Source organism: Scleropages formosus, chromosome 16 (assembly GCF_900964775.1).
Source record: "Scleropages formosus chromosome 16, fSclFor1.1, whole genome shotgun sequence".
In the NCBI taxonomy this organism is placed as follows: domain Eukaryota; kingdom Metazoa; phylum Chordata; class Actinopteri; order Osteoglossiformes; family Osteoglossidae; genus Scleropages; species Scleropages formosus.
The window spans coordinates 5,596,888-5,885,245 of record NC_041821.1 but is presented as its reverse complement, the minus strand read 5'-3'; the positions used below and the strand labels follow the sequence as shown (position 1 = coordinate 5,885,245).

Genomic DNA, 288,358 nt, shown 5'->3' with positions numbered 1-288,358 from the left:
TAATGCTAAACACATTTATGTGTTTAAAAAACTAACACAAATAGCTCAAAAGCTGCATTATATGCATAAATATTAAACATTTGATAATATTGAGTAAGAATGCATTGAAAATGCGAGACTGAGCAGAAACCAGCAAACCTTGCGACCCCAGAGGACCGCGGTCATACGATACACGCAAGTTTACACACAAGATTTGTCAACAAATCGACAAAAACGCTGCAACCTGTTAGAGATTCTGCCAGCGCAGCTTCATTATAATTGGAGCCATGAACCCAAATCATGATAAAGTCACTTATAATCATGGTTGTTTATAAGAAATATAAAAGAAATCAACACCTACATCACAACACCCACATTATAAAATACTCAATACTATATTTCCACTTCATTTCAATCTCTATCCACGCAATTTAAACATCATTTAGACCTTTTTAATTTGCCAAAAACATTTAGGCTTATAAGCTTCATGTAAAGAAAGCATCAGATTTTGTTTTTTCTGCTGTCAAATTTCTGTTGGTACAAATTATTTCCCTTTCAATTAAATTAGTCCTGTGTTATTAAACAGTTACTGAAAACTATGTCTATATTTCTAGGACAACATTGTCAAAGGCACCACTCGAAAGCAGAATATTTAGGAAACATATAACCATATTTTTACTGAAACCTATGGCCACAATGTGCATCTTTCTTTCTTGGGGAATATTTTACTGTGCGCTGCAGTCCATCAGTGGCCAGGAGTGTTAGTCCCATTGTACCATTCCATCACTGGCTAGTAAACCTTCATTAAAACATAATGAATTAAAAACAAATTCACAAGACAAATATTTTTGACTCTTCTTTCAGTACAAACATCCAGATAACGAACCTTTCCGTCGTTACGCTGTTACACACGTATCCCAAATGTGAATGACAACCTTGGTCAAGCTTTGTTCCTTTATATGCCAATGATGTGAATTATTTCTGGAAAAAACTTTTTCCTCATACCACACATTAATTTGAAATATTTATGTTCTGATTTTCATGTATATTTTAATGAATTCCTACAAATCCACTGATCGTGGGTCCTGGACAGTCTCGTCCATTTCTACAATGTTCCAACAACCTGCAAACCTGAAATAAAATCATTCTCATTCTGCAACATCAGTTTTACGCATTCGCTCCAAGTTTCCGTTTACACTCGTCTTCTAATAAACCGGCACATGGCAGCAGAGAACTTTTCACATGTGTCCAAACACGAGAAAGGTGGTGATCGTGGCCAGGTAAGGGGAATAAAAATAAAGCAAAGATCTACACTGTGAAGATGAATGCAGATTAATAAATGACTGTACAAAGTACTCAAGGACGTTTTCAGACAGAAAGAAAGCAAACTCTTGCAGGCCGCAGATCGAACAAAGTACAATAAGTGAGTCGTTTGCAGCGCTGCAGCAGCCCTGACATTTTCAGCGAGACAAAGGTGTCAAGAAAATTAAGGAGAAAACAGTCATTTCAAATGTTTACTTGGTAGTATGAAGCATCGTTGCGAAGGTCAGCAAACGAGGTACAGAAATAATCTTGAGCTCATTCTGTTCCACTAAAGAAAATAAGTGTTTCTGACCATATAAATGTCGTCAATGTTTCTTCTGGAATGGAGAGACCTTCACTGTACTTTATGGTTCACCGAGAGTACAAAATATATGGTGCTGATAAACTGTATTCACTTAATTTTATAATTTACGAAGTATTTACAGTTTTTAACCAAAAAATATAATTATTAGCTGAGGTAAAAACCTCCAGGATCCAAACCCTTAAAGATGCATTTTTGCAGTGGCTTAAAGACAGATGACAATTGATTTTGTGGCTTTTAGTTATTAGCGCAATGTGTTAATCATTGTTATTGTAAGGGAAAGAGGTGTAATTTTTTTTTTAACAATTTTATAAAATACAAGTAAACAATTACAATAATTTACACAGTTTTGTTATAGAGAAATTTGTACATAAAGGTACATGAGAGGAACATTTATGGAAGGTGACTGAACTGCATGTACCTATTAATGGATTTTAAACGAAATTCCCAGACCTAGTTTCATCACAGAGGTGTGTTAGTTATCTAACCACATACCAGAAAAATGCTTACAAACTGATGCACTCGGAGGTGATGGAACAACTGAACTCAAATAGGTAAGAAAACCACATTTTTTCCCTGCCTTGTAGAGACAATCAATCATAATACCTGAGCATTTGTGATCACAGGCACAACCACAGGCATCTTGGACCAGTCTCTACAAATCAGTGGTTTGCCAGTCTAAAAATATTTTGCCACCTGATTGACAATTATAAATGACAAAAGTAAAGAGGGAAAACTATTCAAAGTGGCTATTAAACAGTAAAGAAAATTACAGAGTAAACCGCCCAGATAATATTCTGCCTATATACACACACACAGACACACACACACAAAATACGGCATGAAACACATGGGGTGTTAGAAGTGAAGGAACCCGTTTCTCAAAGTAACAACCCAAAATCCAGAACTGTCCTTCCTTGTCAAAATGAGTCACATTGCGGACACAAACCTCTCCACGTTACCAGAGTACGGCGGGTGCCTCAGGTAGCTACTAGCAGCAGGTATGGCGCTAGAACCATTATATTGGGCTATAGAGGGCAGCTGTCCAGGGGACATTTTACTGTAGGGGTCCATAGTTTCCCCGGCAACGGAAGGAGAGCTGGTGATCCCCAGTCGGCTGGGTGCCCCGTAGATTTGACTGTTGCCCTGGGGATAGGCGCTCTGCACCTGCAGGTGTCCATTGGGGACGGAATATGGGAAAGTCATGTGACCAGCGGAACGCGACAGCACGGCTCCGCCGCAGGACTGGGCCTGGAAGCTGGCGCCATTCAGACCGCACGAGGTGCCTGTTGACCCCAAGTCAGGGCTGAAGCTGCGGACCGGCTGCTGGATGAGCTCGGTGCCAGCGCCCAGCCCGTTGTGGTGACCGATGATGGTGTTGATGCTGAACATTCGAGACTGGCCCGAGCTGAAGCTGGGCGAGGACGAGGGGTAGTAGGCGGGTGCTATCTGCTGGCTATATGGCGGACTAACGGTCACGTTCGAGTACATTGGGTTGCCATAGGCCGATCGTGAGATCTGCATTTGGGCGAAAGCGGGCGACTCATGGACATATGCTGAGTAGGTGGTGAAGTCGCATCGCTTGAACCTCTTCCTGCGCCGGAGGAAACTGCCACTCTCAAACATGTCCTCAGCGTTGGGGTCCAGGGCCCAGTAGTTGCCCTTGCCGGGCCGGCCGGGCTCTCGCGGGATCTTGATGAAGCAGTCATTGAGCGTCAAATTGTGGCGGATGGAGTTCTGCCATTTCTTGGAGTTGTCTCTGTAGAAGGGGAAGCGCTCCATGATAAATTTGTAAATGCCCCCGAGAGTCAGCTTGCGGTCCGGGGCATTCGCGATGGCCATGGAGATGAGGGCGATATAGCTGTAGGGAGGTTTGCCGCGCTGCAGGGGTCTTTTCCTCCGACGACCCCTCGGAGGCTCCTCAATGGCAACCTGGGTGGCGGACAGCGAGACATCTGAGGGGGAGTCCTTCTCCACTTTGACCACAGGCATTGTGTCTAGACTCTTCTCAAGTCTACCAGCTAACTGAAGAACTCCTCCGAGGTCAAGTGGCTGTCGCGACTTAATGCCTCCGGTGTTCCCACAAGGAGCTCCAGCGGCACAGCAAGAGCAACAAACGTCACTTTCAGCTGATTTGTTGCGCTAAAGGGAACTCCATAATTACCGAGGTACGAGTCCCACATCCAAAGAAAGGCTCGCAAACCAAACCATACAATGTACTCCAAATGTTGAAAGTCTTCTGAAGTTCGACTGGGGTTTATGAAAATGAGGAGGAAAAAAAAAACCGCATAAACAGCACAGAAGATCCTCCCAGGTGAGAACCAGGGGAATACTGGAGGACCAGAACGTGTTACATGAGATCTACCTGTGTAGAAACCAGCCACACCCACAGAAACGTGCTACATGTTTAAAGGGATACACACAATGTCAAATTCATCTGGGTTAAGACTCAGTCTTTTCACTGAGCGTCTTAGCACCGCAGCCGTATTTTGTCTTGACATTTCAATTCCTCACCAGTGACAATTTAAGACGTGAAACCAAAATGACAAGCTCCTTTTCCCACATGTACTACAACTGACATTACCTTTAGAGAAGATCTCGCAAAAAATATAGAGAAAATAGTGTATAAAGCAAAAGAAAGTAATGGATGAAAAAAATTCTGGAAAGCAGAGACATTTCCCTGAGTTTTTTCTCTGATCAATGAATAGATGATTTTCATGATTGCCTAGGAATGGCACATTTCCAGACTTTGGGGTTCCCAGAAGTTAATTTGTGTAACATCAGGTATGAGGACAGTTACTGGCACCAAAATGAGACCTTTTAATAATAATAGCCCTCTTTAGTGGTGTAGCAAACCACCGCTGTCTTAGCATGTTTGTTTTGAGGCAATGTCTGCAGGGCCCAGCTGTGCACAGACATGTAAATGTGTCCCTAAACTGGCTCTGATGTGTTTTAGCGGCATGCAAACCGAGGTGCTCCCTGTTCACACTGCAGCCGCAGTGATCAACACTGGTCGGTCACCAGCCAAGTGCCTACAAGTACCAATGGGGGAGATGCAGCAGAATCAAATGGGGTTCAACAAAAAGGTTCAGTGAGACAACAGCTTGTTAAAAATCTTACTAACATTCGGTGTGCATCATGGCTCACAGAAGGGTCCAATTCAGATGGAAGAGGAATTACAATACACATCTGCTCGGTTGACCTCTTGTATTTTGGAGAATTTTTTTATAGCTCTTCCAAGCACAAACCTTGTTCTCCCTGACCATCTCCTTGCTCAGGTACTTGTAAAGCATGGCCAAGAGTATACTAAAAATCCTGGATGACATTGGATGGTTTGCTGAAAAAGTTACAATGGTAATTTCTAAAAAGAAAAATCTGGTTAATCTAAGGAACTGAGACACACGGAGTGACTCATCTTCTGTTTCATGGTAAAAGTAAGACGCAGAAGTAGTAGTCAAGACAGAGCTATTTCAGCCAAGATAAACATGCAGCATTAAACTATTTAGATCACAGTTCTGTGACTCCTTGATAAAGTACTGCAAGTGTCCATATGTCTTGATGTTCAAAACTGAGGATGGCAGACCCTACTGCAAACTCTAAATCAAAGTATAATAATTTACATTTATCCACTGAGCAGAAGCTTTTCTCGAAAGCAATATACAACTCAAAGTAAAATAAAGTGCACTTCAGCAAGAGGCCAAGAAATGCAGGTGCAGACATGTGATTCTCTAAATACAGTCACTTAGTTCAATTACAAACTGTTTTTACCATCATATATTACAACGAATACCTGTATTTAACACTGATAGAGTTTTCTGTCAGATAGTGTGAACATATGGAGCAGATATGGGATCAAGAAAGAAGTGGGTCCGAAAGAGATGTGTTTTGAGACTCTATGTGAACATCGAAAAGGATTCAGCAGTTCTGAGTGGGTTAGGGAGCTCTTTCCAACAAGTTAGGGCCAGAACTGAGAAACATCAGGCTTTGATTTTGAAAAGACTTCTGTCCCTACCAGATGCTATGGTGCTTACTGCAAAGTTTCCCCCACTTAGTAAGCAGTTTCCTCCCAAGATGCTGAGGTGAGCTTCAGTAAGACAAGACCTAAAGTGTATGGTTTTCTTGTGAACCCGAGGCTCTCCGGTGCCGCAGTATGTAAAGGAGGACTATTTGTTGATAGATGATGCAAACAACACAGGCACCCCGTGTGCGAGGACCCATCTTGGCGATGGGGGAAATCGCTAACCGTATGCAAAAGGCCCAGCCGTCCAACCACCCCACCCCACCCCACCCCACCCATCACTGCAACTTCAAGCAGAACCTTGCACAGGATCCTCTCTGGGAGGAATTCCAGTCTTCTCTCTCGTTGCTTTGCTAAGCAGGCCAATAAACATTTCTGAGGTGCTCCTTCTGAGCTCGAAGTGTCCCTTGCGTCGGCGGCGGAATGCACGGCTATTGTGTATCGCTCACACTCATGACAGGGCTCCTCTGCTGGTGAGAGACACGTTATGCTGGTGATGTACGGCCCACCTGGCGCTCAATGAAAACACAACACTGACTAATTGCTCAGACATTCTTCGACAAATATAGAGAATTAATTCTTTCTTGACATACATCTGAGTAAGAGTGTGTGGCTGGGTGTGTGTGTGTGTGTGTGTGCACATGCTCACCTCTTTTCTTTTCCTAGCTGTAGAAATTAGACTTTGAGGAAAAGGTCTAAAGAATGAGCGCAGCTGCACGTCGGTGCAGCTCCAAGAGGCAAATGAAGCCCTTAAGAATGAGTGCAGCTGTGCATCGGTGCAGCTCCGAGAGGCAAATGAAGCGTAATCCCCGGCTCCACGGCCAGAGAGACTGCTCTTCTCAAACAAAGGGAAGCAAATCAGGCCAGGCGCTCCTGGAACCGGACACCTTTAACCCTGTGTTCCCCCTTGGACGGGCCGAGACAAGGGCTTGTGCGGACGTGAATGGCGCCGTGTGTGGCAGGGGCCCTTTAGAAGAGCCCACCTTATGTGGACATGGGCGCCGGGGGCTCTCCAAGCAGCCTTAGAGCTGAAAGCAGCCCATCCTGCCGAGGTAACGCTTGGGTGCTTTGTGTGTGTGTGGGTTTTTAACTAATATTGTGTTGGCAATTTGCAGGAAAACGCTCTGGGATTTTTTCCATTGTAGGCACAAAGACCTTATGGGAACCTCTCTACAAATTAAAATGCATTTCCTCTCAAAATTTAATACTACCCCCAAAACTTGGATTACTATCAGGTGTTTACGTTTTTTGCGATTTTGATGGGAAAGGGTTAGGAATCATGTTTTTGCACTGAAGTGTGGGTCAGTTCCCTGGCTGACAGATGAGCAGGTCTTGTAAGTGTGAGTGTGTGTGTGTTCGTGTGTGGCTCCTTGTTTGCATTGCCACTCAGGGTCTTGTGCTACATGCAAACTCCCTGTGACGGCTGGCTTGTTCCCTGGTCTCTGCAGTTTACATAACTGAAGCACCACGCTACCGCGAGATCGCCGTTAATTGTCTCCCAACAAAAACGAGCACCGACCCCTGGAGCCCCTACATACACATGTAAAACCCTGCTGTTAAAAGAACACACAGTCCAAACACTTCCAAAGAATCCTTTCCCTACATTACCTGCTGCACAGAAGAAATATCAGTTATCCTCACTATTTCAGGCAATAACAGTATTGATACACGATTTCAAGTGGCCAACAAATGAATAAATTGAGGGCTGGGATGATCCAAGACTAATACACTCATTGCTCAGCAAGACAAATTCCATCTTTGAGTGACTAAATTTCATTAACAATGTGCTTAGTTTTTTATTCATGATTTTTTTGCAGTATTCACTTTTTATTCAATTGTAGTTTGACATAAAGATTAAGAAATAGAGTGCATTTTACAATCTATCACCTAAGAAGTCACGTTCCAGTGCAGGCATCCCTTGATTTACAAAATGAATTCGTTCCTGAAAGCAGTGTGGATATAAAAATTTGATACTGAAAGCCTATTTCCCATTATATTAAATGAGGAAAAAAAATCACGTGTTCCCATCCAAAAATACCAAGCAAATCTTTCCCAAATATCACTAAAACACTGTGAAACACCTATATAACCATCAACCTATGATTTCAGAGTATTATAAAACGCTTACATTTACACACTTACTGCTCCAAGGTATTTCCTACTTTTGGTTCTAACTGGTCAGTTCTCCACAGGATGAACAATTAACCAAACAAGGATCCATTGAGCATGTGATGTTTGTTGTGAACAACTTCCTAAAACTGTGTGCTGCTGCTAAAGTGCAGATACATACCTGAAAAACACTCAGTTAAAATTTTCCTGCTAATTCCTCTGCTGTCTCCGCAACCATTCAATTAAAAAACAGTCAATATGGCCAACAGACACTCCTGTGGAATTTCATACACTTCCCTTAATGCCTAAACCCTCTTAAAACAACACTCTCACACTAACAGACTACTAGAGTACATCACTCACGCAACATGTAAATTTCATTCCTTTTTTTGGACAGGCTTTGGATAAATTTTGTGGGACAGCTGGTAGTGTAGTGGTTAGAACTGCTGCTTTACACATAAAGGTTGCAGGTTCAATTCCCACCTCTGGCTGTAGTACCCTGGAGCAAGGTACTTACTTTAAAATTACCCAATTGTATAAATGGGTAAGTAACTTAACATTGTATGTTGCTTTGGACAAAAGCTTCAGCTAAATGAGTAATTGTTACACTTGATTTTTGCTCTGCAAATTGAAAAATTGGGTAACAAAAGACAGGGGTCACACACACTGTCTGAAACTGCTTGTCCTGAGCGGGGTCGCAGGAAACCGGAGCCTAACCTGGCAACACAGGGCATAAGGCTGGAGGGGGAAGGGACACACCCAGGACAGCACACCAAGTGGGACTTGAACCCCAGATCTGCCAGAGAGCGGGACCCAGCCAAGCCTGCTGCGCCACCGCACTCCGAAGCCAGGGGTCATTATATCAAAATTTCAGATAAATGAAGAGTTCATAAATCAAAGGATGCCTGCATCGGGACTTCATCTGTTCATCATATGACGTTTTTAATTCCTGGTGATTATTGCAATTAAGTACCTGATATAACATTTGAATTTTAAAAAAATGCTAAAAAAAACTATGCAATTTTAAGAGAGAACATTGGAAGACATTTGAGACTTTCAGCCGAAGATCCATTGTTCTGAGGAGCTCATCTGTTCCACAGAATCTGGCTCGAACTCAGAAGAAGTCCTTAAAATAGGCGCCAAGTGTTTCCATTTTGCTCACCGCTGATGCTTATCAGAAGAACCACACCAAACAGGGCGTTGTTGCTACAAGTTTTTTTTTTGTCATGGTCCCCCCCCACACCGGTATTTCTGTACAACACCTTACACCTTCACACCTCTCCTGCTACCTCCTTTTCCACCAATCACACATATTCCACTCCAATGTGCCAAAAGCCAATATTCAAAGCATTTCGGTGCAGTGTGTGGTTACTCACAATCACCGCGGTGCCTTATTGCAGGTGTCCACGTTTGCATAACTCCTGCTCTACGCACACGCGTGTCTCAACACCTGCTCACCACGTACCACGGGCTCCCGCTGCAATCCCCTACCTGTCTGGTCGTCACTCTGCCCTTCCTGGACCCGAATAGCTGATGTGTTGCACAATGGGACGTGTGCAGAAGAAGTGCCTGTACTACAGTGCTACGCCACTGAAATTCTTGTCCATTAGAACTGATTAATCGCGCTTGTCTGCCGTCTGATGGCAGAGACCACCGCAGCAGCTCCGACAAGCCCGGCGCCATTGCCTTAATTCGGCCGAAACGCACCCATCAGCGTGATTGATGCTCCTTTGCCCCCACCCCCATTCCTAGACCCACAACAGAGAGGCCCGGTTTAGCATCAGGGGTCTTTAATCCATTCCAGTACAAGTCTTTGCCACATTCCAAAAGAGATACTGTTACAACCACGGTAAAAGGTTACTTAAACAAGACACAGCCTGTTACAAGTGACAACATTTTCTTGCCTTTATTTCGCAAACTGGTAACTTCACATGAAGCGGAACCTGTGGACAGCTGTTGATACCAACTGTCCTGGCATCACATGGCATTCTGCTGGTGCCGTACCTGGGAACGGCCAAATGGGGAGGAAGTTGACTTTGCGCACGGCCGTCAAGTGAGCACACATCCCGCGCTCGGGCAGACGGCGATGACAGGTATTTAGCAGCCCTCGCTCACGATCCACACGGCATATCCATCACTATCCAAACAATCTCATAATAGGCCTTAATTAGTGCAAACAGAGTTCTTCACATGTCCCACCATCCGCGCACGGCCGCGTTAAAGGCGTGTAAGTGATCTTGATGATGGGATTCCAAATCATGACAAAATATCCCCCAAATAAAATTCATGCTGTTACTGCAGTGCACCAAGGAGAACAAGAGAAGCCTCTCGTCTGCATTAAAACGTGAGCAGTCACTCGCTGGCACTGAAACACGCAGGAAAACCTTACAGTGTATCCGTAAGAAAAAGATCAAACATGTCAGTTTGTCTCAATCCAGAGTGATGACAAACAGCTGACAGGTAGTTATCAATGGATTGTACGTGAGATTTATACACAAAACATCATGTACGTATTATTGTGCACTTGGTCATGTTTCAACATCAATCAAACCTTCACTCTAGCTACTATTACACATTATATGTGGAATAATTATTTTAAAAACTTTGCTCTAAAGCACATACACACAGGATGTAGCAGTACCCTCCGATATTCAGTACTCTGGTATTTTGACAATAGTGTGTCTGTTCAAAATGCAAAGTGCAGCCACTCAAGGCTCCATGTAGGCGATGTGGCGCGCCTGCCGTCGTGTACCTGCGCCGGGAAAACCGATGCTTGTGGTCACATTAGTCTCACATTTCCCTCCCAGGGGGCTCGCCTTTCTCTGGCTGCGTGTCAGACTCCAGGAGGGACAGGTAAATTGATGTCGCTGTCAGTCACGAGTCTCCGCGTGTCACTGGGGTGTCGGGAGGAATTCAATTTAGAGAACAGCGCAAGAAAAGAAGCTCAAACTGAAGGACCAGTCCTTGCACATATCGTATCTCACATGAGCACAATGTCTTAATTAAATACAGTAAGTTGTGGTGGACAGTGACCAACACGTGTGACTAGTGAAACACCCAAGTGTATAAAAACCAATTTCACACGAATAACAACAATAGAGTTGGGCAAAATAGCAGTATTAACGATTATGGTAATTCTGCATTTCTCTCCCATCACCCTCATGATCCGTAGCTTAATCCAGAAACACAGGGCATGAGGCAGGGTACTCCCTGGAAGGGATGCCTGTCTATTACAATATACTCACACATATCCATCCACTCACACACACCCAGGGTAGAGTCCTGAAACATGTGTTTGGACTGTGGGAGGAAACTAGAGCACCTGGACAAAAATCCACGTGAAAATTGGGAGAACTCGTAAACTCCACACGAGCTGAGCTGGATTCAAACGCGAAGCCGGGGGGCTGTCAGGCACCGGCGCTACCTGTTGTGCCATGGTGTGGCCACCTCCGACTGCCAGCAGGACGCAGAAGGGATCAGCGATACGTAGAACACGTAGGCAGTCTGTCACAAGAGGCTACATGGGAGACATAAAGGCCTATGGGTAACGCTTGGCAGCGAGTTGGGCTACACACCCAGAATGTGTGCATCGGGGGAGCGGAGCACTTCAGGGGAAAGACGGGGAGAACTGAGGTATGAAGGCCTTTATTACCACCTGCAAGCCTGCTGGTCTGGGATTTGTACCTCTTCAATCACTGACACTTATGGATTATGTGAGCTTAAGTCGAAAGCTGGTGCATGCCACATCTTGTGTGCAAATATGCAGGCGTTCAGCAGCGTGCTCCATTCCCTCCTCGACTCGCTCTCCGAGAGTCCCCTCATTGTCAGAGCCATCCGTTTCAGGTCCCATTCTGACGAGTCGGCTGCCCCACACGTGGGAATTGCCTTGAGGTGCCTCCCCACGGAGCAGGACGCTCGGGACAGAGATGGGGTGAGTGAGGCGCTGCGGGATCGCACCAAAACACCACGCCTGGAAAATCTGCACACGGTGTAAGAAAACAGAGTGAAAAGGTGAGCCTTTGTCTGCTCAAGACCACTGTCAGACGGAAGAGGAAGCTGCCCAACAATGAGCGAAAGCTGCAGATCGAGACGACGTCCGGCCTCCCTGCTTCTAGCCACACGCTCACCCTCCACCCCCCAAGTGTACACAGGTGCAGCAGGTAACGTCGCAGCAGTCCCTTTCAGACAGAGCAGGTCTGGAACCAAAAGGCCGCCATCCCAGAGTGTGCTCAGAAAGAAGGGAATCCCAGCGTTGGGGGGGGGCAGAGTGAGTTAACGTCTCTCTGTGCCAGTAATTATAGTTGGATTTTGCATTCAACTCCATTATAAAACAAAATTAGCACAGATCTCTGGGAGATAAAGGAGCTGATTGAAGTCTGAGGGTGAATTCTGAACATAATAGAATAACTGCACCACCGGCCATGTATTTGTCATATTTCAGGGCACCAGATGGAGGTAGTGGTTTATTTAAAAAAAAAAAAAACTACTGAAATTATATTGTTTTTATTGTCAAGTAAAACAGTTCCTGTTCACTTATCATTCAGGGTGTCTATATAATTATATACTATAAGAGGATTTATTTGTTATTTTTGTTACATATTTGCCGTTGTTCCAAACATTTCTCTGAGCAGCTGCCTTTGCTTTTCTGCTGTTGCTGCAAAATAAATAAATAAATAAATATGAAAAAACAAAAGACGTAACCAAGGCCTGTGATCGCCTATACCTTCAGTAAGAGAAGAAAAAACAGACACACGTGCAGCACCAAAAGGTGTATAATGTGCTCGGAATAATGGCAGATGACCAAAGAAGCGGTGCGTTGCGGTGAAGAGTAATGGCGGCCGCGAGGTCGGGAGCCACCGTGAAGCGGTCCCACCTCGCGTTTTACATGTGGCTGCACTGCTGGGACCACGAGGCCACTTCAGGAAGGCTGAAAAGTAACCTTTCCCCAGCTCCTGTGAGCGAGATGGACAGGAGGCCTGGAAGGAAGTCATGCTAGGAGGCCAACTGTCTGCAGACAATGGAGGCTCATGAGTGGGAGCTCCTGCAAGGATTACTGTGGAGAACGGCCCAGAAGACACCGGCGGTGGCAGCGGCAGCAGAGGAGGAAACTCAGGCTCGGTAAGGAGGCAAGGAGTGGAGGAAGACCTTCATGACAGCAGGCCTACAGGTGCAGAAGGAATGAGGCTCTGTAAGAGCTAAGGACAACCGCTGAAGCGTGGCCTTTTATTGTGCATAGGAGGGAGAAAAATGCAGGCCGAGTACGAGCGCTCCGTCGCAATGACAGATGGGTTAAGCAAGCTTGGCACGGTAGACATGTCGGTGACATTTTGAAATGGTCAGGTTTTCCTTTCAAGTGTTTCCCAGGGTATTTGAACAAATAGCAGTGTGTGAACTTACGCACAGCAACACGCACTTCACTCACCGAAATGAGCAGGAGTGATTGTCAATTCCCAATATATATGTTCTTGAGAGAACGTTTCAACTGAGCTGGACTGTTCAGAAGATGGTATCAGCTGGCAGACACACACACACACAAACAACCAAAAAAACAACCCTGCAACCCATTAATAGGCACCATTTGCACCTGCTCGTTTTGCGTCCAAATGACAAGTCCACCGCTCCCGATGGGCACGTTTGGCGGCGCACTGTTTACTTTCTGTGCGTTCGGTCGTTTGCATTCCTCGCCTCGCTGGGGACGCATGTGTGGCACTTTGTTTGAATGGCCAAACAGATTTGCTCAACAAATACCCATCAAGACTATTTACATGTCATGCGCCGGGCGCTTAGCATGTCGTCAGTGGGGAAGTCATGCCAGTGTCGACCGTCGCGGATCTCTATGTATCCCAGCACTCTCAGGTTTACAATAGGTACAAATAGTCCTGTCCTCTTGCTAATGATGGTAAAATAACCAATCAGTTATCAATAAGCAGAAGTTCAGTGCAGAGCTGCGGTGGTTCAGAGTCAGGGTGTGAGGCTAGGTAGACCTGGGACAGGATGGCAGTCCATCACGGGACATACACACACTAAGGATGACAGAGCCAGCAGTTCACCTGAAACGCATCTTCCAAGTGTGGGAGGAAACCAGAGCACAGGAAGGAAACCTACAGAAAAACAGGAAGAATATGGAAAATACTGGTTCGAGTCTGGCTCACACTCTGTATCTGAACCAACAGCCCTGGTCTACAAGGGTCACGTGCTGAGCCACCATGACGGGAAACCCCACAAATTAATTACTTTAGCCCTAATAGAACGTCAGTGCTGAGCAGTCTGCAAATTACCCGGCATCAGTGTTGCTGACACAGTCACTCTTGGTACTCGACCCACATTACTGACGCTCCCATTTACCACCCCGAATGTGGAATGCTGCGACCACCTTGAGGACCTTCCAGCTTCCCGCCCCACACGACGAGCCCCAGGCTTCGCTGACAAAGACCTCCACAGCAGAGACTGACACGTGTTCTGGTGCAAAAGGGACAGGGAGTCAAAGACAAGCCTTTGGCTTGCAGCCAGGTATATGGGGTAATGGTAACAAGTCCTTCCTGACACTCCGACAACTCGGCCCCCGACAAGAAGAATGCGGCAAGTCAAAAAGCAGCCCGTGAAGATGGGAGAGAAGCGCTTTCGCATTTGCTCTCCTCCGCCACCAGGATTTGCCCTGCGACTCAGCAGCGGTTTGACCTGTCTTTCTGCTTCATTTGTCATCTCTAATTATTGTCTGTTTTGGAGGCGCTGAAAGACGTGGCATTAGGGAACCGCGCTCGGTGTTGAGAGCAAGGCCTCGCCACTGAATGGTGAAAGTATGCGGAGGAACACGCAGCGACACGGCCTGGCGCACGGCCCGCGCAGCTGGGCCCTCAGCGGCAGCACCCTTGCACCCTGCTCACAACGACAAGTCGGATGGACCGTGGCTTGATGGCGGGCTCTGGAGGAAAAGGGAAAAGAAAAACCCATCCATCCATATATCGACCCACCCTCTCCGCGCACACACACACACACACACACACACACACACAGAAGCTGGGTGAGAATGGAGCCCATACTGCACTAGTTCTCTTGCAGTGTGTCAACTGACAGAAGCGAGACAAAGCGCTGCACCTTCTGGTGTATGAGTCAAGAGAGAGAGATTGAGCTCCGCTCTGCTCCGCTGCTGCTGCCAGTGGCTTCCTGCCAGCTCTGCCCCCCCGTGACCATGTCCCGCCCCTTGTGTTCACTCCACATCGAAGGAAGAAAAAACAAGAAGGGCAAGTCAGCCAAGTGTTAGCACACAACAGTCCTGTCGCCCGGGGTGTTTCGGATACCCTGCTGCAGTTCGACCGGCGCACTGGCCACGCGGCAGGTCTGCGGGGGCTTTTTGCCCTCCTTCCAGTCCAGCGTATATCCATCATTAGCCCTGCAGTCAGCAGCAGTGCAGCCTGGTCATGCAGGGCCAACATTTAACGGGCAACGTGCAGGGAAAGGACTCCACATGAAAGCACACGGAGCTGACCATCACCAGCTACCAAAGGACTGCAAAGACTATGAACACATGGCATTACAGGACAGTTTAGGGTCATGTGACCCAGGCCATCTCGGCAAGGCAACTTTGTCTGCTGCTGTGTCAGATATGTTATATTATAGTAATCAAAAATAATAGCACCTTGGTAGAGCTTCTGTTTTATTATTACAGCTGTTCCTAAAACAACACACTTGACCAGCTGTTAGAAACTGACAAGGAGCTGTATGATGCATTGAGTCAATAGCGTGGTGAAGCAAAATTGAGATTGGGTGCCAGCCAAATATAAAAATATATATATAAAATATAATAAACACAATAAAAAATTTAAAAGGCATACAAAGGAGTACATCAAGGCCATGGCTGGGAAACACCACAGGCGCATTCAAAAACAATATGTTCTATGAATTATAATAGTGCAAATCCCCACCCTCATCCAGTTCTTCATATTCCTTTATCTGCCAAAATGGAATATTTGTAGGAAGAAGCGAGTGTATGGGTTTCAAACAAGTGTCACTGAGCTGCGCTAGTTGAGACAGAAGCAGAGGGCAGCGGTCAGCGCCCTGAAGTGACAGATGCTCCATGGATACAGATCGCTGCGCCGCGGAGGAGGATGAGTCAGTGGAAGATGTGTCATAGCCCACCTCCATGACAACTCCAGGGGGAACATTCTGGAATTCGTGTCACGATGAGAGGGTGTGAGAACATGCCCATCACGTGGAGGGGTTTTTGTGGAAACAAGCATCCTGTGCGGTATAAATTAATCACCCATCTGCAATGAAATAAACGCAGCTGCAACACCTGGCAATATCATCTTTTTAAATAAAGAGTAGCTCCAATTAAAACAAATCTACTAAAATAAAATCAAAAATATTATGCTGTTCAAGCTGTTCCTGTGATCCTTATAAAAAGGTTAGAATTTATTTAAAAAATAATAAAAAAAGTGAACAACCCAGTTCATAAGTGCTGCTTTTTAATCAGTGGGTTTAATTTTAACATTTATGAAATCACACAATATACTGATACTTTAGGGCTGTTACTGACCTTCTTGCAGAAAAGTCTAAAAAACATGATTTTTCAAGCATTTCATCTCCTGCTTAAACCAAAGAAATCCTGGATTGGTGGAAGTGCCTTGTGGGAAAGCCGTGCTCGACGATCCGGTGGCCTCGTGTAATTTTGAAAGGTGCTGACTTCCACCGTAGAGCCATTATCGCTGTGCAGTAATGAAAAGACACCCAGCGAAGAGCCCAAATGCAGAAATGTATCCAGTTTAATCTCGCTATTGAACGGGATTCTACTGAGAAAACGGACTCAATGCCATAATCCCTCTCGCACCTGCGCAACCCGCAAATTGTGCAGCAGAAGCTCCTGAACATCTCAGCTGATAAACTGAAGGGTCACAAAAGGAGCACAAACGGTACCAGAAATGCCCCAAAACAGGTCTTACGGAGAGTCAACAGGGCCTCCCCTCACCCACGGTGCATTATAGTATAATGAACAAATTAGTTGAGGCAGAGTGCATTACACCATCATCCTTTATATGAATTTAAAAAATGGCATGCCATTATTTACATTAAAATATTTCTAACCCTCTTCCTAAACAAAGGGGGGCCTCACAAGGTGGAATGTCCCAGACCTCATCGGAGCTCTGGCAAGCGGCCCCGTCCTCGTGTCTTTAAATGGCACGAGGCCGCCCGACTGCCCCCTCGGCAATGCAGGCGCTCACGCCGTGCACTTTGTTTGACAGAACACTTTATTTCCCTTGAGCATCAGACGGGCCTTTCAACACACATGTTCGTGTCGAAACACGGTTCGAAATCAGGGAGGCTTTGTGGTATTAGTAACACTTAATCTGCCCTTCTCTCCGCACCCTGTCAGGTCAGCAGGTTTCAGAGAGCGCTGCTCCCGCCCCGCCGCACAAACCCTGAGCGCCTTCTACAGGAGGACGGGGCTTAAGTGATCAATCACGTCCTCCCGATGTGAGAAGTACAGGTCTTCCATCAGAGGCTCGCATCTCTCTGTGTTCCGGACTGACGGGGCCTTTGCCTCAGAGCGGTTGAGTAACAGGCTACTTACCACGGTGCGACTGCCACAGACTGCAACGCCCTGCGATTGTTTCAGGGTCTGTGAGAAATCTGCACCTGAAAAGAGCAACGCACAACTCAGATATGCCTGAACTTATTAAAACAACTAGAGCATGACAGGAAAATATATAGTGTGCTATGAACAGAAGAATTCATTGTATCATATACACAGTAGGAAAGCAATGAGCTCATTAACATTATGATGTTACATTAAAGTACAAGAAAATACCACACATGCTATTACACATTCATTTTATATATATATATATATATATATATATATATATATATATATATATATATATACACACAATATATTCATTAATTCATTCTCCAAATCATCACAACCACATTACAAATCCACCACAGTATGGATTTATATACATGATCTGTAATATCATATATTATACTGTATATATAATAGAAATGATTATAGTCACGTTAGGAATCCAGTACAATTACACCTAGGCTAAAGGGTTTCTGTATTAGCTGGCTGCATCTCATTTCAACGAAAAAAAAAAAATTCACAGAAAATGTAAAACAATATTTCTAACGAACATTATGATACCTGAAGAGAATGACAGTAGGAATTCTTCTTTTTATTCGGAACGCGACGTCAGTTGATTTAATCAATTTTTAATTCGAAACGCCATGGGCCATAGTTTTGTTTCCCGGCAAAGCTGTTTATTATTGTTAGTTAATAAAAGCAGCTGCTGATATGTAATTAAATATATTTCGTTGATGCTAAACGAAGTTGAAGAGGTTTTCTCAACGCGTTTATATTATAATAATTTCATGTTTTTCTGGTGAAAAATCCTCACGAGCAGTTCAGCTGTTCTCCCGTTCGTTGCGTTTTACTTGATAACATGAATAAATAAGATCCTTTAATAAAGTGAATAAATAAAATAGCCTTAAGTTATTCGAAATAACACACACAGTCTTTCAAAAAAAAAAGCGCACTAAAATTAAATAATCGGAGAATGCTTTTAATTCTCAAGAAGTTTTTACACAAAATTTTACAACATCGTTTGTTGAGGGGATCTTCAGAGATTAAACTGCTCCCCGATTCAGTGCCTTTATTTCATAAGCAAGACAATCAATAAGACTTTTTAATACAGTGAATCAACAAGCAGCTCGGCCGTTCGCGCTCTTTCTCTAATCGACACACACAAAGTCGCGCGCGCGCGCGCACACACACACAGAGCCCGTGCCAGCGCCAGTGTCAGTGTGCGCTGAGCGCGCCACCCAGCGGTTCCCCATGACACTGCAATTCGCCTCAGCGGTCGCTTCGCGGCACCTACCTCACCGTTTGGGCGCACAGGTGAAGTAGGGCGAAATACGGTGAAAGCGGGTCCATGGCCGACCTACCTGTGCAAGTGGAGGAGATGCCCGGCCGTGTGAGAAATGGCGACCCTCCGGACCGCTGCTTCCATGTTGGTCTTCACGGTGTGAGCGCCGTACGCTTCCCATCGTCGTTAGCGCGCGCGCGTGCGCCCGCCTGCCCCCACGCACGTGAGTTCAGACGCCTGCTCGCGCGCGTGGCGCTTGGGTTCTCGCCTCAGGGAAACGCGCGAGCGTTTCATTTGTGTGTATCTGTGCGAGAATGGTCATTTCATACACATAAAGATATTTTAACATCTCAGTACTGTCCTTGTCTCGCTTACTTCTCTGCTGCTACTCATGTAATTTTTGAAAATTAGATTTCCGTTTTTGTTTCATTTAGCGGATAACCGTCGGTGTGTTAAAGCTCGGATGGTTGTTGTTTGGGATTTTTTTTTATACATGCCATGGGCTTGTCTGCTGTCATCTTCTACTATCCGTCACTGTTTCAGCGCATGTACAATGTTTTGAAAAAAAGTGCTTTCCTAACGTTTATTTATCTGATGCTTTTCTCTAGTGACTTATAATGTTAAGTTACAATTATTTACCCATTTACACAGCATTTTACTAGAGTAAGTTATGGTGAGGACCTTGCTCAAGGGTACTACAGCTGGAGGTGGGATTCAAACCTACGACCATAGGCCTATAGTCCAAGGGCAGCAGTTGTAAGCGCTATGAAACCAGCTGCTCCTCATTTCCAGTGTGAATTAATCTGCAAACACATATATACAAATAAAAGAGTGCAGTCGGGCCACAGGATCATGCAGCTCAGTCACGGTGTCTCGGTGTTTATTTCAATAAATGACATATAGATATTTGTTACACTGAGCATCATTTTTACCTGCACTCTGTCTCAGGAAGAAGACAAGAAACAACCAAGGATTATCCAAAGAGAGCAATTACAGTCTCTTCCTTTACATGTTCTTTCCTTGTGTGTCTATACGGACGCTATCTACATATAAACTTTGTCACTGGTACAAAAATAAAATACAATAAATGCACTGCTACAGGGAGAGAACAGCTGTACAGTCCTCATTGAGGGCAAAAATACACAGAAATTGTTTCACAAATCAAAAAAAGAGAACGAAAGGGTGGAGATGTCACTTTTGAGCCGAATTCACGGTCCGCTGCTGCTAAACCCCATGGCGATCCAGCGGCACTCGCGCTAATTCCAAATGAAAACTCCCGCTGTTATCCGGAAACGCACAAAATGAAAATAACGCGACGTCTCGTCCCATTTCCGCTCCAGAATTGATTTCCCCACTTCTTACCCACGTCATTGCCTCGCTACACACACTGCTTTGCTATGGCTCTAAAGACACCGGAGTGTCCTGAGACACACGCTTTCTCGGTTCTCCTCGGTTTCAACTCCGGGGAAGAGCGGCGAAATTCGCTCGAGGACAGGACAGGCCTCCAACGGCAACGTGCCGCAGGGTCGTGGAACCGCGTGCCTCCCACGTGGGCAGCACCGCACTCATCGAGGGCACTCGGAGCGCCATCCCGATGGATATTTTAAAATGCAACCATGTGTCATACTGAGACCCATCAAAAGATTTCTGTCAAGTTTTCCAAGTCCCACCCCAATCGCGATATACTCTAAAAGCACAGGATTTCTTCTTTGAAATGCACGAGGCCTCAGCACTACTGGACGGTCAGTTTGGTAGACACACTCAAACGCATACGTCCTCTACAGTGGACAAAATGAATGACTGGGTCTCAGGATGACACACGTGAATAGAGCATCTAAATTTAGCAAAGTGAATCACGTGCTTATTGTCTCCGACAATTTAAAGCGATGACTAACTGGAAACGTCTCTTCCGCAAACCATCGCAGGAATGTTTTCTTCCTTTGTAGCTCCTTTTCAGTACATCCAGAACCGAATCGGTACTTTACTGTAATAAAACTCATGTGCACCTAGTCATGATCCAGAAAGTCGACTGCTATCCTACAGAGATCTAGTATTTGACTCTACGAACATACAGCTGATGCACCGTACAGTTTACATCGACAAGCAAAAAAAATACTCTATAACACAACACACTGACCAATTTCACGAGTAGTTCAACATCATCTTTGAATACAGACTTACTTGTATTTTCTCGTTTTGCTATGGTGTGTTACGACAGTGCTTCTTAAATATGTCTGCATCTCTCGCACAGTAAAACTGGTCTCTTGGCGGATAATATTCAAGAAGGATTCGTGAGCGATTTTCGGCGGCCCGGTGCACCGGCGCGTCGTTGGGAGATACGTGAAGAGCCAACCGAACTGCGAGCATGCAGGTGAGGAGGGAGGGTCTCTCCACCCAGTGCTGCCTCCCACCCTCGGTGCGAGTCGAGAACCTGCGCCACGCTGGTACACCTGGTCGTAACACAGGTGTGACGCTGTGGGCTCAACCACGCCGCGTGCACCTACCAAATAGCGCACTTTCTAACAAACGCACGGGCCACGGGGTGGAGATGCTCCCCCGAAAGCTCCTCCATTTCCTTTTTTTTCCACTCTTCTGGGTACGTGAGAACGCATGAATGATGCTAGAATTTCTCGGGAGTATTGCTTAAAGACTGGCTGCGTAGAGCTAATGACTGTTGGAAAAAACAATGCGTCACGGACGTGTTTCTCAGGTGCGGAACCTGTCGCGTCAGGGCGGGATACCTGCCCTCGGAGCGTGGGGTCTACAGGAGGCCTCCAGAGACCACTCCGGAAATTTTGTCGATGTGCGGCTGTCGATCTCCTGCTGCACACAATGAACCAATCAAAGAGAGTCAAAGCGAGAGCCTCGGGGCCGTGGGGTTGGGGGAGGGGGGGCAAGTCGACTTCTGAGACGAAAGAGAGAACGTCCACGGAACGAAATGAAACACCGGTTTACACACTTCATGTGCTCTGATTTGATCACAATGTTCATAATGGAATAAAAGGTGTTTTCTTTTGAAATTCTCTGTTGCTCTGGAAAGAGGCGAAACCCTGTCCGGTGGCGGTCGTCCTCTTCGGGAGCCGGAGCGGCGGCGCTACGAGGACGCGTTTCCCGGGCGGGCCTAGTGCGGCAGCGCCACCAGGATGTCCACGTAGTTGACGGGGAAGAAGCCGGACTGGCCGTGCAGCATGCCCTCGTACCAGTTCTCGTCGATCTTGTTGGTCAGGGTGATGATGTCGCCCTCCTTGAACCCAAGTTCGCCTTCGTTCTCGGGGTCAAAGTCGTACAGGGCGCGGCAGCACGGCTGGTCCATCGGCACTGAGAAGACAGCAGCGTGAGAGGGGGATAAACGGAGCCATAATGGAGGGATAGAGCATGAGCTCTATCCTGGGGGTGGTTATGTGTTCAGATCCAAGGTGAAAAATAATAAAAATGTCATATATAAATAATCTTCTTTTTAAATTCGGAAAAAGGATCCACTATGGATCCACATATGGGCCCTTCAGACACATTCATACATGTCCAGCAGTAAGCTTCCTCATGTCTCCGCTGGTCTAACCTGGGGATCTGCCTGGAGAACGGGCTGGAGCGCCGTGACTGATCCCTCCGTTATGGTTCTCGCTCGAGCTGAAGTCCATGGAGGTCCGGGGTTTGGGCATGAACTCTTTCCTGGGCTTCGTGGAGGCCTCCCTTATCCTGCAGACAGGAGACCGCGGTACCGTCAGCTGTCAGACAGAAGTACGTTTCCCCTTCTTTTCTCTTGTCCCCTGGGGACGCCCCCTTTCACAAGAGAACAACGTGTGTGTGTGTGGTGAGAACCAGGGATCTTACACTTAGTCCCCCACCACCATGCCCCATCCTCGCGCACTGACCTGTCCTCCATCTTGCCAGAGAGCTGCTGCAGGATCTCGGTGGCCTGCCGGTGGTACTCGACCTGTGCCTGCACCAGGGAGGCCAGCTGGCTCACCTGCTCGATCTGCTGGCACGGAAACACGAAGGGGAGGAGCCTTATGGTTGGGGTACGGCAGGTGGAGATGGTGGCGGTCGTGATGGAAGGGTATGTATGGTGATGGAAGAGGAACTCTAGGTTCAAGCAACATCAGCAGATACTTTGTGTCCATCTGGATATCTGAGCACCACAGCAACATGGTGAAGATGATGCTCAGCAAGGTCTCGGCTTAACTGCACCTCAGTGCTTATGGACAGGTGATCAGCGCGAAGGTGGAGGTCGCTTGGCACGTCCGACCAGTGACCTCAGCTTTCTTCACTTCGGTCCTGAGAAAAATCACTACAATGTGGTTGCCATGGTTTCAGGAGAGATGGGAGAAGGAAACATTGCCCAGTCTGGAATCAGGACACGTGAAAGGAAGGGGAACACAGAGACTGTTAGTGTGTTAGCACTGAGCTCAAGACGGAGATGTCGGGGAAAGGTCACGCACATGCCGGTATCGGCTGGAGGCGCACGTGACCCAAAGACAGAAATAAAGGCAATGTTAAAGGAAATGTCTACAAAAACACACTGTCCTTACATCACTTTCCAGCAAGTTGAACATGCTCTGCTCAGCGATCTCCTTGGAATCGTCAAACTTCTCCAGCGCCTGCTTGATCTCCTCATCCTGAACCTTGCCCTGCCTCTTCTTCTTGTAATCAAAGTCCAGCCGTCGACCTTCCAGCTTCTTGAGATGATGCTGGAAGAGCAGGGACAGGCGAGTGAGATCTCCCGTGCTCTTCATCTCGTCAAGGGATTAGTGCTTGTTTGTATTCAAGTTTTAATTGACCTCCTTTTCAGCATCGTAGGGTTAACCGTGCTTTTTTTGAAAATTAACGTAAATACCTTACAAGTGGTTCAGAAAAACCCAGAAAGGTCCCCCTGTTCTTCACCTGTATCTCCTTGAGGTCTTTGTCATGCAGGTTCTGCAGGGGGTCAATGAAGTTCTGCTTCACCTCCATATCCAGAGCGTCCTTAACTTCCCCGAGCTCTCGCATGGCCTCCCCAGCATCGATGAGTGCCAGGCCTGGTGAGAACAATGTCCCGTGATGCCGCTCTTCACCATCATCACACAATCCACTCATCGGGAGCACGAACACCTTTAGAATTTTTGATGTAGACTCACAAGCGGCCACCTTTAAAGCAAGATGCAACAATACTCTAACATGTTCCAGAAGAATCTACCATGTAACTGTACCAAAGCTGGACTCTTCCCCGAGCTCCCTGCCAAACTTCTGCATGGACTCCCCCAGCACGGTCTCGGCCTGCGTGTAGCCGGGGCCCTTCTCCTGCCCACGGATCTTGGACATGGAGTTCATCATGCTCATCCTGGCTCTGGTTGCTGTGAAGGGAGGAGACAGCGAGCGCTCAGTGTCCAGTTCACGTCCAACGTGTCACTCTGTCCCTCACTTCCATTAGCTGGCTGTCTCAGGGTGGACCTGGGTATTCAGGCTCTACATACTAGGCTACTCACCAGGGTTGGGCTGGAGGTACTCTACCGTCTTGGTCATTATGTCCAGCACCGCCCTGGTGGTGATGTCCACTTTCTGCAAACAAGTATGAGGAAGAGTGTAAGTCCCAGAAACCTTCAGAAATGACATTCACCACCAAACAGCTACACGCATATTCTGCCTTTACTTACTCATTTAACTCACATCTTACTCACATCTTACTATGTTAAGCTACTTACAGCGATTTAACCATTTATACATCTGGCTAATTTCTAGGGTTAGGACCTTGATCAAGGCTTCTTCGGCAATAGGTGGGATTCAAACCTGTGACCACTATGCTTCCTGCTACCCCTTAGATGAGCTCTAATGAAATGATCCATCCATTGTTGTTTAGGTGGAAGCGAGGGTTCGAACATGAGCTCCGTCTTGGGTCTTGCTAAGAGGTTTTTCGCCTCTGCACTTCACCGGGGATGTGAGCAGAGGATGTAACGGAGCTCCTACCTTCTCCATCTCCAAGAAGTCCTCATCCAGCTTGGTCCCCTCCACTCCCCCCACCTTCTCGCTCACTCTCTGGAAGGTAAAAAACAACTGGTAAAATTGTGCGGATGGAGACAAGTGACACTCCCTGAGCTGCACAAGGGCTGAGCAGCGTCAAAATTCTTTTTTCTTTTTTAAACAATAATTAGTATCATAATAGGAGGGGGTGCGGTGGCGCAGTGGGTTGGACCGCAGTCCTGCTCTCCGGTGGGTCTGGGGTTCAAGTCCCGCTTGGGGTGCCTTGCGGCAGACTGGCGTCCCGTCCTGGGTGTGTCCCCTTCCCCCTCCGGCCTTACGCCCTGTGTTGCCGGGTAGGCTCCGGTTCCCCGTGACCCCGTAAGGGACAAGCGGTTCTGAAAATGTGTGTGTGTGTGTGTGTGTGTGTGTGTGTGTGTGTGTGTGTGTGTGTGTGTAGTATCATAATAACAGATCCAACCAGCACCACTGTTATTTTTTGCCATTTAATGAACAGCAAAACGCAACATAATAGAACTGGTACACAAACAACAACGAAACAACACAGCGGGAAAACACCAACACACACTGATACGTAACACGGACTGTGGCCTTGGAGTTGCAAATAGGAGACCAAATGCTCCAAAATCCACTTTCATTATCATGCAGGATGAACCAGCATCATTATCACCGAATACCGATTGCATCGTCAATGCCAAATGTGTGTGATTGCAACATAACGGGACACTTCTATAATCTGAACACACGTTCACCTTTTTTTTTGCAAAAAACTGAAATATGTAAGGGCGGTGCAGTGTCCCGTGTGTCTTTTGGCTGGAAGTCATCCTGTTTGGACACTCGCTAAAGGTCCAACCCTGCGTCTTGATTTAAACCCGGTGAGAGAAGAGCCGTTCACATCCTCGACCGTCCCCGTCCAAAAGTGGTTAAGGGTAATTTCGTGCGACCGGGCAGTCTTGTCTGGCGGTCGCACCGGACCGGCGGCATTTGGAGACTCATCTCCTGATGTAATGTCGCCTGACAGGATGTCCAGTCGGTCCCGGGGCAGGCTGGTGAGAGTGGCGGTCAGAGAACCCGGTCGGTCCGCGTTGAAACTAACTCTGTCTGAAGGGAGGGCGACCCACGTGCGAACCTCGCGGGCATCTCATCCCAAAAGCATGATGGCGGTACAAGTTCCGCTCCGGTCCCGCTGATGCTCTCCGGTTGTGCCGCAGCTCAGCTCCAGTGCACCGGCTGCAGAAAGTGCCCTTTACTCATATTCAGGACTGACTCCGTGACTCCGAAGAGCAGGAAATATCTCCATGTGCGCGTTACTCCCACCGGCAGTGAGGGCAGGGAGCTCAGCCTCCCTGCTTAGTAAACAGCTGAGTTACTGTAGTAAACCAGGTAATTAAGCGAGACTAACTGCTTTCTTTGGAAGCGCTCTCCTCTGTGACAAGACGCTCGAGAGAAGGATCACGGATCACGATAAGATGAGTGATGTGGGATTGCCGACCCTCCGTTTCCGGCTCCCGTTACAGGCCTCGTGCCCCCTCTCCCCCCGCATTGCTGTCAGCTGCTCTTTAGCACCGTCGTCTTAGCATCACATGGATTTTTTTAATGTCTGGAAGAAGCCCGTCGTCATAGAAACGGGGACCCTCTCCCTCTCAGCAGAGGACGTGGGCCTCCGGCTCCAAATCACTGGCTAAGACTGATCCTCTCGGGGATTTGGGATAATCACCCTTGGGGGGTGATGATGGAAAAAAAAAACACTCTAAACCTTTCAGGTTTTTTTCATTTTTTACATTATTACTATTTTTTACTGCCATGTTTATCCCTCCTAGACCTTTCTGAGCACCACTGATCTCGTGGAGGCATCAGCTGGAAGGAGAACCGGATGGATTAGTGATTGGCAGCAGGGGTTAACAGAGGCCAAGAGAGGCCAGCACGACACTGCAGCACGTGTCGAACCGGGTTCTTACCACGTTTCACAGCGCGTTCAGAAGAGGCCACGGAGGGAGCCTATCATTATGAGTGACTGATTTTACTGAAGATTTTGGGGTAAGCAGTTAGCTGTGGGCTGTAGTCGCAGGTCCCTGCCTGGGACGACACGACACTCCAGATCCTCATTTACCTCACTGCTGTTACCACGTTTCTACTCCGTATGATTCACGATTTCCCTTGAGACGGCTGCAAGACGGCAGCATCCCTCCAACATTTCCACTCCGGTCCGAAACCTCGTTGTGATGAATTTCTTCAGGGGAGATAAAGCCGATGGTCATGTCTCGGTCATCATAGAGACAGGCGGTCATCACGGTGGAGGAGACGGCTCGGCAGCGGGAGCAGCGGCCACCTGGGGGGTAATCGCTGGAAATTGGGGACGCGATTAGCGCAGCGCACCAGCACGACGCAGATCATCAAGCGCTTCCCCCGACAGAGAGAGAGGCAGGAGGTATTAATTAGGCGCATCATGAACGCATCCGTCGGCGGTCTCTTCAGATATGAACGCCATCTGCGCTTTGGTAATAAACACATTTCGGAGCAAAACAAAGGAAAACATTTTAAAAAAGGAGCGAAAAATTTCACAGCCGCAAATTTGTCCTCGACCGTCAGAGGCCGACGTCAGTAAATACCGGACTTAGAGCACACGGTTATCACCGCGCTTAAACCGCTTCTAAATACAGGTTGATTATTCAAACGTGGAAGGAGTCGTACCCGAGGCAAAAATACATATACGGTCAGATCAGTGGATCTGGAATTAAGGAAGCGATCGTCAGTGAACTGATGACTGAAGATGAGAAGAGTCACGTCAAAAAAACTCCGACTGACAGTTAGGACAGCATGGTGTAACGCGGTCGGCACTGGAACCCTTGCCTGAAGGTGTGGTAAATATGGTACGCCTGGCTCGGTGGCACTCAGAGGGTGAGTCAAGGCAGGTGCAACCAAGTCGCGGATACAAACGAGCTGCGGTCACACTCCTCCTGTTCCTGGTCCACACACGGCGTTCAAGGACCCGTATGGTGAGGAACGTGGTGCGACCGCTGGCCCTCGGCCGAGTAAACCGCCCCGCGGTTGCACCGGTGTGGATCTGCAGCGAGGGAGGAGTGCGTGTGAGCGGAAGGAACAGGTCCCTTCTAGCCTGCGGTCCTCGCCGGTCCTCCTGCGCCCCCTGGGCCATCGATCGGCCGACGTAACGGTCCTGGCACGGAGTGCCACCCGCCACCTCGACCCCCCTGCTGATTGAGCATTTTCCGTTTCCGGGCCTGATTAGTGTCGCGTGCTGGGGACTCGAACCCTCGGACCCACAGCAATTAAACATTCGTAAAAGGAAAACTGTGAGCAGGGTCTGCTATCGTCCATTCTTATGCTTTGGGGTCACAGTTGTAGCGGAATATCCCACAAGCCCCGGGGGTCGTAGGATCTTGCTCTACGTCAGAGGTTCTTAACCCTTCTAGGCCACAGACCCCTTGGTATAACATATCATTAACATAATTTATATGATTGCACTATTACTATATGTGAAATAATTTATCACTTATAGGTCCGTAACTATTCGGACAGTGGCATAATCTTCATTATTTCTTCGGTTATATTTCATTATGCACTATATATTTACATTTCATTCATTATTCGTTTAGTTATATAGTGTTGTTTGCAAAGCAATCCAGTGCTTCGCAGGCCCCCTAATCCCGATGAGCACGACCCCAAGGATACGAACCCCCGCAGTGTGCGTTTCCCAGTTACGGAGCGCGGTGACGTACCGCTGCTTGGACACGTTGCTGTGTTTATGTACAGGTATGAAGCACTTCGATTCATTGGTCGCCGACTCCACGACCGCACGCTCCGCGTCCTGTTACGGCGCTGTGGCCCGGAGGGAGACGACACGCACCGCACGCGGGCCGCGTTACGCGCGGCGGCACCGAAGACGTCACGTTTAAAAAAAGGCTCACCGAGAAAGAGAGAAGACACTTTAGATGCATTAAAGGATATAAATAGAGCAGCTAAGACCTGCAGCGCTCGCTAAGACCAGGACGGTCCCAAAGCCGGTGACCGAACTAGTGCCAGAATCTTCCTTAAGCACATCCGACTGTACCGGAATCGCACCGCGGTCGAGCGCTGTAAGCGGATCAAGGTTCGAACAAGACATCGGCATGCGAATTGTTCAGCGCCGCACCCAGTGGATCCTGACCTCAGCGGATCGAGGTCCAATGTGTAATTAATAGACATCCGCCCACATATCATCAATAACCACTTTTCCAGTGCAGGGTCATGGAGGTCTAGAGTCTATCCTGGAAACACGGGGTGTGAGGTAACGTACACCCTTTCACAGCGTAATCTCTTACACGCTCGCGTGAACACACACGCACACGGGGGAAATTTAGTCACCGCTTCACCCGAAACACACGTCTTTGGACCGTGGGACGAAACCCACAGGAACACGGGGGGGGGGGGGAACACGCAAGCTGCACGCAGACAGAGCTGCCTCGGGAAGTGCGCTCAGAATCACATCCATGTTGTACTTGCAATGAAGCAGGTGCTACGCACAGAGCTAAAGCCTCTCTCTTCTCACCGTTATACACACTTCCATTTAGCGTGCGGTGAAACGCGCCGTGGGTTTGCGGCAACTGGCGCCACGTGAGCCGCTTCGCGCCCCGCTCTATACATCTGATGTGTTTCAGCCGTCGCTGCATAATCAAGTGTTCGGAGCGGCCGAGGCACCGCTTCGCGCAGCCACAGGCGCCTAGGGAAGGGATCTCATCTCATCTCATCTCATCTCTCACCCGCTTTCACCTCTTGCTGCCCGTTCTGGGAAAAACACCCATCTGTGCAGCGGGAGGAGCTGGGAAGGCGGGACTGTGCGGTAAACCCCTTTCCGGCACGATCACATGTACGCTTGCGTGACACACACGTGGGCCGGCCCCTGGGAAAGTCCCCGTGACCTAATCCCAGCCCCAGGTGTGCGTGCCGAGGCCGCGGGGCCCTGGGCGAGAGCCTATCCGTCCATCTGGGGGGGAGGGAGTCCTCCGGCCCACGACGCGCCGTGTTCGACGCGACCCGACCGCCTTCGTTCGGCTCCTTCATGGACCGCGCGGCGTGGCCTCCTGTAGCGCCACACGGGTACGAAACACAAGCGGCTTCGGGTTACACAGAAACAAGGGGACAGGACTAACCGGAGACGCCCGTAATCCTCCGGCACCCCATTACACATACATTTCATTAAGAAAGATGGAAAATTAATCTCTCTCTGGACATTTCGGACAGCTTTCACCTGCCTATTAATCTCCTCAACTGTTTACGTATTTGATAAAAATTAATGTGCGTGCTTAGATTAACAAAGGCTTTCCTGGAGAACGACGCGGTAAACATTCGGGTCCACGGAATAATCGATCGCGTTAATACGGCGAAATTGCCGGGCCGACGGGATTCGCTGTGAGCCGACGCGGCCGAGCTCTTTCGAACGGACCCATTTAATTATGGCACGGACCCGTCGTCGGTCAGAGCGGGCGTTCGACCGTACAAGGCGAACGCGTGCGGTCACTTCCTGCCATATGATGCATGTGCTGTTTGCATGACGACGATCCCGAGGGGCACAGGAAGCTACCGCTGCGCAGCGAACACGAAACAAAGGTGGAATCATTTACACTGGAGCCTGTTCTTTCCCACTATACAATTTTCTACAGGGAAAAACACCTGTAATGTAGATATTAAATGTTAACAGTCTCCGTGGCAACCGCATTTACAAGGAGAACAGGGACAACTCCAAAGGCTTTTTGCTCGTCTTCTTATCCTGCCGAAGCGATGAGCTTAGTAAGGGGTCAGTCACCCGGGGCCTCGTGTCAAGCCCCCGGCGAGCCGCTAACGGAAGCCGGCGCCGCCGCGTCACTCGCGCCCGTGACGCACCTAATCCCGTGTGTAAGCTTGTGCGCCTCTTATGTAAGGCAGGGGCGCCAGTGGAGCGTGCTCTTCCTTGTGCGCATTCCTCTGCGCCCACGTGCCGCCGGGATGCTGGGAGGTGGGGGGAGGGGCGAGCCAGCTGGCATGGCCTGCGCCCAGCAGGGAAGATTGGGGGGGGGGGGGGGGCAGGATGCTCCCACAATGACAGCGCCTCGGTCCCAGGCACACTAAAGACCCGAGGTCCTGGATCTCGTACACAGGAACAGCCGAGCTGCACGCGGAATGCCAGTCTCCTCTACCGGGACATTTTTACGTCACTCGTTGTAGAGAAGTGCACCGCGGGGGGAAGAGAAACTCTTTACTAATTTAATAACTAAAATGGTAAGTCGCATTCGAACCTTTAAACAGGGCAGTGCGACAGAGCAGCACATCACACCGGCGAGTTGAACCGAAAGTGTCTCTCTGTTCCTCCTCGGCACATGGCTGCGAACCCGGGGCGCTTGTCTCTCTGTGCCGTGTGCCGTGTGGCACCGAGGAATTTGCCTCAGGAGGGTGAATTATAAATTATACCAAACAAGTGAGCCTTTCACGTGTGCGAGGGACCTTTGCTCAGAAAGCTCCCCGAAGGCGCCGACCCAGCCGCGTGGACCACGGCGTCCAGAGTGCGACCTCTCGTGGTCAGGGTCAAAGGACCATACGGTAGAAATGACCATCTGGCTTTCATACAGGATGCTGTCAGGTGGCTGTGAGTGGAGTACAGGGTCATCAGCCCATTGTAACACCCACCCATCATCAATAACGCTTGGCCAGTGCAGCTAGTGGAGGCCCAGAGACTCTTGGAAACAGAGGGAGTGAGGCAGGGTGCACCCTGGGACAGGATGCCTGTCCATCACAGGACAATCACATACACACTCACATACACACACTACGGGCATTTTAGTGCTGCCAAATAGCCTGAAATACACCTTTGGCCTGTGGGAGGAAACCAGAGCACCTGGAGGAAACCCACATGAAGACAGTGAGAACATAGAAACTCCACACAGACTGAGTGGGGGATCAAACCCACATCCAAACCCGCTAGCCAGGAGCCGTGAGGCTCCAGCACTAGCTGCTGTGTCACCGTGATGCCCCAATGGTAATGACTAAGAAAAAATATAGGATACTTATCAAAGTAAAACACATGTTAAAGTATAACACAGAAGAGAGGGTCATTCTGACGAGGTGGCTGAATGGCGAGAGCAGCTGCTCCTTGGGGGCAGTTTCCCTCCCGGGTACGAGCGAGGCCTGCAGTACTGAGCTCCTTCTGAGGATGAGCTCATTCAGCTGTACTGAGGTGGCTGCACTATGTCCAGCTCCCAGTACCATGTGTTTAGGGCACTTGACACACACAGACGTTCCAAAGACCTTAAACGCTCACTGGGTTGAACCACGGAGCCCCAATATCTGTTTGATGCCCTGATGCAGGACATGAGACACTGGGCCCAGGACAGCGCTGAGTTACTGCACCTCTTTTTTCTCACCGCCTCCAGCAGACATTGTGTGATGATGCTCAGCGGACAGTTTGGTTAATACCTTAACTTAGTGTATCAGGGACAGTGGTTAGAGCTGCTGCCTTTGGACCCAAAGGTCATAGGTTTGAATCCCATCTCCGTGTGCAGTACCCTTGAGCAAGTAAAATTTCACAGAGTAAATAAATGGGAAAATGATTGTAAATAACTTTAAGATTATAGGTCACTTTGGAGAAAAGCTTCGCATAAATGAATCTTATTTCTAGTTGGGCTGATTGCTGGAATCATTATTGTGCAGCTTTTGATCTCTATCTATCGTGACAGGGTACGATCAGGTGGTTCCTTACAGTGAGTGGATGGTGCACATGACAAAAATAACACACTACATGGAAGTGACATCTGCGAAGACAACATCAAGAGCACTCATGTTAATTACAACAGAATAATATATAATTCAATAAATCTTGGTAAGACGCGTAAAAAAAATGCAGAACACAAGCGCCGATGATCTTCAAATGCCTGATCCAGCACCGTCTTTACTCCATCTGCCTTGTTTGTCTCCTGCAGGGTGTCTGTGCTGATGCCACACTGCCGGCCTTCCAGCCAAATGCCCAATATCCTCCCGACAGGTACACCGTGTGTTTTTTTGCGCCTGCACCCTCGGTCAAAAAGAGGCAGACTCACACGATGCGTCACTCTGCAGCGTTGAGGGACCGCGAGCCGATTAGTCATGCCGAGCACCAGCAGCCCCGCCTAACGAGAGCGGAGGCCTATAAATGCCAAGCGCCTCCTGCGTCCCGACTCCGGGTCCAATGAACGAGCTTCACACGTGCTGGTGTGTCCTTCACGGACACACTCGCCATTACGGGTCTTCGCTCCTCGCCCTATTTACACAGCGATGCCACAGACCATAAAATGGGGCTTAAAAAGTTTTCTGACAGTAGTGACTATCATTAGCAGCACGATTATTATTATGATCATTATAATTATTAGTAGTAGTATTAATAATAATCAATCTACAAGAGCAAATCTGGAAAACCACACGTCGGCTGACAGTTCACATCCCAGTTCCGAAGGAAGCGGGTCTGAGAGAACATGAAAAAACGATTGCACGGTATCAATAATTTCACACGGCGTCAAGGTCAAGGTCAAGGTCATTCAGTGCAGACTGCAGCCGCATCTAGAGGAGAACTGCCTTCCAGCTCTGATGCAGCAAGAAAAAGACGTGGAGCAGGGGACCCCAGTGCTGCTGTGAGATGGATGTCTGAAAGAAGGTATCAAAGGAGATCCAGATGTGCTTCACTGAACTGACTGCAGACCATGTTCAAAAATGGGGGCCCCAGAACATCTGACCATCCCGATGACGAACTAGAATGTGTGACAGGAAGCCAGTTAAAACACATGGGGAGAAAGGACGTAGGAGCGCGCACACTTCAGCCCATCTTCGGCGGAACACAATATAAGAAAAGCTGGACTAGAAGAAGACAAAAAAGGAATTAAAATTAGTAGAGTGAACATCAGCAGTGCTGAGGACAACGGACGAGTAGCAGAGGATGAACACAACAGTTAAAAAAAAAGTCAAGGTGGGGGGAGAAAAATATCTACAATTAAATCTGACGAAAAAAGAAGCCGTGACAACTGGAAGAGCGGCAAACACTAAAACTGATGTGAAGACGTGGAAAGTAGCGGGGAGCTAATCCAAGCCACTGCAGACCCTGCACCGTTTCCAGCCGGACCCTTGCGGTTCGCTAACCATTTGGCAACTGTCCATTAACCACCCGCTAACTGTTTGCTAACCATCCCTTAACTGTCTAATAGTGCGCTGACCATTTACAAACTGTCCGTTAACTGTCTACTAACCATTTGCCAGCTATCCGCTAACCACCTGCTAACTGTACTGTGTACTATCTACCGCTCGCAACCATTTGCTAACCGGCCACTAACTTTCTGCTACCTGTTCGCTAACTGTTTGCTAACTGTCCCACCGCCCGCTAACCAGTTACTAACCATCTGCTAACTGTTTGCTAACACTCCCACCGCCCGCTAATCATTTGCTAACCATCTTCTAACCGCTGGCTAACTGTCCGCTAACTGTCCCACCACCCGCTAACCAGTTACTAACCATCTGCTAACTGTCTGCTAACACTCCCACTGCCCGCTAATCATTTGCTAACCATCTGCTAACCGCTGGCTAACTGTCCGCTAACTATCCCACCGCCCGCTAACCAGTTACTAACCATCCGCTAACTGTTTGCTAACTCTCTGCTAACCGCTGGCTAACTGTCTGCTAATCATCCTCTATCTAACCGCCCGCTAATCGTTTGCTAACCATTTGCTAACTGTTTGCTAACTGTCTGCTAACTGTCCCACCGCCCGCTAATCATTTGCTAACCTTCTGCTAACCGTTTGCTAACTCTCTGCTAATCATCCTCTATCTAACCGTCCGCTAATCGTTTGCTAGCCTCTTGCTAACCGACCACAAAACTCGACAGAGAGAATTCCGCATCCGACTCGAGTAAGACGAGAAGCGTGTAAAAAAGCCGACGCTGTCCGTCGACACGCTTCATCACGCACCCGAGACCACGTGGTTCAGCTGATGGACGAGAAACGAGCAGCGCTGAGTGACGCCGCGGCTCGCGCTCGCCGTGTAAAAATGATCCATATTTAATTCCACGCACATCCAAGTTTACTCTGACAGAAGAGTTTCTTTGAACGCTCATCTGAACGCTATGCTTATGGAGACATATTTGCTTTATGAGCGTAAAGCTCAGCGGTGAAGCGGCCCAACACCTTCCCTCCCCGGGGGGTCCGATGGACACCGGGGGGCTCGTCTGACGGGGGCGCTTCGCCGGGGTTGTCGGCTACGCCCCTCATCTCGGCCCACGCCGCTCAGCAAAGCGCGGCCTCGGCACTGCGGTAAACGATAGCGGCCCGCGCTCACGGACACCGGTCTGAGCCCCGTTGCCCTTCGCGCGTGGGGCCTCCGGTGCGATGCAACCATTTCGCCGCACGTTTCGTCTTCGGATGCCTAGGGAGAGTTTCACACACCGAGGGTGCCGGTTCATTGCGTGTTTGTTGTGGAACTAGCTAATCGCTAACGCAGCGCTAAAAGCTAACGCTGAGTGCTAACGCTGCTTAAAACAGTATTTATTCATTTATCTGATACTTTTTCCAAAGTGGCTTACAATGTTAAGCGACAAATTGTTTACCCATTTATTCAGCTGGGTATTTTTACTGGAGCAATTTAGGGTAAGTACCTTGCTCAAGGGTACTACAGATAGAGGTGGGATTCAAACCTATGGCCTTAGGGTTCAAAAGCAAAAAGGTGTAGGGGTCAGAGCTGTTGCCTAGCAACCAGGAGTCTTGGGTTTGAATCTCTGCTGTTGCTGCAGTGCCCTTGACCAAGGTTTTGACCCTGAACTGATGCAGTAACAATTACCCTGCCCTAAAAATGGGTAAATTGGTGTAAGGAGCTTGTAAATTGCCATGAGGGAAAAAAAACTGAAAATGAACGAACAACGAAATGAGGACAATTAAGGTTCTGAAAACAGCAGTATTTGTAACACCTGGGATGTTTTTTCACATACCAGTACATGACAGGTTTACCACATTTGTATGATGGTGCCTCACTCTTGATCTTACCATGCTACCTGCATATGTTGGTCCAGGAGGGTATTTTTCCAAAAAGCTGCACAACAGACTACCCCCACAGGTGTGGTTTAAAACTCAGCCACCAATGTCACCCTCCTGGGGAACATGGGCCAGACTGCCTTGCTCCTCCATTATAGATGGCGGCCGTGGGGATTCGAACCCCTGCCGTTCGGTGCGCAACAATTTCGAGACGTGCCACTGCAAACATCTGGCAGTTGATATTAGGTGAGACAGTACAGTACAAGCGGGTGACGAAGTAAGTAACAAAAGTCTCCACTATGAGTGGGGTTCAAAGCCCAGCATATGGGGAAGTGTTTACAGGCTGGGGCCTAATTCTGACCAAGATTACAGGCTTGTGTGAATCCTCTTGCTGACAAGAGGACGGGTTCTCAGCCAGCAGCTTTTTGGCTCCGAGGGGTGTGTGGGAGTAGACGATTCAAACCCTGCGATCAAACTGACATGCTGTCGCCTGCCCAGAAAATACAGGCTGCGTGGGAGGCGGCCGAGGCGCCAGGTGGAACCAGCGGAGATCGCGGGCCGAAACGGTCAGAGGCGCGAACCCGAAATGTGAGTGCGAGGCTCACGGACGGAGGGAAAGCTGGCCCGCGACGGCCCGATCGAACCCAGTCGCGGTTACGCAATTACGGCGACGACAACCAGCCGGCATCTGGCAGCGGTAATTACAGCGTAAGTGGATTTCACCTCGACAGGTTTATTCTAAATTTACACGAAGAGGAGCAAACCCTCAATCAAAAACAGCGTGTTAGACCTTTGTGGCATCCCCACGCAGAAGAGCCTGATAATGGAACGGCTACCATCTTCACACTCTTCACTTCTCCTAGACAAACATGAGATTATTATTATTACTATTATTATTGTTATTATTATTATTATTATTATTATTATTATCCATCCACTTAACTAATGCTTTTCTCCAATGAGTATTGCATATTAAGCTTGTTAAACTGATTTACCCATTTATACAGCAGGGTAATTTTTACTGTATCAATTCAGGGTAAACCCCTTAGTCAATAGTACTACAGCAGGGCAGAGATTTCAACCTGTGTAATTATCTTGTGGCTGATAAGTCTAACCACCACTTTTTGGACCTTATCACACTGTGCTACTGAGAAAGAACCATGCTTTACCCTACAAAATGAGTTTGCTCAACTTCCTTCTCCAAGCTGCACTGCCACCCGTTTACTGCCATGATGCTGCGTCATATTCCTGAGCACAACCTACTCACGACCTTGAGATCATCTCAGGTTGCGGTTTATTTTTAGTAAGCGTCCCGGTCCTTCGTTCTCACTCCTAACGGAGATGTGCAGCAGACCGTGGATGGAAAACAAGATCTTCTCTCTTTTTCCACACGTGAGCAACATTTTCTCTCTGCTGAGTCGAGACTTTGAGGGCCGAGAGGGAATCGAGAGCAGAAGGAGCGAACGCCGCACCTTCTACAGCTGCAGGATCTGCACACGGCCGTGGTGCAGGGCTGCGCAGCTGTGGAGCCTGGTGTTTGTTCAACGGCTCTGGGTTTACTTGTTTGTTGCCTCTTGTCGTCTGCTGATCATTTCCTTATGCCTTCTGGACCACGTTACGTGACATCGGGACTCCGTTTTCCCCTGGCGGATATGACCGACAGCGGTCAACAGCTCGGCTGCAGGAGAACGAGAGCTCCTGAGATGGAGACTAACCGAAAAGGACGGCACGGTCGTTCGATAGTGGGGGCAACCAAGCGCTGGGAGACCATTGAGGGGAAAAGGTTTTCACCTCCAGTGATGACCGCTTTATGCAATCGACCATCCATGGACCGCACAGCGGTTATTCAGGCTTACCGGTCAAACCATACTCAAGCCAAACTGGGATGGATGAACAAGCTGGACAAGTGCCTACACAGACCAACATTTCCACCACTGAAAGGCAGTACACACACACACACACACACACACACACACACACACACACACACACACACACACACACATGCGCAGCCCTCCCTCCCACTGCTCTGTGCTCTTCCTGTTTCTTTGAGCTGATCTAGAGCAGCAGCAGGAAGCTCGACCACATGGTGGACAGTTCCACTCCCACAGGTGTCTTTAAATACACTTTGTGGACAGGTTTCTGTTCTTGGAAAGGAACCTTAAATGGTCTCGGGTTCCTCGTTACCAGCGCAGGATCCCACACACACCCACAACACAACCTCAAGGAACATGCGACATCGCTGTCCGATTAATGTGATGTACGGTGACAATAAGAGAGCACTGAACACCGTGAGCGGCAGTAAGAGTTCAGAGCTCATCTGCGGTAACAGAAAAGTAAACAGAGATGATCCTCATCCATCCACTGTCAGTATTTGCTTGTCCACTACAGGGTCATGGAGGTCCTGAGTCCATCCTGGAAGTATAGAGTGTGAAGGAGGATACACCTTGGATGGGATGCAAGTCCATCACAGGGGAATGCAACACACTCTCATTTACTCACACACACACACACCACGGGCAACTGAGAGTGACCAATCCACCTGAAACACATGCTTTTAGACTGTGGGAGGAAACCAGAGCACCTTGAAGAAACCCATGCAAACTGGGGGAGAACATGCAAACTACACACACACGGCTGGATTCGAAACCCATCTCCAAACCCACAGTTCAGGATGTGTGAAGCACCAGTGCTACCCGCTGTTACCCCGCGCAGCCCTCGAACTTGAGCTGGGAAATAAACACGTGACGCAAACCGCTGTGAACACGCTAGAGAGTCCCGAACCGATGACATAATTTTCAGTTGAGGTTGAGGACAACACATGTTCCAGAACAATCACGGCGCTCCACGGAGGATCCCGCCCTGTCTGACGGAAGAGCTGCTTCGCCCCAGGTTCGGACGTTTCCAGAATATTTCAAAATATGCGAGGCAATAAACGTGAGTCTGTCGCCGCCGGCAACAGATTAAAGAGCCAAATTTGAGAGCTGAGCTCCTGGGACTGAAGCTGCGATTCAGGGGGATTAGGAGCTCGAGGGCCACAGGAAACCCTTCTGCCAGGGCGAGGTGGGCGGAGCATGTCATCACAGGGTGGGTGATATTGGGCTGAGGAGAGCACGCATCACAGTGAGGGCCCCTGTTCCACTGCGGTCCAACACAAAGCTTCAGAGAGCCAGAGGGACACAGCGACTGAAGGCCTGTCGCTGTGAGGTGGTAAAAGACAGCGGTAAAGGACTCTGCTTGGGGGCGCTCACTCCTCTAGCCTTTGCCATCTCCATCTGGAGTCTGGTTTAAAAATAATCCTTCACGTTAAACGCTCTTAGTGATACTGCAGTCACCCTCGAGTGTCCCGGGAATCTGTTCTAGCCCCTTGTACCACGGTACACCTGGGGGATGGGGGGGATTCGCCGCAGAGCGTCTTCGAGCGCAATTCCAGCCAAGCGGAGCTCGCAGGAGGCCGTCGGCAGACCGCAGTACGACCGCCGCGGTACCGAGAGCACGTCTCTCTCCGCAATAATTCCCTGAAAATCTGCAGGAAGAGGCCACTTCATTTGCATACCACACAGCCACTATGATTTACTCAGTGGTACTGTGCTTTACCGTACTGTTACTGCTACCAGCCCATCGATCCCTTGCTGATTGAGGACTTGATTAATAATGATACAGGAAGGCTGCACACTGTATATTTCCCGTTATAAATTCACCACAGCACACGCACTGCTGGCCTTTTCAGCGCCCCTCCCCCCAGTAACATCATATCATAAATAATCCATCATGAAGACAGACAGACAATCCATTAATGTTCCGCGCAGACACGCGCTCTGCGTTATATTAAAGTCATCAATAATAGGCGCAAAGCTGGATTTATTGAGGGAGAAAACACAGCAGCGCGGGCGGTGAGACCGACACCACACACACACACACACACACACACACACACACACACGGGACACTTGTCTCCCTGTCCACCAGAGCGCACATCCACCGTCCACCTGAAGCAGTTCGAGGGCAGATGCGCAGCGAGTGGAGACACCGGCCCGCGAATGTCACGCGAAGGGTACGCGCTCACGCGGGCTCCGGTGGAGGGGTGGGGGGGGGCTCCGCCGTCACGACTTCGCAGCGCCAGAAAAGACTTAAAAAACCAACAACGTCCCACCGTTGAGAGCAGCGCAGCAACACAGTGAGTGACATTAAAAATGAGGTAACGAGAGTCGGAGGAGGGGCAGCGCTGTAACACGATCATTCAATTAACATATTGGTAATTTATGGAAATATTACCCCCCGGGGGGCTTTTTAATATCAGTGATCCACGTCGAATTAAGAGCAGTATAAAGCAGAGCTCATGCGGCCCGAGGAGGACAAGGCTTGGTCCACACTGACACACACTCACTGACACACACTGACACTGTCACCAGCAGCAGCAGCTTGTCCTGCAGGCGTCCTTGGCGAGCCGCAGGTGCGGACCGCGGTGAGACCCACCTGAGTGGCTTTGTGGAACTGCTTCTTGAGTCCCGCGACAGACATGATGCTTCCGATGGGCCGCGCGGACGGATGCGGTGCGTGCGCTGCGTGTGTCTGCTGGGGGTCCCTCTGAGCGTCCTGCGCTGTCCTCGCGCTGTCCTCGCGCTTTCCCACACCGACCAAGCGCGCTGTGAGCTCCCGCCCCCGCAACGGTGACACGCTCGTGACGTGACCGGCCCCTTAAAGGAGAAGCGGGAAGGCGCGGGGATCCCGACAATTCCTTATTAAACGGCCGCGATATTAAGAGTAGACCTTTAATTACATTTCTTCTCCTTTTCACGCTTACAATAAATATAATTTCGTACGCGATGCGAAACGGAGACGTTCGTGACCCCAGAATGCACCGAGGAGACAACAGAGGACAGAGTGTCACTTCCAGCAGCAACTCCGCGCGCCACCAGCGTTCAGCACCACGGACAGCCCCGCCCCCGAGGCCCCGCCCCCTCACGGCCGCGCGCACCGCAACACTTCGCAGGAGACGTTACGTTCGCTTCGTCACGACTCAGGAAGCACCGCGCGCGCCCCCTGTTTACGGCTCTTTTCCTCGTAGGACATTTTCAACCTTGTTCGCAGTAAACGCGACGTTTTGTTTCGGTGCGGAGGAGACGCGCGAAGCCCGCAGCGGCTCACAGGGAACCCGGGGTCCGGGGCGCCTTCCGTGTCGCACGTGACTCGCAGCAGTACCAGCACGTGGACGTGCACGTGGTTTGTTACATCGAGCGCTGATTACACCTGGAAAGGCTCAACCAGCGCAGGCGTGTATGACGAGATCAATTCGAGTTTATTTCCACGAAATGGTCAGTCTGTCGCGAGGGCGACTCGTGGGGGAATGTCGCCCCCTGGCGGTCACGCGTGCGAAACGCACATCCCGACAGGCGCCGCGAAATTCAAGTGCCCCGGGATTCTTCCGGATTTAGTTACACACGTGGCCAAAAATGTGCCCTGCACGTGTCATGATAGGGACAGGCGTGTTTCATTTTAAAATACGAAATAAATTAAATAACTAAGAGCGATACACGATTCCACGTCGGATATAGAGAGAGGTAGTGACAAAGACGACAAACAATTTGTTAGCAATTTAAATTATTTAAAAACATTCTTCAGATATGCAACAAATATTTTAAGAGAAATTCAAACGCTGAATTTCTAGCTGTTGTGACTGGAAAGCTTTGCGTTTGGCGCCATCGTGTGGTGAGAAAAAGGAAAAACACATTTTAAAAGGAAGGCACTTCCGCTTGGCTTCGCGCGTTAGTACAACACGTGGGAATATACTTTTTTAAAATTGGGGACCACTTTTTCTAGAATAGACCGTTGCCTGGGGGTAGAGCCTGTCTGTTCCCCGGCTTTGACCGTAGCTCCCACAATCAAACATTAGGACTTTGCGCACCAGGAACAATCCGTCTTTCTGAGACAACATGCCAGAGATGTACGGATGTGTTTGTCAACAGAACCCCATATACCACGATCCTGGGAAAAGTGTCAGTGTCTGTCACTGTTAATTACTCCACAAAGCCTTTCCGTTGCTCTGAAGAGGATCATTGGAAGGATCAGTCGTCGCCCCCATTGGCGTCTGACGTGTTGGGTCGACAAAGGCCCGCTGGGCTTTTGAGAGCAGGTGGAACGCTGGCTGGGAGTACTGGCTGGTTGTCTGACCGGACCACCGTGCGCAGTCAGCCTGGGGCAGCTCACCTCCTCACACGTTCAGGAACATCAAAGCTGGAGTGAGGACTCCCCACCCCCCACTCCCACAGCAATCGCAGAATATGAGGCTTTGCAGGGAGACCCCCCCCTCCAGGGAGACAAAGCAGGGCCAGTAACTGAGAAACATGAAGATGTGGAAGTCACTGATAGTAGGGAAGATCAGCCTGACTTTTACCTCAAGGAAGTGACTGCCCACGCTGTACTGTGGTTCTGGAGCAGGATTTACACATTTGACTCTGCAATCCTTGCATGCGGTGGGTTTGGGTTTGGGTTTGAGAAGGGAACCTGGGTCAGCAAGGGTTCTGTAACAAACCAGAACCACACTGTAGTACTGGGTCAGGTGTCTGCACATGTCACTGCAGGAGAAGAATCGTCATCTCGGAGGCACCGTCAAGCCACCTGGCCCTCCTCTCCTTCGATCGCCTTCAACCCGAACTCTTGACCTCTGCAGGAACCCCTGAGAAGTGTGGGAAACTGGGACAGATGGATTAAAAAAAAAAAAAAAAAGACCCAGCGATGATCTGCGTCTGAACCAAAAAAGGAAAAGGGAGAAACTTCTCACTGGGAGCTGTGGATCAAAGTGACTCCCAGAAGAGATGCCTTTAATGAGATTGTCGGGGGCGGGGGGTGGATTAGTCTCATTCTCCATTCCTATAGAGCATATGTGATTATATTTGGTATTACCATGGAGTTCAAGTGTTCCTGCGGTATCTTGTAGCATCTGCACGACACGGCGGTGTCAGGCCAGGTTAATGAAACCTGCGGGGACGGCGCTTCTCAAAGGGTCACATAAATAGTGCAGGTGGCAGCTGGACACCGAGGTCAGTAAACATGGTGAACGGGTGCTGTGCGCAAATGACTACCTTTCATTCAGTGCTAATGGAGAGGAGGTGCTGCTCTGACTCCACCCACAATGCCCTGCCCCCTTCCGCACCACACACAGAAGCTGTATTAACACTCGTCATTAGCCGCTCTGTGCTTGAGGACAGTGACTAGAAAGTGTTATTTTATATGGGACAAATATTGACAATAGGCCACTCCTGGGTATTCAGAGAAGAAAAGATGCAAACTATGTTAATTAATGATAATTAACCACCAGGGCTTCCTTCTCCTGGATCCTAGATAAATTGGTCCCTGAGTTGCGCGGGAGACAGTCTTGGGCTAATCCTTTATTATAAAAAGATAAAGGAAAACGACGTCATTAGCATAAATCTGATGAGATAAAAAGTTGAATTATTCTCGTTAATTCTTGAACGGATAATTTTACACAAGGTTGTTAATTGTACATGGAAAAAATGGGCAAAGGAGGAAAAACAAAAAGAGAAAAAGAAAGAAACCATAAATGGAAAGTAAGCTGTGATCAGAAATGTCTCCAACTGCTCACATGGCAAAGGACAACAAGCTTTCCGGAAAGAGTTCGTGTGTGTGTGTGTGAGATGACCAAACCTTAATCCACTGATTTAATACATATTCAGAGAATCAGTACATAATGATTGAGTTGTACGTATAAAATTCCAAACAGCATTATAACTGGTCATGAACCATTTGTGGACATGGATACCTACATGATCCAACCACCTTCTGCACAAGGAGACCTCAAAGATGTGACTCACTGCTGGACACAGAAACCTACAGAATTTTACCATCAGATGTCAATCATCGGTCACCACGGAGAATCAGCTGCAACTACCATGATCCATACACAGTGGTGACCTTACTCACCACTGTGCCAGTGCTCCACCCGGGACAGACAGCTCAGAGGCTCTGAGGAAGTGATGGTGTCCACTGTGCCTTCACACAACATCTGGCCACTGGGAGCCCTTTAGTGATGTTCTATAGAACAGATTTCTTACGACTGTAAAAATATCAAATATCCTGAATCAATTTTTTACCCGCTTAAATTACTTGTGCAGCAAAGTTACACATTTCATCTTCCTTTGGTTTTATAACACAAACCCAATCACATTGATAAATCAAAAAGAGAACCCAGGTTACTTGTATATAACCAGATTTAATTAAATATTTACATGACCACTTGGCTATGTCCAGATCTGTACAGACATCACGATTGTACACTATGATAAAAAAGCCAATTAAAAAAACAGACACTACGTTATTACAAAAACAATATTAAACACTGACATGCATGTGGCACATGATCTTAAACACTAACAGTGTTATCTCAGCAAAAGTAACATGTACAGGAGAATCTGCAAAGGAGCAAACTAAAAAACAAATATAATTCCATGCCGTTGTCTTGTTTGTAGCAGAGGAATAGGCTCATTTCGTGTGTGAAAAGTGAGCGCACGTGTGCTGAGGTACAAACAGGAGCAGCACATCTGAAAGGAGCCTCAAGGTGTCACACAAACTCCTTATACTTCCTTCTATCCTGTTCGCAGAGCAGAAGGTGAAACCATGAGGAGCCCGACCTTCATCGGTGAAGGGAGCGTTTGCCTCCTTAGCTGGGGCTCCGCAGGCAGCGGGAGCGTCGCTAAACCGGAGACAATGCTGCTGTTCCCCTGTGCTTCAGTGGCAAGGGGGGGCAGCGGGAGCCGGGAGGGGCGGGATGTGGTTGCTCTTGGGTGGGCCGGCAGGTCAGGGAGATTGAGCGACGTTGTCCCCGAACGAAGCCAGTTCCTCCGTCAACAGTCTCCTCTCCTTCATCTTTGCCCGAATCAGGTCTGCTAGCAGAGCTGCGGACGGGCTCTGCGGGAGCAACAAACAACATGTTTCTTTCGTGGTCCCCCCCGAGCAGGCGGATCCCAGACTGTCCGAGGAGGGCTAACGGCTGCACCGCGAAACAGTTAAAAAGTGAGCTGCAGAGCCGCGGGCTTCAGAAAGGCCTGACTGTGCGAATCCTCAAGGACACTACCACGTGAGAACACGCTGCATAGGAACCGTGGTAAAAAGCAAGTGAAGCAAATGCAGGGCAGCAAATAAAGCCCAGAGGAAGCGGAAAGAGGGCATCCCGCCATAGCGGACCCTCGGGGGCCAGTGGGGTGCTGTGTTGGTCACCCAAGATGAGTGCGTTAACCTCCGGCTAGTTCTGGCTCTCCGCAGTGCTGCACAAGAGGCACAAGGACATTATGGTAATTGGCACTGGGGATCAAAGGCATATGTTGCATATAAATATTCAGATAAACTTTGCATCCCTTCCTTGTGCTGAAAACTAATTTAGCATCAGTGTGGACTGAAGCAGAGGGCTTTCCTACCCACTTGTGCGCTGTTGCTACTTCCTGCCGAGGAAACAACTTTTCTCCAGTGCAGCCAGATGAACAGTCATCTGTCATTCCCAGCATGGAGCGATGATGCACCACGGATGTCCGGGCTCCACCTGGACCGGTACCATCGCATCCGACCGGTACACTGAGAGTACCTTACTGAAGCTTAAACAGTGTTCGGAGACCATGAACGGTACCCTAATTCACCGCAACGTGCCCTGAGAGAGAAGAGCAAAGAGCTTCTTAACAAAAGGAGCCGTAAAGGATTGCAGTCAGGAGATTTCAGAACAAAGTTCTGGTCCAGGTTGCGGCTCCATGCAGGACGAAGGGTGATGAAGACAGCAGGATGTTGACTCTGGAAAGTAACCCTGGGAGCAGAGTATCGGACCGACCAGGTCTAACTGGACCCCTCGAGGGACACGACTTGCTGTCACTGACACCTTGTGTCAGAACGAAAACCGGGAAAACCGTGCAGGGTTGGCACTGACCCCCCCCCCCCCAACACGTTTTGCCTTGTACCTCCTCCGTCTCCCTAAAGTTTACCGCGCTCCGCTGGCCCGTCAGCGACGCACACCCCTGGCTCAAGTGCACAGCAAGTCTGTTCCATCCGTCTTTCATCTTTTCACTGTTGTTAGAAATCAAGGCCACTAAAAAACAACAGCGAGCACAAAAGGACCCCACACCTTCTGGATTGGGAGCCTAATTAAAGAGTAATTAACATGTCGCATAAATAAATACATTCAGGTGAAAGACTCACCCAGATCTGTTCTTCCGCGCCGTAATTACGCAGCAGCCAAGGTGTTCCTGCAACTCCCACCTGTGAGCCGCAGCAGGGGGATATGAAACAGGAGCGGGACCGCTGGGGATCGCGAACGCCGCAATTAAACGCGTCTATTTTTATTTATTTAATTTCCTTTGGCTTGTGAAAGCGGCAGCGTGAGCTCTGACCTAAATACACGCCAGATCAAATGCAGGACCTTGCAGTGTTGTTTTGTTTCTCTTGCACTCATTGTCTTCTCATGCATGTAAAACGCAAATAAAGCGCACGCGCACACACGCGCAGAGCATGTTTCAAGGACCTGCAGGTTGCTGGTTCTAGCCACCATTCCCTGGCTTCACAGAAGTGATCCAGATCAAGGGTAGCGGGTGGTGGTGTGGTTAGATCTACTGCCTTTGGACCTGAAGGTTGCAGGTTCGATTACCATCTGCTGTAGTACCCTTGATCAAGGTACTGATCCTAAACAGATACAGTAAAATTACCTTGCTGTGCAAATGGATCAAATACTCTAAGTTGCTTTGGATAAAAGCATCAGGAAAGTGACTGAACAGTAATGGTGATTTTGTTCACACCATGCGAACAGCAAACCTGCAGAACCGAACCCTTAAGAACAGTCACGCTTTATACGCTTCACCATCCGTCAAACTTCCTTCAGGTGCTCTGCTTTTCTCCCATGGTAAAAAAGACGTGTCTGAGGTGGACTGGTGACCCTAAATTGCCCTCAATGTGTGTGTGTCTGTGTGTTAATGAGGGCATGTAATTGCCCTGTGATGGGCTGCTGTCCCATCTAGGGGTACCCTGCCTCACGTCCCTTGCTTCCAGGAAAGGCTCTGGACCACCGCGACCTGCACCGGACAAGATGCTATTGTCAATTAATGGATTGGTAGATTTTTGTACATGTGTGGAGGAACACCTGAAGTGTTTGCTTTAGTCACAGCAAGGATAAAGCGGCGCAACGCAGTCAAACACTTGTCATCGGCCTCCGAAGAGCTCAAAGTGGACTCAGTGCAAAAAGAGCCGGAGAAAAGAGTCCCTCTCATCAGAACCACAGAGAGCTCAGTGAAAGGAGCCTGGCTCTCCCACCCTGGTGCTCCGCTGGTAACGACCAAAGAACCAATGAATTCAGAAACGCTGCTGTGCTGTCAAGGTGGAATAAAATGAATCTGAGAGATGATCTAAAGGGATGGTGTGCAGTTCATTACGTCTAACAGGAGACACAACGGTCATTTAACAGGGTTCATAAAAGACGGACAGATTAAATTTACCTCCAGTCAATAATTAGGAATCCACAAATAAACCCAGGCAATTAAACCAGTACTGCCAGGCTATTAGCTTCCTGAGCCACGGGGGGGATGTGTGGGGTCGCTGCCTGATGCGACAACTCCGTGGACCCCTCTCCTACAGGTAATAATGAGACCTGGGGCTGCCTGAGGTGCCTCACTGAAAAGGCTTGTGTCCCTAAACTGAGTAACCATCTACTTATTTAATTAAAAGCCACTGAACAAAGCCTGGGGATGGGGGGTGCTATTAAAATTAATGCGATTTATCATCCAGGTTTTAGCACCCATGTGGGCCACAGGGATGCTGTTGCGGAGAAGATGGGGGAGTCGGACAGACCGCGAACAATCAGCCACAGCAATAGATAATGTTGATGGGACCCAAAGTGCCCCGCCATCCCCCATGAACACGTGCGCGCGCACACACGCACACACACACGCACACACACAGAGGGGTGTACAGCAGTGACAGGTAAGCTAGCCAAGGCGCCCTTGTTATCCTGATGTGTGGCAGACTGACATGGAGTGCGGCGAGGCCACGAGGCGCTCTGACTGATTGGTCCTTTATCGACAGCGCCACTTGGGTAATAAAGCGAGTTCCTTCAGGCAGGACCATTAAGTGGAGGCTGGGGACAGGACTCTCAGCTGCCAGCAACACGAGGATAGAGGTGAGCGCAACCGTGGGCGTTCTCATTCTCCTGCGACCCGTCTCACTCGTCGTTGCTCAAAGTGTCCAAACAAAGAGAAAGAGTCCCAGTCGGAGACGACTGTCCTCCGGGCCCTGGCTGCCACCGCGTACACAGTCTCAGACCGACGACAGGGATCCACTCGTCTTGCGCAGGCCTCCTTCGAAAATAATGCAAACATCAGCGCTGTGAATCATTCATGCCCACTGTGCTTTTGCCTCACTCCTCGCGGGTCTTATGAGAAACTCACTCCCACGAGTGTTGGGCCTAACAAGCTGACGCGTGTGAGGAAAGCGCTGCAGCTAGACGGCGTTTCGCGGCCCTCTCTACCTGCGCTCGTCTCACACAAGCGAGCATATAGACAAACGCTCTCTTCGCAAGCTGTGAAAACCAAATACACATTCAGAAGGGAAAAGCACTGGAAGAGAACATTGCACAACCTTCCCACTGGTAACGTTTGCATAAATTTCACCATAATTCTGGCACATGAGAGAAGAACAGCTAGATGGCAAAAAGAGTAGAGCCACTGTGGTCAGAGGCATCACCTGAGTTCCTGTCCCATCTCTTACTGTTGTACCCTTGAGCAAGGTACTGACCCTGAATTGAGAGAGTAGAAATTAGCCTGCTATATAAACAAGTAAAACACTTAAAACTAAGTTGTTTTGGATTAGAACGTCAGATAGATGAATAAATGTAATTAGAGCAGAGGTGCAAACACACTCCACACACCCCCCCAGCGTAAACACAGAGAGACAATCACCACAGGCAACAAAAGCTCAAGTCCCTGCCCCCCACTGTTTCCTGTTTCATACAAAAAAATCTCACCTGACAATAAGCCGCCCTTCATCACTTACATGTGCAGCTCTGCCCCTGCAGACGGCCTGTTTATTAAGGGGGGGGACTTGAAAGAGAAGAAAAAGTACCACCCGGGTCACCGCGGCGGTCTCAATGGCTTCCTCTGGGACGGCGGATCGTCTCAGCCTTGTCATGCACCGAGCAGCCCTGCACTCTGCTCGCGGAATGTCGATAGGAATATGTTTGAGGGGGTCTCTGGTGGGCGTTTTCTCATTCTCCTGCCATCGACAGGCTGCCGAATCAATACCGGGCTCCCACTAACAAGCTGCCTGTGGGCCTGTTCAGAGCGCGCAGCGCAGCGGCCCGGGAGCTGTCCGACCGGCAGGAAAACAGAGATTGACTGGAAGCAGGGCCGCGGGAGAAGGGTCGGAGGTCGCTGGCGGTCTGCGCAGCGCCTCTGGCGAGTCCTGGGCTGAAACGAGGCGCCAAAGTGTGGGGTGCGGCACCAGATTCTCTCCTCACTCTGCCTTCTCACAGACCTACGCTTTGGGTTCATATTTCAGCTTGATTTTGGTTGCAGGTCATACAACCAGACTATAACTCTTCTTCTTCTTCTTATTATTATTATAATAGAACTTTGTCCAAAGTGACTTACCTTTTCAGGTACCTGTGTAGGTGAACATTCTACGGAGGCTATGCAGGCAGAGCAAAGCAGGCTCATACAGGCTGACATGGGCTATGGACACCACAGCGGAACAGGTATGAAATCGGAGGACATCACGTGATCCCCTCACCACATGGGGACCTCAGTTCAAGTTGGTCTCTCGTTCACAAAATGAATCCATCAACAACAAATTAAGTATCATTAAGACCATCCAGACAAGAGTCTAACCTGCTGATGAAGGATCTTCATCACCTGGTCCAGCCAGTCCTGGTCCTTCTTCATGTCCATCTGAACATCTTCAGCGTCCTGCAAGACCCAAGGAGGAGGTGGGACGATATACCTGAGGCTCAAGAGGACATTTTGGAGGGAAACCCATGTCCAGCCTCTGCAGATGTTGCACTGTGCTCGATGCCTCATCCTGCCTCTGTCTCGGGTGTCTGCAGAGCTATACTGGCAGCTAGTACTCAGTGCTGAACAGAGGAGGACAGACCTGGACACTGGACTCTATGACCAGGCCTTTGCTGTATGAGCACCAACCACAGAAACGGGCTACCCAGGGCAAGCCATGTAACCCAGGAAGGCAGTGGTGCAAAACGGGACTCTGGAGACCTGCTCCTCACCTCATCGGTGTCCAGCATGTCCTCCAGGTCCGTCTGCGACATGTTGAGGATGGAGGCCGCAACGGACTGTGCACGTACTAGGGACTCCCTGGACAGCTTGCTTGATTTTAGCCTCTTCCTCCTGTTTCTCCTCTTCTTCACTCGGCGCAGCTGCATTTTCACATCCTGTGTGTCCCTGAGAATTTCACTGGCCATGACCTACAAGCGGACCATACGGTTAAGGTGAAGTTGCTGCCCTGTCAATACAGCAGACACATTGTACTGCACATATACATGTATCCAGTTTCATCAACAAGCTACAGTGCCTACAGTGCCTTGCATTTTGAATGCACTTTTTTAAAGAGTTGTCAGATTCCCTTTTTCGGCACTTTAGTTTCTGGATTTTCGGGGATTCGGGAGGGGGTTGCTCTGTGCCTTTCTCAATGTCAGACTAGAGCAATGAAACCCAAAGTTTACTCTCTAAAATTAAGCTTGCCAAGTTTCAAACCTCTGAGCTGACGAAAGAATTGTGCACAAGAGAGCGCTGCCAAAAACCCGGGTGGCGTTATTTATTTATTTGTGTTTGTGTAGTGCACATCACCTCCGTCCTCCATAACAGTATAAATAATTGAGCTATGAAGAGCATTTAAAACATTGCCCATGTGAATGGAAAGAGAAGCCAAGCCTCCTGTCTGGTTCCTGGTGCAAAGGAGGGCGCAGCACATCGAGAGCGCATCCTGCTCGCAGAAGGACAATTAAACGCTGAGGCCGCCACTGCACGTGAGAAAGTCAATAAAACAAACTCCCTTCTGCTCCATTTGAACTTTATTGATCGCGGTAATAATCCTCGGTATCATTTGCTGTAATTCTAATGAATACCTGACCTTGAGATGGACAAGTCAGTGGAGAAATACTTTTGCCTGCTGCTCTGCAACACAATGTGCTCACAGTGTGCGTGTGTCTATATAGCCAAGCTTAATCGCACGTGGTTCAGAACAAAACATGCCCCGAATGTTCATGCCTCTTATTTATTTCATGAAGCTGATTCAGAAACATTTAACTAGGCTGGCCTGTGATGCCCATGTGGGAACAGCCCTTGTGAAGGAGGACTTCAAGTTGGAATTGTTGCAGATGGAGTGTGAAGAAGGACTAGAACAATGTGCAGCACTGAGGGTGTGAGCTTAAAAAATACATACACAACAGGCAAGAAAGCAACTTATGTTTATGGAAATCAATGCATTTTTGCATTCATAAACTCTTTTTTTAACACAGCTCCTTGCAGAGAGGTGGAGAGCTTCGCCATACAGTATTTGTCCTTGGAAGAGACAGAAGAATCTGCTTGTTCCCAGACGATGGAGCGCTGGAAGTGAGCTTTGCTACACAGCCCACAGTGCCACGCTTTATACGATCTCAAAGAAGACAAGCCTTTATCCATTTTGTGGGCAAAAACACACAGACATACCCTGCAGAATTCACTGATACTGATACTACTCACATCTATGTACAAATAATAAATAAAGGGCCTTCTATTTTGGGCAATAAAGCTGCAATCTATAGCCTCTGGCATGATACGAACAGCCAGTCCAAACACCCAACATCCATAAAACCAGGAATTTAGAAATGAGGAATTTAAAACACAAGGGAGTAAATTAAGTCTTCTGATGAAGTGAACTGCGTGAGTCAGGTGGAAAAGCAATACATGGCAAGTTCCACCTTCGGGCTGCTGGCTGTGTGTAGCGTGGTCTCAGAATGTCATCTGTCAGGTGTGGGACAGGGGTAGCCCCCACAAGAACCCTCTCAAAAAGTGCACCTGAGAACGGCGCTTTCGTCAGCGCCTCAGCCCACCTTGACCATGGCGCCCAGCTGCTCCAGCTGTGCGTTCGCCTGGCCCAGCTTCCTCTGCAGGGCCTCCATGACACCCGTGCTCTGCTCTGCCAGGCCACGCATGTGCCGCTGCGCCTCCTCCTCTAGCTCTGCAAGGGCTCGTTCGCTCCCAGCCAGACGGGCTTGCAGGGCCTCTATCTGCCGCTCCTGCAGAGGGGTCACAGCATAATCAAAGCACCACTGAACAGGATATTTGCTAGATTTCAACACACTGGATAATAAATACAGGGAATGAACAGAATTAGTTAAGTTAGACAATGCAATTTCAATGAATCGCAAGTGTTTCCAATTTCCACATTAGCTGTACTCAACAAATACCGAACTTGCAGTCACCAAGCGGCAAGGCACGTTGACCACTTCGGCTGTGGATTCCCACAAAACTCCATACCTTGCGCTCCAGGTCCTCGCGCAGCTTCCTGCTGGACAGCTCATACTCATTCTTCTCCTTGGTGGCCACGCTCAGTCTACGCTTCAGAGACTCGATGAACGCCTTCCTGTTGCTGGCCTCCTCAGAGAGCGTCTTCACCTACAGTGAACACGTGTCACATTGTGAAAGAAAAAAGAATAAGAGACCAGTGGGTGCCAGCAGGACCTGGAAATAGAGACTACTGGTCATGACATCTGAATGAAAAATAGACCCAAAAGCACAAAGTGCATAGAACAAAGACAATACATAAAAACTGCTACAAATTTCTCACACTGACTTCACATTTCCCTCATTCTCCTATCAGAAGAAAGACGTTAATGTCGACAACAATGGGCTAAAGAAAGGGTTTTACTGTTAGAGCTGAGACTGCTGTGCAGGGAGAGGAACGTGACTTCATGCTCTGACCAAATTCCTGCGGAAGACGGACACCCCCGCTTTCAGCTGTCACACTTTATAGTGGATCTGAAGCTGCGAACCTGACATTTGAAGCCATCTGCTGCCGCTCAGGCCAGGACACACAGTGGCAGTGAAATCCTGCTTCATGCCAGCAGAACTCCTGATCTGGGATGAGTTCAACCCTTCAACAAATGCGGCGCGTTCTGATCCCCGGCACCGGGGCACTATTAGAGACCTCTGATTTCATGCTAGGCATTTAAGCTGACAGGTCATTTTGTCACGCTGGGGATGTAATGGTGCTTCTTAATTACGACGGCCAACAGGCCACAGCAGCCACTGCAATCACTGAGGTCGGCACGTAACGCAACAAGCTTCATTCACAGAGACCATGAAAATGATTTGATTTAAACACGAGAACTATGGGCAGGGTACTGCAGGTACTAGAGGCATAAGTCAGCAACAGACAAACAGAACACAAATTAAACAGAAGATGGGGAAGGGGAAGAATGAAGAAAGAGTGGGATAGCTGTTAGCATAGTGGTTAGAACTTCTGCTTTTGGACCCAACGATCGCAGGCTCGAATCCCGCCTCTAGCCTTTTAACAATGTACTTACACTATATTGCTCAAAAAAAAAATTACAGAGGTAAATAATTGTAAGTAGCTTGACATTATATGTTGGCTTGGAGAAAAGCACCAGATAAATGAATAAATGTAAAAGTAATAATAGTGGTTGACATCTGCAGTTCAGCAACAGGATTCACACGATAGTGGACACTCAACACTATAAAGGGTCAACTCTTGGGTAAAAGTCATGCCACAACATCCAACAGCTGGTTTCAAAGCCCCCTCTTGATAGCCATGGTTTGAGGTGTCTTTCTGCCTCTTGTACACTTCAAAATCACAACCCCCAGCAAGCAATCATGCTCACGTTTTTGAGAACATAAATACTTCTACATCTGGGGTGTCATGTGTCCCATTAGACGTACTCTTTTGTCCAGGTCCTCGATGAGTCCTTTCTGGGTCTTGTCATTGTCCTGGAGGATCTTCATCCTGGCTTTCAAGTCTTCAGCCAGCTGACGCTTCATGTTAACATCTCTTTCCATATGTGAAATCCTGGAGGTGACAGAACTGTTTTTACAGGCTGTCTTATTATTATTATTAAGATCATTCTTTTATACAAGGACAGCACTGAACATGTTATACACCTAGATGTTTTACTTCATTCTTGGAGCCTGCCTGAACATACAATAGCAGCCCCCCCGAGACTAGAACTGGCAACCTATAGTTTACATGTCTGTGTTTTTAATGACCAGCCTTCCCACTGCTCTGCTAGACTATTAACTTTACAGTTGCTTTTTAAATTTCACTGTTTTCTTACATTAGGGCTCAATAGAAATGTGTATTCTCTTACATATTTACTTTCTAAATGAACATTAAAACTATACCAATGGCTCATTAGACAATTTCTCTAATGTCCAATAGGAGGATTGCAAAATTAAAATAAAACAACACGATTAGACATGGAACATGTTAAGAGATGGGATTAGTGAGCCACAACGCCAGAGCCAGGAAGCTGAAGCACACACTCGAAAAGCCAGATGTCTGTTCCTGTGATTATTCTCCAGTGCTGAGGGGAAATTATCATAAGGAGAGGATTCAATCCCTGCACACATAGCAGGATGTGTTTAACATGTACCAAGTGTCACTTCACATTTGAGACGGCAACAGCCAACATCATTAATATTCCCGCATCCCAGCAAGTCATAATATTGTGGAATATTAAACGACAAGTCTGTTTACATGTTTTTTTAAAAGGCAAAATTGACTGATTTTGTGCATGGTTCTTTTTCCGTTTTTCTAAGAAAATTTGGTTCAAAGGACAAATGTGATGAAAAATGCACGTTTTCGTGCCAATATGGCACCGACGAACACACACGTGTTCCAGTCAATCCTCCTCAGTGTGAAGAGTAAACGATTGGAGGAAATGTAAGCATGTCTTACCATAGCCACATGATCCGAGGCTGTGCTCTAAAACAAACACAGGTACTAGAGTCAGGTGACAGACTAACCTGAAAACAGAGACTCAGGTGGCTCAGGGAACTTTACCGATGATGAAAAACAACACATGGAAAAAGCAGGGAGGGTCTGTCTCTAAAATTGAGTCATGGCACCATAACCCAGATCTGCCCCATCCTTTGGTCTTGAAATGAAAACGGGAAGATGGCAAAAATACCTAAAACACCTCAAATATAACGTGAAAGTAGCATTGCACCTTTCCTTTTTAAAACCCCTTTCTTTATAAAAGAGTTCAAGGAGCCGTCAGTTCAGCAAAATTGTTAAACAAGTTTTACTGACTTGTTTCTTTTTCCCCATTTTCACTTTAAATGCCTGCCTAAATTGGTATCCAACACGCTCACGCAACAAAAAAAAGAAAAAAAAAAAAAAAAAAAAAAAACACAAGGTACGTGATTCTGTGGAGATCCTAGTTACCCATCAAAAGGAAACAAAAGGGATTTAAACATGCATGACACTGACCAACAAGAGGCAGGAGATCAAAGCCCTTTGTTCATAAATAACGCAGGGCGCTGGCTCTGGATATTGACTGAGAACACCCCGCCGCCGCTGCCGCACTTTGAAATTCATTCGAAAGGAGCTCAGTCTTTCTCCTGAGCAACACGGTTTTTCTTCTCTTTGGGCAGATATGCACTATTCAAGTATAAAAATAAAAATTTTACTGCTGCATTTAAGCAGCGAAGATTGCTACATGTGAAAAATGAAGATAAGATCGTTGCTACGAAATAAACACGACGCTGGCGTATGATCGGTCACCCTCACCTGCGGCTCGGGATTCTCGGCACTCACTCAGTGTGACTGAGACATCGATGAGGTGACAGCGCCCTCCGCGCACACAAAGAAAACACGGCGCTCTGTTTGGGTTGGAGCTCCGTGAAGCTGATGAGGAGAGATTGATGCAGGAGCGCAGCGCACAAGACTTGGTCTTGGAAAACAGTGTATAAGGCCCAGAGTCAAACCCTGTGCTTCACTTGGCCTAGCACGAGATGCTGTCATGCTAAATTTCCAGAAGCAGACGACAGATCTGATCAATCATTTCTTCCTTGATCTTGATCCAAAATGAACAGTAGTTATGAAAATAATGTTGCTTTTAAATAGAGGGGAAAAGAAGAGTAAACGGTAAACTAACCTAACCGTAAATTAAGTCGTAAATTAGTTAAACTGTTAAAGCGGTGAGAGCCAATGACCTGTATGTGTTTATACGTTGTGGCAGCAGCAGCTAATAGTGTACTGGGCAGAGATGCTCTCTTTGGATCTTTAGTAGCAGGTCTGAATCCCACCGACTGCTGTACTACCCTTGAGCACGGTACTTACCTTAAAACTGCTCCAGTAAAAATAGCTTAATGTTCTAAGTCGCTTTGGAGAAAAGTATCAGCTAAGTGAATAAATATAAATAGAACGATGTGTGTTGGCCGTCAAGGTGCGAGCGCCCACATTGCAGTGGGGGAGCTGAGCCCAGCAGGGGGCAGCAGCCCTTACCTCTCCTGCAGCTCCTTTGCCTGTTTCTCCTTCTCCTCCAGCTCGGCTTTGAGGGCCCTGTTGGTTGAGCTGAGTTTTGCCACCTCGGAGCAGGAGCTCTGCGAAGGAAAGAAAAGACGGCGTTAGTTTTGGCGTCCAGTGCTGGAGCTGCATCACAAGCCCGGGTTTACTCTGCTTAATCGCGAGGCGCTAGTCCAAATGAAGCAGGTCTTCAGCCGGGTGAATGCCAACACAACACTAGACCACCACTGGAAGGGTCACTGGCCTTTACCTACCAGGTCCTATCATTACCCAACAAGTCTGATGTGCTGATTTTATTCCAGTTCGCTTTTTTATTTGCAGTTTGCTATTATCAAAACTAACGATAGATAATACTAAAGCAAATATGTGAAAGAGAAAGCAGCCTGAGTGTTAGTCTCAGATTTAGTTCCTTGACTGCACTAACACTTCACTGGTGATGACAGCAGTAAGACCCCCCCCCCCATGACAGCTGAGAGGGGTGGGTGGTGTGGGAAACAGGATTATTTCTTCTGACTGTGGAAACAGAGCAGTTCCTGACAGCAGACACACACATTTACATTTAGTTATTTAGCTCATTCTTTCTTGCAAAGCAGCTTACAATGCTAAGCTACTTATAATGATTTAGGCATTTATAGAGCTGGGTAATTTTTACTGTATCAGTCCAGGGATCTGCTCCAGGGTGCAACAGCAGGAGATGGGAATTGAACTCTCAGCACTGACAAAGCCCTGCCACCCACTGGCCGCTGGCAGCCATCATTACGCCAAAGGCGATACTCAAGATGACTGATCACAGGTGTCAGCAGGAACACAGCTGTGATCTCCTTTTTCATTCTACCACAGGACAATTACACCAATGTCCCAGTGACACGCTTTTCGAGTTACTTAAAGTGGTGTACAGGTGGTCCCCGATTTATCATGGGGTTACGTTCCCCAAAAGCCCATCACAAGTGCAAAATATAGTAAGTTGAAAATGCATTTAATACACCTAATACACACCTCTCGTGACAGAATGGGAAATGCGCGAGAGTGTCGCGGGGGGAATCAAAATTCAAAATACAGTTTCTACTGAATGTCTATTGGCAGCTCACCATTGTAAAGTCAAAAAAAAAAAAAAAAAAAAGCACAAGTCAAACCACTGTAAATTCGGGACCACCTGTATTTAAAAACACGCTGACGCCAAATGTCCGACATTGATTCTCCTAGCTTTTAACTGTGTCTTCTTATGACACTGCATTCGTCTCCTGACCTTGAGCTTGGCCTGGAGCAGTTTGAGTTCTGCCTCTGAGGTGCGGGCAGCCAGGCCAGGGGGCTCATGGCTTGGGGCATGTTCTGGGGCTCTGGGGGCTCTCCAACGCTCCAGCTCTGTCTCCAACGAAGCCTTCTGATTCTCCAGTGCTGACACCTCATTGGTCAGCCTCTGCAGAGCAGCACATGGGAGGACAGGAGAGGACATAGCAGTGGTCACCAGGGGTGGGGTCAGCTGCTGGGGCTGTCATTAAACAAACCATTGGTGGGATAGAATTAAATACACAGGCCAACACAAAACGAATCATCCTTACTCATGAAGCCGAGAATAATCCCTCTAAATTATTCCACTCAGGTCAATTGTACCAGCAGTTCCTGCACAGCGTTTTAAACATTAAAGAAGGTGAATTGGGATTCACATTAAGTTCTTTAAAAGACAACTAAAAGAAAACCAATACAAGCAGGAGAGCCATTCATCCATCATTAGACAAATGATGAACCATGGTACTGTAGACAAAGGGAGCCCATTTGCTTCAGCCTTCATCTGCTTGTTATGTAGTAAAAGCAGTCTTATAGTAATGAAAAGGCACACAACTCAATTTTATGACCAATTCCATGTGACACTGTTGAATAGCAGCATTTATGAAGCCATTTCCAGGACTTAAAATACAAACGTTGAGGAAATTGAATTCACTGGCTTTCATCTTAGACACATGAAAGTGCAGTGACTATAAGAGTATTGTGCACTGCCAGGAAACCTCATTTTACACTCCTTTAAAGAGTCATCCACACTCGTACCTTGGCTGAGAAAGTACTAATGGCACATCACAGTAACCCTAGCATTTTATCCTATTGCCACAACTCAAATTTGTTTCCGATGAAGATACGCAACACAAATTCTTTGTTTCTTCATACCTGACAAAAACGTATATCTCACTGCTATGGTCTGCAAGAAGCTCTTTCTATAAACATGTAGTTGACTCAAGTGTCTTACCTTTACTAGAAAAGTTTGAAAACATTCGACCAGCATCATAGTTCTAATTAATTATGGAAGGCTTGGTCACCTTGAAACTTCTTACATAGTGTTACATGATGCAAAATACTATGTTGAACCTTTTACCACTGTGCTGTGTTATGTATCTGTATGTATTTGCAATTTCTCAGCATTGTGTTACTACCTCTGTTTTGCTGTGACCAGTTCCAGTAAAATCTATTTGTTTACCAGAAAACCTTTCTGCTGCTCACCTTGGATGCCAAACAATCCAGCGCTTGGAGGAGTGAGGAGTAGGAGGAGGAAGAGGAGGAGGAGGGAGATATGAGTCCAAAACGATGTGAAGGTGAAAAAGGATTAAGGTTGTGTTCACTTTGGAGACTGGTGACGAGAATGTCGTTATTTTTAAACCCCCAAACCCCGCACAAGCAATTAAAACCTCCCAGTTGCTCGTGTGTTTAACTGACGTTGATGCTGGGTGCGGGCGGGGATTATGGAGGAAAGCAGCTGGCCTTGGACTGACTGGAGCCGGGATGCGGATCTTGTAATCTGGCCGCCTGCTTTGGTGAACGTGATCCCCACACTGTTAATATTCATGAGAAATCCTATGAGGTCAGGAGGAGTCTGGTTATTCCACCCACACACACACACACACACACACACACACACACACACACACACACACACACACACACACTCGCCACTTCGTCATGTCACAAAAAGCAGGCTGGTGCCTGCTAATCGTCGCTAATTCCCCAACAGCTCTTCCTTTTATTTGGTGTCTTTCAGCCGGCCTGTCAAATAATCAAATAAAGGGGAACAAAGCGGGATTTCTAGGGCCCGCTGGAGAGGGGGAAGAGAGCTGGGGGGAAGGGGTCTCTGCCCTACCCAGGGGTCACGTTCAAAGAATACCAGCAATTACTCGATTCAACGCACTTCCAGACACTTGTTCTTAATGAAGCACTTAAATTGCAGACACCTGTATGGGCACATTGTCCTGCCTGCTCAGCGAACAGACTTCCTTTTGTTCTCGCCGCCGATGACTGCGGCTGCTGGGATGATGACGGCTGCACTGGTCTTGTGTCTGCTCCCCTTAACGCACGCATATTAAACACTCCCCGTCCTTCCACCTACCCATCGTGAATCACGAGAGCTTTTAAAAAGTTCCACTTTGAAAAATGACACCACCAGGTGTCAGATTCAACATCATCTTTATAAATATTCCAAAAAAAAATATTTAAAAACTGAGGTGCAAAAAAATATCCTGCTGATAGTCGGAAGTGGGGTAAAAATTAAGGTACGTGAGGACAAACATTTACAGTTTAGTCGTTTGGGCTATGATGAAAAATCTTTCATAGGTGATATGTCCAGCTACTTAGGAATCCTTTGGCTATCTGGGCAGCTGGTAGCGTAGTGGTTAGAGCTGCTGCCTAAAGACCCAAAGGTTGCAAGTTCAAATCTCACATCCAGCTACAGTACCCTTGAACAAGGTACTTAACATAAAATTACTCTAGTAAGAATTACCTAGCTGTATAAATGGGTAAATAATTGTAAATAGCTTAAGACTATAAGTTCCTTTGGAGAAAGTCGTCATCTAAATGAAGCAAATATTTATCGTTGAGCACAGCCGTACAGATAAATTTCCACGCTACACCTGGCAACTTCCAGAAAAGGAAGCCTGCTGACTTGGAGCCTCTCACAACTTTGTCTTGCATAAATACTGCAAGAGAGAAGTGGAGAGAGAAACTTAAAGAAAGGAATATTTAAAAAAAAAAAAATCTTGACTCCTCGCTACCAGAAGCATACTGATGAGTACGTGCTGCACACTGCTGGATGACCGAGATGCAGGAGGCCTTGTAAGCAGACCTCAGCTACACGTGACCTTTCCTGGAATGGCCTCAGTTGGCCAGCCTGGCCTCCTGGGTGCCTCTCCCTGGTTTGTTCTGCAACGGAGGGGCAGGGAGCCATCATCTGGTTCTGTGTGCAGGAATACATATGTATGGGCGTATATGAATGTATGTATTGTACATATACATGTATGTGAGAGATCAGGGCTGCAGAACAGTGGTTCTGCGCAGACAAGCCCTACTTCCTCTGAGCGCTTGGTCTCCTGACCTCTTGCAGCAAGGCTATGGCTGTCAGACATGCACTTATTAAGCATGATAAGGGCAAAGGAGCTTTTGTGTTGTAGGAGCCCAGAGACAGAAAAGAAAAAGAAATGTATGCACATGCCCCACCTGCGCAGCCTGCTTGTTGGCATGCAGCTTCTGGGTGAGGCTCTGGATCTGCGAAGTCATCTGCTGGTTGGCGTGCTGCAGCTCGGCGGTGGCCCTCTGTGCCGTTGTCCTCCCGGCCTGCAGGGCAGTGACCTGCTGCTGAAGAGAGAGGATGCGCCGCCGGAGTGCCAGTCCTCGCACACCACCCCTCGTCATTCTCCTCATTCTTCCCATGGGCTGCGCCACTTCAGGCCCTGGCATAGGTAGAAAGACCATCGGCAATGGGTCTCGGTGCCGCCATGCTTTCGTCTGCATTTCATTTGCAATTTGTTTTGAGAGTTTGATCCCACCAGTTTTTGTGTTTCACACAGCAGTCGTTTTTATGGTTTCTGAACTTAATACCTCATCTCCAGCGTCAAGGAAATACCAGAGGACAACAAGTAGCTTTTTAACTAATCAACCTTCTCTGAAGAATCAGTCATGGAACCAAACAGAAGTTTTATTTTGTTTGTAAGTTAATGTAAACACAGTTTCCTCCATTTCTTAACAACCCGGTGTGGTGGTCACACATGAAACTGGGTTGCGAACATGAAAGCATGCTCTACCTCCCCAGGTGTGTGTCCGTGCGTCAGCCTGGCACTCGTCAGCACCCTCCCTGGGCATGCTGGAGGTGGGAGGTACCGCACGCTTGCCACGCTGCAAACACAGGGAGTGCCCGTCAACCCTGTGGCACGGAATGGAACACGGCAAGCTGACGGGTGCCTCTCGGCACCACCAAACCGTTTGTAGTGACATCAAAGGTGGGGTTTTGGGGAGGAGGAGGCAGCTCTCTATCGACCGCCATTTCAGTTTTGATCCTGGTGAGGATGACCTGAGGGTGGGGCTCTTTAGGGTGATGTGTAGGAGCGGCTGGAGGGCCTGGAGCACTCAACCAGCAGCTGGGGATCACACATGCCACACCCCCTCCACAGACCACTGATCCCTTCCTGTCACACAGCGGCCTATAGGACTTAACTTTGCAGGACACTTAGGGACACCGGGGGGGGCACAACTCACTGAAGTATGGCTAACAAGAACAACTGTACATTCAATCCAGAGTGCCTGCGGACAGACCTTCCTTTGGAGTTGGCCCCACTGTGGTCGGGGGGTCCGACTGCGGGTGCCGGCTTGCCTCTCCGGTCGTGGGCTGTCCAGACTGTCTGAATACTCCTCCTCAGTGTCGCTGCAGAGGTGACAGTGGCACGGGAGCATGAGAAAGCCAAAACACACACAGCACCTGATGTTATTGTAAGCATTCACCCAAAGGGGGTGTGAAGGTTAAGAAACTGGATGTCTGACCTGATACATATATGACTAAATCCAAATGGATGTAGCTCATATTCATGCGTATAAATAGGCAAAATAACAGATACAACAATCTTCACATAACTCCTTGGACCAGTGTGTCTAACAAAAAAAATAAGAAAAATATTCTGAATATGAGTATCAGGGAAACTAAAACACAATGTAACGAAAATGCTATTATGTCAAATTTTCTGCATTTTCCATTCAGTTTTGTTAGGTTAAACACACTTTTGGCGTTAGTTCTTACTATGTGCCCATTTTAAGAAAAATATTCCACGTTCTTGAAATTAGCAAATTTTGGCATCGGTTCCAAGTAGTTAAGTTCCAAGGTAATATTCTAATAGGTTTTAGGATCTGATGCTTTCTACAATGTTTTGGTACTTTCTAGAATTTTCCAATGGCTGTAAAGTACCAAACTAAAATGGACACTATAAAAATACCACTAGTTCTTCTAATCAGTAAACTTTAATAATCATAATCGATGCAAAAATCGACATAACTAATAACTTTGAAAAATATTGTTGTATTGTGTAATCTATATCCTAGAACCCCATATACAATTTACAGCCAAAAGTTGCTTTTAGAGAAGCAGAGATATTCATTCATTGCTCATCTCATGTTACAGTTATTTAGAGTATTTGACCTATTTACACAGCTGAGCATTTTTACTAGATTCATAGTAACTTGTAAAACAGCAGCCATGTGTTGTGGTCTTCAAACCGACAACCTTCAGTTTACAAACCCATGCAGTTAACCACCACATACACTGCTGCCCTTTGCTCATGTTCAGCACTTTAAAAGAGTCCTTCTAATGAAAATGTGTCTCCTTTGAGGCAAAATCTCTCCTGAGAAAGATGCAGCTAAGAAAGAAAAACACAGAACCAAAGCGCTAACGACCGCACGCCAAGTATCGGCATGAACCAAATCAAAATCCATTACTTTGACGGACGGATTCAGAGAAGCGTTATTGATGGTGACCTTTGATGCTGACGTTTAACCGTTGACATTTAAAGCTCTGGCATGATGAGGAGCGTTTATTAGGCAAGAATCTGTGGGCCCAGAAGACATGGAAGGGCGTGATGATCAAAGCAGCGGCAGAGCAGTGACTGGGGATGAGTACTGGAGCGAAGGATTGCGGTCCTCTAAACCACCCTGCCGGAGGTGTCCCACAGACACACACGCAACACAATCATTTAAACTCATAAAAACTTTTTTCTTTTTTTTTGCAGTGAAAAGGTTCCTGATCAAATCATCTGCCTGGCACCGTGAATGACTGCCATTGTTTTTTACCTGGGTGACAGACGGCACTGATACAAAAGCCGTGGCGCTGCGAATGTCGTGCTGCAAGAGCCTGACCGGAATGCTCTTTACACAACCAAGTTTATTCAAACGTTCTGGGAGTGTTTGCTCACCCTTTCCTCCCAACTCTCAAGACAAACCTTGGAATGAACACGAGTTTTCAGTATTATTCTTTTTACCACGATGGCCTACACACCGATTTCGACACGTTTCGAAAGGCCTGAATCGACGTCTCAATTAGATATATTTACGTGTTTGACCTCAGCCTGACTAACAAACCGTATCGATCACGACAATGATAAAACATTAACACTGAGGTACCGAGTGGCAAAATACAAACATTTAATTTGCAGAGTAAAATACATGTGTGTAAGCTAATGAAGAATTTATCCTGAATCGAATGTAGAAGGGGGACGATATGAACTCGCTGTGGAAAAGTATCAGAAACCAAATCATTTTAACTAGCATTCTATAAATGTTAGTTCAACGGCTTTGCATAAAACATACATGAAATAATTACTCTGGATAGTTCTTAATTTAAAGGATGTTAAACGGCGTGAAGACATCTGGTAAAGAGCCGAAAAGGGTCATTCAAAATTTATCTAACTGAATTAAGCGGGGAGAGAAAAAGAGGGTTGCTCATCCAGGATCGACATGTCACAGGATAACTAAACCGACTCGCTGGGCTTGCCTGGGAATCCTGCGCTGTCAGGGGCGAATATGCAAAGGACCCGTAAATTAAATCAAGCTGCCAGACTGTCAATTTCAAGCCTCATGACTGCAGGAAAATGGCATCACTGGAAGGAATCAGGCATCGTCTTGCTCCGACTTTCCTGGCATCAGTTCAGCGGATCGCGCAGAGGTGGCTAATTTGGCATGCAAATTTCAGTCAATAAGCTCCGAGCAAGACGTCCCAAGATATTTCAAAGGATCTGACAGTAGTCTTCTTTTTTCCTGCCCTGCTCCTGAATACCAAACAGACAGGAGGTGAAATTCAATCGCCCATTTGCCTACACTTTGCATATGTGTTCTGTCGCCCCATGCTGCAGAGCCCCTGAAAAAATAATGAGCGTAGTAACCTGTCTCCGCTCACGTCCTCCCAGCCGTCCTTACTGGGGTTCTTCCGGGAGCCGGCCTGGACAAGGGGGGTGTGGCGCTGCAGGGCTGCCCTCGGCCTGACCTTGCCGCTGCGCCCCCTCGCCGCCTGCAAGACGCCCAGCTCCTGCCGCAGTCTCAGCAGCTGCTGCCGCATGCGTCCTCGCTCCTGCCGCACGGCTGCCTCCCGCCTCCGGGCTGCGCTCAGCTCCTGCTTCAGCTCGTCCCACTGGGAGGAGGCCCGGGCCTCCTGACTCCGAAGCAAGGCCAGCGAAGCCTGCAGCGCCTCGTTGGTCTCCAACAGCTCCCGGTTGGCCTCTCTCAGCTTGACCGTTTCCTTATCCAGGGACCGCAGCTTCCTTTCCAGCTGCGCCATCTGTAGGGCACAAGAGCACACACACCGCTTCAAACTGCCCTCCACGCGCTCTCAGACACGATGCCAATCGCCCGTCTCAGTTTCACTGCTCAAAGCGACTAAAACATTCACTCTCGTAAGGTTTTCATGAGCGAACGCAGGGCTGGTGAAAACAGACCTTTTCACGGATGTGCAACTTTATATGGACTCGTAAATTAGCTTGGCGTCTTGAAGCTGCAGTACAGGAAGAGGAAAATAACACGGTATGCAACCCCGGGCCTCTGTGCTTTGGGAAGAACTCTAAAGAACATTTTTTGCACCTCTGTAAGAAGCGAGGCTCACTGAACCCTGCAAAGACCAGCGGGATGTGACACGATGCATCTGTTTTCCAAAAGCCCAAATCATCTGGGCCTGCTGATCCACATCAGGACGCCATGGGCGTTTGGCGCGCGCACAATCCCCAGCTCTCCCCCCGAACCCGGCGCCCTCCCCGTCGGCCATTACCATATACAAAAGAGGACGATTTGGCGTCTTTGTCGGGTCTTTGTGCATGCGGCGGGCGCAGTAGCTGCCTGCTGGGTGCATGGCCCCAGGCAATCTCTCCGTTCGCTAGGCACTCTCTCTGCCCTCTGGTGTGCATGTTCCCGTTCAAACAGAATTACACTCCTTGGGAACAGCCCGCGGTGAGCTGCATTACGACGCGTGACATCCGCGTGCCAGGCGAGGCCTGGAATTATTTCCATTACACATCTTCCAGGAATAAATTAGTGCTAACCTCTCCTGCTCTGGTTGACATGGCTGCCTGTCAATTGTCGATAAAGGTGATGACAGCCTGTGTTATGTGACCATATGGCATTCCCTGGCACATGTGGTGCATGGAATCATCTGCTAAAAATGACTCTGTAACAACTTCATTTACAGTTAATAATGCGATGATCCTCTCAATCCAGAGCATCAAATCAAGGGCTGGATCTTGATCAGTTACATCCTTCTTAAAACCCTCAATGAGGTCTCCCAAAAACTTGAATGTTTATGTGCTGCCTCGCTTTCACCATGTTAAACCTTTTCGGCAGGGAGCAGAGAGCCAGCAGGTGGCGTAGTGCTTAGAGCTGCTGTCTTTTTCTTAAAGGACCCAGGCTAAAGCCACCCCTTCTGCTACCCTTGATCAGGATACTTACCGATTCGATACAATAAAAATGTCGCTGTTGCACAAATGGGTAAACCAGTGTAAATAGCATAGTGCAAAACACAGCATTGCACATCACTTTGGAGGAAAGTGCCAGTTAAATTATAATACTTTTCAGTTCTATTAATCCAATTTTATTACATTTAGTGGCATTTCCACAAAAAATTTAGCTGCAAGCGCCTGCCAACAACGGGAAAATATAAAACGATTCCCCGACTCCTTGGGGCCATTTAGTAGACACTGGCAGAAATGGTCTCTGTGTGTAGTTCAGTAACTTACAATATAAGTTCCAAAAAAAGCAGAAGCTCTAATTTTGCACATGCCAAGTGGATCTGTGTGCTCCCACTTGAGCAACTCTCCCTCCTCGCCGTCTCCCCCGCTCTCCCTCCATACCTTCTTTAGAGCTCGTTCGAGTCTCTGGGCTGACGCCTCTGCCGGTGCGCCGCTCTTGACCTCGGCGTCCTCCGCCACTCTGTGCGCCAGTTCTGTCAGGGAACAAAGCGCCTATTGTGACACGAGGTGTCCGCTCGAGAAAGGCAACGCATCATCTTCAAAAAACCGCTAAATTCCACTCAAATTCAATTAGCGCTAATTAGGTCCGCTCTTTTCATGTCTTCCAGACCATTCTTAGGGAAGACGTACTTCGCAGAAAGCGCACGGGGAACAGGCACGCTCGCTAATGGTGTCTGTCGGCCGAGATTCCGACAGGGTATCAGAGCTGGACATTTTAATTGAGAAAGCAGCAGAAAACAGGTTTGGGCGGAAGGACACAGAACAGTGATTAAAGATAAAATCTTATATAAGTTTCCATCGAGCAGGTCATTTGGGAGTTTGCTACATGACTTCCTGAAAGTAAAAGCTTAGTAAAAGTTGATTTTTATGCATTTCATTATATGTTTTGGCATGTATACATATCAACGCAGTTTAAATCAAGCGGAAACAGCTGTAATAAGTAAATCCTGAGTTTAAAGGACCAGGTTGCAAAGAAATGTTATTCAACAGGTGTTCAGCGAGGCCTCAATTTAGAAAATAAGCCAAGAAAATTCTAAGAAAAATTTTTTTTCAACAGGCATCATCTGGACACTTAAAAATGACACTTTGAAACTGTATGAAAGCCAAACCTGTAGAAAATCTGCTGTACTTAAACCTGGATTAAAGAAATAAGGATAAAAGACAAGCCTCAGAATAGCAGTCTTCTGCCCTGGCTTTCTGCATCAGTTCAGTTTGCTCCAAAAAATCATCGCTGTGTTTATTTAAAAGGATGGTAAACCTGCCCCGCACATTAAAGGTTTTCCTGTTAACACGGCTCTTTTCGAGTACCGAGCCTTCGACTGACGAAGAGGTGAAGGGGGCTAAACAGAGGAGAGTGTTGCGGGGCTTTAAAGAGGCCGGAGCTGCCGTGTTTGCCGGGCTCTCTGGGGGCCTTAAATAAACACAGGAAGCTCCTCCGTCCCAGATGAAACGAAAACGAGCCCTGCGGCTAGTCTTCTCGTAGGCGCACCACGCAATCGCCCCTCAGACGCTCCAAGGGTTAAATAAAAAAAGGAGGAAAAAAAAAAAAAGAAGATTCTTTAAAGAAAAATTTGCCAAAATATTTTCGCCCATGTAAAACATTAAGGGGCGAAATATAAACTCTCACAGGCTCCGGTTCGGAGGGAGCGAGACAAACAGCGTGGGCCGGAGAAAAGTTTTTTGGCTCTTTCATATGAAACTTTCATACTGTATTTGCAGGAGCCAATTTGTCGAATGAGCTCCGAAAGTGAAATATTTATGGGGCGCCTTCCCGGGTCAGTTGACCTTTGGCGGGTAGAGCGCAGGGCTGGGGCAGTCGGGAGCGATACGCTCCGCGGGCACGTTCTCCTCCGCACGTTCCACAATGGCACGCTGACTTTGTTACATTAAATTAGCCCGGTCTTTCGTCTCCTCCAGGTGTCACATCCAATCAGGCGGAAGGGCTGCGCGGGCGGCTTTCGCTGCACTACGCTCTCTATTCTTAAGCACAGAGGGCCAAATGAGAACATCCCCCTGCACCTGAGGTGCCGGTTCCCCAAGACCACCTTCTAATCAATTCTGCTGGCCCCTCCCCCCGTGTGACAGGGTGCTCTGGGGATGCCGCCGATGGCACTTTAATTAGTGCTTGTCCTTTAACATGCCGACACACAGGGTTACTGTGCTCCTGGCTTTCATCTTCTGCTCCTACCCATCCTGCATTTTGCCAGTATGCTGTGACCTCTTGGCCCTCCATCAGGCCAACCAGGCTTCTGGGGGTGAGCACAGGGCCTACGCGAAGCACATCTTAAGGATTTTAACGGGATCATACCGAGAGTGAGCTGAGAGGTTAATTTTAATAACGGGACACACTATTAGAGAGGGGCATATAGGATATGATTGTGGCGACAAACTACTTGGAGCAGAGAAATACAATATTATACTTTTCCAACGGTACACCTTTCTCTGAATTTTCATAGCAGCCTCAATGTGTCATGTACCGAAAGCGGAATTTTTTGCCAAGCAGTGGGAGCAGTGTGCCAAACACCATGCGGAACAGGGGAATGGGCAGTGGGCGGAGCAAAAACAGGGGGTGGAGACAGAGCAGTGGGCGGAGCAGGAGGACAGCAGTGATGGGCCAGGCAGGGAAGGCTCACCTTGTTCCTTTTGCTGCAGGCAGAGACGCAGCTCTATCAGTGATGCACGGTCCACTGCAGACTGCACACGGAGCTTATCCACTTCCTCCTCCAGGTTACTCCTGTAGCACACATGCAAAAACATGTTTAAAAAACAAGGCTTCCAAGAGCACTGTACAGCTGGCTGATAGAACCTTGTTCTCTTGAAGTAACAAACACAAGGTCTGATTAGGTATCCTGCACAGGAACATGACCATTTAAACTAACAATCTCATTTAAACTCCAAGGGCAGCCTTTACCATTTATTACTTCCTGTTGATATAATTGTTTTTCTTTTCAAATCATCAAGATGTTTGACAAACTGCTTTCAGTCCATGAGGAAGGCTTGAAGATCCCTTTCCAATTTTTGAAGGCATTATGAAAGAGAGAAATTATGAATAATGATAAACTTAGTAGGAATTACAATAAAGAAGCTTTATCACGTTATGGTACATTCCTAGGATTGCAAGAGGTAAAGAACTGCAGTAAATCTTCAATCTGACTCAACCCAAATGACAAATGTTTACAGTGCTTGTGTCTTAGGTCCTCACATTGAGAGGGAAATCTCTGCTTGAGAGGTACCCTCTATTTCCATAATTTGACTGCCATCATCTCCTTTATGGATCATTATTTTCATTTGCTATCCAAGCTGCTGTGTACCACAAGCAGGGAAGGAGAGAGAAAAGAAAGTCAGTAACTTAGAGTGAAAAAAGGATCGAGAGCCACAATGAACTATGAAAAGAAGGATGAAAAAGAGTATGAGAGAGAACACGCATGAACACTTGTGAACCCCCCCCCCCCCGTTACATTACTGTACAGCAATTAGCTCGACTCACTGCTATAGCTAATTAAGGGGAAAAAAGGGCCATGTACTAGCATGCACTTTCAAGTTATTAATAGGACTCCAAATCTGTTGAGGATACAGTAACTCTGCTGAGACACCTTCACTGGAAACACACACCTTGCTACCTCCCCGAAGCCAACGCCAGCCGCCCTTCTAGATCCTCCTAAATCAAACGTGTGAAACTGGGAATAAAAACTCCTAGTTGTAGCGTTTGACTGTCAGCTTGCATGATGATGATAATAATAACAGAAGAAAATTTCCTCGGTGACACACACAATGAGATGAAGTTGTGTTAAGTGCCTTAGTAACTCAGTAACCCTCAGTCGGGAACAGCAGGAGGTCTAGCAGTTCAAGACATCACCTGGCAATTTAAAGACATGGGTTCAAATCCCTGAGCAGCTTAGTGTACAAACCTTATGTTTTAAGTCACTTTGGAGAAAATTCTGAAAAAAATGAAAAAATAACAAACAATAAATAATAACCTGCTGTAAAACAAGGACTTTTGAAGGCCGAGATCTCTAACCCGCCGCTGCAGAAGAGCAAGACGACCTCGAAGACGATGGGATCTGCAGACGGCGTGTTTCACATACGTGTCAGCAAGTGTGACGGATGGCACCTTGGGGAGCGAGGAGCCTGGAGACTGTGGCATCTAGCATCTGTGGTTAAAAGCATCTGGTGGAGGAGGGGAGGTCCGGGTTCTCCAATCCATTTCAAAGCAAGCCATTCCTCAACATCTTCTTGTCTCCCTGCCCCCTCCTCCCTTGTTTCCAAGTGACAGGCCTTCTGGGTAAACACTTCTATTCTATCCCAGTGGGAGCACACCTGGACGTCGACGAACAAGGAAGCGTCGTCCGGGAATTAGCGAAGCGACAGCATGTGTGCTGAATTAGACCAGGTCAGGCATGACGGGAATGGACTCATGAGGGAAGACAGCTGGAGCTGGCGGATGGAGTTCTCCTAACTCTTCCACTGATGTCATCTCAAAAGTTAACAGGTATTCGCATACCTTAGGGCACAAAACCTTTGCTGTTCTTAACAGAGTAAGGTAACACTTTTCTGGCCAAGTACTTTGGCACATACAAGAAATCTGACATGGTGGAAACAATGAATAATGAACTGTGAACATTAGATGTTGGTTAGCTTCTCTATTTGGTGAACAAGAGACTTTGCTCGATACACACAGTCCTGGACTTATGATTCTGTTCCTTTCCGACAGACCCTGCTACAAGTCACAGATTCCCTTATATTGTATTATATATAAACTACAAGGATATATGAACAATTAAGATACATGAAAGCTGTGTTGTTTAAAAGGGCTGATTTTTCCACCACTTGCACACATTAAAATACTTAATAGACACAGTATATTTACATGCTGCACTACTGTTTTCACTTTCATTACTAATTCTATTGTCTTTTGCTTGTTCTTTTCAGCACCACCAGAACACTCACTTTTTTGCCTGCCAGCCATTTTAAATAAAATGTAACCTGACATGAATCACAAATTAAGTTTTTCAAGCAAAATGCAGTCACTACAAGACACGCAAAAAAATAAGAAAAATGGCCTTGTTGTAGCAGCGCAGACAGCCAATGTCACTGCAGACCAGATGGAGCAGTTGGCGTTAGACCTAATGAGCAAACATCAGGACTTGAAAATACAATAATGTCGTTATTGTATTATAAGGAGAGCCTTTATAAGTCCGGGTCATCACAAATCTCGTATATCATAACTCAAGAGCTCCGTGTATGGATGAATTTTAGGATTCAGAATTAAGATAAAAATTATCTAAGTAAATATGGTCTCAAGTGCAGAGTCCAGGTAATAAAATAATCTCGCTACCACTTAAGAGACGCAACCTAAATTGTCTTCCCACAGTCACCAAAGGCCCCTGTATCCTTTCGTGGATCAAGCCTTGGCTCAGCACCAGGCTGAGTGAGAACACTACACAGACTTCAAGAAAGTCACGCACTGCCATATGCACGTCACTGCAAGTGTCTCTCCCTGCTACAGCTATTGCCGTCTTCTCTTGGGACGACTTGTCCTTGTCCCGCTGCCGGAGTCTGAAAGCTGGGAAATCCGGGGTGGTGTTGAGCAACATCTGGGAGAGGAGGTTTGTGTTCGCTGGAACGGCCGACTCGAAAGTGGACAAAGGGGGCTGGTGTAAAAGCAGCAGCTGTGACGGCAGGACTGATGAACAACAGGCTGAAAAGTCCCCAAAAGATCAGAGTGGCCGAGATTAGCACATCTCAGACTGAACCAGCTGGGATTTAGGGCTTGGGCTTATATCTCTGGGCTTCCACAGTGAAAACACAGAGAGCCATTCCCCCCCCCCGCTGTCAACTGTGTGTAATCGTTTCTGAGAGTGTGTTAATGCCGGTCGCCCCCAAACCAAACCCCCCCGCCAAGGTTCGCCGTTTCATAGCCTGCTGTTCCTTGTGCGCACACCTCCATTTGAATAACAGATGTCTATCTGCGGTCCCTGCGGCCCGTCAGGATGCTAAGCGTACCTCCCCCTGAGCTTTTCCCTGGTTGCAGATTTTTAAGAATACATAAATAAATGGATTACACACAACAGTGAGGGTCACAGTGGTTTCCATTCTGCTCACTGGAGGCTTTAAAGGAACACAAGCAAGTTTTATCTAATTACACACAGCATTATGCATTTATTACTGTACTAGCGAAGGAGGTAGGCAGCTATGATATATTCAAACTGCCTTGTAAAAAAAACCCACTAATGTTTTATTATTTTAGCCTTAAAACACAAAATAAACCCTTAATACAGATACATTACATTTCATTGATATCGTGTTTTTCTTCCTCCTTTTGTCCTTTTTTCCACTGCTTCAGTGGAAAGGTACATAAATACAGATTTATACACAAAACTTCAACCTAAACATAAGTCAGTCATGCCACATTAATCAGAATTCTGGACTGATGGTTAATACTGACCTCTCAGACCATTATGGATTTATGCTCCTGTTTCTCATTTCAGGTACCACTTCAAAAGAGTGTGTTGGTTCAGCATTCTCCAGGTAAGGAGAAACAGCACTGAAGACAGACGAAGGAGGTAAGAGCAATGGTCATGTCTGCTGTCTTTTACTCAAAGGACATAGATTCGAATCCCACTTTCTGCAGCAGTAGCCTTCATTAAGATACTTATCCTGAATCGACATGGTAAAAGTTAACCTCCTTGTAAGCAGCTTGTGCACAAACCTAAAATCTGAATTCGATTTGGAGAAAAGCATCAGATACACGAATATTAATAAAAAAATCTTCTCAGTCAGCATGAATCCCCGAGGGCTGCACTGTGGCAGATGAGGGAACGGCTCCATTGCGGAGAGACCGTTTACTCTGGAGGGGCCATCACGCGCCAAGACCCCATCGTGGCACACACAAGTGTACACAGTAGTTTTTCATCCTATACTAAAAAAAACCCCCACGTTGTATGATATCAAGCTTTGCAAGAAGTTCTTAACCTTTTCTAGGCTACAGACCCCTTTAAGAATGTGATGAAAGCAAAGGACCCCACAAAAAATGTCCATAAATAAATACTACACTCCATTTCACTGAAACTTGATTACCTTCACACAGAATTATATTGCAGTGGGAAGAGTAATAGTTTTAAACTTTTTTTCCATTGGTGTTTTCTCCCAAGCAAGTCTGTGCTTCACAGACCCCTGAAGTCCATGGACCCCAGATTAAGAGGTCCTAATTTACACACAGTTAATGCTCCTCAAAGAATGATGTATGAATACTCAAAAAAAAAAAAAAAAAAAAAAAAAAAAGAGAAATAAAACCATGCCTCTAGACAGAGCTGTGCTGCATTCAAGTGGATCAGTTAAGCAAACAACGAAGTGCAGCGTGATGGTGCAAGTAGAACTGTGGAGCTCCTGCAATCTCCCTTGTTGTCTGTTTATAAATTCACTGCAGGACCCCCCAAGAAAGCTCAAACCGCAAGAAAGGCAAACATGGGCAAAATCATTAAACACAGAGAGAAATGGCAACATCTGGGGAATAATTAATTTACCTAATAATTAATGAAAGGGCACAGTCGTGGCCTCCTCAAAGTAAACATGAAACACGGTCTCACGCCCCACTTTCAGCAATGTACTGAAGGGCAGAAGACACTCATTACTTCTAATTCTTTTTAGCAATCGAGATGAAACGAAAAATAACGACGAAAAACTGTAAACTTTATTAAACTTCATTAAAGTCAAAGTCCAGGATCATGTCTGCAGCGGTCACTCATGGCAGGCGACTGGCTCTGCAAATCATCTTGAGGGTTCTCGCAGGACGTGGCTGCTGAGTTCAGCCTTTGAAGCCGTCCGAGGGCACATCTCGTCCGGCGGCTCTGTTTATTCTGTTTATATGGTCTAAATAATTCCTGCCTCTTCTACCAACAGAGCTTTAACGACAATTAACAAGGCGAGGATGTGCAATGCGGGAGAAAACTGCATAATGAGAGCGATGAAATGGTCCCAAGGTGAATCGATACTCCTCACCGGCTGCACGACACGCCAGAAATTTCCCTCTAAATGGAGCCAATAGCAGGTTGAGTTTTCTTCGCATTTAAGTCCATTTAACTAATTTATTCCTGATTTCTATGTTCTTTTGGGAGACTTGTCGTCAGATCTGGTTGGTAATGACTTGCTCTGAAATAAATCCATCATAAACCTCGTTTTGCCGTTGGATAAATTTTGTTTTACGGCTCAAACCAGCTCCAGGATGGTGACGTCAATATGGCGCAAGATGGCAGCAACTTCTAATGACCCCATTAAACAAATTTGTTCTTGACTGGTTGGCTCCTTGTCACCGCTCACAAAACGAGGTGAAAATACTAAGAATGGAGATGTTACGCACAAAATAGGAAGCGCTCTTTCTGAAGCATTTATTCCCTTCTGTCAAGTTGTGCTGCCTATCAGAATAAGAAAGTGTATTTTGACAGTGTGCGATACACACTGTCCGTTGTCAGCCTACCAAGGACAAACTGGTACTATCTACGCACTCTCATTTCATAAATTTATGAAACAGAAAACACACAACTGACAAATTAGCTGCAAAAGGGATCAGGTGTGTAGACAAGTGAAAAGTAATTAATAAATTACCAAATAGAGTCAACACAATGAAAATGGACGCAAGCCAATTTTTGCCCACCTCCGTTTGGTGCCGGAATCCAATGGCAGCCTTCGCAAGCAATTACTGCACCCAAAAATCACATGAACGGCCAGGAGGTAATAAACTATTAGCAAATCATCGTTGCGCTTGTGAGCCCAACCTTCAGGACGGCAAACATCTTAATGTGGTCAGCGGGATGGCATGCCGCCACCCATCCGGTGCTTCAGATAGGCCTGTACGCTGCCTCCTGCATCGGCGCGGCCTTCTCCTAATTGTCAGCCATCAGCAGTAATTTACTTCGCTGGCCACCAAACAGCTTGATAAAGAACCAGATCCTAATTACACATTGCTTGCTGCCATCCCTTCTACCCAGAAAGAGGGGTTTGCAGGACCACTGCTTGCTTCACAACTCTGTGCTGAAAAAGGGGGCACATGGGGGGAAGGGACAGGGCGGGGCCGGATCAAAGGGCCGTGCCGGAGTTTTTCTAAAGCACGAGTTCGGCCCCCGGTAAGTTTACTTTGCGTCCGGCCAGGCCGTACGAGCGCCGTGAAGGGATCATAGCTAACCCAGACAGACAGGCACTGCGCAGCACGAAAGGCAGCCGCTTCCTCGTGCTCCTTGCGGGTCAGTTCCAGGGGCCGTGTTAGCGTTTCCGCGCGGGGCCCTTAGCCCGCTGCCCGGCTGCTGCCCGTAATTAGCTTGGACAGCCCTGGCTCCGAGAGCGGCAGAGAGGCTGCGCCGTAATGAGCTCAGCTGGGATTAGCAGGACAGGGCAGGGAGCCGAGAGATCGCGGGGGGTGGGGAGGTGTGTGTGTGGGGGGACGGGGCCTCCCGTATCACATACGAAACAGGGAGATCAAACAGGCGGCTGGCCGGTCGGGTTATTCCCCCCACTGCGCCAGCCCGCCCGCCGGCCCACACCTCAGTGTGCGAAGCACGGGCAGAGACACCTGCAACGGTCAAGAGGCACGTTAATTAAGACTGTTTCACCGCCGGGTCAGACGGGTCCTGTCGCTAACGCTGAACGTGTCACTAGCCCGATGGGAGCCGACTGCCACGACCACGATCAAAGAGTTTTGTCTGTGCCACCGCCTATTTACAGCATCTTTTTCAAAATCATGTACGTGCAGACATGCATTATTTACATGTGTATACGATAAAATCGTGGTGTTTATCCAGTAAAATCATACCCCAGAGCTGCAATTACGGCACCGACCCGCAGCATCTCACGAAAAAACCTGCTGGCGAAATTCTTTTAATGAAGCCATGTTTTCGCTCACCAGCGGCTCTCTAAAAGGAGGGGACAGAGGAGGCAGAGGACGTCACTAACTTTCTGATCTTCTTCGAGCCAAAATCAAAGACCAGACACACTTCAGCAGTTAGAAACCAGTTAATCCCCCCTTTTAATCCTAACGTGTGAACGATACGTCTCTCATTTTACAAATGAGAGAGGGCTAATGATGTTCGGTTAGTACCCGGCGGCAGCTGATAATGAGAGCGGAGAGGTGGTGTGGAGTTCTTTGGGATGCTGCGGAAGGACCAGGCAGAGGGGTGCGTGTCAGATGGGCTTTGCGAACCACTTTACGAACCACTTTACTGCACCACAGCATGTTATGTACTGCTAGGACTTACTTTTCTGCGAGCAGCTTCTTGCTGTGTCGCTTGAAGTAAGCCAGCTCGTTCCAGACGGCATCACTGTCCTCCTGCCGGAGCTGCCAGGGCTCTGCTCTCTGGATCCGGCCCTTGGGTCTGAACACGAACACGGGACCTTAGCATTAGCACTACATGACGCTAAATCACAGTGCCCTCAACTGTGTGAAAAGTGAGACATGTCTGTTCAGGTCAGCAAAAAAAAAAAAAAAAAAAAACACCACACAGTAGACGAGACGTTACGCACACCGCATGTGAAATAGCTCAGACAACAGCAAACACGAGATGCACATTTCCATATGGATTACTCTCTTATGAACTCTCAGAATCTTCTAGACTCCAAACAATAACCTGTGACATGTGGCATAAATGTAATGGGTGGCCAATTAAGCAGATGTGAGTGTGAGATCATACGGCGCACAGGAGCTGTGCACGCTCTCCAGCAGCCTCACTGCAGAAGTCGATAAAGTGATAGATTAGAAAGCCTTTCTTCCGCTTAATACCTTAAAGCAGATTTGAGGAGCACACACAGGCAGCTTGCAGTGAAAATCAGCATTTTTCACTGTGGTCTTTCAGTCGTACCAGAGCCTTTTTTCTTATTGCTCGGATGGATTGAGGAGCTGCAGAAGTATGATGCTGCACACTCCTTCCCCGACAGCGAACGTGGTTTACTATTCAGACATTATCACTTTCCGCAGGACACAAAAGGGAGCGGCTTTGATTCTATAAATCGCTTTATTACAGCCACTTTGATCAGGGCGCAGATATTTTAATGTTATTTAATTTTATTTACTTATCCCACAACCCCAGTCTGATTAAAAAAACTTTTTAGGGAATTACTTCTCACCCCTTTTATGATGTTAAGTAAGTGCAGGGATAATCGTGAACGACATGCCAGTTACGCCTGCCCGCTGCAGAGATGGCCGGATGAATGCAAATGAGGGTCTGCGAACATGGTAATTCGACGCTGTAATCCTCAGCGCTGCCCTCGCAGGTAGATTTCCCAGCTCCTGACTGAAAGAGTGCTGGGATTCCACAGACTGACACTGACCGCCAGGGGACTGAGCGCCGAGCTCCTCACACAGATATACGCAATTCCGAGCGCTTTCCGGCCCCAGTGGACAGAGAGCAGGATCACACTTCTGTCACAGGTGTAATGTTCTCCAGAACCCCCTTAGCCTTGCAGGCTGAACACACAGAGCCAGAGCGAGCTGATGTCAAGCTTTCCTGTTGGACTTGTTCGGCTTCACCATGCTATCTTAACACCGGCCGTTTAAGTCTTTGCCCCAGTCAGGTTAGCAGCAGCTCTGAGGCCTGACACTTCAAGGGTGCAGTTAAGTAAAAAAATACATATGACAAATCCCTACAGTTTAACAGCATAAGAAACAAAAAGCAGCTGAACTACAATGGTGATATGTATTTATCGATATGACTAAATAAATAGGATGCCCGACATTCTGAAAGTACATACACTATAGTAAAGCAAGAAATGTTGGCACTTATTCAGATAACCTTAAAAAAGGCTGTCTAACCGTGATGTAAAACAGTGCTAATACCACCACTTCATCATACACGCTTGTCCCAAATTACGATACCAACCTGCAGCAACTGAATCATATTTCAGACATTTTTCTTTTCATACAGCAGAACATTGCATGAAATATTTCCTGTGCTCCTGTTGCTGAGCCCTTAGTCAAGGTTCTCACCCTCAATTGAAATTGTAAAAAAAATACCCAAATCTATAAATGCGCAAATTATATGCAGCTTAGTGTAAAAAAACCTCACGCTGTAGGTTACTTTTGGAGAAAACATTCAGCTAAAACAAGCAAATAAATTAAAGTAAAAAAGGCGTTAAAATGAGACTAACACAACCGAATGGCAGGTCCCCTTTGGGACTGAAACTCTGACCTTTCACCTTATCAGCTCTGCTCTCTCTGGGTTAATTAAAGAAGCCAACCCAGTGGTGGGAGTCTGGGTGAAAGAAGTGTGTGTTCATCTCTGAAGAGCTCCACTACGTGAATACAGGAAGAACAGCGTATTATTTCAACATACCTTAATTATCCTTCAGTGAGTTAGGGGTTGCTTTGTACGAAAGTAAATACAAAGTGCAAGGAAATAATCCTTGCTTTAAATCAGATCAGTTGATCCTGCATTTACCCATTTATAGAGCTGGGACAGCGTACTGTATCAATGTAGGGTAAGCAATAGGAGTAACATACACAGACTAATGATACACGTTTACAATGTTCTACAGCTTTACTGAGAAACTAAGGAGTTAAACTGCAGACGAATGAAGGCACTGAAATGTGTCCCAAACAGACCAGAGACTTGGATCAATATTTCTTCATAAACACATGTTAAAGTTTCAAGGAAGAAGATCAATGTGCAATATAGCTGCTGTTGTGCCTTCAAGGTGCGAGTGTACTGACTGGGTGAGCGAAGGACATTCTGTTTTACACACAAATCACTGCGAACCACTTACAGTCCCTGCGCCTCCTCGGCCTCCCTCAGCTGCTCCTTCACGCTCTTGTAGTTGGTCTGAATGAGGCGGAGGCGCTCGTGTCGCTTTTCATGTGCCCTTCTCAGTTCCTCGATTTCCTGCCCCTGCGGAACACAAGCGCACAAGGTCATACATACATACTCATATTCTCACTGAGACGCGTTCACGGATGCAAGGCACATTATCTTGGGCTGAAGTGCGGCTCATTCTTGGCCACCTGGATAAAGGTTAACACCCCAGGGAAACAAATTGCTGTTTTTCCTTGTACCGGTCTCTGCGATCAGAGACAGGTGGAGGGGATGCACTTCTCTAGTTACCACACACAAACACCTGCACCTAGTTGCAATGCCTCTCAATTAACCTTTCTGTATTGCTATGGTCAACATAGTGAACAATTTTGTACCCCAAACTGTACTCTGCCACTTTATCCCAGATGACTTCAGCTGACTCCACCTCCCCAACACTGCACAAGAGAGTGCGAAGCTCATGCCCCGAAGCAGGTCATTCACACCACATATTACCACATTATAAATACTTTTCATATTGACAGATTAAGTAGATGTTTTAAAACACTTAACAAGGACTCAGTTAAAAAGTGTCAAAGACAGCTGAACCCAAACCTGGTGTGAGTCCTGGTGCCACCCAACCCTCTTCCTGGCTGCCCACCACCAAGACCACTTATCCTCACCCACTGAAACCTTGTCACTTTTGATTGCTGGTGAATATTATGCCCTTTCACCAGCTATGAAAAACCTAAATTACATGAGATTTTGGGGTGAACTTATGGATTTTCCTGACAAAAGGACCCCCCCCCCCCATTATTTTGACCTTAAGAGCAAACTGTTTAAACAAGCAGGGCTAAAAACAGGCCTGGTTTCTGCTTGAGTGGCCATCACTGGGGAGGCTTGGTGGGCACTTCAGAAGGGAAGAGCTTGTTTACCACCGATATGACGCTGCTGCCCTGCCGAGAAGGAAATGCAGGCTTTGGACCCTGTTATTATTAACAAGGACAAAGAGAACGAGCACGGCAACGAGTGCCGTGACAAGTATGGATTTACTGCTGGAGACTCGCAGAGGACATGGGCTGTGCCATGGCGGCTGGAGGCTGCACTCCTCCTAATGAAAGAGTAGGAATAAAAGGGCTGTCAGAATGACAGCACGTTATGTACATCATCGCCTTCCTGACCTTTCAGGGCCGCCCAACCCAGCACCCCTCCACCCCTGTAGATGCTGGTCATTTAACAAGCCCATTTTCCCTAACTCACATGTATAAAAATTGAGAAGCGGGACATACTGTCCAACATTTTCATCTTTCTCTAAAACAAATACATGCTACGTGAATCCTACCGTATCCATACAACACTGCTTCTTAAAAATGAGATGCCTTCTGGACTTAAGTCTCAATCCAGTTCAAAATAAAGTTAGCATTTCTTTGTCAAATGTCAAACATACAGTGACTCTGGGACACAAATCAAAGCCAGATGCTACAGGAGCAGTAAGAAGGCTGAAGAAATGCATCGATCGGGATGGGCAGACGAACAGTGTGGCGACAAGAGATGCAGATGCCCAGACTCCACCCAATGTAAATGATTCGTGTTCTAATGCAGGCTTGTGGTGCTCTGGAGTCCCAGGAACACGGTGTGACACTGGGTACAGTGTACTGTGCAGGAATCTTACACTCATTTCTTTGCACATGCACACACCTAATGGGCAATTCACAGTGAGAAATTCACCTGAAACAGGTGTGTTTGGACTGTGGTAGGAAACCTGTGTGAACACGGCAAAAACATGAAAGCTCCAAGCAGACAGAGTGCATCTGAATCCACAGTGCAGGAGCTGCGGGGCGCTGGTGCTACCTGCTGCACCAGCATGCTGCCCTGGCGCACAATTCTTTAGGTTGAACTGAAAGAATTGCAGGCCTTTATTAGAACCCTGAGAGTAATTCCTGTTAAACTAAGGTCATCTCAGTAACGATCGGTGTGTGATTGCAGAGCACGCAGAAAGGGGCCACAGGAACAGCCACTTCTCCTCTGACACTCACTCTTTCTTAATGCTGCCAAGGACTTCAACTCCAATTCCGCATACTCCTTAAAAGGAGGGCAGAGGGGGTGCTCACATGCCTCACTTCTCACCTTCAGCTGGAGCAGCTCCTCCAGGTCCCGGATCCTGCGCTCTGCCAAGGAGGCCTGGCTCACCTCCCCGCTGGGCCTCCCGCCACCACCCGCTGGGGATAGGGACCTCGAGCGCTGCACAGGTGCATCCTGGGAAAGGAAGTCAGAACACACCAGAGTAGGCCTTAACACTGCTTTATGGGAAGCATGCAAAATTAAAGCACGCATAATTGAGAATACTAATAATGAATTATATTTTAAAAAAGGAGAAAGAAGAAAAACCTAAACAGAATACCAAAGGAATTACAAGCAGAAGTACCACAGAGCTACCACTAAAGGTTTTCCCTGTGACTAGCTAATGAGTATGTTCATTTACATTTACATTGTTTCTCTCACAATAATGATGTCCCATCAGGGAAGACTAAAGGGTTATAGATTCAGAAATGCAAGAAGCCTCATTACAAAGGAGAGGAGGGAGGCTGGCCTAATTGCTCTTGGAAGACCCCAGGTTACACTTGATAGGACAACTGGAAACTACTGGGACACGATTCCTCAGTCTTTGAAATACTTAAACATGCTGCAAAGCAGCCGGAAAAATCTGCCGCAAGAATATAAATCTGGGAAGGCGCACCTCGCGGCGAGGGCTGACCAGATGGTGGTTGAACATGTCATGTGACTCAGACGATAATGTCTTAAGAGCAGGCTAGGAAATATGATGGGAGTTGTAGAAATAAAAAGTACAGGCAGATTCTGAAAGCCAAATCAGATGGTGGAAATGAAAAGGAGTTCTTGACAGAAGACAAGGAAGGAAGTGACGACAGGTATCTTAAAGGCAATCAAATTTCCCCAAATACTCTACTAGTATGAAACACCTGCACCACATTAAACCAACCTTAAACCAAGTAATTGGAACAAACAAAAGAAGTCACAGCATTCAACATGTTTTCACTTGGCAACTGAAAATGTGCCCCTAGTAAAAACTATTCGCATCAGAGCATTTTATCATACACGAAGAAGTTAATGTCTTGTACTGTGAACAGGGTACACGGTGTAACTGCCACCAGCAGTTTACTTTGAAATGACACAAGCAGAACAGGTTCTGAAACACATGCTGTTAATCTGCTCAGTGCCTACTGTGAAAACAGCTTAGTTTCCTGCCAAGCACATTCTGAGATTAATTCTGCAGGACTGTCTAACGCCTGGATGGTACAGTGGTTAATACTCATGTTTCACAGCATGGGTTCGAATCTCGCTAAGTCTGTGTAGAGTTAACACGTTCTCCACTTGTTTGCGTGGGTTTCCTCCCACAGACCAAAAACCTGTATTTCTGCTGAACTTTTGACTCTAAATTGTTCCTCGTGAGTGAATTTGTGTGCGATTGACCAGTTACGGACTGCCATCCCACACAGGGCGTTCCCTGCCCATGCTTCTGGGACAGGCGCTGGACCACCGTGAATCTGTACTGGATAACATGTAACTGACAGTGGATGCTTAGGAATACAGTTCTGGCAATAAGGCCAGGGATGTGACAAAGTTCAAATTCAGAAAAAGTTGTCAGAACTACACAGCTCATTATAAGCCTTATTTGATACGTATACGCATTGCTGTCCACGAGTCCAGCACATGAGAGGCTGTGATGATTAAGGATTGTACAGTACTACACGCACACCGCTATACACCTTGATATGCGAATCACTACTCAGTGATTTGCACATATATTCCCATATCGATTACAAAGTGAAGTGCGTCAGGCCTACTTTGTAATACTTTGCATACCATGTATGCCATTGTGGGCTACTGTAAGATGATTTCGGTAAGTTCACATGTATGTCGCTTGTTCCAAGTATTTAAGTGGAAATACTTACAGTATGATATAAATGATGCTTACCTTCGTAGTAATATTTAATCTGAGCATAAACCAATGGTTTTTGAATTGCTGAAAGAAAATTACTCCTCTGTGGAAAGTAGATACCAAATAAATATGCTTTTTATCTTTTAATTCATATGTGTAACCACATCTGCATCCATATGGATTTATAAATTTCAACCCGCACTCAACGGAGACGGATTTAAATCAGCTCTGTCACATCCCTAATTGCAGTTCCACTTGTACGGCACTCTCATGGTCATCTGAACTTACCTTTGGAACAGGTTATCTAGAAACTAATGTCAAAGAGGGTATTTGAACATGGCAGTTTCAGGAAAGTCAAAGCTTGTCAGTGTAATGTTACCCAGTGCGGTCAAGGGGATCACACTACAGAATTCAACGAAGGTCTACAGAAGCAGTGGACAAAGCAAGTGAAATGATGAAGGGCCTCGCAGATGCTGAACAATCCATTATTATGTGGTCTGCAGGAAAAAAAAGGCGAGCCACGGGCCGGGGTCGTCTGGCGCTCTCTCTGATCTCCTGCCAGCCCCGACTGGACGCAGTGCCCGAGGACAGAGCGCGTGAGTCGGCGGAGCGACTGGCAGCTGGCTTGTGGCGACGTCCGGTCCTCCGGGCGCAGCGCAGCACTCGTTGTAATGACTTTAACAGTGTTTGAAACACCGCTAAAGGAAAACACTGTTGGGTGGGGGAGGGGCGAGTGTGGGCATCTTGAGGAAAGCCCACGACACAGGGCTCTTGGTGGGGGGGTCAAACTGCCATCAAAGTGCCTACTCACAACCCCGACTTTGTGTCCCATGTGCCGAGAGCGAAGGGGCGGCTCACCCGGTGTCCGCAGCGAGCGCACAGTGATGGCTTTTCACGCGGTTTGAAGTGCTTTGGAGAGAGCGAAGAAAGAGCGCATTGAGGCCTGACACAGAACACGCTGCGCTGCAGGCCATCTAACGACAGGGACTCAAATGTTAACATTTTTAAACAGCCCAACGGTGAACAGAAGCCCTGCACAAAACAGCAGAACTACACAAAACAAGTGCCTGCAGATTATACTGCTGTGATATGACAGTGATTTTTGAAGCACTACATGCTATATGATCTTCTCTATGGACCATGGCTACAGAACAAATAGAAAACAGTTTTTCAGAGGAAAAACTGCAAGAAAAACTAACCAGCATACAGCATCACGTAATATACCTAATAATTAATATCAATATCGGCCATATTTAAATCAACTGAAATGTAACAAAAATATAACACATTTTTACTCCGATGAGCAAAATCGATTGGAACTACTCAGCAAACTATCTGACTGCATCCGACAGTGAGGTATGGAAACAACATTTCAAATTAAATTCCTAGCAGGTCTGAAGTTGTGTGCTTTTAAACACGAGCCCAGTTCAAAAGCACAGTTCTGGAATATTGAGACCGTAAATAAAGCACGACACAATGTTTGCATAATCCTGCGGTTCTTGAGGCTCCGCTTACTATATTTTCTCAAGGGCAGAAAGAGCCAGCGAGCGAGCGGATGTGTGTGCGCGCATGCGTGCACACACACATTTGGAGGAGGAACGCATTTTCTACAGAGATATCACACCGAACGCAACACAGCTGTGACCCGTTACGAAAACATAACACAACATTTGAATTATAAAGTGTGTTAGACACTTCAAACTGAACCAGGGCCAGTGTTCTGGACCAAACATCTGTGGGCTGGATGTTTTGCAAGCGGGTTTCATGTATACAAAATCACAGTATGAAAATGAAAGAAGCAAGAGTTTTGAGAAGCTCATCCCTGAACAGTTCTGTGTTGCCTTTAACGTTACCAACTGGGACCAGTTCAACATGAGCTCCTCTGTCGCAGCAGCTCCGTACTGACCTTAATAAAGAGCCCTTGCCAGGAGACCCCAGCCTGTGTGAGAGTGCAGACAAGACGGCATTTGACCGCTGAACACCTAAATGTGAGCGGCGTGCCACACGAGGCCTGGTTCTCCTCTGCGTGAGAAGGCCAAGCTGATCAATGGACTGTGAAAAGAAGCCCGAGGCAGGAGACCTGCAGGGCAGCCCTGGAGAACTGACCAACGGAAGGAACGTCAGCCTTGCACACCTAGAGATGTGTCCGGGGGCCACGACGAGCCCTGCCCTCCTTCTTCCCACCCCCTGCTCATCAGGAGGAGTTTACCCAGGAGGAGCCCTTCGCGGTTTGTGATGCCAAATACCTCCTTTTGACCACTAAGAAAGATCAGGATTTTTTTTTTTTATTAACTTTGTATTTAAGAGGCAATTATAAACTACTTGTTTAATGAAGGGTCTAGTGGTCCAGAGACTATCCCAGAAGCATAGGGCATGAGGTAGGGTGCATTGTGGGTAAGATGCCAGCCCCTCACAGTACACACACAATTCACACACACACACATTTTCGGAACCGCTTGTCCCATACGGGGTCGCGGGGAACCGGAGCCTACCCGGTAACACAGGGCGTGAGGCCGGAGGGGGAGGACACACACACAATTCATTCATACATAAATGGTGGCAGTTGATATGCTGCTTTTACATCTAAGGATCACAGGTTCAAATACCACCTGCAGCTGTAGTACCCTTGAACCTTGCTCCAGTAACATTATCCAGCTGTATTCATGGATAAATAACTGTAGGTAGATTAACATGGCAAGTCACTCTGGAGGAGCATCAGTTAAATGAACAAATGTAAATATATACACTAAAAGATACTCAAAGACACCAATCTACCTGAATACATGTGTGCTTGGTTAAAACAATGTCAAATGAACATTTTCGTAATGAATATCACTGATATGTCAGAATTCTGATATCAACAGAACGTTCACAAACAGCAACTTCACGTCACATGTGGTTTGGTGTCCTGACATCGGCTGCAGGGTAGTGTCGGGATCACACTTCTGTACCTGGCGTGTTTGGCAGAGACGTTGCGTGTTCTGGTTCTGGATGAGGTTGCCGGTCCATCGAGGATCCCTGGTCACAGTCGACTCCTGGTCACACAAATTGGACTGGAGCGGCTGAAACGAAAAGCCCACCTGTTCCTTCACACAGAGCCACAACCAGATAAACAAAGGCGCTTTCTCTCTCTCTCTCGCTCTCTCTCTCTCTCTCACACACACACACACACACACACACACCTTCTTCTGGACAAGAACCATCACATCAGACATCCTCCAAAAGTGTAAGATCACACGCTGTTTACAAAGAAACAAACATCGGGAAAAAAGACTAAAGGACATAATATGAAAAATTACTACTTTTCAATTCAGCTGGTGTGCTTTATATATTTAATCAGAAATTATATTTGCGGTATACATTTGAATTTCATCTTTAACTTAATTGATTGGGTGAAGTCGGTTGCCTTCCCACAATGAGCTGTGCAAACGCACACAAAGTAAAGGCAGAGAGCAGAGTACCGCTGTGTCTCTGAAAGACAAGCCCCCCTTATGAGGGGAATAAATAGTGTAAGTGCTGCTTCAGTGCAGTCCTCAATCTGCTAACTGTGCATTACGTGTCAAGGTGTAATTACTGGAACCTGACAAGCTGCCATTGGCACCTGTTTTTTAATGACTGAATTATTAAAAAAAAAATTAAAAAAAAAAAACGACGACAACAACAACAACACTGTCGTCACCCCTCACATCCTGATCACACTTATCAAAACTGGGGGTGAGTTTGGCATCTGGGCGTGACCTTGTTAACTGCGAGGGTAATTAAGTTTAACCAATTGGGAGAGGGGATGATAAATTATTAGCGGCAAGATTTTGTTCACATTTTATTAAATTGGCCTGTCAAAAGGGTCGGCCAAATTATCTGGGGCCTCGTTTGTTGGAGGTTGGCCATATTGCCACATCTGTTACAATTATTTATAATTTTGGCGGTTGAAAACCAACTGAGTTCGGCATCCTCCACGTAAAGCAATTTACAAACGATGTGATGAGGGAGTCTTTGAGCCTCCCCCTTATTCCTCGCCAGCAGAAAGGCGCGCTGTAATTACCGAACACGATTAGGTTCTTTGGGGAGCCCGTCTTGCGCCTGTAGCCGCGCGGCGAAGTGGCGGGAACATATGGCGGGACCTGTGATTGGGCTCCCTGCGGCTCGCGACCACCCTGCCGCTCAGCCCTTGAGCTGAATGTGAACGCGCCCCGCACGGGCGCGGTTCGTGGCACAAAACAAATCCGATCACTGTTAATTACCAGGCAGCCGTAACAGTCTCCCCCCGCCCCCCTCGTGTCTGCGCGCCGGCGGGGCTCCGGGGAGCGGGTCCTGTGGACAGGGCGAGCAGTTCAGGAGAGCGGGACCCCTGTGCACAGCCGGGCTGACCCAGCTGCCTCCAGCGCATGGCTGGAGCGCATTAATGAGACACAACACACAGGGCTGTGCATTAATAAGACCACTTGAGCTACAGAAAGCAAGCACAAAAAAAAAAAAAAAAAATGTTCTTAATACATGTAGCGCTGCACAAACTTCAGATATACTTCAGTATAACAATTATATTATTTTGGATGAAGATGTAAACCATGCTGAAAGAAAATGAAGGACAATTAGAAGAGATTGCTCGAAATTCTCATTCACCACTGGGGAAAAAAACTGCAAAACAGTGACACCACACCACAGGATTGTATCTACATTCTAAAACCAAAAGCAGCTCAAATTCAGCGAATATGAGTCATTCCTCAAAACTGCCAAGAAATGAAATGCCTTGAGCCAGTTCGCACCCATCACAAAATTCCTCTACAAAAATTCTTATGGACCCTCCATTTAAATGTATATGAAAATAAAAGCAACATCTCTTACAACTGGGCCATACTGACAAATTTTTCTTCTTAAAATGCTGAAGTGCATCCACAAAACAACTCATCACGTTCATTCTAGTTAACACTTTTTCAGAGCTGAAATCTGGTTCAAGTGAGCGATGCTTACAAACACCCAAACATTTGTAACCGAAACACATACGGACATTTCAATATTCTAGAAGGCTCTGTTCTGAGTGTTATTAATCCGCTCAGCCATCTTTGCAGCCGTTCATCCAAACACGACCCCTTGTAACGGGCAGAGCGCCGGGAACGGACACTTTAATTATACATCTGACAGCTTTTGATTCAGTAACACTAATAACCAGACGGAGGCAGATGTTGCAAACTATAGCGGTAGCTGTGGGGAGATCCAAATCTCCGAGCTGCGGCTGTTCCTTTCGCATTAAAAAACGAGAGCGGAAATGGAAAACTCTCTGTAACTCCTGGGACTTTTTTGGTGGGGGGGGGGGGGGGGGGGGCGGGAGGGATAACTGTTTAAACTTCTCTTAGTTTCTTTCAAACTTAAATTTACCAGTTCTTGAAGCCCTAGCTTTTCCAAAATATATTTTCAATTACGGTGATACTTTATGTTATGTATATACACCCTTTAAGCCCTTTGTTTCTCAGTCTTGGCCCTGATGTGGTAAAATTACCACCCTCTGCCCCTCAGAACTGCTGAATGCCTTCCAGCATTCAACAAGGGTCTCAAATGTTTACTTTCTAATTCCATTTCCCTCCTGAGACTGACAGTTTTGTCACTTGGTCCTTCACCACATCTAACGTAGCCATTTCCCTACTTTTTTGTATTTAAAGTACTAGAATGTATGCTGGGGAACTGCGGTATCAAGTCAACAACCTGCACTTTAATAAGTGTGTTTATATGTAAATATTCCAGTGAAACACACTTTTGTGTATTCTGAACTGTAAGCCAATTTAAAACACCATTTTTATGCCCCCCCTTATATTCAAGAGTCAGAGGCATGAGGTTCACGGGGAGACTAAAATCTGAAAGCAATGAAAAAGAACTGACGGACCTTCCTCATCCCCCCCATCGAGAAGCAGTCCAACCACGGTTTTTCAGTCAACCAACAGGCAAAATGACTGGATGGAGAGCTCTGACCCTTGTGACTGACTTGACCCCCTGACCCTCCTGGGAGAGGCTGACTGTGACTCCTCTAGACCGTGTGGAAGGTCTGCAGCAAAGATACTATTGCTGAATCTGCTCAATGGGCAAACCACTGCAGCTGAAACTTCCACAAATTATGTATCCATTCAATCTCCCATGGAGTTATTCGAATATGCTTCACTTCTCAGACTGCTCTCAGAGCCTTTGGAACTTTGGTTCAACACTGGCAACAAGTACCATGTTCTCACAGGGTAATTCTCCTGAATAAAATTTCTTCAAAAAATCTGCAGCAGAAGAAAGACACTCTATAAACCTTGACACGAGAGAATCACACTTCTTTGGGGGTATACAGTACAAGCCTGTCCATAAAATTAAGAAATTACACTTTATTTAACAGCCTGAGTCTGAGCACACTGCTCCATTTAAAGTTTCATACTGTTCAACCTGCTGTTTAAGTATAAGTGAAGTCACCAGGGTGATGACATCAGGGTAAAACTCCACAGGTGTAAGCCCTGCACACTGAGCATCCTGGTTGCCATGGTAGTTGCCCATGCAGCCGTTATCCCAGTCAGCCTCGCGGGTCCCAGCGGTGGAGCTACACATCCTAGCAGGGAAGGAGGCCCAGCGCCCAAAAGCTTTCAGATGTGTGTGAACCTGGAGGCTCAAGCTACCAAAAGCCTGTTCAAGAACGTCAACCCAGTCGTAATGAGACCACGTTAATTTTTCCCTGAACATGCATAAGAATCAGAACCACGGAAGAGGAAAAATCTAACCGTCTCCAAATAGTCATCAGATACCAAGATCAGCAGAATAAAGTCTCAGCAAGATGGGAGGCAGTGTGTTTGAGAACTGCTGAAGAACTCCACAACAGAGACGGCAGTCACACAACTCAGTTCACCCAGCCTTCAGAAAACAAAATGAAAATCACAGTTTTATTCACGCTGACTTCACTCACTCGGTGCCGCGCTGGATACATCCCCCGTAAAGAGTAAACTCCTCCTTGGCTCGTGAGGCACACAGAACAAATGTTGACGCACGCTATGGAAAGGCAACACACAATGGGCGTTCATCTCCCTCCTTAGCGGTGTGTTCAAAGCCATCCCTCAGCCTTATTCAAATGAGAAACGAGGTAGCCGGGATCCCCCAGCCGCATGCACTTTGATCATCTCTGCCGGTAACTTCCAAACATTTAAAATTAAAATAAATCCCTGTAACAGCTGAGTGCATCAGAATTTAACAGGTGTTCTGGAGGAAGTTGTTACAGAATTTCAGATTACGGCGGAATGCACGCCCTTGTCAGCGCAATTATAAATAGGGAAAGGAAAACCCCGGCGACCAAATTATTCCTTGGGATACCTGATCCGATAACTTTGATGTCAGTGGATGAGAAATTTAGGAGACAAAGCAGCCCTGAAGTAGCTACATGTGTTCAGTAAACACAATTTAATATTAATGCAGTGCTGGACCATTCAGAACAACCACCTGATCACATAATGAGTTTTTTTTTTTTTTTTAAAATGATTTTTCCGCCTCCATCCTGCAGCACGACAAACCAGACTGACGGAGTGGGACCGATTTTCTAATATTTAAATACAACCATTAAATTAAATCTACACTACTTTCATTTCTAGTTATAAGATTAACTGCAACAGCAGTAGACAGTAATAATGAAGAATTGGTGACTGCCTGCTTTGTTCTAATGTTAAAAACAGTTTGCAAACATTCCTGATATGGTATTTACTGACAAAATTAATAAGGAAACAATGGGGAAAAAATGAATAAATCAGAATGGATATTTGCTAAATTACTAACTCTCCAAATTTGGCCCTTTTTCTGCCATCTCCTAACCTTGGATTGGCATTAACGGGACTCCTGTATCTTTTCATCCAATAATTTTTTTCCACTGTATAGACTGGAAATTAAACAGGAGATATAAAAGTAAAAATTTATAAAAAAAATAAAAAAGACCTCTTCTCGTTTGACAAAGAGATTCAAAAACATTAATTTTTAAAAAAAAAAAAAACAAAACATGAGACAGAACATCCACAGGACACTTGCATCGCTTCTATAGTATCCTGACCCCATCGATGACCTAACCCAGTGATGACCACATGGGTACAGTCACAGACTAGGTGTGTGTCATTGCCCCTGGCACACGAAGCTGAGTTGGGCAACTCTTGCAGGCAGACAGATGTGATCATGAGGTGGGGCACAAAGAGAACTCCAGCAGCTTGTCGAGATTATTGCTCTCTTTCCAATTATGCACGTACATTTTCTCTCAAACCAGAATGAAGATGGATGGGGGCCGGGGGGGGTGCATGCAGTCTATTACCTGAAAATGAATTTTTCCTGAATCCCACAGAGACATGTAACAGGGAGCCAGGGAGGTAGAGAACCTTTGTACCATGATCAGATTGATTTTTCCGGTTTGCCATTCTGGTATGCGTGGTGCACTTTTGCAGTTCTCATAAACATTGTGTTTGTTCCATCCAAATAATTATACACTAAAAATGAGGAGTACTACAGGCCCCATCAGTATAACAACAACAACATTAGAAGTTTTGTACAATTACAGGTGGGAAAAGTGCTTTTCATCCTAACCGCAATCATAGATGAGACGAAACCAGTCACATGATCCATTTGCTCCGAGGACCCAATTCTTTCAGACTCACCGAGTCTGAACACTTTCCAGCAGGAAGTTGTGTCTGCTGAAAGGTATAGAATAGGCATGCTAACAAAGCTCATGCCTAGTGCAAATTTTAAGTACACCTGCTCCTCAGATGACAAACCATTTAACAAGGGGTGCATAACAAAGACCAGTTTTGTTGACCAGTGTTATGAACAACTGCTTGCCCAGTACAGGGCCACAGTGGTCTGGAGCCTATCCTGAAACCGTAGGATCTGTGTTCTATGGCCAACTAAAATCTGGATGTAGAAATACAAATTGCTTGTGCTCAGTACAAAAAATTTTAGAAGCTAAAAATCTGAAGAAAATGTCCATAAATCCATTCATTATTGATAACCACTTTTCCAAATGTGGTGGTTGCAGTGGTCCATAACGTATTTAGCATAGGGAAAGTGGCAGGGTACACACTGGATGGGACACCAGCTCACAGCAGCAAAGAAGAACATGTATTTAAAAATAAACTGGAAAATGTTTGCAACTCTGAAAACTTTTAAGAGAAACATTTGTAGCACAAGCCATCAGTGTATAATAGTCCTTTATTGATAAAGAATCTAAAACCACGAGTGTCTGTCTAGTCAAGCTGACCTGGGTGAGCCTGGAGGTGGCCCTCTGGAGCTGGTCCTGGGTCTGCTTCAGTTGGTCCTGGGTCTGCTGCATCTGAACCTGCAGCTGGCAGATGAGCTGCTCCTTCTGGCAGAGCTGAGCAGTCAGGGAGGTGTGACTGTGACGGAGCTGAGCTTCGCTGGACTTCAGCGCCTCAAAGCAGGCGCTCAGCTCACCATACAGCTGTCAGGGGATACAACAAGAGGGGCAACCATCATCCTGACGGCTGATGAAAATGACCCACTAGTGCAGAACATGTGTCATCTCCACAGGGATGGTGGGGTGGTTGCTACCTTTGACTTACAAACATTAATATTTAAAAAAAAGAAAAGAGGACTCTCTTAATAAAGACCACCCCATATGTCCCATGACCCTGTGTGGGCCACCAGCAGGGATGTTGAAAAGTTCTTAATTAGAGAGACGCTATCAGCACTCTGTCAATGTCTGGACACAGTTGCCAGCCAAAGGCTCACCTTCTGCTGGGAGGTGGTCTCTGCAGCATGGGCTTCCTCTTGGCTCCGAAGGAGGTGCTGAGCATCCTGGTGGAGCCCCTGCAGCTGTGCAATGAGCTGGTCCTGCTCGCTGCTGTGTGCCATGCTCTGCTGGTACTGACTCCGCACCTCCAGCAGCTCGTGCCTGCCGCATGTAAATGGCCGCAGGGCGCAAGTCTCACTGCACTGGCTAACCGAAGGATTTCCTTGTGACGTTTAATGACTCTACCAGCTTTGCAGTACACATCTTACATTTACATTTGTTCATTTAGCTGACGTTTTTCTCCAAAGCGACTTACAATGTTAATCTACGTACAGTTTTTCCCCCATTTGTACAACTAGGTAATTTTTACTGGAGCAACTTCAGGCTAAGTCTCTTGCTCAAGGGTATTACAGCCGGTGGCAAGATTCAAACTTGCAACCTTTGGGGCCAAAGGCAGCAGCTCTAACCACTATGCTACCAGCATGCCCCCATTATCTTACACTTTATCCTTTATTCCAGATCCACAGCTAGACATTGTAACATTAAACATAATCTCAAGGGTTGGCATACAAAATCCATCATGGGACTACATCCATACCCACAATTTCATCATGTGAACGCGTGAAAAACTGAACAGACCGCTCCTCATTTTCCACTGGTTGGTACTGAAATGAAGATGTCACATGACTGCTGAAATTCCAGGGCCAACGCGTCTTACCAGTGGTGCTGCCAGGGAAGTGCTTAATTGAGCGGCTGCAAAAGCCTAGTATCTATCAAAGACCATCCTGAGACTAGGGGACGAGGTGAAAGCCCCAGCCCCCACCACCATCCCCATCTCATAACATGACTGACATCTTACTTCAGACTTGTGTTCGTTGGGAACCTGTATGTGTCTAACGCTCATTTCAGTCGGAGTCCTTGCAAGGCTCACTTTTCTCTCGTATAGACTAAAGCCTGCTGCAGGGGGGCCAAATCCCACACAGCACCTCTCTGACCCTGGAAAGCACATCAGGAATGCAGGCCTCCATCAGGTGGCTTTACTTCAGCCAAGATTTACATGTCACTAGAGATGCTCAAAATAAGAGTTTTTAAGGTCTTTACCTTACCTGCTCAATTCCTAAACTGCAATTACATGCTAAGTTAATAATGGGGAAAAAAGGCTCATTTTACATTTACATTCATCGATTCAGCAGATGCTTTTCGCCAAAGCGACGTACAGCTGAGAGAAAACAAACGTGCATTTCAGTAACAGACAGAGCCATACAGAAGCCGACACGCTATTCTCAAAGTACAGTCACTTAATCCAGTCAAACGCTTTTGCCTGCATATGTTACAAAAAAACTGTGTACAGAATTTGTGGAGTACTTTTTTGAATAGATAATATGCTGCATGTTTATGAAGGACAGAGAATATTAGGAAAGACATGAGTCTGGAAGTGTGCTTTGAGACACAACTTGAAAGTTGAAAGGGATTCAGCAGCTCTGAGGGAGAGAGGGAGGGATATCCTTCCATGACACTGTTGCCTTTTGACTTTGGACTGCTTGCATGCAGGACTGCCAAATAACCAAAGGAGGAAAAGCGTAGCAGATTTTGAAGAATATAGCTCACAAATCCTCAAAATTTTGTGGAAAACTGGTAGCGTAGTGGTTACAGTCACTGCCTTTGGATCCAAAGGTTGCAAGTTTGATTTCCACCTCTGGCTGTAGTACCCTTGGGGAAGGTACTTACCCTAAATTGCTCCAGTGAAGTTACCTAGCTGTATAAATGGGTAAATAATTGTAAGCAGCTTAACATTGTAAGTCGCTCTGGAGAAAAGCATCAGCTGAATGAATAAATGTAAATTAAAAGAAAATCTAATTTCATTTTATAAGTAACTCATATCATTCTATCACTTTAAAAATTTTTTCTATAAGTCTTGACTTTTGCAGTTATGTTTTATCCTCAGCGCTAAAGTGGGTGCTTCTTTAACTAGAGCAGTCCAGAGAAAAGTAATAAAGAGGCCAAAACGTAAACAGTTATCTGACCAGACGAGAGACACAACGCTTGGTTCAGATGCGAAATGAAAGGCGTGAGAAAGCTGACAGTAACTTACACTCCACTGCAATCTGACGCCTGTGCAATGGCATACGGTCCCACAATGACAGCCATTAGGGATGAAGCGCAGAGCGAACGGGAAGCGGAGAGCGGTCTCCCCAAACGCAGCCGACTCACCCAAGTTTAACGACTTGTTCTTCTGCCTTTGCAAGCAGGTCCTCCTTGACAGAGAGCTGACCGCTGAGATGGCTGCACCGGCTCTGCACTTCCTCAGCGCAAAGTCTAGCAGCTTGAGCCTCACTTTCCAGCATCTACAAAGCAAATAAACATTTAATTCTCAGACATAATGCCTCAGTTGTAAAAGTTCTGGAAACACTATCTTATACTAAAAAAAAAATATTTGATTTTAGCTTCAAGTTTAATTTTAACTTGTGTTGCATGAAGTTGACTATGGGCTTTCTGAACCCACTCTAACGGTAAATGCAGAGGCTGAGCTGTGGTCTCCAGGGTCACACCGCTGTGCCGTTTCTGACATTTAACAAGAGTGCGAGTTTCTCAGCTCAGATAAACTATTAAAGCAGACATGCCCCGTGTCTGGGTTCACAAGACATTTGCTGAAAAAAATAAACTACAAACTCCACAAAGAAACCAAAAAAAAAACACACAATGAAGCTCCAGCAAGGAGGAGGCAGCATGGTGGTGCAGAGGGCAGCACTGATTCTTCAGAACTCCTGGACTGTGTGTGTGGACACAGGTGTGAATCTGATCAATCTGTGTGGAGTTTCCATGTACCATCTGACACCACTTTTTTTTTTTTTTTTTTTAAAATAGCGCACTTTTCTCACAAGAAAGAAAAGGTGTATTGAACAAGGTATCTGAAAATCAATCTCCATAGTCACATATATGATCTCTGGGTGCTCTGGTTGCCCCCCACAATCCAAAGTCGCAAGTTTCAGATGAAGAAATTATTCTAAATTGTCAGTAGGGTGTGTACATGTGACTGAATGAATGTATGTGAGTGAATGTGTGTGTGTGAGATCGCCCTGTGATGGACTGGTGCCACGAACCACCCTGCCTCATGTTTTGTTTCCAGGACAGGCTCTGGACCACCACAATCACATGTTGGACAAACAGTTATTAGTAATGGATGAGTGAAGTTACAGCACCATTAATCTTCAAATGATATTTGTTATTTTGCTGCAGTCAAGAAAAAGATCAGTTTAGGCTAAAATTGCTTAGAACATCGCAAAGTAATGATTTTTTTGCTGCTACCAAAATGCAGGCAGCGATGCGAGCACGCTCATCGATCTGTGTGGGCCACAGCCAGCTTCAGTGATCCCAAGGGCAGTGGCAGACTTGGGTACTGCCTGCTTGCACAGCCTACTCCTCTAATTTGGTGTGCAGCAGAGACTCCAGTTTCAAAGCTTTGTCGTGGTGAAGAGCATCATGCACCACCGACTCTGCACCATCACTTACCTGCACTTCGGAGGCCAAGCAGGTCTTCTCACTAGACCTCCCACTTGGACCAATCTCCACCCCTAGGCTGCTCCCTGTGCCCATTCTCCACCCTCTCCTGTGTTACCTGGACTCTGGAGGTCAGGCTTGCCCTCTCCTGCTCCAACTGGGCTGCCTGCTGCTGCAGCATCTCCACATCCCTCTGAAGGTTGGTACAGCGTGCGTTCAGACCTTCCTTCACCTCCTCCAGGCCCCGCTGCTGCTGCACCTCCTTCTTCTGCTGCTCCTTCAACTCCTTTCAGACACAGGTATAAAGGGCCAGGTAAAAGGTGGGAGCACAAAGGAAGAAGCAGTGAATCCACACTGGGTGAACCTGAATATGTAAGACAGTACGACGCCGGTGCAGCAGTGCATCCAAACCATGACTCTGTGATCGGCAAGGTGACCTGTGCTCTTTCATTGTTTTCCGGCTGCCGACAGCAGCCCTAATGAGAACGCACGTACTGCGGCCCTGTTAGCACCCCACTGCCCCTTTGATGCTGTCCTCTGTTATTTTGCGAGACCCGCTCTTTCCTCCGAGTCCTCGCCTTTATCAATTAATAATGCAAGTCCCATCAGAATCTAATTAGAGGAGGCCACATCCTCACAAGCACGCTCTCTTCTTCCCCTTCCCGTCATTAACGATTCTTCTGGAAGTTGCGAGGCTGCAGTCCCCTGCTTTCATGCAGTCTTTGCCTGACTTTGCTGAGGACAAACTGCCATCCCCCACCTTCTCCCCGAAATTTCCAAGCCTAATCTTCCATGGGGATTTGTCATTTTTTGTGTCATCAAGGCGCATCAAAGGAGCACAGCGCCACTGGAGACGTTCACCCACCCTGATTTCTCGACTCTTATCCTTCAACTTGAGGCGCACAGCCGCCAGCTCCTTCTTGACAGCGGTGCCCTCTTCGTCCGCTGTCGCCTTCCTCTGCGTGGCATTCTCTATCTCCTGCTCCCGGAGTGTCACTTTCTGAGCAGGAGAGGGGCGAAGAGACAACCCTTTTAGTGCAGCATGGTCTGAGGGCAGAAGCAGGAAGTAGAACCTGCAGGTACTCATCAGCTACACGTGGACATTTGCACTGCAGCCAAGGGTTAGCATCTGAAGTACAAGGGTCTCATAATGGTTAGGGTTGTCACCTTGCAATAGGAGCAGCTGGATTCAAATCCCTACTGTTACTATAGTGTAATGACCCACGTTACTGTTTTTAGCAGGAAATGTGTTTTTTTTGTTATTGTTAGCATTTGGTGATGCACGGGGAATAAAAGGGAGTGTTTGCGTCTGCCTGGGGGCGCTAAGCAGGCTGGGAAGGCTGCCTGCAGGCGCAGGTCCTGGAGGAAACGGGGTCCTCAGACCGAGAGCGTTTTTTCCCTGGTGTCGGTGTTCGAATAAACATTCGACATGAACGCTGCCTCTGCGTCCTTCGCCCCATCCAAACCCACGGTGTTGCGTGCAACAATAGTACTTCTGATCAAAAATGCTGTGGAAGTGTATAAATAACTGAAAAGCTTAGTATTCAGATCTAACTGATTTGGGCAAAAACGTAAGTGAAACAAAGATCAAAAACAGTCTTAATAATTATTAGAAAATTGCCACCTCATCCAGTGATGGAGTGTGCCTCGTGTACTTGAGAAGTGGATGTAACGATGAACAAACGGAGTGTATTAAAGCAGCTAAAACCTAATAGTGTTGAAAAGGAGAGGCATCACCACTATCAAACAACTCCCACACAAACACACACATCACTGAGGCCACAAAGCCTGAGGGCCTTGAACAATATTCCTGTGTATTGCTTCTGGCATCAGCAACCTCAATATAAAATAATCATATTTTACTGCAGCTGGCAACATATTTTAAGAAGGCTGTATTTCGTATAAAAGGTCTAACCAATTTTCAGGAATTTAACTGTGAAAAAAGTCTTTTAGCTTTCATCACTTAAAAAGATGCATATGAAAAAAAAATGTCAGCTTGAGACTATTTAGAGTTTTCATTATTACTTTTATGTATATATTTTGCTTTTCCAGCTGGCCAACACACAGGTGGTAGGAGGCTTCAAAGCACAAACTGAAAGGTCTTTGGACTCAGGCGGTGCAGTAATCCACTGCTGGCCGCAGATATTTTTAAAATAACGCTGAGCTCTGGGACGCGATTAATTGCCATGTTGGGGGAAATCACTTGAATCTTGCAGATAGTGGATTTACGCTTCTCTCCGTTCAACATGCAAAACGGGCTTTAATAGAGATTTATACAGCAGGTGGAAAAAAAAATTTCAAACGCTGATAATGAGGCAGGCAAGAACAATTTTAACCCCAGAAGTGTTCAATTGGTGAAAGAAAAGGTTTGAAGAAGTTAAGAGGTCTAGGACAGAAAGATTAGCATAAAATATTCCCTGTACAGTTCAAAAATGAAAGCTAATTATGTTACAAAAATGGAAAGGGGGGCACAAGGGGGAGGAGAGACTGGTCAAAGTTACTACGGAAACGAAAGAGAGGCAGGAGACCCTAAAGATGCAGCGGACCACCGTGTCTCAGGGGAGCGGGGAAACCAATTAATCCCTATTTGTGTTGGTTTGGATAACATTTGTAGAAGGTGATGTGTGTCAGTGGTGCATAGGATACAATGGAGAGCCATTAACTGTAATGAGGTCCAGGCCTGGTTCTGCTGCGGTGAAAAACCCGGCGCTCACAGGTCCAACACACAGCTGCTGCACAGAAACCAGTGTTCGACACTAAACAAAAAAGCCATAATAAAACTCCAAGTACCTGGCAGCAGGACTGTGGTTTATAGAAAAATTAAATATCTGTGGGACACAGCAGTGAGTGGAAAGACTCCAGTGAGTATTCCAACAGGTAAAATGCCATCGGCACTCGCCCACTACATACCTGGCTCACGTAAAACAAAGCTGCAGTAAGAGAAACCAGAGAAAAACTTCTGAACCCAATTTTTGGAATTGTAGGGTATTTAAAATAAAACATACACACACATTGCCACTCTTACCAACAGCGATCGACTGATTCGTTCTTTCGAAAAACAGACACAGAAATTAAGACATCCATATCAGAAGGTTCTCTTTTTGGGAGGATGATCTTTCAATCGTCTATTTATTGCATATATTTGGAAAGTTGCAACAAAGTTTTATGACACTGTATGACGTACAAACGAAAAGAAACATTGGTTTTAATAGTGTAACTGCTTACATGCTCTCCTTGCAAGACACTCTGATTATTTATGTGCAGAAAGAACGAGAAAACAGCGAGCACCATACCTGCTCCAGCTCCTGTATTTTTGAGTCTTTCATCTGAAGTATTTCTAGAACCTTCCTGTCTTTAGCTTCTGCTTTATGTTTCTCCCTGGAAGGAAGGGAAAAAAACAAAAAAACAAAAAAAAAAAAAAACCCAATACAGTGCTCAGTGAGCGCGATTAGCATCTCATCACGAGAGTTAACACTGTCTAATGATCAATGTCATTTTGAAGTATTGAGATTACACCAAACTGACAGACCAAGTACAAGAATAATTGAGCATATGGCAAGTGACAGCAAATTAACTTATCAGGCAGGGGAAAAACACCAGGAGGAAAAGAAAGAGTTTCTTGCAAAAATAATACAGTGAAAGGCATATTGACAAAACACTACTTTCCATGTTTCAGTGCTTATGCCAAACTACATTTATGCGGGGAATTCTCTAACCCTTTGTGGTACGTTATGTAAATTTACTTAATGCAGAGAACTTCTCAGCAGCGAGTGTAATCCTTGTGGGGCTCTGCATTTCTCGCTTTACTGCTCAGGTGTTATTGTGAGAAATTCTGGGATCGAGGGCAGAACGGAAGCCATAGAGACCAGTTTGACTCAACACATGCAGATATGCCCCCAAACCCAGCCCTCTAAACGACATTTTGCCTCCGCCGAGCGAAGCACTGACTTGTACCTCGCAGCATGGAACAGGGTCCTGAGTGCCTAACCAACTGGTGCGTAACCATTATGTCTTCCCACGGGGCAGGCAGCCCCTCAGCCTGCGCTGGATTCGTGTGATTATCATGTCAATATTCCACGCTCTGATCTGCCCATGCAGCCAGGGAGCGCTCTACCTTGACTCCGAGCTCCCGTGTGGCCCGTTGAATGTTTCCACGCAGTAACGGCGGCTTTCTCCATCAGACTGAGGCTCTCTGACCTGCCCTGGAGGCTTTCCCTCAGGCAAATGTCTGGGCTTTGCACCGCCCAACACGCAAACGGCACACAAAGGGGGAAAAACATGACGCTTTTGTTTCCTATTTGCACACACGGCTGTGCTGTAAACAAACCCCTGAGCTGAACCTGACTTTCCGAATTACATGTGCATCTGCAGTCTCGTGAGTCTAAGTACGGCTCGTTTGAAAAGATGTCAGCTGGTACAACAGAGTTGCAACTCTACAAACAGCCCTAAAATACTGGCGGCTGTTGGGCTAGCCAAAATAAGTGTTTACCATGATTGAAATTTAAAATTAAAAAAAAAAACACTATCCACGCTGATTGACTGAACTCATCGATGTAAAGTCGTTTCATTCATTTAATAAGCAATCACTGAGATTAGACCTTCACTTATAAAGTTTAGATTTATACATTAAGTAGGTGCTTTTTACCAAAGCACTATAGAACTCAGAGTAAACAAAAGTAAATTTCACAACAAATAACTTTAAAAACAAACACATGATTACCAAAGGGCTGTTTGTCCAACACCACACTTTTTGCAGGAGCACATTACACAAATAGCCTGTAGAACTGACTCTGATAGGAAATATAAATGTGTTTGTGACAGATGGCATGATGCAGATTTACAGAGCAGAGACCCAAAAGGAATTCAGCAGGTGTGAGGGACAATGGAAACTTATTCTACCACATCAGAGCCAAAACCAAGAACCTGCAGACTTCTGATTTTCAGCACCCAGAGGTGGAGGTGTGTAGCAGTCTAGCTGAGCCATAGGGAATGATCGCATCCTGTACTATCAAGTTTTACGTTTCGTGATCGCATAAGCAATAAAGATGTTTGGATCTGAGAAGTTTGAGATCAAAATCTTTCTGATAGCTTCTCCAACTCTGCCCTTCTGAGAAGGGTCAGCTTTTGTCCCATTAAAACATGCAGTTGGAGAAGACGCCCAGTTCTGAAAAGAAAGTGATCAAGGCCCTTTTTTGAATGCAAATTCAGGGTCGAGCAGCTTGGCCATGGATAAATGGGCTTAGAGGCAGCATGCGCAGCAGATTCCTCCCTAACACTGCTACATTTTAAGGTTCCTCTGCTACAACCCTGGATAACATTTGCAAAATTTTTGCAGGTAAATCTGTTCCCCCTTGTTGTGAAAATTCCCCGTGATGGGCATACATAATCTCTACTGGGTGGGCTTTTAAGCTTTATAGAGGATCATAGAAGCTGCTCATGTTACAGGACTTGAAAGTGACAGCAAAAGAAATGCCTATTTGAAAAAACTTAACCGGATCTGTCCTTAAACCTCGTTCTTTGTCTGAAATAAAATAACTTAAGAGAAAGAGCAATTCCGGCAATCAAGATATTCCCTGCATTAATGTGGATTGTTTCAGTTCAATACCATGCAATCGCAGAGTCCTCTACAAATGCCCTCTGTGTCCAGCACGCTGCTCACCTCTCCACGACTAAGCTTACCGCCTGGGTGAGGTCCGGATTGGCAACCTGGAGGCGTTTCCACAAGGACCACACAAATTCTTTGTCTGCCTACAGGAGGAAAAAAAATACAGAATTTCAGACTGAACTTTTCAAATTTCATACTTATAACCCTAGTGAAAAATACAACCATTTGAGATTACAGCAAAAAATAAAGTGTTTCTATTGGTACAACAGGCTCCTGCATCAAATTAACACAAGATTATTATTATTTAGCTACGACACTACTTAAAATACCTACTCACATAAGACGAATTTAACACACACTCATTTACTCACACATGCACATACTACCAGCGATGTAGAATCACCACTTTACCTGAAACATGTCTCTAGACCATGGGAGAAAATCTGAGCTTCTGGAAGCAACCCATGTGAACACACAGAGCACACGCACATACACTTGAGCTGGATTTAAACCCAGATCTGAAGCCACAACCCAGAAGTTGTGAGGCACAAGAACTGCCCGCTGCACTGCCACACCACCCAGTTTCCAGGATATAATTTGATTTTTAAACGTTCTGTTGACCTGTCATTCGCAAGGGCCTTACAGTCCTCAGCATATACCGTGCATATGTGAACAAGCGGGAGTGTATGAGCCTGCCCCGCGATAGACTGATGTCTCATCAAGGGTGTAACTGTGAATCCAGGATTAGTTCTGGACTGCCAGGACACTGCACTGGACATAGGACCATGAGTGGATGGATGCATCCTGAAAATCAAAGTGAAGTGTCTAAGTGTGTAAGACCTGTGTCATTTTGTGACATTCTCCTAATGAGGGGTAAACAAAAAACCTGAGAACTCAGCACAGCATGTTGGATGCATTTCAAATTTAAATTGTTCTCTCAGACATTCTCAAGAAGTGTTATGTTTAATGAGAAGTCTGAAACCACAGCTCCTGAAGTTTAAAAAGAGAATTATACCAAATTGACTTAATTTTAAATTATCTGTTAAATTATGTTCGCATCATCATAAGATAAAAGTCGTCACTCCCGCTGGAATTTGCTGGTCTCCAATTAGTACATGAATCTTAAAACTCATTCAAAAAGTGTCTAATCAATTATTTAGTAAATGGCGGAGGCCGACCTTGACAGGCCATGGGCTGAACATACAAAGTAGAGAGCAGATGACCAGAGATGAAGATCTCACAGAAAGAGGGCCTACATTTCTCAGCTAATGATGGTTTAAGAAAGATCAGACCTTAGCTGGGTGGTCTGGGCTGTGGGTAACACCGTAACACGGGTGACTGCAGGACAGCACAGTGAAAAGCTCCTTCAAGGCTACGCAGCTTGACGCCTCTTACGGACTCTGAGGATCTTGCAATAAAGGCAGCCGCCCGACCCCTCCTGTCTTTTACACGTGGGACGCGTTTCAGTCAGTGGCCTTTCCTCATAATAATTTACTACCCTAGACTGGACTCAAAAGCTGTCTAATTTAGCACATGTATATTCAAATGTTTCTTCAAAAACTGTCAGATTAATGATTCATTTATTTAATTAATTCATTAATATTAATTAAAAGTGGAGAAAGCAGATGTCAGGAGAACATGGACAAAACATGAACAAGGGGAACAGAAGATGGCCCCACTGATCTCAGCACAGTAGGTGATCTCTTCTATCGTTGTGGAGGGAACTGGGTTCGAAAGAAATAATAGAGCAAAGACTCAGCCATTTATTTCTGATCAAACTGAAGTTTTATTTAGCTTGCCATTGATCACTGCAAACTTCTGGGAATGCATACTTCGAAAAGGAAGTTGGCAACCTACTCACCCAGCTTCAGGACTATAATCCACATGTTTTTTTTAAAAAAAAAAAAAAAAAAAAAAAAAAAACTTGCCACAGATCATGCACTAAAGTTCCTTTTCCTCACTGATGTGAATGGTGTGACATGTGCCAGGCTCAGAGCACACTGACACAATACTGTGACACACTACACGATGGTCTGTTAACCGTGTTTCTACTCTAAAGTGATACAAAAGCACCCTGGTTTAATGACAGCTTCACACTAATCCATCATCTACAATGACTGGGGAAAAAAAGGATCATGTCAAAAGAAAGTCTATATGCTAATCAGGGTGCAATGCAAATATTTTGATGAAACCAGTCAACTGCCGAGCTTTAAGGCACCACCTGGTGGGAGCCACCAGACATGCAGACCAACAGCACCCCCCCCGCCATCAAACTTGTAAACCATACCAGAACATGCTCAGCTGAGCTTTACTGTGGCTCTGATTTGCAAGACACAAAGTAATTGACAGTCTGGGATATTGCATTCAAACAGAGGAGATGGGTCAGAAGCAGACCCTTTTTTTGTAAGGATGTATCCCCAGGGCACAAGCACAAAGGTGCACTGCTTACAAAATGGCCCGTTCTGTGAACAAGCCGTTTGTCATGTAGGCTAAAACTGTTAAAACAGGCAGGCAGAGATTTCAGAATATGACATTCTCTCAAAAAGTTGGCGATTCCGAGAAATTTGGAGGAAAATGAAGAAAGAGTGAGCATCAACCACATTTCTGTACTCAATCACGACGACTATGGATGCACCCCTTTACATTTATTCATTCAGCAGACGCTTTTCTCCAAAGAGACGTACATCTCAACAAAAATACAATTTATACATTACATTAAGAGACAGACGTGGCTGCAGACATGATTCTTATGCAAACCTAGTTTGTTACTTTCCACTCGATGCACCGATGTTCATCGCTCGAGTAGGTGCATAAAACGCGGGACAGATGAATCCAGGATCCCCTTACAGAAGCAGACCCTTTTTTTGTAAGGATGTACCCCCAGTAAGAACACCAATGGAAGACAGGCAGTCCATTCATATGTTCCAACAAGGCAGACGCTCACACCCACTCAGCAACTTTTCTAAGACAGTTTCAATGGAAAAAAACTCAACTCGCACCACAGTACGTAACATCGGCACAACAATCAGCCGGTGAGTATGACCCTCCCAACAGGACAGGGACAAGTGACCTCAAACACTGCACCGTTCGTTCACCCAGTATTACCTGGCACTGGACTAGCTCCTTGGACAGGCTTCTTATCTCCTCTTCCAGTAGCAAAACTCGGGAGCTCTCCTGTGCAGCCATGTTGTTGCTAAAAAACTGAAATACATGCACAAAAGGAGAGGATTCAGCTAGTGTTCACACTGACAGCGATGCGTGTACCTTACCAGCGCATTTTGGATACATGGCTAAGATGAGTATATCCCAATAAGCTCAAGGAGGGCAGCAGATTGCAGGAGCATGGCAGTTAGAAGAAGGACTGAGGGGCCATTCATGATCCTGCTGTAGGAGGCACCTAGTGAGATACATAGCATGAACTACTACAGTAATATACACATCTGGGCCAGTGACTAACAACAACAATAACAGCTCAACTTCTTCTACTTCAGTGAAGCTTGTAAAACTCTCTCAGGTCGATTAGATTGACACACACATTTGACACAATTGAATTTCGCAGTATGTTGTTTGGGGACAGGTTCCATCCTATTATAAAAAAAAAAGCGCGAAAACTATGTAACCCCATTTACCAGTACACCACAGACAGACAAAGTAAATATTAAACGTCCGTGCTTGCTTGTGCTGCTGTGTTAGCCTAGCTAGCTACCTCAGGATCAGGATGTCGACGACTCGACACACACACAGTTCTTCAATTCAAAATCCACCGGACGGCAGCATCACCGAGAAGTAAACAGTCACAGTCTTTTAAGGCAATGACACGTTAATCCAGCATTTCTATCTGAATTTAATATTGTTTAAAATGAAGAAACGCCATCTCTAAACGGCTGTATTCCCCGTTGCTACACAACAACCTTTCAAACCGGCGCGCCGCTCTCTGCCGTAAATAGTTTTTGCTGAACGTCACGACGTTTAACGACAGTCTTGCAACTGTTTACGGCATCGTCGTCGCACAGGACGGAGGTCCTTCCGCGCGCCGCCTATTGTCTGATAATTACTGTGTAATACATGGTCATGGGGGTAAAAACCTATATTCTAATACGTAGTACTTAACAGAATTGTTATATTTGCTGTGATTTTTTATTAAACTTATCTGGACTTTCATTCATTCATTTATTTGTTTGTTTGTTTATAAATTACTCTGGAGTTCTTTTCAAAAATTTAAAAAACTTAAAAAACCATTTTTTTTTAAAAACCTTTTCTGAAAAATAATGTATACAAAGAGAGGGGTGCGGTGGCGCAGTGGCGCAGTGGGTTGGACCAGGTCCTGCTCTCCGGTGGGTCTGGGATTCGAGTCCCGCTTGGGGTGCCTTGCGACGGCCTGGCGTCCCGTCCAGGGTGTGTCCCCTCCTCCTCTGGCCCTACGCCCTGTGTTGCCGGGTAGGCTCCGGTTCCCCGCGACCCCGTATGGGACAAGCGGTTTCGAAAGTGTGCGTGTACAAAGAAAGGAATTAAAAACGACAAAATACATATTAACAGTTGCCAGGAATTAAACTGAGACATTTTCGTCATTAGTAGATTTTGGCTCAGTATTTACTTTCGGGGGGGACGCAGTGGCGCAGTGGGTTGGACCAGGTCCCGCTCTCCAGTGGGTCTGGGGTTCAAGTCCCGCTTGGGGTGCCTTGCGACGGACTGGCGTCCCGTCCTGGGTGTGTCCCCTCCCCCCCCGGCCTTACGTCCTCCTGTGTTGCCGGGTAGGCTCCGGTTCCCCGCGACCCCGTATGGGACAAGCGGTTTCGAAAGTGTGTGCGTGTATTTCGTCACCGTATTGTTCTGACAATCAGTAGTATGATTTAATAAACGCTTAATTAATAATCTTCAGTACAACCTTTAAATGCTGTGTAGCGTGAAATATTTTGAGCTACATGCAGGCATCCGTAAAAATTGTCTCCTTTGAACATTTTCAAATATTTACTTAAACTGCGCAGATTAAAAAAAAGGACCCCGGGAGGTAGGGGGTGTGGTCGGGTCCTGCTCTCCAGTGGGTCTAGGGTTCGAGTCCCATTTGGGGTGCCTTGCGATGGACAGGCGTCCCGTCCTGGGTGTGTCCCCTCCCTCTCCGGCCTTATGCCCTGTCTTGCCGGGTTAGGCTCCAGTTTGCCGTGGCCCCGCTCAGGACAAGCAGTTTCAGCCTGCGTGTGGGTGATGTACAGCGTGAACTATGTATATGTCCCATCTCGACAAGAGAAACAGCAAAAGAGCTGGAAAGGTGCATTAACGTCATTGGAGAGGAGGCCTGTAAACTCATTTATCGTCATAGGAACAGCTAGTAGTCTAGTGGTTAGAGTTGCTGCCTTTGGCTCCAAAGGTCGCAGATTTGATCCCCACCTCAAGCTATCGTACGAGCGAGCGAGGTATTTAACCTGAAGTGCTCCAGTAAAAGTTACCCAGCTGTATAAATAGGTAAATAATTTTGTAACCTTAACACTGTAAGTCGCTTCGGAGAAAAGCGGCAGCTAAATGAATAAATGTAATGTCGCCGGCACGTTGTTACGGGGCCTTGTTTGCCGCTCCGCCCGACTCTTCCTTCCCCGTACAAGCGAATACTGCATAATTAGAATTCTTCACTACCATCTCAAGCGCTCACATTTGACACGTGATCATTAACCCCGAAATGGGAGCTCTGGCAGCAGATGCACGGCGCCTCGTTTCGAGGAGGGATAACGGCTCCAGACCGGATGGCACTGTGCGGTGATGTGTGGCAGGCCTGATCTGGAAGCCCAGAACAGAAAACCATAAGAACCGGTGGCGTGATCCACTCAGACAAACGGCAGGCTCATCAGCTCGCCTTCTTGGATGTATTTATATGAAAATAAGTCAATTGACTTGGTGTGATTGGGTTGTTCCCCGAGCCACAAGCAATGTACCTCATTAAGACCCTCATTTGCAGAACAATTTTAGAGGCAGTAGACTTGACTCATAATTTGCAACATCTGCTCCATTACTTGCGAGACACATGGCAGTTATGAATCAGCTTTTCTCCTGTCCTTCTTAACAAAGGCTTTTGTTTGTTGGCAGGGGAAAAGCCTTTCATGTTCCGTGTGACTCCGCGTGTACATATTAGCTCAGACATCAGTCTCAATTTGCAGCGGAACAAGAACAAGAAAAGGTCACTATCATAACATATTTAATTGACCCTCCTTTAATAATTGAACAGATTTCACGTAAAGATCTGACACATGCACCCCGACTGGATCTGAATATGAGCTGCGCATGACTGTACTTAATATTTTATCACAGGCAGATAAAATAATTCCTTACTTTTACTGTTTTTACTTGTTTTTTGGTTTGATTCTCAAACTAATCTCTCGGATTAGCTGTTATTAGTTAAAATGCCGCAGCCCCTGGAAACTCAGAGAAAAGATATAAATTGATGACATTTCACTTAATTTATATTATTGAGAACTGATTCATGACAGCTGAGATGAAGATATGCTGCAAGCAGTTAGCAAGTATACAGTATCTGTTATTCTTATAAATGGGCTGCATAATTTATCATTATATATTGCTGTTTTACATTTCATTTTGCAAAATGACAGTTGAATTTTTTGAATCTGAACATTTCTTTTTGACATGGGAATAATATGGTCACCGTTGTCAGTCCAGATTTTACTGTTTTCTTCCTGTTGGTCAGTCTGAGAGTGTTGATTTGTATTTGGGAAAAAAAAGCCAACGTGGCCCATGTGTTTCTTAGGTTTCTGGTATGAAACTGATTCCAGCTGCTCCGCTGTGGTTACTCCATAGTCCTCAATTTATGCAATGCAAATTCAACACTATCTTTTAATTCCCATACTTACAAATACAAATTTGTCATTGTTATTATTCATGCTGTTCTGCCCTTACTTCCAGGGGGATATGCTAAATCTTTTTTTCTTACCTTGTTCTGGCAGTCTTTTAAAATCGTCGTGTGCACTGTGCATCTCTCCATTGTACACTTGTGGGCTGTTGTTTTAATGACATATTCATACAGATTTGAAGGCACTTTGTACACTTAAAACAGATTCCTTGTCTCTGTTTGTTTCGAGCCTTCAGCATGATGTATTGTCAGCGTTAAAAGAATCATTTCAAGGTCCTGCCTTGATTTTCTTGTTCCCTTTCTTGTCTTTTGATTTGCACTGCTTTTTCATCAGGACATTCTTAGACACCTATAAAGGTTAGATGTTTTATGCGTTTTATATAAGACAATTACATAAAACCCAGAAGTTGCTGCACAACTCTCTTTGAATGATTGTTTTTTCTTTTGAAGTGACGGGTTTTTAAGTGCGGAGCCGCGAAGTACCTCGAGAGAGGGCGGGTAACCTCACGCCTGAAGGCCGCAGGGGGTGAAGGTTTGATTTTCGCCTCCGCTCGTAATTGTTTGACTGAAGCCGTTATCGGGATGGTGCGTAGCGTTGCTCTCAGTACCTTGAGTGGAGAAGTCATTCCGAGAGATACCGCTTAAAAACTGTAAGCCTCGTGTCCTGCGATTGTCCGCTGCTGGACCGGAAACAAACGGTGGCATAGAATTCGAATTTCCCTCCTTGAAACCTTTCACTGATCATTTTAGAGGCTCGGTTCATGATATGGGGGGCTGCGGAGGCACAGCGGGTTTGGTCGGATCCTGCTCTCTGGTGGGTCTGGGGTTCGAGTCCTCCTTGGGGTACCTTGTGACGGACTGACGTCCTGTCCTGGGTGTGTCCCCTGTGCTCTGTGTTGCCGGGTTAGGCTCCGGCTCAGGCTCCGGCTCACCGCGACCCCGCTCGGGACAAGCGGTTTCAGCCAGTGTGTGAGTTTGTGATATCCCATAATTACTTTTCAATTTTTCCATTTTTCTGAACCGTGTCAAAGCTGGATAATAAGAACGATAACCAGCAAAGTGATGCTGAGTTTCCTCATTTCCATTAAAACAAACTGAACATTCATCTCTCCATTATCACAAACTGCGTGTCTAATGCAGGGTCACGGTGGTCAAGAGCCTATCCCAGAAGGATAGGGTACAGCCTGGATGGGACGCCAGTCTCACACACACACACAAACACACACACACACAAACACACACACACACACACACACTCACTCGCTCGCTCGCTCACTGACACGTAGACACACTGGGGGCCATTTAAAGTCCCCAACTGACCTGAAACACATGTCTTTGGACAGCGGAAACCGCTGTCAAGCAGGGAGAAGATTTAAAATCCACACAGACTGAGCAGGGTTTGAAACCACAGTCGAAGCCGGTTTGAAATCAAAATGAAATTAATCAACATCCTAAACTGTGGCATCAGAAGGAAGAATTGTATTTCAAATACAAAACCTTTTCTCCACTCTTAGTTAAACGCTCACAGTAGATAATCTGACACATTAATACAGTAGTTGGAATCAGAGGTTGACTGCCCCCAGGTCTCGGGCCCATTCAGGGGATTATTCTGTCCCAGTTTTCCTGGTGTGAACAGGCTCAGTAACATAACTAAAGATATTTTCTGTTCAGCAATACAAGTTCATATAGTTGGGTGATCTAATCACACACTGGGGGTGATGTCTGCAATTCTCCGATGTGGGGGACAGGCTGATTGACTTGCAGTGCCTGTGGTAGGCTGGGTAGAACCTAAAGGGTCAGGGTGGTTAACTGTAGATGACGGCAAAGTATCCACATATAGTTTTTCTGAGTAATATCTGGTACTCTGTGACTTCCAGGTGACAATATCACTTCAGATTTCGTTCATTTCAGTGGATCATTTTTCTTTACATAACATACCAGATGATCTGCATGGTGTCTTCAAACACCTGCAGCCCTGACATCAACAGTGTATGACAGTGGTCCAGTTTGTGAAGTCACAGCTCCTTGTTCACTTTCCTCTCCGCCACTTATCTCGAACTCGTGCAGTCACCTAGCGGGAAGTATCTCTGCTTCGTGTGAGCATGCCTACGTAGGATTTGGGAGTCACAAGAGCAGTGTACAGTAGACATCACACCTGGCTTCAGTAAATCTAGACAAGAATGAGTTTGGAATGGCATTGACAGGGACTCTTTGGTTGTTGCGTATGGGGTGTCATGGTAAGTGAGCAAGAATAAGCAAGAATAAGTCCAGATGTTTCAACAGATCAAGGGAACCCTTGGAGGACTTTCTGCCCTACTTAAACATCTGCACACACCACTCACCAAGTCTGTTAGCTGAGGGATGGAATAGATTTGTTCAAAACCATTCGACCTTATCTTCGTGTTGTGCTTGTAGGGGTAACTGGTGAAGTCCTTCTGCGTTTGCATGGAAAGTGGCCTTTTTTTCTTGAATGGTGTTATTGTGGGCAGAAAGCAACAATTATTACCGTTGTGTTTTCTGCGATTATCATTGGCACTCCCTTTTCTGGACTAAAAATTGTTGTTAGAGGATGAAGAAGTGTGAACTTAAGGCCATAAAGGTATGTCATATTTCCAAAATTCAAAACTATCCCCAGTTCAGCTTTACTGAACATTGTATTTTCTCTGAGATGTACATTGTTTTGGAGAAAAGCATCTGCTAAATTAATAAATGCACATGTAAATGTAAATGATATGTGTTATTGTAGCAAAGCACACAGGTCTTCCTTCACAATTAGGTAGAATAATGGAAAGAACAGCACTGGCACCATAAGATGACGCTTCCCATGTCAGTACTAAGTTCGGGATTGTAGTGGGTCACCAACTCTTTTGTTTTCTGAAATTCTGACTGACACTGCTGACGAACACCACTGTTTTTCCTAACAGAGTAGAGTGCTCAAAGAACTGAAAGTTGCTGCCAGATTAGGTATAAAACTACTGTACTACTGTAGTTAATTAAGCCTGGGAATGATCTCAGTTGTGCCACTTTGGATGGCATTGGCGCTTCCACAATGGTTCTACCCTTCTCTGGAGACATATGCAGTCCAGCTGCATCAGTAACATGTCCCACATCCTCCAATGAGTCCTTAAAAAGTGACATTTCTCTTTCTGAAAATGCAGCCCAGATTCTCCTAGGTGTCCAAAGACTGCATCTAATTTTTACAAGTGTTTGCCATCATTACACCCAGTCACCAGTATATCATCAAGATAACAATGCACACTGGGAGTGATACCGTGGTGTATGGCATGGGGTAGTGCTCTAGACTTAAAATATTCCATACTCATGTTCATCACAGAATCACCTCAAGTTCTCACAAATCCATCCTTTTCCACTGTTGGAACAATCACGGTAACTCAGTCACTGAACTGCATTGGCCTCCGATCTCAGAAGACCCCGTTAGCTCCTCTTCAACTTTGAGTTGTAAAAAACACAACTCGATTGACAGAACGTTGGCTTCTGTTCAAGCTTCAACACTTGCTTCACCCCCTTTCACTGTGTCTAATTCTTTTGAAAGGCTCCATTATGTGTTGGTCAAACAGTGTCTAGTATAGTCTTTAAATCTCATGGCTGATTAGCGTAATTTTTCTTCACCACTCCCTACGAAACAGTGGTGGATAGGCACTTTTGACAACATACCAAGGAAGTGCAGCTGACCGTTTGTTTCTTTATACAAACCTGGATGTCAAACATGGATGTCAACAACTCCTACTAGAGACACTTGGTGCAAGTTTTTAAAGTAATATTTGTAGGTCTCAGAGGAAACTGGTCTTGATTTGGACGGAGATGACTGCATCCATGTCAAGCTCCACTTCCAATGGATTTCCCTTGGTTGTTGGCTTTACAGTCATGTGTGATGCTCCTTCTTTCTCTGAGAGTTTGTTCAAGGCTATCTCTGTCTGCGGTATCTTTGCTGGGCATTTTGGATGTTTCCATGTGATTCACTCCTCAGCTGTTCTTGAAATCATCCTTCCTCTCTTGCATTCCACCTTCCCATCCTTTGTATGCCTTGTATGGCTTGTTTTCCCTTAATAGGTACGGTTCTTATTCCTATACCAGTAGTCATTGTCACTGTGCTTACTTTTCCTTGCATTTACTTAAGAAGTTACAGTTGTAATTGTACATTTGTGGGCCACTGTCTCCGCTGAAATATGTCAGGATGTCCTCCGTTAACACTCCTTCTTGTGCAGTTTTGCTCCTTTAACCACACACTACCTCCACTGCCATGATCTTTACAAAAGTCATCGTAGAGTGTATCTGGTGTGATCAAGTCCCTCCAACACTCACATCCCAGAACACTCAGTAAGATGAACATTTTTTTTTTTATTATCACGCACATTCCTATGCAGCAGCAACAAACTCGAACTGTTCAACATACATCATCCATTGTTTTACGCCTTCATCAAAGCCTAAAAATCAGCATGTCCAGAGGTGGTTGCCATTATTGGATAACGCATCTCGGATCTACTAGGAACTAGTAAATAAAAGTTCAGAGCACTTTACTCATACTTCGCTCAGTCCAAGAGAACTGTATATAGATACCTCTTTGCCAATTTTTGTTGGTTGAGGTCCACAGCACATAATAATGTAATCTGCATGGTTCACAGACACACAAAGACATTATATTTATTCATTTAGCTTATGCTTTTCTCCAAGGCAACTTACAATTATTTAGCTAGGTAATTTTCACTGGAGCTATTTAGACTAAGTACCTGGCTTAAGGCTGCTACAGTCAGAGGTGGGAATCAAACCTGCAACCTTAGGGTCTAAAGGCAGCAGCTGTAATCACTACACTACCAGCTGTCCCTGTTAGAAAATGTGTGGCTGGATCACTTACAATTTTTCTATTCTTCTTTTCCAATAATCATCTGGATTCTACAGGGAGTACTCATTACAATTAACATTTCTAATACATAATGGTCATTTTATGAGCTTTCCAGAAGCCAAGCGTTCGATGTCGATTTATTGCTGAGCTTGGAGAAATACCTTTGAATGAAATTTCACTCTCATCGAGACAGATGCTCTGCTACGGTCTCCTTCGTGAGCTGAGCTTCACATCCCAGTTAGAGAAACGGTGGTCCGGGGCCTGTAGGCCCGTTCTCCATCGCGTTGAGCTGCGATGAAATCAACCTCATCAGGCAGCGCAAACTGCGTAGCATCTCTTTTGCGCTCATCAAATTCCAAGCACAAAATGTCGAGGAAGCAAGTGACAAGCTCCGTCGGGCTGGGAATACCGAGCTGGGAGCTGCCATTTGGTGGAGGATGCACACGACGCAAGTGTCTCCGCCTGCCACCTTGGGTAGGAGGACTGTCGTCTGAATAATGTTTAGAACACCTTTGATTTTCGTACGAAAAAAACCTACAGGGCTTACAATGCCCTAAACAGGCACAAGCTGGCTGCTTTGAAGAACACTGGTTTTACAAATAAGCGTTGCGAAATCAATTTGAACTCAATTTTGAAATGTCATTCCCAAGTATTAATGAGCACTGCTGGTGCAAAACGCATAAACGGAAGATTTATGACTGCATTTCCTAGTACCATAGAGTCTCTTGGGTTGTAATAGTAAAAACGACAACTCTGCAAGCTAAATTAAACAACATCTTGCAATCTATATTTAAATTATGGCTTTTGTGCAATTAGTCAAGACGGCATCAGGTTTTTTTTGTACTGAACAAACGGAATATGAAAAGCGCACACACAGAACGCTCTGTTTTCCCGCGTGTTTTAAAGACAGTTCTGGCCCTGTACCTCAGCTGACTGCCCATTACCTCCAACACCCCACCTTGAGTGGATTTCTGTGGTTTCGTAACACGCTCTGACAGAGCGCCATTGATTCCTTCACCCGGAGCAGCCTTGCAGCTCGCGCACCGGAATCGGACAGGCGGCGTTTGGCCTCACGGGCCCCTCCAGGACCCTACATCATGTGCCGACCTCCAGCTCCCACAAGACCCCGCAAGTCCTTGCACCGCTGTCTCCGTGCTCCCGTGGCCCGGCGCTTCGAAACGCGATGAGCCTCATCTGATGACCTTCTGGAAGCGTCCTCAGCTGGCAGCTGCAGGGCTCCAGCCATAATGGAGGGATTGATAAGGCGAGTGTGACTTCCTGCGGGGCAAACAGGAGAGCACTCAGGGGCCACGGTCCCGTCCCATGCAGGCAAAGAGGTGTGGGAAAGAGGAGCTGCGGCAGTTCCCCCAGCCCCCCCCTCCCGGGGTTGGGGTGGGGGGCCGAAACATTAGGTGGCGAAGCTCCATAAGTTGAAAATTTCCCCAGAGAAGCTGAGGGCTAAACTTCTCCAACAACAACAACATTACGAGAAAGGCACCGCGGGGAACGTGAGGGTGACTGCGTGGCTGGGAAGCACAGCTGCCGAAACACTCGGGCCTCGCAGCTCTAACACCGCGCTTCACCTACACCGCAGCGTCCCCGTTCGGGAAGGTGACTGCGCCGTAGCCTGAGAAGTTGGACATTTCCAATGCCGCTTCTTTCCCAACTCACCGTACTGACAAGCGGTTTAACAGCCGTTGAGCTGGCGTGCTCCAAACATCTCGTTATACCCTGCTGTCCCAGAGAACACAAAAAAAGCCATGTTACATACTTATCCTTGCTGGCACGGTGGCACAGCAAGTAGTGCTGCTGTGGACAGGGGTTCGATCCCTGCTCAAGTTCTGTGGAGTTTGCATGTTCTCCTGTGTGGGTGTGAGTTCTCTCCTGGTGCTTTGGTTTCCTCCCACACTCAAATGACATGTTGTTCAGGTTCATCTGTAGTGTGTGTGTTCTGCTAATGTATGGATGAGTGACCCAGTGTAAGTAGTGTATCTAGCAGTGTAAGTCACCGTGGTGAATAAGGTGTGTGAGCCGATAACACAGCACAGAGTTCAGTGAAAGTTGCTTTGGAGAAAAAGCATCTGCTAAATAAATACACGTAAATCCTAACTGCAGAGTCCTTTATGACATTTGCTTCTGAACTTTTTTCTAATAAAAGAAGCAATGTAAAAGCATTATTGAGCATCAGCGGGAGGTTAACAACATCTAGTAGTTTCCATAATAGACTATCTCATAGTCTTCATGCAGCGTGGCTGACCTGCTACTTGTTGTCCTCTATTCAATGCAAACGCTTTGGCTCAATATCTCCGGTGTTTTAGGGCGGACTGTAACGCAAAGAGAAAAACCTTTTATGCCAGGCACGCCCAGATTTAGCAGGTAAACACCGAAAACGCGCGCAATGTAACTTGAGGACGTTCTTACGCACAAATTAGTGGCTTTTACGTTCACGGAACGATGCGAAAACTTGGGCGCGGGTTTTCAGCGGGGGCCCCCCGAACTCATGACTGCGTGACTGGAGCGGTTGGGGATAAAACCAGGCCGACGGTTCGTTTTCTTTAAGATTAAATGACCGGGCCGCCGGCGACCTTTCCTCCACTCTTCTTGGACCGAACACCCTCTGCGGCCCTGCCTGCGTTCGCCACACCTCAAAAAGCAGCGGGCGGCCGGTTTAGCGACACCATGCAAACATTCCAGGAGATGAACTCTGCTCTGATCGGTTCAATAGCTCATCATCAAAATCCCTCTAGGTAATTAAGGGGGGAAAGAAACCCCTGCCAGCGGGAGGGAGAGAGAGGACAGCAATAAACCATTATTCACTTTTTTCCCTCCCCTGTTGGGGGATTACCAGTGAAGTCATTACAGTCAAGTTGGGACACTGGCCTAAGATGGGGAGCAGATTTCATTAACTACGTGCCTTTTGTAAACACAATTAAAATAATCTCAATTGCCCCGTCAATACCGATGCGCAGCAGCAAACGCACCCTGGACGTTTCAGTCCGTTTTTTGCGCTCAGTAGATTGCTCTAATAGCTGCTCAAGGTATTAGAATAAAACAATAAAAGTGGATCCCTGGAAAATGTTCAGCTCAAAACCTCATTGCGGAAGCATTTTCTTTCATTTCTAGTATTCCAATATGTAGAATATGGGAGTTGTTTGGAATACAACTGAAAAAGTAAAAATGCAACGTTGCCTCTCCATCCAAAGAAGTCTCGTTTTCCCACTGCTGCAAAAAAGGCAGAAACCCATGCAGGAAGATGCCAAAAAACCTACAATTTCGCAATTTTAAAACAGCAATTATTGCTCTTATTGCTGTTTTTCAGGCTGGAGTCACAGTGTAAATTCAAAGAGAGAATGTGTGCTCTGTTATTTGTCTGTGACAGATACTATTGCACAGGCAGAAGCCAAAATCCATACTGCCTCATTTACATAGTCACTCAATAAAACTCTTTAAACATTTTAATTATGAACCCAACGATGCCGTGAAACCCTCTTATTTATTTTGTGGGTTAAGCTCTATAACAATCAAGCAGACAGTATTTATTCTAATATGGCCTTGAACAAAGAATAAATATGCAAATCCTGTGCTAAGTAGCTTGTTTCTCCTAAATTAATTCTACATTACTCTAATCCTTCATCTAATTTTTACCTCTTGACCAAACACAAGTGTCGGGATTGTGTGCAATGATCCAGCGTGATCAAAACAGATTTTTTTGGATTAGCTTTTCTCCTCCTAATCCCGGAGAAGGAGCTTGATCCACCGCTTTTAGGCCTTTTGCTCCTGACACCGTGTACTGGGTGTGCGGGAAAACAAATGGAAAATGTGCAAATAAACACAAGGAAGCAACAATAGCAGCGAGAGAGTGCGCGCGCGCACGCGTGTGTGTGTGTGTGTGTGTGTGTGTGTGTGTGTGTGTGTGTGTGTGTGTAAGAGAGGGAGAAAGACTACATACTGTGCAGCCATAAAATTAAAATATCCTCTTATTAAAATGTTAATACAAATGAAATGTTCTCTGGGCCACGGGTGTGTGGTGAAAGGGTCGTCCCCAGCACGGAGAGCGAAAAAACAAAAACAAAGATTAGTGGTATTGAAATGAGGAGCGGGATCAGCGAGGTTTTCTTTTTTCTTTTTTTTTTTCTGACCGTCTTTATTTACTTGTTAAAGTGGGCCTGTTTATTGTGGGCTGCCTGCCTGGTGTCTGGGACACGTGTGGTAGAGCATGAAAAGGATCAATGGCCAGAGAAGATGAACTGATGTCTTTTTTATGGTTTGATTATGAGGCTCAGATACAGTGAATGGGCTGTCAAAGGCAGAACAGAAAACTGTCTTTATCACTGAACTGTAGGAGAATTAACACGGTATCTTTTACCACTGACACTGACTGTCAAGGAGCCCAAACACAGAAAAGAGCGAGATCTATACTGGCATCACGACAATTATGACTATTATTATAGAATAACACTATTATTATTTTTTGGGGAGTTGGCTGGATTGTGGGATCACCCCCTTTTTCAGGACAAGAACTCACATTATTGTGACCATTTCGGACACAAAGTAACTGTGTAAAAGAAGACCAATCGGGCCTTTACACGGATACTGAAAAAACAAAGTAAAAAACACGAAAACAGAGCAGGAAAAGCTGTAACTTGGCTGTCAAAATTGTCACCACGCAGCTTCTGTTTACATTCTTAATGAAAACATTTTCCTTAAATTATCAACTCAACAACATTCTTACATTTGAAGTTTGCAGAGGTATAAATGGAGCCACGCGTTATTTTTCCTCCCCTCCCCCGGCTCGTCATTTTAAAGTTTCCTCCCAGATGTTCACAGCTGTATGATCAGCAGCATGCATGTACAAATAAAGGGAAAATGGCAAGAAAAACATAAAAAAAAGACTTACAATCATGGCAAAACGATATTTGAAAGAGCGCGAAAAGTCACTAATACGTGTCTCGTTTTCCCGACGTCTCTGCTCTGGAAAAGAAAGTAAGGGCTGAGTGTGTGTGCGGGAAGTGGATAATAAGTGCGGGATTTCGTGTCTGCCGCTCTGCGCTGCGGGGCTGGCTTCGCTTTGCTGGCTGTCTCACACACACACACACACACACACACACACACGCTCACTCTCTCTCTCAGAGAAACACACACACACAGACACACACACACACACGTGCGTGTCTCTCTGCCCCCGCACACACCGGCAGCACGGACAGACTCCGGGCCGAATGCACTTTGATTAAACTCCTTCTCCGGCTTTTCCTCGAAGACCTTTCGCCGCTTTCGCTGCCTTCCGAGCGCGCGGAGCCACTAGAAGCGCAGGCGCCCCGTCTGCCGTCGGTCGGTCTCCCTCCTCGAGCTGCGCTCCGGGACCCGCGAAAAAGTGTGGGGCGGGGAAGGGGGGGGGGGGTAGCGGGTGGTGGTGGTGGTCGCGCGCTCGAACCCGCGGACACGGTGGCGGCATCGTCGCGCGCAGCGACCTCGGGCGGGCGCGTGCGACTCGGCGTTGCGTTGTAAGCGCCGACAACGGCGGAGTGCGGCAGCGATTTTCGCGCCGGTGCAGCGCATCCCCGGAGCGGCGGAGTCGGACGCCTCCACACTTTTTGGTGCCGCTCCTTCGGAGGCTCCGGGCGGACGGACAAGTTCCCCACTTGAGGGCGAAATCCGACTTCGGAGGAGGACGAGGAGCCGCGGCTCGTCCGCGCGCAACATGCACGAATGGTAAATATCCCGACGCGAATATCCCTTCAACAACATCCCCGCGAAGCCGAGAAGTCGCCAAACTTCTTCGTTTTCCTCACTTTTTTTTTTGTTTTTTTTGTTTTTCTTTAGTCTGCTCAGCTCGGTTCGGTTGGTGAACTTCCGCGAGAAAACCCAACTGAGGCACATAACTCGCTCTCCTCCTACTTCTGAACCTCTCCTCAAACGAGACACTTCACGTAATTGACGCGTTTACATTTATTTCGTTCAAAACTCACATTCCTTTGTATTTGTCTAATTCCTATATATTAAAACAAGCCGCGGCGCCTTGTCGTCATAGTTTTCACACAGAGTTAGAGTATGTTAAAAATGTTCTCACACTTCACGTCAGGACAGTTGTCAAAATTATTTAGAATAAATTCTAGGGTAAAATATCTCAGTGCAAATTAACGCCAGTCTTGTAATTAAAAGGATAAATTATTATTTAAAATAATCACAATAATAATTATTATTAATATTATTGGTGAGTGAATGAGTGAGTGAGTGAGTGTCCTGAAAAGTTGATTTTCTGGTCGTTTCCCTCTGTCACTTCGTTTTAACGGCCCAGTCTGGGGAAGAAGCGGGTCTCCGTCTCCCGGCTGTGAGGGACACTTTGTCGGGGAAGGAGCAGGACGGAGGCGATGCGCTGCGGATGCGAGCCCCCAGCTCGAGACCTTTCCGCGAGGCACCGCGAACTGTGGCGTGTGCTTGTGATCGGGGGCGCGCACGCGGACGCGCGCTCCGCCGTGCACATGTACACATTTCAGCGTTGACCTCGGCCCGTACGCGGGTTCGCTCACCAGGTGTCACACTGGGGAAAAAAGTAACGTTTCATAATTTTGTTACGATACAGCATTTTGCCGCAAAATAGCCGGATTTCACTTTTAAACACGCGAGCAATTTTACAACAATTGCTGCTTATATGAGAAAATGACGATTTAGCGTCGTAATGTAATTCTCGAGGTATTGTGGGCCTTTTGGCTTTTTAGGATGGTTAATCTGACATTAATCCGACATAATCCCACTCACATAGTCACGTAGACGTCATATAATCTAAGTGCCCGAGTCATCCTGCATACATTTTCTTTTGGACATTTTACTGTTTATATTATATCCTTGTTTCTTTCAGATTTCTTGTTTGCAGTCATACTGTTGAAAATAATTTTATTTTTAATAATAGTTCTTACACTTTTGTTTCAGACTGTTTCTTGAGTACACACATTACAGGCACACATTACTGTGTGAATATTACCATTTCTTTTAATTAACAAGAGTACAAAATTATCCTTAACATTACTTTGACGGATATCTCGAAGGGGTCCGTTGTGTTAACATGGCTGTTACTGTGTTAGTGTTAGTTAGACTCAATTTTAAATTTTTCTCTAATAAAAAATGTATAGTTTTTTCAAGAAAATTTGCAGAAAGTAGAATGAAGTGGTGAAGAGAATAAGGCATAATAAATATGTCCTTTACAGGTAAGAACACAACATTTTAAACACACCCACCTTTTGAGGGAAGCATGTTTATAGGCCTGTATTTGCTGAAAAGGCACCCTAGAAAATAAATGGTATGATGGTAAATTAATGGCTATTACTTTACGTTGTAAAAAACATTGTAGATTTTCATGTAACCATTTAATTATTGTTTAATTTTCAGCGGTTCAATAATTAGCTTCTCAGGTCCTAAATAATACATATTGGAATTTGGGGAAACCTTGTCAGAAAAAGGACCAGCGCTGTGGTTTATGGCAGCCGTTTATAGCAGAGGAATATTTCATGCACGGATAACATATTTAAACATGTACATTTCTGAAAGAAATGAAAAGGGGAGAAAAGATCACAGCGTGCACAGCGAGGGTAGGGGTGGGTGGGGTGGTGGGGGGTGGGCTGCTCGGTTCAGTTTGACTGCTTCAGCCGGAATTTACGGCCTGAGTCCTTTCCACGATGTTTAACGCTAATCTCAGGCCCTGGCAGCCGGGCTTCGCTGTGCCACGGTCGCCGTTGCTGCTTTGCATTCCACGAGCGTCATCTGATGAACACTTTTATCAGACTTCTGCCTCTCATCCTCCTGTGTCACTAGTTAGCCAAGTCTCACTTTTTTCTTCCTTCCCAAAATTAGGGGGGATTTAGAGGAGGTAAGGAGAAAGGAGCCGGGGACGCTGGGGTGGTAGGGCGTGTGTGTGTGTGTTTCTGGTGGGTGAGTTCTTTCATGTTACAGGCGCAGTGTCTGGTGAACTTGTCAGCAGCCAGCTGTGATTCACCGGGGCCCTGAAGATGTGAGCTACATGGGGATGGTTAGATGGTTCAATAAGCCCACCGATAGGTAGCCTGCGAGTGCTGCAGGCCCCTCCCCCTCTCCAGAGCACCCGGAGAGATGTCTGTAATGAAGCGCAGGGCCGCTGCGTTCCTCCACTTCCTTCAGTCAATCACCTGGAGCATATGTCTATCCCCTCCTTTGCCCCTTCCTAGTTAGCTCTGGTGGGTGCTAAATGAGCGATACCGGCCCTGCCGGACAACACAGCTGTTCTCAGACACCGTCATGTACTTCTTCTCAGGGGTGTGTGTGTGTGTGTGTGTGTGTGTGTGTGTGTGTGTGTGTCTGTGTGTGTGTCTGTGTGTGTGTTTGTGTGTGTCTCGCAGAGGATTTGGCACTGGGTGATGTTTCTTTGCCTAAGAAAGCCTCCGATTTTACTGTCTCTTAAAAGAATTTGTACACACTTGCACCAGGCGCATTTTAAACATTATTATTGTTGCTATGTTAACAAAACCACTTCTGCTGCTAACACTGGTAGAAATAACAGCAATGATAATCACTGTAGCAGTGTGACTCTCAGGGTGGTTTCCTGTTCAGGCTGGGTGTAGCTAGGCTGCTCTTTCTGACCTGCCCAACGCGCGGCCACACAGCGGGGGGCAAAACCCTCAGCGCAGCCTCTTTCCTTCGTTTCAGAGAGGGTGGAAAACAGTCAAAGCCTGTTTTAACTGTCAGATAGGTAATGGGTGGCCAGGAAACTTCAGTTTTTTTCTCAAGAGTTCCTGCAGTGTTTCGTGTTGCCTTTCTGTTTCGGTGTTCTTAACTGGTATTTGTTTAAAAAAAAAAATTAAAAGTTAAAGGCGGAATGTAACCTTCCCTAACTGCTGGTTTCAGCAAAGACAACAGTTTTTAACCAAAGATGTATGAGCTGTGTTTTTTTTTTTAACTTACATGTCATCAGTGTTCTTAATAAACAGCTGAGTCCCCTTATAAAGCCAGGCTGGTGGTAAAGAGGTAATTTTTTCCATCAAAATTTGACATTAAGTATTTAATAAAAAGACACCATAGCTGAAGCTTGGGGTAACTGACAAGTAAACATGGAAAAAGCAAAAGCATCTCAGTAAGCAATTTAATTTAATAAAGTAAGCATTGTCATGTGTACTTGACTGAAAACCATATACATTTTGTGGACAGTGATTACACTGGTACTCAGTGCGGAGGAATGGAAATCAGATGCGCATACGGTGTATGTCATTCCCCCGTCTCCCGGCAAACGATGCTGAAACCACTAATGCCGAAAGTTTCCTGCTCAAGGCTAAAGCCCTTTTCTTCTTTTAAGATAAAAAGCAAGGTTGCGAAATCTTTACACATTTTTTTTCCCTTCACCAAATTGCACACGGGCGTGTTCCCAGGCCTCAAGTTATTTGTGCCCGGCATTAAACACGGTGAATTTAAGTATATTAAATATCTGTTAAAATTATGGGGCCATTACGAGATTTGCTTGTGAGACTGCATTTCATTTATTTATTTAATTAATTTATTTATTTATTTCCGGGACGGATGAGGCAGGCTGAAGCAAAGTATAATTTAGTCTCGACGGAGCTTCATATTAAATGATGTGAGAAATGTAAATGAAGGAAGAGGAAGGGGGCGGACCTGTGTCTCCCATTACAGTCACTTCTTTAAGTTATTTGTACACCCCTCCTTCTGCGTCCATGTCCTCAAAAGTCCAACGGTGTGCTCTGACGGCGGCCCTGCGGTGTCGTCGCAGGTTTAAACAGATCTCTGCTTTAAGTGCCCTCTTTGCTTTTGTTTTTCAAAGAAACATTAGCAGCTTTCCACAGCCTTCTTAGGCAAGGCCTTCACGTAACTCTCAAATTAATTATTTCAGCCGAAATCGATCATTTTATACAGTTGTAAAACCAAATGCTGATAAATGCTTCTCTGTCCAGAGTGTGGATTTTTTCCTTTTCGTTTTTGCTTTTGTGTTCAGTGTGAAATGCCTTTTCACTGAATTGGTCACAGTCGCTGTAGAAAAATAAACACTTCATTGTGTCGCACAGTGGCTTGAAGCTGATCAGTAGGGAAAACTTAGTTCAGCTGCAATCTATACTTTGTCAAAGGGCACACAAGTAATTTGTAGTGTCAGAACGGTGGGAAAGGCCCAGAACAGATGTGCAGAATACGAGTCTTGCCATAATGAATTATTCAGTGGGGAAGTGCAGGGTTGTGTGGTATAATCTGTATTTTGTAACTTGTCTGCTTGGTCATTCCAAAATACGTTTTCCGAAACAGCCCTGCGTGGAATGTGCTGAAAATCCAGGGAAGTGATATGAAACGGAGCCGTTTGCATCCAGAGCTTTCTACGAGTCGCTGCTTCGGGCATTTCTCATGTAGGTGACCACATATGTGTAAAATAGTGCCCTGAGCTGAACTGGCTGGAAGTACAGTAGCCGTGTCGCAAAACTTTCAGTGAATTTTCCTGGTGCAATAAAGGGCACTCAGTGATTTTTTTTGGCTACAGCTTGGTATTTAATTTCTTGACTTTTTGAAAAAAAAACTGTTTTCAAGCGCTTGCGGAATGGTGAGAGCGCTCCATGCATGTGCACTGTTTCAGTTAAATTCCTGTAACCTCGTTAGATTTGTTTTAAAATGTTATAAAACAAATCATTATGGCCGCTAAACTTTAACCACTTAACTGCAGTCAGCTGTGAGTTTTTATTATATGTCAGCACACTGGGACTGTCTGGACTAAAGAGAAGACACTTAACAATATTACACTGTTGTAATAAATCATCTGGCCAGTGTTAGCAGCAGCAGCTAAGCTCAGAACAGCCCTCCGAAGATGGACTCTCACGTGCATCTATCGCTGGTGGTCTACGGGGGGCTGTCAGCAGGGTGGAAGGGTATATCATACGTGTCTTTGACCAGTTTTACATGATTTCCTTTAAGATTTCCTTGTGCACAGTATTTTCTAATACTACACGTAAGTATAATTTCTGTTTTTTGTTATTACTTTCTGTTTTTATATATTTAAATAGCCTGTAAAACTCTCGTAAGAATGGCAGCAGAATGCAGATGGGTTGCAGGGGGAGACCATTCCTCTTCCTTTGTCCATTGGCCCTATACAAAAATGATACAGGTAAAAAGATGTGGTTTAATGCTGATTAGAAATCGGGGTCTGTGAATTTGCCAATTTTTAATTGCAAGAATAATGTTTTGCTTTATTTAGTGTTCAGTGAATTCTTCAGAAAAGAGTAAAAATGGCATTTTTAAGCTATTTAATATTCAGAGCAGGTCTGTCCAGGAGTGGTTACTGTGTGGATGTTTTAGTTTAAACAGGTTTAACCACAATGCAGTTAGGACGTTGTTTTATGGGTTCGTCGGAATTGTTTTACTTTGGAAAGGATAAATTATTTGAAGTAGGTATGAAAGTTATCGAAAAACAAAATCCTGACATACATGCAGTCAGTAAACTCAGACTGGGTGCATTTCAGATCCATTTAAAACTTTTTTCCTGGTCCAATTTAATAACGTGTGTACTTTAATGGTGCTTTTCACTACTGTTCCCTCAGGACACGTGAGGAGTCCGATTCTGTTTGTTTCCGTTAGCCGTATGAGTGGTTACCACTGCCCCTGTGCTCTTCTCCAAGGCTTTAAGGGCACAGAGTCTGGCGGTTGGGGGCTGGACAGCTCTGGCAGGTGGGGTGGTGGTGGTCGGGTGGAGAGGGGAGCTCTGCGGCGTCTCAGTGGCCTTAACGGCTAGAGCTCGGAGCCCTCCTTCATGTGACGGGGCATTCCAGCGAGGCAAGCGCAGAAAAACGCGCAAGACAGAACTTGCACCCCCCGCCCCCTTCCCCTCAATCTCCACCTTCTTTATGATGACCTTAACATTTATCAGGGAGCACCGTGCTCAGATTCTTTTTCCAGTCAAAGTGTAGCGTGTGTGAGTTTGTGAGAAGCCAGAGGCACGCAGAGCACATGCAAACTCACACGTGCATGCTGATACATGCAAATACAGACGCGATGTATGTTTTTGGAGCATGCTCTTGGGAATGCTGTGACACTGTGACATGCTTTCCTTACTGTGTTCTAAGCCAAGGAGTCTGGCCCCCGGGGCCTGTGGATTACCATGGCTCCCTCCCTTCCCAGCCCTTTGCCTTTATTGTACCTCCTGTCAGCTCTTCCTATTCATTTAACCTTTCATTAGCGCCTTCACAGCCTCCTGGCTGCACGGGGTGACAGTGCTAGCCTACTCTCTCGCTTATTAGATTCCTCACCCTCCACCAGGCAACGGGACAGGAGAGACCCGGAGCGCAGTCGTTGCCCTGGTGTACTCGCCGGGGCGCAGCCCTGGCCTGCCGGGGTTGTCCGGGACACATGTCAAAGTGCGCCAATTGCGGCCCAGCCTCTGTGCTCGAAGGGCTTTGCTGAGAACACGGAGTGTCAGCGCAGGAATTCAGGGGAGGAGATGTGTGTGTGTGTGTCTGTGTATGTAATGGACAACGCTACGGTGCTTATGGACTAAAGTTCGACCCGCTCTATCACCCTTGCCGTGCCACATGGAAACGAGTTCATTTGTTTTTCTGTGCGACTGATTAGTAAGGTCTGTTTGTGCAAATACACTCTAACTTTGGCACTGCTGCACAACCCGAGTGGATGGCCTCAGTTGGGTATTAGTGTAAACAGAAGCTGCAGCTGTCCGGCGAAGCCACACAGACATCGGCAACATTCTGCAATTTCACACTTTTAATGATACATTAAGAAAACAAATGCATTTTATTTAATCTGTCATTTCTGTCTTGCTTTTATTTTCTCTAGTAAGGGAGTAAGAAGTAAGGGAGCTGTGTTGTAAGCCATGCAATGCTCTCATCTCCTACGTTGCCAAGTCTTAGCCCATAAGGGAATATTATCTGGATTTATCTCTATTTCTCAAAGTAGAACATTTCTTCTGTAATTACTTATTACTAATAGCTAATTAATTCAATTACTGAAACATGATTCATATCCTGAATTTTTAAAAGCTGTGCTGCCTTGTATGGGTGGTCCGAAAAGGTCGAACAGACAGACCTCTGTGTGATACTGGATAGGTTAATTGGAGCTGGAAACCTACATGGCATAACAAGTGGTTTTCAAAACAACTTAACAGTAATGGCATTACGCTATTAGGCAGACTGATCTCTGTGTTACTCTATTTGCTTTTGAGATTTGACCAGGAGCCAAGGAATTTGGGCACTGAATTTGCTTTTATGGTCATTTGTTGACTCCTGTTGTATATTTTAAATATATTTTAATTTTGTTGGAACACAGAAATCATTGCATTGTACTCTGTCTATTATGCATTAAGCAGAAGGCAGAAATTCAATGAAAAGCATGAAGGAAAAAACAGGACTAATGGTTGGTGGCTCTTGCTTAAAATGATCTCTTTTATTTTTGTTTACCATGGTGCTGCCACTGAGAGAACCTCTTGTGGTCTCCAGTCTATCAGGATATTTTGTGTCTGAGAAGAAATTTGTCACTCAGAGGTGACTAACTGCTAACCTGCCAAATGGGACAGTGGGGACAGTGGCCTTTGAACAAGGACTCAGTGACGTCCACCCATCAGATGTGTCCAGTCCTGTGACCTTCAGACTCTTTCAGACCAAAACTTAACTGGAAAAGGAAGGCGTGATGCTCATATTATCTCTACTGTAGTGAAGTCTTGAAGTTAGCGCATGCTTTTTAAATCTGTTTCCAAAGGAGCAATCTGCTTTACACTTTTTTTTTGATAGACAATTTAGGGATACGGTAAGGAGTTTCTTGATAGATAAGAGACTGGGAATTAATGCTGTCCTTAGGTGTTTATTTTCAGGTACATAAAAGATAAACTGCACATAAACAATGATGTAAATACACTTAACACTGATAAAAACTGTAAAACATCTGCAAGATAATTACAGATGCAGTGTATTGTTTAATGACAGCAATGTAGTCTTGTTTATTTTCAGACTTGTGGTGAGTTTGGTTTTTCTTTATTTTGTCTGTGGACGTGCTGTCAGACCAGCTACCATGATGTAAAAGAAATGGATAAACAAACAAAAAAGTTAAGATCCATATTCTTCACCTGCTGGTTTCTCTCTTTTCCTTGTAATGTTTTTATGCTCCAGCTGGATCTAATCAATAGTGTTTTACTGGGTGTACAGGTTTGGTTCAAAGTGTTGCTGTCCTCAGAGCAATCCCCAGGCAGAAGATCCAAGTTAATAACCCCAATGTGTCTCAAGGCCAGGTCATCAGAGAAGACAAGTTTTTCGTTCATGTGTTCTGGATTTCCCATAACGAAGAACAGAACACATATATAGTCCTGAGTGACCCTCTGGTTTAGTACCCTTTACCATATAGACTGAGATTCCTGTTTTATCTGTGGAGCACAAAACAGCTTTATTGGACCTTTTCTGTGTTTGATGCAGAGCAGGGTAAGCAGAAATGAAATGGTAATAAATCAGTACATGACCTATTTGGTTGTCCGTTTGTTTTCGCTGGGCTCAATGGCCCATGCCACTTTCTGCTTATCTGAGGTCTGGACAATGTAGTGAAAAACGCTGAATCAGTCTGAAGTCTGAGAGCAGTAATATGGAGGAGAGTTACCGAAGATCTGGATGATATGCTGGTGATGCGCTATAGGTTTATGCAATGGTTGCACACAAATGGATGAAAAGGGATACTGTGGTCGAAGTGGGGAAGCAGTTACTTTTGTAGCCAAGGATGACGTCCAGTGAGAGCTTGAACAGCAAAGTTGTACACCAGGATAGTTTCTGATATTAGCTGGAGGTGGACCATCCTAGGAGGTGGCCAGGTTTGCCAGGTTGGTCTGCAGCCACGGTGGTGGTGATGGGGGGCGGGGAAGGGGTGCTGCTCTTAACTTACCTGTCAAGCAGAACAAAAGGGCGGGATGACAGAAGGACTCGAAAGAGGAGCAAGGCGTTTTTTAAACGAGAGTGCTGCTTTGGATGAGGCAGTGATTACAGGCTACTGTCCTGTCTCATAAATACTCATAATTAGATGCTTTCAGCAGCGTAATAATTTGCCATATAACATGATGTAACTTGAGTGGAGAAGTGACTTTCTAGTGTTTTCCTCTGGATGGTTTTATTCAGAGCAGCTGGACTTTTTATAGTGTTATATAATACTTACAATATGTGTCCCATCTGAGATGTTTTAAATATTAGCCTTTGATAGCGTAACTGAGCTCATGTTTCATGATTTTGTTTCCCTCTTTAACATTATTGCATCATAATTTTGAGTTTTCACATGAAAACCTTTTTATTGTTGTGTATAGTTGTGTGGCTCTCGTCCAGATTGCTTTATAAGGGGCAGAGGAAATGGCATGGCACACTAACTCCAAATTTTGTTTTCTGCTTTTCATTCCAGGAATTCCTTGTCTTTTAAGCTATTTAAAATGGCCAAAGATTATTATGATTATTAAAGCTGGGTCTGACCGTATAGAACACCTCTAACAACATAGGATAAGGTCTCAGAATGTAGTGCATGGTGTAAGGCAACTGGCTAAAGACTTAATTGCCTTGGAAAAACACCCTAAATGTCTAAAATGGATTATTCTGCTGTGCTGATGGAACTAACTGCATACGAGTCACTGTCTGGACAGGAAACTAGAGTAGCAAGAGTGAAAACGAGGGACTAGACTGACCCCTTTTTCTAAGGCAAAAGGGCCAGTTATGCAAGACAATATCTCTTTGAGATAAAACAGTGACTTCTTGCAGTTCGGTTTAATGTCCTAAGTGATCATCCTACCTGACACGCATTAATTTGCAGATTTGTGTAACAAGCAAATAGTATAGTAGAAATTCTCCTTGATGTAGGAGCCCACCCTTGGCAGGGCAGTCTGTCACATACCTAAGTTTATCAACCAAGACACATCATCTGAGAACAGCAGAAACAGGATAAAAACAGGACAGTATGGAATGACCGAATGAGCCCTCATTGCCATGGTGATGATGCTTTTAAGCAAGATTTTGACCAAAGACTTTCTGACAGACCAATAAAAAGAAGACGACTGGGGCTCCACATGAGCCCAGAATGATTTTCGGTGTCATGCTGGGTCTTCTTGGGCAGCACATGGATGGCGATACAAATGAAGCAGTTAAGCTCTATTATGAATGCAGAAGGTTTAACACAGTTACAAACCGGCGTTGGCCATGATGCCGAAGTGTTTTGGGTGTTTTGTGATTTAGCAAAGTACAGATTTGTTCCACAAAGTCCTTAGATGTGGCTCATACTAAGCCCAGGGTGAGCCTGACTGGTAAAAATAAGTATTCCACTCTGGTTGGGTATCCAACCTTAATATTTGTAAGGTCACACCGGCCTAAGCTGGAAAATACACACACAGAGGATGAAACCACTTGTCCCAAACAGGGTCACAGCAAACCAGAGCCTAACCCAGCAACACCTGGCCCAAGGCTGGAGGGGGGGACACACCCAGGACAGGACACCAGTCCATCACAAGGCACCCGAAACAGGACTCAATCCCCAGACCCACCAGAGAGCAGGAACTGGCCAAGCTCGCTGCGCCACCGCGTCTCCCCAGCTGGCAAATAGATCCAACAAAAAAGACATTGTTATAGGATGAAAATGCATCTTAAATGTACCATTCCCAAATTTTACCATGCCAGAATCAGGCAGTCCAAGATATTGGGAGTTACACCGTAGTAGGAAACCTCCTAGGCCTTTGGGATCTACCTTTAGGGCTCAGACTTACAGTTGGTGCTTTTCTGTTTTTCACTGACAGCACTGCATCAACAGGCCTTAAGCTCATGAAAATGAGCAGATTAAGTAAGGCACCATGTTTAAACTTTTTCAAAGAGCAGCTGTAGTGTAGAATTGTAGTAATTTTAGTGTTGCTTTATTCTTATGTGCTCCCTTTGAATATAAGCGTTAGTAAGAAAAAAATACCAACGTGTTTTTAGTTGCCAAGAGGATTGTTTTTGTTGTCTTTTGATGTGCTGACTTATTGAAATCATAAGACAGCTCCATGTAATATTGTTGAAATCATGACCCTGTAAATGTTCAAGCTTTTTTCATCAACAGTTTTGCGCAGAAATGTCAGCGGTTCAGTGAGGCTGAGATCTGCAATTTTGTGGTTGTGATTTGATGTAGATGGTTAAAGAGATTTACTATCGTATGTCTACAGGAACAGTAGCTGATCTCTGATTGGTTCTTTCACATAGAACATTCTCCTTTGTACAGTAATGCTCCATTATCTTTCCTTTCACCCTCTTGATTCCCCTTCCGTTTGGTAAAACAATGGAAGGAATCATCATTATTGTGCAGGTATCTAGGTGGCCATCTCTGTAGAAAGTCAGCATATTAACTGCAATCTTCTTAAAACACTTAAAAAATCAAATCAACTAAAAGGAGTAAGTCTTACATCAGAGGAAGAGAGAAGGGACATGTTTTCTATGTACAGTTTATTGCTTTTTTAGGTAAACTTTCTTCCAAAGTGCAAGCAGCCAATAACACAAAAATATCTGTTCTTTCAGAAGTGCTTATTTTAAAGTTTTAAATTTGACTCGTTGATAGAGTCGGAGTGAACTTTACAAATACATGCTGGGACTGAGGAATGAGAAACAGAAGAAAATTCAGTAAAAGTTGGACACCTTCTGGAAGATCATTTACGAGGAATGGGGACCACTCACTGTGCTGAAACAGTTAAGTTGCTTGGCAACCTGTCAGTTACCATCCTTGTTTCTCTTTGAGTTGAGTGCAAACATTCCTTCCAGAGTGTTGGTGCACTTTGGCAGAGTGAGTCTTACATTGACGCCGAACATCATTGTTCAAAAGGGCCGAATTGAGTTTGTTGCTCAACATTTCAGGTTTGGTGCTCAGAGCTGTTGCCCTTTCTGACAAACAACATAAAATTAACTCTCTATAGATGCCATTTCTTCTCATCTTACAGCACACAGTGACCCCAGTCAAAGTGCCGATCAGAAGGCTAACATGACAAAGAAGAAATCAATGTCAGGAAGGCTTAATTTGATTTTAAAATCATGACAGGTTCTTTGAAAAACATTGATGGGTCCGTGTGGTGTTATGTGTAGAGAAAAATCAATATTTCAATGCTGTAGAATGTGTTACAGATATTCCCCACAAATTTCACAGGCATGGAACCTAAGCAATCATTGAGTCAGGAAGTTCTAGTCGTTCTTTCATTGGACAAAACACAGCGAGAGTCTGATATGTGTTGTCTGTGGAAGTCTTAACATGAACGAGTCTTTCGCTCTACAGAAATATGAAGGCAATACCTGTCAATGTAATCCTGACAAGCGAAAGAATGGATCAAATTAGAGAAGTTTTGCCTCCTCCAACATTGTGTGAACCAAAGGATTTCTTCACGTTGACCAGAGCCTGCAGGTAGTTAGGGGAATTGTACGGCTGCAGTAAAAATACATATTCAGAACTGTGTGATATAATCTTTGCTTGCTCTGTTTTATACCCTAATCCTTAAATGAATAAGCAAAGATATAATTTCTGCAATTATCTCCAATTACACTTTATGAGCCAGATAACGACCCCTTCTACAAGTGTGGGGTTGGCTATGACTTTGACATGTGCATGTTAACTCCTGTGTCTACAGGTAGAGAAGAAGGATGTTCTACTGTATTTGTCCACACTACAGCCTGTCTTTAAACCTTTTATAAATGTCCAGTTTGGAATTTTATTTGTGGTTTGTGGTCAGCTGTTGTGTCATTGCTTAATGCTTCCGAAAATGTACCAAGTTCTCGCCTTGGTCCGATTTTGCAGTGCCACTTTCCGGAATAACACTACACACTGTAAACAATGTTTTTCTTGTTGCAGTTGTGGTTTGTTTTGTTCTGTTTGACAGAGTGGTATTCCCATAGGCTTGTAAAAAAGTGGTGCAAATAACCGCAGCATGTAATATTATTATCAAGAAGGTGAGGGTAGTTCAGCCACTCAGTGGAGTTGGACTACAACCCAGCATTCCTTTGAAAGAAGCAGTAGAGATGATTCCTGCTGGACCCAGTGCTATTCAGAAGAGGGAATTAATGTAATGAGTTAGTTTTAAGCCACAACGCAATAAGAATTCATTAGCTGAAATACATGATGTTCAGAAGAGCTTAAAACCCTCACAGACATGTCAGCAGTTGACACACTTTGAGGCGTATCGGTAGGTTCTCCATACATCACGCAACGTGATGACTTCTCAGTGCATCGCGCTCATCCCTTGGCCTGTGTCACACTCCCTATCAGTTGACACATTTGTATTTCTCGCTGCTTCCAGAGTTGCTGCTTTCAGAGAGCCTGTTTGAATTTGTCATCTGTAAAGGTACAAGGATACCTGCGTGAAGTGTCGAATCGGCAGCAGCAGAGCTGTAATCTGCGTCTTCATGCAGTTGGCTCAGGCGTCAGGCAGATACACCGCACAGCTGTGATCTTCTGTTTTTTTTTTTTCTGGCGGGGGTGAATTTCTCTGCACTGTGCTGTTCTGTGTTTAATAGCCTCGGCGAGCCATTACACACGGCCGGTCTCAGTGGATCATCCCTAGGGGGCGGTGGGGGTGGTGGCGGGAGACACAGGGAAATATCACATGAAGCGGCTTCACACACTCAAGTGTAGTGCCCTGTGGCTTCAGCGGCTACGAAAACACGGGTCCAGTTAAAATAATACTGCAGAGCTGGGGTTTCATAAGGGAAGGGATTGTGCTCATGGTCTCACATGAGGCGGGGGGGCTGTGCGTGTGTGTGTGTAGCGAGCTTGTGGAGAGGCTGGGGGTTGGGGATAGGGAGCTCTCTCGTGCTCCCTCTCCCTGTCTTCCCTTCCTGCAGTTCATGTTTCAGTTTGCTCTCAGGAGCTCACAGGTCAGTGCCAGACGGAAACTGGCTGCTGGCTGCGGGAGGCCCCCGAGAAGCCCCTTGGAGGCCCTGGGAGGCCCCTGGGAGGCCCCTGGGAGGCCACGCGGAGGCTCAATGGGTGGGAGGGAACAGTTGGGCCCAGTGCTCCAGCACCAGGCCTCACAGCGACTCCTCTTGTCTCCGGCATTTTGGCTCGTATCCCTCCACACCCCTCTGTCGCTGCCTTTCTCCCTCTCCCCAGCCCCCTGAGTCGGCCGTGAGGCCATCCACTCATACGTTGTCCATCAGATGTGTTTACTTTTTCCGTGACAGCGGACACATCTGGAGCGCATATTCAGGTTATTCCAGTGCCACCAGACACATTCCACCAGATCATTTCAGCGGTTGTTATGGCGATCCTCTCCCCTCCAGTGATTTTCAAGTTGCATGACAGAAATTGCTGGAGCTAAGCGGGAGTGCAGGGGAGGAGGGTAGGCGGGGGTATGGGGGGTTCGGGTGCAGAGGAGGAGGAGAAGGAGGGGGGTGGCGTGGGGGGGACAAAAGTCAACGGGATTAAAAAGGGGCTTCTTTGAGAGAGCAAACTAATTACGGAGCCAGTCGGCTCCCTGGGCATCAGGCCGGTGGTTTAATGAATCAAGGCGGTGACACCCTTTGCCTTGGCGTGCACATCGGCGTGGTTCGGGCCGTTCCTACCCCACCGCTTCCCTCTGCCTGTCGGTATCTCAATGCGGTGGCGTCCCTCCGCACACAAATTCTCTTTCCACCTCGTACCCTTCAGTCTGAAGATATGAATTTTTTCATACGTGTTTCTAAGCAGATGTTGTCCATTCACCGCATACCTACGGCTGGCGGGAGTTCACAGCGAGCCTGACGATTTGCAGATAGGCCATTTGTTGTTTGAAACGGAAATAGGTGTAAACTATTTTATCCCGCTCTACCTTTGACGATAATGGGAACATGGGTCATTTAAAGGTATTTAAAAACATATGCTTTTGAAAAATGTGATTTCGCTCCACAAATTGCCCTGGCAGACAATGATTTTTTTTAAAAAAAAACAATAGGGTCAATTTTCATATAAAGTATAGAATTTCTTATCTAGAGGAGCTTAAAGAACTTGAAAAGATAACGTCTTAACAGTGCAATAAATGGAATGGAGACAAGTTTGAGTGGCGAGGGTTTGGCACTTAATTGTATCTCATGTATATGGCAGTAATACAAACACTGCCCCGGAGTCTGGATAGTAGCTGGAATTTACCCTTCTGAACGTTAAATAAGTCAGGGGGAAATCCTCCTCACTGCTCTCTCAAAGCTGTGAGACAGGTGTACAGGGATCCCCTTGTTTGACATCGTGTCCTGGATTCTGCCGAGAGAGGACACAGCATGTCCCAGAGATGTCATTCGTCTCCTTGCCTGGCCAATTCGCACTTGTGCACTGCCCTGATTATGCGTCTCGGCCTACCACCCATCATGCTACAGGGACCTGCTGAGCAAGAGTGCGGGCTCCCGTCGGCCTCCCACACACACACGCGCACACACACACGAACACACACGCGCACAACCTCAAAGCCCTTGTTTGACTGGCTCAGAAAGAGCACTCAGACTAACAGAGAAGTGTGTGTGTGTGCGTGTGTGTGTGTGTGTGTGTGTGTGTGTGTGTGTTCGCTAGAGCTGGCACCGCGATGGGCTCTGCCCCGACGCACAGGAGGAAAAACCACAGGACCAGGGCTGCAGTATGTAGCCATCCTCGGCCAAGCCCTCTGCTGGCTGTCTCCTCAGCTGCCCACTACTCTGCCTCCCTGCCAACTCGCCCTGACTGCATATACATGATGATTGGGGTCTGGTTTGGGGGTCCCGGGTTCTTTGGGTTCCTGCTTTTCTCTCCTGTTCTTGCTTTGCCTCCCTGCACCGTTTGCCCAGCTCCATCGGGGCTGCGTGAAGGGCGATAACAGCATGTGCCTGACATACAGTATCCAGAGCACCTTGGTCATATGTTTATTAATTCTCAAATTGCCCAGACACAATATTTAAAAAGGCTGCGTTCCCCAAACTTTCTTTGACCATAATGCATTATTTATGCCTGAGGTGGCCTGGACAGGGGTCACGTCTCCCATGTTCTGGATCGCTCCCCCTCTTTGTTTTAGCGGAACTCCGGTCTCTTCCCTGACTCCATTGATTGTGGTTCTGATTAAATTCCTTTTCTGACCTGTACCTTACCCTTTCTTTGAGTCTCAGTTTTTTGAGTCTCAGTTTCTTTGAGTCTTTATTCCAGAAACTCTCTTTATTCCTTATGAGACGCAAACTGTAAGTGGTAACAACTGTGAAAACCTGCATTAACAGGAATTTGAAAATGCTGCTTTGCTTTCTAAAGAAACACACATTTTGCCGATCGGCTCACGGAGACACGTCTGCCGTAACAGCGGGAAATACGACTCCTCTTATTCCTGTTGTGTGCGTGTGTGTGTATGCGTGTGTTGCGCGTACATGGTGTTTGCTCAAGAGGAACGGCATCTGCCATTTAAAACTTTGGGTTAGACGTGAAGCCGTATTGACATAGTGTCCTCTTTCTGAACGTTTCCCCTCCGTCGCTATTGGAAGTGACCACAGGACCACCTGAATATCCCCCCACACTCCCCTGGTGGGAGACCCTTCCAGCTTTCTGCTGTCTCCTTTCAATAATAAATAATAAGAAAAAAAATCGCCTGCTTCTTCCAGAACATTCTCATTCCCTCCCAGCCCTCCTTCGAGCTGCTCGGAAAGCTCTCGGCAGCTGCGTGGCGTGTCCTGTCCAAACACAGATAAATGCCACATTTGGGGCGTCACACTAGTTCACCCCGTTCTCTCTGTGGCTTGGAGGATTGTTAGGGACATTTTGAAGCGGTCACAGTTATGGTGAGGAGGCATAACGATGTTACAACACCTCCTTTATAATGCGGCGTTACCCGAGATACAAAGCAGTAAACAGGAAAAGACGCTTCATTTACGACTCCTTAAAAGGAGTTGCACTGTATACCCCTGGAAACCGGTGCTCAAGTGTGTCGCTCCATCCTTCTTCGTTCCATCCTTCATTCCGTCCGTCGCTCCGCCATCTGCCTCATTGCTTTTACGGGATTAGGACGTGATAAAACATGACACATTTTTCAGTTTTGTCATGAGGGCGAGACAAACTAATGACGCTCTGGCCTGACTCAGTGCTCCCATGAAATCGTCTGATCAGCGCTCATGGAATTGCTACCTCGTCTGTACGTTTTTGGTTATTTCTGTTTAGAATCACTCCACCTTTGGGACCTGGCTTTTAGGAAGAACTCTTAAAGAGCAGAAATATGGCAGAATGGGTGTGCTTGGGGAAGGGGGCGCGGTGGCGCAGTGGGTTGGACCGCAGTCCTGCTCTCCGGTGGGTCTGGGGTTCGAGTCCCGCTTGGGGTGCCTTGCGACGGACTGGCGTCCCGTCCTGGGTGTGTCCCCTCCCCCCTCCGGCCTTACGCCCTGTGTTGCCGGGTAGGCTCCGGTTCCCCGTGACCCCGTAAGGGACTAGCGGTTCTGAAAATGTGTGTGTGTGTGGGTGTGCTTGGGGACGAGCTCTGGCTTTGTGCCCCGTTACCGGATAGGGTCGCTTTACACCCCCTAAACGCCGACTCCAACCTGGGGAAAAAAGGGAGTCGGCCGCCACGTAGAGATCCACGTCGGGTGCCTCACGGTCTTTGTAGAGCTCGACCGTCCCTCGAGGGGACTCCCCACGGTTGGAGATGAAACAGTGTTTTTCCTTTCCTTCTCTCTTCAGAAGTGAAGTGGCAGTAACGATAAGTTCTCAGGAATCCCTAGAAGGGCAGCGGGAGCAGCAGCTCACGGCATTTGGCAGCCGCGGCGCGACTTGTCAGGCTTGCCTCCCTCAGCACTTTCGCTTTTTCTTTTTACATGTCTTCAGGCTCTTGTCGACATTCTTCTTGCTGGGATACCCCCAGCCTGTCCCTAGGGTTCAAAGGTGTCCCGGGGGGGTGGGGTGGGCAGGAGGGTGTCTCAGGTCACTTTATTGGAGCACATTTTTAATTTTGCCAGCACAACGCCATCCCCAACCCCCCTCCACTCGCTGCCCATTATTAATCATGCGGCTGCCTGTCAAAGAGAACAGGGACACCCCGGAGGGATTCTTCACCGTGCACATGTCAACTTTAACAGCCTGACACCTGTTGTTTCGCTGTGTCCTTCTGGTGGAACCTTACTTTGAAAGTAATAGTGTTTGAACCTCACGTCTTCGAGGATTTTAAGTTTTATCATTGAGACTGTGAGCGTTCCCTAATAGGTGCTTGCAATTAACACAGCAATAATTGGGGCTGTTATGGACTTTTCCTCTGAAAATAATCTGCGGAGCTGCATTTACTATGGTGTAATCTTTTCTTCATGTAAGGAACATCGGCTCTTTGCATTTAAGAAAAACCAGCAGAAAGTATCTTAATTAAATGAGTTGAATCTCAGTTGACTTATGAACCTTGATGTCTGCGTCTCTTATGAGTTACCTTAACAGAGGAGCTGTTGGCTTTTTTCATAAACAGGTAAATATTTATGTACGATGATTTTCCTTCACACGCTCACGCACTCACACACTCTTGACTGTGACATTTCTGCCATCATTCCTGGCAGAAATGTCACAAAAGTCTAGACAGAACTTCAAAAAAAAAAAAACAGCTGGGGATTTCTGCTCCCGTGTTCAACGTGAAGCATGTGTTTTATGGGGGAACTGTTGACTGGTGCCGATAAACAGTTTCATTTCGTGGGATCGCACGCCGGCGGCTCTGCTGGGACTCATTCCCGTCACACTTCAGCGTGGAGAAGCCGCCCCACCTTTGCAGTATTGCTGATGCCTTGGAAAGTCCCCCTCACAGCGGATGTGAGGAACGTGGGCTCCGTCCGGGCAGGCTGTGTCACACACTTTGCTCTGGAACCACGTTTCCCGGGACGCCTTGACCCCCAGGAGCTCATTGTGATGAAGTGCCGTAGAAGGGAAAGATAGGGTGGGAGGCTTCGCCCTTTAGCCGTTTCTCGTGGGATACGTGGCCCCCACGAGTGGGCTGAAGAAGCAGGACGCAGCTGTGAGGGATTAGTGCCCGGGGTTCTGGAATGTACCCTGCTCCTTCGGGGTGGCCAGGGGCCATCTCGTGGGGCTACCTTACTGTCTGCCTGGGAGGGCTCGGCGGTGCCCGGGAGGCCCACTCTGCTTTTTTACCATGTCCATATGGGAGGGAGTCGTCGACCATGCGAGTGAATTTTCGTACAGTACCCAAATGTGCTATGTGTCCAACGGTTGTGTCTGAGACAAAGAAAAAGTTATGTATTCATGTAATTTACACTTTTCTCAAAGGCAGCTTACAGTTATCTTCCCGTTTATACAGCCTTATAATTTCTACGACCCAGGGTACTGCAGCGGGGTGGGGATTGTAACATTGACAGTTATTCACGCTCTCATTTTAAGTGACTTAAGTGAATTATTTACCCATTTATACAGCTGGACGATTCTGATTAAGTACCTTGCTCAAGGGTACCGCAGCTAGAGGTGGGATGCAAACCCACTTTTTGGACCCCAGATGTTGAAAGGCAACGGCTCGAACGACTATGCTACCTGGGCCCATGGAGTCCAAGGTGGTGGCTTCACCCACTACGCCGCCTTTCTGTGTAATTTGCATAGTATTACACACACACACACACACATTTTCAGAACCGCTTGTCCCTTACGGGGTCACGGGGAACCGGAGCCTACCCGGCAACACAGGGCGTAAGGCCAGAGGGGGAAGGGGACACACCCAGGACGGGACGCCAGTCCGTCGCAAGGCACCCCAAGCGGGACTCGAACCCCAGACCCACCGGAGAGCAGGACTGCGGTCCAACCCACTGCGCCACCGCACCCCCATAGTATTACAGTATGTAGAAAATTTCATTACATAGAACTGTTGAAAAAAAAGTTGCCATGCAAATAAAATAGTTTTAAATACACAAATACATTATATATGCATAAAACTGAACAAGTTTTAGACGTTGGTGTGTGAAATATCCAGCGCAGCCTTGCGATCCGTCACATCTCCACCCTTCAGCATGGCGTTACTCTCGGTACGAACGCTTCGCTGTTTTCTTGTTTTTGTTTTCACCTCCTGTCATCGCTCAATCTCCGAGCTCTCCAGCAGACTGCGGCGGCACTTGAGTCGAAAGAGCAACCCGGTGATTTGCTGCGACGTGCTCCACGGCCGCTGTTTTGACTGCTCGTCGGGTAATGATGATGCGCTCAAGGAGGTGGCCCCGGCCCGACGGCGTGCCTGTCTGATCCAACTAAAACCACTTTGTCAGCTACTTGGGATTGCTCCCCAATTATCCGCTTTTGCCCGCGCTTCTCGCTGTTCCTTCCGCCCACTTGAATTGCGATCCTTTTAAAGAGCACATTTAGCCGCCGAAGCTGTTATTATGCTTTTAGCTTTTTTTGTTTTCCTTTTATTTGTTTACTGGTGTCACAGAAATTGAAGATGTAAATGCACCCGAGAGCAAAATGGAATCTTACTTTCAGGCGTGTGTTTCTGACATTAATCAACTTATTAATGACAATTGGCACAGGAGTCTAATTTAGGTACTGAAAGCGAGAGCCAAGTGATTTCGAAACCCTTCTTTGCGTCCCACGTCCGCTCGCATCGTCCCAGTCAGTGAGCAGCTTGGAGGGAATTTAGCCCTTTTGGACGCGTGAGCAATCCCTTCCTGTCCCCTCCCCCGACGCATCCAGGGGGCAGGTTGGGGCACCGGGAGGGTGCGGGGCGCCCCGCGAAAGTGGCAGGTCTTAGCACGCTGCCCCTCCTCTGCCTCCCCCCGTTCCAAAGTGTCTCCGGATCGTACCTGCGTCCGACTCACACGCCCGGGAAAGCGCGTGCGGTTATCGCCGTTTGCAGCTGGAACGCCTTCAGACGCAGGTGATCTCATTACCCGTGAGCGGCTGGGTCGCGGTGCCTTCAATCTTTTTAATTGCGCGCAGACATCTGCTTTTCGTTCGGGCCGCTTCGCCGGCATGAGTCACGACCGCAGCGCTGCCAGAGCTTTGTACCTTCCGCCTTACGCTGACCGATCGAATGGCCCTACATGTAGCACGCAAGTAAATAAATACGACCGGGCCGTAACAAGGCGTTCACCGACACCTGCGTGATTTGAGAATTTGTCGTGCCAGCGCAATGAATAATACTGACTGCAATAAAAAAACAGCGTAGCAATAATAATAGAAATATTAAATGTAGTAAAGGGGATGTGTGATTCGAACTCGGGGTACTTTGATACAGTGTCAAGATGCCAAAGGCACCTGGGAAGTCTGAAATGAGGAGAGACTTGTCAAGAGGCCCGTGTGGTGCTTTCTCCCAGTTTTCTTCCAAGTGTTACCTCAGTTCTGATCGATGCACAATGAATTTTTCTTATGTTAGATGATGTTTTTATCGTGATGGTTCACGAACTTCCAACTGTACTCAGTTGTGCTCCGCTCACGTTCTCTCCTGTACTTTTCTGCAGCGATAGTGCTGTGTGCTGTCCTGTGTGTCTTCTAGTAGGAGAAAGGTGTTCAGAAGGGCAGGGAACAGGCTGTGGATGTCTCGGGGGTTTTGGGCAGGGCTGAAAGATGAGAAGAGTGAGATGGGGTAGAAACAGTGGCTGAAGCTGAGAGAGAAGAGCTGGAAGAGAAGGGGTGAAGAGGGCAGGGTGCCTTGTGGACCCTCTTGCCGTGAGCAGGAGCTTCTGCTAAAAACTTGTCATCAGTGCATTCCGCAGCCATGTAGGAAGGGGTACTCCAGGGCTTGCCAAAAAATGCTAGGAATTAGAGACCCCGGTGAGTCGGCCTCCTGGGCACCCGCCTGCCTGCCCACAACCTTTCCCCTCCTGTCTCTGACAACCTGGCGGGGAAACTGGGCTTACTGTCGCCGTGGGAGCAGAAAAACATCTGAGGGATTTCCTGCTATTGAGGAGGCGAGGCGGCGGCCCCTGGCCTTGCCACTGCCGGCTGCCGATGGGTGCTCTCCCCTGGGTAGGGTGGGGGGGAGCACCTTGTACACCACTAATCGGATGAGCCCTGTCCGTACCAATCGGGCCTGATCCCCAATTGGGTGGTACCTGTCTGACCTCTCTGACTTGACACTCTGATTCAGAAATTCCTATTTGATAACTCAGAAATTACCTTCTCATTAGGTAGTATAGGTCTAACCACTCAGATCTTACCCTGTTGTTGACCGATAACTGTTTAAACCAGTCAGATTTGCCCCTGAGATTAGGTGACGCAAGTGAGAACTATCTGACCTGTCTTCCGACTCTATCCATACATGTGATCTAGATATCCAAGTCATTTGGTCTTTTTAATGTCTGGTGTGTCTGTACCATCAGTCTCTAATGTAGTTCTGGGCTATTGCTCTTGTGAATAGCCTCAAGCTTGTTCCCGAGCCTTGCTTTGCTTAACATCGACATGTTTGACCCTTCCGAGTACTCGATCCTGTTGAACGATTGATGTGACGACCTTGGAAGGTTGGATAGGCGTGCCATTTTGCTCCCGTCGTGTCGGCTCTGCTCCGCGTATCGTGCACATGCAAACTTGCCTGACTTCACTGCCTCGGATTCCTGAAGTAGAAGCGCTGCCAAGCCAAGCGCTCGCTTATTAGTGTCTCTGAAGCTGGCGGTGCTTTATCGGACCAGATGATAGTGCACGACTGGTGGGTCTTTGTTTCAAGATAGGAGTGCTGCTACCGCCTGCCTACATGCAGCCAACAGCTTGGCCTCTATGGGAGAATGGTTCTAGTGTACCCTGCTCCTTTTCAAACTTGTCCTATCCCCAAAAATTTGTTCCAGGCCTGGGTTGAAGATCGGAAGCGATCTGGTTTCCACCCGTCGGCCGTAATTTGAGGAGCTCCGTGGCTCGGCCGGTCCGTTCTAATTGACAGCTGCCCGAGGCCGTGGGATGTTTCTGGGTTGGACACGGGGAATCAAGCGGAGAGGACGTGGATTGTTAGAGGTCAGAGCGCTCCAGAAAGGGCTCTCCGTGTCCTGTCGGCAGATGGCGGGTTTCGGCCGACGTCTTAAAAGCCCACTTTGTGTGGTCAGACGCTTTAGAGACCTAATCTCCCCCATCTCCGGGGCCCCGCCCCAGGCCCTGGCGTAACTGCTAGCGAGGGCCCGCCAATTATCTGCAATCAGACTTTAACTGCTGGAGGAAGCTCCGCTAAGTGCCTGGTGATCATGACAGGGTACATCCTGGTATTAACTTTCCCTTTCCTACGGAAAGGACACTGGGTAATGCTAACAGCCACCAACGAGAGGCACACACCGCAAAGCAGCACAGCTAATTCCTGCTTTCCCTAATAACACATTAGGGAGAATGGAGGGGCTTTAGAGCATAGCAGATGACGTCATGGTTGGGGGGTGGAGATCGTGGGGGTGGGAAGTGCAGAGGCTTGGAAATGTCACCCTGATTCCTTGGGACTGATTGCCAAATTGAGCTGGGCTCGTGTTCCAGCAGGTAGAAGGTGATTGCAGTCTTCTGCCCCAGGATCTTCTCCCCTTGCCCCTCCCTTCCCAGCACGTGGAAACGAGCTCTGATCCTCAGCAACGTTTCATCCGGGAAGCCGCAAACTTTGTTGTGGAGATGACTGAGCGGGATTCATGGGGAGCGGCCTCTGTATAACCTGCACCCGCCGCGTACAATTACTTACTCTTTAGACCGAAACAAGGCGAGTGCTGAACTCAATGAGGCAATTCAGTAAATAAAGTAGTTGCCTATCTGTTGTAGAAAATTACATTTTTAATTACAGAGGTGCTTTGCATTTTGTACGTGTGGCATATGGTTCTCTTTGTTTTTTTTCCCGTTTATGTTGAACTGTCCCATGTCTCCCCGGGTAGCTCCAAGCGAAGGAGGCTGAGGTGTGGAGCCTTGTCTTGTCACAACAGGACTGGGAGCAGGGGCTGGATGAGGGGGGAGCTGATGCTGTGACAGGCTGCCTTTCAAACTGCCCCCACACCCCACCCTATCCCTGCAACCACTGCGGAGACTCCAAGTTGGTGCTTGCATAATACTGAGTCAGCAAGGTACACCAGACCCTTTGCCCCCTGGTGGCCCAGAAGCTCCCTTGTCATGGGCCACAGGGTAGCTGGACGCAGAGCACTTTCCTCCTGACTCGCTGTGATCTGTGTCCCAACACCGTCCTTATGATTCTCAGGTCGCTGCTGGTGGCAGGTCACCCCAAATTCCTCCGTTCCTCCATTCACCCACTGACCGAGTGCCCCCGTCCTTCTGCGTGCGCCTCACCTGTGGGCCCTGCCCTCCCCATGGGCCATGGGTGTCCTTAGCGAACATCCAAAACAAGGAAATGAGGTCTGCATCACAGCCCTTTTGTGAACTCATCCTTATAAAAATGAAGAAAAAACTTGGAGGAAAAAAAAAAAGACTGGTGAGGGTTTGAAGGTAGGAGTTTCATCTCTGCCTCCTTCATCCTAATTAAGAGGGTCTTTCAAGGTAGGTGTGCAGGGCATGTTTTCACGTCAGCACACTTTAATGGCGAAGGCAAACGTCTACTTGGAACCTGCCGCCTTCGTTCGCTTTCTTTACCGGCGCAGACACTCCTGGCCTCGGGCGCCAAATTGTCTCTACACGTTCAAAATTGAGTCGAGCCACATCAATAAGAACAGTTTAAAAATGTTTTTTTTTTTCTTTTTTTTGGGTAATATCTGTAGGTGAGGTGTAATCTCTTTCCAGCACCCCCCACCCTCAACCTAACCCCCCTGCCGGCATGCCGCGGTGATGCAGAGGAGCTCATTAAAACGTCTCTTTGGAATTGGCCTGCAGTCCTTATTTAGAAGCCAGTTCTTCATAGTAAGCTTTAAACTTGTGCAATGCTGATATTGTTCTCTTCAGAATTTTAATTCAAACAATTGATTTGGCAGTAGCTGGTAATGGAGCTTCATTCTTGGCTTTATTCATGCATTTCAAGCTAAAATATCACTCCTGCTTTTATTTCCGAATCTTCTGCATGCGGGGAAAAGCGTCACCCCGTTGGCTGCAGAGTAAGTGACGTGTATGTTCTCCAGCGATGTGTTACCCGCCGCGTCCGGACCCTCCTTCCCCTCGCAATTACAATAAAAATATCATCACGTGCGATTTAGAGCGTGATCAATAATAGAGCGTGATAATTAAATTCCGTGATTAATGCTGTATTGAAAAGGCAGTCTGTTTATCAGACTATTAAAAGACGGTTGAGCGAGACGCAGACTCTTAAGTGGCTGTAGAGAGAGCTAATTAACGATAAGCCGGTCACTTTGATATCGCACTTGTAGACGCTCGACTGCTGGGGAGCTGAGCTCTGCTCCACGCAGCCTCTGTCACTTGTACCCTACAGTCTTGGAGGACAAAGCTGTCTGATGTAAAGTGCGTAGTGGTGAAGCGAATGGGATTCGGTCGCTCCGGTCTGGGTAGAAGTGTGTGACAAGCTTTTACGTAATTAGATTCATAATTACACATAATGGCATAACGGCAAACGTTGTGCAGGTGTATAGATATGCCTTTCTGTCCTTTGCTGGTGTCATATTTGGCTTCTGTAGTTGTTAAAGGAGCATGGTACATTCCCTATGGCTCCCGGGATTGCAGCCCTTCCTCGGTAGCCCCACCCTGTCCCCACCCCACTGTTCGCGTGCGGCTTTAGGTGGTGGGGCAATGAGCCCTGCAATGAGATGTAGCGGCACCCTACTCTGCCCCCCCCCCAGCCGCCGGAGGTCCCGTTGGAAGACGCGTCTCTGCGTGGACCCCTTTGCGCCTTTCTGTCACAAGTGAAAGGGAAGATTGGGGGTGACGCCGCTAAATCAGCTGTAAACGGATGGTAATTCCATTGACATCTGGACGGCTGTCACCAGCCGAGCGGGCTGTGGCGGGGACGGCCGTCCGGGGCTCAAGGCAGCTTTCTGCTAAATCACTCTGTGTCCAGTGGGGCTCCGCCGGAGTCTAATTGCCTGTCCTTCCTCTCACTGCCATTTTCTCATTACCACCACCAGCCTTGGCTCATTTTGGGGCGGGGGGGGGGGCTCTATTCTAAGTATTCGTAGGGCACCTTAATTTAACCCATAATTTGCCTCTCATTTAACAGCCGTCATTAGGTGCACTCCACCGTGTGCCTGCGTGTGTGCATGTGTGTGTGCGTGCGAGACACAATGACTATTTTTATTTACGATGGATCTTTCAAAGTAATGTGTTAACTGCTAAAGGAATTTTTTCGTCTGTTTTGTTTTTTGACCTACATTTTCTTTGTTCGTGTTTTCCCCTATTGCTTTAAACTTGGGAAACAGAAGAAAAGAACAAAATGTAACCCAAAGGTTAATAGAATAGGAAATCTATTCTAACATTTATTTTTTGATTTCCTTGAAAGTAGTTTTATGATGCACCGATAAATTGCCCTTATTTTAAATTGTGGCTAGTTTTACAACACACTTCAGATTCAGATGATTATCTGGGAAGAACGCAGGCTGAATTCTAGTGCTCGTCCCACCGCTCATGTGCTGATTCATGAGGATTTAACGCTCACGTGCACTGCACAGAGTGTGGGCCCTTTCCGCTGGAACTGGCTATGAACAAAAGCCCCTCCAGCATGTGTAAATAGCACTGATCCCAAAGCAGTTGTTCATAAATACAGCAGAATGTCGATTATCCAAACTGACTGGGAACAAGGTTGGTTTGCTTAATGAAATATAATCAAGCTTAAATTAATCAAATGCATGAGAAGAGCGATTGACAACACACTGTGATTTCTTTTGGCTGTAGAGGCCATTATTAACACAATACTGCAGTATCGACATTAAAAAGCAAAATAACGCAGTATTTCACTTTGAAATGTCCACTAAGAAAAACTGGAGCATTGAATGATTCGAAACAAAACGCCTACGATAACGTCACGCTGCAGTGGCTCGTAGGAGACCGAGTGAAAGCTAGCCGCCACTCCCCCCATACTCCCCCCACGCTCACAACGGATGAGAATATGACAGACAGTGATGCATCAGGGTCACGGGACACTGTCCCGAGTCCCCTAAAGCCAACATTTGATTTTTAACTCCTCTAATGACAAATAAAGATTGCATACTTCATCATATCAAGTTGAAGTTCAAGTTGTTTTTATTGTCATTCCTCTGTATAGCTTGTATACAGTGAAACAAAATGTCATTTTTCCTGAGACCATGGTGCAATCATGCATATCAACCAGTGCACTAACATTATATACTGTAATTTTTTTTTGGGGGGTGGTGATGGTTCAGACTGACAGTTCGACTGTAGGCTGTTTGACAAGCGGTGCTATGTAGTAGATGCCATGTGGATCCTTTGTGATATTTACCCTAACCAACCAGAATTCTTCTGTTTTCTTTTTCCCATGATTCCCGTGCCTCTGCTGTGGTGGCCCTGGTGACCCTTGATCTGTTAAAGGTAAGTGTTTCACTTGTGCCTTCTTACTCCATTCCACAAACGTGCAGGTAAGTGACTTAATGTACATGTTAATAGTAGGGTACAAGGGTCCTACAAGGGTAATAGTCACCCAGGTTCTAGAATGCAGTATCACACTGGAAACACGGTGAAACCTATTTGAGATCCTGAATAGACACAATGTTTATTCATTACCTTTCATATAATTGTATTACATTTATTCTATTGTTTTAATGAAGTAGAGCTGTGCCAGCAGCAATGCTCCTGGCAGCCAAGAGAACTGCCTTGGGCAGTGAAATGCTAATGTTCATCATGTCTGTTTAGACACATCAGAGCTTCAAAACTTTTTTTAAATGCAATTATAGAAGTCAGGTGAACACGTGTAGACATGGTTCGAGAAAAGTGTTTTTTTATGTGTTTACTATGTATTTATTTACTGGATTTTCTATGAAATGTACGTCACTTTGGAGAAAAGCATCCATCTACTAAATGAATAAATGTAAATGTAAAAGTGACGTTGGAAATCAAGAGATTCTGCTTGATGGGGGTGCTGGCATGTCGTTGTGATGAACCCCACGAGAGCATCGGGAGAGACCTTCAGACACTCACAGTCCATCTTAAAATTACTCTTTCTCTGCGGGGGGAAACAGAGATAAATGGGTGCCATTCTTACTAGCAGGGGATGACAGGGCAGGGATGACAGTTGTGAAACCTGACCTATGACCGCAGTGTTGCCTTTGAACCTTAGGTGTGAGTTCTTGGCATAGTACTTTGCCAGTTGCCTGTGTGCCAGTTGCATGTGTGGGTACATTGTGATATACAGTATAAAAATAACCCCTGACCACACACTTCCCATCCTGGAACCACCTAGGACACCTTGCTCCGTAAATCAAACAAGGTCACGTGTCCTTCTAGACCCCCCACTGCTTACCCCCAAGCTGCGAACGCCCGACAGCTCTGAAACAGAGCGAGTGCCACGAGATGCGGGGATGCGGTGATGCGGCAGTGGCTCTCCGCTTCTTCACTTAGCTCCTTCGGCTCCATGCGCTGCAAAGACTTTCCCTGAATGGCCTCTCAGCGATCATTACCACAGTTCCGTCCTCATTCGAATGAACAGGATGTGAGCTCATGGGAGAAACAGCGAAGGTGTACACGCTCTGATGGCCCGGTACAAGCCGCTTGCTTGGGAGCGCTGGAGTCGAGATGTGACACTTACAACAGAGTCTTTGTTTATCCCTCTCAAATGGGTCAATTAAGCACATTCAGCATTAGACACAACTGAAGGAGCTAAGGACTGAGTACTGTCCTCCCACTGTGACTGATCCCTTTACCCCCTGATCTTGTCAAAAATGACTGTCGTTATGTTACCTTATGAAGACCCTATATTTTGTCCCAGTTTAATGGTATCTTTCAAAATTTATTTATACATCACAGCAGCAAATCAGTGTCTACTTATTGCTGCCGTTACATTTGAAATTAAAACCTGAGCAACCAATAATTCTGTGAGTTCCCGGTTCTACTTTTGTGTCGCCTTTCCCTGGAATGGTGAGTCAAAAGGTTTCCTTTTTATCCCAATAGTCCCAGCGGGACAGGCTGGGGGTGGCGGCTGGCACGTGATCATGTTGATAAAATGAACTTTGGGGTCTCGATGGAATGTGGGAGCGAATGCTGGGAGGAGGAGGGACTTGTTGTGGGACCACTGGAGAGTCTCAGTGGTCCTCAAACAGGACTCAGGTTAATGGATGCCATTAGTGGAGGGAGCTGGGATTGTGGTGCCATTCTCTCTCTTAGCTACGATCGCTGGGCCCAGCCTGACCCTCTTCGCCCCGCTTCCCTGCCAGCACCGTGTCGCCGAATCTCAGAGATCTCGGAATACGGCACGTGACTGTTAGCCAGTCGGCACAGCCTGCAGAGCACACCATCTGCCCGATTGGTCAGCTCTGTCTAACGGGGCCTAGCCAATCAGTACACCTAGCTGAACGATCCATCCGCTTGATTGGTCAGCTCTGTCTAACGGGCCGAGCCAATCGGTACACCCAGCCGAACATTCCATTCGCCTGATTGGTCAGCTCTGTCTAACGAGCCTAGCCAATTACTACACCCAGCTGAACATTCCATCCACCTGATTGGTCAACTGTCTATGACAAGCCTAACACACCTTCCACCTTCCCCAAGCTTTTATGAAAATGATGAAGAATTCTTGATTTTAACAGTTATGGCTCTTGTGGCTGGGGCTCAGAATTGGTTTTGGACGGGACACATTCAGATAGTGTGTGGTGGGGCCTTGTCCCTTCCCGTAGCAATAGGACAGCGATACGGGCCAAACATCGACAGCAAGTAAATATGCACAAAAACATTTTACTGTCGGTGTATCCGAGGTGCACTCATGCACGGCAAATGTTTTTTTTCCACTGCTCTTTATGCTACAGAACATGTTTTTGTTTTCAGCGGCGCTTGTGTGGTCTCATTCTGTCACAGAAATGATACAAAGACATCTCGTGGGCTACAAGTGGGAACTCTCTGGGTCTGCAGAATGGTGGCTGCTGGCAGGAAAGAACCACAAAAACCGAGTACGTTCCAGTATACTGGAGACAGACAACACAGCCGAGGTGGAGGGCGTTTTTACTGTTGATTTACCGCCTCTGCCAAATGGTCTGTGTCATGAAATGGTCGACTATGGGAAGTGAAAGCACCTGGGAACAGGAAGAGACATGGCTTCTGGACCCATTTCGACCAGTATCCCTCGTTATTGTTTTTCATATGCTTTTTCTCAAGAATGAATTTTCATGGACAGCACTGCAGGAATCACCCCATTTATTGTACACACAGATGCATTGTGGGTATGGAAAGCCTCCCTAGTGGGGCTTATAGAGCGTTTTCAGTGCGCGCCCCTCCCACAGTAAAAGTCCCCCTGTGGGGGTCTGGGTGGGTGGTCCTGTGTCCCCCATCCTCAGCCACGGTCATGTGGGATGGCAGCCTCTCTCGGCTCGGGCTCCTGTCTTTCCGTCTGATTTACCCTGCTCGGTCCCTGCTCTCCTTGCTTCCTGCTCCGGCTGCGGTCCAGCCTCGCACCATATTTTTATTTGATTCTTTAAACACGAAATCCCACACCATCTGTCACGTAACAATCTGCGCCCTGAACGTATGTTTGAGTCTGCAGCCGTAGATCTTAGCGGGACCTCCCGTCTGACCATTCCCAAACAAACATCAAGACTTTTTCATAAAACGCTTTCTTGAAGATGTGTCCCAAAAAGCAGTGTCTAAACTCTCGCACTTACACAAGGGATACATTTATAGTTCAGGAGCAAGATGTACTTTGTTTGACCCATGTAAGCATTTGCCAAATTGTTATTTCTGGTGACTTTGTTTGGAGGAATTTGTTTAATATTTGCTCCGTTCAGAAAAACAATGTTATAAATCATGTTATAAATCTTTCTGTCGTGATGCTCGGAGAATGTTAGAATAGTAAACAAAGAATGCCCAAAAAGTGAAGCGGTTGAGACTTGTATTAAGAGTCAACACATTGCCAGCTGCCCGAGGGTCAGAATTCAAATTTATTACAAGGACCTGCATGAGGTACCGGGGAAAGGAGGAAATCTGACTCGCTGCGCTGTAAATCCCTCGGAAAAGGGAAGTTTTTCCCCACAAAATCTGTGTGGTCCCTCGGTTGTTTCACAACAGGAGCTCCGCACCACCGCATTTTTCCACCTATTAAAACAATAACAGCGCACGTTGACTGACATCACTGAGACGTGCATCCGTGGATGTGCATCTGCAGCGTGTGTCGGAGTTATTCGTGGTGCTCAGCTAATTTGCGAGATCCAGCTTACCGAACTTTAGAGGTGTGCCTCATCTTCGTTGGGAATCAGAGCCCGCTTGCCATCTACAGGTAGAGAACTGCTCTTTTTTACGTGTCCTTTTATTACACGTGCCTTTGGATGGCTATTAGGGGAAGTCATTGGAGCAGCTAAGCGAAAATGGACCGTGAGCAGCGTCGCCCTTGTGCGCGCTCACGTCTGACGGACGCACGAGGAGAGAGATGGCTGCAGCGGCAGGTCGCACTGACAACCTGGGGTTTTCCTCTGCAGCATCGCAGCATCTTATTGATAGCGTGTGTGTCTCCTTGTGCAAGCCTGTATAAATCCATGTGCACTTCTCTAAGTGTGTGTGTCGACATGCAATTGCATTTGCTGTTCCACACTCACTGGAGGTCTTCCTCGGGCAGAGCATGTTATAGATCAACTGTGAGATTACTTATCCAGAAAGAGTAAAGAGCAGGGAAAAGAGATGGCAACCGGTCTGCAACACCTCGCAGTCTGGCTCCGTAGCGTCGGAAAACTTGCGCTCTTTTGTCTTCTTGCTTTCTACAACCGAGAGACGGAGCAGGATTCTGGGGACGGAGGAAAGAGTGTTTTTTTTCCTTCACGAGTGTGAAACATGAAACATCAGCAGCAAAGACCATTACTGGCAAACAACACGGAGCAGATAGAGCAAGGGCTGCCAGCAGCCTGGAACTCCAAAGAGTCCCGGGGCGGGAGGGGGTCTCGGAGAAAACGGACGGCACGGACACGGGAGATCAGGGCACTGCCATGCGCAAATGTATCTGAGGTAGTGGTCTTGCATGGAAGCAATTACCAGCGTTCAAGGACACCCGCCGAGCGGAGCAGGCCTGAAGAATGTACGTTTTTCTCGAGCTAAATTACTTTCGTATGAGTGGGAATGTGGACGGGGCTGGCGGGGGGGCAAGGTTAACTTTTTTATTAGGAACAAGTACTGAGCCATATTTTAATTCAGATCACACATTGCAAATTTAAGCAAACAAGCCACAAAAATACCGTGGCTAATTAGGCTAAAGCTGCTCCCTTTGTGCGTGTAAGTGGGGGCCAAGGAAACGCGATCGCAGCCCCCCGAAGGCCGGCAGCCCAGCTTTCTGCGCATGACGAAGCCGGTCATTAAAATGCCGTGCAACACGGGCGCTGCGGTGGGCCGCTGCGCTGTAGTTAGCCAGCGCTCTACACGCATGAAGAATGACGGATGGCTCTCATGGCCCTCGGTGGCCGGCGTTGGATCGCCGCCGTCTCGCACAGATCCACACTCTTTCCATCAGTGCCTCCGCTGGTATTGGCAGAACAAGAGGGGATCACCGCTGCTGTCAGATGTTCCCGTATCGATAAGCTGAGCAGCATCTGGTTGAGGACAGAAAACGCACGGCGTACAGCACGGTTGCGACGAGGGTTACCTGTTCACGGTGTCTCCGAATTGCCGCATCGGCGTTATTCCGCAGACGTACTTCAGAGAGGTTTTCATTAGGTTTTCGAAGGTGGTTGGAACATCTTAAATGTCAGCTGTAAAAACAAAAAGAGCAAAAATGTTGGCGAGGAGAGAGAGGAACAAAGTTGAACATGAAGTGCGTGCAAGTTGTCTGCCTTATTTTCAGATCACTTTCATTTTCCTTGCCCTTCGGCCTGTCCTGCATGCTCTGAATCCCCCGCGTTTTCTCCGGTGGTGGACCGAAACCGGCCCTCGCAGTCTCTCCGGTAAAAGGGGCCTTCAGCAGAAGGGTCTGAGTGGACGGCACTCGCTCACTGCACTCGGCTGTGACTCGACTGGCTCGGTTCGGTCGCACGTTTTTCTCATTCCCGTTTTTGTGCTCCCGCTATACTGTAATTGTCTATAAACACAAGAGGCCCGGGTTGTGCTCGATTTCGGGACAGTGTTTAGTCTTGTGGCCGTCTGCGCCATAACCTTGACTTGCTCTTGCTGTGTTTAGGAATTCTCACCACCCTGATATGACACAAGTGACCCTGATGTGGCAATACTTCGAATATTAAAAAAAAAAAACTGCATTTGTGAGAAACCCACAATTATTTTTAAATACCCCATAATACATCAAAACAGAAAAGCTATTTAAAAAAAAAAAAAAAGTTTTAAACATTTCACTCAGCATAGAGATCACCCCAAGTTTCTGCTTTTTAGAAAAGGAAGCTTGATGTAGCTGGGAAACACTTTTACTGAATTCTGGCATTAGGTGACGGAGAGGTTAGATCCGTCACCTTGCAGTCAGAAGTCCTGGAATCCCTGTTTCTGTTGTTGTCTCCTTGAACCAGGTACTTAACCTCAACAGATACAATAGAAACTGTCATACTGTACAAATTATTAAATAACTGTAAGTAACTTACCTACTTAATTAAGTTACTCAAGACCTTGGTTATTGCCTCCAAATGCATCAATAGAAATGCTCCCAACTATTTCCAAGACTTGATCAACCGCTACACCCCAACCACACCCCTTCGCCCATCTACTTCTGCTCGCTTGATGGTCCCGTGCACGAAAGGTAAAGTGCGGAGGTTCTCAGTTCTGGCTCCGTTGTGGTGGAACGACCTCCCCCTCTCACTCAGAACTGCTGAAACTCTCTCTGCATTCAGGAAGGGTCTGAAAACTCACCTTTTCTGGACTCACTTGGCCCAAGATCTCTCAAGCTCATGTACGGTGTAAATTTTCATGCACCGTGACTTTATGGTCATCCCCAGATAAGCCTCTTGTTTAACAGCCGCTACTCCTGTATCCTATGTAAATGTTTGTGTACCTTTAAAAAAGTTGTAGGAAGGTGATCAGAATTCGTCTGCCCTGAGTTTTGTGCACCTACTGGTGCGATGAACATCGGTGCATAAAGTGTAAAGAAACAAACTAGGTTTACTTAAGAATCACATGTCTGGACCTATGTCTCTCTTTCTCTTAATGTAATGTACAAGGTATATTTTCTTTGAGATGAACGTCGCTTTGGAGAAAAGCGTCTGCTAAATGGATAAATGTAAATGTAGTTATGCAAATCTGCCTTTGCTAGACAAAGGTGTAAGATAAATATTTACAGTATGTATCAATAACCAGTCAATAGTGGAATATGACTTGCCTTTTGGTTCTTTATCAAAATGAACTAGAGGTTGGTAAATATTTTTACCTGCAGTGCACTTTCTGTGTCTTATTGAAGAAGTGAGATCTGGCTGAAGCTCGGAGGGCAGCGCTTTGGCATAATTAGGAACCATTTAACCTTCACGCATGGTTCTGATGTTTCTCATATCTCCGTGTGTTACTGGTACCATTTGTGAACCACATGCGAAATATAACACACTAATGACATACAATGGAGCAGCACAAAACATCCTGGAAACACCTGTCAAAACAGCACAGGGAATTTCATTTCAGCTCTTTTAACATGAAGTCCCGCAGTTCCAAAATGTTTGATCTTGTATTATGTACTTGGACACCAACACAAGTTCCATTATTAACGTTTAAAACTTGCTGGGCTGAGTTACCCAACACCTTTTTTCTCTTTTTCGCCTTTATGTGTAATATTCTTGGTGCAGAATTTCACCAAAGATGTTTTTTCTAACTGGTTTACAGTGTCACCTTTGGCTTCTTTACGACTTTGAATGCATTTTAGAATAATGAAACAGCTTTGAAAAACAACACTGACAGAACATGTGAATTCACACCCCCCCCCTCCGGGGCCTTGAACCTGGAATCATTCAGGTCACAAGTCCACTTACTACACACTCTTGTTTTGCTAATCAATGGTGCCTGAGGTGCAGATCCTTAAAAAGTCCTTTGACTGAATATGTTGACACAGAGTGCTAAGGTTGTAAGGGCAACAATCACTTTGGAGTAATGATGTAATTAATAAGCTGCCTTTTGGAGTGAGTTTGAACATCTGGAAATATTGATGATGATTCGTTTTAGGCCGGTTCGCCTTTCACCACCTGGAGCCGTGGAAGTTCAGGCCGCGCTGCGCCGTGGCACAGCGATGGCCTCCGAGCAACTGCTCTATTTCCTGTTCAGGCTTCTCTTCGTTGTGCTATCGACTGATGATGAACAGTGTTAGTGTGTAGACTTCCAAAATAGATGTCTGAAAGTTAACAGCGGCTTGGGTTTGAGTGAACCGTGGTGGCAAAATGTTGGCTCTGGCAGAGCTCACCTAGATTGCAGTAATTACTCTTTGATGCCTTCCAGGGGTTCAAGATTGATTATGTTTGATATGCTGTTTTGTGTAATCTGTCTCAGCCTGGTGTGTCTCCAAGTTGGCACCAGTAAAAGGAAGCCCACTTGTTATAAAGCTCATAGGAAAAGGATGTGAGAATGTGCTCAGCAAAGGAAGAGGCAGGGCCGTTGGGGCCAAAACGTCCTCCTCACTGGTCATTGCTCATGTCACTCGGCAGTGCTTCCTGACCTAAAGCCAACATTGGAGCACAAAACACGTGGCTGAATGTTTAAAGAAGAATCTATCAGCTTGTGTTCTGTGGATAATGGGAGGACTAAGAGTAGCATCGGCGGACCATTTGCGAATAGGACTTTAAAGGGCTTCAGGGGGCTTTTCACGGTCCAGAAGAAACGAAAGGGTGGTCCACTTCAGCAGCATCAGCATTCTGAAAGTGGCTGCAAGGTGGACATGGTGAGATGTCTTCACATCAGAGAGAATTTTTGCAGTGGACAGCTGAATGCACTGGGCAAAGACAGCAGTTTCTAATGTGCATTTATTTATTTAGCAGACGCTTTTCTCTAAAACGACTTCCAATGAAGTCTATCTAGTGCTATCAGCCCACACACCTTATTCACCGCGGTGACTTACGCTGCTAGATACACTACTTACACTGGGTCACTCATCCATACATCAGTGGAACACACACACACACTCTCTGAGCAGCATGTCTGTGGACTGCGGGAGGAAACCAGAGCATCCGGAGGAAACCCACACAGACACGGGGAGAACATGCAAACTCCACACAGATTGGGAGGGGGATCAAAGCCACGTTCTCGTGCACCACCCAGGTGCTGTGAGACAGAAGCGCCACTCGATGTGCCACCCAATTTTTTCAAAAGCTTTTATTACATTTATTCAATTAGCAGACGCTTCTCTCCTGAACAACGTACACAGAGAAAAGTACAATGAGTGCATTTCATCGACAGAAGCAGAGATTCCCTTGGACCGTACTTCGGCGGCAGATCGTAGAAACAGAAACAGCGGTGGCACGCAGCGCTTTCCAGATTGACTGGCAGACATCACAGCAGCCACACACTAAGCTAGTACGTTGTGACACACTCCAGATGATGCCACACTAAAGGTTTTCAGATGACAGATGTTTGCCTCGCCAACACCGCCTGTTGGAAATACAGGGATGTCCTCAGAATCAAGGAAACCCTGCATCTTCACTGGGCCTTTGATGCGCAGGACCATCCGATCGATAGGATGGCCTTTAGCGTCTTTTGGAGTGTTTCCCGTACCTTTGGCCCGTGTCAGCCGGACCGGAGATCTCCCAGGCTTTTCCACAGACATAGCGGCATCTCTTAAGTAGATAAATGAATACAATAACGGCAAAGCTTAAGCGATGTTGATTAAGCCAATGAATCAGATAGGTGGTGAAGTTATAAGCTCACGACACAGGCATTGCATGGCTCTCCCTTTGGGAGACCTCTTTTTGCGTTAATTAGAAGAACCTCCTTGCAATTAGCAATTCTGCTAACATTTCATGCGAGACAAGTCCTTTTATGTCTTCAGTTTTGCTGAGGAGCGCTAGGCCCAGTGTCAAATGAGATATAGCATCCCACGGCCCTTGTGCGTATTTGCGTATTCCCTCCAGTGTCTTCCGCGTGCAGCCGTAATGGACGGTAATTGCTAGGCCCCCTTGCGCTACAATAAATCCGAGGATTTCACCCTGCGTGCGTTATGTTTCCGTTAAGAATGTGCCGACTTAAAAAAAGGACCTTCCCGTTTGTCAAAGGTTGTCGGGAAGTTCTCGGCGCAAACGCGTGTTGTCCGAATCGTGATACCCGTTGCGTTGCGCCTGATCGCCCGTGCGCGTACCAGACCGCGTGTCTCGGGACAAGCACACGGCCCGATGGCTTTTCGATCGAACGTGCTGGAACAAAGAGAGATTATTTCCCGGCAAAGAAGCGTGACACTTGTATGCAGGGGAACCTGGGAGCGACAGCGGCGAGCTGCCGTCAGCTGATCCGGTAACGGAGAGGCGTCTTGGGCGGTATGTTCCGTCGAGAGTTCCCAGGGGTTGCAGCTCCAGCGTTTAATGGGTCTCGGTGTATTAATACGGTAAAACTGCCAGGAGGGGAAGAAAGGGTCGAGAAACGGGCCAAAACGGCAAGAGGAGCGCAGATCAAGCCGAGTCGCACGCCCTCACCCACCGCCCGCCCCCGGGGACAAAAATTGGCTGTTACAGTGACATAAAGGCTCATCACCCTTTCAGCAATTTGCCGAATTAAAAACACACAGGGCTTTATATGCTTTGCATTCATCTCCAGTAAATCAAGGCTGCGGGAGGTGGAGGGGGCCGCCGTACATGTACGCATCCGAGGGGCTGTTTACTGTATTATCTCAGCGGAGCGAGCCCTTCTCCACCTTCATCTCCTCCCCATTTGTGCAGTTATATGTATTTTTATTTATTTATTCTGAGCAACGACAGGACCGCTGACATAAAAAAGGCTACCATAACCCCCCCCCCCCCGAGCATAAAATTTTTAAAAGCCCAGGCAATTTGATGACTTTGACAAAGATTTTAAAAACCGAAATGTCGGGAGCGTTCAGCGAACTAACAGTTTTAATGGGTTTACTCTCGACAGTTTCCCGCTTGTGTAAGTGGCAGTTAATAATTTAGCCGTCCCTCGGGACGGGGAGGCGATCGCACTCCCCGTGGCCCCTGTCCTTCCGCGGAGGCCCTGGCCAGCCCGACGGCGGCGCATCGCGGTGCCACCCGCCCTGACGAGCCAGGCACGCGGTGGCCTGAATAAGGAATGGGGCGTTTTCACGGCTGAGTAGAACGCGCGGTCGCGGCTGTCATTCGGACACCCCCGAGCCTCGCCGGCCTCCGTGTTGCAGCAATAATGGATCTTGTGTGTTTTAACGTACCCTGAAAGGCGTTCTGGCACACGGGTGGTGGAGGCGGGGGCTACGGACCTTGCCAGAAATAGATGAGAAGGTAAGACTTTTAGAAGCAGTGTGGCGCGCACGACTTCCTCGGGTGCCATGTGACACCGAGCAGCTCGGAGGTCGTTAAGAGATGTTTAGGTGTTGAGAGGTGAATGTGAGGAGATTCGCCGGATCGCTTACAGTCCCTCCACTTTACTAGTCCGTGCAGCTGCGCAGGTCCCGGTCCAGCCCCTGCTCCTGGTCCAGTCTCTCGGCGCACACCCGCGCCTTTCACCCCGAGCCTCCCCCACCCCGCCGAGGGAAGCAGCGAGCGGGCGGGACCCCGCGTGTCTAATGACAGAGCGAGGCAGCCGAGCTCTGCGGAGGAGCGCGTTCGAACGGGGAGCTTTCGGCGGAGGCGGCTGCTGCTCGCGGCCTTGCGGCCTTGCGGCCCGCGTGTTTTAATATGACTCCATGTGTGCTTAAACCCCAGTAATTGAAACCTGATGGCTGAATAATAATAATTTTGTGTCCGCTAAGCCAATTTCTCCTGCCGTGCGGGATGGTATTCAATTAGGGGCTTCGAGGGAACGGAAAGGTAACCCCTGGTATTAAAAAGTAGTGCCGTTGTGGCAAGTTTAGCCTTAGCTCAGGGTAGCTTTTTATCTTTTTCGATCGTCTAATACGACGGGGAAATAAACTTCCCGGTTTTATTCGCACTTTTTTTTTGCTGATTCAGGACCCTGCCACAACTAGAACAGTATTATTATTAGTTCTGAACTCGACAAATTTTGCGCATCTTTCTTAATCCACTTACTCATTTTCTCAGCAGGTGGCCTTATTTAACGCAGTGAACGCTTCTGCACTTTTTATCTTAGCGGTTGCACATTCAGTACCTCACTCAGTTGTTCCAACAGCAGGGCCCCTTATGAGATTTCTTCCTCTCTTTCTGTTATTTTTGAATGAATGAATGAATGAATGAATGAATGAATGAATGAAACCCAGGTAGAAATTCTGTTTGCAGCAGTCTATGATATTCAACTTACTGTACATACACATAAATATAGAGGTGCTCAGCAGACAGCTGATAGCATAGTTAGAGCTGCTGGCTTTGGATCCAAAGGTGACCAGTTCAAATCCCACCTCCAGCTGAACTACCCGTGAGCAAGCCCTTGAGCAAGGTATTAACCCTAAATTGCTCCTATAAATATTACAGGTGGTACAGTGAGAAGCACTGCTGTCTCACAGCTCCTGGGTGGTGTGAGAGGGTGTGGGTTTGATCCCCACTCAGTCTGTGTGGTGTTTACATGTCCTCCCCCATTTCTGTGTGGGTTTCCTTTCAGGTGCTCTGCTCTCCTCCCATAGTCCAAAGATATACTGTTCAGGTTCCCCATAGTGTGTGAGTGACAGAGAGAGAGTGTGTGTTCCACTGATGTATGGATGAGTGACCCAATGTAAGTAGTGTATCTAGCAGTGTAAGTTTTTAGGTGCTCTGGTTTCCTCCCACACTCCAAAGAGATGCTGTTCAGGTTCACCCATAGCGTGTGTGCGTGTGTTCCACTGATGTATGGATGAGTGACCCAGTGTAAGTAGTGTATCTAGCAGTGTAAATTTTTAGGTGCTCTGGTTTCCTCCCACACTCCAAAGAGATGCTGTTCAGGTTCACCCATAGCGTGTGTGCGTGTGTTCCACTGATGTATGGATGAGTGACCCAGTGTAAGTAGTGTATCTAGCAGTGTAAATCACCGCGGTGAATAAGGTGTGTGGGCTCATAACACTACATAGAGTTCGTTGGAAGTTGCTTTGGACAAAAGTGTCTGCTAAGTAAATGTACCCAGCTCTGTAAATAACTAAGTTGCTTTGAAAAAAACCATCAGCTGAATGAGTAAATAGAAACAGGCAAGAAAAAACACAGGGATGAGTAAACGGACAAACTCATTATGTGAATGAGTAAGTTTTCAGCTAAATGCCAATAATTTTGTTTGTTTTCACCCAGCACTCACACACCCTTCTGAGTTAGTCAGGTGCTTTCTGATTTGCTGCCCAGTGGAACCAGTTCTGTTAGATCACTTTGGTCTGATGCTGAAAAACACTGCGCTCTTCTTCCTCTTCCCATTCCAGGGTATCAAAGGTACACACCACTCAAGTGGATCTGACTGTATCAGGTGTCGTGCAGCCTCGGTAATGGCCTTCACCGGATGTTATAGTTGCCGTGTTACTACAGCTGGCCCAAGCTGGCAAACACCTCTGACAGCGTAACGCTGACCAGCATGGAAGACCCGCAAGTGCATCAGGATGGCATCCGCACAGCACAGCTATTAAAGGTGTACCGCAGTGTGGTCCGACTGGGTTCGGGGGACTCGCAGATGCCAGCTGTGCCTGTTGGCCAGCTGTGCCAACACCATTACGCCTTACTCCTACCGCTCTGTGCAGCTGTCAAAGCAAGTCGAAACATCTCATACCTGTACCTGCGCTGGCATAATGCGATCTGGTGTTGCCAGCAGCCGACAGGAGGTCATTTATTTGGGTGCTTTATCTTTTTGTAAAGTGCAGCTTTACGGGTTCTGTGACAGAATACCGAGTCTGAGGCGACATGCTTCCAGAAGCTGCGAAGGATGGAGAGCAGACAGCGATAGGGGCAGCTTAAAAAAAGGTTCAAAGTTACAGGTTCCATCCCCATCTCTGGCTCTAATACCCTTGAGCAAGGTACTTACCCTTAATTGCTCCATTGAAATTACCCAGCTTTATAAATGGGTAAATAATTATAATGCTAACAGTGTAAGTTGCTTTGGAGAAAAGTGTTAGATACATGCAGTTGTGGAAAGACACTTCTGGAAGGTTGTGTGAGCAGGGCACGGCTGCGTGCCGTAGCTCCCTGTGTGTGTGGCACGAGAATGAGTTGGTGCTCCAGGGAAACTCAGTAAAGATTCTGTGGGCTGGTGACCAAATGGGATCTTGTGGGATTATTGGATTGTTTCTGGGTTTGGTGCCGTGCCGACAGAGGCGACAGCAGCTCGCTTTAAAGGAAACCTAGTTAACAGTAGGGCCGACGTGTTCCCTTGGCCCAGGTATGCAAATGACAAGGGTTTTGATTGCTTAGTCATTTTTCTAAAATAGCCCAGCCTACTCGTGAATGTGTTTACACGCAGCATAGATTGTACGCCGAGTGAGATATTTCATTGTACTCCTTTTCGTTGTATTTAGGAGAAGGATTTTCTTCGAGTTCCATTGCGATTCGATTCAATGACATGTCGGGAACAAGGGGAAAGGAAAACGAATTTGTTAGAGGTGTAAAATGACAGTGTTCTCAATTGGATCACAAATCCCAAGAGAGGCCTGAAGACACAGAGCAGCGGTGGAAACTTTATCCCACTAATCTGTCTGACTGGATCACTTGACTCCTGCAGTGAAACGGGGATTTGTGCCCTCTCTTTGAAGAAATACCTCTGCTCTGTTTTATACTTACAACTTTTTTATTTATGATGGTTTTCTCTTAAGCAACTTATGATTATTTACCCATTTAAACAGCTGGGAAGATTGTACAGTTTTCAAGTATAACACAGGAAAAAGGATTTGAACCTGCAATCTCTGTGTTCCGTAGCAGTGATGCTCACCACTACGCCACCTGCTGCCCTGCTGGTGCAGTGACTCTTTATCAGAAATGCACAATTAAGAGATGAAGGCTGGACTGACTCTTACGTCAAAGTATGAGCCTTATCGTGTTTGTTTGATTGATCCGCCGGAGTATGAAAATGTTACTATTTGTGGTGTAAACATGGTGTCCTGAAGGGCGAATTTTACTGCAGTCTAGTCTAATCTTTAGTTTAATCTCTGAGCAGCAGGAATTCATGAATGAGAAACACTGAATCGGTATAGGGTCAAAGTAAGAATAAAGCCTTTGAGATGCTCTCCCAGTTCTCGGTCGTTCTGAAGACCTCATTAGCACTGGGACGGTCTGGGTCAGGCGTCCGACCTTCTGCGGCTTAGCGGTGATGTGTCACCGTTGGCTGGCCAGGGAGGAAGAACCCCTCACTTTCCTCACCCCGGTACCCCGACCCCCCAGCCCACCAGCCCACCAGCTTAGCCTTCCCTTCTTCACGAAGTAGGAGACAAAGGAGGTCTGTTTGGTTAACGTGAGGCCGGCTAATTGTTGGTTTGGCGGGAGATGGCCAAGCTGGGGGTACTAGTGACTGGAGCAGGGGTTCGGGCCACACGCCACCATACTGGGGCAGGACCTGTGGGGGGATCATACCTTTTTGTCCACTTCAGGATACTGTATGTATATACAGTATTTACTTGCAGAATCTTTTTCTTCTTTAACCTGGATTTAGTTACTCTTGTGCCAAAATAAAGGCCCTGATGCGGAAACCGATAACAGCGGGTCACACCACGGTTGGGACGCTGAGCTTCGGCTGCCAGCGTTCACAAGATAACCATAATGGTAAGATTAATGTTCCAGCTGAATGCGTGTGCGAGGCGTAAAAGTGTGAGCTGCGTGAGCCGCTGTGGAGAAAAGCGTCGTCTGAGAATCCAGCCGAAATTGGACTCTTGCTCGCCCATTTGGTTTTGCAAGCGCATGGTGTCGGGACATCTCCGGGACAGCACCTCGAGAGCGTGTGCCCTTGCCGTTCGGGCCGACGGTGTAAGCGGACCTCTGGTTGGCCTCTCTACCCGCCCCCCTCCCCCGTGCTGGAGGTTGATACCGCGTGTCATATGATGCCTTGTGGTCCTGCATGCGGGCAGGCTGGGAACAGTGACAGTTCTGTCCTGCCGCCATCTGATCGACACACTGCCGGCTGTCACATGGAGAAACCACTGATCTGCTCCCTCTGTGCCGACTCGGGTGGGGGGGGGTTTGGGCTGATGGTGATGGTGGTGCTGGGGGGGTGGGTGGCTGCAGCCCTGCGAACCAGGTCACTTCCTCCAGCAGGCCCAGAAATGATCTGTGGGAAAGGAGTGATGAGGTGGATTCACACTGACCTGCGGTTTACAGTCCAGTCGCCCTCGTCCTCATTGCTCATCGCTCTCCTCCTCCCGCACTCTGTCCGAAATCTCGGCCCACATTATGACTCTTATCTCCCGGTTCCCGCTCTGCCTTTATCGCCCAGAAAGAGCGGTTTTCCTTTCGCAAAGCAGGACAACAATGGTAAAAGTGCCACAACCGAAATTTCTGAAACAATATGATTAATACCATCATTTACTTAGCTCGCACTTTTCGACAAAACAACTTACCGCGTTAAACTACTTGTATTTATTCAGCTGAGTAATTTTTCTGTACCAGAATAAGCACCTGATGAAGGTGCTACAGCAGAAGGTGGGATTCAAACTGAGTCCTTTCATGCAAACCTGTAGCCCTAACCACTACGCCGCCTGCTGGTGAGCCGTTGACTACGTCAGCTACGACTGAATAGGGTACGACTGAATCTCGACCCTTTTGCGACTCTGCAATTTCTGATCTGAAATTACCTCCTCGGGCTTTCAGTAAAATGCGGAACATGAACTGCTAGTCCCTCATATTTACTGTTCTGTTGACCAGCTCGTCGAAGGCTTGCGCTGTTACGACACACACGCTGCCCTCTGATGGCAGCCTCTCCTCTGTTGTCTTAGCCCACTGTGTCACACATAAATGCAAAGCATAGAGACATTAAAATAGTCCGTCCACTTGTTCAGTATACAATAGCACGGTTAATGTGCTTAAGCGTGGTAAAGTTGCTCGGGGCTTTGCCCGTGCCCTCGTTCCGCCTGCTCGAAGCCGTAGGTTGCCATCGTGACCCAAACACCTTTGCCGGGATGCGGGCAAGATGCCGCTCTCGGCGTTGCTGCACGCAGCCCATCGATCCCGGGGGCTCCTGGGATGCAAATTAAATAAACTCCAGACCGGTGGCAGAACGAACCTTCACACACACGGTCACACTTAGTTACAGCCAGCTGGGTCGCCGGGCCGGAAGCCCAGAAGTAAACACACGGGAGAGCGGGGGGTGGGGGGGGGATGAAGAGCGCATGCTAAAATAGGCTGTGGATTATTCAGAAAGATGACACACGGATGAGGCGGCGCAGTCACCTAGTGTCCGCCTGGCCCAAACCGCCACCGCTGGCGGGGCCTCTGAGCGCAGGCCGAGCTTCACTCTAATGAGCTGCAACACTGCTAATGTGGCTGATGATCTCCTATTGATTTCGCTATCACTTCCTTGTCTGGTAATTGATCCGTAGCCGAGCCTGTAGTTAATTATGTGGGCTTCGACGTGGCCCCGGCCTGGGGGGAATCTGGAGTCCTGCAGAATAATAGTTTTAATAAAGGACTCTATTACTGTGGGCCTCTGCTTTCTGGCTGGCCTGCTACCCGCCGTCACTGCTGCCCGCTGCTGCCCGCTGCCGCCCGCTGCCTCCGCTGCGCGCCCCATTCTTGGGCACCCGCTGGCAGAGGAAGAGGAACTGCCGGATGGAATGGAGGGAGAGAGAGAGAGAGAGAGAGACGGATAAAGAGAGCGAGAGAGAGAGAGAGAGAGAGAGAGAGGGGAGCTGGCTATTGGCAGAGCCTTCGGTCCTCCCAGAAATAACGGCCATTAATGAGAGCAACGATGGCTGAGCAGCTGCCGTGTCTTCAGCACGCAGAGGTACTTGAGAAAGGGAGAGAGGAGAACAGATTGTTAAAATATAAATATAATTAGCGGATTTATTTTTATCACTAATATGGCATCCGAGGATACTGTAGCCTTTATTAGACTTTGTATTTCTTTGTCAGTTGTAACTTGTGCAAATACAGCATTTCTGGGTTCGAATCCGAACATGGGTTGCGTGGTCGAGAGGCGGAGGAATCTAAGCGAGGGATGAACGTTTCCTCAGTATCCTAGCATTGGGAAAAATTATTTCTTCCAATTTATTTAATCATTCGTGGCTGTTGGCTTTTTTCAGTCCATTTCGCCATTATTCCTCCTAGCTGAGAAGTGGAAGCAGCGAAAAGTGGAGCAGATATTAGACGCGAGGTAGATTTGAAATTCGGAACCGGTGGACAGGGACACGGGCGCCTGCCTTATCGGTGTCTTCTTGTCCTTTCCCGTGATCCTCGAACGACTCGGCCCTCGCAGGACAGTTCGCTCATGTGTCTAGGAGGAGAGCGAGACAAAGAGAGAATGAGAGAAGGAGAAGGAGAGAGAGGGGCAGGGAGAGAGAGCGGGAGGGAGGGACAGGGAGGTATATTAAGTTCTTCTGGACGTCGACACAGTTTTTTCCGTCTGCCGGCGAAGGATGGGTGGGCGCTCTGTGCTAAACGCCACACTGATAATCTCCGTAAAGGTTAGCAGGAGCTGTCATTAGCACGGCACAGAGGCTTTTAAGAAGCGGGGCCGTTGTCTCCTGCAATTTAACATACATCTCCGAGTGACTTCATACACCGCACGTCATTTAATGCAACCAGAAAGAAAAGTTAATCCTTTTTTTTTCCCCTCCGACGCGTTCCAAGATTATTGTGATATGTTGTATAGGTAGATATTGTGGTGTGCACTCTGTCATTTCGGCGTCACTGGGAAAAGTTAGAAAAGTGAAAAAAGGGAAAAAAGTGTAAGTGGGTGATGTGGAAGTGCAACGTACTTTATTCTGTACGTACGGAAGGTGCAGGAGGGGGAGACTTTGTGTTTGTTAACGTGTGCGTTTCACATCCATGTGCCGAGCTGCCGAACGCTCCTCTTTCGTCGATTAAAAATTTAAACGGGGAGCCTCGCTGAGAGTTGTGGGCCCTCGTCCCCGTGACTGGCGCCCCTCCCTGGGGAAGCGGGGGTGCGGGGGGGGTGACACATGACCCCTCGGTGAGGTCAGGTAGCGTCGCGCGGTCGAAAGGTAAAGGGCGGGAAAGGAACACGGAGCCTCACGAGGCTGGAAACTCACCTGGCGAAGCGACGTTCCGCCGCACGGTGGATTTCAGCAGGTGCAGAGCTGCCGCGGAGTGGGGGCAGCGGCGGGAGGGGGGGCAAACACGGGACTGGCGTGTTCTTTGCGGCGTGCGGATTCCGAGCAGAGCGCGCGACACGCTCACCCGCAGAGCTGCGAGCACTTAGTGGAGCGGGGACAGCCTCCCTTCCCCCACTCGCGTGCCTCGGCTCATCCGGCTCCGCTGCTCCCGGAGAGCCGGGTCCGCGGTAGCGGACGGGTGGGGGGGATCGGGGGGTGGGCTGGGGGTTGCGGTGGGGGGGGGGGAGAGGGGGCTGAGCGCGCAGTGCCATTCCGCGGCAGGGAGAGCAGCGATACGGCTGACTCAGCCCTGCTCCGGCCTGACGGACAGCGGCGGCTCATCGACGGGAGGCTGCAGGAAGACAGCGCGGAACGGGAGTTGGGGGGGTGGGGGGGACGGGGGCCGAGGAGGGCCCGGGGGGGCTGGGGGAGGCGCCGTCGGCTTTTCGCAAACCCCCCCGTGGGGCACCTTGTCGGAGACACGTCGGCACACCTGGTTCAGTGGCGGCGATGAGGATGAGACACGAGCGGGGGACTTGTGGTGAGAAAGAGGGGGTCAGGTGGGTGGGGGGAGCGGGGGTGTAGGGAGGAGGGGTAACGCTCGGTTTTTGTAAAGTTGTTGTGGAGTTGCAGGACTGTGATGTTGAGTCTTTTTTAGTTGCTGTAGCCTGGGGTTCCTGGGGGGCTGTATTTAGGTTGAAAGAGCACCGTTGTTTCTCATTTTGTGTGTGAGTACATGTGGACGGGGGGGGGGGGTCTGGCTGAATTACCCAGGGGGTTAGTGAGTGGGGGGGGGAAGGGGGGGGGCGGCGCACTACCCGGGGGTGGCAGTTAGGATGGAGCGGTGCTCCTTATGCGCTGCCGGTGTGACGGCTTGACAGGGGAGAAAGGGAGGGTGGATGCGCAGTAAAAATGTACCCCTCCCTCATCAGCTTCACCCCCCCCCACCTTCAGCGCTCGACTCATCCTGTCCTCTCCCACCACACACCCCTGAGGAAGTGCACTCGGCTGCCAGCTCCTGAATTAACACAACACACTCCTTTGCTACTTGCAGCCTGGAGATCCTCTCCCTCCCCCATTGCTGTCTCTCTCTCGCTTGCTCTCTCTCTCTCTCTCTCTCTCTCTCTCTCTCTCTCTCTCTCTCTCGCTCGCTCCTTGCTCTCTCTCTTGCTCTCTGGCTCAAAAAAAAGTCCAACCCAAATCCACCTTTACTTTCAGTCAGAGGAGGCAGAAGTGGATGTGAGAGACAGAGAGCGAGAGAGGGCACGCGAGTCGACTGCGAGAGGCGGCAGCTGCGAGAGCTCCATGCAGTTCAGCACGCGACCGGCGAGCGCGGAGCCCACCTTCATGGGGACATGGCAGCCCAACGCTGACAGCACGCTTCTCTTCAGAATGTCCCAGCAGGTAAGGCCAGCCCGGCGCTCTCACCTGGGGCCCGCTTACTGACGGGATACTTCTGGGCTTGTTGGCTTGGTCCTTTGTGACTGACTGTGTGTGTGTGTGTGTGTGTGTGTGTGTGTGTGTGTGGGTGAGACTTGCCTTGCCATTAGTGGATGCATGCTCGTACTTGGGATGCTGTGGACGGCCGTCCTCTTCCCTCGCTCGTTCGCTTTTGCAGTAACGTGGTGGCCCCTGCGCCGTGAAACTTTCTCCCATAACTGTGTGTTCCTGCCGCTGTCATGCCAGTGTGTCACCGCATGTCAGTGTGAGCGGGGGCAACTTCTCCCCATGACCGTGTGACATCTCCATGTTCTCAGAGAGCCTCAAGATCTTCAAGAACACAGCACTTTTCTTTGCTTTGCACCGACTCCTTTTTAGTCGTTTTAAGACTTTTTTTCCCCTTCGTTTAATGTTAGTGTGCTCGCTGCGTTTCGGCTCTCTTGCACTTCTTTGCCGTGTCGCGGGCTGCGCGCCGGATGCTCCCCGTGTCCCTTTAATCGACCTCATGTGCTGCAGGTCTGACTGGCCCACCGAGGGAAAGAACATGTGCAGTAACTGTCATTAACTTATTTTATAAGCTGTCGCAGTGGGAGCCTCTGTGTGTGTGTGTGTGTGTGTGTGTGTGTGTGTGTGTGTGTGTGTGTGTATACAGTTGTGGCCTGTTTGTGAAACCGATTCTGCACAGTTTCCAGCCTTGTTTGTCTCCATGTTCGGTTTTGTTTTGAGGAAGTGTGTAGGTGAGTGCTATGGGTAGGGTACGGTAGAGTAGGGTAGGGGCTCTTCACGCATACTTCGTGTGTCTCTAGCACAAGGAGATGAGTGTACGGACAGCTCAGGGATGACTGATGCTGATGCTGGACTCGGTCCCCTTGTCGAGGACAGGACACTTGGCCCAGCTGAGTTTGGAGGGAAACTTCTCCTCCGCTGGACCCAGACATCTTCACCAGGGTATCGGTGCACCGGTGCTGGGTGCAACTTTTAATTCAAGGTCCAACAAAATTGTGAAACATTTTAAGAAAAGTTCAGAAATTGACGTCACAGCTAAGGGATTCTGCGTGTAAAATCTTAAGGACAATCAGTCATTTAAAAGCAAAATCCTGCTAATACTCTTCAAATTTGCCCAGTTTGCGTAAATATTCCCGAAATGCAAAAAAAAAAAACATGGTAAAGAGGAACGGAAACGTCTTTGCATTTTAAAGCGAGAGGCACCGATGCAAACTGTGGATCGTTTCCGAGGTGATCGATCGATAGATAGATAGATCGATCGATCGATGTGCTTCTTGGCGACAAGAGGAGCGCTAAGGACGCGCGAGCGCGCGCACGTGCACCTCCGCTCCCCGCGCCGCCGCGCGACTCTATTACTTATCACTCGTTCGCATCATTTACGAGGCGTCTTCATGATTAAAGTAATTATGGTGTTATTGTGCCGGAGAGATGCTGATGCTGCTGCTGGTGATGATGATGATGATGATGATGATGATGATGGGACGAGATGATGACTTGTCCACACGCCGAGTTTATCCTTTAAATAAGTTTCGTCACGCGTGTTTTTGTCTTTCTTTTCCACTCGTCCTCAACCCAGTGTGTCCGGCCGGTTTGGGTCCAAACTGGGAGAGTTCCGAAAAGGCCACTCCCCCCCCCCCCCCCCCCCCCCACACACACACACACACACACACACACACACACACACACAGCGGGCAGTTATGACTCCGGTGGTGCACAACATGATTGAAAAAAAACAAAAATATTAACGAGCCGGTATTTATAAATCCTGTCCTCACCTCGTGTATTTCGAGTTGTTTACTTATCGACTTTTTTGACCGATCGATTAAACTGATCCTAACTGGCTCGCCACCACTATTGATGAGGAGACAACCGGCAGATTGAATCGCTATATAATCATAATGTGGGGAGCCGGTGACACAATGTAACCGCTGGAGTTTCTGCGCTACACGCGCAGGTACGAGTTTCTCCGGAGGAGCCGGGCTGGAAAAGGGCGGAATGTTCTCGAGTGCGGACCGTCTGTCCACATGGAGCTGCGCTGCGCTGTTCCGGGGCGGCGATCGGAAGGGAAGCGGGGGAGAGAGAGCATCCCAACCCAAGTGCGCTCCCTCCATCCCTCCATCCCCCCCTCCATCCATCCCTCCATCCTTCCCTCCATCCGTCCGTCCACAGCGAGTGCGTTACTTACTGCAGCCCGCAAATTACCAGCATCGTGCCACTTACTGTAGACTCACTGCTCTTATTTTCTGCGCTATATAATATATTCCGTTGCTCTTATGCTCTTCTTAGTTAGTATTTATTGCCTCGTCTTTTCTTTCACTTTTGGATATAGAGCCTTTAAAGTGATTTAAAGCAATTATGAAAAGGTAATATTTGTCAAAACTGGTTGTATATACGTTGACGAAATGTGAAACGGTGGGATGGCATTTAAAAAAAAATCATTCAATTAATTGGACATACTAGTCATTCACTATTTTCTTGTTTTATTCTTCGTACTGAAAAAAACTGTGAAACGCTGCTTTGAAAATTGTATATGAGCGTCAGTTGTTTGGGGAAAAAAAGAAAAAACTGCCACACTGTTTTCCACTATCCATATTATTTTCAAACCCGTTTCTTTTGAAATTATCGATTACTGTAAATTACCTGCAAATATATATTAAAAACTCTTTCTTTTTTGAAATGTCACAAAATCATCTTACTCCACTACTACTCTCCCGGCCACAAAAAAATGAGTGTTTAAATGCAGAATTTGTTTTAAATGTTAAGAAAAAGTGCAGCTGAGCGCATACACGTGCATCAAACGGTTCGCAATATTGTGACACTTATTATGTGTCATAATTATTTTTAAAACATCTTTTTCTTCTTTTTTTGTGTGCGCTATTTTGAAAATAAAAGTCCGACAATTAAATTAATTCTACAGCGTTAATTCCGGGAATAATTCCTACTTCGTTCTTAAGTCGCAATTTCCAGGTGTAAGAGTGTGAAATATAAGGGCAATATTTTCGTGTGTAATTATTGTCCCGCCACACATAATATGTGAAGCACCGACAGAACCTGCACATTTTATTCTCACGTTTCTTCTATTTCTTCTCTTTCCTCTCCCGTAAGACGCGCGCATGTGGACGAGCAGCAGTATTAAATAACGCCGCGACTGTCTGAGCGGCACATAATTGTATAATTTCACACGTTGGAAATGCATAAAGGATACAGTGGTCAAAAATCTGAGCAAAAGTGTCGTTTTCATAATCGTCCCTTTCCCTCTTCTTTATTGTTGAGTTTAATTTGCGCTTCAACACTCAGTCTGTGGTCTGTTTTAATTTTGCTGCTCCCAATAGGATCATATTGCTTTTTTTAGCAGTAGCTCAACGGTAGGATTTCAGTCTATTTATCAACCAGTTGAGCTGAAACAGCAACAACCACAACAACAAGAACAACAACAACGACAATAATAATAATAATAATAATAATAATAATAATAATAATAAAACATTTACAATTTAAGCTGCATTTTTCAATTTTTATTTTTTTCAACTTAAAAAAGCAACTGTTTACATTCCGCTAGAATAGAAGCTACACATTTTCACCTGTTCCTTGTTTTTTCATTTACATGAACTGCTGTGTATTCATTAAAACACATTGTTTCATCTGTCTAGTCCTTTTTGGAGTAAGACATCTGTAGAAGCGTGTGACAGGTATAGGCGATGTTGCTGCTGCTCCCCTGCCATTCGGTGGATGTGCTTTTGATATCGAACAGGCCTTCGTGCACCTCATTTATAGTAAGGATTAAGTCTAAAATGTACCACATGACTTAATTCAAAGCATTAGGTGAATTTAGAACATTAATTTAGGCAAGGAGTTGGCAAAGCAAGGAAACACACTGTGGGGTCCTGCTGGGGAAAGATGGACTGTGTAGCTGGATCCTAAAATTATTTCGAGTATTTGATTTATATATGTTAATAGCGCAGAACATATTCTCTTAGAACACAAGCAATTGATCTTTGATAATATTTTAAATTAAAAACTTGACTGGTGGACCACAGCTGGAGTTGATGTAAAAAATACTACAATTTCTGCATTAGATGATGAAGTAATTCAGATTGCAAAGATATTCTGCTATGGTTTTGCTGCAGGAATATTCCATCATTCCAGTTCAGTCATTGTAAATTTGTGATTTTTTTTTTCCTCAGCTGCACCTTTTTATTTCTTTTTAAAAAAGGGTAAATTTTTTTTCAGAAAGGCAGGGATTTTTTCCACATGCATTCAGTGTGTGAATTAAAAAGTATAAATTCCCGCTTGGCACATTCACACACTGTTACACACCTGCATACGTTTGTTTCTCCAGCACACGATATAGAGCGAGTGTCTCCAGTGTGTGTCCAGCCCTGTTGGAATTCCACCTTCTGCATCCTCCTTCCAGACACCTCGATGCACTTACAGCTGTTTGTTTCTGCATGCGTGTGTGTGTTTGCTCCTTCAGTGTCTTTTTCTCTCTCTCGTTTTAATGCGTTTGGGTCCCTACTGTGTTTGTGTGTGCGCGTGTGTGTGTGAGAGAGACCGAAGGGACTTTCTCCCCGCCCTGCGGCCTCCTCGCAAAGCCCTGTCCCGCATCTGTGTGCGGGTGCGAGTTGAAACGTCCGCTGGCTGGCCCCCGGCGAGCAGAGCAGTGCACGGATAGGTGCCGGTGACGCTCAGCCCCCTGCCGGGGCCACAGCCAAGGCGAACGCTCGCTGACTAATTAGATGCTGAGTAAGACGTCTGCTAATGTCCACGGGACGAGCGGCAGGCAGCTCTGTCACTTGCGAAAGGGGGTGGACCTTCACCCTGTGTTTTACTCCCCAGTTTGCTTCTGTTTTACTCTGTGCTTTAGCTGTCTTGCCCCACGTTTACCCTTTGTTACCCTGTGTTTTACCTCGCGGTCAGTCCATTTCCTCCTGTATTTTACCCTGTGTTTATGCTTGTTTTACTCTCTGTTTCAGCATGTTGAACCCATGTTTCACCCTTCTTTGCTCTGTTTTTCGCAACAATTATCCTGTTTTACCCCATGTTTAATATTATTTTACTCTGCCTGACTCTGTGTTTCTGACTGTTTTAACCCGTGATTTACTCTGTTTAACCTGGTTTCACTCTGTGTTTACCCTGTGGTCAGCCTCTGTTTTGCCCTGTGTTTAATCTTTGTGTTTCACCCTGCGATTCAGCCTGTTTGTTTTGCTCTCTGTTTTACCCTCTGTTGTAGCCTGTATTTCAGGCTGTGTTTGAGGGCTGAGGAGAAGAACTCGCTCTCTGGAAGCAGGGGCAGGGCCCGTTTTGCGGGGCAGGCGGCTCACGCGTAGCCAGTCCGTGGCTGAACGCACCTGCCCGGCGGCTGTCGGCCGACGTATCTGTTTGCGCCCTGCTTTGTTTGGTTTGCGCTCCACTTTCTCACCTTGCAAATCAGTTTGTGCGTCATTCATGTGTCGAGGCTTCGCTTCCGTCCAGGTGGCCTCGGTCGCGCAGCTCCCGTCTGCCTGCCTGCCGTCCGTTACACGGCCAATGGCTGCGAGCAGCAGAAGTTCTCTGGCATCCTGGGAGGAGTTTGGAGGAGTTAATTGCAGTCCCCGTTAACGTAAGTCACGTGCGCTGGCCGAACACTGTGAGCCCTTCTCCTCTGATCCATTCAAGCAGGTCCCAGCGCAGTTTGCAACCAGAGTCTGCTGTGTTTACGCAGCCCCACCACCCAACATCCCATCAGCCTCGCCCCCCCCAAAGCAAAGCCTTTCACTTTCAAAAGCCCCACGCTAGGGGAGTTGAGTCATTTTAGCCGTGGAGGGAAGCGAGTGAAACAAAAGGAGACACAGACACGAAGATGGAGATGGAGGGAGAATGGAGTTAAGGAAGGCTGAGGTATCAAAAGTTCCCAGATCAACCAGTCCGGAGTTGTTCCATGTAGGCATTTTTAGCAACGTTTTGAGCACCAGAGATCCGTGGCGAAGGCTGGAGGCGTGGCGTGGCGTTTCGCTGGCGGTTCTCGGCCTAGTTCTTTGGACGCGGCCAAGTGCGTCGCGCGCGCCGTGGAAACGGAGACGGCGCTTTGCTGAGCTGCCTTCATGTCCGCTGAGGGTTAGTCGCGAACGCAGAGCTGGTCTGATCACATTGTTTTTTTCCCCCATCCATATTTATGCATTATTTTCCTCACTATGTTTCCTTAACATTTCACCATTTATAAAACACTTTTTTGTTTCCATTCCCTCTGTATTATTTTTGTTGGAGATGCTCATCGGACCTGTCCCCAAGCATTTTGTTCATCCTCTCTGCAATCTGCAGCTAAATTCATTTGCATCGATTATGCAGTTTAAGCGCCATTTGTTGGTGCGGAGCGTAGCAGTTTCTGTTTCAAGTTTGTTTTAATATTCATGATTTATTCCCCCAAATTCAGGATTTATTTATCATACTACATGCATACATGGAGAGGGAATGTAAAACTGTTAAACCCCACACAACATGCTTTTTCGCTGTGATGTCTATTGAAATTTTTACCATATAAATTTAATAACAGTTTAACGCAGTTTGTAATTTTTAACAATAAAAAAATTTTAAAAGTACGTTTTCAAACATTACAAATCCACTGCCTCAGTGCGAGTTTTAATAGTTATCATCGTTTTTTTTTTTTTTTAGGTTTCTCCTGCGTCATTTTTAATTTGCGCTGTTTGATCTCGGCAGCTCTACCCCAGTCAAGCAGGCGGCTTGTTTTTTTCCGCCGCAGGGAAATTCGTCCTGCCATTTCACTCCGTCCTGCTTCTTGCGAGGCGAGCCTGGGTCGGTTCGGCCGGGATGGAGCGCTCAGGATTCTGCACGAGCTGAGCATCCTAGCGTTACCCTGGCGATTCGGCCCGCGCTATTCCCCGTGCGCACGATGGCGACCTGTGAAGTCTGCACCTCTGGCAAAGCGGAGTCGCTGATCAATAACTGACACCGGCAGGCACCCATCTGTAGGTTCGAGGAGCCGCTCCTCCTGTTGATAGTCATCCCGAAGATGAATTGCAGAATAGTTCTGCACTGCATGAGGCACGTTTTATGCAGGGGTTAAAAGAGGCCTAACAGATAGGAGGTCAACGTGGAAGCGTTTAATGAATCCCTGCTTTTGGGGGAAGGAAGGCGAACGGTGCCCTCTGGGCTTTGTGTGTGTTTGTGTGTGTGTGTGTTGGCAGAAGGGGTGGGGTAGTTAGTACAGCTCCTGCGCCAAACATACACCCTTGTGAGCTCAGGCATGGTGAAATGGAGTGACCGCTCACTTGCGGACCGAAGAGGGCGCCGCGTCCTGAGCGGTCTCCTGAGTTTCCTCTCGCAAAGGACGCGTCGGCATCCGGCAAAGCCCTCCTTTACCTGCTTGGGGGCAAATCCTGGAGGGCGGCAGGTGTGACTGGACGTGACAGGATGTGGCTGGGATTCGTTTTCCCACCGGAGCCCCTCCTGTTCGGATCACGGTTTAATGGTAACGGGCTGCACATTGCTCGTGTGGAGTGATCTAGGAGTAAATCTGAACCGAACATAAGCGGCGATGATGTCTTTCTGTCGGGCCTTGATCTGGAAAACCTGTTTAATCACGGAACAAGGAACTATTAATAAACCCCCTTACAGGTGTAGAAGTGTGCTACACGAGCGCAAGAGCGTTGCATGCAGATGCCCAAATTCCTTCCTGCTTCTGCCTCCGACCTGAAAATGTGATTCCAATCACGTTGCCTAATTTGCGCGTCGCGTGCCGCGCTGCGTCCAAGGCGGATGCGCGAAGCACAGCGACAATCCTGTTCGTTCTGGACCATCACGGTGGAGCTGAGCGCCGCGGCGGGGCGGCCGTGGCGATACGCGCCAGAGGTCTCGGAGAGCGAGGGAGCACCGCGGGCTCGCTGGCTTACGGCAGGTCGAGCTTTCGTGTCCCGAAGGCTCTCGCTCGTGTACGTGCGACGGCCAGCGCGTGCAGGGCGGGGGTCTGGATGGGGTGGTACGCCGCAGAGCAGCGCCGTGGTTCCCTGCAGCTGCGGTAGGGCTGCTTCTGCTTGGGGGGGGCGGGGGGGTCAAGCGGCAGGTCGGCCCTTTTTCTGTCGGTAGATTATTCCCCGCAAGGCGCTAAGGCGAGCTGTTTAAAAGAAATGAAAAGGAGGAAGGTTTCTTTTAAAGGCTGTGTTTGTTTTTCTTTCCTCCCTCGAAGGGAAGCCCTCGCGAAAAGGGAAACTGCTGTTTCAATAGTCTACGAGGCCGGATGTCACCACCCCTGGCTGGCCGGTAATGAGGGGACACCAGCCACGTTCCGCTGCTTGTTAGGGTCCTGGACGCTTGATATGGACGGAATGCCTCGCACACACACACACACACACACACACACACACACACACACACACACACATGCACGAGTGCATAAAAACACAAAGTCACACCTGTACACAATATTAAATGAAAAGTGAGCCCACACATGTACACACGAACACTAAAGTGTTGACGCACTGTCAGAGACACACGGCGGAAGCCGGGTTTATACAGCGCTACGCGGCCCTAACGCAAGCGCTCGTGGCGCTGCCCGGCGAGGACTATTTACACAGAGTCTTGCACTGGGACATTATGCAATGCCACTGTAAATCTGTGAGAAGGAATGCAGCCAGACAAAGAAAAGAGCTGCACCGACACTTTTTTCTGGGCCTTTTCTTCCCACTTTTTGTCTTTCTGACTCCTGTTTGCATTGACCCGGTGCCAGTGCCAAAGGCACTTCGCAGAGCTGGTATATTTAGCGTGCCGCCCGCGCCTCTCCGTAACCCAAGGAGTGGGTGACTGATCCTATCTGCAAAATTTATACAGGAGAACCGGGTTCCGCCTTTTTGCAGGAGTGTACCCCGCCTTCCCGCCGGCTGCGGCGGATCGCTCCTCGGCCATGACGTTCTGTGGTGGCGTGATGGCCGGCTATTGTCACTCCCGTCTTTATTGTTACAAATTTGACCATTGGTAACGATAGTAATTTGGGTCTATGGCAGTTGGGGCCTGTTCCTTTCTGTGTGATCTGTGACCGCTCCTTGTGTCAGGAAGGGTGACCGAGAGCAGGAAGTCTCCTGTGTGCCGCTGCTGCGTTTTCTCGCGCATCGGCCGTGCGGTTCGTCCGCTCAGGGCCATAAACAAGATGTGCTGCTTGTTTGATGTCAACCGGGTGCAAAAACACAACGTCAAAATCAAAGGGGCAAGCACTTCCCGACCTCGACCTCCAGTTCACCAATCACCGAGGGCGAGGAGGAATGAGTGACAGGCCAGTCGGCCATTGACGGGTTAAGAAGGTGATGCGGTTGTTGTGGTAACACTCGTGGTTGTGGATGTAGGTGAAGGTGGTTGCATGAGGGATGCAGGTTTGAGAAGCATTTTGGTGGGGGATCACTCAAAAAAGGAGGTTTAGATCAGAACATCAGAGCATCTGGGGCTGCATGAAGGTGCAGCAGGTAGTGCCGGTGCCGCATAGCTCCTGAGCTGCATGTTCAGATTTTTCGTAGTCCGTGTAGAGTTCGCATGTTCTCTCTGTGTCTGTGTCAGTTTCCACCAGGTGCTCTGGTTTCCTCCCTCAGTCCAGAGATGTGTGTTTCGGGTGAACTGGTGGCTCTGAATTGCCCGGAGTGTGTGTGCGAGTTAGTGAATTGGTGTGTGTGTGATTGCCCTGCCTCACGCGCCTTGCTCGCAGGACCGGCTCTGCACGCCTGACTTGTCCCGACAAAAGTGATTATTGATGATGGATCAGAGCATCTGTAGCCCACAGACCAGAGGTCGCACCGCAGTCCCGACTTCGATGGCCTCTGCCGGCTGCGTTCACGCGGTTGTTTTCTCCCGCCCGCGCTCCGCAAACTGTTTACGCAGTGAGACGAATGGTATTTAATGAGCGCTGTTGAGCACAGCTGCTCTGCTCTGAGACTGGAGGGTGTGCGCCGGGTGGCTCGATGGGTCGGGACCGGCGCGGTGGTGCTCTGAGGCTCCGCTGCAGGAACCCGTTCCGCTGCCAGAGAGGCGGGTCGCAGCTTTCGCCCGCAGGAGAACGATCTGAGTAATGAGCGATGCCTTCCAGGCATACGTACGGCTTCTTTGAGCTTCTTGGGGAGGGAACCAAGCGATGTTCTCTCTCCGGGGGCGTGAATGCAACAGTGTCTGACTCCAGGGCCAAATAAGCGAAAACCAGGTACGAGGAGTGCTGAAGGCCTGCTCCACCCCACACCCCTTCCACACTGGGACTCAATTGCAGAGTTTACCTAAGAATTACACTGCTTAACTGTGTTTTTTGACACAGCAGTTGCGGTGCAGGTCTGCGTCATGCGTCTCCCCGGGCAAATATTATTACTCTTATTCTCCTCAAAACCGAGCACCTCCTTCAGGTGGCAGAGGGATGGTGAGAGTGGGCGGGGCTTGAGGCCAAGGAGAAGGGACTATAGAAGCAGTTTGAACTCACCGAACGAATCCTCATTCGTACTCTGTTCTGTCCTTTTTCTCCACCGGATTCACGTGACGCGTCTGGGGGTGGAACCGGCAGGTCCGAAAATCACCACGCAGCGTGTCCCGAGTCACAAAGGTGGGAAGGGCGTGCAGTCCTGCCTTGGGTGGCCCTGCTTTGTTGGAGACGGGTGTATTTCAGAAAGCACTGGGAAAAGGCATAACTTTAAATGTCTTATTAAGGCAGCAGACAACGTGCCGCTCAAGGCAGGTTTGACCCTCCTCCACCTGTAGCTTCGTGGATTGGGATAGCTACGCTGAACTGACACGGTAAAAATACCCTGCTGTATAAATGGGTGAATTGTTGTAAAGCTCGTTATCTGACGCTGTAGTTTGTTGTGGACAAAACAGGGAGATGAATAAGTGTTAACAGTTAATGTCTCATCTGAGGTCCCGGAGAGAGTCCTCTCGCTTGTCTGAGGAATTCTGGGATACGCAAGAGGCAGACAGCGCACATTTCCAGTGCAAAAACCCTCATAACTGCAAATGAAAAGAGTCGAGATCTCGTAATAAATCTCTCCGAAGTAGGGCAGCGTCGTCAGATGTCGAAATCAATGGAAAACGCCGTAATATCCTGGCGACGTTGCTGTAAATGTTGTCAAATGTGTTAAAATAAGAAGGAGAAGCATCGACATTTGCGGGGGGCTTACGGGGGGGGCGAGGGGTTGTGGAACCGACGCAGCGCAGGGAGCTGAGGGGAGGGCCTCTTTCGGGTCGTGAGACGTCTGTCGATGGCAGTCGAGGAGGGGGGGGAGAGGTTAGGCACCCCCCCACGCTTCACCTCACGTAGCACTAATTCATCCACCCTCATTAGGGCGAGGACGGCCCTGCGCTGGGCCCCAGGGCCCCGCGGCGCACACGACACTCTCGGCCCGTCTGGGGAATAGGAAATTGCTTTCTCAGGAAGCCCCGGCCAATTAGGGGACTCGGCCATATTGAATGTCAAGTGTTAATTTAGCCGCTTCTTCTCGCCTTTTTCCCTCCCGCTCGCCCCTCCTCCCCTCCATCTGTAGCAACACGGGGGGTCTTGTGATGAGCAAATACGTGTCAAGTAAAAGTTGATTGCCTGCAGGACCCGGCGCATGAGATGTCACGCACAAGTGGCAAATGTGCTCCGCCGTGGGTCCCCCGGGGGCCGGGCGGTGGAGTCGGGGGGAGTAGCTGCTCCTCCGCGATAAGGGCGGACCGTTTACTTTTGGGAAGAGCGGGGCATAATCACGGCACGAGCGCAGGGAGGCCGGGGATCGGAAGCGCCGTTTGTTTGCTCCGACAGCGGGCCGCTTGCGGCGCGTTCGCTCGCTTGCCGGAGCGCCGTAGGACTGCGTGTGTGTGTGACCGCGGTGGCGGTAGCGGTCATCATGGGCACACTATGTTTAATATAGCGTGTCAACGTATATGGCTTATTTAGTCGCACCTCTGTACGGCCTTTTCCTTCAAACGATGCTTTTCACACGTAACACACGCCTAGCGCCACACCGGAGCACTCCGCGGGCGGCGCCGAGTCGAACCCGAACCGGTGAACCCGTCCCGCCAGTTGTCTCTCTGCTGACCTCTCACTCTGTTTTTGCCCTCTTCCTTTGTCTTTCTGGCTCTCTGATGAATTTAAGGAGCCCAGCGGCTGACACAGATGGATTGTGCGAGCGCAGGCCTGAGGAGTTATAAATGAAGGCATTACCTCCTCTTAATGTGGAGAGCCAGAGACACTCGGCTCCCTCCAGCCGCCCGTGTCCAGGCGGCCGAGGACTCGCATTGTGCTCTTCAAGTGGCATTGATTTGTTAAAGTGCTGAATTAGCAGCTATAGCCAGCTGCCGTGGGCTCGTTCCCCAGCAGCGCCCCTCCCCAGCACCCCCCCCGCTCCGCTCCTCTCGCTCTCCTCTCGCTCTCCTCTCGCTCTCTTCCCCCCCTCGCTGTGTCCGAGCTCCCGGGCCACACACACCACAGTACGTGGCCTCCGAGCCCCGGCTCTTATAATCAAAGTCAGACGCCTGAAAACGGTGCAGTTCTGCGCTTGTCTCCTGGGACTGAGGCTTGAGAGGAGGACGTTCTGGTCGGTGCGATCGACAGCAGGAGGAGTGATAACCATGTAAGACCGTGAATAAAGCCCATGTAAAATCAGCACTGACACATTCACTTCACATATGTGGGCAGAGTCATGGTGGAGGTCGTGTATGATGGAGGTCGATTCATGGTGTGTGATGGTGGTGGACTCATGTTGTGTGATGGTGTTGGATTCATGGTGTGTGATGGTGTTGGACTCATGGTGTGTGAGGGTGGTGGACTCATGGTGTGTGAGGGTGGTGGACTCATGTTGTGTGATGGTGTTGGATTCATGGAGTGTGATGATGGTGGACTCATGGTGTGTGAGGGTGGTGGACTCATGGTGTGTGAGGGTGGTGGACTCATGTTGTGTGATGGTGTTGGATTCATGGAGTGTGATGATGGTGGACTCATGGAGTGTGATGGTGTTGGATTCGTGGTGTGTGATGGTGTTGGATTCATGGTGTGTGATGATGGTGGACTCATGGACTGTGATGGTGTTAGACTCACGGTGTGTGATGGTGGTGGATTCATGGAGTGTGATGGTGTTGGACTCATGCTGGAGGGCCCACCTGACCAGGGGATCTTCAGAGTGGTCCTTGCAGGCAGATACAAGTAAAAACTCCATGGTAACCATGAATGTTTACTCTTACTCTAGTACAGAGAGTAAAGGCAGATTTCGGCAGTTCTGAAAAATTTTTTATCCGCGTTAGCAAAGGCACATGTTGTTGAGAAAGGGATAGTTAAACTGTTTCCCCATCCTCCTTCTGACCCTCCCAGTCTAAAAGTCAGAGGTACGAGAGCCACCTGCCGCAGGTCTGTGCGTGGGTTCGCTTCCCAGCCACTGAACCACATTGAGCAACTCTTCACCGCGTTCACTGTGTTCAATTAATTAGGCACTCTAACGAGACAAACATGACTGCAAATTAGTGACAATTTATGATAATCACTTCAACTGTTAAAATTTGCAATTAGATTTTTTTATTCCTTCAGCTGATTACAAGTACACAGAAAATGGAGATATAAATTTGCTGTGGTGTAAACGATATCTTGGGATTTGTGAAGTCAGTGCGGGGTCGTCGTGGTGTGCGGCTTGTTGCCCTACACGCACGCACACATACACACACACACACAGAGTGCTCGGCAGAGGCCCATCTCTGCAGTGATGGTGCCAAGAGAAAAACGCGGTTAAGGGGAAACAACCCAGGAAGGTGTTTGAGGAGCAGGAGGGAAAACACACTTTGCGCCCAGTGTGAGCGCCGCTCTCGGAACACGTTCTCCCTCCTGCCTCAAGGAGCTCGGCTGCTCGAACCCGTCCTCCAGCTGGGTTTTGTTTCATGTCTTAGGTCTTAGCTTTTAGTGTGTATGGGTGTCAGGTGCTGCTCAGCCCCAGGTTCGAGACCCTCGTTTAGGGTAGTGCTGGACAAACAGGAGTGTCCACCGACTACGTTATCCCCTGGAGGGTTGACACATACGTTGCAGGCTTCACGCAGCAGGGCCAGACACAGGAGTCAGCTGGGGAGGCAGGACCTGTGAGCTTTGTGTGTGTGTGCGTGTGTGTGTGTGTGTGTGTGTGTGTGTGTGCGTGCCCGCGAGCTGGAGGAGCAGCTCCTTGGCGGCCCCGAGGACCGTGTGATGTCGTCTGTTGTGACTAGCGCATTCCTTTCAGGTTAAACCAGGGAAATTGCATTGTGTTCGCATTCCAATTCGCATGAGTGTTTTACGGCCATGTCGGGGTCTTTCCAGGGCAGGGGGAGGGAGAGGAGGGGGAGGGGCTCCCTGACGGGGCACACGAGCGCAGGAGAGCTGACGACCGCGCAAGCGAACGAGGGGCTTCTCGGGGGCTGTCCCCCTGTGAGGCTGATGGTCCGTGACAGTCGCTTAGCGGGATTTCGTTTCCTCTGAACGCAGTGCGAGGAAGAGCGAGGGGCGGAGCCGCAGGCCGGGGTCGAATGGGGGGGCGTAAGAGGAATGCGACCCCCTTGCCAGGATCCGTTCGCAGCGGGCTGGACGCCATAAGTCCACTGCGCCCCATGGTACCGCATGTTACCACTTGCACTCCCTCATTCCTCAGGAGCAGAGTGTGTGTGTGTGTGTGTGTGTGTGTGGGGGGGGGGCAAACTTGAGTGATCCTGAGCGTGATGAGGGAGCCCTCGCCAAACGACCTTTTGTCGTCATTAGAACAAATTATCAGTGCAATTTTTTCGGCGCCGGATGACTTTTCGGGTCATTAATAAGTGGAGTGAGATATTATGCAATAAGTTTGAAAAAGTTTGTTTTATTATGGCAATTTGTTTGTACACAGTTTATTTAACTTGGAATACTGGGGGAGGAAAGCATTTTGTTGCCATATGAATATGTCTGTTGGGTGAATTCTGCAGAGCTGTGTTTTAGAAGGTCCCTATCTTGACCATTCTCTCCTGCTGGTGACCGTTTCTTTAAAGTTTATTCATGTAACTGATGCTTTTCTCCAAAGTGACTTATAATGCCAAGTTACACACACACACACACACACACACACACACACACACACACACACACATCTTCAGAACCGCTTGTCCCTTACGGGGTCACGGGGAACCGGAGCCTACCCGGCAACACAGGGCGTAAGGCCGGAGGGGGAAGGGGACACACCCAGGACAGGACGCCAGTCCGTCACAAGGCACCCCAAGCGGGACTTGAACCCCAGACCCACCGGAGAGCAGGACTGCGGTCCAACCCACTGCGCCACCGCACCCCCATGGTTAATGCCAAGTTACTTACCTATTTTTTCAGCCTGGTAATTTCACCGGAACAATTTAGAGTAAGTATTTTGCTCCACGGTACTACAGGTGGTAGGGGGATTTAAACCTATGACCTTCGAGTTCAAAAGCAGCAGCTCTGACCACTATACCACCCACTCCCCCTGTACCCCTGTTAATAGTGGTGTTTCTTTCATTTGCTACGGTCCTCACTGTAACGCTGCACATTTGGTGGCGTGTGTGTTTATTGTGCGCTGGGAGAGAACCCTACACGCTCGGCTGTGCTGAAAGTGACTGGGAGCGACCAGGTCACGGCACGGTGGGAAGATGGGGTGCTGGGCGGGTCGCTGCTGGACTGTGTGGTCCTTGGCATTGAGGGGCGAGCATCGCTTAGTGGAGCGGCGATGCCATCCGTGGAGTACAAACAGTGCGCTCTGGCCTTGCTCACACGCCAACCTCCGCCTCGCACCCTGAGCCGCTCCTACGCCGCACAGACACGCACTCAACTGCGCTTCTCTAGCTGGGAGCCTTCACTGCGCCCTGGGGGGCCACCTGCCTTGGCTGGGCTCTGCGTAGAAGAGGGTCCTCTCCCCTCTGACTGATTGTGCTAAAAACACACTGCGGCGGCAGCGGAAGCGGTTAAGGCACCGGGGGCTCCTGGACTGACGGTAACGACGCACTCTGCGTGCGCTATATATATTAGCTTTATTAGTACAGAAAATGTGAGATTAACAGAGGGAATGTTTGTGCATATATTAGATTTTATTAGTGCTGTAATGCCCCCAGTAATCCCTCTTGAGTACAGATGCAATTTTTATGTTCATTTTACATATCATTTGCATGCATTTAGGGGGAGTCGGCAACCCCCCACCACCACCCGCCGTCCTCAGCCGTACCTGCTGCTCTCTCTTGGTGGAGGTTGTTTTGATCAGGGCCGGTCTGGCCTCAGCCCCGAGACCCCTTTCCTCCCCTCACCCGCCAGCCCTCGCATCAGGGTCCTCCCTGCTGCTCGGAGGAGCCCGTGTTCCCCCCCCCCCCCGGGGGGTTCGACTTCATGATTAAACCAGCAGCGGCACGGAGCCGTAGGCCGCCGCCTGCCCGCCGTGGGCTTGTTTAATCGAGGAGAAGACGGTGCGTGCTCGCCCTCGGTGGCGCTAACGAACCCCCGGCCCCGCCGCCGACCGACCCGTCGTTCCTCTGCCTCCGCTCACAAGTTCTCCCGGCTCGGAGGAGTGCGGAGGTGCGAGCCGCTTCCGTGCAGCGGGGCCCCGTATCAAAGGCGTGGCGGTGCCTGCCTGGTACCATTAAAATGAGTTACGGACAGAGCCGCACCCCCGCGAAGCCCGCAGCGCTGCCTCTGGTGCCGGGGGATGGGGGGCCACGGTCGAGGTGTAGCGGCGTTCATTAGAGCCCCCCTCCGCCGGCGCTCCGCTCCGCCTGAGCCGGGCACTCCCAGGACCCCGACGCCTCTGCACGGCTGTCCAATTAGAGTGCCTGCTCCAGGTGTTATTTATCTCGGAGAGCCTCTGCCGTGCTGGAGCCAGAGGCCCCGGACGACCCCTCCGCTCCGGGTTTGTCGGTACACTGTTTCTGGGAGGTTCTTCAGTCGTGCGCTGGGGGTTCTTTATCCGCGCCGGAACGAGGAGCTTACCAGAGGGGCGCATTTACCTTAGTCTGAACTGCACTTCATACTCCTGAGCAGCGCGTACAAACTTGAGCGTTTAAATACCGGACCGCAACGAGAAGCGGTTCCTTAACCACTGCCGCACCTGCTGACCGGAGAGCGGTTCTAACCGTGGCGTCGCCTACACCTCGTTTTTACCGCAGGAAGACGTCGCTTCGGCAGAACGGATGCTCTAACACCGAGCGTTACGGCAGGGGTCGCGTGAGGTCATCGATCGCACAATCGACCGGCTTCGCCGCCGTCAATAAAGTCGGGCAGGATTTATACCATTCCGAAAGCGTTATTTTTCAAGGGGGTAGACAAGTGTCTGTGTTTGTGGGTTCTGTGTGTGTGCTTGTGTGTGTGTCTGTGTTTGTAGTGACCGGTCCGTTCCTTTCTGATCTGCTCTTGCCCATAACCCCCTCAAACACTTATACGGGCGCTTTAATAATTTACCCCGCAAGTTGTGCCCCCCCACCACCACTCCAGTCCATTCACTTTGCAGCGGCTTAATTTGTTTGCTTTCAGCAGCTAAATCTTGTTTGCGCATGTTAATGAGTCAGACCGGATTATCTCCGTGCCGCAGTCGGATTCCCCCTTCTTGTCCCTGTTTTTTTTTTTTTCCACTGCATTAACGTCAGTGTTTAGATGTTTGCAATATGCATTTTCATGTGCTGGATAGCATATCGCCAGGCAGGCAAAATTAATTCAGATGCCAGTAATGATCGCCCGCCATCTATTTTTAATGGGGGGATGCATATCAAAGGGCGCCGAAGAGGAGGGAAATGCTTGAGTCTCGGTCTCAGAAGGCCGACGCTCTCTCGTACCCATGTCCCTGTCGGTTAGAAATGTGCTGGAAAATCATAGTTTGAGCGTTCCGAGGTGCTGCGGTCCCAGACGGTCCGTTCCCTCTGCCGCCGGGTCGTTTTCGGCAGAAAGGGTCCGGTGCGGAAACAGTTCCGGGGCCGAGACGAAGTTGCCGGGGATTCTGGTCGGTGCCGACGAGCTACGGAGGGATCTAGAAATCTGTTTCCCATAAAGACACCTCCGGCACCGGACCCTGCGCCGTTTGGATTTCATATTCTGCCTCCGTCCGAAGCGTTTCCCCAGTTGTACTAATAAAACACTACGTGGGTTTGTGAGTAAATCCACATTTACTGAGGAAAATGCCGCGAATCTTTGGCTCGTAAAGGAAGAAAGGAATATGAACGGACCAAACCCTTTGGAGGTCTCGGTCCCCAATTGAACTTGGAACACAAGGCTTTTTATGCATTCGAAATGTCGCTCATCTTTAATATATAGATCGCAGGTTCGGCTCAGAAATACACACTCTCCTCAGAGCCCGTAAGAGGGCCATTAATATTTGAGCGGACGCTCTCAGATGTTGGCGACGTGTTTAACCGGTCCATTTGCACAGTACGGATGTGTAGATGTGCGGGGCTCGTTAGTTTGGAGGAGACATTGGGAAGTGTGCCCTGACCGCACCCTGACCGCACCCAACTGTGCTGTGACTGCACCCGCATCGCATCCCTGTGCCTGCAGGTATTCGGGGGTGAATTAAGGAATTTGGTGGAGGTGCGGCTCTCGTGTTGACACACGCTGCTTCCAATGGATCAGAACCCGGAGACCCGTTCCTCGGGGCTGCGCGTTGCGGGGTCTTCCTTATCCATACGCTGCTTGCTGTGTGCCTTAACCGTCTTTGTTATCTTGTAGGTGTTGTTGCTGACTAACCACGAAAAGCGTTGCCTGTCTGAGGTCCTCTGGATGTTCATCTGCTCACACAGCGTCAGACACGCTGGGGTTCTGGGCGTACATTTCCATAAAAATATTAAACGAGGCGTCCCTGTAATTAAAGAAAGAATTGTGTGTGTGTGTGTGTGTGTGTGCTGGGGCAGCGCTGTAATTAAGCGCGATCAGACGTGTTCGGCGAGGACTGCGAAGCTCACACAGCCCGACGTGCGGCAGCAGGGATGCCGCGTTAGAACACAATTCCAGCACCTGGCGCTCAGTGATGCGAGCGAGCGAGCGCGTATGCGCGCGCGCGCGCACACACACACACACACACACACACACACACACACACCGCTCTGGGACCGAGGCTCCCAGCCTCCTGCTCCTCCTGCAGGCCCATTTACATAGCTATCCATATATTGATCAATCCCTGCCTCCACATAATTCCATCCATCTGTCTTTCTACGTACCTAATCTGCGTGCGCCCCTAATGGCAGCCGTTCACGCCATGAACCGGCGGTAATGCGCCCCGGCAGCCGTTACGATCCAAAACGACCCTATTGATTGCTTATCCTGCTGACAGCAGAGGTGGCGGCGACCACTTATTACTGTTAATGAGGTGTGGGATGTCTTAAGTGCCTATTCTGCATAATGAGGCAGTTACCTGCTCTGTCCTCCTGTTCATTATGCTCCGGAGAGGCAGCTGCGCGTTCGCCCGGCAAACGGTTAACGCGCTCGTGCCGGAACAGCACGGCGCACGAGCGGGACATGGCGATTGCGGTGCTTTTGCAGAGCTCCGCCCCTTTCTTTGTGCTGAGAACCTCGGAGGGAAACGTGGTCGCTGGCCGGTTGCCGGGGGCGCAAGGGGCGACACGCCGTGACCGTCTTCGATCCGCCTCTTCGACGGTGCGGATGGGGCGCCGCAATGGAGGAACGCTGTTGGCTACGAGTTCAGCCGGGCAAGAACCAATCAGAATGCGGGAAAGCCTGTGTGTGTCACAAAGCTCTAAATATGAACATCTTAGCCTCGGAGATATTGAATCCACCGCACTACATGTGTCACACATGTTTTTTTTTGTTCCGTTAGCCTTTTCATCTCCTACCAAAGAAAGAATGTTTCCTGCCGTGTTCTTTCCAGCTCCTTAAAGAAAGGAGTAACAGATGTGGGATGTTGAAACTCTGCTTTTCCCAGCGCATACCTTCGGTGGCTGTGGAAACTCCTCTTTCCCGGTGGCCTTCGTTCTCTGCCTCTCCGCCGCGGGGGCGTGAGGCTGGGGGTGGGGGGTGGTGGGGGGGCATCACCGCGGCGCAGAGAGAGCGCGACTTTGTGGGAACACGGAGAAGGGTGCTCCCCGGAGAGCGGCTCGTTTCCCTCTTCCCAGAATGCCTCCGGAGCACCAGGTGGCTGTGCTTCCTGGTAGGAGGACGGTCCTGCTGGAGCGGCAGCCGCTGAGCAAAGCCTTGTGGGTGTGCTGTGGTGCGCGAGCGGTCCTCTCGTGTTCCTTCGTAGATGAGACGGGCCTGCTGGGCGAACGACGCAACAGCTTTTCTCGCTCGCATGCCTGCTGTGGAACCGGAGGGTCGACTCCGGGGGGCTTCTGTCTGAGCCAGACAGTGGAGCGCCTTCAGCTCGATCTCATCGCTTGAGACCCTGCCTGAGTCGCAGCTGTTAGAGGACGGACCTGTGGTGGGCGGTCGAGGAATCTCCTTAATGTCTTTATTACAGAGACGACCGATGCAGGAGGGACGAGCAATGAAATCCGCAGTTTGAGCTCCGACAATAAAATGTCAAAATGTTTGTTGCGTTCGGTGTTAAGCGTGGGGTGTCTTTGCACTTTTAAAACGTGTTCAGAACATATGTGTATTGAGCAGACGGACTCTGAGTCGGAGAGCGCAGGTTCATACCCCAAAGCATGTCTAATCCCTGTGGCCCAGAGCTGTGGAGCTGCCTGAAGACTTGCTGGGCCTCCTTAAACCTCTCCTTCCTGCACACACCCCTGAAATGAAAATGCCCTCACCTACTTGGCTGAGGACGCAGAAGCACATCGTCTGCGAAGCGAGAGGAAAGACCCGCTATCGAGAACCATTTTGCCTTCTCGTGAGACGTGTGACATTTTTCTTTTTGCCGGATTAACGCGAGCATGATAATATGCGTTGTTCAGAACCGCTGTGTATGAGCTGTGTTTACAGGACCTGCTCGTGTTTGATGTGGATGTGAGCTAATGAGAAACACAGGTATGGGGACTGAAGTGTGTGCGTCTGACGCAGCCTGAAAGCAAACAGAAGCCCGTGGCCCAGCAGCCTTCAGTGCAGCTGAAGGGGTGAAACATCTCGGTGTGTTTGAAGTGCCCCTGGGCATGATGGGAAAAGAGCGTTGCGCAGCGTCGGCTGTCTGCTGCGCCCCTCTGCTCGCACATGTGGTTCCCAGTTGCGGAGCCAGTTGAGTCATGGGAATGATATTAGCTTGTAGGAAGTTCAGGAGCTGGTCTGCTTCACTTGCTTCCCATTAGCCCCCCCCAACCCCCCCAGAGAGCATCTCTCGCGCCTCACTTATTAATATTCATGTCTTTTGCATAGCAGTCCGGTTAGTCCAAGGCCACTTATGTACATCATAGCTGTGCGGCTGTATTTGCAGCTGTACCCATCTGCCCGTCTTGGGAGCGGGACAGGGGGCAAGGGACAGGAGGCGGGGCTTTTCTGCAGGACCGGCAGGTGATAGGCTCAGTGCGGCTGCACCATCTGGAAACCCATCCCGAGGAGACCCTGCTGTGATCCGGGATGAAATCATTTGCACCCTGAGAAATGAGCTGGTCTGTTGCAACTCAGCCCATGTGGCGTGTCCGCTCGCGGACTTACGCGCCCCTTGCAAATGCGTGGGCGTGCGTATGGACATATGTGTGCTGCCCCCCCCCCCCCCCCGTGTCACGGCTCTCTGCGCTGGCATCCCAGCAGCTGCGGTGGTGCAAAGTGGGACATGCAAAACACAAACAGGCTGTCGAAAAACACCTCCCTTCCTGCTCTGCTGGCACAGGGGTTCGGGATGTTGCCGCGTCTCTCTCTCTCTCTCTCTCTCTCTCGTGCGGGTTTGGGCCAGGAGTGCGCCCTCCCCCGCCGCCACAAAGCCACCACCTCCTTGCTACTCAGCATTTCATCCAGCGATGGAGACAGGTCACTGAGAGATGCGGGACACCCTGGGAGGTTAAATGATGTGAATGGTTGCCTACAGGTAGGAGGAGCCGTGTAACGTGTGTGGTCTTAAATTCAACACCACGCCACTCAGGGTTCCTAAGCTACCAGTGTGGTCTGAGAGCAACGAGTCCCCTGCTCTCCTGTTATTCCTTGAAATAGAGTTCACAGAGCTGTTCCAAAAGCTGCAATCCGTGCCTCGGTAGAACCCAAGGACAGCACCAACTTTCTGGGAGAGGTGCGGGAATTAAAGTCCAGGCTCCTGCTCTCTGCTGGTGAAAGAGCCATTGTGTCGTGTCCTCCTTGTGGAACACTGGACCACGAGACACCCTGTTCCCAGGGTGGAGGAGAGGAGGAGGGTGGCTCCATGTCCTATTTTTAGTCCTTCAACGGTGCCCGGGGTAGGAAGCGGCCATCCCGTCCTCAAGGACACCGCGAACCTTTAAAAGCGGGAAGTCACCAATCAGCGCCCCAGGAGGCCTGGAGTCAGAGCCCCCTGAGAGAAGGTTATTGACGCGCCGCAGTTTACAAGCGATATACCATCATTAGAGATGTAGTTTGTGTAGAAGCAAACCGCTGGGTAAATCTGCCATGAAATACTAGACTGAAGCAATAAAACTTGAGCATCTGCAAGAAACTGGAAACAGATGATGGTGAAGGGTGGTAGCTTTTTCCCACCCTGGGTTGCTTTATTCAGATGGGAATTTTTGGGGCCGGTGAGAGGAGGGGGGGCAGTTTGGCTGCTTTCGGTGGGCTGTTTCCAGTGACAGCTGCTCCCCCGGTCGAGGGACCCCCCGCTCCTGGCTCATCCTGGGGCCCCCTGTGTTGGAGCGGAAGCGCGAGCGGGAGGCGCACGGAGGGCTGAAGGTGTGCTGTGGCATCGTCGTGGCGGTCAACCTGCCGCAGGAAAGGGCGGCCTGGGTAACACGATAGATGAGGCCCCGTGAAGGCTGGACTCCGACTGGAGGCAAAGTGGTTATCGTTTGTTTGGAAGGAAAGAGAATGCAGACACTCGGATTAGAGAGCGATTAGCCGGAGCTCGATTCCACGAAGCAGCGCCGCACGCTCGGAGACGGGCGTCCACTCTTTCCCGCTATTCCGAATCAAGAAGGTCGCCCAGTTCCGTTTCAGCGGGAGCGCTTAGTGCCTGTCTTCAGCAGTCCTGGAACCGATCCCCTCGCAATTGGCTCGCTCGAATCGATCGGGATAATGGTACCCGTAGCCGAGCCCTGCAACGGCGAACCGGATTTCTCATTCGGAGCAAAAATGGAAACTTTAATAAACGGAGTCGTGCCAGAAGAGTTCCTTCCCAGCATCCCCTTCCTCATCCTGTCCTGAGTCCCGACTCCGCGTTTCTCTGTCAGCGGGCGCCGCATCGACGGGCCACTCCATCCCCAGTGTCTCCGAGTCACGAGCTGCAAGTTAAGCAGTGGGAAAATCGATGGTTTCCCTCTTTTAATTCATGCAAGTGCCGCCCGCTGGAAGAACGGATGGAGACGCCAGGAGACGGAGGGCCTTCTCTAGATTGGATCCGTCCGAAGAGATGCCAGGGGACACGCTTTCCAGCACTCCATCAAGTAGCCGGACAGACGGCACCGAGGAGACCGAAAAAGCGAGTCCAGGGCAGGAAAAACGACCGCAAGTTCATTACATTACCTTCACGGCTTTGAGAAAGAGGAATTGATTGTGGATGTTTCGCGAGGGCCACTCGGGTCCCCCGTGCCGCTCGGGAAGCGCTGCAGTCAGCATAGTGCTCAGAAAGCTCCCTTTCACTGTCTAAGTGCTACCTGCGGCCGGAGCCAAGGAAAACAGGTATAAGTCCAAGCAGATGTATGACTTCGGTTCTGCCAGTAGCTCCTGTGTTTTTATTCCGGGGAGTCATACACACTTTCACACACATGTCCTAGAAGTCTACCATGTGTTACACTAAAAGCAGTCGAGCGCGCCGTGATTTTTTCTCTCTTTTCCAGTGTGTTTCTAGCAGACGCGTTGGCGCTGTCGGGCATCTCGATGGAAAAGTCGAGCCACGAATCTCTTTTACTCGTTTAAACTCCTGCCCCCCAAGGAAGTGCTCGTTGCTGCGTGCGGTACGGGTACAAGATGCCACCAGGGGTGCCAGATGCCGTTGCCCCTTCCAGGTGGTTCTCCGTAGACCCTTAGGGTGCGTGTAGCTTGGCTGCTGCCGTGGTAACGTCCCACAAAAGAGGGTCGAAACACAGCCGAATAGTCACGGTGGCCTTGCCTTGACGACAACCAAGTGGTTTCCGTAGAAACCACTAACCTCAATACCCTCCTGCCTCACTCCCTACAGTGGCCGCATCATCATCCAACAGGAGGAGCTTCTTGGCGTTGCTCCTCTCAGGGAAACAAGCAGACATTTTATTTGTGGCCTGCAGAAATCTATCACTCCGTCCTCTGCTGACTGCAGTGAATTCGAGTGACTTTTTTTACACCGTTCAATACCTCATTCATTAAGTGGCTGTTTTACTTGATGCCTCCTCGTTTTCCAGAGCCAAATTAAAGGGAATTAAAAGCCAGATGTGCAAAAAAACCCTGGAGGACCGTCACCATTTCTCAGCCGCACCTTGATAGCGGTCCTGTAGTCTTCGGGTGGGAGACGCGGTGGAACCTAAACCAGAGTTCGGGGAGGGGCTTCGGGACGTCGCTGGTGGATGTAGATGCAGCGTGACGCGACTCGGGTGTACTAGTCTGTCTCGCTGAGCCACGTCACTGGGGGAGAGTGGGTGCAGCGGGACCTGTCTGCACCGTGTGCCCCCACCCACTCGAACCCATCTCCCTCTCTCGCTCTGTCTTGCTGGTGGCAGGGCTGTCTCGGTGCGTTCCTGCTGCCCTGTAATTAGAAATTAGCACGTGCTGTTCCGCAAGGTTCGTGTCCCCTCCGATCCGCCGCCGGGGCCTGCTCCTCCTCCGACACACACACTCACACACAACAGGCATGCTCGCAATGCCAGCACCTGTGTGCAGACAAACGAAACAGAAAACAGAAAAACAAACATGTCAGAGGGGCAGATGTATAATGACAGGAGGAGAGGAAGGGAGGCAGAGCAAGGGAAAGCGAACGGGGCGGCGGTGGGGGGGGGGATGGGGGTGCCAGGGAGAACGCGAACAAGGCAGCAAGGAGCTGCTCTCAGATGCGCATCAGACAGGAGGCCGGGGACCCTCCTCGGGGCTGGAAACCCGCCGAGCAACGGCCGGCTCCTCTGTTCGGCACAAAGGCCACGGCCACGGTCCGAGAGCGTATCGATCGGCGGATTGCGATGAGGCAGGAACTGTCATGCGGAGCAGGCTGACCTTGGCACGGCGTAGACAGCTATTCCCCGCGTCCCAGTGCCCCCCTGAAGCCCAGAGGACAACAACAACAATAACAACCAGGAGCGAGGAGCAGAACGCCAAGGCCGGGGCTTCACGCCACTCGGCCCGAGTTGGAGAGGCTCCTCGGGCCCAGGCTGCGCGCGAGACGGGAGCCGCTTGACTCCTGCTCCTCTCGCGGGACCCGGCGCAGACACGCAAGCACAGAGTGGGCGGTGCACGGGTCTGAAGTTGCACGAAGAGCGTTGGAGCTCCGGGCCGCTGGTGGCATGTTCTCTTCTCGGAGCGCGCCGTTGTATTGTAAAGCGGAGCCACGGGACACAGAGAAACCCCTGCGAGGGTTCGAACCGGTTTGGATCTTGTCCTGACTGGTTGCGTCAGTATGGGTCCTGTGCCCCTGGTGCAGTCGGTGTATGTGAGAAATGGGAAAAAGAAACACTGAAATTGAGCCAAAACACACTGGATTGTGTTGTTTGTAAGTGTAACTGTAACTGGTCACATGCTAGAGGGGGTTTAGTGTGTGATCACGGTCGAGGTGTCACACAAACGTTCGCGCATTTGTCCCAGAAGTTTGCGTATCTCATGTGTCACGGAGTCCGAAACAGCCCGTTCGTACTGACAAGGCCTGCTTTATGCATACTTCTTGTACTCGCACTTGTACTCATACTCGTATTTGTACTCATCTCATTTGCATGTGCACGCACACCCTTGGCATGAGTCTATTTTTAAACGTATAAACCATGCTTTTTTGCGGTTAACCCAGGCTGGGTGGTACTGACCTAATACAGAGGGTTTAAGTGGGCATTTACTTCATGAAAAACAAAACGAGGAGCCCGGCCATCGCAGTGCATTAGCTTCTCGCTGGGCGTGTAAAGGCCAGTCAATTATGTATGAGAGGCCACCATAAATAGTTAAAAAGGGTGCATTATAAGATAAAGAGTAATCATGAGAAATCGCTCTGCTCGGCAGGGGGTGGGAGTGCCCCCCCCCCCCCCCCCACACACACACACAGACCCCCCCCAAATTCTCGATCATCTTAGAGACAAAGCGGTCGTCGCGTTCCCTTCCTGTGCTATCGTTTCCATATCGTGATATGCCGCTGATTTTTTAAAAAATTTAACAGATTGTAATGAAATTTTTGTACTGGGTGGCGGGGGGGGGGTGGTGGTGTTATAGTGCTGAGAGCATCACCTTGTCGTCAGGAATTTCCTGGTTTCAGTGCCACTCCCACTGTAGAACCCTTGGCCAAGGTGCTGAACAAAAGTTGGTACAGTAAAAATTACCCTGCTTACTCTGAATGTCACTGTAAGTACAGTACAAAACATTGTGTGTTTCCTTGGACAGAGGTGTCAATAAAATAAAAGGGTAGAATGGCAGTTGTGTAAAAGTGTAACTGTACGCTTAGTATATTGCAATGCTAATTTGCTTTTCGTAACATTAGTTCTGTTACTACACCCCCCCGACAGACGACCAGCAGTCGCTTTTAATGGTCTCTGCGAGTCTTGCACCCTAGTCGATGGCGTCCACCTCAGTCTCTCCAGCAGACCTCTTTTTTCGCTGCGACACTTGTGCTGACGTGAGCTTCGCCGATCAATAAGTCACATCCTTCTTCCCCGGTACGCAGATGCTTCCGTAGGAGTTCGGATTCCTCGGATTCCTCGCCTCCGTGTCAGCTGCTCCTTCTCAACGGGGGACGTAAATACGTAAGGAGCGTTACGAACAAGAGGAGGCAACGTTCATGCAGCTGTGGCTTGTGGGGATTTTTGCGCCTCTCCGCTATGTTACTTTGGTGCTCTGTTTGTCTCCATCAGTGTTTGTACTCAATTGTCACTTTTTGTTTTTTGAAGTAAAAATGCACCGAGTGCAAAGCATATATGAGTTTTTGCATTGGAACCCCCAAAATGCCTGTTGAGACTCACAGCCCCCCATTAGTGGAACGATCACTGGGATTTGAACCCATAACCTTTTAGTCGGTTGCCTAGATCAAGCGAAAAGTCACATGTACCACGGTGCTGCTGCCCCATCCCTCCAGGATTTCCCTCCCTGCCGCTTTGTCCGACATGCTTCGAGGCGGCGCTACCTCGGCAGGAGGAAGCCCTCGCTGGCCCGTGTTGCTAATGTGCTCGGCGCGGGTGTGTCGCCGTGGCGATGGCTATCTCGCTCCTCGCGCTGATGGGGTTTTCCTGTCTGACCATCCCACGAGCCCCCAGGAGCACGTCACTTACTGCGCCCTAAGATCTCCGGTGTCGAACCTGCTCTAAGAGGCTTTATATTGTTCCCGCGCTTCCTCGCAGAGTTCATTTAACTCCCCGCAGAGTTGATTTAACACCCCTGACTTCACTACATCGCCTTTACTTAGCAGAACAAAGTTACTTGTGCGCTTTACCATTTTTTCAGCACTTTAACCCTGGAGGTTTCATACTAACAGCTCTGCTCAGTGGTACAACAGCAGGGTTCCTCCGATTTGAACCCGCGCATGAGTCCAGTTGCATAACAACCTGCTGTCTTCTTGGATCTGGGAAGGTCTTTCCCGGCTCATGCCGACTTTCGCCGTTCACCTCATCGTTACACTTATCACATCCCTCCCTAATACGTGTAAATTTGCACTTTTGAGCCGATATGCACGTGAAGGCAAAAAGGGGTTTTGAAGGCAGCAAGAGACAGTATAATAAAGCCATGCAGTGTACATACAGTACAATACAGGGTCATGTAATGTTTAACCACAAGATTTCATGGCAGATGACAGCTCCACCCAACTCAGTAAGGCAGTTTCCCTTCAATAATTACTCTACAACACCGTACGTGATACATGGTTGCTGAGAATATAACGGGAAGCTGGCAAACAGGGCTACTGGTGGTTGAGAACGTAGTGAGAAGACCATGTGGTGCTTCTGGTCTCTGGTGTGGGCAGCATGGTGGTGCAGCGGGTAGCGATGGTGTCTCGACACATGTTTCCAGTGGACTGGTCACTCTAAGTTTCCTGCAGTGTGTGTGTGTGTGTGTGTGCTCTGCTGTATAGACGGTGAGTGACTGTAGGGAGTTTACTATAGTGTATCTACCACTGTCACATAAATACTAGTTAATAATCACTTTACTGCCTTTTGGAGGGAAGTGTGGGCTAAATGAGTCAATGTCTTGCTCCGCTCAGCTGTCAGGAGGTGTGCAAAATCCAAATGTGGTATTTAAATGTGAAGAAAGGCCTCGTACTCTGGCGTTACGGGGGTATCGAGCGAAACTCCTCGTGTAGCCGTGTCCCTGTGACCCGAAAGGCCACGCTCTCAGGCGGCGCCGTTGTGTGAGCTGGGTTCCGTCGCTATCGGACTTCCTCGGCCCTTCCTCGCGTCAAGGTTCTGGAGCGCGGTGACACGCCGGTGCCTCGGTGAAGTCAAGGCTCGGCGGGGCCACGGAGCCTTATTTCCGGGCTCCCTGGGGAGCTCAGCTCAGCACTCGGCACTCGTGTCTGACGCACTCGGGAGATTAACTTGGGGAAGAGAGGAAGAAAGTGGGAGCGGGAACAAGTGTGAGAGCAACCTCTCTGATGACCTTTGGCCCCTGAGCACCACCCCCCCCCCACCCCGCACCACAATACGAAGTGTCCGTGATCTCCGCTGCGCCAGGAGATCAGCTCGATTCAAAGGCTCAGTGAGATCCACCTGCATTCCAGGTTTGAGAGTTGTCATGGTAACCTGTTTGTGGCTCCTGTCCCGTTCAGCTGAAGTGAGCTCTTGTATTGGTCATTTCCTGACCGCGTCTCGCTTTTGCGTAACTCCCTTTTCCCAGTTTCTGCCTCGCTTGCTGGAAGGTAAGGGGACTCGTGGGAGGGAGGGCCCGCCGAGCCGGGCCGCAGCGGGTCGGCGCGGGGACGAGCTCCGCGGGAGCGGCGGAGACGGAGCGTTTGCTTTGCTAACTTTGCTAATCGCTGACGTTTTGTAACCGCACCGGATGAGTCACGGCAGGGAGCTCCGGTGCCGTCCTTTGTGTCACACGCGCTTTTCGAAGGGACGAGGGCGTGAGATTTTGTGGAAGCCTTACGTTTGGCAAATCTCAGCCTGGCTTTTCCCTGCAGCTGTGCGGGTGGTTTCTGCGCGGTCTCTCGCTTGTGGCCCCGCCCTCCTGGGATCCTGATGGACCCGTCCCTTTCATCCCAGCTCCTTGTGTAAACTCAGGAACCCGGCGCCTCTGAGGTCCAGGGAGAAGAAAAGGGCCGCGGAGGTGAGCGGGAACGAACGTGTCCTTTCCCCTCTGTCCCGAGAGTGACAAGGCCCAAGAGCTTCCTCCCGCACAGGAAGCCGGTGGCTTGAACAAACAGGCTGGTGGGACGAGCTCGTCCCTTTCCCATCTTTGCTACAATAACAGGCCCACCACCTCCCCCCTCCCCACCGACCCGAGCTGCACTCGCATTTGTGAGGAATAAAAAAAGAAATATGGCAAAGTAATCAATGCATCTCTTCCCTGTAACGACCTGTGAAAACAAAGCAATAAAGAGGCAGTGAGTGTTTGTCTTGGCCAAAACAATATTGTGATAAGACGGGTTGCTGATTAGCGGGTCGGTCCTGGGGGGGGGGGGGGGGCAGGCGGGGGGAGGGGGGTCTTTGTGGCTGCAGATCACCAGTGTCATTATGGCAGGCACAAATAATAGCCAGTGTGTGTGTGTGTGTGTGTGTGTGTGTGTGTGTGTGTGCGTGTGCGTGTGTGCGCGTGCGCGAGTGTGAGGGCCTTTCTTGAAGAATACACACATGTCAGCTGTATGTCAACCTGATACATTCTCTGTTACCTTCTATGTGTTTTTGAACTGTCTTAAGGTTCGGTTCACAGTTGTTTCTTGGATTTAATGAGAGTCAGTATGAAACCCACACAATGACAGGAAAACAAATGTGTGTGTGTGCGTGTGTGTGTGTGTGTGTGTGTGTGTGTGTGTGTGTGTGTGTGTGTGAGTGTGCACGTGCTCATGCATGCACCAGTGTGTGCGTCATGCTTCCGCTCAGTTCAAATTCCAGCCAGAATACAAGATGGCAGAGGTGACGCTGCAGGTACAGTAACCTGCCTGAGCTGTAAAATAATTTCCTTATGTAGTTGTATAAAATCAGAGCAGGAAGAGGCGTATTGGTTAGAGCTGCCACCTAACATCTGAAGGATCTAGGTTTGAATCCATCTCCTGCTGTAGTACCCTTGAGCATGGTAAATTGCGACAGTAAAGATGACCCAGCTATAAAAATGACTGAATCATTGTAAGTATTCTAAGTATACTGAAAAATGTCATCTACATGAATAAATGTAAATGTAAGTAGCTTAACAGTGTAAACCACTTTGGGGAGAAGCACTAGCAAAATGAGTAATCGTGTGCTTCGTGAAATATCAGCTTTCTATTTGATCAAATCGCTTATTACAGTCACCCAAAAACATTCAACATTCAAAAACAAGTTCTGTTCTTTACCCAAAGCAAATAGGAAATTGCTCAGTGGCAGCACTCATATATCACAAATTATAAAGCACACTTATCCCCCTGTTATGCGGTCCTAATTCGTTCCTGAAAATGGGCAAAATACCGAAAAACCAGGTAATGGGAATTGCTGGAATATTGTATTATTCCTTACGGGGAAAAATTCCAATTTGTCCTAAGCCCTTCACAAGTTCTCCGCAAAATCACCCAAATGCCTAATGTCATAAGGAAAAGCAGTATAACACGTTGAAATTTTGCACTGTCATATCTGTCGCTGTTTGTTCGTTTCAAATAATTGTTCAAAAATTTAATTTAAAAAAAATTCAGTGGCATCTGCAAAGCTTTTTTCAGTTGCCCATGATTTTTTTTGCGCACGATTTTTTTCACGATTTCTTTGAATTTTTTGAATGTGTCCGGGAAGCTTTTCTGAATTGCACACACGATTGTAGTAGCAAACACGTAGTAGGCCGGTATACAAAATGCATCCTCACAATTCTGCATCTGATTTTCCATGTGGAACAGAGGTTAAAAGAGTTAATTTTCTTTTTATTTATTTATATTTTTTCTTTAATTTCTTATAATTAACTTATTTTCTTCTACTATATATACATCTAGATAATAAAGATTATTTTATAGTAGCCCAGGGTAACGGTGGGCTATCCACAGAAATTTCACTCCAAAAATGTTAATGTGTAGTGAATATAAAATAAATTAAGAAATTATTTAATAAAGGTAACATTGTCATAGTGTGCATGTACTGAGTTTAGGAAGATGCAGGCTATATGTTATTTTTAAAGAACTGAATAATTAGAAAATTAAAGCATCGTGGCGCAAATTAGGATGCGAACACAAACGTGTGAGTATGTAAGGGAGACGATAGAGTGACAGAACACAGCTGAGAGTGTGGGTACACTTTTCCCACAATGCAATGTGTCTCACAATAGCTTGGAGCAATTTTCAAATTTGATCTCAGTTTATCGCACCAGACTGAATGTCATCGGATCAGACCAGGCATTGCTCACCAGATAAATGAAAATTCAGACCAATTAACTATAATTGTTACTAATTAATAATTGCAGACTGGGTACGTGAAAAAAGGATATCAGGAGACGGAATAACAGGTGACGAGAGTAAGGCACAGGTAACACATAAAGGGTCAGTAGTACCGGAACAGGGTCACATTTACTTACTGTGATCATTTGCGGATTATGCTTTCATATATTTATTTATTTACATTAGACTGACAGTACAGAACACTTTTGGAAAGGCAGGAGTAACACAATATGACTGGCAGCTTTTCCTTGGAAGGAGTGCTTAGTGAAAAAAAGTATCGTCATTATTAAATCCAGAGAGCGTGTGTTTCCCATCCAAAGCCACTGTAAGACAGTCGAACCCTTGAAGCGTTTTGGAACACCATCTAATCTGGTCTCCGACAATTTTTCGTGCTTTATTGTGTAGGAAACCCCCACGGTTGTCACCACATACGAGTTCGCAGCCCTCGTCGAGCCCTTCCCTTGCGGTGTACACGTATGCGCACATAAACACACACAAATTGACCCAAGCGGAGCTCCTTAAGTTCATGTCGAGGCCTTGCCTGCAGGCTGCCGTGTCTGAGAGACCAGGGAAGACACGGCTGATTGCACACACACACACACACACACACACTCACTGACACATACACGCAAACACACACACACACACGCACACACACAGTGAGTGAGTCAGTGTGGTCTGGAGGGACAGCCGTGGAAGGGAGTGGACTGCATGCCATTGCTCATCGTGCTCCAGCTCTGAGGAGGCTTCCAGGTGGGGTTCTCCATTACTGCCCCCGCAGGCTTCCCACTCCAGCGGGGGTCACTTACAGGACAGCAGGAGGTCACTTGGTCTAGGCAACCAACTAAAAGGTTATGGGTTCAGATCCCAGTTGCCTTATTTCCCTCATACAAGCGAGAGAGGTCAAAAAACTTGAATACTTGCTTCCGTACACATGGTACAACAGTAATATACTGTGAAAACGCAGTAAGCTATGAGTATGGAACCCGGCAAGTGTCACTTCAGGGACGGTCACTTACCGGAAGCAATCATTCCTAATGTGTATTATGTCATGTGTATTCATTGCTCAGGTGTACTGTTTGAGAACTTTTTGGAGATGAGCTAAAAATAAATATTCCTGGGATTCCTGTCAGGTGTATTACGTGTCATAATTAAGATTTCCTTTTTTTGATTATGCTGCTGTGATTAAAAAAATTTCAGCTTCACTGACGTTTTAATTAATTACCCGTGGGCACTGTGAGGATTGTGGCGATTGCAATTAGAAAGAAATCATGCGCTGACAGACGTCTGTCCGTGCCGTCCAGCTGTCTCTTCTGATCCGGCCCTCCACCGGGGGGAAATACCCGGCAGCATACGTGGGTAGCGGTGCGAGTCGCTTCGGAGAGGAGCGTCGGTCTTCTGAGTGACTAATAATGGAGATGAATTGTACCCGACACTTACTGAAACACATTGCTTTGGGTGAAGGAATCAGTTAAATCATGGTTAGTCCATTACACACTGTGTCTTAATCTTCATGGCCACACCCACTAGAGAAAGCACTCTTTGTACAGCAGTAGGGTTGATGTAACCTGGAGCAGTTCAGTGGGTTCACATCCCTGACCCAGCTGAAGTACCCTGAACTGAATTGATACTGTAGACATTACATTACTTACACTCATTATGACAGCTACTTACCGTAATGCAAGGTTGCTGTGGTAAGAAGCCCATGGTACACCTCACCCACACCCCTTGCATTGTGAGGCAGTACTACACCGATCAGCCACAACATTAAAACCACTGACAGGTGAAGTGAATAACACTGATTATCTCATTACAGTGGCACCTGTCAAGGGGTGGGATATATTAGGCAGCAACTGAACAGTCAGTTCTTGAATTTGGTGTGTTGGAAGCAAGAAAAATGGGCAAATATACATTTACATTTATTCATTTAGCAGATGCTTTTGTTCAAAGCGACGCACATCTCAGCAAAAGTACAATTTATACATTACATTAAGAGAAAGAGACACAGCTGGAGACATGTGGCTCAAGTAAATGACTCAAAGAAATGTAAAGATCTGAGCGACTTTGACAAAGGCCAAAGTGTGATGGCCAGACGACTAGATCAGAGCATCTCCAAAATGGCAGGTCTTGTAGGGTGTGTCAGTATGCAGTGGTTCGTACCTACCAAAAGTGGTCCAAGGAAGGACAACCAGTGAACCAGCGACAGGGTCATGGGCACTCTAGGCTCATTGATACGCAAAACACAAAACTAAATGCATTCTTCCATACAGTTTACCAGTGCGCTTTGGTTAGCGCACATTACCTTCCTTTGGAGTTTCCTGTGCTTTTACTGCACCTTCAAAGACTAACTATCTGATGGGACAGATATTGAAAGAGGACACATGGGGGTGGCGGTCGTGTAGTGTGAGTCTTAGGTATCTTAGAGTCATTGTGTGTTTTGTGTCTTCTCACCCATGGCTTCTAGGATTGTTGTGCTCCATCGTGTAGGATCAGTATGACCATAACTGCGCAGTGTTGCCAAGTACAACAGTCTTGGTTGCATTGGAACCGTAATCAAAAGCAGTGCTTTTATTCTTGATTAACACAAGGAAACTAAATATAGTGTTGTTTTCCTCCTGATGTCAATTAATACATTTTTTTCGCATTTCTACTCCAGTACATGATATAAAAAATTAATCATAGTAAAAAGAGAATGATATCAAAAAGTCAACAAACACATAAGGACTGAAAACGAACAGCTGTCATCGGAAAGTGACGTAATTATGTTAGATGTTCGACATTTTGTACACATAAGTAATTAATTTTGGCTTTCAATCAGTAAAGTCCAATGAGCCCAATTACAGGCTGTAATGTTGCTGGCACTGAGTAAAAACATTACTTTTAATGTGGTGGGAATATGCAAATCACCCCTCGTCGTTATAGTAAAGGCTTTGAAAAAAGCACCAAGGAGTTAGTGCTGTGGAATGTATCCTATTTAATACGGGTGCGATAAACATATTTAAAACGATAACCTGGTCAGGGCGAAAAGACCGTACTCGGAGCAACCTCATGTCACGTCCACGCCCACAACACAAGTGACAACACCCGACTCCGCACTAGCTCATGAGTAATCGTTCACCCTATAAAGACCCTCTTCAGCTCCCATACTGTTGCGGAATCTCGTTTGGGACAACCGCCCTTCCTCGTGTTATTACACACACTCTTGCTCTGTTCACGATCTCCGTTTTTTTTGACTCCTTGCTTCGTTCTCCGACCACGTCCACTGATCCTCGTTCCTGTCCTGTTCGCCAATCGACCGACCCTTCGCCTGTCCCTGGTTTTGAGAACTTGCCTCTTCCCTCAACTTCTGACGAACAATGCTGCACTTGGGTTCAGCCGTCCCAGCTCCCTGTGTTGCGCGTGACACCTCAGTGGACTGAGAGTTAGCGTTAGGGTTAGGGTCAGGGGCTTGGTTACCGCTGCGCTGCGAGTGCCGTCCTTCTCTTATCGAGACCCGATGCTCTGGTGAGGAGCACTTTGAAGGATGTTGTTTCCTTGATCCATAACTGGAGACCAGCAGACTCCATCATTCCGTGAATTTCTGTGAAGACTGACGTTGGCCGGACGCAAATAGATCCGAGGGAAGTGGCTTCCCAGCATCTGCAGACCTAGACCTGGATCTAGGTTGTCAAAAACTATGTCTATCCCTTGGGTTTTTGGTAGGGTTAGGTCAGGGTTAGGGTCGGTGTTAGGGTTGGGTCTTGAGTCTTTTACCATTCAACTTTGAATTATTGCCCATATCCTGAAGATTGTACGTCCGAATAAAGTCCTACATATCAATACATTTCAGCTTGTTAGTGACTATTATTCCCTAACTCCAACACCAACCTTAACCCTAACCCTACTCGTTAAACTTGGATCTTGTGTTAAACCTACTCCTATCCTTGGGTTTTGGGTAGGACTTTGGTTGACGATGGCTTCGGGAGTTTAAACTAACCGTTTAAAAAAATGCTGCAAAGCAGATGGGAAAATATTGCGTCACGGGTTGTGCTCTGGCATTGGGAGAAAGTTTATCCCTACTTGTGTGTGCCTTTAATAGACCTCTGTTGTGAGACCTTGCTTTTACTGGGTTTTATGTCATGATTTGCATTGCTGTTTATGCTTCAATGAGGGCAGATCGCCCTTGCGACAAACTCTGTGTTTGGCTCTCGTAAACTGTTTATGTAACGCAATATTACGGCGCGCTTGCAACGTGATGCTGAGTGTGGCGCGCGGTCCGAGGGCACGCCGTGTGTGTATGTACCAGGAACACGTAACCGGCTGGAGGTGGTTCAGCTGTCATCTGTTGCTGGGCCTCCTAGTTCTCGTCTTCACTCCTGAGTCTTTGCCTGGGTCTCGTCTTCGCCTTCGAGCTACACCGCACACACTTCTCATCTGTGTCCTTCCATATGTGTTGCGTGTCATTGCGTGCGCCCTCCCCGTGACGCCCCGGCTCCAGCGTGCATCTCGGCACTTAATTGCGTGCGTTCCGGGAGTTTGCCTTGTTTTTCCCCTTAGTTCAGCACATCTGAGAGAAGTTTCTGGAACTAGGGAGCCTTGTCAAAACAAAGATGGCCGGAGGGCTTGAAAGGGACAGGCCTGCAAACGGAGGCAGAGAAAAATGAGCCTTGGAGAGGGCAGCTGGGAGCGGCGGGCCTGCGGCCACCCCGCGCAGCTGCAGCTGCACTCAGATGCGTCGGTCTCGCCGCGCCGAGCTCCCGCTGCCAAGCCGGAGAGAGCGCCACAGCTGGTAACACTTACCGCCTCTCCACGGCCCAGTGTGTGATTCATTAGGCAGCACCGCGTGTTTTGCACCAGTTCTGGTCATGTTATTGTTAGGATGTGGTAAAATTATAAATATGGGATGCATGAATTGGGGGGGTAGGGGTAGCCGCCGGGGGGAGAGGGCGGGGTTAAACGTGTGGCTCGTTAACTGTGGGGCAGTACTTGTTTCTCGTGATCGCACAGCAGTAAAAAAGTCTACCACAATTTGTAGTACTTACGGCTTAATTATACGAGGGCCTGAAGACACATGTCCATCAGCAGTTCTTCGGTGCAGCCCGTCGTGAAGCCCGTGTGTAAGACACCGTAGGATGGTGTGTGTCTTCGGGGATGTCATTCAAAGGCTCTCCAGCAATGAGCCCCTCTCTTCCTCTTCTTTACTATCCTTTACCCAGCGCACATCACTAGCTATATATAGAACTGACAGGGAGCAAGTTGTTTTAATAGATCCAAGTATGTTACATGCATTGGGCAGCTGGAAGCGTAGTGGTTATCACTGTTGCCTTTGGATCCAAAAGTTGCAGCTTCAAGTGTCACCTCCAGCTGTCATACCCTTGAGCAAGGTATTTGCCTTAAAATGATTCCAGTAAAATTACCCAGCTGTATAAATGGGTAAATAGTTGTGAATAGCCTTACCACTGTAAGTTGCTTTGGAGAAAGTTGTCAGCTAGATGAAGTAGTGAAAGTTCATGGCACAGATAGGAGATCAGAGGGAAGGTGAACCTGGCACTTTTTTTGAGACTCTTCTTAAATGTTGAAGGGGGTTCAGCAGCTCTGAGGGACGGGGGGGAGTCATTCCACCACACCGAAGTCAGACCCGAGAACCTTTGGCCTTTTGATTTTGGACCCCTTCTGCGCGGGACCAGCAGTTGGCCAGAGGAGGAGGAGCGTAGCAGTCTGGTTGGGGTACAGCGATTGATGAGGTCCCGCAGGTTTCAGGAATCAAATCCGTTGGTCCAGTGATGATCTGTGGCAGTTTTTAGTCCTGATGTCTCCGTTTATGGTTGCTTTGCTGTCATGATGCCTGCTTTTCATTCCCTTCCCCTCAATACCTGAGCGCGATGGAATTAAAATATTAGTATGGTCAGAGTGTAGGGTGTATAATGCAGGATATGCAGCCAATAATCAATCAAGTTGCAAACAGGTGATGGGAAGTAAGTTAACAGAAACAGGAAGCAATCCTTGTGCTGGAGGTGTGAGGGGTGGCTGCTCTGCTGTGTCCGTTTGCCCCCTCCCTCCCTCTATACCTGTTACACACCTTGAGATCACACCTTGAATTCTCAGGGTTTTGTGTGTGTGTGTGTGCGTGTGTGTGTGTGTGTGTGTGTGTGTGTGTGTGTGTGTGTGTGTGGGCGGCATCGCTCTGTTGCAACTACTTCCCTCAGCCTGACCTGTGACTCCGAAGCTTCTTTGCTTCCACTTCAATCCTCTATCTGTGACCTTTGTAAGGCTGATAAAGAAAGACTGCCCCAATGGACTTTTTCTTCAATGCGCGCGCGCACACACACACACGTATACACACACGTATACACACACACACACACACACACACACACACACACACACTGCTGCTTTGTGTGGCAGGGGAACAGGAGTTGTCACCAAAGCCATGAAGCCACAAGGCGCATGTGTGGAGCGTCCCGCTCCGTCCCGCTAGCGCTCTCCCTCCTCCTGGATCGCCCGTGCCGGGGAGTGTACGGGATGTAACCCCTCGCTATGCGGCCCGGGGTGAACGCGGTTTAAACTCTCGGAGACATCTTGAACATGTGTGAGGTAATTATGTCATTCGTGCAGCTGTGGGGGTGGGCGAGTGTACAGCCGGGAGTCGAAGGCGCCTCCTGCGGCGGGTTCCTCCAGGATGTCCTTGCGATGCCTTTCTCGTTCTGGGTGTGCATTCCTGCTGCCGCTCGATCCGCTCCAGATGTGGCCGCTTCTCCGCTCACCCCATGTGTGTGTTGGGTGTGTTGGGTATGTAGGGTGTGGACGCGGCGGCGAAACACGGCCGAGGCAGCTCGTGCGCTCACGCTCGCGCCTCCCTCATGAGGGGGGGGACGTGCTGTGACCGCTGTTTTTGCAGAAGCTGTTGCAACTTTGTAGCGGGAGGCCGCCTGCTGGAACAGCTGTGGGCTTTGGAGAGCGAGCTGTTTATAAATGAGTTATTACACAAACATTTGTTTGTTCGTAGCGTTCTCAAACGCAAGGTTCCGCTTCCCAGAAGCAGCGGTGGCAGGGCTCCGCTCGAGCGTCTCCTCGGCGGTGTCCGAACAAGTGGCCCACAGCAATGAGATGGACGCGGCACATGGAAATTTTCGGTGACGGCTGGCATTATTTGCAGATGGCGCCTTTCCAGCCCCCCGGTGCCGTTTCAGCGATTTTTGTTCAGGAAATTCGGAGACACCTGTTCGCCGGAGATGGTGCTGCGGCAGCGCGCCTTTTTGGCTCTCGGTCTCGAGATTGCCGTTGACTGGTGAATGGCAGTGCTGCGGAATTGTGGGTAACACGGTTCCACTTGGATGCTGGTCGCCTACGGTCCGGCTGCGGCGGAGGCCTTGACCCTCACGGTGAGGTCAATGCGGCTGCGAGATGCTTGCTCTGTGAGTAATGCTTCTTTTACTGTAAGGCGGAGGGGGAGCAGATGCTGTGTGGATTTTGAGCCACTGAACCAAAGCCCTGTAACTACCCCCCCCCCCCCACCCCCCAACCCAACCTTCCCCGCCCGCCCCTCTTCACCGCGTTCCAGCCAAAAACACCACCCCCTCGCCCTGGACGGACTTCTCTCGCACAAACAGCAGCCTGTCACTCTGTGTGGTCGTGTCATTCCCGAGCCGCAGCCGAACGCTCGGCCGGTCGTGAACTAGACGTTTGCGTGTCGGTCCAACTGTCCTCGCAGCACAGGACCGCTCTTTCACCCTGTGCGGTCAGCGGTTGTTCTTCGAGTGGATGTCATGTGTTTGCCGGTGCGAGCTGCAGTGCATTACGGTAGCCTCTTGGCATCCCAGCGGTTGGATCAGGTGGCAGGTCCTACCCAGGAGCATCCTAACAAGCGATTGCCTTACAGGGGGCAGCAGGTGTCACCTTACACTGAAATGATCAGGGTTCAAATCGCACTCCTGCTGTAGTAGCCTTGAGCAAGGTGCCTCACCCTGAGGTACTCCGCTACCACGGCAAAAACTAAGTGGTAAGTACCTTGGTGTGGTGTAAGTTGCCATGGAACAAAGTGCCAGCCAAAGGAATAGATATGCAGTGTAAAACATGGGAAGAAATTGTCCAGTGCAGCACTAGACTTCTTAAAAATCACACACACGCACTGAAACCGCTTGTTCCAAGCAGGGTCACGGCGAGCCAGAGTCTAACCCGGCAACATTGGGCGCGCTGCTGGAGGGGGAGGGGACACACCCAGGACAGGATGCCAGACCGCCACAAGGCACCCCAAGCAGGCCTCGAACCCTCAACCCACCAGAGAGCAGGCACAGGCCAAACCCGCTGCACCGCTGCACCACCGCACCCTCTACTTCTTAAGACGTATTGTTTTTTTCTTATATAACAAAGTACAGGACATCGTCTGGGATCCAGCTCCGCAGGAGTTAAGGTTCCTCTGTGAAGGCGATTCTTTCTGGTTTTGGTGAATTTTTTACCAACTGAAACTTTGTAAGTGTGTTTCGGATCAGCAGTCAGAGGAACTTGAACAAGAGTCAAACTCTTGGTATTTTGGAGAAAATTGTCTCTATAGTATGCAAATGCGTTTCATTGGCCTGCTTCCTGTAAATTAAAGAGACTAATACGGACAAAATGGCTAAAATCTGTGTGGGAATAGGCTCCGATGCGTGTGGCTGGTAATTGGAAAAACTTTTTCCAAGGGGAGGACCAGTTATGTTCTTAGTTTAAGGCTCAGTCCAGCTTGTTATGAGCTTTTTGTTTTAGTGGACCTATGAAACATGTTTTGAAGGAGAAGAAAGAAGTACAATTAAAGAGCTGTAAAAACCACTGATTGGCAGGTGAGCCAAGTGGCCCTTCTCCTACTAATTTAATGAAAGCCCTGCAAGTTCTGCAGAATCACTTCTTTTGTGGTTTTTGCCAGTTTGAAGTATCGTAAAATACTCGGCAAACTCGCCAGATTGAGGACTGGACCAGAGCGCAAAATTTTTTTGTTTTTTTTTGCAAGCACATTCTTTTTTTTTTTTTTTTGCAAAAAAAGGCTTGCTGCATTCGTGTCCTTCGGTCCAGCATACACCCATCCGCAAATAACTTTGGTTCCACGGAGCAGCCGTTTCGACCCGGTGTGATTTGCAAGGAGCAGCAGAAGAGACGGGGTCGGCACCACACTTCTTATCTTCCGCTAAATTAATCTTGCATGTAAGAATACGGCCGGGGCTGCCTGCTAATGACATTTGTAAAAAATCTGGTCCCTCCCGATCCCCCCCCCCAGGCCAAGGTGAGGACTAACAAAGTAACGGTGTCTGTCCACCATCTGCGTTCGGAATGCGTGAACCCAGACAAAAGGGTTGGCAAAGTCTTCTCTCTGTCTGAGCTCCAGCGCCTCCAGATAGCTATAAAACACCTGGACAAAATCAGCAGGTGACGGCAGGCAAAGGGAAAAGATCAGTCACAGCCCTCGACTGTAACCCTCCCCCCCCCACACACACACACCCCCGCAGCGAAGCACCCCCCCCACAGGCCCCCTGCAGCACTTTGAACATTGCCTGTTCCTGGGACACGGGGCGCCGACACCGGGCACGGTTTTCGATTCCAGGACTCGGACGCTTTGAGGAGAGCCGAGAGACGGTCATCCTGTCGTCAAACAGAAGGACGGCACTTTTCTTTTCCTTGTCAAAAATGCGTCTCTGCTCCTTCTTGTTTGTTTATCCTCTGATTTTGTTACTCCCTGCTGTTGTGGTAGTTGTTATTTATGAAGTGCTCACCCCAACGTGGATAAACAGTGTTTTATCTCAATACACCATCCTTTCAAATATTTTAGCTGAGTACACAGTTCCACTCGGTGCTTCCCAAGACTCGCGATTGGATTCTTTCCTCCGTGGGACATTTCTTTCTATTGGCAAGACCTTCTGTCTGTCACCGGGAGCACAGCAAAGCGCTTTATTCATGTGTTTTAAGCGGTAGTGTTTGACTTCTATTGCCACAGACGAAAACACGAGCCGTCCCGGTTCGAAGGAAGGAGCGCGTCTTTAAAAATAATCGCTGCACCAGGGGTTGTGTCCTCGAAACGCATTTCGTACCAAACGTGTGAAGTTGAATGAGTGACCTGAAAAAATAGCCTTTTATTTACATGTTTCCCTCATTATGGAGCTGTAAATAATTGTAAAATTGCATTTTTGTATCCTGAAAAAATGTCGTCGTATACAAAGACACTGTCATTGCACAATGTCTCTGTATGCAAAAAAGGCCTGTGTACATTTATAGTTTTGTTACTCCTGGGCAGCGGGGGGTGCGGTGGCGCGGTGGCGCGGTGGCGCAGTGGGTTTGGCCAGGTCCCGCTCCCTGCCCCCTCTGGGGTTCGAGTCCTGCTTGGGGTGCCTTGTGATGGACTGGCGTCCCGTCCTGTGTGTGCTGGCTTAGGCTCCGGTTCACCACAACCCCACTCGGGACAAGCAGCTTCAAACTCTGCGTGGGCACTCCTGGGCAGTGAGTTTTTCCCCTTCTTCTGCCTTGGCATCATCATGGCCACATGATCGGTATCATCTGTGCTGCACGTGTCCTTGGTGACTCGGGAAGGACTGATAAGAGTCTGGTGTCTTCAGCCCTACAGCCTGGCTTTTCCCTTTTTTATAGCTTTGCTGTATCTCTAAGTTCAGTGTGTTTCCCTTTGGGTTGTGAGCTGCTACAGCTGGACGTGAAACTTGAGCAAGCTTTGCATCCTGGGGGGAGAGTCAAAAAAAAAAAAAAAAAAAAAAACCTTGCGATATCAAAACATATGAAATTCACTGTTGTTTTCACCATTCCATAATTCAGTATTTTTTGTTCTCTGTTTATCTTACCTGCCGTTCGAAATTCCTGACGAGCTGGGCATAACAAAAGTTCTGTGTGGGAAAAAATAGAAAAGGGTTTTTACTTGTTAGCTGTTAGAGATTGATTGAGGAAATTAGCTGCAACCAGAAAGGAAAGCAAGAAAATATAAAATGGAAACAGTAGTAATGTGTTCCATCGTGAGGAGGGTGTGTGGGCGCTCTTGGAAAACCTCTGTCTGCTGCTCGGTACACATGTCCTTCTGCTGAACAACAGGAACTTTCAGTGTTATGAGCTATAATTGGTCAATTTTATCTCCAGATTACATTTTCACGCAATAAGTATGATTCCCCCTTTCCATACGCGTGTGTGCGCTTGTGACAAGTCTTACGTGAATTGCTTGACTACACACACACTTTTTGAACCGCTTGTCCCATACAGGGTCGCAGGGAACCGGAGCCTAACCCGGCAACAGAGGGCGTAAGGCCGGAGGGGGAGGGGACACACCCAGGACGGGACGCCAGTCCGTCGCAAGGCACCCCAAGTGGGACTTGAACCCCAGACCCACCAAAGAGCAGGACCCGGTCCAACCCACTGCACCACCGCGCCCCCCTGCTTGATTACACTTCATTGCTTAATTTTCCTGTGACTGTAGAAGAAGCATTCTGTTGATTTGGTGCGTGTGTGTGTGTGTGTGTGTGTGTGTGCGCGCGCGCGGCTTCTGCCGTTTCGCTGTGGACCTCTGTAACACTGCCTGTTGACATTTGAATTAACTGTTTACATACGTGGATAAAAGTGTGACTCTGGCCCTTGAAGATAAGATGCAAAGCCCAATTCCTAATTTTTTCCCCCCCCCCATATAAATGGTTCCACCTAAATCTTCTTCAGCTAATGTAAAAGATAGAAGGGGCAAAGCCTCAGTGTCACCTTCGAGAAAAGGTAGTTAACCTCGAGGACCGCGGTACGTATAGAAGCGTGCGGTTTCCGAGCCACAAAACTCGTTCTGGACGCTCCTTCTGCTGAAGAAGTAGATGTTAAGAATAATGGACCGGAGCGATGCGTGGTGTCTCCTGGGAGTCTGCAGCTGGACGGCTCAGACCAGCACAGGGACGCTCCGCAACTCCTGTGCTCCACTAACAAGCTTTTAGTTGAGGTTCCCTTCGGTGCGGTGCGGTGCGGTGGCCGCCCGACAGCGTTTGCGCAGCGGGGCAGGGTGGGGCCCCTCCGCCAACGACAACATCCTTCACGCACGCAGCCCCTGCTAAACCCGACCAGAAAGCAGAATGAAGAAGGAGGACCGCAAATGGCACGCGGTCATCGGGGCAGGAAGAGAGGGAGGACAGAGGGGCTTTGGTCTTCACCGCCGTCGCGTCTTTGTTTTAAAATCCTCGTGGCGCGCCCCCAGAAACGCACCCACGAACCCCGGACCCCACGGTCCCCTCCTCCAAGCCGTCCCTTTCTCCCCCGAGCCAGAGAGGAAACCCTGGCTAGACGCTGCAGTGACTAATGCGCTGTGTCTGGCAGGGCCGCCGATAAGAACACTCCTGCGCGGCGGTGACAAACGTGCGAAAGTGCCGAGGCGGGTGACTGGAGGAAAGGACGCGGGTGAGAGAGACCCCCCCGGAGCAGCTGGGAAGTGTCCTCCTTACTAAACGCCAGAGTTTCCCCCGTGTGGAAACACGGACGCATGCGCGCACAAACACTTTTATCTTACTTGCGCGTGGTTTCTCTCAGGGTGCGTTACTGTTCCTCGGAAGGCATTTGTCACAAGCTGACAGCTGAGGCCGCCGTGCTCAGCCGTGACCCAGAACGGCAGATTACCGTCATGTAACGCCCTTTACTGTGTGATCTCAGCACTGAGTGTTCTGTGCGCTGCTCTGACCTGCGTAATATGTGTGCGTTTAGCTTTTTGTCTAACGACTGCGTGTTCCAATACAAGGCATTGTGAGCGTCCGTATAGTCGCCGGAACGGTTTTGTCTCCGTCTCTCTTCCCGAGGACTGGACGAGTAACCTTCTACTCCCAAGTCCAGTTCCTTAACCACTGTGCCGCCTGCTGCCGCCTTAAAGAAGCTCAGTGTGACGACAGTGCAGCCTGTTTTTGAGGACTGATGACGGGGGGGTCCACGCTCCACTTGTTTTCACGTACACTCCGAAATACCTTATCAACAGTAAAGTGGGCTTGTAAACAGGGTAAAAGTGGAGGCAGAACCTGTCAGTGTCCCCCAGCTCCTGCGTCGGCTGCACCCTCACAGTGTTCGCTTCAGCCTGACCGTGAAAAACGTGTCACCGGAACAGAACCTCGCTTCGTGTGAGATTTTAATTCGCGGTGCCGGGTTTTGTCGGAGGTCGGCGCACGGCGATGTCGACGGGTTAAAGGGAGAGGGGGCTGTAAATAAACAGCTTTAATAGCCCCCACACACTGGACGGGAGGGGAGATAAACAGAGCGGCGCTGCAGAAAGGAAGCACCGTGTTTCATGACTCAGCGTTCACCAGGAGCCGTGCGGCCGCTCAGTCGATACTGTCACTCGTCACCGCTGTGCTTTGACACGAGCGCTCTTGGGGGTCTCATTTAGCAAGTGTCTCCGTCACCGGCGAGCTGCCGAAGAGCCCACGCTTATTTCCCTCGACTCTCCGCGCTAAAGTGCCCATTTCGTGCGTGTTCGATCACCGCCCTCAGTCTCAGTCCTCACGGACACCTTTCCTGGAGGTATTTGTTCCGGTGACACACGACACCACCTCGTCTCGCTAACCAGCTCACCTCTTGACCCCAGGAAGCGCCAATTAGTCACGTCACATTATGCAGGCAACGCACCCACAGCTATCCGAACGGCAAGACTTCTTCTCACGTAGCACTTCTGTAGGGCCCAATTTCATTAAAGAATTCCTGCTCCGTAGCCTCAGAAGATGCCTGCTGCAGTATTTCGTGACAGAACCAGAAAGCGGCTCCCAGGGAGCGAAAAGGTGTGGTCGCATCTCTGCAGGAAATCGGTTGCTGAGTTTGATTTTGCAGGACAAGGCTGAGCGTCTGGAGACACGGACAGCCTTCCTGGCCCCAGGTGACAGAAATGCAGCCTGACAAATATGTAACTTGAGCGCGAGGAAAGATGGGTGTAATGCGGGACCAGCGGAACGCAGCGCCGAAAAATGGAAAAATTGGATAGGTCATGTGGGGGATGCCGGGATCGCAGTGGCGTGAGCATCGTGGTGCGGTCCTTCGACTTCCGATTAGCATTAATCTGACAGTATTTGTGAAATGACAACTTTTTTGAGATAGTAGACTTTAACAGCAATTTTATAGTAACTAATGATGATTTCCTATATATATCTGTTTATAGAAAGGGAGGTGTGGTAGCGTGGTGGTGCAGTGGATTTGGCCTCTGTCTGGTCTCCGGTGGGTCTGGGGTTCGAGTCCTCCTTGGGGTGCCCTGCGATGGACTAGAATCCCATCCTGGGTGTGTCCCCTTCCCTCCAGCCTTGTACCCTGTGTTGCCAGGCTAGGCTCCGGTTTGCCGTGACCCTGCTCAGGACAAGCGGCTTCACTCAGTGCGTGTGAGATCTGTTCATATATGCTGTACAAGCTTTTTCGATGTACTGTACATACTTCATACTTGAAACAGGATAAACGTGGCTTTGTTGCTGTTTCTTACTGACCACTGGCATTATGGGACTTTAATCGTTCACACGGTTCAGTTAGGAACAAGGCTCTGTTGTGTGAAGGGCATGAACTCCGATTGTTAATCGTAAAACATCTTTTTGAATTCGTAGCACAAGCTCCCTTTCCGTCAGGGCAAATGTGGATTCCTGCAGATTTGAGCCCCGAGAGATTTCTGTAGTGCGGAAATATAAGGAACAGTGAACCAGTGCGGCCACTTCCATGGAAATGTACTTTCCTCTCCCGGTAGAGTTTATTCAGCCTGGAAGTGCTGATGATTAACGCAGCCATTTGTCAAACAATACACTCCGCTGGACTCGGTCACCCCCAGGTTGTCTGAACGTTTAACCCCTCACCGCTAAAAGCGCGGGGGTCACCCCAAGTTAAGTCCAGAAATTGTGTAATGTACCTTTTGTAAAAACTGCAAATTTTCAGTGGGGTGAAAAAGCCAGTCTGCTGCTAGCTGCACTCCCTCGGTGGTGATACGGCGCGGACTTGACACCACGAGACAACTCGGATCAAAAAGTTATACGTTTGACCACGAGGGGCGTTTTGTCCGTGACGGAGAATTGACTTCAGTTTACGGTCTGTTGTCCTTTCGCTTTTTACGACACACCGAGTCGCACGGAGCGAAGCGACTCGTCATTGATTTGTGCCGCATTCTTATTTGATCTCCGTGTTCTGCTTCCTGAGGGTTCCTTGCGAAACGGACGTCTGCGATTGGCCCCCTGACCTTGTGCCTCCCCTCTCTGCCCCGTCCCCAGGCCATCCGCTGCACCCTGGTTAACTGCACGTGCGAGTGTTTCCAGCCTGGCAAGATCAACCTGCGGACATGTGACCAGTGCAAGCACGGCTGGGTGGCCCACGGTAAGGTGTTGAAACCCGCACCCGTCACCGCCACCGCCACCATACTGCCCCCTCCCTTGAACCTGGGACATGTTCTTACCTAGAATCTCTTCCAACGTTTTCCAATCTCCTCGCGTCTTGTAACCAGCCGTTTTAGAATTGAATGCTGGAGTTTACATCACACACAAGTATCAGTGATGTCACTGGTTGGTGGGATATTAACAAAAACCTGACCTTTTTTTGGTGTTTTAGTGTTGGGTTGAACATGTCCAGGTGTCTTAAAAGCTGATGTTAGGAGTGTTCCTCAACGTTGTGTTTCTCCGTGCCTTTAAAAGGACAATTTTCTACAGATCGCTTCCCTAAATTTCCCAACACTCCATTAGACATGTCATCCAGATTCCGAGGGCCTCTCCAAGAACTGGTAGTTTTACAATGAGGAACTGCTACAGGATGTTGATCCAGCTCCTTGAAGTGGGTTGGCTTTGCTCTCTCAAAGGGTGTAGTTCAAGTGTAGAAGAGTGGCTAGATGCAGGATTGGAAGCGTATGACTCTGTGTGTGTGTGTGTGTGTGCGTGTGTGTGTGTGTGTGTGTGTGTGTGTGTGCTTTTCATGAATGACACAACTTAAAATACACCCTCTCGGCCCTTTTCCTGCTGCAGTTTTACCCTATCCTCTTACTACGATGGACCATGGATCGTTGTGTCAGGGCAAAGGCTTTGCAGGTCACCAGTGGGATGTGCGACACGTTGGCTGAACGTGACAAAGTTCTGTTGATGTTGGGTGTCCGGTCACGTGGCCCCCACCCTATGGACACCTCCATCCCTTCTCTTCCCTGCTCCAGTCCGTCATCCACCCCCAGGACCACCTCCGGCCTGTTTCTCTCGTCAAGCAACACCTTCAAACCCAAGCCTTGCCTTCTCTCTCACCAGATCACCTATAATCTAAGTGTTTCCTCCAATGCCACACACACCCACTCCCTCGCACCCACGTGGGCACTTTTGCATGTTTAGGAGCGCAACGCTCAAACTCACATGCTCGCCGCGTTCCTTCTAAAGGCCTCATCAATTTCGCACATTATTCCCGCTTTAATCTCCGCACTTATGGGATCAGCGTACCAGGTAAATGAGAGGGGTTTCCTTTGATAAGTGTCTCTGACGTTACACGACTTCTCGATAAATGATCCTCAATGGTTCTTATCATCAAAAGCCCACTCCTGACACGCTAATCTCCCCGAGCATCGCGGCCCCGGGACGTTCCGATCCGCTGCCGTTTTCTACCGCAGTAGAAGTAGTGGTGATTCCCATGTGGCTGCGCTTGCCCCGTTCTGCTCAGTGTCACTTGCTGGGGTTGAGTTAAAGAAAAATCTCCCGTGCAGTTTATCAATTATCGATGTATGGTGTATCCGTATATTTTATTTACCATGGAAGGGATTGTCGTCAATCAATGTCTCCTCCAAGCGCGAGACGGGAAGGCTACAGGAAGAAAGAGGAGAGATGAAAGAAAACACCTGTTTGGCCGGTCAGAGAGGGCCGACAGCGACCGTCACCAGGGCCCGCGGAGTATTTTTAATCTCCCTCAGAACTGTCAGGAATTTCTTATCCCCCCCCCCCCCCCCCCATTTCATTTCATCTGTACACTGGCAGCGACTCTGACAAGTTGTTCTTCATTTTTTATTATGTTCGCGTCTGGCAGAATCCGTAGTCGGGCAGAAACCTTGTCAGCGGAAAACCTGTCGTAGGATCAGAGGGAGACAAAAACAGGTGTCACGCAGACAGCCTAACTGCCGCAGAGAAGGAGAGAGAGAGATGGGGGGGGGGGGAGAAGAGGGGAGAGGGGGGCGACTGGGAGCGAGGGAGCGAGATTAGACTAAAGGCAGAAAAGGCAGACAATTACATTAATGCCAGTGCTTTTATCTCATAGATGTGTCATTATCTGCTGGTGCTGAGCATGCAGTTGCCTGGCAGAGAGAAGGCAGCAGGCGGGAGCAGAGCGTATTATTAGCTGGAGAGGTGGTGGGGAGGGGGGGTGGTCAGGGCTGCGGCGGGTTCGAAGACTGGAGGTATTCGGGAGGAGCGGGGCAGCATCTGGAAAGTGCAGTTTGGCGCTTCGGTATTTTCTCTCGTAAAGCACAGGATGAAAAATTGCAGGGGAAAACGCGTGGACACCCACACACGTGTCCACACACACTTGGGGAGGCAGCGTGTAGCGCAGTAGTTAGAGCTACTGCATTCAGTATCTAAAGGTTTCAGGTTTGGATCCCACCTCCTGCTGTAGTACCCTTGGGCAAGTACTTCCCCTAAATTGCTCTGGCGAAAATTACAGTGCTGTATAAATGAGTAGATAATTGTAGGTAGCTTAAGACCAAGTTGCTTTAAAGGAAAGCATGAGTAAATGTGTGTATGTTTTCTGTGATCACTGATCGGGCCTTACGTATGAAAATATTCCGGCGCAAAACTTTTGTTTGTGTTCCCTCTCCTGCGAAATTGACTCGATATGTTCCAATGTATGTCATGTAGTTATTTAAGTTTATTTATTGCATGAAACACAATCCAGGAACGCGACTACATCGGCTGAAATTAAATTATGACAAACGTAATCAAATAAAACAAAGTATTTATGACAACGCGAGAGGTTTAAAATGCTTACCCCAAGGTTAAATTACACTTCGGTACTGAGATGGTTTTTTTCAAACTACTTCTTCTGCCCTGAAAATTTGGTCATCCGGCCATACTTGTGTAAACTGGACGTCACGGTGTTGATGAGAAGTACGAAGAACGATGACTTAGTGTTCTCTGTGCCCCCCCGCAGCACTGGACAAGCTGAGCACGCAGCACTTGTACCACCCAACGCAGGTGGAGATCGTCCAGTCCAACGTGGTGTTTGACATCAGCAGCCTCATGCTCTACGGCACTCAGGCGGTTCCCGTTCGCCTCAAGATCCTGCTGGACCGCCTCTTCAGCGTGCTCAAGCAGGACGAGGTGCTGCACATTCTGCACGGCCTGGGCTGGACGCTGCGCGACTACGTGCGTGGCTACATCCTGCAGGTGAGGGGAGCATGCGTGGCACAGGCTCATGCAGGAATTCTGGTTTCTTGGCTTTCCGTAGGCCGCGCTTCTGGCAGTTCATCAAAACTCACTCACATGAGCCTCATATGCAGTCATACGCAGCAGTTAGAATGAGCGCACTGTCATATGTGTGTAGGACCGAAGCCCCCCCAACTTTAAATTCCCCCTTTCATATGCTGTCAGCAGTATGTCCACTGTGAAAAAGGGAAAAAATGTCACGCCAGCAGACTGTAAAACCACAATAGCATGCCCATCCCATCCCCTCCCCACTCTAAACCCCTTAATTGGAATCAGACACGTTGCCTAATCAAAGGTACAGCGGTTTGGTCTCGTAACAAACCATAGTGTTCCTGAATGGATTAGTTAAGAGCAACTTTACATGTGGTTGTGGTTACCCCCGTGTGTCCAAAGTCAATACGAGAGCGAGGTGGACGTGTTTTGTTTTGAGGCCATGAATAAGTGGAGCAATATGCCGACCCAGGAAGGTGGTTTGGAGGTCTACGCTATGGAACCGGCTTCTGTTAGCAAGACCCCTTTCTTCCCGTTTCAGATCCGAGAGCCATCGAACCCTTTGACGTTTCGCTATTCGTCTCCGCAGCTCGCTGCTGGTGAGCTGGCCTTGTTCAGTTCCACTAGAAAGGGGCACTGGCAGCACAAGTGCTGAAATCCCAAACCCTTAAATAGCAGCTTGCTACCAGGCGTTGTTCGCGCACCTCGCCGGTCATGTGTCTCGCTCGGCACTGTGACCGAGAGACCCGCATACACGTTTCGACAGCCCACGAAGCGCTCTGAGTCAGCTCACACAGCGAGAGACGTCAAAGAACAGAAATCCCACAATGCCCTATTAGTCTGTAAGTAGGTATGAAATTCAATCAGTTCAGCCCTCGGGCATCGGTTTTATCAGTGTTGCTTTTAACAACAGTCTATTAAATATTATATCTATTAAGGAACAGCATTTATAGGCATCAACAGGGCAGCAGGGAGGAACATTTTAGCACGTATTGACTGTATTAAAGTGGAGCGATTTTACAGCGTTGCGGAAAGAGGAAACAAAGGAAAAGTGAAGGAGACAAAGGGTTTATCAGATCGATGCTATATGCATTATATACAGGTATATATTTGTATGCAGATTTTGTGTGGTGCTGGTCAACCTCTGCCCTGTAGTGCAGGAGAAGGAGGAGGTTCAAGGTAAGGAGGAGGTACAGTGTGCGAAGGCAGGACCCACAGTGAAGAGCCCAGTCGATATACGCTCTGAGATGAGGTACGGCTAATCGCTCTAATTAATCCCCCTGACTCTGAAGATCATCTCGTCTTTTCTGTTAACTGAGTCTCCGTTTCCCTCGTCCCACATTTCCTTGTTTTCCTTGCCAGTAGTTTCCTCGCATCCCCCATCTACCCCTGAGTTTGTTCACGTTCAGAGGCAAAGTGTGGCGCGTAGCTCAGCGCTTCACCTGGACGCATCGTGCCACGAAGCCAAAGCCCTCTAAAGGTGTTGAGCCGGAATGCTAATCAGGGGAGGTCTTAAATAATTCAAAATGCAAAGGAAGAGGAGGGAAGGGAGACATAGAGAGATGTGGGCGAGTGAATGACTTGGATGAATCAGCTTGTCGGGTGCCGGACAAACCGGGCATGCGGGACATGGGGGCTGTCAAGTGTCTACCTACTTCATCACCACGGCTGAGATGTTTGCTCTTGTATCGTTGGCTGCCGTGACCTGTCTTTGAAATCTTTCCTTTCACTTTCTGACACATGGCAACATTTGAGCGTGCCTTATTTATTTATTATGGCTTTGGCATGGTGTTGAAATTCACTCTTGCTAGTTCATCTGTAAGTATCCAGTGAGTATGATGGTTTATCATATTCAAAATCCTTCTGCTCGATCAGAATACCAACTAAAGTGTTCTGGGTCAACAAAGCAGCAGCTCCCAGTACTGGTCTTTGGTGAACCTCTGGCTCCTCATTTTTGTTCAAGGTGAGCTCTTAAAATACAGTGTCTATGGTGAAATGTTTATTGAATAAATAACGTGATTTAAGCAGAGTCCATTAGTTCAGAACTAATTCTCAGTGAAAGCAGAATAAAAAGTTATGAATTACTGCTGAAATGAAAGGACTCATAAATTTAATCAAAACTAGAAGAATGTACTGCAGTGAGATTAGTGAACATCTTCGAACTTTTTTTAATTTTATGAAGCTTTTACTTTTTTATTTGTAATCTCCAGCAAATACAAATCATGGCGTGGCTTTGACTAGTGCTTTTAGTTTAAAACGATTTCAGTTGTGCCATTCAGTGAATCAGCAGCGCAATTAACGAATCGCAAGTTAAGCTTGGATAAAAACCGCCGTACAGGGGGCATCACCAGGCCCCGATGGTTTACAGAACTTCGGCCGTGCCGTTTTTCAGTTGTGAAGTTCTTCATGTTCCGAAAAGCCCTAATTAGTGGCAGCGAAGCGTAAGCCATTGTGACAGGGGCTCCAGTAGAATGCCTTGTCCACTGAAACTACACGAATTGGAGAAATCAATAGCACCTATGGCACCAGCTCGGGACATGGAGCCCACCTAATGGGCAATCGGACCAGCAGGGGATGACAAGGAGTATGACAAGGAAAGTGAATGACACTAGGAGGCTTGTTGGAAGTTGAATAATGAACGGGCTCTTGCTTCGTTTCCAAGCTGCCTGAGCGGAGCGGACTTAAGTGGGAACCGACTTGCCGGATCACTGAGAAATTCTCCTGAGCTGGAAACACCTCGTTGTAGTTGTGTAATGAAAGTCCACTAAACAACTTGCTTACAGTGACTGCTAATCGCTCTTCTCATTAGCCCCCTGTGGGCAGATCCTACAATTAGGAGCTCTCGTTGCCCCGTAAAATAGAGAGGGATGATTTTTAGATGCGCTTTTTAACACAGAATCCTACTGCTACCGACTGCCGCTGCTGGTGTTCTCTGGTCCGCCAAATATTTGACAATTTCTTACACCCCTGTTTAAAGCCATAACTTCTTAGTGACAGGGTTTCTTCCTTTTGCATCATTAACTCATTAAAAATCTGCATTGTTAATAACAGCATTAGCAATACTCTATTACATATCCTATTGGCCAAGGACAATTTTGATCACGTGACGGCCGTGTTGCGAAAGAAGAGTGACAATAATTGTGAGCTCCTTTGTCAGTTAGGAATCACCTTGTTCCATGGTTATTGGAGTCGGCACTGTGGAGTGCGGAGAGGCTCGTGACAGATGTGAGCGACAGGAAATTCTCGTCTTTAACGGCCAACACGAGAAAACAGCAGGAAAACGGTCGGCGTGTTGAGGGATGATACATTGTTGTTGCATTATTGTAGTAACCGTACAACTACGTGCATGCACAGCACGCACGCACGAGCGAGCATGCGTGGGCTCTGAGACACACACACACACACATGTCTGGATTGCCCTGCCCTGCTCTCCATCACCCCCCTTCAGGTCTCTATCCAGAGCAGGATTTTGGTGCAGACTTGCTGTCCCACTGCTCCGCGTCTCCCTAATAGCAGCTGAACGGTGCACTTTCTCAGCCACCAAGTGACAGACAGCGGTTCGTGCTTGAATAACCTGCAATTTGAATTCCATCGCTTGTGGCGCTACGTGTCACACTTGGCCGTCGGCTACGACGGTTAGCTTTTCGTTTGCGGCTAATTCGCTCTGCTCTCGACCCGTTCGCCACGCAGAACGGCTGTCGCTGTTAATAACGCGCCGACAGATCCCCGGCTGACTGGGGCCGTCACCTGCCGTCCACGAGCCGGGCCGTAGAGTCGCGCGCCTTGCCGTCGCTGCGGCCCCGCTGGTGGTGAGCGCTGCTCTACCGAGACCTCGACTCCCAGTGCCACCTAGACCCTAGTGGTGCGTCCATTCCGCCGAACCAGCGTCCGGCTCTCAGCTTTAATTTTTTGCTGCGTAACATAAGTCGTGACGGGCCCTAAACACACCTCAGGCACAATTTGACATTTACTTTGTAGTTTATTACAACATTAAGCTACGTAAACTGATAGAAATGAATAAATGCTGTAGAAACCAGTTTACACCACATTTTGTGGTTCCGTGAGATGTACGTTGCTTTGGAGAAAATCGTCTGCTAAGGGAATAAATGTAAATGTGAAAGTTTTCATTCACATTATGTAAATACCTTTAGAAGCCGTTCAGAAGAAATATTTTTAGTCAGATCCAGTCTTTGTGCCTTTTTGTAACTTTTTTCACATTATTTTTAACAAGTGCAAACAACTATGGCTGCAAACTATAAAAATGTGATATTATTATAATGCTGCTACTACCAGTACTACTAGTCTACTACTACTACTACTAATAATAATAATAATAATGATAATAATAATAGTGTGTAAGCTGTAAAAAGCGGTTAAGCCTGGCAGAATGACATAACACACCATGAACTTGTTATGAGCTGTTTTAATTAAAAATGCTTTATTGGCTTTCCTAGGCCATCGCTCCAGTTATTCTGCGCAGTAAAATGCTCCATTACTAAATTGCACCCAAACCCACAGGGTTGCTTTGGCCCTGTGGCTCTGCTGGAGCCTCACATTAAGGAAGCGCTTGGCTCTGGGGGTCCGTCACCTCTCCTCCCCGGCACAGGGACCCTGCCCCGCCCGCTCTGTCGTGCTGTTGCCGTGTTTAAGGTGGCGTGTTAGCCGACTGTTGTGTGGTGGACGTTGTAGAAGATCTCCATGTGTGCCCCCTTATCACTCATTATGGCCTTCAGTAACCTTCAGTAACCTGACATAGCGCTCCTCAGGAAAAGCCCCGCCCGTCAAGAGCCAAGCCTTCACTTGTCGTGAAGTGGTTGGCTGCCTTGTGAAGGCGGTGTGTGATGCTCCAAAGGTCATTGTTGTGTGATGAGCTGTTTTGATTGTAAGGGTACTTCACAGTAAGCAACAGGAGGAGGAAAACCTGATATTCCCTAAAAAGGTTTGGTTCCATGTTCAGAGTCATCATTTCTACTTTCGCCGTTGTGTGTTTGTGTGTCGTGTGCATAGTGACACGTACGTGTATGGTTTAATGATGAGGCGCGAGCTCCTGCTCGCTCGACTCGATCCGGCGAAGGTCCACACCTCTGATCCTGCTGTGGACGATGTGTCCTTCGGGCCTTCACCCCTCCGGTTTTGTTCTTCGTTCAGTCCATCGAGCACCATGTTTGTGCAGCTGTCCTCGGACCACCAGCAGGCCAGGCTGAGAGTTACTGAAGCCCGAGACCCAACAGCACAGCCTCATTGAGACAGCAGAACCTCAGAAGCTACCCCAACCCCTTCTCATGAGATCCAGACCAAGGTGTGAAAAATTTAAGGAGACCCCCACCCCCACCCCCGATGCTAGGTCCCCCCACCACCATGCCCTCCTAAGGCAGTGGTGTAACGCGGGAATGTGGGGGCCGACACCGATGGAGAACAGATGCGGGCGTTTCTCCACCCCTGTCACTTGGCCCCAGCGAAGCAGATGGATTTTCTATATCCTAGCTGAGCGTGCTCCGAGGAAGTGGGTCCCGCACCGGCCAACATGTGGAACCACGTCCTCGCTAATGTTCTGTCCTTGTACAACATTCTGCTTCCTTTTCGCTTTTATGAGATGCGGTTTTCCTGAGTCGCACTCGGTTCCAGAGGCCCAGATGGAACCGCTACCAGTGCCCCGTCTCTCCCCACCCCCGCAGTCTCCCTCAGGGAGGGCCAACAGCAACTGTGGAGAGCGGATCGGCCGCACAATGGAGCCATTTTGCTCCAGCAACCTGACGTCTGTGCCTGGCGTGCTCCGATCACCTTAAATTGCAGCCAGGAATTTGTCGGGGGCACAGCCGGGTGCGGTAGCACAACCGCAGTGCGACTGCTTTTTCACGGAACCGCGGCCCATTGGTGGGAACGTTGCCGACCAGGTAGGGTCACAGCAGCATGCCAAAGGAGAAGGCCATCTCGGTGTCCGGCGACTGGTAGTTTTCACCGAACAAAGACTCTGAATGGTTTTTTAAATTTATTTTGCAACTCACGTTTGGTTTCACCTACTAGTGCATATTTACTGGGTCATTTATTTTGGTAATTCAACGTTTTTGCTCGCAGATTGTAGATTTATTCATGAACGGTGGAAAAAACTGTCACTAGATCACACAAAAATGTTTAATATTTCTTAATTTTGATGAAGGAAATTATTCTTTGGAGATGAAAAGATACAAGTCATTCAGTGATTGTATAGAGTGAAGAGGACTGAGGTTGATATTTTTTGGTGCAAAGAGTTTGTTACCAATTGAAGGAACATTATGAACCTTCGTTGGTAATGAAACCTTCAGACGAAAAACTCAAAGCTTAGGGAACATCTCCATCAAACTGAACCACCTGAGCTACCAGTCTTCTCATTTATGACCTTAATTTTTTTGTGCTACTGTACCTATCTTGCTCTGTCCATATCGGTCAACCCAACCAGGAGAATTCCCTGGAACTGGAATTGGCCGCAGCCTTTTATTTTTCTTTATACTCCTTATAATTGGATGTGCTGTGGAAGCCATCAGCAAGTACTTTTTTCTCCACAGCTTGCCATGTCATCTCCTTGGCAGGAAGTTAGTGGAGTTCTGTCCTAAACCATCTTCCTGTCCGGGAAGGCGAATTGTCTTTGAGTTTGTTGAGACTCATGTGGTTCAGAAGTGCAGCCGACAGCACTGAGGTTCACCTTTTGTGACCCTCTTTCTCCTGTTCTTTCTCCGATTCCCTCACGTTCCTCACTTTGTTACCGACTCCCTTCTCTGGCATCTTCACTCTCCCTCCATTTCTCGAGTTCACTTTGTCAACCCGAAGGTCACTCTTTCCCCAGCTCCTCCCGAGAAACTTCCATTTTAGGTAGTGGTGCTCTCTGAAAAATTTGGACGCGATCCCCTCTAACCGCTCACCCACCCGTCCCCGTATACCGCCCCCCTCGGACCCTCCACCCCAGACGCCCCCCATCACCTCCTCAGACTCCCATCATTTTCAAACCTGTTTTCTGTTATCACTGGCTAATGCTTCATCCAGGAGATTCTCAGAACAAAATGTTTTTTAAGGTGGAATTCACATTCATATGGTTATGATTTGAGGACGTCAAGCTAGATTTTTGTTTTAAGGCTTAAAGTTCGCCCTGGGCAACGAGCGCTCGCTCCAGGCACATCAAAAGACAGTTGCACTGAATCAAGGTGATGTCTACCCCCGACTCTGATCTCGGCCTCTCCAGCTGCACAGCGGCCTCTTCCCAGGAGAATGATCACGCTGCCGGTGCCTTAGCTATCCTTGCACAAGAGCGAAGTGCTTGTACGGGGAGATGGAAGGGGGATGCGGTGGCCTATCAAGGGGAAGTAGACGGACGCTAGGCGATGCGTCTTTCTCCATACACATTGCAAGCAGGCTGCATGCGAGATCTGACAACAATCTCATCTACAAGGAGAATAATTGACTTCTGTTGTCAAAAAAGAGCAACTTGTGGTTTAACCCCCTCCTCTGTGTTGGTCTTTGCTGATTTTCAGGCGTATTTTCCAAACCCTTCATGCGAGCCAAAGATGAATTCAGTTAACGGAGTGGAACTGTCATCTTTTAGACAATGGAGTGGTAATGACCTCCGGCCCATTAGTAAAACTGACTGAAAATAGCGTCACGCTCTGGACACGCTGCTGTCCACCGCAGACTGAATACATACCGTCCTGTCCAAATGCTGATCCCTACTTTCGAAGCGCTAATATTGAACCCTGAGTTTTAGAGCCCAGATGGATTCAAGCTGGAGCCCAGGGTTGTGCACAGGTCACAAAGTATGAAGGATTTGGGACATAATTCCCCTTTTATTGGATTTGGGAAGGATCCAGTCTTTCCCAGGACTGCTGTGGCCACATGATATTCAGGAAGTGAACGAGCACTGAGAGAGGATGTTGGGACATCTGATTGCTACGATTTGACCGTCAGATGAAAGGAAAAATCACACACAGAAACAAGGTAAATGGCTGCATCGTCGCTGGATTCCTGGGTATAGAGTTTTCACAGAATAATTCAGGGTCTGCTTCAGATGCGTGCTGTTCGCTGTGAGAGTAGACACGGAGTGAATTTTGTACGACGGTTCCTTTTTCAGCAGATTCTGCAGTTGTGTTACGGTTAAAAGCAAAGGCAAAAGTGCTTCTGCTGATCTTGACACATGTTTCTGGTCTATTCCATATTTATGTCCAAGCCTGGCTCTGGAGCATGGTGGACAGAGTGGGGAGTCCAGTGGTCTCCTGTGACCTCGGGTGGACGAAGCAAGCCTGGGTGGCAACTGTGTTCTGGTCACCATACTCCATCACACACACACACACGCACACACGTGCTAGCAATGGCTGTCAGCAGATAGAGCCTTGAAACACCTCTGATGTTGTGTAGTCTGGATCCCATTTCTCTTTTGTTGTTTTAGGAAGAGCTGACTCCAGACCAACGTGGAAAATTAGAAGTACAGAGAAATTAGCAAAGTAACATGAACCCCTGATAATGAGTATCTTATCGTGTGAGTGAGTGAGTGGGTGAGTGAGTGTTTCTTTGTTTTTTTAAGGTCTACACTGAGCAGACACATGTGCAGGCTATGGTTGTGTTTCACGTTCATGTCTTTCAGACACACACTCACAGGTAAAATGTATCGTGTGAGTCCCCATAGGCAGTGACACAAACACTCACATCTGAAATGCTGTCATGCTGTTGGCTTAACGAAATTATGTAATGGTCACATTTTATAATCCATCAGCATTATATTGAAATACATAAGGCTGTTTCAAATAAATGCATTTGGAAACCTCAGCTCTTCTACGGAGCCCTTGTGCTGCAGACAAGGGAATGAAATGATATATTTAACATCCATGTTCAGGTCTGCGTGTCCCGAGGGGTCCCAGAGAGTGTTTGATCACCCCCTCCTCCCCAGAGAAAACCTCAGAGGATGGGTTGACTTCAAAGCCCAGCAGCCAATCCCACCGCTGCGTCAGGGAGATGCTAGTTTAATTCGCTTTCCCCTTTCTCGTGCGCTGCCCTCCTTCTCAGAATTTTTCACCCACTGCTCCTCCCAGCTACCCTTCAGCCCCCCGACCCCTTCCTTGGTGGGGCACCCACTCCGCCATAACAGGGATGAGGCAGCACGGTGTGGGATGGCGGGGGGCAAATTAATTTCAATAAAACGGAATATTCCGGCTACTTTAATGGCATTGCACGCCGCCATTCTTACGAATGAGCCTCCCTTTCCCAACCCCACCCACCCAACACAGTGTGTCAAGGGTCCTGGGGGACCCTCACTCTCTCCTTCCTCTTTTCATGTGCTCGGCACCGGGAGTTGCCCTGAGTCCCGACCCCCCGAGCTCCCCACGTCGGGCCGGCGCTACTGAATTCCTAACTGAGGGCCAGATTTGATCTTCTCCTTCCTTTCGCTCGTGTGCCTGCTGATGTATACATGCAGATAGACACATATTTCTCACAGTTTCGTCTAACATTTCAAAGAGTGCTCAGTCCATGTTTTAATTATCCACTCAAACAGAATCAGGCGTTTCTTTTTTTACGCTGCCTGCCGCAACCTCTGCCCGCTGCTCTCGGGCCTCCTGCCGTGAACTCGGCCTTGCTCTAAGGCTGTACGGCACGGACCCTGACGTTCAGAAGGTCCCGGAAGGTCTCCACTCCACTTCCTTCCACAGGGAAAAGCAGAGGGCATGAGGGAACGTCTTAAAGGCTGTATTAGTCACGAAGCCGTCCTCGATGCCCCCGTCTCTTTGACCGCCTGACTCCGCTTGTTGGCTGGGGTAGCGCTCCGGTGGGCAGGTGCTCACTAAAGACTAAAAGACCCCCTGTTGTTAGCCTACTCTTGTGGGCTTCGCGCTTCACTGCCTTTGTTAAGTGGGACGAACTGTCATGCAGGTGAAGGGCGCCTCCCAGACGATTAGTCTGAACCCATAGACGGGTGGGGGGGGCGGGGGCTGCCGGTGCTCTCAGCATCTCCGTAACGAGCAGAGAGCACCGGGCTGAGCGGGAGTCAGGTACGAGGAGAACATTGTGGGCGCTGCCGGTGAAGAAAGCAAAGTACTATCGTTAGACTGCAGATGCTACAGTTGGGAGCGTCAGGCAGGTACCAGGGTAAGACAGTGGATGCTGCCTCAAAAGCACCGACATGGAGAAGCTTCTGGAGGGTCGGATCCTGAGAGATGGACGCGTTCATGGTCGAATCGCCGTGACGAAGCTCTGGCCATAATTCAGTCTCGCCGTCATTTTCCCACTAATGCTCTTAAATTGTACGGAAACGGGCTGCTCCACTTGGCCGTACATAACTCACGACGCTGTCCCGGCCCTAGTCCGCTGATTTACCGGACCCCCTGTATTTGTAAAGATTATAGCATAGCCACCGTAGCTGCCAGAATTGATCACATTCACCACGCCATTTTGTTAAGTCGAGTGCTTCTAATGGCCCTGATGTGCATTTCAATACAATAATAAGTTACCTTGTCACAGTTCCGACAATTTCTTAATGGTTTCCTCTCCACGTCCCGATAGTTCTTTTAGAGCCAGAGCGTGCTTTACATCAGTCGGGCGGCTAGGAGATTTGTGCTAATGGGAACGATCGCGCAGACTCCTCTCCGCAGAGCCGCCTCACTTATGTTTCCAGTTGCTCGTCGCCATCAGGAACACGGAAACCTATAATTCATTTTTCCTCGCCGGCGCGTATCAGCACTCTGTCGCCGAATTAAAAGTGGTGACAAATAAATCAATCAGTGTGATCCCCCACCGCAGACGTGTAGTGGGGAAAATGAGTCGCACGCCAGTCCTTTCTACATTAGAGTGGGGGGCAGGTTTTTATTAGCGGATGTTGCGGTGTGATGCATACTTTATGGGCTGTCATAATGTCGCCTCTTGGACGCAGCTGCTGGACTTGCTCGTGCCAAGGATCTCGTGGTGTCGTCGAGGCACTCATCCTGGGGGCGATTGCTGCGCAGGCGGAAGACAACAGCCACTCAGCTGGGCCAGAGCGAAAGCCTGGTACTTAAACTCTCTCGCCGGAATCGAAAGTGCTTCGCTGGCAGAACGGCTGAACGATGGCGGTCGCCAAAGTCATTAAGGGGTCGCGGTTTCGCTGAAGGTGGACAGCTCGGTTGTGGGCCCACTCTTGGCACTGGGAAGCTGGGAAGCCCAATGCCACGCTAGCAGAGGAGAGAGAGGAGTCCGCAGGACTGAACCGATGCGATGGTGGTGCGAACAACACCAAAAAAGCCCGTTTTGGTCAGAACCGTCAGTCAACGGCGTTTGTGTGCATGAAGGAGCCTCGGCCACGTAGCAAAATCCGATTGGGGGATGGATGCGAAAGCTGATCGGCCCGTCGTCGGGAGCAGGGAGCACTATAGGAAACGGGAGCCTTCGTCGACTTTCGCTCTGGACTGCAGGTTAGGACTGATGCCTGACGGAGGGCACCCGCACGCCCCCGCGTGTCACCCGAACCGAGCGTGACGTGGGTGAGAAGGGGAGGTGTGATAGCTAAAGGGCGCCCTACTGGAGGGGGCTGCGATCGATCCCTGTCACGGCAGCTGACCCTGTAGTCACGTGTAGGTTGTGCCGCTGTGGTAAATGCACAGAGCCGCCCTGCAACAGCCCGCATGCAAGTTTTTTTTTTTTTTTTTTTTTTTTTTACGTTTTATTTGTCTTTTATGTTGATGCTGCATGTTTTTCTGAGCGCTGAGGGCAACTCGGAGAAAAATCACTTTCCGTCTTCTCCCACCTTTCCGTGTGTGCGTCTTATCCCTGCAGCGCCGTGGCGCACTCGAGCAGGAGCGCTGGCTCGGGGCAGGGCAGTTTTATCAGCGCTATCTGGGGCAGCTGCCAGAACCAGTGCTGGTGCCAGGCTCTGCCTTATCGGCCAAGCATCGCGGCCTGCACATTGGAACGTGCTCTGTTTAGATGATTTACTCCCTCTATAAACAAAGATTAGGGCAAGAATGTGAGGCACCGGGGCTGGAGCTGCGCACAGCGATTACTGGGAAACCACAGTCGCGTGTCAGGGGCTTGTGGAGCGGGCGGGACCCAGGGCCAGGGGACTCGTGGGTGCTGGCCCCGGTGGGCTGCCGGGGACCGGGGCTGCGGGCACGGGGTGGCGACTCACAGTTCAGCCTGTCGCCGAATTGATGGGTGGAGTTTACAGCACTGGGTTGGTACGCTAAATGAATTCGTAGACACGAAATCATTCGTACGCTGAAAAACCAGGTTTCAGCATGGAGATGAACGGTGCCTCCTCTCCGGTCACTTCCGTACAAGTAGATCGATTGCACGTGGAACGTAACTGCGCCCACGATACACAAGCACATGCCATAGTTTTTTTGTCCCCTGGGGGGAATTCCTCTGACTTGCTCTCGGGAATTATGGGAAAACGTGACGTGCGTACCATGCTGTGAGATGTCTGTCAGCGAAAAGGAATTTAAAGTTTAGAGCCATCAATCCAAGTAAGGTTTGTGTTCATGAGCGCCACAAAGCAATAAGTGCAGCTCCACATTTTTCACTGGTACGCACAGAAGAAGTAGGAATCACCGCAAAATGAAAAGGAACTAATTGCTCTTGAACAATTTACTCCCCTCACCCCTTCCCACTCCCCCTCAGTGAAAGATAGGCTTCTAATTTAGACCCTAATTTAAAGTCTTAATGAGCTCTCCCAGGTTTTCTGAAGGGTAATCACTGTTGAAAGGAGTGGTTTCTTGTTACTTTCTCCATGTTTGAAATTAGATGGGCAGGGGGCAAAGCCGAGGGTCTCGGAATCCAACGGAGAGGCTCTGTGCCGCGTGGCCACGGAGTGCCGTGCTCCAGCACCTCTCCGGCGTGTGACAACACGGCCCAGTTCCGCCCACTTCTCTTCCACTCTTGTTCTTTCCCCCTTGTCATTCCCATCTTCCGTGTGAGATGTTAATTTCCATGCGTGTAGCACAATTAAACTTCTTCCCATTTTGGGTCCTTAGACCTGAGGAGGAGGAGGGTTGTATCTGTCCTGCTCGCTGGCTCCTCAAATGGGAGGTTAACTTTCCATTGTTGAACGTGACCTATAATTTCTTCATTTTCCAACCCTATTTCTTTTTGTCCTTTGAGGCCTGCAGAAAGTTACAGCAATTTAGGAATCTGAGGACAAAGTGTCTCGAACTGCATCGCGAGGCAGTTCTGGTTTCCAGGCAACAGAAACATTGCGGGAGAGGAAGGAAACAAGGAAATGCACAGTACATTTAGACACGATACTTGCGCTGCTCGGGCCCTGCCTTCTCCTATTTAGAGTTTGCTTTCGCCATCCCAGCTGTGTGCTACAAAGTGCCACGTGGTTATAAAAATGATATAAAGTGAAAATAAATTCCATACACCCCCCCAACCCCCTACCCCCTGTGCCTGACGATGTAGAGATTAAAGGGATGCCGGTTCTCGCCTCTGAAAACCTGCCACAGTTCAGATTCTGCTGTGCCAGCTGTGAGCAGGCCAAGGTTCCACTCTCCACCCTACACATTCCTGCCTTCCTGACCCCCCCCCCTTCCCTCCCCCGTGTTTCCCAGCTTCATCCCGGCCTTGGCTCTGCCCCAGGGTCTCACCTCAGGAGCTCGTTGGTCTTTGTCTGACTGCGTACGGCGATGATGTCAACACTAGACATGTAACGTGCCTCCATAACCTCCCAGGAGGTTTCACGCAATTCCTTGCAAAAGAAAAATATATGTTATTAAGAACGCAAACTTTTGAGTTTGTTCTGATGTCAGAGCTCAAGGTTTTGACAGTAAATTGAGATCAACACTCGTATTTCTTGGAAACGGGAGAAACAGATGCGGATATACTGTGTAAGGCCCTTTCGAGAAGGGTAAATCAGCTGGAATGTTGATTTATTTAGTCGACAGTTTTCTCAAAAGTAGGGTTGCCAACTCCTGCAGAAGAAAATAAGGGACAGTATAAGGGACACTCGGAATTTCTTTGTAGCTAATGTGTATGTGTAAAAAAGAAGTCTCTGCTTGGCTGAATTAAATGCTAAAATGAATCCGAGACACATTTAATTTGCTTTTACCTCACTGACGTACATGTCAGTTGTGAAAAATAAATTAATTTTAATGTCACGCTGAAGTCGCGCACATCTGTCACGCGGAACCGAGGACGCGGAGGCGGCTGGATCCAAGCGCAGGATCGGTTGTCAGGAACCAAGGGATCAGGCAAGTTCTCGTTGTCGGGGACAGGCGAAGAGTCGGTCGATCGACGGTCAGGGTGAGAGCGAGGATCGAAGGACGTGGTCGGGGGATGAAGCAAAGGGTCGAAAGCCGGGAAACGGAGATAGGAAGCAAGGGACGAGGAAGAACTAGACCTAGCGCAGGAGGGACGGTTGTCTCAGCGAGATTCTATGATTGTACGGGAGCTGAGGAGGGTCTTTTAAGGGTGCGTCTACTGATTGGCGTCTGGTGCTTGACTGGTGTCAGGTGTTGTCGAGTGTGATGCGGGCGTGGACGTGACAACACTATTACACACATATCTCTATAGCATCTGCCTAGGCGATTTATAACACTTGTTACACAACTGATGAGGAAAAGACTCACAAGCCTTTTGGGTAATTTTTTTTAACTTTAATGAACAGACAGAAATTCAAAAAAGTGAAGTTTGCATCAATGAAAAGCACATGCTTTGATAAGCTTAAGTTATCTTTAAGCACAGCAACTAACTGAAAGTAGACTGCATTTCACAAATTTTTATGAACTGAAGTGCAATATTCTGACCGGTTGAAGTGCAAATAAAAAAGTCCCTTCCCTTTGTCCAAAGTGTCTTAGAATGTTAAGCTATTTATACTGTGGTTGTTTACACATTTATACAGCTGGGGAATTTTACTGAAGCAATTCAGGGTAAGTTCCACACTCAAGAGTATTACAGCAGGAGGTGGAACTCAAACGTACTACCTTTGAGGCTAAAGGCAGCGGTGCTTACCGCTACGCTACACTGCCAGCTGTCCTTCCTCTTCAGTGTGGTTTATAAGTGTGAGATGGTGTGTCTTGTCTTTTCCACAGCGGTTTGTCCGTCTCCTCGCTTCAGTGTAGGCAAACCTTTCGCCTCCTTATCAGCGTAGCGTCCGCTGCAGCACATTGTGAGAAAAGCCATCGACTCTCCAATTATTGAGTCTGTTTTGGATCATGGACACCCTTAAGAAGCATTATTTCTTCCAAATTCAGTATTAGTCCAAGTTTTATTTTTATAATCGCTGCATTGCCCAATGAAATTCTCCAGGAAATCCCCCCATAGCTGTTGAATTTAAAATGACATTTGTAGAGTGAAAGAGACCTGTTATACCAGTGTGTAAAAGTGTGTAATGGCAGCTGCACAATAGCGTCCTTCTACAGTGGACCACAGTCCCCTGCAGAGTCCTCCTCCCCCTGCGCTGCCTTCCCACGGCACCCCCACTCCAAAGGCAGGGGCCCGGCAGACACCGATTCCCTCAATCCCCCATCCACCCCATGCAAAGGGAAGCAGGTACCACGGTTTGCACCAGAAAAAGAGCTTTTAATATCTAAAATGCACCGATAGGGGTGACTGCCAGCGATCGCTGCTGGGCTGAATGGAGTCGGCTTTCACTGGCGTCTCGCTGTACTTCACTTATTGGTTCTGTCTCGGGCAAACGCGGGTTGACAGATGTGGCATAGTCGCACAGGGCTGTCCTGCAACTCTCCGTTTGTCCCTCTGTGACGCATCACTTCCTGGTAAACGCATAGCTCAGGTGGGGCCAGGGGCTCTTACTCCATTACCCAGTAACCTCATTACTGCTGTCGTCTCTCAAAGAACCCAGCAAGACGTTCTGCCAATGACTGTCACGAAGTGTCCCCGCTCCTCATTTTCAGGGGTGACGTAGTTTCTTCGGAGAACCATCCATGGTCCCCCTAGTCTGGGGGTCTCCAAACTCGACTGAAACTCTTAGTTCGCGTTGCTTGCGGACTCCGCAGCGTTGAGCGCGATTGCGGTCACTCCTTAACTGAAGCACGTCTTTTGTTTGTTTCTTGGGTGGGTTACATTGCTTCTTTACATTTTGGAGTTATCACTGGGACTGCTGACAGTGGGAGGCCAGGTGGCCATTTCTCTCCGATTCCCCTAGAACACGCTAACATTTCCATCCAGAGAGCTTTTGTATTCGAGGATCCATCTGTGAATTAAAAAAGCATTCCCTTTTTGTCTTACAAGGCACTGGGGCGCAAGAGTTGTACAGCAAACAGCCATTTGTACAGTACCTGTGTGGAAGAGGAGCCCACTCTCCCCCGGCTGGGAGCAGCTCGCCCTTAATAGCACTTGAGTACGGAGTGAAGGGGCTGCTGGATGTACCTGGTTCACCAGAGACCGCAGCCCCTCTTACCTCTGCATGGCTTTCCATTTTAGCCCCCTGCCCCCTCCTTCCTGCCATAACGTGCTTGACTGGTTCCATTTCTTGTGTTGTCATGGGGGCTGGGGGGGTGGGCAGCACTGGGATCTGGGACCAGCAGGGCACAGGATGTCCTCCAGTGACTCAGGGGGCGCTATTTTAGAAACGCCCTCTCCAACAAGCCACTGTGTGTACAGGAGAGCCGCTCAGGAGCAGTTCAGGGAAGTGCAAATAAAGGGTAAGAGGAGGGCGGAAAGTAAAGTGACCAGAAAAAGTGTAAAAACGCAATCGGTTTACTATAGTAAATAAAGGATTTGATCTGCCATTCTGCCAATAATTTGGTGTGTCGCACTATTCCACCTGCAAGAGGTGGGATTACTTGTGTCTACCCTGTTTTCCACTCTTTTCCCTACGAAGATGGTGTCGGAGGTTGGCGGAAGAGCTGTTCCTGCGTGCATGTGTTGGTACGTGCGTGCGTGTGTGTGTGTGTGTGTGTGTGTGTGTGTGTGTGTGTGTGTCTGCATGCGTGTGCATGTACGCTAACCTTCCTTTACGTGAATTTCAACAGTGCATCAAAACAATTACTGTAATAAAAAGCGAGAAAGGTCACATACTTGGGTCATGCTTTTATGAAGCACATGAATAAAACATTGAGGTGTATTGAGTACATGGAGAACGTGTAGTATTTATATTAATATGAGCAATGAATACACGGTTCCGAAAAGGTCAGGGAAAGCGCTTTCATCCGGCACTGTTGGTTCTCACATGAGCGAAATGGTGCAATCACCTGCTCGGACGCAGCCCGGGCCTGTGGGAACACTGGCCGTACTGTGGTAACGAAAATCAATTAGCCTCCTGCCGGGTCAGTGTTCCCCGCCCGTGCTCCTTCTCCCCATATCGAGTAAGGTAAGCATCCCGACCTTTAACCCCCCTCCGCTCCCCCCCGCGAGCCAATCAATAGCGCTAAACAAATCAGCCGGGTCCACTTCCAGTGGCAATCGTTTCAAAAAGGATAATAGGCCTTTTACAGCAGTGAGAAAAGTTGGGCAATGAATAGTGTAATAGTTTATCTCCCACTTTACCCTCCTGGCAGACTCCTCTCCCTGTCCACGGTCACATGCTTTCAGTTTTCGCCTAGCTGTCCCGCACCGGCCGACGGCGGAAGGACCAGACGCTAAGCAATCCATACTTATTGCATCTGTCGCTTCTCTCAGCTTGTAATTTGCTGGGAAGGGTGTATCAGGCGTGGCACCCAATGCTCCAGCAGCGGGTTCAACTGTGGCGTTACCTCCGCTGAATCGAATTAGCGCATCCGCTCGGGACAGCAGAACTCTGCCTTGTCTATTGAGTTTCTGCGAAGGCTGTTTACCTTGTAGGTACACTCCTCTTCGCGACACGCTCCGTGACGGAAAGTGCCGGAACTCCCGTTGCTCCACTCCAGATCAATTCACCTTATGCTGCCAGCAAAGTCAAATGAGCTCGGCCAGAAATCCTTTCATAGGTCCGCTGTCTCCACCTGGTAGCGGACCCTTGCGAGGTTTCCTCACCGCCCCTCCTGGCCTGTCTGGGTCCCCGTCTCCAGGTGGCCGCTGATAACCCCCACCTTCCGAAGTGTCACAAGCCAGCTTGAGTTATTGTTCTGCTGCCTTCGGACATCAGCGGTGCATTTGTTAAAGGGTCACAAGGTTGACGTTTATTAAAGGAAGTCCATCGTGGGTAACGGGGAGTCGACAGTCCTGTCGTCGTGTCCCGCAGGAATCCTGATAATGAAAAAACAATGAAAATTGGTACGAGTCACATAACCCCTAGCGGGATAGTTACAGTAAAATAACTTCAGCTCAGCTTCAAACAGGCTATAGCTGATCTTTGTTTCTCCTCCACTGGGCCTCTTAAGTTATGTGGCTGGGGACATCTTCAGATGAATTACATGCAAAAATGTGTAAAAAATTATTAGAATGGCGTTATCCCCAAGCAGGAAGGGTTATAGCACACGTATGACTGACACAGTTAAATATAAAATGAGGGCATCGTTCGTATATTGGAACAAAATTGGAGGTCCATGACCGTTTAGTGGACAAGGAGGAGCAATGAAAACTGAATCATAAGATCTGGTAGGCAGACACCATATCAAGGGCCAGATGTCCATGCAGACTTGAACTGAGTAGCTTTTGAAGTCGTGAGGCATCAGTGGCACATTTTTGTGAAACGGCGTAAATGTAAGACTTTTTTTTTCCCCTTCTTTCTGAGTTTTACCCTGTTTAGCAGCCTGAGATTCACATGAAACGGGTGCACTGAAAATGTCTGGAAGAGCGTATGCCGTCAAACCAGTGTGTAAATGTCAGAGTTTGGTCTTCTGATGGTCCAGAGCCTTTCCTCGTGTGTGAGTTACCCTCCTGATCGCCACACCAGACGTAAACGGTGTTTATTTCCAAAGCGCGCAATCACTGCTTTGGAAGCAACGGCGGCTGACAGGCCCTGGAACTGGGCCTTGTGGAACTTCCTGTCATACCTCCATGCTGCTCGACCGCGGCCTCTTCCCGGCGCCGGGGGCCCCGTGGGCCGCCGTGCCGCAGCTCTGCCAGGCGCACCGATCTGTAGCTGGGCAACGGGACAAGCTGTGTAAATCACCCGGCCGCCGGAGTGCCACCCAGGCTTTTTAAGACGAATGGGGCCTCACCCAAGCCAAGCTGCACTTCAAAAAGGCTGGTGCTGCCTTGAGGTTCACCCTAATTAAATTTTCCGTAAGCACTTTTTCTTCCTGAAACAAGATACTCGGCAATCAGGTCCGAGACGAACGCTGAGTGTGTTTCTCCTGTCACCTGGAAAACACTTCCATCACCCTTCAGACACAGAGCGAGCTCCTTACTCTGGAACAAGCAAAGTGCCCTAAAGCCCATCTGTTCCTTCCTGTTGGAATTCAGGCTTCTCCAGGATTCTGTACTTTCCTTCCTCTGCCTTCCTGAACGGTTATGCGCGTCCATCAATTCAGCAAGGCTTCCCAATATGAGATTTTCAGTAGGAAATGTGTGGAACGATGGTTCATCATTACAAGTCAGGGCTCAAGGGTTGTGTGTCGTCTCTCCTGCACTAGACACTCCTCCTGCAATGGTTGACAGTATGTTCTACTGCAAAATTTACTTTATGTGGTCGCATGTGCTCATGCAAATTGAGCCATGTCGTATGTCCTTTGTTGGGCGGCTCATCTGCTAGGCCGGGTCAAGAAGATGGGAGATTACACTTTACGCGGTCTCATGATTTGTGTCATATTTGAGTGACTTTGACCCGAGAGTGAACGCTGGGCGAAAGGTGAATTTGCAGGTGTTGAATCTGGGTGGTAAGAGACTCGAGGTATCTAGCAAGGCATGATTTGTTTTTCCAAATATGGCGCAGAAGTCCAACCGCTTGTTGAATCAAGGCAGCTGTTTTTCCGGGACACCCGGGTTCACGTGTCACGCCCACAGGCTGGAGCTGGGAGAGAGCCATGTATCGGATGCTGAACCTGAGAGGCGAGCAAGGAGAAGCCAGAACTAATGGTCTTGCATCTTCCTGGCAGCATGCCAATAATGCCTCTAATCACATTAAGAGTCCATTAGCTTATTCTCTTTTCTTGAGCACACTACGGTAACGCAGATGGAGCAGAGCTGTTCCAATGTGTGTAAGAGAGTGTGTCTGCATGTATGCAGCTGTTGCTCGCCTTTTCACTTGCAGGTGTGTGCTGGCACGTGGAGTATTGCTTGGCACCTAGCGTAAACACAACTCCGACTGGTCTTCTTCAGTGTAGACAATATAATCAGCCGCTCGTCAGATACCAATAAGCTTCCGATCACTGGTATAATGCATATTTTTATGGATCTGTACGGCCAACGTGAAACAGTGGAATAGATTACTTCTTATCAAACCTATACATTCCCAACGACTTTTTTTTCACTGAAGATGTGCGTATGTGTTTGCCTGTGTGTGTGTGAGGGAGTGTAAACGTGTTTCTGAAACATTAGGCACAATCGTGCGACGACCACATTGGCACAGTGGAAATGGAAATGTATTTTTTAATGGGCCGCTATGAGATAATGTATTTTGCAGTGGCAATTGCCATTATAATATGCTTTTTATTTCATTAATAAATAATACCAAGACGGTCTCTAAGACACTGTTACGGTGGCAGTAGCTATAGTAATGTTTCATTTCACTATCGTTTTAAGGCGCTGATGGAAAGCACTTTACAGATGCAATGCATTCTTACTATTAGTCTGAGATTCTCATTGCCTTCTCCTGCATGGATTTAATGTGCCACTTAAGATGTAGCGTGCTCTTCCCATGGTAAAATGAAGCTGCATCTTCAAGTTGGAAGTCAGAGAGAAAAGAAAGTAAGATCTGGAAGAGATCAGTGATTGATCAGTACCTCCGGATGGAGGGCTTAGTCTAGATTGACTGGGGAAATGTGTGCGACGAGGTGGTATCGGCGCTACTTTTGTTCTCACAGCGCACTTTAATTTTCAAGGCCACGAGCTTTGTCTTGCTTATGTTTTTATGTAATATTTAAACTCGTCTAACTGAAAAGGTGCACATGTTGCTGTACAAAGGAGGAGAGAAAAGACAGCCTTCTTTGCCGAGAAGAGAAAGGATTAAGAGCAAAACTGCAGGAGGGCAAACGGTAAACTTGTGGTAAACAACCTCTCGAGCATCTAGGGCAACATTCCGCCTCAAGCACTGCCTTCCCTCAACAACAATCCCACTTTCTCACACTATAGTATCCACTGCCCCGCTAAGACACATGGGACCTGCTTCATCGCCAACATATTTCACTTGGTTGGGAATCCAGGTTTTCTTCGCTGTCCCTTTAGGCGCCATCAGGACAGATCTGCGTTGCTCTGAGCAGCGATTCTGCTGCGGTTCACCTTTGGTCATTCATATGTTTCGCATGTGTCTTTCTTGAATTTGTGCTTGAAAGGGATCCCAGCTTCTTGTGAATTTTATTTTGGGACTTGTTATTCGTTCCCCGGATTAGTCATTATTGCATCACCTATGGAAGGAAAGCGTCGGAAAGGTAAGGCTGTTGTCTTTGAGTGTGGCAGTAACCCTGGCCGTGGTCGGACAGAAAGGGGCGCATAGCGGAGTCTTTTAAAGTATGGGGCCCATATGGACATTCAGCTTGGAAGACGTTTACAAAATGCTTCCACATGCTTTCCCATGTGGGCCTCTCCTGGACCTTGTCCAGAGTGTCCTTGCTGAAGGATATGGAGGGACAGCTTCACACAAAGGCAGGGAAGGAGAGGTTACGGCAAACAATCGGGGGGCAGTTTACAAAGACAGGTAAAGAGACCGGCCTTATTGTGGAGAGGAATGTTCTGAGTGTCCAGCTGGGGCTCTGAAAGCCAGCCAAAGACCCGTGTGTGAGGACATGCCATAAATTTTACCGTCGTTCGCTCCTTACACTATAGCCTGTCCCACGCCTCACTAGACACGCGTTCAGCCGAAGTTCAGCGAACGGCGAGGATAAAGGCAAAGCGTTAATAAACTTGTCTTTCTCTTGGAGAGCAGGACAGTCTCTGTCACTGATACATTTGACAGGATCCCTGGCGAGGAAGAGCATGACACCGATTCCCATTTCCCACGTTGTGTGAGTTGAAAAAACTCAGGACAGTCACAGCAACTCCGCTCCAAGTTGCTTCTCGGGGATGTGCATGTTTCAGAGCGCGGAGAACCATGTGCTGGGTTTATTGTCCAGGCGCTGTCATCTGTTTCCGGTGAGTCATGTGCCGCTGCGGTATTAAAAGCAGGATTCTCCTGCTCTCGTTCCGCACGTGTTGTTTCCTCTCGCGGAGTCTGTAGCGACGAGCTTTCTTTAGCGGAAGGGCCGAACCGAGCGGTGCGAAGGAACCTGCGGCAGAGACAATAATTACAGTTCGCTCGCTGTCTCCACGGTCGTCATAGCTAAATAAAGGAACAAGTGTTCACGCTAACTGTTTGCAGCTGTCACCTTCCAAATAGAGGACCCTGCCTCTAATACCCCTCCTGCTGTGGCACCCTTAGTCAAGGTACGGATACAGTAAAATGTACCAAGACTGTGAAATGGGTAAATAATTCTAAGTAGTTTAGCATAAAAACACTGGAAGCTTCCCTGGGCAAAGGTGTCAGCTAAATAAATAAATAATAATCAAATAAACAGCTTGTAGTGTAGTGGTTAGAGCTCCTGCCTTTGGCTCCAAAAGGTTACAGGTTTGATTCCCACCTCTGGCTGTAGTACCATTGAGCAAGGTACTTACCCTAAAATTGTTGGGTGAAAAATTACCTGGCTGTATAAATGGGTAAATAATTGTAAGTTGCTTTGGAAAAAAGCATCACCTAAATTAATGAATGTAAACAAATAAAAGAACAAGATGAGGTAGAAAGTCTGCCTTGTAAAAGGGCAGGATGAATAAATGGGGGACGTGGTGCAATATTTTGGTGACCAGCATGACTCACAGCCATTGTGCAGCATTATAAAGTAATTGTTGCAAATGCGGTAATACAAATATATTATATCATGTGTACTAATACTAGTTTAATGGGATGCTGCTACACTGCTTATAGACCCAGAGAACAGATATGGGCTGAGACATGAAAATGAATATGATTAGGTAATGATCATTACTGGGATCGGTGTACGGGCTCTGCCTTAATCCCCCATCCAAATCACCCAGCCATGTTTTATGACAGAAGACATTAAGTGTTATCATGCTAATTGTGCGGGGGCTTGGCCAGGTCTGCCTGCTTTGTTTCTCTGACAGTTGGACCCAGGCGACGACAAGGCCCTAATTTGCCCATCGTCCTGTCGGAGGTAATTTGCACGCCGTGACAGAATTCGCCACCGATGCCGGCTGTAGTGGCGTCGAGACAAACATGGCAGCACAAGATTTAAGGCTCGGGGGCGGGCGCAGGGTGCTTAGCGCAGCCTCGGAGACCCAGCAAACCAGGCGACTCGCGTGGTAATTACTGGGTAATTGTCATTAACCCCGTAAACAGTGGTTTACTCATATTGTGTAAAGGACTCGAAAAGCATAATGACAAGGTAATCTTTCATAACACCGGGGGGGGGGTGTCGGAATTTAAGGGGGACATATTAATGAAATACGAGCGGGGAGGGGCAGGAGACTCCATAAGGGCAGTGCTGGAGAATATAGAGGAAGAAGCCACATTAAGCTAATTGGGGGATTTGGGTGCACTTGTAGAAGTGCTTCTAATGGCACGTTTGGTGAACTCGAGCGACTGCGGCTAATGCTGCAGTGTGGATAGGGCATGGGCGGGTTTGACACTAATGTGCCGGAGGCGCCGGGCATGCGCAAAACGTGCAGACGTATGTACAGTGCACACGTACTGCGTTTTAACTCTTAGCGGGACTTGTAGTACAGTGCACGCGCTCCTACCTGCCGAAGAACGCAAATTCGTTTAGGTGTGTTCATTTCAGCCACGCAACTGAAATTCCTGAGCAGAAAAATGATAATAAATTGCAGGACAATGCGCAGCTCTAATCCGAAATGTCAGATCTTTTTGATATAGTCATTAATAAATAATGTAAATCTAAATAACCAAGTGTTTCACCCTGTCTCTGTTGATTGTGTATAAACGACTTTAATGTTGTAGTTGCTAAAGGGCTAAGGAACAATTTGAAATTTGGCTGTTGCACCAAGTCAAGTGTAATACATACACCCTATTATTATACCGTTATGCCAGTTGAGCTTTTTTGTCCCCTCATAGTCAACCGCAGCCTTAAAGCCTTCAGCGTGTCCAGCTCTCAGGAAGTGTGGCCTGCGTAAGTGTGCTGTTCTGCGTCCCTCTACTGAAACCAGCACTATTTGGGATCCAGTCGCTCTATACTTTTCCTAACCTGTGGTTTTTCGGTTCACCTTCTGTCCAGTTTGATTGTAACCACATCAACAACCCGCTTTGAAAGTTCTGCTTGTACTGATTCCAATACAAGTCACCCACACTCCCTCTGTATTACTCACACAAGTTCAGAAGGCATGACTCCTGATATTTTACCGAGCTCTAACTTTAACATCTCTTTTACTTTATGGAAACTCAAGGGGGCGTGGTGGGGCCGCAGGTTCGACCGGGTCTTGCTCTCCGGTGGGCCTGGGGTTCGAGTCCCGCTTGGGGAGCCTTGCGACGGACCGGCGTCCCGTGCTGTGTGTGTGTCCCCTCCCCGTTCAGCCTTGTGCCCTGTGTTGCTGGATTAGGCTCTGGCTCACTGTGACCCTGCTTGGGACAAGCGTTTTCACACAGTGTGAATGAGTGAGAGACTTCATGGAGAAGCACCTTTTTCCCAGTTGCTTTAAGATGCAATGATTGATTTCACAAAACTACGCTGCTGTCATGGTCCTTAAACGGCCGCTTTGAGAAGTCCTTGATAAGCAGGTCACCGATCTTTGATTTGCAGTAGGATCAAACATTTTCGTATTCCTAGTGTAGCCCCAGCTTGTGACCAGATGGCCGTGGAACATTCTAGAGCCCTGAGTTCACTGAGGCTGAGTCTTTTTGTGAACACTCTGGATTTGCATTGTGCATCAGCCTCAAGCAGTGACACGCTTTTAAAGATTAAGTTACAAGGGACCCTCACATATACACTATATTTTATTGTAAAGAAAACAATATACAATCTTAATACGGTTAAAGGTAAGTGGACAAAATTATTACACATTGAATAACAGTGAGGATTTCTGGCGCCCCTGAAAACGTCTCTGTTCATAGTACCAAATGAAAGGAGGAAAGAGATTTGGTAAGATCTATATCATGAAATGCAAGGGCATTTGAGGAGGGAGAAATTTAAACGGTCTCGTGTACGTTGTGTTTTTTTCTCACATAATTCCCTTTCAGACAGAACCCCTTTTTTCTAAATTAAATCAAATGGAAATGCAAAATACCCAGCCCGGCACATGATACGAAATAATAGCGTAGAGGCTGGAATTTAAAGTCTTACCTCCAGGCTAGACTCAGTCTCACTATTTGAATGAAAGCGTAAAATGTTTTTAATGTATATTTAACAACCGATACTCTAGTGGCTATTGATGTGGTGTCTCTGGGGAATTTACTTCTTGCTTTTTTTTTTTTTTTTTTTTGGGGGGGGGTGCCCTCTCTCAGCGACTTTGGTTTTTTAAACATTTATCTTCTTTGCGCATGCCTCACAGGCTCTCTTTGCTTTGTCTCCCCGCTTTCGCCGCTCCGCTGCTTTGCAGACTTACCATTTAGTATTCATGATCCCAGCAGGCATTGCGAGCGCTACTTCGTGCAACCTTTAATTGTCATTCCACGACAGGGCAAAAAAAGCTCCCTCGGCACACCCGCTTTGACTTCCGCCGTAGGTGCGATCGCAGCGGGTTTCCTCCTTCACCGGGTGGGCCTTGAGGCCGCCAACCGGGATCCATGCTTCTGGCTCTCTGCTCCTCCTCTGCCCACCTTGCGTGGTTCAGCCCGTCACCATTAAAATTCCCGGTACCAGTGCTAACCGAAAACAGTGGCAACAGTGTAATCTGTGGGGGTGTATAACTGAGGATATATTTCTCAGCTAATGTTCTGTTCTTTGAACGGGCTGTAAAAGTTGTTTTGGCCATCGGTGCCAGATAAGTTTTGTGAGGTGCAGGTCGACCGTGTGGTTATGCGTGGGACTGTCCAAGCAAGCAGCAATCGCTCAGGGCATCCTGTCCTCTTCTTAAGTGCAACGGTAAGTTCGCAACTGGAGACAGACACACCAGGTCAAGTGTCCTGTACATCAAAGTGGAGAAGTCGACCACAAAGCCAGAATTTGGGCCCTGCCAACATTCCATTCCCAGAATCCCTCACCGTGTCTCAGTGTTTGGCGATTGCAGGAACTCAGACCTTTTCAGTTGATAATAGCACCGTCTCCTAAGAGCTGGCCAAGGAGCAGGAGCTTTGGAAGAGACTCTTGTTTCTACTTGCCGAGCAGTTCTGTTCTTTGAAGAGGGGAACTTGATTCCCACACTACATGGGCCCTGGACCAGGACCCCAGAGTCAAAAGCCTGGCTCTCTTTACAATACACATGATTGAGATTTACTGCTCAGAATTGCTCAAAATTTGTTTAATAATGACTGCTCAGCCCGTTTAAATACACACATTTTTATCACCATCTTTGAGGTCCTGGAACATGAACTTCTTATGATTTCAGTTCATGCAGCTTAGCATTTTCTAGTCCCTGTAACTTTCAGTGAAGATCAAGACCGTTAAACAGTGATTGTTAATAAGAATAATGATGCCTTGGCTCTATTCTATATTTCTGTACAACTGACTCACCAAGACACTTTTAATCACCTCTTGCCTGATCGCATACTTGATTGTTAAGTTCCGGTCCTTTCTCAATTCAGTTCTTATTGGAAATCTGAAGCAGAAGAAAGAAACGTAGTTACTAAGCCTAGTGCACTCACTTTTTTGCTTTATGCTCCTGTTCACGGACTTCTTTCCCCTGCTGCCACAAGAGGTAAACCGAGCAGGCACTGGCTCTACAGAGGGAGTCTCAGCATGAGTTCACATCCCCATGTTTTTGCCAAACAGTCTCGCGGCAAATGCTTCTATGTCGCGGAAAGGGCAAAATTTGGAGGGACTCACTAACAGCCAAGCCTCGGCGGTCTCCATTTGTTTGTCTTTGACGTTATTAAACTCGGTCTGTTTCTCTAGCTGTGAGCCTAATTGCTGCATTTGCATGGCTGATTAAAGGTGGTGTAGGCCAGGCAGACAGAGGGGGAGAGGGGAGAGATGGGGAGACACAGGGGATCCTGTCTGGAGTTCTATTAGAAGTCCGAATACAATATCTGGTCCTGGAGCCCTGAATTTCATAAGCTTAAAAAACACACAGACACACACACACACTACCACCCTTAATCCAAGAGCTTAAACCCACCGCTGGTGATTATGCAAAATCAATACATTTTTGTGTTTGTCTCCTTTTGTTTCTTTCGTATGGCCTCCAGGATGCTGCTGGCAAGGTGCTGGACCGCTGGACCATCATGTCCCGGGAGGAGGAGATCATCACCCTGCAGCAGTTCCTGCGGTTCGGGGAGACCAAGTCCATAGTGGAGCTCATGGCCATTCAGGAGAAGGAGGGTCAGGCGGTCACAGTGCCCTCGTCCAAGACAGACTCAGGCATCAGGACGTTTATCGAGAGCAACAACCGCACCCGCAGCCCAGGTCTCCTGACACACCTGGAGAGCGGAAGCCCATCCTCCAGCATCCACCACTTCGAAAACATCCCCAACAGCCTTGCCTTCTTACTCCCGTTTCAATACATCAACCCTGTCTCTGCTCCCATGCTGGGCCTGCCACCCGATGGGATGGTACTGGAGCCGCCAGGCCTACGGCTGCGGGAGCCCGGCCTGACCAGTCAGGGCGAGCCGCTGGAGAGCAGTGAATCTGAGGTCTCGCTCTCCCCATTCCGTGGCGGTGGAGGTCAGAGTCCCAGCCGCGGTGCTTCTGGTAACATCCCTGGTGCTGTGGAACCCAAGGCCGAACCCAACAGCACCTCCCCTGCTCCCTCTGCCTCATCTGTGCAGCTGCCCCAACCCCAGACGCAGCCTCCTCAGCAAACACAGATGCCGGTGCAGCAAGCACAGCAACAGCAACCGCAGCAGCAGTCCAGCCCCTTGGACGAGCACCCCTCCCACCATCACAACTTCACGAAAAATGAACCATCCAAGGGCATCACACATTCCTCCTTCTCCTCCAAGATGCACCGCATGCGGAGAATGGGCTCCACCTCTCGCAAGGGTCGGGTGTGCTGCAACTCCTGCGGCAAGACCTTCTATGACAAGGGCACACTGAAGATCCACTACAACGCTGTGCACCTCAAGATCAAGCACCGGTGCACTATTGAGGGATGCAACATGGTCTTCAGCTCCCTTCGTAGCCGCAACAGGCACAGCGCAAACCCCAACCCTCGGCTCCACATGCCCATGCTGAGGAACAACCGGGACAAGGACCTGATTCGCTCCACATCAGGCTCCGCAACGCCGGTTATCTCCAGTACCAAGAGTGGTTTCACCCTCACCAGTCCTGGGCGGCCTCCACTGGGATTCAACACCCCACCCCTTGACCCCATGCTGCAAAATCCTTTGGTTTTCCCCTCCCTGAAATCGGTTCAGCCTGTCCAACCAGTGCCTCCCTTCTACCGCCCACTGCTGCCCCCCGCAGATCTGGTCAGCCCCCCAGTATCCCTGCCCACCAGCCCCATACTGCCTACGACCACCAACAGTACTTCCTTGATGGAGCAGCAGGTTGCAGCTGTCAACTCCCATAATGCCCTGGGGTCAGAGTCAGGACCCATCACCCACGGCCCAGCTAACCCTGGTCCTCAGGACCCCGCCTCTGACACCATGCCCAAGAAGAAACCTCGCAAGTCCAGCATGCCAGTGAAGATTGAGAAGGAAGTCATCGCTGTGGTGGATGAGTATGACGACAAGGATGAGGAGGAAGAACACCAGCGCCACTCCCACCTCCACAACAACATCAACGGCAACTGCAACAACAACAACAACAGTACCAGCAACAGTGGACATCACAGCGGGAGCAGCTGCCATCAATCTCCCTCCCATGATGAGATGAGTCCTGGCCTGGCATTGAGGAGCATGTTGCGGCAGGAGCAGGATGAGTGCCGTGGTGGAGGTGCCGGCGGAGAGCTCCGCTGCATGGACAGCTTCACCTCTGAGGACCAAGACCACGAGAGGGACTTTGAGAATGACTCGGAGACCTCCGAGTCAAAGATGTGCTACCGTGACGACCCCATGGATGCAGAGGACCAGCGGCATGGAAGCTTCCTGGACCGGGAGAAGGAGGCAGAGGAGGACCGCTTGAGGAAGGAGATGGAGGACAGCAGCCGCTCCTCACCCTCTCCTCATCAGCCAGTCATTAAGATCAAGGAGGAGCTGAACGACCCCACCTATGACATGTTCTGCATGAGCCAGTATGGGCTGTACAATGGCACCGGGAGCATGGCCGCAGCCGCAGCTGCCGCCGCTGCCGCTGCCAGCATGGCCGCCCTGCACGAGAGCTTCGTTTCCTCCATGGGCTACGGCGCCAGCCCGCCGAGTTTCTCCTCGCACTCGCCAGAGGGGGACCTGTGCTCCAGCCCCGACCCCAAAATTTGCTACGTGTGCAAGAAGAGCTTCAAGAGCTCGTACAGCGTGAAGCTGCACTACAAGAACGTGCACCTGAAGGAGATGCACGTGTGCACCGTGGCCGGCTGCAACGCGGCCTTCCCCTCCCGACGAAGCCGAGACAGGTAAGCCCACCCGCATGCGGACTGCGCTGCATACAAGACTTCCATTATTTACTTCTCATACGCTGAGATTTTAACTTACATAGGAGGTGATGCGAGATAAACCCATGTCATGTGAAAGTGCCAACAGACTTCTGTTTTATTTTGAGCATTGCTCAATGGCACACATGCTTGCTTTCCTTCACAGTGCCGCTGTCCCTGTACAGGACGTTCCCAGGCCTACGCAGCTAAAGTTCCGCAGACAACAATTGTGTAGCCCCGTGGTGCTAATAGGTCTGATGCAAGAGAAAATGCAGAGCTTCTGTCTGTACAGATTCAGCCTTAGCAGGGTGTTTCTCTGCTGTAACTGACACAGTCAGTATGAACTTCTCCAAAGACACACTGGTCTGAAAATAAATGTCAGCTTTGCCAAATTATGATTCCTTGAAAGCTTCGAGAGAACCACACATACCGACAGTTCAGACATCCGTCAGTCACCTTTCCAGAAGTGATCAGAAGGAAGAAGTCAGAAATTCACAGCCCATTAATTAGAGCGTGAGAAGTTTATTGCGATATTCCTAGAGCGTTTTCACTGAACACATTGAAAGGGATGATGGCAGAGGGGCTTGGTGGTGTTGGTGGTGGTGGTGGTGGTGGTGGGGGTTACACATGTCTGAATGCACTTCCCACATGCAATAATGCAATGTTTACCTGTCTGCGTTCACCTGTCACACAGGTGAGTGTTAGCAGAGGTAGAGATGTGTCAAACAGCTGCATTTTTTAACAAGCTGGAAGAAATTCGTTAATGAGATGTGGGTTGCAGCGACAGGCTATTGTGCATGCGCTCATTATCACGTCGGCTAATCAGACACAGGTCGACACTCTCGCTGGCAGCCCGTTCTTGGAGCGCAAAAGGTCTGAACTCCAGTCGGTTCTGATCATCTGAAGAACCAGGGATTCCTTTCTGATCCAACATCATCGCATGCGCTGGAAAAACAAGGCGGTCGGCGTCAGCTGCAGACAGGGCCACGGTTGCCTTGCGATGTTCCATCTTCGGTGAGGAAATAAAAATCACGCACACTCTCACAGAGAGCCACATGCTCAGGCCGGCAGTTTTCTCGGCACCTCAGATGCCAGTGAATAGACAGGAATCCCTGAAGAACTCAGTGAAATACCCCAGTGCTGTGACTGGCCTCACACCTGGATTCAGTCCAAGGTGCTTGAGAGAAAGCATACATTCGCCCCGTCGGAATAATTCTTTTCTCCAGCTACATCGCTTTCGCCCCGACAGCCACGTATCATTCTGTCACCTCAGCAGAGCCGTGCTCCCTCCCGCCCCCCGCTGTGGTAACACACGGCATACTCAAGTCTCATTGACTTTCATTCAGCAGAAATCCCATTGATTCCAGTCTCCTGGGGAAACTGGGGAACAATGAAATGTTTTGCTCTAGCAGTGACAAGTGACAGTTGTGCTTAGATAAAGAGCAAGTGTGTGTGTATTTGTGTGTGTGTGTGTGAGTTTTTTCCTGAGCAAAATTGTCTCGCGGTAGTTTTCAGATTTTTATTAATTCCCCTGATGTTGCCTTTATTTTTGTGCTTTGTTCAGTGACATCTGTTCTCTCTGTTTCTTGTTTGTTAACACCATGTACCGTTCATAGCGCCACTGACGGCCAGGTTCGTTTCAAGGGATGCCGCTGGACTGAGGTTGTCTGAATTTATTTGTACGTTTGCCAAGGAGGTGGAATCACCGTATGTGCCCGATCCAGCTGTGCGAACAGAAGGGAGATGACAGAAATTCTTATTAACCTTCACTGGGTCTGGTAGCTTTGACAAGACAATAGGGGACGAAAAACTGCCAGGGGCAGGCCAGTCGTACTACATTACTTACACACCAGTAGCCCGCAGGCTCCTCCCACTAAAGGCATGCCATTTTTGGCCCCGCCTGCCACCAATCCTGATTTTTTTCCAGGCTAGTGTCAGCAATACCTGTTTTGGAAAGAAATTATGCTGCTGAAAGTGGCAATAAAAAACGAGGTTTGCTTGTGTTCTGTGATTGAAATGAGAAAAAAGTTCAACGGCTCAAGATAATAAGGGACGCAGAAGATGACTGTGCAGAACCGGAACATTTTCGCTTGCTTTAAGCGGTATGAGTTTCAACACAAATGTTAATATTCCTTGTTGGACCTTTACTGTCTGAAATGTATATTTACACTTAGGAAAAAGAAACGATAAAACTTTGACAATCTCACGTTCAGTGCGAGTAGGAGATTTCGTTCACTTTACTCACACAAAGTCCTATCAGTGCCAGGCTCTTCCATACAAATACAAGTAATAAGAGTTCGTCTTTGTTAGGACAAAAAAAAAGCATTTAGATTCATCGGGAGAGCGTAGGCTTTTGGACATATGGCAACCTGGGCGTGCGGAGCAAGGCCAATCATTTCACCGCACAGAAAAAATGTTGGGGGCCATGCAGGACGTGGCTGGATCACCATGAGGTCTTCCCTATTGTTCCCACACTGGGCTGCAGATAAATTCCTCAGAGCATCTGGGAGGATTTACGGAGCTGCCGTTCCTACGGATTATGAGCTATTAAAACAAATGTGGGCCATGGCAGGGCTGAGGAATTTTCAGCGTTTGGAGCCAAAGCAGAACACTACTCTGCACCCCGACTTGGGGTACCGTTAAGAGGTGTCGCTGGCCTAACTCCCGATCAGCCAGCAGCACATTTCACTGCTGCGCCGCAAAGACGCGATGAACCCAGTAGCTCCCGGTCAGTGAAAAAGAGGGAAACAAAGTCTGAGTGAAAATTTTCTCCTAACGATGTGAGATGCTTGCATTTAGCCTCGTGTTTACCATCATTAGGAAATTGCATTTAACCCCAGTATCCATAATCTCAGCAGCAGTTAGATGTTTCTCATATTTTTTCCTATTCTTTTGACCTGTGTAATGTCGAACGGTGGATTTTATCAAGTTGCTTTTAAATGGTAAGCAACACATGCAAATTATGTAAACGCTGAGACCTGTAACTAATTATTATTCCATCCGAAAAGGCTTAATAAATACCTAATGGAGCTCTTGCATGCACTGCTCACCGGTGTCCTGTGTGCACCTCCTCTTAGTGAGCATTTGTCTTTTCCAGACAGAAAGATCAGCACAAGGAGATACAGCTTGGCCAGTCGGCCTGTGAAAAGGGTCCGGCATCTCGCCACAGAGGGTGGGTGTGCAGCATCCCCCCGGGAGACAACAGTCCCAGAGATATCTGTGATAACATCAAATGCATCGCATTAACTTGAAATACAAAGAGTAATTACTGAATGAATGGTTCAGTCCCAAAACAGGAAAGGTTCTCACAGTACTCCTCAGTTCACGCAGAATCCCCCACCACCCCGGAAATCATCGGCAATATTGCGTTCGAGCTTGACAGAGCTGCTCTTCGGCAGTAAACGGTTGTGTATTTATTGTGGAGGCAGGCATCGGTGACAGCACGGCAGCGTGATTAACGGCTGGAAACACGCGAGCGTGAGTAATCATCTGCATTATTAGCCCCGTTAATCATATTTCCTAAAACAGTGACGGGGTTTGTTTTCTCTATGCCAGAGCTGTAGTCTTTTTTTTTTTTTTTGTTTAAGCCCAGCTTGCTTCCAGCCTCCCAACTCCCGAAGAGCTCTAATGGGGCCGGCCAGGACAGAGAAGCAGAGGGTTAATTGTGTCTGAGAGCATGCCTTCCCCCTTCCCACATGCAGACCCAGGACTCTGCTGGGCCCACGGGGCACGCCGCTGTGCGCTCTGCTACGGTGCTTTATTGAACCGCTCCTCTGTGCCGTTCAGCCTTACTGAGAGGCTCTTGTTCACCGAGAGCTTGTGTCCATAGTCTTCAGACAAGCATAGGGCAGAAAAAGCATGTCAGAATCCTCTGGAGAAACTCTTTGTTGTCTGCACATTTACTATACATGACAGAATTACCATCTTATCAAGTCAGATATTCAAATATTATATCGAGTTCAGTGGTGTTTACATACATGTTAACATAGATGTTTCACAAATTCAAGTGTTAGATGGATGGTCATTAGTCCTTATTTCTCATATGGCAATAAGCCAAATTGTTTTGGGTGGTCCACTGGTGTGAAACGAGTGTAAAAGTACATTGTGTGGGTGAGGGCCTGAATGTTTCTACACTCTCCACCCTGCAAAAGGAAACGTTGGATGGAAAATGACGGATTATGTCCACCTACTCGCTCGCCCACCTTCCCATCCTCAGTATATGGGATGGAATCCAAGGATTTTTTTTTAAAAAAAAAAAAGCTTCCTGTTTAACCTAATGTGGCCAGGCTCCTCCCACACCTGAGCAACGAGCCAATCGATCGGTAGTGAGGCATAAAGATGATTAACGAACCCGGATGGCACCCATTAAGGAGAACGCATCCTCTCAGCAGAAACACCCACTGACCGAGTTCAGACAAGATAACATTGTCAGTCCAGGTTCGTCTGCCTCATTCCTGGCCCTCAAGGGTCTGGATGTGGTGGTTGTCTGGTGTGTATGGGTTGGGGTTGGTCTTTCAGGGAGGGAATCGTGGGTAGGACATCAGATAAATAGGAAAGATCTTTAAGCTTGATTGTTACTTCCACTAAGAGCACATCATCAATAAGAGGGCTGTAACATCCCGGAGTTTTCCAACGTGGACTTCTGGAAAGAAGCAGAGCTCCCCCTGGCTAAAGGTCCACCTTCTCATGATGAAGTATTGACGAGTGTGTATATCTATGCTCTTCCCCACGTTATCTTTGTCAGTCCTTTACACCTTTTGGATCTTTTCATAAATTTTACCTCTGTTCATTCAACGCGCAGGAAAGACAGAAGGATCTGAACAGTACTGCCTCAAAATGAAATCAATAAAATTTACAGTTAATAATGAAAACATAAAATTTAATCATTGAAATGCATTCATTTTCTGAATGAATATTTTGTACTGTTCATGTCGGATAGCTTTCAATTTAATCTTAATCTGAAGAACAGGAAATTACAAAAGTACCTATATAAATTCTAAGGCCTTGGCATCTATAAACAGTTCACTATTTCAAGAAATTGTTCTGAGGTTATTATAGGTGGTACGTTAGGTTTTCAGCGACCTGAAGATCAGCATCTCTGCCCCCCTTGTAGCTCGTAGACGAGAGGTTAGACTGGAGCTCACGAACGCGAGAGAACGGTTTTCAATCCACGATCACAGCACCATGAACAAAACACAGCATCTCTCCTACTATGCCACACAGCATAGGCCTTTAAACACGGAATGAGTCCCTGAGCAAAGCCTGTAACAGCCGAGCATCGGGTATTCTCTCAGCTGTCATCGCCTGTTCATGTTCAGTGTTTGATAACATGCACGAGCGCGGGTTCCCCTGTGAATCGATTGACCGTGACTCCCACTCCACCACGTGAACAGTTCCTTGTTTACTTTATTCCCAGAAAGGGTCCCTTCAACCACTGTATTTCTACCTCTTGCAGGGGAATGTCGGATAGGGAACTAAATAATTAAAGGACAGGGACCCTTTCAGACCCCATCAGCCATGGCACTGCTGGTAAGCGCAACTGTACATTGTGAAATCCATTTTATCAGCCTTGCAGAGGATTGACATTGTAGAATCACAGCACCCTTGCATGGACCCTCACATAAAAGCACTGGATGTTTAAAACCATTTCTCTCTTTTATTTCACTCCTAGTCCATACTGTGACCTCGAAAGCATTCATTTAGTATTGCAATGGATGCAAAAGATTGTTTTGTATTCATTTATGGTTACTTGCACACATCGATGATATTTGTTCACGTTGTCAACTGTATCTCCAGTATTTTGTGATTTGTATGCTCTGAGTGTGTATTGGTGTTGATGATGCAGGGCTCTACAACAGGATGGACGAGGGCGAATTTTGGCTGCGGTTCAGTCTAAGCATGTGCTCAGTTTACCTTACACGCTACATGTGATTTTTCCCTCCTTTTTTGTGCATGATTTTGTTCTATTTGTGATGTGCGCTGTGTGCTGTATGTTAAGGACGCATTAGCCGTGCTTAGCAGCCCGAATGGCACATGCTGTAGACATAGCTTGTCTTATTAATGTGACGCCGCCGTGGAGAAAGGCCGGAGAGAAACCTTACCGTGGTGAAAGCAAAAGGATTTGCCGATGATGAGGCCGTGTTCCCGAATTAAGTCACCTCCCTAGCGAAGCAAAAAGCGATAATGCTGTCAGATCCAATGCTAATACAGTATCCAGTTGCCCCTGATTATTGTATTACCACGGCTGAAATCAATTGATAAACTCACATTCAATATAGCAGGGTATTTAATTGAGTCAGAGTTGATGGGATTTGTGCCGGGCCCAGACCCGCCGACACTGGTAAACACAATGGCGGCATGTTCACCTTGCCACGTTAGCCGTATTAGCGCGCGGTATATGTAGGAAAGACTGAGTACCCTGCCCCCTTGTGTCCTTCGCAGCGGCATCCATGCATCACGGGGGCGAGGAGGTAACAGGAATAGGGCCCACGGTGAAGGGAGTCCAGAGAGGCATTCTGGTTTCTTCTCCAAATGCGCATCGTCCTGTTAGCGAAATTAGCATGCGATAGCCTGCGCTGTCCTGAGTTCAGCTGTTTTTGTGGCAGCGAGTTTGTGGTGCAAACACATCCCCCCTAGAGAGAGAGTGGCAGAGAGTTTGTACCTCTGGCAAAGGCTCGATCGACCATGCGTTCATCTGTCTTCTTACGGGCTGCACGTTGGCTTTGTCAGAAACCAAAAGATTGCAGTGATTTGTGGAATTAATTTATTCATTACACAGAGCTGTTTATTTAATCATTAGAGCCCCTTGTTTTCTTCACAGAATATCCTACTGGTTGTTATATACTGCTGTGTCATTTACAGTGAAATAGAACTTTCAAAATATTTCATCATGCAAATCTTGAATTCCACGTATGCTTATTAACTAGAACTATCGGACTTGATGAAAACCACTCGCAGTAACAGCGGTCGATCTCCGTTTCCGTGAATCGGTACGACTCTTCAAATCTGTCCGTCATTCAAAGTTTTTATAGGACACTTTTAGAGACAAAGTGTCGCAGTTAATTAGTTAACCAAGAAGTCCAGTTTACCATTATGAGTAAGACTGCTAATGAGTGTAAGGAATGCACTTGTCCAGGACTAGCGGGAAGTGAGAGAGAGCGTGACGTCACTGGATTTTGAGAATAACCCTTCCGTGCCCCTCCCCCTTCAGGCACAGCTCCAACATCAATCTGCACCGCAAACTGCTGACCAAGGAGTTGGACGACATGGTGTTGGATCCCCACCACGCTCCTCTGACCAGGGACCTGCGCGCCGAGTTTCTAGCCAAGATCTACGGCGGCCACCACCTGGGCCTGGAGGCCATGGGGGCGGGCGTCGGGGATGCCAAGGGGCTGGGGCGCGAGGACCCCGGTTCTCCCGCAGCGGTTGAGTTCCCCCACGCTAACGGCTTCTACCGGGGTGGGGCCGATGACTACATGGTGCTGGACTTGAGCACGGCGTCCAGCGTCCAATCTAGCGGCAGCGTCCATTCCTCACGGGAGTCAGACGAGGGCAGCGACGAAGGCATCCTGCTGGACGACCTGGAGGACACCAGCGACGGGGAGGACTGCCCCCGCATCGCCGAGGGTCGCGAGGGGCCGCCGCACGAGTCCTCCTCCTCGCAGACGCTGCTCTCGGCCGCTGGGGGAGGTGGCGGCGGTGGCGGGGGCATCCTGTGCAACATCTGCCACAAAATGTACAGCAACAAGGGGACGCTGCGAGTGCACTACAAGACCGTCCACCTGCGCGAGATGCACAAGTGCAAGGTGCCCGGCTGCAACATGATGTTCTCGTCGGTGCGCAGCCGCAACAGACACAGCCAGAACCCCAACCTTCACAAACACGTGCCCTTCGCGGCGCTGCTGGACTAGCCCACGCCACCTGTCGTCCCCTCGCCACGCGTCCCCCCATGCCTCCATACTCCCACACCGCTGTATGTCAGTATTGGTGCCTGCGTTCCCCTCCGAAAAACATTAAGAACTTTCCCGTTGCATATTACATTTTTAATCGCACCTCTTTACTTTAAAATCTATGATTTGAACTGTATACATACGCTCGCGTGTATATGGACACGCACAGAGAAAACAATTCACATATGTGCACAGATAAGAGAGCCAAGGAGCTCCCAAATTTTGTTTCTTTGACAGTGACTTCTTTGGAAGAACAGGAGGACCTTCGCCACCTCTGGAGGCCTTTCTGCATCCCGAACCTGACAGTGTCATAGGCCCCCTCTGGCAGAAGCCGCCCCTCCCCCCGCAGTCTTACTTCACCTGTCCACCTCCAAAGAATCGACTTTGACTCTTTTTGTGACTGTTGCCTGCAGAAGTGATGATAATGAAAAAGAAATCCTTCTTGATGTATTTGTGAAACGATAGCGTCTATACGAGCCCTTGCCAGAGCATGACAGCTTTCTTTGTACATAGCGTCCCAAGAGGCTATTGGTGTAAAACAGTTGTATTGATGGTTGTTGGCTTATCGTTTTATGTTACCGTACAGTACTTCCAGCTCCTTCGGTAGACAGAGGAAGAGGTCCAGCTGGTTCGATTCATTCACATTAGCTTTGACACACACTGATGCGCACTGAGAGGGACTCCAAAAAAAAAAAAAAAGAAAACGCGGAAGATTTGTTTTTCACCTTTCTGCAAAATGTACTGATGAAGAAGGTGCCGGCATGCTATGGGCTCCTACACAGATTTCCGTTCTCTTCCTTCGTTTGTTTTTCCTGTTTTATACCTTTCGTGTACCGAATCAGTCTTGCACTTTGCAGCTCTTCAACGGGATGTGTAATATTCGTACTGGAACCGCGCGACGGTTGGCGGTCTTCGGCCAGGACACAGGGTTGGCGATGACCAACGTGACGGGAGGGAATTATTGCGCCTCCTGCACACGTGTTTGGTCTGTAAACCGTGCCATGACAGAATAGCCCACATTTGGCCAGAATTTTCAGTTTCAGTATCCAGCCTATGAAACATATTTGGTAAGACTGCTCTAAGTTAAGAGTATTGTCCTCTTACAGATATAACTACACACAAACGGAGTGTAAAACATTATAAAGTATTATAAATTTTGTTTATGTTATGTTCTGTTCACCTGTTGTCTATAGAGGAATTACCAGTTTTTGGATGTATGGCTGTAATGTAATATCACCGAAATTAGCTGAGCGGTTAAGTAGGTGGGCTTTGAACTGCATGTGGTATTTGTGATCCCCATCAAGGTTATTATACAGAAGTTGGTGAATGTCCAGTGGTTCGTTTCTAAAGGTTTAGATGCAAAGCAAAGCAGTTTTCAACACGGAAGTGCTCCCCGAGCAGCACCGCGAACAAAACTATTGACTTCAACTGTGACCAAAACGGAGCGTCACTGTCTTTCTGCGGCCAATGTCTCACGAGTGGCACTTACACACTTTGACGCCTTCGCTGTTGTTTCCTCTCAGTCTGTTCAGCTTTGCCTAAAACCATACATTTCACCGTCCAATGTGAAACTTATGGTATAAGCATGTCCAGCGGTGGTGTTGGAGGGGTTCAGGGAGTTATTAAAGGAGGGCTGTTGATTTTCTTGTTTTCATTCTAAGCAGCAAATGCGCTTGTGAAGAAGACTTGCCCAACGTTCAGTCCTGGGCTGGGTATTTAGAGGACCAGAAACACGGTATGAATGGCACTTCACCAATGCACAGTATGGCTTTGGAAGCTGTAGAAATGCAGCAGATGGGTGGAGTTTGTCATCACCTCCTCTCGGCAGCAGTCTCGGTCACACACTCAAACCGCACGGGCCCTTTGTTGGAAAGGAGCTGAGCTGGAAGAGCAGCTGAGCGGGAGCGGGAGCGGCGCGTCGCACGAGCATCATTAAAACGGCTGTTACGCTGCACCTGGAGGCACCGCTCCGCTTCCCCATGATCTGTCTGATAACTCACTTGTCACTTTATTACATCCAAAGATGTGAATGTTGCTGACAGGGCTGTGACACTAACAGATTCCCTCGTCTCCTTGCCGTCTCCACCCCCCTCTGCTCTCTCGCTAATGCCCCCCCTCCCCACACGCGCATAACTGTCTGCAGCTTCTGCAGAGACACAGAGTAATAGCGTGCACTTAAGTTCATCAGACGGCCATTGTGTATAGAAGGGTGTGTATTTGCCTCTTTGTCCCAAATGAAGGGAGAATAGAGTATGGCATCAGGTGGGTGTTGCCCACTCTGAGGACCCGCCCACTCGTACCACAGCCATTTACTGCAAAAAAATGCGTGGATCCCCCGCCCGCCCGAGGTCACCGGTGCCGACGGCCGAGAAGCTGGAGAGGAGCCTTCTGCGTCCTGTGTTAAGGAATGATGGAGGGGGTCGGCAGAGGCACAGAGACGTGACAGCAAGGAAATGGGGTCACATGTTAGGCAATTAAGAATGCAATTAGAAATTAATCAGGAAAGCATTCGCCACTTAATTCAAGCGCTCTAAAGAAGGTCTTAATCATTGCTCTGCCTTGCGAAACACATGTCCGACTATGCGAGAGCTGGAATATCGCAGGCGTTTGCCCAAGCGCTCGACCGGATATTGCCCCTGGGGTGGAGGGGCGGGGGGGCTCCCTCGCTGGGGCAACAAGCCCAGCTCAGTCCGGCTTGTTGTAAATGGGCTGAGAGACCCGCTCTGACTCCAAGGCCTCCCAGAGAAGCCGCAACAGAATGAGATACTGGGCTGGGGGAGGGGCGGTTTGGCAAGGAACGGGGCATGGGTGGAGAGGGTAGGGGATCCGGTCTCCTCTGGGCAGCAGAGACAGACTGAGAGAGACCCGAAGGGATCTCTGTCACTCATTTTACTCCAAGTTCCCTGAGAAAGGATGGCTCGTTTACTTGGGAACAAACTCCATCCCACTTCTGCGGCCCTCCCCCGAGAGGGGGGAGGGTTGCGTATTACTGTCCCCGGCAGGGCACCAAAGTACAGAAGTGCACAGCTTTTAAAAGCCAATGACTGGGCAGGACTGAGTGATACTTCAATATTTAATAAGGCCGCTGTCAGCTCAGCGTCCAAGAAGGATGACAATAATGCAGTCGAGGGTCTTGAGCATCTTGCTGAGAGACCCATTACTGATAGCAGACGCTTGTCCACTTTGTATACGTCAAAGAGGATGAACATCGGACATTAAAATGGTGGCGGTGCCGTTTGTGAGCTCGGAATATCGTCCCTTTCGGGCGCACGAAAGAAAGGACTGTGGCTTCACGCAAGAATGGCAGATCCTCCTCTGTTTTTGTTGCTATAATTTCCTTTTCAGCGTCAGACTGGCACCCCGTTCCCAAAGCAACTTTGTGCAAAATAACGGCCTTTCTTAACGACAAGGGTACCTTACAAAGGGTTGTACAAGTGACTGCGATGTCTTGACGTTGTTCTCCTTAAATCAACGATCGCAATTTTCCAATAAACTTGCCTGAATGCATCTGTCTCTTCCCTGCACCGTTGACCAGAATGTTCCTGCTGTTTTTTTTTTTTCCTATCACAGAGAAGAAATGAGCTTGAAAATATCTGATTTTTTTAAACATTTTCACAAAGAGGTCTTAGTGTAATCATGTCGTTCGTTTTCGTGCTCGGTGCCCATGTCGCCGACGCGGCCGCCTATCCGAATCCTGCCTCTCCACACACACACTGTTCTCTCGCTGGCGTAGCTACACACGTGCACCACAAAGTGCATCCACATCAGGGGAAGCTTGCATCGCTTCGATTTTATAATGGTGACATTGGTAGCTTCATGAATACTGTATGTGACTTAAACCGTTTTTTTCTCCATTAGTCGACTGAGGGGAGAATTGTCCCCTTTTTAATTGATTTTGCTTTCCTTGTATTTTCTGTATCATAACTGTCTATTGTTTTGCATAAAATGCATAAGGGTTTTGGGATGTAAATGGAATTTTATTCATATTTTGTCCAAATACCTCTTGTAATTTGTATCAGAATTCTTGTACAATTTTTATATTAAAGATTTATCAGTCACTGGCAAATCAGCGCCTTGCATCCTTCCTTTGCAGCAGGATCCAGGTGTTCCGGCCGCGTTCTGGAATGTTCCAGGTGCGTCGTCGCCACATGCCACTGCTGGTTTTCGGTTATTGCAAGCATGAACTTTCCTCGAAACGCAGTAACACTTTCTCACTTTCCGTTTGAACGGGGTGCGTCTGTTCCTGATCCGCTGTCGGTCAGATTTCTCTAAATCCTGCCTTTTTTAAGTAAGCAATTCTGCGGTACTGATGCGATCTACGGCTGACAATACAGAAAAACAATGCAGGCGTTCAGATGGTTATCTCTGAACTCGCAAATTTTTTTTAAATTGCAAGATCTATATTCAAACTGGAAATGAAACGACAAAAGACACAGCAAAGTGTTTTATGTTGGTAGGATTCCCTCCAAAGAGCGGGGAAAACCCTGTAAAATGAACCCTTAATAAGACGCCAGAACCCAGAACTGAGCCACAATGATCACATGGGAAGCAGGTAAATCAAAGTCCTCAAACATGGGAGATTTTCCAATACGCAGCCTATCTGGCACCATTTAAATATTAAGCTGTGTGATTTACGCCGTGACAAGGTGCAATTTTCCCTAAACGGCAGCAGAGGAACGCGACCAAAGAGCCGAGTCTCAGGTGCAAAGTGGGACCGCGGGCGCTATGACTTTCGTTTGTACCCAGCTGTCAGGGTCGCGTTACAAACTCACACAGCCCCCTTCGGCCCTCCTCGCTCGCTCCGATGACTGAGAAAACCGAGGCCAAAAGGGCGCGAGACACAGTAGCGGCCTATTGACCTTGAATTAGACATGATGTCTCTGAGTCGCACAGAGGCAGCTCATCCCGTTATGGTCAATATGCGTCCGTGGCAGAATAATGGACTGGGGGATATTGATTATCTGCTGTAGTTAACAATATTTCCCCACAGTGTTCACCGGCAGGGATGTTTCTCCGGGCAAACACTCCTGCTGCGTGAGGTTCCACGATCGCCATCGATCCGCCTGACAAACACAACACTTCCCCTTTGACCTCCTGTGGAAATGCGCAGTACTGGCGGATGGGCTGCTGGACATGCCAGTAGGGAGGACGCGCAGGCACGCGTGCGGGCCATGTCCCCGTTCGCTGGCTGTTGATTATGTCTGCTATTTTTTCGTATTTAACACGTATGGGACACCGAGGGTATAAGGGGGCAGAAGGACAGGGGCAAGTACTTGTCCGTGTGGCATTTGGGCATCCCCCGACCATCACCTCGGCGAGGACAGGGGCCTCCGACAGAAGATGCCTGTTCAGCACTGGAGCCGTAATTAGGCAGCGCCCGGCGAACGGTTCATAAAGAAGCCGTTCATCACGAGTGACAACGGAACGGGGAGACATCTGCCGCTGGGAGTCGCAGCGGTCGGACCGCATGTGACAGGGCGAGCGAGCGGGAGAGAGAGGGAAGGAGGAGGGAAAGAGCGAGCCTTTTCACACGCGACTCCTGTCGGATGCACGAAACATTTTGTCAAAATCTGGAAACTTTTCTGAGTCGTGCCTTCAGAGGTGCGCCCGATCCACCCGACATCGGCGGTGCTGCGAGTCGCTCTCAACGGGGGCAAATGATGCGCCACTTTGTCTCACGCCGGGTCGACTCCGTGACACAGACCCTCCCATGTGAGAGGGACGTCAGATGGTAAAACCAACTGAAAATAACCCTTCGTACCAGCACAGAGACACACAACAGCTGCTGCCAGCAGTTGCCCTGAAATAGTTTTGAGATAAAGTGTAGCAAACAGTAATAATCAATAATAAGAAATACGTGTAATGGAGGGGAGGCGAAGGCACGTCGGAAAAAAATCCTTTCTTGTGAGCTCCGGAAATGCATATTTCAGAGGCAGAAGACCATATGATCGTCTTCAAATTACACAGCGGTGGCATCTTTAAAAACTACTGGTTAGGGCTGTTTGATACCTCCTGACAAAAACTATTTATTCTTTCTGGGTATGGATTTTTTTTTTTTTCTTACTCGCATTCTATGCAACTGTTACATCATTCCGGTGTGAACCTTGAATCTTGCTGCTTTCCTGTGCACAAGACAAGTACACTCTTCCTTACAACAGCGTGGACACACACACACACACACACACACACGCCTTTAACACTGCGAGAAACAGCCAATTATCCTTAATTCAGGACTAATGGATTTTAATTGCATTCTGTAATTGGACAGGAAGTGAGCAGAATGAAGAGGAGCAGGGAGACTCTCGCCAACTGAGAAACACCCGCAGAGGGAACGAGTCGGGCAGACAGGTGGAGAGAGACGTGCATCCTAGGAGAGACGGGCCCTTCGAGAGAGACGCGGAGACTTCGAGAGCGTGGAACCGCACTGATTCCCCCACGCTCGGAGCTATCGAGCACTATGTGTCCCTGCTCGGAAAAAAACAACAGCGAATAAGAGGGAGAGGGAGAAAGACGGAGGGCGGAAAGTGCAGAAGCACATAAATCTTAGTCGAGCTTTCCTTGTGAGTGCTGAAGTGAGCGGCCTGACTCCGGTTCCTTATAAAAACTCATTTCTGGTAACACGAGCCCTGCTGAGGATGGAACTCGTCAACGTATTAGGCCTCGTTTTTTTTTCCCTTCGCCGGGGCCGTATCGATCCTGTTCTACACCAGCGAGGCCTGTATTGCTGGCTAATGCTATCGACTAGCCATCAGTCTTGCGCGGAATCTCGGCGGCCCGCGGCTCCTGTCGGCGTGGCACAAAGAGCCCCTCGGACGGACAGTGATAGAGGACGGCCGGCGGGGGCGGGGGTGATGTGGGGGTGCGGGGTGCGGAGAAGCTGCAAGCGCAGCACACTCAGTCTGTCGACGGTTTGGGGACGCTAAATTAAAAAAGGGAGGGAGAAAACGGGGAACGGCGGGGAGACAAATTGTATTGATCCGAACGCCGTTTGGCTTCACTCACTGTTACCGTCCTGATAAACCGTAGTTTTTGTTTTTCGAAAAGTGCTTCGCTCATCAGTAGGAAATGCAGCTGCCCACCGACCCGCAGCCCCCCGACCCCCCCAACCCCCCCGCCTCCCGCACCCCAGCGGATGCTCTGTGGCCTTTCCGGCGGCCGGCGGCTGTTCGGCGTGCAGAGCCTCAGCCGGGAAGGAGTTAAACCCCGGCAAGGTGCGGTCATATAAAATCCCAAGCTGCGGCAGGGACAGAGTGGGCGCTGAACTCATCACACTCGCCTTCTCGGAGTCCGCCGGCTAGCAATGACCCCAACAAGACGGGAATTCCTTTTAATTAAAGTGAAAGGAGATCAGTTAAGCAGATGGTTCCGACAAATATGGGGGGGAAATAGGGTGTCTAATGGTCTATGCACTTATCGCACATATTTTCTCTGCCGAGTCAAAACTGATAAACAGGACAGCAGGCTGTTAATCAACCTTAGAACCTTTAAAGCCGGAGATAAGGAATAATTCAGGATCTCTGTAAATTAGCTTGAGATGTGGTTCAGGCGTCGGTCTGATGTGCGCTGGCTGGCCGGGCCGGAGGAATCCTCTATCAGTGTAATAGCCTCAGCGTCAGGGTGTCGAAGTTTGGACTTGCACAAACTTTTTTTTCTTTCGTTCTTACGGCGTATACCTGAAACACCAACAACCCCCACTCGAGCACAAGTGGACCCACTTCCTATCAACCGGCGATATTTCACTGCTGACACGAGACAGACGCTCACCTTGCTGGGCTAATCAAACAAAGGGTGGAAATTGACAGGCCTCCGAAACGAGACCCGTCTCAACAGGTCAGCATCGCCTTCGAACCCTCTAAAAGGAGGCTCAGGCGAGGGCTTGCCGTATTTATTTTGCAGAGGAACAGTTGCAGAACGCAACACAGGCGATGACAGCAGAGCGCTGGGCCTTGACGAAGACGCCGGTGGAATGTTTTCCGCGTACATTCTTTGGCGCAATTTTCTTAAGAGAGGAATATATATTTCACACAGTCTGATCACACGTTTATTTCAGAAGAATGAAATTCAGTTTTCATTGGACGATTTTCATGCCTTGTTTGAATAAAAAACATCGTTGCATGAGACCACGATGTGGATCAAGGATAGCTGGCCAGCTGTAGAGTTCAAGAGTCTTAAACGAACAAGTTTTTCAGATTTCCGCATGTGAACCGGCTCACTATGATTTTCACAACAGCTCCTCTGTTTTTTTCATCCCTGGAGGATCAAGTTCGTATCAGTACAAATGATAATGTGAGGAAGGGGGTATGCTGGGTGGAGAAGGGTCTGTCCCAGGAGAAATGCTTGTAAACTGTAAAACATGTCCTAGGAGAGTCCTGTTGTCATTCCCTAAGCAGCAGAAAGCCTAGTTATTAAGGACGTGGATTTGTGACCTGACGGTTAGCAGCCTGAAGCCGAGGGGAGTTGCTGCTCTAGTAAAGGAAGCCCCACTAAAGATTTTTCATCTTTATAAATGAATATTATTACTTATTCATTTAGCTAACACCCTTCTCCAAGGCAATTTACAACGTTAGGTTTACGTATTGAGCTACTTGCCTTATTTACCAATTTATACTGCCAGCAAATTTTAGTGGAGCAACTGAGAATAAGTACTGTGATCAAGGGTTCTACAATGAGTTTGTGGATGATCACGAGCTGCTTTCGATAAGCATTTCAGCAACGCCACTGGCACCCAGCAACTCCCAGTGGTTCTCAGTGACTGGGAACTAACAGTTGAAACAATAATTTGAAGAATTTTCAGAGCTGATTTTTCACATCTCCGACTGGTGGCTGGCTGACCAAGTCTGACAAGGGCAGTGTTCAGACGGAGCTTGCGTTGTATTGTATGTTTCCAGAAATTGTTTAATTTTCCAAGGTGACTCAGTAAACACCTGTGTAGCGACGTGGATGAAATTTCTATATTTAATAGTCTCTTTAAGAGCTGACTTGAATGAAACATGTTTCTCCTGCCTTCTTTTCGCTTTCTCCATTATTATTATAGTTTATATAATCGTTTCGAAGAGAAGACGTCCTTCAGGGTGTCCAAACTGATTCTACAGACGTTTCGCCTTCTGCAGTCAACGAAAAACACATTTAGTAAAGTCAACCTTGCCTCTACATATCACAGCCTCTTCAACCCAGAACCATTTGTTGTAAAAACAAGCAACTGGAGCTGCACTATGTCACATGTCAGATCAGTTGCCACCCTCCGCCTGCTATTCAGAAAAGGTACACTCAATTGAAAATAATTATGTTTAAGTGTTTAGACACTCACGGCAGGCTGTGGTGTGGACTTGCAGTGGATTTCAAGGGTCTCGGTACAGTGGGACACAGCGGTTTCTCCAGGCCGGCCCCAGAACATTGCCATATGTCGAGCTTGGCTGGTGCCAACAGGAAATATGCTGAACAATGTGACTGGAAGCCCTGAACTCCGTGCCTTGGCAAAGTCCACATGCGGGGGGCTTCTTGCGGCGTCTCGGCTTGCCTCCGCACGGATTTCATGCCGAGCTCATTCCCAAACGCATCCCACTGCTTGACCTCTGACCAGACGTCCGATCAAGAGCAGCCTGGTAGCGATGAGGATGATTCAAACCCAGCCACCATTCCCTGTCTGTTCCCCCTCCAAACTCTGTTTCCCACGCAGGAGCATCTGGAATCCATTGCAAGGGGACACAGGAATCCACTCACGCATGGGGAGACGTACCGGGTGGGAGACAGTGAACAGGGACGAAAGTGGTTCATGAAGCAGTCTTGGTGTAATACACTATCAACACACAACTGTCTCACTGGTCCATGCGAAGTCTGCATGAAGCCAGGTGCTCTCAGTATGCAACTGGTATTAAAACTCCATGAATGTGTCTCATAAGTCCAGTGAGAAGTAACTCATGGGTTTTCCCCAAATTTCATGATAAATTAGTACCAGGCAGCCTAGTCTCTGAGCCACCAGCTCACAGAAATCAGGGTGAAGTCAGAAGATGACCCCAGCCGAAGAAGCGATCTAGGCATTTAACCTTAATTGCTTCATTAAAAATATCCAGCCTCATGTAAGGCTGAAACTTTAGTAAAAGCTTCTCAAGTAACTTCTGATGAAAGGCTGAGTTACGATTAAATAGTAATAAAAAAATCTTTCAGTGACAATACCGAAAGAAGCAGGGAGGACATTGAAAAGAGATATGAGGTTAACAAAGATTTGCGACACTGTCGTCTTTGTCAAGGCTCATGTGAATGCTGTCCCTGGCAGTGAATGTGATCTTGTTGACTCTGTGGTCTCAGGAGAACGTCCATGAGCATTGTCACCTGGCTGGATTCGAAACACCGGTCACAGCGGCACATTAGGCCTGTATTGATCCTTCGTATCAGATACCGAGGCAAAAGGGAACGACCCGAACATGATACGCTTTTAATAGAGCCGGCACGTCCAAACAACGCGGAGATGCTTGGAAAATGAACCAAAATAGGGTCACCAAAGACGAAACAGCAGAGGTTAATTTCCCTGCCTTGCCCGAGCCCTCTCTACAGTTAAACGGTGTGGTCCGTCTAACTAATCCTAGAAGTGTTTTCTTTTGTTACATTTTCTTTTTTTTTTGATTCTCAGGCAAACATTTGGCACACTTTCGAGAAGTGAAATCTATGTTGGATCTACGTCAAACCAACATTTTATTGGTAACAAATGCTGCGTTTGATACTGGCTACGAGTGCTATTTCAGTGTTTGTTTGTGCTGGAGGTGAAAACGAGTCGCAAACACTGGGGGAAGCTTGCGAAACACACTGAGAAAATACTTCTTTTTTACGCCTTGGTGGAGACACCTAGGTTTTAGGTTTTTCAGAAGTTTGCAGCAACTTTAAGCCAAATGCATGCAATTAAAACCTAAAACATCTGGTGAACAAAAGTGAAGTACTTTTATTGGAATTATTTGCCAAGCCTGACAGCCACCTCCCCTCCTTGTATACGTTTTACCTGCAGTGTATCGTGTTTGCTATGTTATTAAGATCAGATAAGATAAGCCGCGTTTACGAAAGTCAATCCAAAGTCTTGCTTTCCAGGTGTTTATTGTAGTGCGGCATGGATATCCCTTAATTAGAGGTTCTGCAGAATATTTCACAAAACCCCAGAGTTCATGTCGAAATATTTTTGTAGCCTTTTGGGAAAGAGCATTTAAGATGAGTCCTTTCAGGAAGCGGCTCCCATTACCACGTACCGTGGACTCGACGTAACTAAAGGGGAATTCCTGTTTTGTGCGCCCCTCAGTCGTTGGGGTTTTGGAGAACCTCCTCCCTCCGTTGACTTGCTTCTCCGCTGGAGCACTGAGGCAGATGGTACGAATGGGGAGGAAAGGACATTAATCCAACGGGTGATTCATCTCGAGGACTGTCAAAGGAGTTGCCACAGACAGTTAAGGGCGGGGGAGAGGCGAGGGATGAGAAGGTGGAGCTGGCTCCCATTGCCGTCAGGAATAGTCCGCATTCAAGCCACAGGGTCCAGCCTGACCCTGTCTTCATCTCCCACGCTGCACCTCAGAGCGTGAAGCCCCCCATCAATCTGATAAGCCCCCTGACAGCTCCTGGGCCATCGCCTGGGAGGAAGGCCCACCGAAGCCCCCGGAAAACTTCAAAAGGCTCCTCAACAAGAGCTGCCAATAGGGAGAGCCGTCCCCTACGCTTCTGTATTGCTCCTAGGTGATGTCATCTTCAGAGCCCTCAGCCCTCTACCCAGGAGGACATAGCCATCGACAGGCTCAGAGCCTCTCTGCTTACTCCCTACAGTTCCCCCCTTTGAAGCTATTTGGCCTCAAGCTGTGAATTATTCTTTGCTTGCTCACTATTCTTCTAAATCCCCTGTCTCATACACACACAACTATCTCTGTACTCCATGAGGGTATGAGGTGAGTCTCCTCAAGCTTCTTAGATAAAAGAAGATGTGGTTGTAACCAAAGCAACAGCTGTGTGTTGGGACTGTAAGGGCTCCTACTGGCCCTACTGATGTCTGTTTGTTGACCATCTCATGGGTCAGCTTCCAAAGATCTCTGGTCTGTACACCAACTTGTACAAATATTCCTTTTAACCAGATTCTTCATGCACAGTTATTAAAAAATTGGTGGTGCATGTATGTTTTTGTACAGCAACAAGACAAACTGCATGAAAGTAGTTAATATGTTGAGAGGCTGCACAACACATCACCTACATTCTGCAAGACCCTCTCACTTGAAATTCTGTACAAACAAATTTCTTTCAAGATTAGACTTGGTTAAGGTTCACTGCAGTTCATTGTACTGCTCCATAGCTCACGTGCACCTTTTTCACAGGTTTTCCTCGGAGCTGATATCCTTTCCCTCTTTTGTACATTTAGTATGGAAGCAAGAAATTCGTAACTGGATTTTTGTAAGGAAACTAGAAACCCGCTCTTGGATTCAAAAACAGGGGATTTCACATTATTGTAAGCAATGCTGAATGTTGGCGCATGGGCTCAGCGGCTCACGTGTTAAATAGGAAAGTAAAATCAAAGAATTGAAACTGAATCTAGAAAACCCAAAAAAGACACTGTAGAAACCCTGCTGATCTCTCCTACCGTCATCAAGACTCACATTCATCCTATGAAGGACAGACGCCCTCCCCCCACAGCCTTCGTCCCTCCCAGCCACCTTATCCATCACGCTGTCCCTGGGCCCAGGATGGGGGTACCCCGTGCCAGCACCACAGATCCTTCAGCCTTCACCAGCACTTAGTGGACATCTGTGCAATGCCTGCATCTCCACATGGCACCGGGGCAGAAAGACAAACGAGCATGTAGGTTCATACCCATGCCTCCCATCTCATAGCCCCACCCTCTTCCCAAACCCAGGCTGATTTTTTCACCTTGTACAGAAACTACCAATACATCTAATTGTTTTTTTAAACACAATTCCAACACTTCATGCAAAATTGAAGAATTCGAAAACATTTTAGAATGTTTGGATATCCTGAATTCATAACTTAGCAAAGAATGATATCCTAGGAAATCAGAATTGTTACAGAGTGTTTGTCAAGTGATCTAAACTAGTAGTGAAATGTCAGTCGGTATGAAGCAGGGCAGATGAGCTGGTTGCCAAATGAGGGACTGGAGGAGGTGAGTAAGTGTGTGGCTGAACATGAGCCCTGAGTGTGCTTGGCCCCAGCTGTCCCTTCGAGGAAAGAGTGGAGCCAGACAAAGAGGTAGATTTCCCATCGAGACAGAGAAAGACCACCACTCTAGAGCTCCCCAGGATGTATGTTTGACGTTCCCCATTGTTCTTGCTTCGCCATTACATGCAGGGCAGGATTCCACAGAAACCAGGGGTAACTTATATGCAGACAACCCTAAAAGTGAAATGCCAGCGAGGTGGTTTCCAATGACCCTGGCATGCACATGATTTCAAACGTGCCATGGTCAAATAACAGTCACGGGATATTTCTGAAAGATCACTTGCAAAACTAATGGGACAGCTGGTAGTGTAGTGGTTAGGGCTGCTGCCTTCTCACCTCTGGCTGTATTACCCTTGAACAAGGTACTTACCCTGAATTGCTCCAGTAGAATTACCCAGATGTATAAATGGGTAAATCATTGTAAATAGATTAACATTGCAAGTTGCTTTGGAGTAAAGCGTCAGCTGAATGAATAAACGTAAATCAAATTGAAGATTCCAGACTAATCTAGTCAGAGCAATGCCAAATTTATCAAAACTTGAAAAACTATGTCCTACTTTAAACTTCCACATCCAAGGGAATCTTTCCAAATTCAGACTTGCTCTAATACAGCTGGGTATAAATACAGATACTCCTCGACTCGCGATGGTTCGACTTACGATTTCTCGACTTTACGATGGTGATCTTGTGATAGACATTCAGTAGAAACCGGTGTGGTATATTCAATGCATTTTCGACTTACGATGGGATTCGTGGATCGTAACTCCAACGTAAGTCGCAGACCGCGTGTATTTGCAAGGAACACTTAAGAAGAATATGTTGCGTTTCCGGAATGGAGGTGTGCCATATTCGATAGTATGTTTGCTTTTATAACATGCATGGACCCTTTGTGAGGACCACCAGAGGATCACAGTCAACTTGGCCCCTATCCTCCCAGACATGTTCCCTGAGCCAGAGCCTCCACCAAGTTTACTTGAGAGAAAGCAGAAGAGGTGTGAAAGAACTGCACTTGGTTTTAGCAATCCCAGTACTTTCTCTTTGGATAAACCACAGCTTGTCCTTCCTGCAGAAATCTCCCATTACTGGGCAACCAGTGAACCAAACAAATGATTAGCGTGTTTTACAGCATGGTCTAGGTTGACATCTGATTCCTGAACTCTTATGAAGCGCAGCCATACTTCCCAAAAACAGAAGCCTGTTAGTACTTTTGTTAGATCAGAAAATGGGAGAAATCGTATTAGAAACCCCCCTCTGCATTTTGGACTTATCCTACAATAATGACAAAGAGCTGAAGTTCAGAGCAGCCCTTCTGAACTATGAAATTATGTAATTTGTGTGGAATCTGTTTATGGTCCAGCGTAATTTCGACACAAACCTTAACCTAATAAAGATGTCCCTGCTGTAGGAAACCGCAGTCAGAGAGGAGGCTGTCCCTGTGGCTTTGCCAGCGGTGGGCCATCTGAGCGTCTGGCCGATGGGGTCTAGAGCGAGGTCATTTGCTCACGTGGGCCCGACCCCTCACTCGTACCCAGCCAGGCCCCGTGCTGGGCCACCTGCCGTAAGGGGGTATCGTTGTTGCTGTTGTTGCTGTTGTTGCTGTTGTGCTGCTGTCTGCCGCTGGTACAGCCTGCTGTGCCTTCCTGCGCTCCCTCCCATCCGTTCATGGAGCTCACTTTGCCTCCTGTCCCTCCCTCCTCCCAGCTCATTTCATGCTCCGCAGATGAAACGCATTAGCAGAGAAGCACGGCCAGGGACGCCGGCGAAAGCACCGTTCTACAATATCAGCATTTTTTTTTTGCCAATTTGCAATTAGTCTTAAGGGCCAGTGTAAATTAGGTCTCCTGATAAATTAGGCACCTAGACGGGACAAGAAGTTTCAATAAATCTGTGCAGACGGCCCTGAGCTCTGGGCTTGCCCGGAGACCGAGGAGCCCCCCGCTGCCCACACAGTCATGGGAAATGCTCCACATAGCGAAGGCAGCCCTGTGGCCTGTCTCTGTCAACACGTGCCCCTCTGTGCCTTTTTGTGGGGGGTGGCAAGGCTCATTTCCCTGGAAGGGGTAAGGCCAGGGGGTGGGTGGAAGGGAAAGGAGGAGATGTAAAATTGCCGACCGCCACAGAAATTCCATGTCGCCAGGGTTCTGTGCATGTATTAAAAGGAGCTGCAGAGCAGCTGATTGGCTAACGATTAGCCTTGAGCTGATTATGTTGGATTTTATTTGACAGAATGTGACTCCTGCGCATTGTTATAAATGGCGCATTAGCTCATAATTCGGCATTTAGAGGGAGCACATGGACTAGACTATGACAGCTAATTGAGTTTTCTGGAAATCCTGAAACAAGGATCAGGGTTTAATGTGTGATTGGTTACTCTGCATTTAATGGAAGATTATAAACTAGGGAAATTGTATTAAACAGGATAATTCATTTTAGTTATTTGTTGTAAGACTTGCCAGCCAGGCACCACCTTATACGCAGAGCATGAAGTATGCAATAAAATTCTCCCGCATACGCAGATGACACCCTTACGTTGGCGGTGAACTTCTGAGTAAATAAACTGTAGAAAATGTGCAATCTTAGACTAAGCTTTGTTCGTGATCACAACAGTGACGCACTGGGCTGTTCACCTGATAGATCATATCCTTACATTTATTTGTACTTAGATATATGGCATAGCTACAGAAACTGATTTTTCATAAATGCAGATTGCTGCTTTCCATAGATTAGTGGAACACGTAATAAGAAAAGAGCACATACAAATAGAGTAAAGGCTGTGGTATGAAGTTTGAATTAAGATTCCCTTGTTTTCTTCTTTACCCCAGGGCACTCCACTGGTCATACTCTGCTACTATTGACCACTTCACACATTTCTCTGGTCCAGATGATTTCTCAGACCTGAAATTTCAAGTATAGATTGCTCACCCCAGACGTATTCACTTGACAAAGTAATCAGTGAAGGACAGTGGAAAATTTCATTCCCATTGGATCTCTGGACTACATCTGGTGCGGGAGAGAGAAAACCATCATCATCCTGATCCCGAGAGAATATGAAGTTAAGCTCTAGCAGGAAAATGTCCTTAAAAAGTTGCTGGTTTTTTGCTTTCAAGGATCGGTCTGTACTGATGTTGCAAGTTACGGTTAACAGCTGGAGTGGAAAAGAGAGGTTTTGGAGGGGTGGGGTTGTTATTAGGAATCAAAGGCAGCCACCCCTCCCTTGAGGTCTGTGGCTTATGGTTCTTGGCCGCTGGTGAGGCTCGCTCTCCGTAGACAGTGCGGACTGACACTAAGTCAAGCTGATAATTAAATTACATGTACTCCATCCGCCCCAAGGTAGGCTAAATTGTTAGCGCCTCGAAAAATATGAGCACTTGGACTCTTTTTTTTTGGTCACACTTCATGCAAAAAGGCTCCACAATAAATGTAACAAATGACTGCATCATTTTTTGGAGTATTGTGCTTGGAGAGCAGTGTCATTTGCCTGTTTCTCCCATCAACCTTGATAGCACCCAGTCGACTAACCCTAACCACAGTTGTTCCTGCGAGAAAACAAGGGAGAGGACCCTAGTCATGAGAACCAACTCTGTGAAAAAGAGATCAGTTTAAAGTCTCCACGATACAAAATGGGTGATGGGGACTCGAACCCGACCCCAGCCGTGTGGCAAATTTCAGCGCACCACTGGGGTGGCCCCATGTTCCTTTGAGGTAAAAAAAGGAAATACCACTGATGTATTAGCTTGCTGACTTGAATCCTGGATCACGGAGGAAATAAAAGGTGAGGTCTCGAAGAATTCCCCCCTCGGCAAATGCCCCTTTGAACATAAATATAAAGGAAGTCAAACAGTCTCTCTAATTTACATCAGGGAGATTTCAGCTCGGGGAGTCTTGGAGTGGAGAAGGCCGTCAGGGACCGCAGAGCCACACACCTTGCATCTGCTTCACATATATTTCATTTTCCTGCTGGATCTCAAAAGTTACTATGAACTTTGGACCTGTTGGTACAAGCAACACGCATATTCTGATGTTATTCAGTAGCTCAACAAGAAAGGGAATTTTGGTCCATTTGAGTCGTTTTTTTTTCTTCTACCCACCTCCTCATTGGTGTCTGGTTTAGGTGGAAATCGTTAGGCCCCCCCGGTCTGGGTCGTACCTCTGCAGTCCAGTTGCTGCCCTAATTGAATTGGAGCTCTTCTGCTGGCGGACATTATTGCATAATGCCCTCTAATTGACCATCATAGTTTAATAAGACAATGCACCAGAAGCTTGACAAAAGTTATTAATTTTCACTTTGTTGAAGTCTCTGTCCCAATTAAATCCCATGGCACGGCCTGGCAGAATGAGTAACCTCATTACAAGCCATGCTTATTAGTCCGAGTGGATGAGCTGTGCAGGGGCTAAATTAGTACACAGCCTACTGGTAGACAGGAGTCGTGCGCCTGTGCTTGTGTGCGTGCGTGCGTGTGTGTCTGTGTATGTGTGTGTGTGCGTGTGTGCGCGCGCGCGTGTGTGCATGTGGAACCCGCGCAGACATTTTTCACTCAACAGACGATGGATGCTCAATGATTCAAGATTAGCCTGTGTTCTTTGAGAGCACATCGATGAGATCCATCACCGCCATTCGTCTACCATCAGGCTGCAGCAGATCCCTGAGACAATTTGTGGCACCTAAAATGGACAGCGGTACGACTTTTATTTCCTGTTCTGCAGTGTACGGTAATGAATCTACATAAATGAAAACTTTATTAATCCCAAATGAAACAGCACAATATATATTTTAGATATACAAAAGCTTGTCCCACACACATACACACATAGTACATGCAAACATGTACATACAATGTGTATTCTACCAAAAAATCCTAGAGAAAAAAATTTATAATGACTCATTAAATGTTTTCTGGGTGTCTCTTTTAACAAGGAAAAACTGAAAATACTTTCTCATGGATTCAATTCAATTTATTTTTATAGAACTCTCTTCTCACCAAAGTACCACGGACAAAATACAGGATAAAATACAGATACAATACCGAGTAGCAGCAGTTACAGCTGACTATTCAGATAAGTCATCTGGCAGGTGAGGAGAGGAAAATAAAAGAACTCCCTGGGCAAATAAGAAAAGAAGAATACACCTCTGTGGGTACCAGTGGCTGCCCACCCATCCTGGGAATTCTACTGTGGTGACAGGGAACCTGTGTGGATATGTCTAGAACAAAAGACCAATGGGTCTGTCAAGTAATGAAATAGTCTGCAGAGTATAAGATAGGTATCCAGGGACCTGTTGCTGATCACATTGGTTGATGTAGAAAGTTATCGGCTCCCGGCCACACAACCCAGTGGTCGTTGTGCGCGGCTGTTGGCTCCTGGCAGCATGTCACCTGTTCAGACGGTGCCAGTACCTTAATGTCACTGGGGGCCCGGGGAGGGGCTGGTCTTCTCAGGCCGCCAAGACACCTCGGTTAAAAACAGAAAGAAGAGGCAGATCCTACAGAATGGTCTGCTTTGAATTTGCTTTGCAGTTCACAAGGATTTCCTCCTCTCAAAGCAAAGAGCACACGGCCTAATGAAACAGGAGCGGCTTGATCACTAGAGGTTCGCTTTAACCAGTATGCTTTTTTAAGTCGGTATGTCAGTAGTAACTTGCACGCACATAAAACAGAGAAGAGCTGCTTCTCAGGAGCTGAAAAGAAGGCCAAGTTCCAAGGAAGGTTACAGAGCGCCAGCAGCGATGGAATCACTTCAGCCTTGACTCTCTACCCAGTCACTTGCACATGGGAACCTGGTGCAAGATGGACTTGAGGGAACCAATTGGGCCCAATTACACATAAGTGCCCGAGTCCATCATGGTTCGCTGTCAAGCCCTTACCTGACCTGGAGCTTGGCCAAAGGCTTTCACAAGCTTTCTTAACAACCCTCTTAAAAACAGACACTTCAGAGATACAGAGGGACAAGAGCTCCAGCTCGCCTCTTCTTCCAGTCACTGAGGGAGACTCATGACTAGGTTTTCATGATTTATTTTAATTCTTTTATTAATTCCCTCTTTGGTACAGACCGTTTCACTGACATAATTGTGACAATTCATTCCCAGACTATGATGAGTTTTATTTTGCTCTCTCCACTTAAGTTTACTGCATATATCTAGTTGAATTTCACCTTATGCAGCTATAAATATTACAACAATGGGGGCTGAAGAGCATCTTAGTCATCTTAAATGCACTGACAGTCACTCCAGGCAGATTTCTTTCAAGTTTAGTACAGTTACTAAATAGCATTCGGTGTTAAAACAGCACTGTGTGCCAGAAGAAGGCTTTTTTCAGCCTAACTTGGCAAAAATAAAACAAAAATTGCCTAAAATGGCAGTTTTTAATGCAACTACACCTGAAGAAGAAAAAGGTGTAATACTGGGCATGCCTTTGGGGGCCATTTTAATGAAAGCTCATAGAGACAGGCTTCACCTCCCTGCTCAAGGTTAAGATCCGTGGTCAGCGGCAAAGTGGACGGATGTGAAGAACGACATGAACATTTAAAGAGGAAGAGGAATCCAAACGGGAGTGTTTTCAGAGCTGTCCTGCGTGCTCCGCATCTGCCGAAAACTGTCAGCCTCGGGCGTCACCCCACTGCTAGCAAAGTGCACGGGAAATGCCCGAGAGCATGGGCAGAAGGACAAAACAACCGTCTCTCCAATTAATCTTTCATTTTGGTGCTCGCAGTTCTTCAGTTTCTCAAGGAATTAGAGCTGATTTTTCATACTAGCTTCTGCTGAGACCTCATGATTTCAAACATCAAGCTTCTTTTAACTGCTTATTTTTTGCTTCATACATGTCTGACAAGTTAAAAAATACAATAATGGAACTTTTTTTTTTTCATTTTTAATGTATGTTCTTCAACATTTTCAAGTCTTTAGTCAGACTTTCTGTTTATTCATTTTAGGGATTTATGAATTTGTATGAGTGCATTTTGGCTTTAGAAGTGCACCTGTTGCAAGCGTTCACTAGCACACTGTGCTTATGCTATGAGCTATCAGAAGGTACAGTCTTCTTCCTCCTTGCAAAGGTCTTTTGTTCCTGAAAAAGCTTTTGAAGGTGATTTCTCATATATCGAAGACCCATTACTTTCAAGTTTTCTACGGAAAAAAATTTTATCCAAAATTGACATCAGTTTACGGTAAAATATCATCAGACCCTATAAAAATGGACACAATTACTTTAGTTATAACACAACAGAATAAGAGAGTTTCCCTCCATTAACTATTCTAACTCTTCAGTTAAGTTCTTTTATAGCTTTTACGTACTGTAAACTTAAAAAATGTTCACAAACAGAACACTTATACATATCGTACTTTATGTTCATGTTAATTAAACCCTTCATGTAAAAAAGAAACAAAATAGAACAGGAAAGACACCCACCAAACATATGATTACTGAGATAATAGCAGGTGAAATTCACAAATAAGGGGTTCTGAAATTTGTGAACTTAAGGCAGCATGAGTCAAACTACAACAGAGAAGAAGACTGCATGGTGGCCTTAGTCTTGTGCTGCTCAGCATTTGAGAGGCATGAAAGAGCCAAATTTGGCCCTTGTAAATTTTAAGAGACGCCTAGTGAGCCGAAGTATGGGTATTGAAAATGAAACTCCTTCTAAAGTTGACTTGTAAAGTCATAACTCCAAAGGCCATATCTCAAGGGATGACTGTACTTAGAGATGCCAGAACCGGAGTTGGGAAAAGCCAAGTTTTCTGAGTTCTTTGAGATTCTGACCATCTCATCTGGTGGGTAATGTGGGTGTCAAATACCTGAGCACTGTGGTGTGTGGGCCTCAGGGTGGCACAAAAGCTTGGTCTGGTCAAGTGAACACTCCCAAGGACAGACCACATTTACACATATTGACTTAAATAGTGTCTTAAGGGCTGAAACCTTGATCGTATTAATCACTGCAATAAAATGGCACATGGAATCAAGATGCGGTGATCAGGTGACAGAGTGTGTATTTGAAAGCAGGGTATTTTCCCTGGCACAATGTATTACATTTTAGAGACTGGCAGAAATGAAACCAGGTGTTGAGCTATTTTCTGGCAAAGCCCTACCCACACTTCTTGGTTATCATAAGCACTGGATCATATATTCTCCATATACTGAAGTTTGTTTTTCCCTTTTGCACTTTTGTGAATGTTTCCTGACTACACTTACCAGTCTTTATTCACAGTCCACATCCTCCATTCTATGTATATATGGCACATATGAGCTAATGTTTTTCTTTAAATTAGTTAATTGTGCCTATTTTCACTCATCATCTCACACTGTAAAACACAACTGTAAGGGGGCAGCTAATGGCACAGTAGGTAGCGTCATTGCCTTTGGAGCCAGAGGTTGCAGGTTTGAATTCCGCCTCCTAACACCCCGTGAGTAAAGTACTTACCCTGAAATGTAAATGTAAAATCACCCAGCTGTTGGCCTATAAAGGGGGTAAGCAATTGTAAGTAGCTTAACACGGTAAGTTACTCTGGAGAAAAGCATCAGCTAAACAAATGAATGTAAATGAAAAAAAATTAAACAAATGTCCTTCACCCGTTGTACTTAAGGCAAAATTTGTTGGGAATATTATTTGGGCTATGGGAGCTAAGAGCCGCATATTGGCCAATTCTGGCGGTTGCATTGTTGATTTTACCAGTTTTCCTTAGCATATTCACACCAATCTCTGCAACGAGGGGTATGTGTCACCAAAACGGAGAGAACATCCAATCGATAAACAGCAACAGCCAATTATGCGAAAGTGCAAATTATAGATTCGCACATTGTTCAGGACACGGGCCCCCTCAGCCCAAAAACGAAATCTGAAATTCTAATGTTTTGAGCCACAAGCTATTTCAGCAGCAGTGACTTTAACAGAAAAATATATATGTATTTAAATTCTCAATATCCACATTTGAGCTCTAAAGCTTTCAGGGGGTTATGGAAAATGTATCTGTTTTTTTTAAATTTTAATTGACCGTTTAGTTTAAAAACATACCCACTAAATATAGGAAGGTCTCTTATTGTGTGTTCAGTTTTAATCTCCATAAATTAGACAAGGCGTGCTATCAGAGTAAATAACCCGTCATCGATTAAGTCAGTTCAAAAGTAAAGTGGGAGAAGTTTTCAACCGTCTTTTGCACTGACCCCTCATACGCTAAAATTTCATAAGATGATTATTACATGAAAAGTGTGTTTTGGAGTGAAAGTTTAATAATTATTCACAAGTTTGGAAAAAAAAAAAGAGCACTGCTGCCGACTTTGACAGCCAAGATTTTTCAGACCTCTGTCCTTGGTTCGGTTTTTGTTTGTCTCGCAGCAGTAGCCCCTCCCACTTACACAAAGAAGCTTTACCCGCACAGGTCCTGCGGGGTTGAGGAAGCCCACTTCGCCACCGCTGAGGAGGCCGCCGCAAGCGTCGGCTGAGAGAAGGTCACTGGGGTCAGGACTTCCGTGGGGATTCGAGCAGATCACCGTCGGTGCTCCCTGGCAGCCGAGCAGCTGGAGAGAGAGCCGAGGCCCGGTCGTGGGGACGCATCCGTCGGGGCCCAGCGCTGCACCAAAACACAGAGATCTTTGTATCCCAGGCTCCAACCGCCCTATGAAGGGGCACTGATTGGGGCCAGGGAGGAGCCCGGGAGGAACGGAGGGCATCCCGTTGGCAGCGGTGGAAGGGGGGGTGGCTGGCCCACCCCTTGGGAAGGGGAGGGGGGTACTTTCTTACTGACAACTTGCTTTGCTCCAGGCATGCTCCTGTTGGCTCCTGGAGTCTTGCAGGAAGCACAATCACACACGTACACCCACACACTCGTACACACACTCGCACAGTAGCATCTTTGTGCACCAATCTCCCAGAAAAACATGCAATCCAGTCCCGGGTAAGCATCGAGGATTAATACCAGACGAGGCAGAGGGCAGCGCTCGGCCGCTCCGGCTCCCGAGCCCTCGCTTTTTATTCATCGGTGCCGTGCTGCGTGTTTGCTCGAGGACCTCCCACGCCCGGCCGAGGAAGCCTCACCGGAGACCCGCCGTTGACATCCTCCAGCTGTCGAGGAAGAACACGTACACATAGTACAAAACAGGTCCCCTTACAAGCCATGCTCGTAGCGTATGAGTGCTGTTCTGAGTCCGCGCTTCAGTCCGACTGCTGCAAATTCCTGTTCTTGGAGACATTTATATTTTGCGCTGATTTCTAAGTCACGTGACACATAACAATAACGACAACACCAGAAAAGAAAACGATTCACTATGTCGATGCAACTGTAAACTGAAACCCTGAAGGTCATTAGTTACAGGATTTTAAACCTGTTAATTCGTGGTATATCGTAATTGTAGGGGAGCAGGCTGATTATTGTCCATTGAGATTAATTCATACAGACATTTATGATGATGCACTAATGCACACTATCTTATGCCTCATGCTTCCAGGTGAGGTTTTGAACCACTGCGGCCCTACAGTGCACAAGAGGTTATTGATAACTGAAGGATGTATTTATGATGGTATCTGAAATTGGCAATTGTACCCATAGCTACACACAGCTCAGTTCACTGAGGTGCAACGGAGATATGATCCAGTTTTCGCCCGTGCAGCAAGATCTATAGATCGCCTCATCCGAGTGGTCCAGTCACCCAATCGTTGAAATTGTTTTGATGTTTCACTTATTTGTTTTATATTTTTGCTGAATAATCTCTCAAAGAATATGTTGTGAGACATGAAAGCTCTTTCACCATAAATGCAACATATTGGCCGCCCTTTCGTCCTGCTGCTGTCCAGACCGGACTGTTATCATACGTTTCCCGACTTTACGGGTCCGGTCACAAAATGCCTTTTCTGTCACTCCCTTTTGTTCATTGCCTCAGTCTTTCCAGCCATCTTCTGCATTTCTAGCTCCCTGTTTCTGCTATGTGTATTATCGACTGGCTAATTTCACCCAAGGTTCCTGGGGGGGGGGTGTTGAGGGGGTGCATTGGGTGACAGCTTTATCCATTAGATTGAAGCCAGTGACAGCCTTAGCAGTGGAGAATGGGTCAAGCGGCCTCCCATCTCTCCGGCTGCATTAGCGCCGGGGCCGGGACAGGGACACGTCAACGTCTTAATCAATACACGAGAGTCAATTACCGCGGAAGCGCGTGCTTAAGCAAGATCTGATTATTGGGTTCATGTTCAGTCCACGAAATGGACCGAATCAATGAGATGCGATATGCGCCATATATCTTCCGCACGCCGCCCCCTCATCCCCCTTGCCTGACCCTCCAGTCCTCATCTCCCAGGCCCTCTGCATTCCTGATAGACACTTTGGGAGAAGGAGGCCGACCCACAGAACTCATCAGTGTGACGAAAGGCGTCAATATGCACTTTCAAATTCCAATTCACCCAGGAGCCCGTCTGGCGGTAACTCAGCCCCAACATGCTTAAATCGGTATCATTCTTCCTGCTGCTCATATTCAGAACCAGACTCTTCAACGTCTATTTTCAGCCTGCAAAATGACTATCGATATAATGCCACAAATTACAGGCATGTCCATATACACAAGTATTCCCCACTTCCACCACGATACACATCGCTTTCCTGCCGTATTCATGACATCAGTCATAGGTGACACGCTGTGGACGTGGCCTCGGCTCAGCTGATGGTGGCGGCTGTGATTGTTGCTTCTTTGAAATTTTTTTTGACCGTGTGTGTGTGTGTGTGTGTGTGTGTGTGTGTGTGTGTGTGTGTGTGTGTGTATGTTCACCTCCCTAAGCGACTGCCACATGTCGAATTCTATGATATGGGCCAGGAGACAAAAGTTGGTTAAATTGTATAGCAGCTATGACATCTCTGGAAAGACCCCCAGTCTATGGGAAACATAGCAGCGTACGTTGCTACGTGGTCTGATGAGAGACCACCCTGCTCTGATTCGGAAACCACGTTTTTCCTCTGTTTTTACACAGGGTCATTTTCAGTGGCTAAAAAAACAAAACAAGCCAACAAGTTTTTCAAACGCTTGCCTTTAAAATAGTGGCGGCAGGATATGGCTGCAGTGATAAATAATCTGTGGAACACTGAGCGCTGAAGACAGTTTGGTTTCACCAATCAATTAGAAATCACTGCAGAGAAGAATAGCTCTGAACACTGTCTAGTGCAGTGCACAGTACCGCAAAACATTCCCATCAGTGATATTCACAAGGTACTTTACTCTGTTAGGAAACAGAAGCAGCTCAGGGAAATAGGTAGTGCGGTGTTTGGAGCCGATGCCTTGCAATTGAATGTACTTGGGTTCGAATCACCACTCCTACTTTAGCACCCTTGAGCAAGGTGCTTAGATGCAGTAAGCATGATAAAAATGTGGTAAAAAAAATTCTTCAAAAAAATGATCAATTACTTATTATTACTAGAAAAAAATTGATAAAAATGATCAGCTTGCGTAAATGTTAAATTATTTCAAGTCCAAAGCATCAGGTAAATGAATAAATAAATCAGCAATATAAGGAACATTGTTACTGAGCTTTAACTTTGTGAAGCTTCTTGCCTCTTTCACCAGGTACACTGCTTATTGGTGTCTTGGGATTTCTCTATTTGTATGAGTGCATTTTGGCTTCACCAGTGCACCGGTAGCATAAATTTACTTACATACCATCCCTGTAATCTGAACAGTCAAGCACTGATCTGCTTTAACCTTTGCACTGAGAAGTGTGAGCCAAACAATAAATATTGGTATCTTTAATCCACAACGAAACAGACTCCACACACCCACGGTATCACACTGTTGGAATAAGTATTGTTATAAATTCAGTGTATTATGTACACCATATAATACTCTCTATCTGAAGGCTGCATTTTGTATGACTCCCTCATGTTTATTGTTTTTCCAAACCTGTAACTATAAACCTTTTGTTCATTGAGAGCGCCTAACCTAGCATCCATCTGCACATTTGATGCTGTCGTGTCATTTCCGGTACATTCCGCTTGCCCAGTATGCCTAGATGTCACTCGTCGATCTCTGAGTTCTGAGTCTTAGGTCGGACCAAGCCGAGCAGGTGCAGTGACATCGACATCGCCGACTGTTATCTCATTAGTCCTTCTTTTGCTGAAATATTTAAGAACGGGAGCAGAATGCTACAAAGGCAAACCAGAGGGAGAGCGGTGTGTATGTGTGTGTCTGTCAGTGTGTGTTTGTCGGGGGGGGAGGAGGGAATCGATAGCTCGGAGAATTTTTTAACTAAGTTTTTTCATCTCATGAGCTGCCAAACATCGCCAGCAAGCTTGCAAGGTGCAGCAGTCGCCAGAGGGTGAATCATCGCGCTATTGATTTGATTATGTAAAAGCTCTGTGGAACTTCATGGCAGATGCAGAAATATCTCCTCACCTAACTCCACAGGGGACGGCATACTGTTTTTTAGATATTTATTATTTTTTTACAAGAATATCTTTCTATTGTCCTGGATAAAAGCCTCATCACAGCGAGGCTTTTCTTTTCCTGAGGTCCCTCCCTTTCTATCCTTCCTCTCCTCGGGAATTTGTTCAGAAGTAATTAACGCTCCGATGCGGTACCAGTGGGTCTCCCTGGGAGAGAGTCCTCGTGAAGTCCGTCTGAGTCTACCTGTGGATCGGTCCCCCACCACCCCTCCCCCAGCCAGAATAACGGCTGGAGTTACGAGGGCGATGAAAAGCGACCATGTGCTCTGCTTCTGAGCTGGGGCGCCCTCTGCTGGGCCTTTCTGCAACAGCACGGCTACGGCGGCCTAACGGTTGCAGGGTGGAGGAACCAAGTTCTGCTTCGTCTCGCAAAGGGATCGCTGCGGGCACGGGCAGCGGCTCTCCCGGTGTCCGGTGGCATGAACTCGGAAGGGAAATGTTTAAAACGAAAAAAAAAATTAAAAGGAGAATTAATGAGATTTAGGCTTGTTAAAAGGGAAAAGGTGGTGTTTGAATCCTAATCGTGTGCGTCAGTCCATGCAACTAAAGGTGGTTCCGAACGGATGGCTCGTGGGCACAGACAAATTGGGCCTCATTGTGGCAGGGTTTCAGATTTGAAATGTTTTAATTGAGACCAAACCACCAAAGCGGGTCTCTTTTCCCTCCAATGGGGACATTGCTGGCTCCTTTTTAATTAGCGTTCCGAATCTGTGAACAATGCCGAATTCTGGAACATTCTGCTCGTCGTTTCCCTAACGAACGCGAAATTATAATCAAATCACGCGAACGACACGGCGCTGCAGTAGGAAATTGTGCTCCATTGTTTACCTGTGTGATTATATCTGTAGAAATAGGTTCATTAATTCGGCCTGGGTTTCTTCATGCATGTTTGTGGGTTTTCCCCATTTTTAACCATTTCTCTCGCTTCCCGTGGATTGAATGTGGGCTGTGAGTTTGTGTCCGGAGTAATGCAAAACAGATAGCGCTGGAACGGTACCCGCTTCGAGTTCGCTAAAACCACAGCGTATTTCACATGTGCCGGACTCCAAAAGATTTAATAAATAACAGTGCAAAAGCGCAATCTGCAGGTATTGCATGTAGACCACATTTTCCTGGCCGCTCAGAGATGTGTCAGATAGAGGACTGACATTACAGGATTCAAGAAGGGATTTGAGAGAAATCCCATAATAGGCAGTGCAGGCCTGTGACACTGCGGAAAAAGAGATGTGAATATGAACTTGAAGAAACACACTGAAAAACCTATTTTTTGTCCAACATTTTTGAGAAAAAGGGAAATATGCATATGCATATATGTAAATATAATAATTTCTTTTAGATTACATTATGTGGGCATAATAACATGCAAACCTTTAATATTTAAATGGAATCTGTGAATTAACTGAATACTTTGCTGTCAAATTTTATGGCCGATTACTAGAAAGAATCTCAAGAGAAAATGAAAAGATGATAATAGCGCAATTCAGTAAAATTATGAGGTTTGTCATTGTGTGTTTTTTCTCTTTAGAAACCCTGCGAGTGTAAGTGAGATTACATGTGAAGACTGCCATTCCACATCTTTCTGAGTTTCCATAAGGAAAGCATCAGTTTGACTGGAAATTAATCATATTAACAGCCTAATGAGCAGCGATTCATCACAGAGTAAAATTAATAAACTGGTGACACATTCAACAAAAACAAAAAAAGCAGGCATGAAGATCTGAAGGGAAGACAGAACAACAGTTTTTCCACATTTGGATGATGCCGTAATATAATTTCCACCTCTTAATTTAATTTTTTTAAAGAAGTGCTGTAGAAGTGCTCGTGAATAGTCTTTCATTCAGATTTGGAATGAAATCTGAAGGCAATGAAAACTCATAACTGCATCAGACCAAAAATGAATTAAAATCATTTTCTGAAAGAATATCCAGCCAAAGTGGAATGAAGAAATGTGTAAGAATGTACTTCACAGACTCTGGAGTGATGCCCTCAGAGAAGAGCCCATCATTTTGGATGTTTCAATTTACCGATGTTAAAACAAACACTAATCACCATGGATACAGGGAAGCTCAATACATATTGCAAATTAAAATAGAACGGTTATTAGGTTAATTTCTGAGGGGCTTCAGTAACACATCTATTTGCTAAGCTAACAAAGAAGATGTTAGTTTTCTGCCTAAATTCGTGCTTCAGATACCCAGTACATTTTTGGAAAACCTATCCATATTTTTCACTCGAGGATCCCTTTACCCTGAAAGAATCGATAATTCGCTTTCATTCGAACGGATCCCGTGATGCACGTTTCCCGCTGCAAGACGCAGCAGCCAATTAACAGAGTCGTCTCTAAATCAGTTTGCAGATATTTTCATCACACTCTTTGTGGACATTCCTTCAAAAGCAGCCGCAACGCTTTCTTTCTAAATGCCCTATCTACGCTAAACCGTGCAGATGCGGTGAAGGTAATTTCACTCACTGTCATTTCAAAACAAACATATTTACAGAGGTTTAAATATTAAAAATAACATTAAATCACAGAAAGATGAGTTATCCTCACGAAACTCAACAGTGCATTGTGTTTATGGATATGATGGTAGAAAATATCTTTTTAACCCCGAAACTAAATTTCACTGGGAAATGACAAAAATATTTAACAGTAAGACTTTTAATAAAATGAAATTGTGCTGTTGTGGACAGGACCGTGAGAAGTTCTGAGGGTGGATAAATAAAGTTTAGTTACACTTCCTAATTACTTTCCTCTTTCTGATGAAACGTATTAATCGTTTCGGCTTTTTCTTTTCATATTTGTGCATCGCTGTCTAGGAGCATACACGATAAAAAGGAAGAAGCAGCTCCCCAAAAGTTTCCACTTAATCAATAAACTGCCCAGTGCAGCCACCTCAACGCCCCCTCTTCTCTTTGTCTTGAACAAACAAAATTGGAGAGTTAAAAAATTTAAGTACTTCTAAGATGCTCTTAGCCCCTTTGCAAAAATATTAAATAAGAATGAAAACTGTGGCTGCGCGAGCAGTTGAATTATTTGCTTTGCTTCTCTTTCAATAAGAACACGTCTGTTCTTTGTTAGGATTTGTTTTTTTTTTTTTTTTTGATGCCATTGTTTATTTATTTATTTGCTTCACACTGCTGCTTGTTAACATTCTGAGAAGGTTCTAGACGTGTGCAGCACGTCACTGTCGGTGGGCCGACAGCAAAGGATGCCTCCGAAAGAAGATGCGATGTGGGCTTCTTGGCCACGCCGAAATGTCAGTGATTGGTAGAAAAATACTGAGCGGAAAGGGAATTTACTTTGCGCAGTGGAGAACTTTACTTTGTGTGGTAAAGTGCACTGCTGTCACGGTGAATTGCTTTTATTATTATTATTATTATTATTATTATTGTTGTAGATTACTGTTCTCCAACGCAGCTGATAATATTTGGCTATAATCTGACAATGATTTATACGGGCGTGAAATTTTCTATTATATCAGTAACTATTTGAACCCGAGTCCCCCTTGCTGTTACTGTCAGCGGCGCGTTGTGCTCTTCATTATAAGAGCAGCTGAGTCCACAGCTAAGTGCACAAAGATAAATGGGCCTCTATGAAGTCATTTTGTCACAATTATCCTTCCTGTGTACAAGGCCCACAGACCCCATATCATTTGTTTGAGGTCACCGCTATCGGAAAGTGTGCCGGCGGACCTTGTAAGGCGCTGAGATATTGACAGGTGCTGTGATTTACAGTAGGCGTGACCTCCGCGCCGGCGGGTTGTTAGTGTGCGTCCGCAGACGTGTGTTGATACCTTTCTAGGCTCTAGATGTGTCCAGGGGCTGGGATGGAAAGACTTGTGCGTCACAAGAACACAAGCCCGGGAACCTTGACCGCCCGGTAAAACTGTAGGATCACATGGGTACGAGAAGTACATGAACATCGCGTGTCCAGCTCCTCCCCTCATACACAACTGATAGTATTAATTTTATTATGTACCGAGTCTTCAGAAATCACCGGAGGGACTGCTGGTAGCATTGCAGTTAGGGATGCTTCCTTTGGACCCAAATCTTACAGGTTTGAATCTCACCTCCAGCTGTAGTACCCTTGAGTAAGGTACTTACCTTAAATCGCTGTGGTTAAAAATTGCCCAGCTCTGTAAATGGGTAAATAATTGTGAATTTTGAGGAAAAGCATAAACTATTGCAGTGTAGTCTGCAGATGTATCCGAATTTTTACTTTTTATAACATGAAGATGTACATAATATTAAGATGAATATGAATATGAACCAAACTGGTTTTTTTTTTGTTGACAAGACGTCACCTTCTAGTCCAGGCTGGACATCAGATGAGTTTTCTGTAGATATAATATCACAGAAATCATCGTAAGGATAGCTGCGTTTTTGCTCGAGAAGAGTAGCCGCGTCGACTGGATTTTTCAGACCCGCATGTTTCTTTCATGAAATCTACTAAAAAAAAAAAATCACAGTTTGCTTGTCTCCCTGGTTCTTGCCAGTAAAGGAGTCAATAAAGGTACAAAACAGTTCTCTCCTTCCCCTTGACACTTACAAGCCTTTCAATATTACACAGGCAGGGGATAAAAAAAAGCACAAGTGATGTCAAATTTTAAAGCGAGGCCGTTCCCATATAAAGGAAATAAAACGCATTGTACACACCGCAATAAACTCAGGATAATGACCATAAGATGCCAAGGCAATATTTTCCCTTTTAATTGTGGTTGTGCTCGCCCTTACTGTTTCATGTTATAGGCAGGAGAGGGTAAAATAAAGTAAGAGTAAACCTTTCGCAGCTGCGTAAAGGGGGACAGGGTCCTCGCGGTGGACTGGCCAGCGTCTCGGCTCGCATTCATTAGGCGCTTTAAAAGAACAAACATTGCCTTAAATGGCGAGCCAGCATCCTGGCACACGGCGCCCTCCGCCTTGTTTCAATTAGCCTGCATCGAACCAAACATCGCAGGTATGTTACGCGCAGCGTCTCGGTTCGAGACAAAGGCCCACGTTACCCCGAGATAGCCGAGGTCGTTTCGGTTTATACCGCGGATGAAAAAAGTGGCGTCTTGGCAAATGGTTTTGTGAGCAGTAATAGTCTCGGTGTTGCCCAGCAGTGGAAACGTTTAGTGTTATTTTTAAAAGGGTTCCTGACTTTTGTTTTATGTGACAGAACAGTCTCATTAAAATGTCCAGAGCGATCATGTGACTCTGTCCATCTCTGATTAACTCACAGCTCGAGAAGAACTCCTTCGTTTTACCGTGTTGTATATCGGCCGGATAAGATGAGATAATACTCTGTTAATCCACAGCGGAGTCTTCATTCACAATGGAATCACCGTGGCGCAGTGGTTAGAGCCAGTGCTTTGCAACCGAAGGACTTGCATTCGAATCTCATGGTAATAACCTGGAATCACTCCCCTGAAAGTTGCCCTGCTGTTTGAATTGGTAAACCTTATTAGGTAAGTATCTTAATATTTTAAGTTGCTTTCGAGAAAAAGGGGAGCTAAATGAATAAATAATACCCAGTGTTACATGCTGATCTGAGATCAGTTCATTTGTCGTGTATTCCATAAATGATCATCCTTTCTCCTTTTCAGTTATACAAGAGCGTCTGAACGGTCAAGGCACTGCTGGAGCTCCCAAGACGGTGCTTTTCAACATCTCGCGATGGGCCCTTCTCACGTTCACCAGTGCGAGAGTCCTCCGTGTCCATTTTATGTCTGCTAAGCGCAGCTTTGACGTCGCATTATAAAAGTTTATATAATGTCTTGTCAGCGCCTTTGCAACATCACTTTCACCATGGGCATCCAAAATCAATACAATATTTTTCTCCCAATAAATAATGGAGGCCTGAATGGGGTCCAAATGCAGGCATTGACAGTCAACGGCAATTAGGTCCAGCGGTAACGAATGACGGTCGCTGTCTCGGATCAGCAAAAAAAAGAAGACGCGGAGTCCACTATGTCACCAGCGCAGGAGCAACCCAGAAGTGGTTCCTAATGGGTCTGATTCCTCTGATTCCTTTTCTGTTGTCTGTGTACTTTTCACAGAGTTGAATGAACCATGCGGGGGGGTGGGGGGGGGCACTTCACTGACAACAACCCTCTTGCCTCATCCTGAGATCCAACCCCTAATCCCAGCCAGGTGGAGCGGAGGTGCAGGACTGCAGCTCACCTGGCGGCCAAGATCCCGGTGTGAAAAAGTGCTGCTGATGTTCATTGGAACACGATTCCGTTGCATGACATCATTTTTCCAAGGCGGTCAACGCAAGGAGGCCCGCAGATCAACGGCAGAATGCTGAAACTATGGGCAGGCTCATGTATTATTATTATTATTGTTATTATTATTATTATTATTATAAATAGAAGTCTTTGAACTGTGAGAGGAAACAGAACACCTGGAGGAAATGCACTTGATTATGGGGAAGATGTGAGAACCCATGCAGACCAAGGCAGTTTTGAACCCATGTCCCAACACACTATGATTTGTATAATTAGACTGACAACCCTAAAGGTCGGTAAATCCTCTTCTGTGCACTGCAGGATGGAGCCGGTACCACACAGAGGGAGGCAGCAGGTGGCGTGGTGGTTAGAGCCGCACTCTTGCATTCAAAGGACCAGGTTTGAACTCCGCCTCTTACTCTAGAACCTTTCAGCAAGGTAGTTACCCTAAAAATGACCCAACTGTATAAATGGGAAATTACTGTAAGAAGCTAAACATTGAAATCACTTTGGAGAAAAGCAACCGAATAAATGAAAATAAATGCAAACAGACGGACTCTAAATGGATTCCTAGGGCAGAAATGGTGGTAAAAATACACCGTTTGGTTGGAGGCTAAATGCCCCAACATGCCAACAAACACTTTTCTAACGTGTTTTAAGGTTCCGTGACTTCTCCCGGGCTTTGTGATCGAAATCGGCCCGCGTGCTTTCGTAAACAGCCGACTCGCTCCTGGGTGTGGGGCGCGGAGGGGGGCGGCGATGTCAATAGCATGCGGAGCGCTCTGTCACCACGGTTGACAATGGAGCCCAGGGCCATTTCCCTGCCCGCCGCAGGAAGAAACAAAGCACTTGATGGCAGGTTTAAAGGCACCCCCCAGGCCCCCGGAGCTCGCACGTTTCCAGTACGCTAGACCCCGGCTGATGGCTTTTCCGGGAGATGACGGATGACGGCGGCTCTGTGGTCGTGCCCGGGCTCTCTCCTCCCGCTCCCTCGGCCGGCTGCAAATCACTCTGCGGCATCCCTGGAGTGCGTCTGCATTTGTTAAGTGCACCGGTCTGATTCGGTGTTAATTCGATTTGAGTGCCCCTCTTGTCCAGAGGAGGCCGGGGCCGGGGGGGCACACCTGAGATAAAGGATCTCTCCGAAGATGAAGGAGCGAGAGCGTGAAGGAAGGGTGCCCGCCCCCGCCGTCCTCGCGCACGCTGTCGCCCGCACAATGAACAATAAAAGTCGCTGATAAAATTTTCATGAGGAAGCCTTTTTAGGTGGACCCTGCTGCCTCCCCATTAGCCCTAAGC

At 47.8% G+C, this 288,358-nt stretch overlaps 4 protein-coding genes across 11 annotated transcripts; 1 reads left to right on the top strand and 3 right to left on the bottom strand.

The window, feature by feature from the left end:
* Window positions 1-1,168: 1,168 nt before the first annotated feature.
* On the bottom strand, window positions 1,169-5,001 carry foxe1 (forkhead box E1). The gene has a single exon (XM_018736022.2). The coding sequence runs from the start codon at window positions 3,593-3,595 to the stop codon at window positions 2,534-2,536; it is 1,062 nt and encodes a 353-aa protein (XP_018591538.1). The 5' UTR covers window positions 3,596-5,001; the 3' UTR covers window positions 1,169-2,533.
* A 14,444-nt stretch (window positions 5,002-19,445) lies between these two features.
* sh3gl2a (SH3 domain containing GRB2 like 2a, endophilin A1) lies at window positions 19,446-40,493 on the bottom strand. 2 transcript variants are annotated; one of them, XM_018735990.2, is made up of 9 exons: window positions 40,033-40,493; window positions 24,536-24,604; window positions 24,058-24,130; window positions 23,782-23,925; window positions 23,477-23,610; window positions 23,125-23,283; window positions 22,468-22,574; window positions 22,155-22,291; window positions 19,446-21,913 (listed from the first exon to the last, which is right to left on the bottom strand). In XM_018735990.2, the coding sequence occupies exons 1-9, from the start codon at window positions 40,075-40,077 to the stop codon at window positions 21,717-21,719; spliced, it is 1,065 nt and encodes a 354-aa protein (XP_018591506.1). In that variant the 5' UTR covers window positions 40,078-40,493; the 3' UTR covers window positions 19,446-21,716. The 2 variants fall into 2 exon arrangements, with proteins under 2 accessions (XP_018591506.1, XP_018591507.1); XM_018735991.2 differs by having other exon boundaries at window positions 22,468-22,571.
* A 3,317-nt stretch (window positions 40,494-43,810) lies between these two features.
* cntln (centlein, centrosomal protein) lies at window positions 43,811-105,302 on the bottom strand. Of its 2 annotated transcripts, XM_029259229.1 has the most exons (27): window positions 105,084-105,302; window positions 104,483-104,578; window positions 101,432-101,520; window positions 99,066-99,150; window positions 96,638-96,772; window positions 95,891-96,058; window positions 94,486-94,619; window positions 92,274-92,436; window positions 91,783-91,983; window positions 85,496-85,606; window positions 80,714-80,842; window positions 78,564-78,685; window positions 76,064-76,180; window positions 68,453-68,553; window positions 66,201-66,292; window positions 64,251-64,642; window positions 61,642-61,750; window positions 61,134-61,224; window positions 60,550-60,782; window positions 57,323-57,493; window positions 56,056-56,153; window positions 53,490-53,616; window positions 52,068-52,205; window positions 51,641-51,826; window positions 49,817-50,014; window positions 49,425-49,502; window positions 43,811-44,481 (listed from the first exon to the last, which is right to left on the bottom strand). In XM_029259229.1, exons 2-27 carry the CDS (start codon window positions 104,561-104,563, stop codon window positions 44,371-44,373), a joined length of 3,660 nt encoding a protein of 1,219 aa, XP_029115062.1. In that variant the 5' UTR covers window positions 104,564-104,578; window positions 105,084-105,302; the 3' UTR covers window positions 43,811-44,370. The 2 variants fall into 2 exon arrangements, with proteins under 2 accessions (XP_029115062.1, XP_029115063.1); XM_029259230.1 differs by lacking the exon at window positions 76,064-76,180.
* A 13,161-nt stretch (window positions 105,303-118,463) lies between these two features.
* Window positions 118,464-260,579, top strand: bnc2 (basonuclin zinc finger protein 2). Of its 6 annotated transcripts, XM_018736045.2 has the most exons (7): window positions 118,464-118,803; window positions 166,454-166,639; window positions 213,522-213,624; window positions 216,412-216,647; window positions 243,985-246,287; window positions 251,761-251,834; window positions 253,516-253,588. In XM_018736045.2, the coding sequence occupies exons 1-6, from the start codon at window positions 118,801-118,803 to the stop codon at window positions 251,789-251,791; spliced, it is 2,862 nt and encodes a 953-aa protein (XP_018591561.1). In that variant the 5' UTR covers window positions 118,464-118,800; the 3' UTR covers window positions 251,792-251,834; window positions 253,516-253,588. The 6 variants fall into 6 exon arrangements, with proteins under 6 accessions (XP_018591561.1, XP_029114893.1, XP_029114888.1 ...); XM_029259060.1 differs by lacking the exons at window positions 251,761-251,834; window positions 253,516-253,588 and adding an exon at window positions 260,523-260,579; XM_029259055.1 differs by lacking the exon at window positions 251,761-251,834 and having other exon boundaries at window positions 253,516-258,311.
* The last annotated feature ends 27,779 nt before the right edge of the window (window positions 260,580-288,358 follow it).

What these genes read in the sequence shown, in the direction of transcription:
- bnc2 (XM_029259055.1), top strand. An exon ending in GCACGGCTGGGTGGCCCACG is followed by an intron (nt 213,625 to 216,411) that starts GTAAGGTGTTGA and finishes GCCCCCCCGCAG; the next exon opens with CACTGGACAAGCTGAGCACG. An exon ending in TGCGTGGCTACATCCTGCAG is followed by an intron (nt 216,648 to 243,984) that starts GTGAGGGGAGCA and finishes TATGGCCTCCAG; the next exon opens with GATGCTGCTGGCAAGGTGCT.
- sh3gl2a (XM_018735990.2), bottom strand. Translation starts at nt 40,077, where the DNA reads ATGTCTGTCGCGGGACTCAAGAAGCAGTTCCACAAAGCCACTCAG. An exon ending in CGGGGAAGAGTCCAGCTTTG is followed by an intron (nt 23,611 to 23,781) that starts GTACAGTTACAT and finishes TGTTCTCACCAG; the next exon opens with GCCTGGCACTCATCGATGCT. An exon ending in TTCTCCAGGCAGATCCCCAG is followed by an intron (nt 21,914 to 22,154) that starts GTTAGACCAGCG and finishes CTGTCTTCTCAG; the next exon opens with TGCCGATGGACCAGCCGTGC.
- cntln (XM_029259229.1), bottom strand. Translation starts at nt 104,563, where the DNA reads ATGGCTGCACAGGAGAGCTCCCGAGTTTTGCTACTGGAAGAGGAGATA. An exon ending in GAGGACGTGAGCGGAGACAG is followed by an intron (nt 61,751 to 64,250) that starts GTTACTACGCTC and finishes TCACCTCTGCAG; the next exon opens with CGACACTGAGGAGGAGTATT. An exon ending in ACGGACACACACCTGGGGAG is followed by an intron (nt 60,783 to 61,133) that starts GTAGAGCATGCT and finishes TACCTATGCCAG; the next exon opens with GGCCTGAAGTGGCGCAGCCC.
- foxe1 (XM_018736022.2), bottom strand. Translation starts at nt 3,595, where the DNA reads ATGCCTGTGGTCAAAGTGGAGAAGGACTCCCCCTCAGATGTCTCGCTG.